The sequence below is a fragment of the Sarcophilus harrisii genome, chromosome 1 (assembly GCF_902635505.1).
Source record: "Sarcophilus harrisii chromosome 1, mSarHar1.11, whole genome shotgun sequence".
Lineage (NCBI taxonomy): Eukaryota > Metazoa > Chordata > Mammalia > Dasyuromorphia > Dasyuridae > Sarcophilus > Sarcophilus harrisii.
Genome location: NC_045426.1, coordinates 424,465,910 through 424,745,194, shown reverse-complemented (window position 1 = coordinate 424,745,194; position 279,285 = coordinate 424,465,910). Strand labels below are relative to the sequence as shown.

The 279,285-nt window shown below is 33.7% G+C and overlaps 1 protein-coding gene and 1 long non-coding RNA gene across 11 annotated transcripts; one reads left to right on the top strand and one right to left on the bottom strand.

Moving 5' to 3' along the window:
- Positions 1-61,290: 61,290 nt before the first annotated feature.
- LOC100933622 (cadherin-6) lies at positions 61,291-222,914 on the bottom strand. Of its 3 annotated transcripts, none has more exons than XM_003759645.2 (12): positions 222,849-222,914; positions 136,598-136,956; positions 97,302-97,596; positions 94,801-94,920; positions 92,737-92,904; positions 91,339-91,526; positions 89,335-89,588; positions 84,093-84,229; positions 81,145-81,266; positions 77,046-77,163; positions 76,695-76,946; positions 61,291-64,141 (listed from the first exon to the last, which is right to left on the bottom strand). In XM_003759645.2, the coding sequence occupies exons 2-12, from the start codon at positions 136,823-136,825 to the stop codon at positions 63,651-63,653; spliced, it is 2,373 nt and encodes a 790-aa protein (XP_003759693.1). In that variant the 5' UTR covers positions 136,826-136,956; positions 222,849-222,914; the 3' UTR covers positions 61,291-63,650. The 3 variants fall into 3 exon arrangements, with proteins under 3 accessions (XP_003759693.1, XP_031802006.1, XP_031802005.1); XM_031946146.1 differs by lacking the exon at positions 222,849-222,914 and adding an exon at positions 222,504-222,767; XM_031946145.1 differs by lacking the exon at positions 222,849-222,914 and adding an exon at positions 143,573-143,720.
- LOC105749293 lies at positions 67,899-188,004 on the top strand. Of its 8 annotated transcripts, XR_004230905.1 has the most exons (7): positions 67,899-68,055; positions 69,095-69,186; positions 72,667-72,850; positions 76,781-76,884; positions 168,425-168,512; positions 174,899-174,952; positions 175,106-175,429. It is a non-coding gene; the product is annotated as an uncharacterized LOC105749293 (long non-coding RNA). The 8 variants fall into 8 exon arrangements; XR_004230904.1 differs by lacking the exons at positions 168,425-168,512; positions 174,899-174,952; positions 175,106-175,429 and adding exons at positions 91,380-91,518; positions 147,291-147,363 and having other exon boundaries at positions 67,901-68,055; XR_004230903.1 differs by lacking the exons at positions 168,425-168,512; positions 174,899-174,952; positions 175,106-175,429 and adding exons at positions 91,380-91,518; positions 94,810-94,889 and having other exon boundaries at positions 67,901-68,055.
- Positions 222,915-279,285: the final 56,371 nt, after the last annotated feature.

Sequence of the window (279,285 nt, the reverse complement as noted above, 5' to 3'; positions counted from 1 at the left end):
CTTCATTCTCACAACAGTCGTGTGAGGTAGGTACTATTACTATTTTTCATAAGGAATTGAGACTGAGAGTTTGTGACTTGCCCAGGATCTCATAGCTTGTAAGGATCTGAAGCACATTTGAACCCTTAAGTCCTCCTGATTCAAGTCTTACTCTCTCTTGCCCTATGGAATCCCTGCAAGGGACCATAAGTACTTATGTGTAAAGAGCTAAGGATACTGAAAACAAAAATAGTTCCTGTTCTTAAAAAATTGACATTTTTGATGGAGAAAGGAACCACATATAACAAATTTCAACTGCAAATTATATGGGAAAATCTCATGTGCTTCAAAGGACAACTTCTAAACAGATGATGCATCATGTCCTACCCTAAGTTTTCACCAGCGTCATCATCCCCAGACCCTTTATGTGAGAAAAGAAGCTAAATGCTACTTAAGTAAGAACATTACTAAGTAGGTACGTTAGGACAGCATCATAATCTACATATCTAGTCATGGCAGCATAAAGTAACTATGACTTCATTCTGAACATTTGCCCTCTTCATGTTACCTACAATCACAATAGCTTTTTTTAGCTGCCACCTATTATTTAGGCACATTGGGAAAACTGTCACAACTTTTTGGAAAATAGGAAAAAAAAAAAAAAACCCTATTTTACCAAAGATTTTACCCTCGTTTTTCTGTATTTGAGTGTTATCACTTAAAGGAGGACCAAGCCAACAGTGTATGAGAGATTTGGTTCAATTCACAGTCACTATAAGAAAGTGATGAAATGTTTCATTGGCATTATTTTCACCTGTAAAAGAACTTTGATTTCTCAACAGATAAGAGCTCAGTAAATTGAAGCAAATTAGATTGGCGCTGAAACAATTTAATTTTGATCTGGATTAATTGAATCTAGATAGTTTGTAGGAGTCAGTTGATTTCTTAAGAATTATATCTAGCAGCTTTTTGTGGTAAATAGTGTTTGCTTAAGATTTCCACTATTCATCAATATGAATTTCCTTTCTCTTAAAACAAAATGTTAATCTTCTCTTGGTCAGGTTAATATGTAGAATAGTTTTTGATTTGACTTTTGTTGTCCTAATACAAACCATTATTCAGGGATTTTACTGGAGAAGATAGTGATATAAAAAACCAAAATGCATTGTTTTAACAAAAGAAAACATTTCATCAGTGCTCTGACCTTTAAAATTAAGATCTGTAACTTAATATCTTAGTATTTTGCTTTTTTTTTAAAAGTCATTGTGAAGTGATCCAATATTAAGTGGATCTTTGTCTTTTTCTCAGAAAATCTTCCTTATATATGTAGACACATGTATTCCTGGTATAACCCAGTGAAGAAACTTATAACTTTCATAATATCATTATGCAAAATTTTATCTTTTATGGAGCATTTTGTATGCATTGGCCCCCATATGAGTTAGGTAATATAAGTGTCATCTCCATTTAACAGAAAACAAATTCAGAGAGAAGAGTGGTCTAAGGTCACACAATTACTAATAGATAGTTGAAAGTAAAATCCAGAGCACCAAGCCCAGTGTACTTTTCCATTAGGGAAAAAAATTTTTTTTCTTGCATCTTCAGCAATGTAAATAAAAAGAGATGTCAAACTTAGAGCCTCTGAGTAGTGGACCCATTTCCATTTGAATTTGACATCATCATGTAGAAAATAGACATGAATACTGTGTTTTTTAAAGGACTGAACTAGAGCAAAGTTGCTGGAATGGCCTTGCTTTTATGGGACATTTTTATTTGGAACAAAGAAAAATACTGAAGACGAAATGTAGTTTTTAAGAAAAAGTAATATGTAATATGTCTTTTTAAAACAAGATTTATCACTTAATCTAGTCCTTCAATACATCTGCCTAGTGACCAAAGTAAGAGGACCTTGTTTCTCAGAATAATGAACAGTTCTAATATATCATTTCTGGGATGAAATTTGAAAACATCTCATTAGCCAGATTATTTTTGAAGTGATCATTAAGAGTCTTATTTTTGTGTTGCTGATGATGATCCTAAAACAGTAGTTAATAAAAGTTTTAAGGTTTGTCTTAAAGTTCCAGACCACTTTCTAAGGAGCCTAACTGAACTTCTTTGTGTTCTTTATAATTCTAATTACTTTACAATTCCACAAAGCAGCATCATGTTTTACACTGTTTTAGAGAACACATTATACATAGAAAAGAGATTTTGTAGCTAATAAACCTGACAAGGAAATGCTTAGGAATTGCCTAACAAGTTTAAATTTTAAATATGGTGTGTGTGCTATAAATAACTTGGCATCAAGACCATTAGTAAAAACTTGAGGGAGATAAAATATTTCTTCAAGAAGGCCCTAGAATATAAAAATTGCATGTTTTACTAAAGAGTACTGATCATATGCTTATTGAAGTAGCTTGCTATGAAGCAGTATATGAAAACATTAAATCAATTATTCAGGCAATATAGTCATCCAACTGCTGTGGTACACATCCTTATCAATAACAAAAATAAATATATAAACAACTTTATATATATATATATTTATATATATATATATATAAATATATATATACATATACATATAATAAATAACTAAAGAATAAATATAAATAAATAACAAAAAAAAAAAAAAAACACTTGTATGAGTGTGGAGGGAAAATGAGCTTCCCTGCTTTTCTCCCACACAACTGAATTAAGCTAATCTGAAGTAGTAGCATGATTTCTCATTTAGTTTTTCTTTAGTTGGAACAAGGTCTTCAAGTAGAAATAAGCAAACTATCAAATATACCCTGGCATTTTTAGGGTGAGTGCAGTTTATGTATTTTTTTCATTTATTCCTACATATGATTTCATTTTCTGCTTCCATGATTAAATAAAAGCAAGGATTCAAATGGTTGGTATTCTCTCTTTGCTTTAAGCAAAACCTTTACATTTCCCTACTTAGTTGATGTATCAATGGATGGATGGATGGAGGAGGGGTTATTATGGTTGATGATGTGCATGATATAGAAAGTACACTTCTCACATGGGTCATCAGAAAACTAGGAAATTCAGAGCATCCAGTGGATTTATATCCATTCAATAGGACAACAATACTATTACTATGTGATGAAAAAGTTCCTTCAAACACATAGGAGTATAATCTCCTACATAGATAACCAAATTACCAATGAAGAATACTTAGAGAATATGCATAACAAGTGCTATAAAACCATAATTTTCTGATAATGTGCTAGTTTTCTCTGCTGTTCTTTCTAGGTCTGTACCTGCAGTGTGGCTTCTTATGCCCAGGAGTATATGTCTGCCACTCATTAGCTTATAGCTTTGTGTTGTAGATGTAACACCAGCAAATTCGATGGATGTTTTAAAGTCCATCATTTTAACAAAATGTTTCAAATCTATATATTACAGTGAACTTTATTAGTGTCATCTTACTGGTCTATAAACTCCTTGAGGTCAATGAGCCATAATTTTTTCCTATTTGAAATATTTGAAAATATTCTCCCTACGTTCTAGCATACTATTCTGCACAGAGAAGACAGTCTTCTTTATTCCTGAATTTGGAATCAGAGAACCTAAATTAAAATCCTAATTCTACTATCTGGTACTTTTGACCTTGGATAAAACATAATCTCCCTAGGATGTTAGTTCCTTCACCTGCAACATGAGGTTGTTAGGCTAGATGACATTTAATATCCCTTCTACCTCTAAAATAATGATTCTAGCTTTACTCAGGGAAGTTTTTCTCTTTCTTGTCCTCTTATCTCTGATACAGCACTGGCCTATGTAGAGGGCTGAAACTCCAAAAAGATGTGCTTGAAGCAGACAACTGAGCACTTATTCAGCCAGTCAAGATAAGTAAAAGTTCTTGGTCTTTAGGGGGAGAAATAAAGGAGATGGACAGAACTGCCATAAGCTTTCTACCTATCTACCTCCCTTTTTCTCATTCTCCTCCAAAGTGACCCTGGCTTGTCTTATTTCATTCCCTAATTCCTCCTACAATTATCTGTATACACCAGAAGATCGAGCCAGAATAGTGAGAAGGACCATTTTTCAAGCATATGCTACTAGAGTATTGGCCAATAGATAATTACCCTTAAGTGCTCGGTTGTCTGATTCCAGTGCACCTATTCGGAGTTTCAGCCCTTTACAGCAAATCACTGCAGTATCTTTGCCAAGAAAATCCCAAATGGGGTCATGAAAAGTCAGACATGATAGAAACAACTGAATAACATTAAACAAGGGGGAAAATGTAAGCCAGAATTAAGAGAGGTTGAAGTATGGACACAGAATAGCTTTTGGAGACATGGAAAAAGATGCAAGGAAAGAAGACTGGGTCAGATAAAGGAATTTTAAAGTTCTTGATCTTGGAGGTAGAGGACTTTTCAGTGATGATAAGATAAAAGGAATGACCATTCCTTTGTGTGGGTGAAGAAAAGTGAAGGTAGAAATCGGGGAGTTATAGTTAATTGACTGAAAGCACGGGTATTTAAGGGATTATCAATAAGCATTAGGAGAAGGGAGTAGGGGCAGTTGTCAGTCAGATGCTGAACTTGAGAAAGGGAAGAGAATAACCTCTAGGGCCAATAGGTACAGTAGTCTGGATAAGATTGTGTGTGTGTGTGTGTGTATATATATATATATATATATATATATATATAATATTTCTCCAGTAAAAGGATCATTTATTACTGGAGAAATACTAGGGGTGCAATGTTCGTGGGTGGGAAGTGATAGTGGGAGGAAGATTTGAGACAGGGGAAGATGGACTATAAGAGGAATAGATATAAAACAAAAAGAACTTTATTACTTATTGAAGTAGTGGAGTAGGATCGAAACAGTAGATTGGGATGGAATGGGAAAGGGAGGAAGGAGCACTGAGCTTTGTGTCAGAGTCCTTTTGCTTGGCCAAGATCTTGATGGCAAAAGGTCTGAGGTCCTAGAATCTGTTCCTGGGAAAGGTCTGTCCATGGAACAGAAGCCCCTATTCTATCCCTATATCATAGAAATGGAGAGCTATACCTTGATTGCTGTGTCTCAAGGGAGAATAGCAAGTACACATCACAGAACTTCAGTAAAAAAAAGATACCTCCATATCTAATCTGCAAGTGGAAAAGGCAACAGGGTATCCATTCATTCTGGTCAAAGATCAAAACAGCTCCTGCTTCCTCAATGTTGATCCTCTAAAGTGGCGGTTGCTCTCCAGCCTTCCCTAATGCTATTCACTTTTCAGGAATCTTGGGAACAGTTGGAGCGCCATATTAAAGGGTTAGAAGACTGTTGTTCTTTGTTCTCAAAGAGGACCAAAATGACATTGTTATGTTTAGAATCAAGTTACACTATGTCCTACTGTGGCTAAACAAACCAATATGAGCTTGGAATGTTCTGGGACAGGTCAGACACAAAGAGTTCCTATAAATATATAGAGTGTATTCTCTAACTTTGTGCATCTCACATTTTTTTTTTTGAACCACTCAATCTGTGCACAGAACCTTTTCTAATGAGGGCATGCCACACTGGGTGGTCCTGTGCTAGTGTCTCCCATGTTGTATAACCAATTCCAAAGTTCCCAAGAAAGACCTTGAGAGTGTCCTTTTATTGCTTTTTCTGACCACCATGAGAGTGTTTGCCTTGGGTGAATTCTCTGTAAAAATCCCTTAGGGAAGCATATATTTGGCATTAGAACAATGTGGCCAGTCCATTGGAGTTGTACTCTCTGTAGTAGAATTTGAATGTGTGGTATAGAAAAACCCTCAGTGTCCCATACCTTATCCTGGAAGGTGGTCACGGAATCTTTCTAAGACAATTCAAATGGACGTAATTCAATTTCCTGATATGTTGCTGGTGCTGTCCAGATTTCACAGGAATACAAAAGGAGGTCAGCACAATAATTCCGTAGACTTCACTTTGGTAGTCATTCTAATACCACTTTCCCAGAGGTTTTTCCTTCAAAACCTCCAAACACCGAGGTAGCTCTGGCAATGCTACTTTCCATTTGACAGCATTCATTCAGGATTTTATAGAATGGGGCCAGGGTAAGGACCATCAAGGCCTTTTATGATAGAGCTATCCAAGGTCCTTATTAAACTTTCTCAGTAGGGTAGAAATAATCATTGAGAAACCATTGCTCAGCTAGGAGTAAGATTTTGAATTAAGTTCAAGAGTTGGACACTCATGAAACTAAAAGGATGCAATATCAGAGGGGCAGACCCACCAGCAGCTATTTCAGTAATCCACACATGAGGTGATGAGGACCTATAGAGTGGTCACAATATCAGAGAATGAAGTGTATTCAAGAGATTTTGCAAAAGTGAAATTAGCAACCTTTGGCAAAAGTTTGGATACAAGGGGGAAGACAGTAAAATATATAAGATCTAAGCAGGAGGAGAAGTTGAGACAGGGGAAAGGTAGAAGGTAGAAAGGCAGGAGAAAAAGTTTAATGGGGAAGATAAATGAATCAGTTTTGGAAATAGTGAATTTCAGATGTATATTGGCCATCCAATTCAAGAAGTCTAAAAGGGAGTTGAAGATGTGAGTTTGAAGGTCAACAGAGAAACTGGGGAGGATAAGTAAATTTGAGAATCATCAGCATTAAGAGTTGGTAACTAACTCCATGGGAGCTGATGGGATCACCAAATGTAGTGGTTGTGGTTGTCCTTTTGTTCTTCAGTCTTGAAGAGGACTTTAGGAAGTTGATGTTATGACTTGACAAGTGAATTAGATTTAAGTGAGGGATAGTTGTGCAAAATTACTAGCCTCATTCTGTCCTCCAGAACCATCTGAATCCAGTGATATAGATCAGGATGACTGAAGATGTCCCAGATACAATGGGAGACCTTGGTCTTTTTAAGCTAAGGTATTTCCTATCTCTTAGTTTATCTGAGATAACTACCAAGTAAAAGTACTATAGAAGGAAAGTTCCAGATAGAACTCTGAGGGACATCTGTGGTTAGAAGGCACCTTCTGGAGAAGGATCCAGTAATGAAAACAGGAGTGATTAGATGGGTTGGAGGAAAACCAGGAAAGAATGGTGTAGAGGGCCAAGTGTACTTGAAACAAGTAATTTTACAACAAGGTGTTAACTCAGTGGAATTGAGATAATGATTCTCTAGTTTACATGTACTTAGTATACTAAGATGTACTTATTTTTTTTGGATGATGTCTGTTTATTTTTTATTTTTTTATTATTATAATAACTTTTTATTGACAGAACCCATGCTAGGGTAATTTTTTTACAACATTATCCCTTGCACTCACTTCTCTTCCAATTTTTCCCCTCTCTCCCTCCACTCCCTCCCCTAGATGGCAAGCAGTCCTATATATGTTGAATATGTCGCAGTATATCCTAGATACAATATATGTGTGCAGAACTGAACAGTTCTCTTGTTGCACAGAGAGAATTGGATTCAGAAGGTAAAAATAACCCGGGAAGAAAAACAAAAATGCAAGCAGTTTACATTCACTTCCCAGTGTTCTTTCTTTGGGTGTAGCTGCTTCTGTCCATCATTGATCAATTGAAACTGAATTAGGTCTCTTTGTCAAAGAAATATACTTCCATCAGAATACATCCTCAAACAGTATCGTTGTTGAAGTATATAATGATCTCCTGATTCTGCTCATTTCACTTAGCATCAGTTCATGTAAGTCTCTCCAAGCCTCTCTGTATTCATCCTACTGGTCATTTAAGATGTACTTATAATAGAGTATATAAGAGCTAAGAGATCTGGGAGGGAAGACAGACTGGGAGATGGAGAAGACAGAGGACTGGAGGATGGAGGACAGACTCAAAGATAAAGACCCCCGTGATGGCTGTCCTATCTCCTTCACAGTCTGTCTCCTTCATCTTCAGATGGGCCTTGGTCTTAGTGAAGAAGTGAAACAGTTTCAAAGGCTTCAGAGAAGTCAAGAAGAATAAAATTTAAGGCCATTGAATTTGACACTCTAAGAAATCATTAGTAACTTTGAAGAGGATAGTTTTGGTGAATGATAAGGTCAGAAGTCAGGGGAGTTAACCAGAGTGACAGGAGAGAAAGTGGATGTGCCTAAGGTAAATGACCTTTTCAAAGGGCAAAAGAGATAGAGGATGACAACAGGAATGGAAGAATAAATGAGGATTTTTTTTTGAAGATAAGGAAGATATGAGCATGTTTGTAGGTAGTATGAAATGAGCCACTGGAGAGGGGTTGAAAATAAGTTAAAGAGAAGGGATGATAGGAGACTAATCTATTGGAGGAGATGGGATGGAATGAAATCACTTGAATGAGCAGAGGAATGAACCTTGGTAAGGAATAAGATGAAGGAGAAAATGACAGAAGGAATATGGATGATAGGAGATGAAAAAGAGGGGAAAAGAGGGAGTTCATAGTAAATGCCTTAAATTTTTTTTAGCTATAAAAGGAAGGGGCTAAGTAAGTAATGGGAGATTTGATGAGGGGTATCTAAATCCAGGGATTATAATAATGTTCTTGGATTTTTGTCTCTCATGAACTTCTGGATTGGGATATCAGCAGTGTTGGAGTACTAGAAAGGTTTGAAGGATTCAAGGCTAGTTTGGGAGCATTATTGAAAAGCTATTCATTGGATTGAGAGGCCAAGGAGCTATGTTAGAAGTGTCATCAAGGTCCTGAAGACGATGATAAAACTGAAAAACAATCCTATGAAGTGAAATAATCCTTGGCTTTAATCAAAGAATCAGATCTCCATATTTCCTTGAAAGGCCTTGATGCCTAGATATTTAACTCCAGAGAGCATTAGTATAGTCATTTGTTCTCAAAGGCTGCCACCTGAAATGACCCCAGTTGTGCTTTGAATACCCCATGGCTGCTACTATTTACCAATACATGCCTTCTTGAATTTCCTTAGCTCTACTGCTTTAAAATTATTCACCTTGAGGAAGAAATTTTTTATGGAGTTTCAAAAGAAAGTACGTTAATAATTTGTATTCTCAGTATTGGCCCATCGTGATTTCAGACCCCCTGAAAAACAACTTATAATAGAAATGCCGAGAGGCCCTTAACTATAGTGATTCTGCTGCATGCTTCTATTATTATAATAATAGGGGTCTCCAATGTAACTGTTGAGAATACTAGCAGCCCCTGACTAGAATTCATCCAGAAAGATCAAGAGAGAGTCCTAATTGCCTTTCTTCTCAGATCAAACAATTGACTTAATTCTCCAGGCCTACACATAGAAATGTGTTTAAGGAGATTCAAATAGGTTGCTGTAGAGGATTAAGGTTTTCTCTGCAGATTATACTTTTATGCCTTGTAGTTCATAGCTTGGAGTGTTAAGTAGTTTTGTCAAAATAAGCAGAGCTGGGAGGATTTTAAAAACTTATAAATCACACACTCAGAGTAACACAAGGGACGATTTTTTTTTCCTCTCACAATGATCAAACCATTCTTAATGGGTGGAGTTTGGGGGAAGGGGAGAAATTAGGCATATTAAAGATTAGTTTGAAATTTCAAGAGGCATCCTAGATAAGGGGGAAAAAAAAAAACTTCTGTAGGCTTATTGTGTTTATATTATCAAAAATTGTTTCAAGAATGATGAGGCTGAAGAAGCAACATAAATAGAGAAAAGGGATTTACATGTGAATGCTCAAATGCCTGAAGAGAAAGAAGGCCAAGGAAATGTGAAATCAGACCCTTGAGGCTTCTCAGCAGTACTGTTTTAATCAGTGTTATTTTATTCTATCCAACCTCAACTCTACTTATTTAGAAAGTAGTTGGTTACAAAATAAGCCCTAATTTTCTACAATTGAATGTTCTAATAAAAAGAAGTGAAATTTTAAAGTCATTCAAACTAAATTCTGTCCTTTTGCTCCATCCACCAATGACCAGGCCACCATAGATAATTTTTACTTCAGGTGATACAGTGGAGTGCTAATCCTGGAGTCAGAAAAAGTCCTGATTTGAAATCTGGCCTCAGATACTTACTAACTGTGTTTCTTTGGCTAGTTACTTCACTCTATTTGCCTCAGTTTTTTAATGTGTAAAATGAGCTGGAGAAGAAAATTCCATAGGGGTATCATGGAATCACGAGGACACCACTGAAAAGCAACTGAACAAAAAACTTCACTTTCTCCATCATTAGAATGAGGATATATTCCCACATAAATGGGTTTAAAGTATTTTATTACCTATAATTAAAGTGCCATATAAAAATCACATAAAATAATCAATTCTTTATTCTTTAGTTATTTTCAGCCATATCCAATTCTTCATGATCCATTTTGGGTTTTCTTGGGAAAGATGCTAGAGTAGTTTGTTATTTCCTTCTCCAGTTTATTTTACAGATGAAGAAACTGAGGCAAACAGGATTAAATGACTTCCCCAGGGTCACACAAGTAGTAAGTGTCTGAAACTGAGCTCCTAAGGATAAGGAGATAATATCCCTCTTGTACTTTGCTCTTTTCCTTTCTTTTTTTTTTAAAGCTTTTTATTTTCAAAACATGCATAGTTTTCAACATTCATCCTTTTAAAAACCTTGTGTTTCAATTTTTTTCACCCTCTCTTCCCTTCACCCCTTTCCCTAGATGTTATGTTAAACATGTGCAATTCTTCTCTACATATTTTTCACAATTATCATGCAGCACAAGAAAAATCAGATCAAAAAGGAAAAAAAAATAAGAAAGAAAACAAAATGCAAGCAAACAATAACAAAAAATGAAAATACTATGTTGTGATCCATACTCAGTTTCCACAGTCCTCTCTCTCTGGGTGCAAATGGCTCTGTCCCTCACAAGACTATTGGAACTTACCTGAATCACTTCATTGTTGAAAAGAGCCACGCCGATCAGAATTGATCATCATATAATCTTGCTTTTGCTGTGTACAATGTTCTCTTGGTTCTAATCACTTCATTTAGCATCAGTTCATACAAGTCTCTCCAGATCTCTCTGAAATCATCCTGCTGATGATTTCTTAATATTCCATAACATTCATACACCTCTCAAACTCATGGGCATCCACTCAATTTCCAGTTCTTGCCACTACAAAAAGGGCTGCTACAAATATTTTTGCACATGTAGGGTTTTTTTTTTCCTTTTTTATAATCTCTTTGAGATAAAGGCCCAGTAGAGACACTGCTGGATCAAAGGATATGCACAGTTTGATAGACCTTTGTACTCTGCCCTTTTTCAGACAATATCTGGAATATTGTGTTAGTTCTGTTCATTGCAGTTTAAAAACAATCTTTACAAATTGAAACATATCCAGAAGAAGACAAGTGGAGTAGTAAAAGTCCATTCCATTTTGTTGAGGCTCAAGGGGGACCCAAAAATGTTGGGGTTCCAGATCAGTGCCACAAGGTATCTCAAAAGAATTTGGAGGCTCAGACCCATCTACAAATCAAGGAGCAAAGTTTATCATAATTGTAACCAATTAAACCTGGCTAAGTTTAAAAAAAAGTTATCAAAGAACCAGGAGCAAGAAGATAAATTTATAGAAGTATATATATAATAAGAAAAAATTAGAAAAACCAGGTGCTTCATGTCACTACTGTGCTAATTATATGGCTTAGAGGTGGAGTTGAAGAGTGGTCTGATATGCACCTCATTATTGTCTCAGAAACTTTGTTATCTGATGGCCAGCGATGTTTGTGGAAATACAGCATTCCCAAGGTCAGGCTGCCTTAGCGTTATTGTTACATCCTCTCTAGGAGCTACACCACATCAATTTGAGGATAGTTTAAGAAACTAGGGATGTTTTAGTATGTGGAAGGAAAGAGTCAGGTGCATACAACAGTTGTCCAAAGCTTTTTTCCCAGGCCACAACTTCAACCCCAGGTTTCCTTTCTATGAGCAGATAACCTTGTCTACTAATTTATGGGGGGGAGAGAGGGAGAATGAGATCATTCATTATGAATACCCTCTAGTTCTTCCTTCCACCCTTAGTTTAAAACATCTCTATGTCCTCACCCATCTTCTATATTCTACTTCTAAACAACCTCCCTTGGTTATTTTATGTGTTTCTTTGAATTATAACCTTATTATAGATGATTCCCATATTTGTATATTGAGATCTAATATTCTCTCCTGAACTTTTATTGACATCCAAAAAAAAAAAAAAACACCTACCATGTTTAAAGCCTTTTGCTAAGTGCTGAGGCTACAAAATTAAAAAAATATATATTATCTGCCCTCAAGGAACTATATTCTACTGGGGGAAATATATACCCAGCTGAGTAAATATAAAATATATGCAATATATTAATATTTTGTGTAATTTCAAGAATAGGGGATTAGAACAAACTCTTAAAGGAAGTGATCTTGATCTGTATCTTAAAGTCTGTAAGGGATGTTAATAATCATTAGTAAGGAAGAGCAACATTCCAGATAAAAGAAACAATTTATATAAGGCCATGAGATGAAATGTCATATATGGAAACTAGTTAGCAAGTGAGTTTGGCCTAATGTAGAATATGAGGAAGAATCATATGCAGGATGTGTGTGGAACTGGACTTTAGGAGAGACATAAAAGACAGATGTAAGGATTTGCAATTATCTACACAGAAATGTTTTTTTGAACTCAAGGGAGCTAATATGACCATTGACAGAGAATAAAGAAAAAAAAGGAAAAAGGTTCAAGACAGAGCTTAGGTCCCATATCTTCAACTACCTGCTGAATACCTTAACTGGTTATCCTCAAACTCTTTTGTCAAAAAGTGAATTAATCATCTTTTTTTATACCTTCTTTATACATTTCAACTTCCCCATTTCTGCTGAAAAAAAAATTGTCCTTCTAGTCATCCAACTTTGAAATCTTGACCATGCTGATTTTTTTTTCTCCCTTATATTTCACATTTAATCAATTGCCGCCTCCCAGTAATTCTACTTCTACAACATTCCACATTTGTCCTATTCTCTCCATAATGCTTACTTAGTTCAATCCCTTATAACTTATTACCTGGAGAATCATAATAACGTTCTCCCCAAATTTCAGAGTTGAAGGAAGTGTCAGGATTCAGGAAATGGAATCTTCTTGACAACATCTCTGTGAAATGGTCATCCAAACTCAATTTGAACATTTTGGAAGGGGTGAGTGGAAGTGAGGTAGCATAACATTGTGGACAGCCATTCTTGATACCAGGAGTACTTGATTTCAAGTTCTGCCTTTGACATACTGGTTGTGTGTTCCTGGATAGTGATCTCAGAAACCTCAACTTAAATTTGCAGTTTTAGGTCATTAGAAAGGTGATGACTACTTAACTACTTAGGATTCTAGGGTTAACTTTGAAAGAGGTTTTTAGGATTGTTGAATACAAAACCCCATTGATGTTCAATCAGTCATTTGGACTTAATTAGCATTTTAGGAGGATTTGCTAGGATGTTATAATAAGAGTTGATATAAAATATTTCACCTTTATTTCCTGCAGCATACTCTCCCACAAGTGCACAGGCAAAGTCAAGAGGGAGAAGTAGGCTTAAGCTTGGAGTGCATTGTAGTGAGACCCAAATAGAGAAAACTTGTGGCCAAAGGGTAAACTTAGAGTTTCTGTTTACTGGAGGTCCTTTGGGGGCATTTGTAGTTGATGTTTGCAAAGGGATACTGTTTCTTTAAGCTATTTCTTTCCTCTGGTGACTATTTATCCAGTATCTGACAATACCTGGGTATATCCATGGAATGTTCTCTATGCTTTGGGGTATAGCTTCTCTTTTCTGAGGTGACTGTTGGTCTCTGATAGGTCTTTCTTATCTCAAGTCTATACCTTATCTCCTAATATCTTCTCTCCAGGGATGTGGTCAGCAGTGGAGGCAAGAGGTTTTTGTGTGTGTGTGTGTGTGTGTGTGTGTGTGTGTGTGTGTGTGAGAGAGAGAGAGAGAGAGAGAGAGAGAGAGAAAGAGAGAATGAATATGAAAGAAAGAAAAAGAAAGAGAGACAAAAAGAGAAAGAAAAATCTCCCTTGCTTCTAAAATATGATTCTTTTTTGGGGTTAGCCTGTCACAATATTCTCTTCTCAAACCAATTAAAGAGAAGATTATATCTCATGAAGTGAATACAGGATATAAATAATCTTGTTTATACGTTTTTTACAATTATAACCATTCCTGTTGATTGAGATAAGGATGTGGACCTCTCTGTGACACAGAAATGGTGTCAACATGCATTGGAAAAGAGAGTTCCCTAGTTCTAATGTTCTCTACATTAATAAAGTCACATGTTCTTTCTCTATTCAGATCCCATCCTTATTCTAGCAAGGAGGGAAACAATTTCCTCTTGATATACAGGCCTTTTTACTTTTGGAGAGTTAATACCCATTTCTACTAATCCTGACTTGTAAGGCCAAATAGAACAAATATAACCCCTCTTTAACATGGATACCTTCTATAGAGTGGAAACAGTGAATATGGTCTTCCTGTTTGAATCTTATCATTTTAAGACTAATAATCAACCAGAGGAGTGTAGGATATAGTCAGAGAAATGTAGTATTTCTGGTGTGAGAGTTGCTGAGCCCTTTTCAAGACTCTCTTCCATCTTTGATATCTAGCTGATTTAACCACTCTTATCTGTGATTCCAAGAAGATGTGGAATGCACAATGGCCACACCTTGGTAACCTGTTTAGACAAAAGGGTTAAACCAGGTTGAGGAATTTTAAATCCTTTGACAAATTTAGGATGAAGGAGGGATGTCTACCCTAAGTATATGAAGATTTCCACTGAGAAATTGAGTGGACAAAAATGTTTTTTTTCCAATAGCCATGGAGATGTCATGGAACACTTAGAGCTTGATTAGTGTGGAACATGCCTTGGTCATCCACTGCATCCTGAATCACTGCCACTGTGTTGACTCTGTTTTACCACTGAACTGTAAAGGTCAATGACTTTGTGCAACTCTGACTCACTTAAATCCAATTTATACAGGAATAAAAATATATCACCCATATCATTTTACCATTTTTACCTACTTCAAAGTTCTGTAGTGACAGGTAGGTGATAAAGCACAGGTGAGGATACATTAGGTGCTATAGTCATAACTCTGCACACAGGTTTCTTCTGAACTAAAATAGTAGTGCGAATAGGCAATCTTCCACATGTCTGAGCAGATTTTTTAAAACTGCAGTGCTCACCTCCTAACATGTAGAAAGGGCTAGAAAAGGTACCATAAAAATTGTCTACTTTACCCAACCCTGGCCCATTTACTGCAGCAAATAGGAATCCCATCCTGTGTTTAAAACATATACAAAAAATGTATAAAAACCTTTGCAAAGATAATTCCACTCACCATTTGTACACGTATTGTTAACAAAGTTTTGGACATCATGAAATCCAATGAACCTAAAAGACAAACAGCTCTTGTTGCAGAACTCAGCAGGCAGCACACTCAAATTATAGCTTTGAGTGAAACAATGTTGGCAAATGAAAGCCAACTTACAAAAGTCAGAGCTGGTTACACATTTTTCTGGATAGCTAAAGTGAAGAGAAGGGACATAGGTTTTGCAATCAGAATTAATCTAGTCAACCATCCTGTATGCCTACCAAAAGCAGTAGATAACAATGACAATGTGCCATTTTCAGGAAAGCACCCCACTACCATGATCAGTGTCTATGCCCCCACAATAATAAATCCTGATGAGACCAAAGGAAAATTTGATGAAGCTCTGGAAACCCTCCACATCAATATGCCAAAAGAAGACAAACTTATAATTCTGGGTAACTTTAATGAAAAAGTGGGACAGACTATCAGACATGACAGAAGGTCCTTGGGATGAATGGAGTTGGAAACAGCACTAGCAATAGTCACTTACTCCTGAACACGTCTGTATCTCATGATTTCATCACCAGTGCTGCATTCTGTTTACCTGAAAGCAATAAAACTTCATGAATGACAGCAAATACTGGCATTTAATAGATTATGTCATTGTAAGGATAAGAGACAGACCCATGTGAAAGTCAGGAAGGCAACAGAGTACTGAACTGATCACAGACTTAATCTCTCAGTTAAATATTTGCATTCAACTAAAGCGGAGACCCCAAGGCAAGAAGACTACCAGAAGAATTCATGTCAGCAGATTAGAGTGCTTCTCCCAGTAGGAACAGTTCATTGCTAATTTGGAAGAAAAGCTAAACTCACACATGGTTGGCAACAGTGGAGCAGAAAAGTACTAGACAGCTTTTAGAGATTTCGAATGGTATAGCACGGCATTTACTCATCTGGGTCAGAACACTCACAACATCAAGATTGCTTTAAGGAAAATGATGGGGAAATTAAGAAATTGCTATGTGAAAAATGGGAACTCTACAATGTTGTATACTTAAAACTTCTTAAGAAAACAGCATTTAACTCCATCAAAAGTAAAGTGCAAACAAAATTTAGAGAAATGCAGGATTCTAGGCTCAGTAAGAAAGCAGAGGAAATTCAATTTTAGACTGATAGTAACAATCCAAAGTGCTTTTATGATACCCTGAAGGCTATTTATGGGCCAAAGACCTATAGTACATTTCAACTACTCAGCACTGATAGAGCCACACTGATCAGTAAAAAGGACATGTTCTTGGAGAGATGGGCTGAACACTTCCATAGTGTTCTCAACAAATCATTATCAATCAATGTTGAAGCCATTGCTGTTTACCTCAGGTTGGAGTTTACAGAGCTGTTGTACTGACTTCATTGTTATATACCTATGCAATCTGGACAGTATACCAGTGCCATGCCAATAAACTGAATTGCTTCCATTTGAATTGGCTTAGAAAAATTCTGAATATCACTTGACAAGATAAAGTACTAGACAATGAGCATCTTTCTGTATCTAAAGTGTCAAGCATTCAAACTCTACAGCAGAAAGGATAACTCCAATAAAGTGGCCACACTGTTCAAATGACAAATATACATTTACCAAAAAAGAATATTTTACAGAGCATTCACACAAGTCAAATGCTCATAGACAGGTCAGAAGAAGTAATATAAGAACACTGTCAATGTCTCTCTGTTGAACTTTGGAACTGATTGCATGATATAGGAAACCCTAGCAAAGGACCACATGGTATGTCCATATCAAAGAAGGTGCTATATCCTATGAGCAATGTGAGATGCACAAATTTAGAGACATTTCCACTGCAAATGTTCACATGGGCTATGTGTGCCTGATCTGTGGTAGATGCTTTCAAGCTTATATTGGTCTGATCAACCACAATTAGGCACAAAATACTTCAACTCCAATATAATAAGGTCACTTTGGTCCTTTGTAAGAACAAAGGACAATAATCCACCAACTAACTAACCAATACCCGCAATTTCTTCTGCTAATTCTGGTGTAACAAGGTTCTCTGCCATCCTTGTCACTTTTATGCTCGCTCCAGTTTGTCAATGACCTATTTAAAATGTAACCTACCAGGATCTCCAAAAAATATTCCAGATTTGATATGATCAGAGAATTCTATCCTAGATATTTACTAACTTTGTGATTTTGGGAAAATTGTTGAATCCTGTAGGGCTCAGTTACTTCATCTATAAAATCAAGGTTCTCAACTCTATGACCTCTAAGATATAGTCCAGCTCTAAATTTATGATCCTAAAATCCTAAGAATATTATTTCCCTTATCCTGGATCCTGAATCTTTCTCCATGTACTTAAGAATAAATTGGCATTTTTATCTATTATGTCACATTGTTGACTCATATTGAGCTTGCATACCTTGGAAATCTATAGATTTCCCCCCCATTTTTCTCCCCTTCTGAACTGAACTAATTTTTCATGAAGCTCAAATAATACTCTAATGCATATATGTGTGTGTGAATGTGTATTCCATGGCTGCCTATTTCCTCTACAATAAAATACTCTCAGATCCAGCATTTGACTCTCTGTAATGTAGTTCCATGCCTTATTTCACATTAATTCCTTTTGTACATTCTATGTTCCAGTAAAATTAGATTACTCTTTTAAAATTTTTAATTTATTTCATTAAATCTCAATTCCTTTAAAAGTAATTTAAAATTTTAATTTTAAAATTCCATATTCTCTCCCTCCTTTTTCTTTCCTCCTTTATCTCTTGAGAAAGCTAGCAATTAGTCATATTGCAAAAAAAATACACAAACAGAAAACCTAAGAAAAATAAACATTTATAATATATATAATATTATATATATATATATATATATATAATATAATATAATATAATACTTTTTATGCACCAGGCACTATTCTAATTGCTTCACAATTATTAGTTTGATCTCACAATAATCCCTGGAAGTAGAAGCAATTATTATCTCATTTTATAGATGATATGATTGAAGCAAACAAAAGTTAATTGATTCACTTAGTATCACATAGCTTATAAGTGTCTAAGGTTCAGATTTGAATTCAGATCTTTCTGATTCCATGCCTGATTTTCTATCATTCCAGTTGCCCCTTAGCATCTAATGGAGTAGGTAGCTTAAATATGACTACATCTAATTTGTAAAGGAGGGAACTGAGGCTAGAAGAATATAAATAACTTGCCAAGATTATTTAAGATATAAGAACCACCATATTAACTGAGATCTTTTGCCTCTAAATCTCATAAGTCTGGTCAGTATATCACACTTACTGAATGTTTGTTGAATTTATAGAAATCAATACCTAGCTATAGATTATATCTACTTGACACTGAAATATTTGTACAAAAATTCAATATGAAATTTTCATTTTTAGTCCAGTTGTTTTAGAGACAGCCATAATTGCTAGACCTAGTACAAAAGTCATGGAACAATTTTTACTGTTGTAAAAATCTGAGTTTAGGAAGTTGTCCTTATCTATGTTTATTTAATGTTTCAAAGTTTACAAAACACTTTCATTACCATAACTCTAATAATTATAGTAGGTAGTGTAAGGACTATTCCGCCCATTTTTACAGTGAAAGATCAGAAAACTGAATGAGTTTAAGTAATCTCCTGCTCACATAGTTAATAAATATTAGCTGAGACTAAGAAATTTAAACTAAAAAGGATTCTTAGATTATTCTGATTCTAAAACTAGTGTTCTTTCCCATACATCATGATGCTGAACTAATCATATTCTTTTGACATTACATTGTCAAACATGACATTAAATTTAAGAGACATTGGTATTCTTTTTCAAGAGGAAAATCTGTGACTTTGTATTATATATTGAGTTGATTTTTTATTTATTGTTGATTTTTATAATTGCATAGTTTTGATTTTATAATAAATAAATATTTATTGTTGATTTCCTTTATAATTGATTTATATATTAAGGTAAGTTTTAGAAATAATTTTTTTTTCTTTTTTGTGGATGACCTAGAAGGATGTTGCAAAGCTTATCTGTACAATGAAGCAAAAGCAGAGGAAGTCTATTTTAGAATCATCCCCTGAATTGGTAGTTAAGCCATAGATATTACTTTCACTGTGCCTTTTATGCAAGGATCTATGCTAACAGTTGTATTTCAAAGGAGTATGACCCTGCAAAATGAATTTGTGTGCAGCCTTAGCCATTGGGAAATTCACAATCAAATTCAGTGTCTATTTTGTGTGATCAGATTATTGAAGGTACACATGAATCTGTCTTTTAAGAGCTTGATATCTATTTTCCTTGCTGGCCATTTTATGTTAGCTTAAAAGTAAATGGTATATAAATAAATAAAACAAAACTATAAGTCAACGCAATAGTGTCAAACTCAAATAGAAATGGACCCCTACAGGGTATATATTGACTTAGAATACCACAAATTATTATTATCCATGTTGTGTTGTATTTTTATTTTTTTATTGAAATTCCCCAATTACATTTTAGTCTGGTTCTGGCCATAAGAGGAAATTTTGCAAATTTCATAACTCCTGATAGAATGAAGCCTTCAAGTCAGGAAGGCCTGACATGATAGCTATGTGATCTTGGTTAAATCATTCTTAAAAAACCTCTCAAAAAGAAGTTAGAGAGGCAAAGACAGTTTCCATACCACGAATCCCCTATATTGATGAATAACAGTTCAATTCTTAAAAATAAATGAAAATAATAAGCCTATTTACTGCTGCTGACTTAAACTGACTTATTTTCTTTGGTGATGGTGTTTTTTTTTTTTTTAGCACTTAATGTGATGTTTTATAAAAAGATGACTTTTTTCTTTGCCTACATTTGAAAGAAAATTCATCTATTTTTAGTTAATAATGAAAGTTGGGTCAGAGAAGGTCATGCTAAATTGGAATTTATTAGTGGTAGTCAGAAAGATAGACTTGGACTTCCTCACTACTTACTACTTAAAAGCAAACTTTGCATTTAATCAATAAAGAATTGAAAGGGTAAACACAGATGCTCTGTAATTTAAAACTGGAATGCAAACTGTCTCCAAGAATTTTGCTGTTTTCAACTATAATGCTGTACATATCCTGTATTCCTGTGTTCTATGAAGAGGCCCATGAACCATACTATCAGCTTCACATATTGACATTCTTGTGATATATTGATGCTTTCTATGGGATTATTATTCATCATGACTGAAGTCAGATAAATAAATGAAAACCATAGCCCTTACTTCCCAAGTAATGACATTCCTACCATATGGAGATGTGCTTGAAAATGTATTGAATCAAAGTGGCTCATTTTCAAAGGGACCTCTGGGTGTAACTTTAGAATTTGTGGGATATCTAATAGGACTTCCTGGGCACTCAGCTGAGTATTTTATGAACCACAAATTCCCTCAATTTCTATACGGTCACTTCTTGCACATTTGGACTGACAACATGCATGCATGTGGTAATATAAATAGCATATAACTTCCAGGAAACTTGCCATTGTAGCCTTGGCCATCCCTAATTGGAACAAGCAACTGCAACGGTTTTTTCACCTTTTTATAGAAAGTGTGAAGTGCAATTATTTGACCATTTGCTTTAGTATAAGAAAGGTCTGTTATGAAAAGTCTATTAAAAATTAGACTTTCAAACAGAACCACAAAATTGAAGAGAGGTTACTGTTGTTGCTACTGCTGCTGCTACTAGTCTAAGGCAGGTCAGGAAGAAAGCAGGCTTTTTTATCTTTATTATGTTTCCAATAATATCTTAATATTTCTGATATCTCCTTAGACAAAAATGTAAATATCATACATAATTTTCTAGGTATGCTTTGGCATTTCTCCTTGAGTCCCTAGTTAAACACTGTGTTAATAGCCCACTGTTTTCTTCTTAGGCTGTTTCATTAAAATATGAAGTAAACTGTTTCAAAACAGCCTATGCCTTCTAAGATTTTTACCCTTATTTATATCAATGTCATGATATACATATCTGTCATTCAATAAGGAGTATGTAAAAATAAGCACTCTTATTACAATGCCTGGCACAGACATGGGTGCTTAATAAATGCTAAATGACTGATTAACTGACTTAAAACAACTTTGCAGATAAGCAGGTGGTTGGTCATCTAGGGTGTATAAAATTTTTTCTTGACTGGAAAATATTTTAAGTAATTTTTAGACAAAAAAGAAGCATTTACTTCAATGTTTGCTATATATAATCTTGTAGAATTTTTCTTTTGTTAACTTCATTCTTAATAGTATTGGCTGATATTCATAAAAGCCAGAAAGTGAACATGAACTGTTTTCCTCATTCAGCGTATCTCCCACTGATATAGCAGGTAACACCCAGTAGGGAACTCCCCATGCTAAAACAAGTCCGGAATGAGTTGTGTCTCACACTGGCAAGTAGTTCCAGACTTCTGGAGGGAAGAATTCCTCTTAGCACTAGCTCTCTGGATTATGAGAAATGGCATTGAAAAGAGGCAGCTCTCCCTCATGGGTTTTCACATGGGTTACACTCATTTTTTTTTTTTTAAACATTCTGGTCTAAGAAGCAGTGACAGAGAGCATTGCTACTCTGGGAAGCTGGCTACTTGTCCATTTGACACTTTAGTGTATCCACTCCTGACTATGCAAGAGATAGGCCCTCTCTTTTAGTGGACCAAGAAAATGGATTTCAAATCTATTCTGCTGTGTATATGATTTGGCTTCTGTTACTGTCTTTTTCCTTCCTTTCTTTTTCTGGCATCCCATGTAATTTACTAGTTCCACTAGATGGCAGACAGAGGACATTTACTTATTTGAGATATATATATATATATATATATAGAGAGAGAGAGAGAGAGAGAGAGAGAGAGAGAGAGAGAGAGTTCCTATTTCATGCAGTGTATTATTAGGTGCTGGACATAGGGTACATTCAGACATAAATAAAACAGTCCCTGTTCTGAAGGTACTTACAATATAGTAGATTGTAATAATGGGGTCAGTGACCAAGTTGGTCAGTTTACATGTCTGCATAAATGACTCCATGCAGGAGATCACATCTACCACTAAAAACCTTCACAAGAATTATAGATGACACAGGGTAGAGCTAGAACAGCCACTCTGGAATATGGGGTGATTTTGGGATAGTAATACCAGTTACAATGGTCTGGTAATCTATAAAATTATAGATAAAAGTCTGGTGGTATAAATCTACATGTAGATCTATTCCACTAGACTCTATATACTATCTATCTATCTTTCTGTATTTATCTATTGGTCTATCTATTTATCTATTTTGTCTATCTGTTTGTCTATTTCTCTATCTATCTATCTATCTGTCTATCTGTTGTCTATGTGTATATCTATACTGTTGTTATTCATCCTTTGTTTTCAGAGGACCAGTGATATCATTGAGTAAAGTCTTGACTTATGGCATGAATTTGAGTTAATTGAGGCAGAATTGCACCGTCATCAGCCTCATTCTCTCTATACCAGAGCCAGCAAAATCCAGGGGAAAGACAAAAGTTAGAATAACTAGCAATCTTCAGGTGGTAGTTTGTGACCTTGGTGTCTTTGTCGCCTGATCAAGCTCCAAGTGCTCCATAGTACCTGCTTCAGCCATCTTAACGGCTGTTAGAACAAATCCACCCATTCTGTCAGAGGAAGCTTTTGGGAGTAGACATTCTTCTAACTCACAATAGGATTGAGGCCTCCTGCCATTTTTCTGGTTTATTTTTTGAGGTGAAATGGAACAATGCCCTAGGTTACCTTTCATTCTACTGTTTTCTCATGATTATCCATAATTCAATTACTTTGAAATAGATGTCTTTTCCATATTTCCACCTAGATGGATTTCAGTATGAAGGTAGAAAGGTTTTTTTGTTTTGTTTTGTTTTTAATGTAGGACTACATTAGTAGTCATTTTATTCCATGGAAAGCAGCATTAAGCTAGAGAGACTCAAAGCCAAGAAGACCAGGGTTTAAGTTTTGCCTCTGAAACATACTGACTTTGTGATCCAGGGCAAGTAAATTAAATCTAGTGATCTCAGCAACTCTCTCTCTCTCTCTCTCTCTTTTTTTTTTTTTTTGTAATGGCTTTTTATTTATAAGATATATGCATGGGTAATTTTTCAGCATTGACCCTTGCAAAACCTTCTGTTCCAACTTTTCCCCTAGTTCCTCCCACCCCCTCCCCTAGATGGCAGATAGACCAGTACATGTTAAATATTTTAAAATATATGTTAAACACAATATATGTATACATATCCATTATTTTGCTCAGCAACTCTTTAAGTCTATATTGCAGCTAGATGGCACAATACCCTGAAATCAGGACGTGAGTTCAAATTTTACCTCAGACACTTTCTACCTGTGTGATCCTAGGCAAGTCATTTAATCGCAATTGCTTCAGCAAAAGGCTATATGTTGGGGAATAGAGGGAATAAAGGGGGAAAAAGATTAAAGTAAAATGTGCTCAGAGAACAAAAGAATCTACAAGGAAGTAAAAAAAAAGGATAACTCTGAACACAATATTTACTATTTATTTTACAGGTTTTCTTGAAATGGAAATTTAGTGCTTTATAGTTTGAATCCTTTTATGTTCTGCTGTGCACATGAATTTTTTTTCTTTTTAAATTTTTATTTAATTTAAAAATAATAATAATTATAAAGCCTATATATTATAATGAATGTGCTGGTCTATAGATGAAGAGAGAATTTCCTTATTCCAGAGTTCTCTGGAAAAAAATACAGTGCTCTAATATTTGCAAACTACTTAAAAATATATCATCTTATCCTCACAACAGTCCTGGGAGATAGGTCCTTTTATTTTATTCATTTTACAGGTAAGAAAACTGAGTCAGGAAGATATTGAGTTGTGAAGGGTCATTTTGAATTCAGGTCTTCCCGACTCCAGGCAAGTTTAAAACTCTGAATAATTGCCTCTATAAATGAAATGCTAAATTCAATCCTTATCCTAAGGGTATAGCAATATGGGCATATTCAAAGACGATGTTATAGTTGCAATTCATGCTTCATGTAAGGATTATCCCAAAAGATCACTAAGGTCCCTTCCAACTTTTGTATTTTATGGTATTGTAGAACTTGAAAGGATAATAAAGATAACACAAAATGAGAAACTAGTCTGAGAGCCAAAAAATATTTTTCTATGAATCTCCCCTGAAAAAAAGCACACAGGAGATTAAAATGATGCAACTCATAATACTTTTTTTTTTTTTTTTTTTTGGCAAATTTAGATTTTCCAATAAGTAACTGAGCATGAAGTGGAACTGAATCTATATAGATTTTTATTCTCAAATTTTATAGTAGACTGCTTTTTAAGAGTTTCCTAGGGAATCCTCTAAAAGATGGCTAACTTTTCTGGAATTCTGCTATTAGTCCTTCTGCTACTGAAGGCAGTCTTTGAAAGAACATTGGTTCAATGCTGTGAAAAACAATAGCACAACAATTGGACAGTCACATAATAAGAATTTAATAAATCAATAGGCTTTTGATAAGGGAGATGCTTCTCTTAAAACAGCATGATTGTATTAAAACTCTATAGTTGGAAAATTGATTTGTCTCTGAAATTTCTTTCTGTCACATATATTCACAGAAAAATCTTTAAAGATACTACTCTAGAAGGCCACTGTTTCTGTCTAGAGACTCAAATTTGGAAATTTCTTTGTTAAAATTTCAAATAGAATGATCTATTGGTGACCTGATTTTGATAATTAATTATTACATTCATAGGATTAAAAAAATAAAACAAAACCAATATGTATTTAATGATTAAACCTCCCCTGTAAGAACAAAGAACTTGTATCAATCTCACTCACCTTCATTCCTGAAACTGAATCTCCCAAATCACTCTGGCCAAGATTCTAATTTGCAACTTAAATATTCAGCATAATTTTCCCCATTTTACATAGCAACCTCCATCACCTCTCCTACATTTGACAGCAAGTCACTTAATTAGCCATATATTTTGGGAATTGGCTTATGCTTTGAAAGACTTTGTAACATTTATAACAAGTCCAGGAAAAAAACTTGACTTCTATTGTCTCAGTGCAACACAAAGGTGTTTAAAAAGAATTGAACACAAAGAAATCAAATCAATCATGATCCTTGTACTTTTTTTTTATTTTCTTGGACAAATCAAAACAGTGTATAGATTAAGAAAGCACCTATAATATGTCTAGCATTGTACTATATATAGTGGATAAAAAGAAAAAAAGAAATAGTCCTGCTCTTAAGCACTGCACAAATACTCACAAAATATTAAAAGAACCAGATAAACCCTCTTGGTATGGAAATTTTATAGCATATCATAAACAAAAATCACAAAGGATATAATAGGTAAAGCACTCAACTTTTTCAGATTCTTGATTTTTAAAGGGATATAGTGCAACATAGAGGTGGGAGGCCAAGGGTTTATTAGATATAAATACATTCTAAATTCTTTTCTTTCTCCTAAGTGACTAAAGATAATTGAAACCTTATGATTGACGGAAATTTAAGAAATCAGCTAACCTATTCCCTGTTAATATGTAGGATTTTATCTAAACCTGATACATTATTACATGGAGAAATATTGATTATAATTGTAATATGCTTTGGTAAAAACCAAAACCAATATAAATATATTCAGTAAAAAGCAGTCAGATTGGATATTATGTACATTACATCTATGTTAAAGGGCTCTGTCTTGGGAGTAACATATTTGTGAGGAATTAAGGGATTGATTCATAAGATATTTAAAGGGGAAGATGACCAAAAGGTGTGTGGGGGAAAAAAAAAAAAACAAAACTCAGACATTACTAATACTGAAAATGTTGATATCACCATCTACTAAATAATGTGCCTAATTTCCCGTCCATTTAAAATATTTGTGAAACTGCTACATGTGAATCAAGGTAATGGGCTACAGAGTTGCTAAATAATTTCTATTCTGTATCCAGTACTAACACAGAGATCTCCTGTATTCTCTTTCTGAATAGATTTCAATCCCTTTATACCATCTCTGGGAGGCTACTGTGCTGCTTCTGCTTCCATCTACTGTCTCCAAGGCTGGCAGCTGGTAGTTGTTCATGAACCATGCTATGATTCTGGCCAGCCTCATGCAGTGCCACAGCTCTTCTTCAGACCTCCTAAGTTGTCCTGAGCTTCAAAAAAAGGTATAATTCTGAACTTTTGTTAGTTATGCTACTTTAGGATTCAATATGACACAAGGTTTTAAAATTGTAGGGGAATGTTGAAAAAGTATGGTTAAAGTGCTCCTTTTACTCTGTCATCTTGGATCTACCTCCTTATAAATACATTTTAACTGTTTTTTTAAAACTCTTAAAAAAATTAAAGTCTTATCTCTTCTAGGAATTCTATTTAAGTTTGTGTCCAATCTGTGTTTTTCTCTGAGACACTGCTGATAGATGTTTTGCATTTGTATCTTAATAGTCCCACATTGTTCACACAATAGTTCACAATAGTTTTTTGCCCAATTTTTCAGCCTGGACTTGGCTTTGGACTTAATGTTAAGATTGCACTATTCCATGCTTCTGGAGAAAAGGTCTGAGCAGGTCTTGTTGCTGTTTTCTGGGGTTATTGATTATTGTGTTATTCTAAGATTTTAGAAAAAGGCTGGAGACCTGCAAGTTTTCTGTACTCCTTAAGTGGTCTGATCCAGGGCAAAGTTTGATTGTTGACCTTTAGTCAGAGCTTTGTGAGTACCTGAATTATGTTTGCATTTATGCAAGAGTAATTTACTTCTGACCTCTGTCTCTATCAGACAGCAAAGGGTAGGGGGGGAACTCTCTTCGTTCATAGTGTCAGAACTATAGGGTCTCCTTGTCCTCTGCATTCTAGGCTAGTGCTGAAAGGGAAATCCTGCTTTGAACTTGGGGTCTGAGATGCAGAACAATTGCTGAGGAAACCAGAGATTCCCAGAGGTAGGATTGAGGAGGAAGAACATTACTAGTTTTTTTTAAGTTAAAGCAAAAACATGAAGTTAGAGATGGATAATTATATATAAGCAACAGCAATAGGGCCAGTATGGATAGACTATTAAATGCATGGAGGGTAGTCTTTTTTAAGAAGACTGGAAAGAAGGAAGGGGCCACCTGGTAAAGATCTTTAAATACCAAACAAGGACTTTATATTTGATAGTGAAGTAGCCATTAGTTTATTGATTTGGTTGGGAAATATGGCATGGTCAAACTTGTACTTTAGGTACGTTATTTTGGCAGCTGTGAGGATAAATAGTGAGAAAAGATTTAGGCAGGGAGAATCTTCTTAGTACAAACATCAAATAAAAAATAAAGTATTCTAATGTATGCTTACTAGGAGTAAGCAAAGTCTAAATCGAAGAAAGATCTGCAGAAGGTGAGGTTCATAAGATGCTCTTCATTTAGACATAGAATATTATAATACATCTTAAATGAGATCCACAGATCTTCAAAAGAGATTGTACAACCAATATATATTAATTAAACTAAGTTCATCAAGAACACGTATAATAACATGCAGTTCAAAGCTTTGAAGGACTCTCAAGTGGGAGAAGGATTGATTTTGCATTGTTTGGTTCCAGTAGAGAATTGTGATCAATAACTAATAATTGCAGAGACAAAGTTAGCACAATGTTAGGAAAACCTTCCTAATGATTAGACCTATAGAATGGACTTCCTACAGTTGGAGATTTTTCAAGTATAATCTGAGTTACCACTTATTGAAAATGTTGGAGAATTCTTTTTGTTTATAAATTTTGTTTAGATAGTCATGGAAGTGTCTACTATTCTAAAATTTTGTTATTAGCCCTAAAGTTCAGTATAGCTTGCAACTGTCCCTGATAAGAATTAGCTTTTAGATAGCTTTAATTTTTAGGACATTCCTTCTTAAATTAAAAGGAAATACACTTCTACTCACTCCTACTACTGCCTTATCTAATACTATATCAACATAATAGCCCTTTATATTAACAGAGGTAGTAATTATCACTCTGAGCCTTCTCTTTTCTTGACTTGTTCCTTCCTCTAATTTACATGTGGCATAGTCTCAAGGGCTCCCACAATTTTGCTATGTATGCTCTTAAATTTATTAGTATCCTTTCCAAAGTGGTTCAAAATGGACATAGTGGTTCAGATGTGTATGACCAGGGCAGAGAATACTGAGATTATCATTTCCTTTTTCCCACACTCTGTGACCCTCTTAACATAGCCTAGGCTAGTACTGACCATATTTTGAACAATTGTTTATCTTAATTTCAAGCAAAACTTTTTATTTTTTTCAAAAAAAAAAACTACCATACTTCTCTAGCATCTCACTACATTCACAACCTCTTGAATATACTCCTACCCTTCCTGTGGATCACAAATTCCTGATTCCAGAAAGGTTGCCTCTGTTTAGAGAGGAAAAAAACTCTTACATTAAAATATTAGCTTTGACTTCTTTACAATAATCTTTTGAATAAAGATTTCAAAATATTTTTTAAATTGCCAGCATTTTTTTTTCTAACAGCTTTGATTTTATGGTTTATTCCCAGTGTTCTCACTAATATCCTGAGAATTCTGCTTGCTCAGCACCACTTTTCTCTCAGATTATCATGTATTCAGAAGAGATGAGCATTGTCTTTCTGTGTGTATATAGTACTTGCCCCCTAGGTATTCAAACTCTTTCCTTCTGATTAAAAAGCCTAGCTACAATATTCAACACTTTAAAAAAAATCCAAAAAAATGTCTTTTCCTGAGTCACCATTGAATATTGTGCCTGGGGATTTCAAGGTCAATATTTGTGATAACTAGATATGGAAACTTTGTAATATGTTGAATTACTACAGGCATGAAAAATCTCTTTTTTTATTTACTTTGTGAGAGTGAAAATGAAAATGTAAAATGGAATGTACAAAAGCTTAGGGAAATATAAGTATCACATCTAATGTGTAATGGAAATAGCTTTACTCCCCAAACAACTTTGCATAAGAGTTCAAACAAAAGAATTCTCTATCAATAGTGATGCACTTCAAATGTTGTTGTTGGTAAATGATTTTGTGCTAATTTTACCAAAACTATAATATATCAATGGAAATGGAAATAAAATGCAATGATTTTGAAATAAATGAATTTAAGCAACAATTCAAACTGGACAAACAAAAATCGATGAAAATACCTAACGAGAGGCTGAAATACAACCAGAGAAGCCACCCCTCTGGTTAGTTCTTCAGTGTACGTAATCTGAAACAGGGGATATAAATTTTTAGCAATAAGAGATTAGGTGGTATTTCATTTGGGAATTTAAGAAGGGCTTTTCAATGATCCCAACTTTCTTGCTATGTTAAAAGTCTGTGCCTTCTCTGCCAATCAGGTGTCTGCAACATGTTCCCTGTGAAGTTTATTTAGCCTGGAAAAAATAAGGTTCCGGGAGAACATGATAGCTGTCTTCAGATATTTAAAGGCTGACAAATGAATGAGGGATTAGACTTGTTTAACTTGGTCCCATAGGGAAGAACAAGGAGCATGGGAGGAAGTTACAGGGAGGCAGATTTATGATCAATATAAAGAAAACTTTCTAACAGAGCTGTCCAAAGTAGAACAGGCTGCCTCAGGGGTGTTGTATTCCCCTTCCCTAGAAATTCAAGCAAAGATTGAATGAACTCTCATCAATAATTGTGGAGATGAGATCTCTACACCAGAGCAGATTGGACTCAGAATCTCTGAGGTTCATTCTAACTCTAAGATTATATATGTGAAATATATATGATATATTGCATATACTCTAAGAAATTTTATAGAAAAAGGAAGAACCTGAATATAAAAGAAAAAAAAATATATATATACTTAAAAATTAATTGAGCAAGTTGTTATTAACTAACTATTGTATTCCAGACATGGTACTAGGCACTGAGAATAGGAATGAAAAAATGAAACAGTAAGGAGCTTATATTCTACAAGTAAATGAACAAATCTAGACTTTATCAAGCATGATTTTCAGTTATGAAGATTAGAGAAGTGAGCAGGAAAGAATGCTAGGACCCAAATCAAGGTTAGAGCAATTCACAGGGAATTGGATTGTGTAGATCATGCTGTTGGAGGATCAGCATTACTGGGTTCAAGAATGGAATTTCTTATAACAACTAAAATAGCTGATGGACCCTGGTGATTCTGATAGGAGGGATTGCGTGGATAATGTTTTAACTGATATTGGTTAGATAAACCTCACAGATAAGTAGCATCATAACCTAGCAAATCAATTTTTAGGGGAAAATATAATCTCAAACTACACCAGGAAATCTGGTGCCAATCAGGTTGTGTAGGGAGAGGAAATTATATCAAGATCAAGGAAACCATCAGGAAAGCACTGTTCCAACATCATCCAAAAAGTCTGTTTTGTGATAAGAAAATAACCTTATTGCTTTTTGCCTTCTTCAGATGAGTCCTATGTACAAACATAGTTGAGTTAGCTTTTCCAAGATAGAAAATGATGTCTAGATGAGGCTGTTGAACATCCTGGAGGATAGAAAGGAAGTGACAAGGAACCAAGAGCTGCACTTTGACATGGACTAGTCATCTAGGGTATTGTGGATGATCCAGGTATGCCAGATTTACCCTGGGCACAATTTTGCTTCCTTTTTCCCATAAGTAAACTAATTGACCATCATTAATTAAGCACCTTCTGTGGTCCGGATGCTCAGGATATAAAGACAAAAATGAAATAGTTCCTGCTTTCAAAGACCTTGCATTGCATTAGGGGAGACATCATGCATATATATAAATATCTCCACATTAAATACAAAATAAATACAAGGTTCTCTCATCTCTTAGAATACTTTGTTCCCTCAAATATTTACTCAAGGACTGCCTTCTACACCAGCTTTCCCTGCCCCCATATACTTGTTCCCTTTCCCAAAATTACCTTCTATTTATTTTGTCTACATTTTCTATATATTTATGTTGTCTCCTCCAAGAGAATGTTAAGTTCTTTGAGATATCTTTATCTTGTATTATTTCTTTATCTTTGTCTTTATCAGAGAAATGAGTTACTTCTCCGTTTATATGTCTATGCATAAATGTTCTACATTTGAGCCTCTCCCTGTGTATTACCAATTTGTGTTATCTCTTCCAACAGAGAGCATGTGTTTTTGTAGAATAATATGCTTCAGGTTTAAATGAAAAATATTTTATTGTTTTTTTAATGATGAAATTTTATTAAATTCTTTGATTGGGATTAATCATGTTCTCTAAATAATGCAGGGGGGTCATGAATTATTGTTTTAAATGGATTAAGAACTGTAGAGTACCTTCAGTACAGGATTATTAAATTGGTAGATGGGGAAATAATGTTGATATAGTTTATATACATTTTATTAAAACTTATCATACTCTTCTTGTGGAAAAGATGAAGAGATGTTGGCCCCAGAAGATAAAAGAGGCACATCATGCAAAGGATCAAGAAGAAGCAGTTTAGTGTCAAGAGTTCTTAGAGTGAGGAGGCAGAGCCAAGATTACAGAGCCAAGATTATAAATAACTTTAAAATAACTCCTAAATCAAATTCTGGAGTGACAGAGCCAACAAAGGGCTAAAGTAAGACATTCGTCTAGCCCAAGGCAACTTAGAAGGTTGAAAGATCTGTGATACAGACAGTGGGGGGCTCCCAGAGGCCACATGGATGTAAAACCTGTACTGGAAGTAGGCATTACTGGTTGGTCTGTTTCTAGGAAAGTCAGACACAGTGAGAGAATCTAGCAGCTAGTCAGAAAGAAATTACTAAGGATCTCAGTACTAGCATTTGATGCAAGACTGGATGCTGTTTGTCAGCTTCTTTGAATATATTCACTTCTGGGTCACCATTCAAGAGCAGAGAGAAGCAGTTTTGATGACAAGGAAGCAGGTGTCCTGAAGAGCATCATCCCTTCAGATCTCAGGGGAGCAGGGACTTTGAGAAGCAGTATTGATTACGGTAACAAAGAATAAGAGACCCTTCATAAATAAGAACCATAGCACAGTAGGAAAGCAGTGACCAATTCTCTTTCCCTGATCACACTCCCCACTTCTTTAACTAACTCTGAAAACCAGTGTACAAAAATGTATCTTGGAACAGTGTCCTCCTTCCTCCTTTCCTTCATGCCAGAAACAGAGTTCAATTTTAACAAAAAATTAAGAGGTCAAGAAATAGGTTAGGAAAAAAATGAGCAAACAATAACAAAAAGAACCTGATTATAAAAAGCAACTGTGGTGATAAGATAAACACACAAACCTAAAAGAAGGGTTTTTGACATAACAAAACAACTATAAGCAAAGCCTCAAAGAATAATGTGAATTGAATATGACTACAAGAATTTCTGGAAGAGCAAAAAGAAAAAAAACTTTTTTTAACTCAAATAAAAGTGGTAGGAAAAAATAAGTAAAGAAATGAGTACAAAGGAAAGAAATGTAAAGGCAATGAACAACTTGGTAAAAGATGCACAAAAGAATACTGAAGAAAATAATATCTCGAAAAACAGAATTGGTCAAATGGAAAAAACAAGTACAACTTCATTGATAAAAATATTTCTTTAAAAAGTATAATTGGCCAAGTGGAAATGGAAATACAATAGCTTACAAAAAAATTCATTAATAATAAAAGTCCATGAGACATCAAGAAACAAACAAACAAACAAAAAAAGTCAAAAGAATTAAAAAGTGAAGAAAAATGTAAAATATCTCATTGGAGAAACTACTGACTTGGAAAATAGTTTGAGGAGAGATAATTTAAGCATTATTGAATTGCTAGAAAACCCATGATCAAAGAGTTTAGATATCATATTTCAAGAAATGGTCAAGGAAAAATGCATGGGTTTCCTATAACCAGAAGATAAACTAGAAATTGAAAGAACCTACTGATTATTGCCTGAAAGAGATCCTAAAATAAAAACTTCTAGGAATATTATAGACAAATTTAAGAGTTCCCAGGTCAAAAAGAAAATAATTCAACCAATTAGAAAAAACTATTCAAATACTGAGTAGCCAGAGTTAGGATCACCTAAGATTTAACCATGATAAAATACTAGGGTATTTTAAGGTATTCCATAAGGAAAAGAGCTGGGATTACAACCAAGAATAATTTAGCCAGCAAAACTGAGTATATTATTTCAAGAGAAAAAAATGACAAAAAATAGAGGATTTTCAAGCATTCCTGCTGGAAAAAAAAAATGAAGCTGATTAGAAAATTTGACTTTCAAATACAAGACTAAAGAAAAACATAATAAGGCAAACATGAAAGAGAAATCATAAGGGACTCAACAAAGTAAAATAAATAAGAGTTAAGGAGATGAATGGAATTTTAGAAAAATTAGATATGATAGACCTCTGAAGAAAATTGAATGTAAGTAGAAAGGAATATACCTTTTTTTTTTCCTCACCTGTTTATGGAGTCTTCACAAAAATTGATCATGTATTAGAGCATGAAAATTTTACAACTGAAATGCAGAAAAGCTGAAATATTAAATGTGTTCTTTCTAGAAAACACAATATAATAAAAATTACATTCAATAAAAGACTACAGAGCATAGGTTAAAATTAATTGGAAACTAAATAATCTAATCTTAAGAATGAATGGGTCAAAGAACAAATTATAGAATCAACCAATAATTTCATAAGAGAGAATGGTGGCAATTAGACAACCTGCCAAAATTTGTGGGAAGCAGCTAAAGCAGTATTTACAGGGAAATATATATCTGCAAATGTACACATCAATAAAAAAGAGAAAGAGAAGATCAGTGAATTGGGCATGTAACTAAATCAAGAAAAAGAAAAGAAATACTAGATAAAGAATAAATTTCAAAATTATCAAACACCAAATGGAAATTCCAAAAATTAAAAGAAAAGAGATTGACAAAATTTAAAGTAAAAAAAGGACAAATAAATAAAACTAGGAGCTGGTTTTATGAAAGCACCAATAAAATTGATAAACTATTGATTAATTTGATTATATAAGAAGAAAATCAAATTACTAGACTCAAAATTGAAAAGAATAAACATATCAACAATGAAGATGAAATTAAAGCAATTGTTAGGAGTTATTTTGCTCAATTATATGCCAGTAAAATTGACAATCTAAATAAAATAGAAGAAAATTATAAAAAAATGAATTGCCTAGATTAACAGAAGATGAAATAGAATACTTAAATAATGCTGTATTAGAAAAAGAATTTGAATAAGATACAAAAGTACTCCCTAAGAAAAAATCTCCAGCACCAAATGGTTTCACAAGTGAATTCTATCAAACATTTAGAGGAAAACTAATCTTAATACTTTATAAATTATTTGAAAATAGGAGTATTCCCAAATTTCAACATAAATATATTTTAGATACCTAAACCATGGAGAGAAAAAAACAGAAAAAAAAATTGTATTTTGAAACAAAAAATTTAAATAAAATATTGGCAAGAAGATAACACTAAATCACAAAGATTTTACACTATGACCTGGTGATTTATACTAGAAAGCAAAACTAGTTTAATGTTAGGAGAAATGTCAGTATGAGTAATCATAACAATAATAAAACCAATAAAAATCATATGATTATCTCAATAGATGAAGAAAATGCTTTTTCCAAATATAACATCCATTCCTATTAATTAAAAAAAAAACACTAGAAAACAAGCAATTAAAGGAGCCTTTTAAGCATAGTAGTGTGTATCTAAAACCAAAAGCAATCATTAATTGCAACAGAAATTATCTTGAAGTCCTCCCATTAAGATCAGAGGTGAAGAAAGCTATCTTATCATCACTATTATGCAATTAGAAAAGCTAGCTATAGCAATAAGACAACAGAAGGAAATTGGAGGATTAGAATAGGCAATAAGGAAAGAAAACTATCACTCTTTGCAAATGATATGATGGCATAATTAGAGAACCCTAAAGAATCCACAACAATATTTATTAGAATAATGAACAACTAGCAAATCTGCTGAAAATGTGGTTTCATCACAAGACTGTAATCTCCAGAAATCAGAGAACAGAATGCCATTTCAATATAGACCTCTCTGGTTAATTTTCTCCTTTCTGAGCCATGTGGAATCAAATACTAATAAAGGGAAGCAAGGACAAAAACTCTCTGCTCATGGGAAGGACTAAATTTAAACTGGATCCTGGTTATGCTGTAGTCAGAAATTTGGTTTACAGTTGTATGGAGCCCAGCCCAGCCCAGCCCAATCTTCAGAACTGGAAAAATTGTGACATCCTTTAGCTAGGGAAGGACTTCTTTTTAACTTAATCTTTTGACAGAAAAGGGAACATTACAACTTATTATTAATAAATGGTACAGTATTAAAATTAATTTCTCTCAAGGAAAACAGAAAACTGAGAAAAATTTATAGCAATTTTCTCTGATAGAGACTTCATTTCTCAAATATATAGGGAACTAACCCAAATTTATATATGTATGTTTATATGTATATGTATACATATATCTCTATATATTTATTGGAAAATCGCCATTTTCCAAGTGATAAATGATCAAAGGTTAATAAACGATTTTTAGAAGAAATCCAAGCTATCAGTCAACACATGAAAAAATGTATCAAAACACTATTGATTAGAAAAATGCAAATTAAAACCACTCTGAGATACTACCTTACACTTATCAGATTGACTAACATGACAGAAAAGGAAAATGACAAATGCTGGGGATATGTAAAAAAATAATTGGAATGTTAATACATTCTTGGTGGAATTGTGAACCAGTTGAGAATATTCTTGAACTATGCCCAAAGAGCTATCAAACTGTTCATATTCTTTGACCTAGTAATATACCACTACTAAGTCTGTATCCCAAAGAAATAAAATAAAAGGGGAAATGATCATACACCCCCTTTGATGTCCATCAATTGGGAAATAGTTGAATAAGTTGTGGTATATGATTGTGATGGAATACTATCAGGCTATAAAAAATGACCAGCAGGATGGCTTCAGAAGAACCCGAGAATACTTACATCAACTCATGTAAGTTTATTGGAGTAGAACCAGGGAGAATATTGTGCTCATTAACAGCAATATTATAATGATGATCAACTGTGAAAGAGTTAGCTTCTCTGCTCAAGACAATGATTCAAGACAATTCCAAAGGATACGAGGAAAAATTCTATCTATATAACCAGCGAAAATTGATGAATTGTGTGCAGATTGAATCATACTTTAAACTTTATTTTTCTTTTGTGTGTATATGTTTTCTTTTGCAACATGATTAATGTGTTTGTGTGACTTCACATATGTAATCAATATCAAATTGCTTGATTCTCAAGAGATTGGGAGAAAGTTGTGAGGGAAGAAAATAATTTGAAAAATCAAATTTTTTTATTATAGCTTTTTATTTACAAGATATATGCATGGGTAATTTTTCAGCACTGACAATTGCAAAATCTTTTGTTCCAATTTTTCCACTCCTTCCCCCTACCCCCTCCCCCAGATGGCAGGTTGACCAATACATGTTAAATATGTTAAAGTATAAGTTATATACAATATATGTATACATGTCCATACAGTTATCAAATTATTTTTAAATGTAAAAATTTTTACATGTAATTAGGAAATATTTAAATATATTATCTAATCTATCTACCCACCTACCTACCTACCTATTATCTAATCTTTTAAGTTTAGTGGAAGTTAAGGGTTCTTTGTATCTACATCTCTTTGCAAGTTTTAATCGATGTTCCTAGGGGAGGTTTTACATGGGACACAAGTGAAAGAGAGATTTTTGAGACATCAATAAGATTAAATTTGATTTATGTAACCCAAGAGCTTGAATTTCTCAGTCATGAGTTACACAGCTAAGTTTGCAAAAGCTCATTTGCAAAGTATTGGCTACCACATGATGAATCTTTTCATCCTCAGTTGAGAGACAATCTTCTATAGCCAGGCCTGTAGTATATATTGGTAGAGAGAGTATCAAGTGAAAATTATTAGCCCTTTAATAATATGAAACATATTCATAGGCATCTAGGGAGTGCAGTAAATAGAACCAAACCCAGAATCAGGAAAGTCTGAGTTTAAATTCATATAGTAATTGTAGGATCATAATCAAATCATTTAACCTGTTTCCTCATCTGTAAAAATGGGTCTGATAATAGCCTCTGCCTCCCAGGGTTATTGTGAGGATAAAATGAGATGATATTTATAAAGTGATTTAGAAACCTTGAAGTGCCATATAAATATTATAATTATATTCATCCACTTGATAAACATCAATTAAATAAATACCTTGTGCAATATATTGTGCAACACTAAGGAATCTTAAGGTCTCTTCTAGCTTTAAATCTATTACCTTTTGACAAAGAACTTATTCTTGAACAACTAATCTAATAAAGGGAATGCATTTACACATATACACACAAAAAATCAAACTACATGGGATTGTAAGTAAGGGATTGTAAATGAGACAAGTACAAGCTAAGTAGAGTCAAAGTCCTGTGAGAAGTTTGAAGGGAGAGGGATAATTTTAATTTGAGCATGGGGTAAGGAAAGATGACACTTGAATCTGTACTTGAAGGGAGACAGGGAATTCAACATATATCACTGAGGGAGCTGTCCATTCCAGATTTGGGGGATGAAATGAATAAAAGCACAGAAACGGGAAAAATCAAGATAAGAACAAGGGATGAAAAGTAGTTCAATCTGATAATAAATTTTGGGAGTCAGGAAACCTGTTTACTAGTAACTAATTTAAACTTATTAACTACGAGACAACTCCTAGACTTCAATTTCCTTATCTTGTAAATATGAGAGCTGGGCTTGCTAGTCTTTTAGGTCTCTTAGGGCTTTTCCATTCTACTATGGGGAGTAAGATCATGACACCATCATTTATGTGATTCTTCCAAAAATTTCCTCTAATTTTTTTAACCTTTAAAAAACTATTAGGAAAAAATTTTAAAGGCTATTCTAGTAACCTGTTTAGAGCTTTAATTGGAAAATGGGTTGAGCCTTCTTCCAATTAAGCTAATTGAAGTGAACCTCTGATTGGGTCCTGGGAGAGGAGGAGTTCCCCAGCTGAGCCTCATAAAAGAACAGCTGACTTTAGAAAGAAGGAGAGAGGAGCAGATGTTTAAAAAGGCTGGTGAAAGAAATCAAAAGGGATTTTAGTCATTTATTGACTAATACATGCAGGGAAAATAGCCAGAAAAGTTCTGAATAAAAAGCCAAAAAGCTTCACCTGAGGATTCCAAGAAATGTGTAGGAGTCTACTACGAGTATTTTAATTGGAGTGGAGAAATCAATTCTGAGGGGAAAAAAAGCTTTACCAATCTTCCCCTGTCTCCTCCATCCCCTATTCTGGACAACTTGCCTTACCTACAACAAACTCCAGAAATCAAAATTCAGAAGCATCAAATTATCTTCTTTTCTCTGTCTCTTCTTTTTTGATCTTCTGATCATCAGAAAATGGACACTAAGACAGAAGCAGAAAATTCTGAAAGTGAAATAACTTGAACTAAATGAAAGAATATTAGTAACATTTTAAGGAAATTTTAAGGATAAAATGTTGAATTTGGTTCTCACTATTGCCTCCATTGTGCTGAATGCTATTCCCCCATGCCTCTGGGTATCCTCATGGACTAATATGGTCTCCAATCTGATTTGCAGCTTCCTCTGTGCTGATGGCTTTGAACTCTCAGAAATTTTATAGCAAATCAGAAAAGAAGGAGGAATTCAGATTCTGACAAGGAGAATAATGTCAGTAAAATCACTAAACCTTCAGAAAGTTTTTTGCTTAGTCATGTCATTAGCAAGAAACATTTGAAATTATCTGCTAATGCCTTATATCCTGGGTTTTAGCTAAGAATGGGTTATGTAGAGAGTGTTCACTGACAAACTGAACAATAATCATACAATATTTATATTGTTATGTGGCTTATATAACTTGCCTTTGGCCTCAGACCCTGTAGAAGAGGGACTGAAGAAAGTAGCAAGTGAGAACTGACCTGCTGGTTGGTTTTAACATGAACTTATCCAGAAAGATGTGTGTGTGTGTGTGTGTGTGTGTGTGTGTGTGTGTGTGTGTGTGAAGGATTAGAACACTTCTTCCTAAGGAAATTATTTTCCTAATCTAATTAAAATAACAGTAATAGATTCCAGTTTCTGAAGTCTATCCTTGACAGATAAGAATGGGCTTGTGACAAGAAAAAAGGGAGTTAAGTTTAAGGAGTCTTTGCAAGTAGCTTCAGAAAATGCTATGTTGGATTGAAAAGAAAACAAATAGCCATCAAGATCTGTTAGCTGAGGACTGGGATAGAAGAGCCATAAGAGACCACTGGAAATTGGTATAAGGTGAAAAGCTTGCTGATTCTCTAGCCAATTTGTTTAAAAAAAAAAGATTGGAGGACTTCCCCTTTTAGAGAAAAGAGATATTTTGTTCAGCAAGGCTGTAACTAAAAAGATAGGGGCTAGTCATACAGAGTTAAAAAAGAAGGTTGATGTTATCTCTTATAAACCCTAAAGACTGAATAAATTCCAGATACTGAAGAAGAAAACACTGGATCTATTTCCTTTATATTTTATAAAAGACAATGAGCCAGAAAGAAGTGTACTATGAGAAAATTCTACTACTGCTTTAGTAAGAGAAACCTGGGGTGCCAGTGTTTCAAGGACAAAACAAGAGATGAGCAAGGAGAGAGGAAAACTGTTCACATGTGGCTACCATAGCAACACAGATGTTGAGGATGGGGGCAGGGAAGATAAATTCATTCATGAGCTTCTCCTGGAGGTTAAATTTATTTTTGTACGATACTTTCATATACATTATTTTCTCAAGTGACCCTCTCAAAAAACTTTCTAGGTGCCTTTTATGGGTATTATTTTCACAAAAGAAAAATTTTAAGGAGAGACAGGAGACAACAAGTGATGATGAATCAAAATACTATTACCATTTGAACCATCATTTTCTCTCAGATTGAAAAGAAGTGAGGGGAGAGAGAACAAACTATAAGACAGTCACTATGTTATATATTATAAATATTTTCTCATTTGATCCTCAGCAGTTTTGTGAGGTATGTGGTAATATTACCCCTATTTTATAGGTGAGGAAACTGAGGCATACAGAGGTTAAATTATTTGCTCAGGTCACACATCTAGTAAGTGGAGACTTAATAGACTCTAACTCAGGTTCAGGTTAGTTATGCACTCACGTTTTTCTGATCTCAGATCTGATGCTTTCTCTATTGCATACTATGTAGATGCCTCCCTGAGGTGGAAACAGGGAGATCTTGAACCTAAGAGTATTGAATATAACAGTCCTCCAATACTAAAAAAAAAAAAAAAAAAAGACTGGACTGACTTTTGTAACATTAAAATTAAAATTAGTACTGGTGACTCCATTTTGCTTTTATGCATCATTTAGTGAAGTTGTTTTTATACCACCGAAGTCCCCAATTTAGGATGTTTCAATACTCTCCCTTCCCATTATCACCTGATAATAAGTATCACAAAAATCTCCTTTTTCCTCTCATCTTAGTGTCTCCAACCTCTTCTCCCAATAAGAAACAAGATCTCTCTCTCTCTCTCTCTCTCTCTCTCTCTCTCTCTCATTTTCTCTCTCTCTCTTTCTCTTATTTTCTCTCTCTCTTATTCTCTCTCTCATTCTCTCTCTCCTATTCTCTTTCTCTCTCTCTCTCTCTCTCTATCTCTCTCTCTCTCTCTCTCTCTCTCTCTCTCTCTCTCTCTCTCTCTCTCTCTCTCTCTCATTCTCTCTCTCTTTTTCTCCATCAATCTATGTACCTATAATCTTGTGTTTCCTATTTTTTATCTCCCTCCAAATTTTTTGCTTAACTATAAGAAAGCAGGTTTTAGAGTATTGGCTACCAAGATCTCTGGATCAAGTTTGTTTTATAGTCAAATGCCTCATCAAATAAATTGTTGACTAGATGCAATTATTTTATTTCTTTCTTTTACCATAACATAACTATAATCACCATTTGGTGATTAAAGGGACTGAAACTAATAGACTGTATATGATGATGGACCTTAGTAAAAGAAACGTCTTAAGTACTCTGATAAGATTTCTACTGATGGACTTCCTTGGCAAAGGATCATCCATTGTCAGACCTCCACATTCTTCTGAACTGAATCTGAGATACAATATTTAATGAGGTATATCTACTTTAAAGTAATAATTTTCTCTTGGGGAAAAAAGTAGCAAAGTTTTCTTTAAGTTGTCCTTATCTGTGACATTCCTTAACCATAGGCTTTCTACTTAGACTGAGGTCATAAGATCTTAACTGCCCTGCTGACAACTCATGATAAAATTCTTAAGTATTAGCTCAGAGCCAAAGTGGGGAAGCTTACAAGTTTACATACAGTAAAAAAAAAATAATAATAATGTTTATCTGAGATTATTTGGTGATCATTTATGAAAATTATGAATTAATATCTGTTGATAAATAGTATGTATTGTAGTTGTATCTTTGAACCAACTTTGTAACAATAAACCTTAAATTCAAAGATTTTAATCTTGCCTTAGATATGAACAGGAAATACATATTGGAAGCTTATTATAATCAGAAAATTTTCTTGGTTTTTGAAACAACTATACTGTTATGTATATACTTTATGCGCGAAACTCCTATAACTATGCTTAAATTAAAAAAGAAGGTTAAAATTTCTACATATGTGCTCATTCTTAACTATTATCACAACATGAGAAAAAATATAAAGCCCTAAGATGCAATTAAGGAAATTTTGGTATTTGAGACAAAATTCCTAGGAATTATAATTTGATATTATTGTAAATTTTGATTTCAGGTATGACTGTCTGAAATGTCATAAGTCCAATAGTCCACAGTTCAAGGGAAATGACATGTGCTGCAAAAAAGGGAATATAGTCTGGGACCTGCTATAGGTGGATGTCTATCCCTGGGAAAAATTAGCAGGATGACACTGGTATAAAAATACTAAATTGTATTGAATCTTATTACTGGCAGATTTTAACAAAATTACTGAGGAGTCTCTGCAAATGAATTGGAACGAGAGAAGCCAATTTACTAGGAAGAATCTCCTTCAAAGCTTCCTTCAGAACAGAACTTATTTCAGAATGTCCAAAGAAAGATGCTTCTAGAGACCAGACAGCTACTTGGGATTCTAGATGAAATGTGCTCATTAAATGGACATTGGGAATGAGTTTCCAGGTTACACCAGAGACTTGACATTATTTAATATTAATTATTATTATTGTATTGCTCAGGCTTTTTGCTTCAAGGTATTTATGTTTGCTGAGTTTACTTGGTTATCATGGTAATGTATAAAGAAAGCTCCCTTCTCAAATTAGTCCATGGTGAGTCCTCTTAAGTAGTTTGATTTATAGCCTGATTTAATTTATTTATAGAATCTATTTAACAAGGTTTGTCTCCTTTGGGAGTATATCATATTATAACTATGCTTATACTCTTTCTGTCTCTTATCCCACCCTCTAGTACCCCTTAAAGTAGCCCTATCGTTTCTTTTAGAAATCCTTAATAGAAAAAAAATATTTAAATAGGTGGTCCTTGGATTTGAAAAATCTAAAATCACATTACATGAAAAAATTAGCATCAGTGACTCCATTTTGTTTTAACAACCATTTTGTGAAGTTACATTTCAACTCCTTTAAAGTCATCTGATTTAGTGGTTTTACAATAGTTACCCTCCTCTTTACATTATCACAGGAACTTAAAGAATATCACAAGAATGCTCCTTTCCCTTTCACCCCATTGTCTCAACCTTTTTCCATTAATGAAAAATGAGATGTCTCAATCTTTATAATTCTATGTTATCTGTTTTTCATTGCTTCCAAATTGTATACTAAATGTAAGAAACCTTTTGGGTCCTTGGATATTGAGAAATTTTGGACCTTTTTTTTTTTTTTTTTGCAACTAAGTGCATTGTCAAATAAATTGCTGCCTGGGTATAACCATAAAATTCCTTATCAACCATAATTGAGGATTAGGGATAACCCTTGTGATAATTTACCAAGTAGTTTACTTTTATTCCTATCCCTGCTTTTGGGATATGGGTAAGTGGTAGGGGGACAGCATTTTTGTTCTAGCTGTAGGGCTAGAGTTAGAGAGCCATGTCTAATGAAGAAGCCAGTCAGTTTGGTGAAATAGAAAGAACATTGAATTTGGAATCAAGAAAAACCTGGGTTTGAACCCTCCTTCTGATACTCATTGGGATAGGTAGGAGGTGATGTGGATAAAAGCACTGGTTTAGAATCAGGAAAACTCATCTTCAATATAGAGGGCTGGAACTCTGAAAAAGTGTATTTGAATCCAGAACAGCAAAGTACTTAAGGCTAAGTACCTGCTTGATGTGAGATAATGGTTCTATAAATATATATTTAGATGATATGGTGATGTGATGGCTTTCCTCATAATTGGCTCCTGCTGAATGTGTTGTGATGAGGTAATCGTAGGGAAGGATTGGAGGGCTGAGGGGAGAGTCAGAGTCTCTTTGCTGCAGTGCTCTCAGCAGGGAAAACTTCAGACTCCAGAGTCCAGGATCCATCTTTGATGAGCTACATGTCAGTTTGCCTGCTTCCTTCACTTCTCCTCCTAAAGACCAAGGACTTTGCTGATCCTGACTCTGACTGATCCTGAGGCTCTCCAAAGAGCTAGCCCAGACATTACACTTCAGAAGTTCAAATATGGCCACAAATATTTACAAGTTGTGTGATTCTAGGCAAGTTACTTAACTCTGTTTGCCTCATCTGTAAAATGAATTGGAAAAGGAAATGTCAAACCACTCTAATACCTTTACCAAGAAGACCTCCAAATGGGATCTTGGAGAGTCAGACACAACTAAAACCACTCAACAACAACAAATCTGACAACTTGCATCTATCTTTCTCTTAGTTTCCTCACTTGTAAAATGGGACTAAATATTTGAAGTATTTATACCAGATAGGGTTGTTGTAAAATGAGATGAAATGAAATAATGTATATGAAGTGCTTTGCAAATCTTAATTCCTTTTACAAACACCATAAAGTCCAATGAGTTTAGCAAAATCCAACACAATTATTGGAGTAATTTATGAAACCTGGAGTTTGATAAGTGCTTCTTTCAATTTCTTGAACCCAAAGTATATTTTCAATCCTGCATGGCCCTATTTGAATATCCACAACTTCAGTTTCTTAACTGCTGTGACTAATGCTAGCCATGTCCCAGGTTCTGAGAGCAATTTGATCCAGAGGCAAGGCAGTTATCAGTACCTATAAGTTTATGGCTCAAGTGATTCAGGTGATGAGGCTTTATAAATTGCTAGGGAAAGAAGGAAGAGGAAAGGGAAAGGAGAAAGGAAAAGAAATAACCAAGTGAATGCAGAAATCCATAAGAATAGTCGAGAAAGAAAAGGTCTTCTTAAATGAGTATTTCAAAGAAATAGAAGAAAAGAATGAAGTGGGAAAGACAAGAGATCTCTTCAATAAAATAAGAGATATCAAAGGAATATTTCATGCAAAAATGGGCATGATTAAAATCTTAGTGACTTAACAGAAGCAGAAGAGATTAAGTAGAAGTGTCAAGGATATACAAAAGAATAATAAAAGAAAGACTTTAACAACAACCATCACTGTAATGGTGAAGTTACTGATTTGGAGCTAGATTTCCTGGAGAATGAAGTCAAATGAACCTTAAAACGCATTGCTAACAATGAAACTAGTGGAGGTGATTGAATTCTAGCTGAGCCATTTGAAATTTTAAGAGATGATGCTGTTAAAGTACTGCATTCAATATGTCAAGAAATTTGGAAAACTCAACAGTGGTCACTGGATTAGAAAAAAAAAAAGAGAGACACATTTATATCCCAATCCTAAAGAAGGACAATGCCAAAAAATGCTGAAATTATTGAATAATTGCATCATTTTGCAAACCAGCAAGGTTATTTAAGATTCTTCAAGCTAGTCCTCAGCAGTATGTGAATCAAGAATTAGCAGAAGAGCAGGCTGATTTTCAGAGAGAGGAACTACAGATCAAATTGCCAACATTTATTGGATTGTGAAGAAAACTAGGGAGTTCTATAAAACATCTACTTCTGCTTTATTGGCTACACAAAGCCTTTATCACTCTTCTTTGAATGAGTCTCACGTATTCTTTCCTTCTAACTTTTGCTTAAGACATTTCATATCTGGAATGAACTTCTTTACCAATTACTTGTCTTTCTTGTAATCCTATCTCAACTTGCAAATCTTTGGTGAAACTTTTCTTGACTTCCATCTTAGGGATTTTTACCTTTTCTGAACCCCTAAAGCACTTTCCTATATCACTTAATTTGACACAGATTAGTCTGGTAGGCTATATGTAAGCAATAGGGCAGTTTGAAATGTCAGCCTAATTTGGACAACTCAAAAGGCAAGCTTTGGGTGGATCTAAACCTGAGCTGAGTGGATCCAAATTAAGCACTGGTTGGGATCTAAACATTCCTTACAGTATCTATGAAGGCAACTTTATCTCTGCAGTAAACTTTTGGGTTAGACAATTCCTAGTCACATATATCTTGCTTCAAACAATATCAATACATGATAAAAAATGAAAATATTTTCCTTACATAAACTGTCTGTATAGCTCTTGTCTATCTGACTAGACCTCGAGCTCCTTGAAGGCAGGGCCTGTTTCTCATAGTTCTTTGTATTACTGAAAGTGTCTGATAGGTAGGTGCTCAAATATCACCTTCTTCAGGTAATCCTTCCTGTTTCCTCCAGCTGATAATGCTTTAACTTCTTAAATTGCATTCTTTCTATTCCATATTTATCTAGTTATGTATATACTGCCCCTCTCACTATAATGTAAAATTCTTAAGGGAAGACTATGTTTTTAGCTTCTTTCATATAGCCAGCACAGTGTCTGGAACATAGTCAATAATTTTTTTAATCAGATTTTTTTTTACAATTTATTTTTATTTTTTCATTCTATTTTTTTGTTTAATATTTTCCCCAGTTACATTCAAAACATTTTTCAATCTTTTTAAGATTTTTGATTTCTAGATTCTCTTCCTTATCCCCACCCACAATTAAGAAACCAGATGTGAAGTTATGTAAAACATTTCTTTAAAAGTCAAGTTATGAAAGAAAACAAAGATTTCCCACCCTAATGAAAATAAAAACCTTAAAAAAAATTAAGTTAAAATAAAGAGAGAATGAAATAGAGAATGCTTTGATCTTTGTTCAGACTCAATCAGTTCTTTCTCTGGGTATAGATAGGATTTTTTCATCATAAGTCCTTCAGAGTAATTGTGGATGCTTGTGCTATTAAGAATAACAAAGTAATTTACATCTGGTCATCCTGGAACATTGCTATTACTTTGGATACAGTATATTTCACTTTATTCATGGAGGATTTTCTAGATTTTGTTTGTTTTTTTCCTGAGAGCCTCCTGCTCATCATTTCCCAGAGAACAATAATATTCCATCAGAGAAACTTGCTTGGAAATTTTTTTTTTACAATTAGCATTGCTAATTGTATTCCCCTTATTCTCTTTCTCCTTTCACCCTATCCCTCCTCAAAAGGGTCTTACTACCTACCACTCCTGTAGAGGATCAGAAACAAGCAGATCTCCTAAAAAGCTATGCAGGGATAAACACACTCTCTGGGCAACTGTGGATTGATATGCAGCAGGCTCAACCCTCCTTCATGACCAAGGCTGAGACTGGGAGGAGCTGACCTGATAGATTCCAAGAAGTGTTGCTGGCACAAGTATGCAATCAATCTGGGAGTCTTCTATGTGGACATGTAGGCATCAGGGAGCCATGTCCAATATAAACATAAGGTGGCCTTGACAAGGAATGCTTGTATCAAGAACCATACATCACAAACTAGACAATTTTATAATTGTGTTGGAATAAACAGATTGGTACTATTAGTTTTTGCTTAATGTTAATGCCTAGCTAGAAGGTAACTATGGAATGTAAACTAATTAATTAACTTAGAGACATCTGGCACTATTGCTACCTTAGCTTAAAGAGTATATAAACCCTGGCTCTCAGATCAATAAACAGACTTCATTGACAAAACTCTCATCTGTCCTGTGTCATACTATCTGTTCTGTGAGATCCTTGAGTTGGTCTCACACTCCCTCCCCTAATATATCCTCTTTTTTTATCAACTACCCCTCCTCTAATATACCCTCTTTTTTTTTATCAACTACCCCTCCTTCCCATATCCCATTCCTCTCCTTTTTCCTGTAGGGTAAGATAAATTTCTATGCCCCTATTGAGTATGGATGTTATTTCCTATTTGAGCCAATCTTGATAAGAGTAAGGTTCATTTACTTCCCCTCTTCTCCCCGGCCTTCCTGTCCAATATAAAACCTTTTTCTTACCTCCTTTTTTAAGGAAAATAATTTGCACCATTCCACTTCTCCCTTTCTGTTCCTCCAAGTACATTCCTCTCTCACTCCTTAATTTCATCATTTAAAAAAATTATTATTCTTTCATAATTAATTCATATCTATGCCCTGTGTGTATATACTCCTAACTGCCATAATAATGGGAAGGTTCTAATGAGCTAAATGTCATCTTCCCTTGTTGGAATGTAAACAGATAAACCTCATTAAGTCCCTTATGATATCACTTTCCTAATTACCTCCTTATGCTTCTTTAGAATTCTGTATTTGAAAATCAAATTTTCCATTCATTTCTTGTTTTTTCATCACAAATGCCTTAAAATCCTCTATTTCATTGAATGACCATCTTTTCCTCTGAAGGATTATACTCAGTTTTGCTAAGTGAGTGACTCTTGGCTATAATCTTAACTCCACTGCACTACATAATATCTTATTTCAAGTCCCTCTCTCCTCCCCTCCCCCCCCAAGTCCTTTGAGGTAGAAGCTGCTAGATCTTGTGTTATTCTGCTTACAATATTTTCTCCTTGATCTGGGAGTACTGAAATTTGACTGTAATATTCCTAGGAATTTTTATTTTGGGATCTCTTTCAAAAGGTGATTGGTAGATTCTTTCAATTTCTATTTCACCCTCTGGTTCTTGAATATCAATAGAGTTTTCCTTGATAATTTCTTGAAAGATGATGTCCAGGATTTTTTTTTTATCATGACTTTCAGTTAGACAAATAATTTTAAAATTATCTCTCCTAGATCTATTTTCCAGGTCAGTTGTTTTTCCAATGAGATATTTCAATTTCCCTATTTTTTCCTATTTTTGTTTTATTGTATCTTGATTTCTCATTAAGTCATTAGCTTCCATTACTCAATTCTATTAAGGAATTATTTTCCTCAGTGAGCTTTTGTACCTCCTTTCCCAACTGGCCAGCTTTGTTTTTTATGGCATTCTTCTAATTAGCCTTTTGTATTTCCTTTTGCACCTATCTCAATTCTGTCCCTACTTTTTCCTCTCTCTCTTAATTGGTTTTCAAAGTCCCTTTTGAGCACTTCCATGACCTGAGCCCAACTTTTGTCTTTCTTGGAGGCTTTGGCTGTAGGAACTTTGACTTTGTTGTCATCTTCTGAGTGTGTGTTTCGATCTTCCTTATCACCATAATAACTTTCAATGATCAGAAACTTTTTTTTTTTGTTTTCTGCTCATTTTCCTAGCCCATTACTCTGCTTTTAACTGTTTGTTAGAGCAGGGCTCTGTTTCCAAGGTGGAGGGTACATTGTCCCAAACATCAGGGGTTTTGTGCAGCCGTTTTCAGAGATCCTTCTAGGAATCTGACCACAAGCACTCTTTTCTGCCCTGGAGCTTTAGGTGTCTCTGTCCCACTGTAGCTGTAAGATCTAGTGTGTTGGCTGGGCTGGGGCTCTGTTGACCAGGGCTGAACTGGGACTGCACACCAGACTTCCACCCCATTGCCACAGACCCTCTTTGCTGACCTTCCAAGTCCATCCTAATGTCCCTGACCTGAGAGGTCCAGAAACCTCCAGCACTGCTGCTGATTCAGAGATACCACCTCACTGATGCTGTGGTATGGCTGGGCCTGAGCTGGGATTGCATGCTAGACTTCCACTGTGGTTCCACAGTCCTTTTCTGCTGACCTTCTTTGAGCTGAGAGGTCTGGAAGTGACTAGTACTGCCGCTGATTCAGAGGTCAGGCCCAAGCGGGGGCTGGGTCCAGGACTCCCACCTTTTATGCTGAGCTTCTAAGTTGCCTTTGGCAGGAAAATGTTCCATTCCATCTTTTTGGGGAGTTCTAAAGTTCTAAGATTTGTTTAGAGTTTTTTGTTTAGATTTAAAGGAATTTGGAGCAGTTTTGGGGAAAACTTGGGCAAGTTCCTGCCTTTACTCTGCCATCTTGGCTCTGCCTCCCTTAAATAAATATTTGTTGACTGAATGATCAATAATAAGTATTTGGTGATTGATTAGATATAGGTTTCCAAATATCAGATGTGCTTACAGAAAGGTACACTTTTATTTAAATTTACTGTCAAATAAAAAACAAAAACAAAAAAACCCCCAAAAAACATGGTGGAAGAGAGGGCAGGAAATAGCATATCACATCACTGATTTAAGGTGGATGCATTATTGTTCTGGCACCACCATTCACTAATGGCACCCATAATCCATCCCTCTTTGTCTCTTCCATTTTGTAGAATGCTTCATTCTTTTCCTTTCACTTCAGGTTTGTTGTCACTCCCAAACAGAGCCAGCAGAGGGTGCTTCAACATCATCTCTGCCATTGAGGCTTGATAATTATTAGCTTTTGATCCTCTATGAAAACTGGGTTTTATTTTATTTTATTTTTTTAAAGTTGAATATATGCATAAATCTTTTTAACTAGACAAAAGTAATGAAAAGGAAAAGAAATGTAGGAAAAACAAGAACAACAAAACAATATCCCTGGCTTACCTGGATTTAGAGATTAAGTAGAAACCACTTAATTGGACATCAAAAAAGACCTTTGAATATGGGTGCTATAACTTACTACTGATGATGTTGGTCAAAGCATTTAACAAAGTTCTAGAGAAGAAAGAAAGGTAAAGGTCATTCCAAAAGTGTCAGTGGAGAATGGGGAGAAGTAAATCAGGTAAGACATAAGGGAGGAAGTAACAATTGAGTTGAACTTTAGAGGATAGAGATTCAACCAGCAAAAAGGAAGAGGGAGACCTTTACTTAATTAAATGAAAAATGTCTAAATAGAATTAAAATTATAGAACTGTTATTAATTGTATAATAGAGTATTAATGTACATGATAGATGCCCTTCTTTTTTATGTGTTCCACCATATATGTTCCAAACTTTATAAAAAGATTCCTTTTACCTCCTATCTGTATTCAAAAAATAAATAAATAGTCTTGACACTCTTTCTAGTTCTAAAATTCTAGGAAACCCTCAAAGCAGGCTTCTTTTTCTGACAATTAATCTTAGGAACAGGGGTCTATTGGAGCCAGTTCAAGCTGTCAGATTATTGTTAAATATTTAGTTTGAGCATTTACATCTCAGAAATTGGCAAACACTAAAAATTAGGACTTTAGATATTGTCAGCTCTATCCATCTCCCTAGAGGTGAAATTTTTGTTAGCTACAGTAGATCCCAAGTTATAATTTGAAGATTATATAGGCATTTAAAACACACACACACACACACACACACACACACACACACACACACACCTTTCCTGGGATTTAGAAAAAGAATGGACCATAGGCTTTGTCTAGTCCAATTCCTTCATTTTACACATAAGAAAACTGAGGCTTGAGATTTCCTCAAGCTGGTAGAGGTAGTAAGTAGCATGATTTTGATTCAAATCCAGGTCTTCTGACTCCAAATCCAGTGTATATTTTACTCAGACATTGAAAGTGGTATGCAAAAAGTCTATCAGGAGAAAGTTGAGTGTAAATGTCTTTTCATGTGCCTGTGCCCTTGTTGGAGTGGAAGAAATGGGAGGGTGATACCGTGCACGACCTTAACAGTGCAGCCTGGAAGAACTGAGAGGGTGCTGAACTTGGCACCTACTTTAGATCCCTGTTTGACTTTGCACTTTTCTGGTCATGTTTCCTTGCCTGCCAAATAGTGATAAAAGATCTGTTACCCATTTGACAGGGCTGTTGAGAGGATTGGATTTGTGGCTTGGTGTATATGAAGCACTTTGAAGATTTTATGGTGCTATCTCAATGCCAGTTATTCTTAATAAAAGGCTAAGAAAGAAGTGCTAGGAAATTCTGAGTTTGAGGAAATGAGAACTGTGTACAAATCAATGGCCACAGAGAGACCAAGACTGCCTGCCCTATTCTACTTTCCTCCTTTACTTATAATTAATGTGAAAACTAGAGATGAGCCATAGGGTGAAGAAGAAAGCCTGATTAATGCTTCCCCAACCTAGTTGTGAGCATCACTGCCCAGCTTGAGTCCTCTTTTAAAATTGGAAGCATCAAGATTTTCCAGTTAATTTTGACTATTATTCTTTTAAATACTTTATAATGATTACTTTAAGGCTTGCTATATTCTTGAGTAGCTTTATTATATCTGGAGAGCCAAAAGCTTTTGAGAGAAAAAAATTCAGTGTAATATGCAGAATATTTTCTTTAAGAATAAATCCATTACATAAAATATCATCATTACATTAAGACCTATCCCTGTAAGGAAAACCTATTTGAAGCTGCAGTCTTGGAAGCCTTTAAGACAGCTTAGATTTCATTGCTCAATAAGTATATTCTTCTTATGGCACATGGGTCAAGTTTGACTAATGTTTGTAAAGGATTTTGCTGGCAGCTAACTCATAGATAAATAAATAGAGGATTGAGGCTCATTCATTGTTAACAGACAAAGAGTTACTAGCTGCCTTTGTTATTCTTGCAAGGTAAAGTCCTAGAGGGCAGAATCTTCCCAGCCTCTAACAATATTCAGCATCTGTGAAGTTGAATCCCTCTTTTCCTTTAAGATGCAGTTCAGGTACTGTCTTCTGAATGAAGTATTTCTTGTTCCCCAGTTGCTAGTGCCTATCTCCAAAGTACGTTGTATTTAATTGCTATGTGTGTGTGTGTGTGTGTGTGTGTGTGTGTGTATGTGTGTGTATGTGTGCACATATGTATTTATTGACCATATTTTTAATCTCTATATATTTTATATGTAACTTATCTTCTCCATTAGAATGGAAATTCATTACAAGTAGGAAATTAAAAAAAATGTTTTTGTATTTCCAGGACATAGCACAGTGCCTGGCCCAGAAGAGGCATTTTTATATTTGTCAGTTGATTAATATAGCCACTTTATTAACATTTGTAGAACTGGATTTTTTTGTTCAGCACTGCAGTTCCCAACTAAAGATCAAATGTTGAAACAAAATGAGTTGAGAAGTCATGTATATATTACAAATTTAATTATTCATCCCTTCATGCATTTTATATGTGTATATATGTGTATGTGTATGCATACATATACAAACATACACACAACACTTTGTAACCTTTGGGAGCAATGCAAATAATTCATAACATTATATGATAAATACACACAAGAGTTATAAAACAACTCTAGAACTAGCCAGTTCTATGGAAGAACTAAGAGTAAAGATCATTCCAGAAGTATAGTGATGGAGCGTAGAGAAAAGGGAATCAGGAAAACATAAAGAGAGGAAGTAACAACAGAGATGAACTTTAAAGGATGGATATTCTACTAGTAAAAAGAAAAGGGAAGGGCATTTCAAGCACTAGAAATAGCTTGAACAGAGTAATGAGGGCAAATTTTATTTTGAGAGTATATAGAGGGGAGGTGGATATGGTATGTATCAAAGTAAAAGATTGAAGAAATACTATATATCAGAAGGCTTTGACTGCCAGACAAAACAATTTGGATTGTTGAGTAGTTGCCCAAGATTCTTCAGCAGAATTATGACATGACTAGATTTATGTGCAAGAAAATCTATCCTAGAAGTTATATGGAGTATTAATTAAGTGCAGGGGTTCTTAACATAAATCCATGATCTTACTTTTAAAAATATTTTGTTTTCCAACTTCATTTTAATTGGTTTCTTTTGTAATCCTATGCATTTTATTTATTTAAAAACATTATTCTGAGAAGAGGTCTGTAGCCTTCATCAGGCTGTAAAGGGACAAGTGTTAAGAATTACTGGACTAAAAGGTTCTGATAAAGGCCTCATTTCCAAAATATATAGAGAATTAACTCTAATTTATAAAAAATCAAGCCATTCTCCAATTGAAAAATGGTCAAAGGATATGAACAGAATTCTCAGATAGAAATTGAAACTATTTCTAGTCATATGAAAAGATGCTCCAAGTCATTATTAATCAGAGAAATGCAAATTAAGACAACTCTAAGGTACTATCTCACAATTCTCAGATTGGCTAAAATGACAGGAAAAAATAATGATGGATGTTGGAGGGGAAAACTGGGGAAAACTGGGACACTGATCCATTGTTGGTGGAACTGTGAACAGATGCGATCATTTTGGAGAAGAATTTGGAACCATGCCCAAAGGGCTATCAAACTGTGCATCTATCCCAAAAAATTATAAAAAAGAGAAAAATACCACACGTATAAACAAATTTGTGGCAGACTGTTTTGTAGTGGAAAGAAACTGGAAACTGAGTGGATGCCCGTCAGTTGGAGAATGGCTGAATAAATTATGGCATATGAATATTATGGAATATTAGTGTTCTGTAAGAAATGACCAACAGGATGATTTCAGAAAGGCCTGGAGAGACTTACATGAACTGATGCTGAGTGAAATGAGCAGGACCAGGAGATCATTATATACTTCAACAACAATACTATATGATGACCAGTTCTGATGGACCTGGCCATCCTCAGCAAGGAGATCAACCAAATCATTTCCAATGGAGCAGTAATGAACTGAACAAGCTACGCCCAGAGAAAGAACTCTGGGTGATGACTAAAAACCATTACATTGAACCCCTGGTCCTGATTTGGATGCCCACCTGCATTTTTGATTTCCTTCACATGCTAATTGTACAATATTTCAGTGTCTGCTTCTTTTTGTACAGCAAAATAACGGTTTGGTCATGTATACTTATTGTGTATCTAATTTATATTTTAATATATTTAACATCTACTGGTCATCCTGCCATCTAGGGGAGGGGGTGGGGGGGGTAAGAGGTGAAAAATTGGAACAAGAGGTTTGGCAATTGTTAATGCTGTAAAGTTATCCATGCATATAACCTGTAAATAAAAGGCTATTAAATAAATAAATTTAAAAAAAAAGAATTACTGGACTAGAGTGGGGAAAGAATGAAGATGAAAGGGCATGTTAAAAAGTTAGTAGAAGAGCTCAGGTAGGTGATGAGGAAGAATTTATATTACAGTGGTGGCAATGAGAAGAGAAAAGTGGATGGATTCAAATGATATTTTAATTAGATCTATTTCTGCTTTTGCTTGATCTGAGATTAGGATTACCATCCTTGCTGTTTTTTTTTTTTTAAACTACAGCTGAAATAATAGATTCTGCTCCAGCCTTTTACCCTTTACTCTGTATGTATCACTCTGCTTCAAATGTGTTTCTCATAAACAACATATTGTAGGATTCTGGCTTTTAGTCCAATCTACTATTTGGTTCTGTTTTATGGGCAATTTAATCCCATTTACATTCACAGTTAAAATTACTAACTCTGTATTTCTCGCCATACTATTTTTCCCATTATACTTTTCTTTTTCCTTTCCCCTTTTCCCTCCTTAACAATGTTTTGCTTTTAACAACCACTTCACTCAATCTGCTCTCTCCCTTTTCAGCCCCTCCCATTTCTTATCCATTTCCCTTTTTACTTCTGTTCTCCCTTTTATTATCCTTCTTCTTTTCTTTCCTCTTTTCCTTCCTACTTTCCTATAGGATGAGACATTTTATAACAAACTAAATAAATCTGATATTTCCTTCAAGAGATAGTTTTAAAGAGAAAATTGATAAAATTAGTCACTAATTGAATAGGAATTGAGAGACAGGAACAGTTAAAAATAATCAATTTGGGAGACAAAGTGAGTATTAATATCACAATTAATAAATGAAATGAACACTGTGTTTTGTGGAAAGGCAAAGGTTCCAGTTTGTACATATTGAATTTGAGGTCCTAGCTTTTTGGCAACCTAGGTTTTTCTGTAGACAAATAGAGATTAAGTGAGTCTGGATTTTAGAAAGAAGACAGAACTGTAGATAAAGATTTGTAAGTTATAACTATAGACATTATCATGGAACTTGTAGGAATGAACACAGAAGAACAATGCAAAAAGTCTAGAAAGAATTAGCAGACAGCTTAATTGTGAACATTTCTGAAAAAAAGCATTTCTATTTGTGTAAAATTTAGGTAAGAGAGTATTGAGGACAGGGAAGGACACTTAGAAAATTATTTTCAAGTGTAGTGCTAGAATGGATCTTAAAGATCCATTTTTTGGATGAGGAAACTGAGTTTCCTCAATTTTAAATAGCTCAAGAAAGTTTAAATAACTTGTTCAAGTCACAGAGATGGTAAGCAGTCTTGATTCAAACTCAGCAAATTTGATTTTTTTTTGCATCTTTGACTTAAAACCAATTCTCTTTACATTATCATTATATTTTGAATAAAATTAGTACAAAGTATGAAATTTCTAAAATAGTCTATCTGTGGATATTAATGAGACGTTAATTTTTAAAGAACCATTCTGTAATTTAGCTACAAGATAGTGGATTTATGGCATATTGTCTTGGATCAGAAATACTTAACTCCCAAATATAATGGTTTTGAAAACTGAAATTATTTGTTCTATAAAGAAATTAGCTTATTACATAGTAGGCACTTAATAAGGCTTACTTACTGACTGATTCATTAATGGGTAGCATGAATTTTTCAGTTTAAATAACTGCATCTTAGAAATATCCTCAAAGGTCAGAGTATTTTTTTCCCACATAATAAGGTTGAGTGTAATCAACAAATTCTTGAATTGGGGGTTGGGGAGGTGGAAGGGGCAAAATTTTTTTCATGGAAATTTTACTCTTTAGACATTCATAGAGGGACTGGACCCATGATTCCACTGAAACAGGGACTTCTGGAATGAGGAAACTCTTTTCCAAAGGATATTAGCATACTAAGATATTAAATAACACTAAATCACATAGCCAATTTAGGTTGAGGAAGGTTTTTTAGTATTCAAGGTCAGGTTTCTATCCATTATACAATGCTATCTCTCTTAGACAATTATCCTGGTAGGAATGTGTGTGCTAGCAGTGAGTTGGAATTAACTAGTTTTAGACTATTAGGGCTGGAATCAAATGTGCAGTATGACAATAATGGTCCTGGAAATTTTCACCAAAAAAAAAGAGTCAGACATAGAATTGTCACCTGATCAACCAAATGCTCTACTTTGTGGCAGCATGTCCATCCATATGGAATTATTTATGTCAAGTTTGAAAAACCATAGCTACTCTTAAAGATAGGAAAAGAAAAATCTGCAGTGACATCTGTGGCAATGTGATGTAAAAAGCATGCATAGTGGTACATCACTTTGTATATGACAAACACATTATAGTGAGTTGGACCAGAACCATAAAGTTGTAGACCTGTAAGTGGTTTTAAAAAAAATCTTGTGCTTTTGCTTTTGTTCTGGTTTTAAACTGAGGTCATGGTCTTCATATGTAACTAATTCAATGGGTATGGATGTGGGGATATGAGTAGTAAAAAAAAATGAAAATTGGGAGGAGGTGGTGGTATAAACATGGCAATTGTCTTTTTTAAAATAAATACACATCAGCAATTAGAATTCATGGAGAAACTTTTTTTTCCCCTCTTAATGCAATAATTCAATAAATAATAGCACTATTTCCCAAGTCTAAGCAGCAAATAAGTGTGCATAATAATGGTGTCTCGAACCACAAAGTATTGAGAAACACTATCAAGCTTTGCCCCTAAATGTCTACATGTTCTAAGTCTCAGTTAAAGCTCTGACAATGTATCTGAAAGCTCAAAGCAGCAGATCCAGAAAGGTCAATTTGACTCATTCTTTAGAAAAATAATTTTAACTTTGTAAACATTAAACTATGGTTTGAGAGAATTGGAGGAAAAAAAACAAGTTAGAAAAAAAAACAATTTATTAAGTAATATCATATAAATAACTTGTTACAAAAATTGATTTGCAAAAAGGCAAATTTACTCTTTGTGAGAAATCACGTTTTAAATTGCATTCTTTTCAAATCTATAAGTCTAACAAAACGAAAAAGCTATTTCGGTGAACAAGACATAGGGGCAGGAGGGAGTACATATTGCCCATCTGACCATAATGAAAGGGTCAGCCACACTGAGATGAAAAGTAATCATTCTAGCACTATTTTCATACAGAAAACCTTCCAAATGTATACTATTAAAATATGAAAATCTTAACTGTAAATGATTCTTAGTGCCAAGTAGTAATTGTTCCATCAGTCTCTCTCTCTGCTGAACAAGGGAATGACACTGAGAGTAACTGCATGATCAGAACACTCCAGCTAGTAAATCTTCAAGGGTGACATCAATTTCAATTTCTACTTGGGAGTATTTTTAATTAAAAAAGATCAATACCCTCAAACATTTATTTTAAGGGCTTAAAATCACAAATCACAGTAGGGCTCTGCAGCCAGATTGGCTTATCTTGGAACCAGTTAAATTGCATGGAACATTTATTATAAGGCCTTTTCTTTTGCAGTTTAATTTCCAAAACATTAAAAATAAGCACAAGAAATCTTGTATTTTTGAAGAGTTCCACTTTCCGCCCCCTCAGAGCAAAGCACTTTTACATTGACCATCTTGCTGTATTCACCTGAATGTCTAATAACTCTATACATTTGTCTTTTTAATCAACACTAAACTAATAGATCATAGAAAACTAAAAGCTGTAGAAAGTGTCTCCAGACATATTTACATAAATAGTGCAGTCTCATAGGAAAGACCAAGATCCCATTAGAGTGGAATGCTCTCTCCACAATGCTGGACCCATGCCTCATTTATCAAATTAACCCCATTTGAGGGGAAATTTGAGTTTGTAGCCCATGAGTTAAAAAAAAAAAAAAAAGAAGTGTAGTTAAGCAACTTGTAAAAGCTCTTTTGAAATTAATCTAATAACCCAATGGCTCTTCTGCTAAGTGCCACAGTCCTGCCTGAAATACAGCTGGTAATAGCATTTGTTTCCATTTGACCTCCTTTTGGTGCTTTCATCTCCTGGCACTGTCAGGCTAGCGCTTTCCCCAAATTAAAACATGAAAATGCATCGTAAATAAGGTATTACAAAATGGTGAGCAGATTAAAGATTGTCTCAGCAATGCTTAAATTAAATTGGCGGTGCAGAGACCATAAACTAGTAGCTTTAAAAATGAGATATTTCTTTATTAACTTTTAAGAAGTGTGAGAGTCCATGTATTGCCTTTCTAAGAGTGTTCCCTCCCATGTTAAATACAATCTTGTTCCCATGTTTTTAGGAGAGAATCATCCCTTTAGAAAATTATCCTATAAATAAGCCAAAGGGAGATTAAAGATGTTGTAGCTTTAACACTCACTGAACTCCTGAGTATGTGGGTCCATCACTCCATGGCTCTGAAAGGACAGCTCCTTCTTATATGCTAAGAAATAGTTCATATACCAGATTCAAATAACATCTGTTAATCTTCTTGGCTTCATTATTTGATAAAGAAACCCAGATTGGAGTGTTAATTTAAACACAATGGGTTGCTGAGATTCTGGACCACCTGCCACTAGGTCACAATTTTAGATAAGATTTCATTTAGACAGAACTACATAAAATGAGATTATATGAAACTGACAACTTTCCCAGGAAACACTTCCCAGCTTGGGGAGAGGAGCAGTCTTTGTTGGAATTTTACGCAGAATTTAGGACCCCCTGATTCTTATAAAATGAAGGCCCAGGGCAGCGGTTCTGCAGGTCTTTTCAGTTTCTGTCTCTGGGGAAAAGAAAAAGCTGGGATACAAATGAAGTCCCATTTTAAATTGCAAATTGCCTCTAGCAACAACCACAGAGCCACCCTATAACTGTTCTCCTAGTTTTAGTCACTCCTGTTGTTTGTGAACCTCAAATACACAGAAGTCAGTATTACTTGACTTAAATCAACCATATTATTTACACACACACACACACACACACACACACGCAAGCCATGGGAAGCATCAAGATATGATTTGTCACTAAGCAAATTACTATGTTTGAAACTTCCTCTGGTTTTGCATTTCATAACATTTTACAAGAATTGCAAAAGAAAAATTTTCTAAAAGTTGTTTTGGCTTAACAAAACCAGAATATTTGAGAGAAATAATCTCTCTCTCTCTTTCTATTTCTCTGTATGTGTGTATGAAGTTCTCTGTATGTGTGTGTGTTTAGAATTGGCTATTTAGTTCTTGCCTAGCACCTGAAAAAATGAAGTCACTTTGGATGTGGGAACCTCTTTGAGATTTTCCCCTTCTATGGCCACTCAGAGAAAGATGACAAACATTCTCATGTTAACATATTGATTCATGATTCTTTCCCCTATAATTCTCAGCGAGGCAGATTTCTTTCCTACCATTAGTTGCTATATTTCACATCTCTTAGGCTTTGTTTATAGATTTTGTATTTTTGTGATTATTTTGTTGTTGATTTGGCAACTGGCTTTAAAGTTACAGAAAAATTCTTTAATTCCTTCCCCTCCTCCCCCCAACCATCTTTACTTTGTATTAATGATGGTGAATGATTTTTTCTTGAATATAAATGTGCTTGAACCCTATTAATGTCCTTGAAATGACCTCTAAGCCCCTTAAAAACTAAGAATAATATATAATGTTCACATTTGACAAATTTTTGTATCTCAGTGAAAAGCAAAAGGGTGTAACCCTGTTAAAACTTTTCTTCTATTCCCTGCTTTTTCCTCTTCCTCCACACCACCATCCGATACCAGATGAGGTGCAATGAAAAACTCAGCTGAAATCCTATTTTTTAATAGCTAGCTGGCACTTTCAACTAGGTTTCTAGCACTTGCTTTTTTAATTGCACACTGAATGGTACTTTAATTGAGATCATAGTGGGAGAGAAGTGGGGGTAGTGGAATAGAGGAATAAAAATTTGCCTCTTGTTAATTGTTCATGGAAAAATAGCATTCATATTTGATGGATGAGTTAATAAGTACCTCAAAGAACATCATACTGATCCTGTCTTACATGATCTAATTCCTTGGGGATTCATTTGATCAGCTTTTGTGGTAACAAACTAAATATTCATTTAGATATTTAAACAAAAAACATGATTAGCCAATTCTGGATAAAATATGGCATTTTAGGGGCTGCAATAAAAGACTTGTCAATCAAACATTGAATTTAATTCTAAAGAACAACATACTCTTCTTAGGAGTATACAAGATCACTGCAAACTGACCATATCTAAACAACAGGTCTTCTTTCTGGAAAAGAGCCAATTAGTGTCAGGTGCTCAAGAGGAAGACCCCTCTGTGTGGCAGTCTTCCATTTGGCTAAATGTTTTTCTTCCAAGCTTTGTTGTATGACCTGAAACAGAAAAAACTATGGCCCTTTTAATTTTATACTAAATACTGCGATTAAGGTGCTATTATATTTCTATAAATGCCTAATTATTTTAAATTAACTTTGCTGTTATATGTTTCAGCAATATCCTGTGGTTATAACATACATAGGTTAATTACAGTGAAATCTAGCTTTTTTATGAATAGCTTAGAATGAAAACCCAATAAATGAGAAATATTCACTTGTGAAATGCCACTTGGTGGGTGTAGAGTGTTTATAAAATGAGTGTCATTCAAGAAATAACGAGAAGGCAGTGAAGTGCATTGGGAAGGATCAAGAGATTAACCTGTGTGGAGGAATGCAGCTTTGTCACTTACTAATTGACTTTGGGCAAATCCCTTACCCTCTCATCCACTTTCTAAATTTATAAAATTCTCCATTGGACAAAATGATTCCCAAGGTCCTTTTCAGCTCCATTAATCTAATTACAAGAAGGGTAAATCCCAGTTCTGCCACTTACTGCTTATATGACCTTAGCTAAATCATTTAATGTCTCTGGACCTCAAATTTCTCATCTATAAAATGAGGGTATTGAATCAGATGACTTCTAAGGTCTCTTCTGGATCTAAATCTATGATTCTATAAGTTTGAGGGTCTTGAAATATGTTTTTCTGTATTTGATTATGTAATAAAAATACTAATTTCCCCTAATTTTTAGTCATTATTAATTTTGACTCTTCTATCTACTAAATGGTATATCTCTTTATTAACTTAAATATCTTTATTTTTGTGAGAGAATAAAAAATGGCAATATCCTAATACTCAATTCACAATTAGAATATCTATAGTAAATTAATGTTAACAGAAAATAAATCCCTAAGACAAACCAGTGTATTAAGCATATCTATAAGTTTTTGTTTATATATAAACAAATTATTTTTTAAAGATTTAAGTTTATAAACAAAGATTGCTAAAGTTACAGTACCTTGGACATTCCTTATCATTGCACATGATAGGGTTCTTTAAATTAGATCATGATGATGTATCATGACATCAATGAAATTTACTAAAAAATTTTTTTAAAAAACTTTTTCATAAATTAGCTCTTCCAAATAAACCACTACATGGATAGTAAAAGTGCAATAATAGGAATGATGCTTTCAACTATTTTTACATTACTTCTTTGTCATGATGTGGAACAATGCTTTTAGTATTAATTTTCAAGGCAGGAATGACAGAATTGCCATGAGAACAAAGACAAAATAAATGTAAAAGAAATGCATTTTTTAAAAAGTTGACTATTATTTTAATTAATACCTTGAACAACCCTGTTTCCCTCACTCAAGATATCCAAGATTTTCATTTGCCTTCTGTAAGCATTTTAATGATAGACTTCCAATTTTATCATTAAATACTACAAAGTCCAATTTTATCCATCTATAGCTATGTCTATATCAAATCTATTTAAGTAAGTATATAGAAATCCAAGTAAATTAACAAAACTCAGTTGCAAATTTTAGGTCTCACCTCACCACCAATAGCATGATTTGAGTTATTCATATGTCACTAAATTCACACTAATCAAGAAAAATTTAGTTTAATTTGGTGAAAAGCCTAAAATGCCAGATTTAAAAAATATACAAATATTTTATTACTTTTACAAACATGCAGTGAAACTGCTGACAAAAACAGGAGAAAAAGAATTGAACTATCTCTGACAATTTTTATGAGCTTTAACAAATAGCATTATTTGTGATTAGCTCATTTATAGTTTAGAATTTAAATAATATAAACAGTTTAGATAATCTCAATTGATAATTTCAATTAGTTTGCTGCTCTTCAATTTAATAAAGTTAAATATTTCCTTTGTTTACACTACTGATTGCTTGTCAGATTTTTGATTTTCCTCCCCCATATGATGCCTCTCACATTGTTATTATGTTACCTCATAGAGGAAGTTCTCTTCAGTTTTCAAGAGTTATGCGAGCAAGGGTCAAATTGGAAAAGCTTCCAGGATGGGGCTGGTAAAGGACTGCCTTTCATTAATTAGCCTGTCTCAGTTTGTAGAGGCTCATCACCAAAAGGTTGGTTACCAGATGATAAATGGCTTCAATAATTCAATAAGAGGAACTACTAAGGTTTGAAGGAACTGTGTGACCTGCATTGGTGGGGAAATATCCATAGAGATGAAAGATCAAATCCTTGAAATATTGAAGCATAATATAATGCAAGGGTAAAACTTCAGCATGCCTATATATGATCATAAGTTCTGAATTAGTAGAGAGAGAATTAAAATTTTAAACTACCACTTTGTGATTTTGACTAAATTGGTGAATGATAATCACTTAATGCTTTTTGACTTGAAGTTTATCATAAAACTATGATAAATTCATATTGAAATTGCATATTCTTAGTTGGGCTGGCCTACAATATTATATCCAAAGAACAGTGTATCCAATGATAGATTGATCTATGGAATGTGTACCCTTGATTTCTAACTAACTTCATGCTTTTGGAAGAGTAGTTAATACTGAAAAAAAAATACTCAAGGAACAGGAGATAATGGCTAGCTGGTATTTCTGAATTACCTGTAAAATTATAGTATACATGACTTTTCATCTCTTTGTCAGTCAATACTAATATTCATGATTATTCTTTCCCCATTACTTTTACTATAATACTGTATTTAGGTTAAATTGCAATTCTTTATCACATCAGTATTGTGTAATGTACAGTTAGAACAGTCATCTGAGTTGAATAAATGAAAGCTAGGCAAAAGAACAGATGAGTGGAAGGAATAATATCCTCAAATATACATTGAGAGAACAAGTAAAAATATTGCTACTTGTCCTCTCTACTACCACTGTGCCTGAAAAACTGGGTTGTTAAACTGGATGCACTAAAAAATAAAATTTTGTCTCTTGGAAACTCATAAAAGTTTACTAGAAAAAGTCTCTAACATTTGATCCACACAGACTGCAGTCATTAACATTTGGAATTGGTAGAATAGAGGACCCTTTCACAGAGCTGTGGATAAATATAAAGAAATAGCCACTTCACATATCTCAATGCTGTATTGGAAAATGAAAAAAAGGCAACATATTAAGAGTCTTTATCACTGTCTGTGCCACCATACATGTCTGCCAGTTTCTTAAACCGCGGCCCCCAGTCACTAAGGTAATCATAGTCTTGATCTCCATCTGTAGTGACAGACTCCAAAGAGCTCAGGGATTCTGCCACAGAACCATTGCCTTCATATGCATAGGTAGCTAAGGAGTCATATGGCGGGGCAGTAGGATCTGTATCATTTTCCTTTAACCTTTGGTTAATGAAATCTCTGACATCAGTGTTATCCCGTACTGTTGGAGTCCGTCGAGGAAGAAAAAGTGCCTCTGGCACAATATCTCTTCGTAATTTATTGTCTTCTATGGCTTCAGGATTTCTTAGTGTGCCAATATCAAAGGCTTGAGTATCTTCCTCTCCACCACCTTCATCATTGTAACTGACAATGTTATCTCTGATGTCCTCTTTGGAAATGATCAAAGGTTCCTTCTTCCTCTGCCGCCTTAGAGCTGCAAAAAGTACCACTGTCACTAGGAACAGAAATAAAACAGAAGGGGAAGGAAAAGTTAATTTGCTACCCAATTAATGTCAGGGAAAAAATATTTTGCTCAAACGGCTAACTTTTAAAAGTTGTCTGGAAAACTGCAAACTAAACTTTCATGTTATGAGAATGTTCCCTACCTCTTTGTGCTCAAATTAGGAACCAAGAAGGAATAAGAATTTGAAAGAAGCAAGAATATAATCTAAGTGGAAGATAGAACACAGTCATCATTTTGTCAGTCATTCCCTTTTTTTTTTTTTTTTTGCCTTTTTTGAAATGGCAAACCAGTCAAGGTAAAAAATAAAATAGCAAAAGGGCTCTAATAAGAGTGCAAATTATGCTGCACACCTAAAATGCTATGAACCTGGTTATGAGGACAAGGCTAGCACCTTTTAGAATGTGAAGAACTCTATATCCAAAATAACTTTGGCAGTAGAATTTCTTACCTCCTCCTATCCCCCTTTGAATAGTATAAAATTAGTCCAAAGACGGCTAGTGAATATGTTTGTATATCGCTATGCTTGACTGCTATACATGGAAACCGGTCCAATAGCAGGTAATATCTAAAGATTCAGGATTTCAAAAGCAATCACAGTTGTAAACATTTTTGGAATGATGACTAAGAGTCATGAACGTTTTAAGCTATCTTGGATTTGAGCTAACAAGCCTAAATGGGGGCGTCTTTTGCTGTTCAAAGTCACTGTTGTTCATTTAATTCTGTGTTTCATGCTTTACAGGAGGCTTCACTTTAAAAAAAAAAATGTGTCAATGAGAATTCAATGTATTTGAACAGTTCAATTCAAATTGATTATTTATAGAAAAGTCCAACCATCTGCAAATGAGTAGTTTCTACATATAATCTGCAACAGATACACTTAGAAACAAACTGAAAATCCTATGTTTGAATCCTATCTATCAGTTACTACCCTTGTGGCTAATCATTTAACCTCTCAAGACTTCAGTTTCTTCATACTTAAAACGTAGGGGTTGGAATGTGTTTTCATCATAATAGGATCCTATGATAGACACAAGGTAGTTAGGTACCACAGTGGATAGAGAGCACTCAACTTGGAGAAAGGAAGACTCTTCTTCCTGAGTGCAAATCTTGCCTCAGACACTTAGTAGCTGTGTGACCCTGGACAAATCACTTAACTCTGTTTATCTCAAGTTTTCTTATTAATAAAATGACTTGTGGAATGAAATGGCAAATCACTCCAGTATTTCTGCCAAACAAAACAAAACAAAATAAAACACCAAATGAGTTCATGAAGATGGGGACACAACTGAAAAACGACTGAAAGACAACCAAATGACATACATAGTTGAAGAAAAACTGCATTATAATGAGCAAATAGTATATACTCAGATCTATAACTAAAAATTTTAGATCTCAGATAAATTCAATTTAGTGTTATGTTTGTATTGGGAGGGTTGGGGGATTGGTTCTAATGTATAACTTCTCCTGAGCATGTTTGGGATAATCTAGAGTCAGAAGTCGTAGAAATTGAAGTTACTTAGGAAGTAGGAGTTCAAAGTAGTTGAGCCAAATATTGGCTATGTTGAGCAAGAGGGAGAATAATCTGGGTCTGTAAATGGCAGTAATAAAGATCTGGTTAGGATAGAGTGAACTTGAAAAACACTCACAATTTTCTTGATTCATTTTCAAATCTCTTTTTTCCTCAGTTCTACAACTTCTTTTTCCTTTTCCTCTCCTCTAATTCAGTTCTACACTTCCTGTGGCTAACATAGACATAGAATTGTTCCCTCCCTATTATTGACTCTTACAATGGCATCACATATTGCTTTCAACTCTAGTTGATTTTGCAGCAGTGGGGTTGGGTTCTAAAGAAAGAATATTGAATCTCTTCTCCACAAGATCTTTAAAGCTAAATGAGACCCATCTGAATCAACAGTCTAAACTGAATCTTGTTTTGAGACAACAAAATAGTTAATAAATTCTATACTCACCTGTATTTTTCCCTATCTCTAAAATATTGGTTAGGCTAGTTTTTCCATTATAGATAGATGACAGTTATCTCCTACACTTGTTTCGCCTGGGGGGAAAATTCAAGATGCACCTTCCTTGACATTGTTTCCTGGTAGCCTAAAGTTAGAGTCTTTCAGACTTTATCGATATCCCTAAAAATTGCCACATTCTGCTGACCAGATTCATTTTCATATGTACATGAGGGGCCAGGCAACATCTATTCAAGTTATTGAGAGGGCATCATCATGGAGTATCATTTCTATGCTATGACTGAGTAAATTCCTTTCGTTAACTGTTAAATGATTTACAAGTGCTTCATTTTGTTCCTGAACTCGAACCTGAATTAACAGGGCAAACCTAGTAACATTCCAAGGATTTCAGGATTTTAAATAAGATATTCCTTCTAAATATTATTGGGTTTATTTGAAACCTTTTAATGAATCCTTAAGAGTAAGACTCTAATATATCCATTCAGTGATGAACTATTTAGCAATTACTCAAGAGTCAGAGGCCTTGGGTTCAAATCCTACTTCAGATACTATCTGTGTAACTTTGGACTGATCACAACCTCTCTGGGTCTCAATTTTCTCATCCACAAAATGATGTTGTTAGACTAGAAGGGCCTCTGAGACTCCTTCCAGCTCTGGGTGTGAAATCCTAAGATCATACTATTTGATTGACAACTGAATTAAGTTTAAAAAAGCCTTTTTTATGTAACTGTATGAGGAAATTAGGAAATTTCTAGAAAGGTTGTGATCAGAACTGGTGGAGAAGTATATTTATCAGTAAATTTATAGATTAGCAATAAACTGAAATAGATATTCCTCCTGACAAATCCATTATCATTTCCTATCATTCCTTGACATATGTGTGTATGCATGTGTGTGTGCATTTGTGTTAGGATGGGGTCACAAGATCATAGACTGAATTTTGAAAGAGACATCAGAGGTCCTTTAGTCTGGGTTCAAATCCTTCCTCTGACATTTACTATATTTGTTATTTTGGGCAAATCAGTTGACTTCTATGTTCAATCCCCTCCTTTTATAGATGAGGAAACTGGCCCAGAGAAATGAAGGGACTTGCCCAAGATCACACAAATAGCATCAGAGGAAAACTTTCAACCTAGGTCCTTTAGAACTAATTTAGAGTCAGCAGCTATCTGAGATAATTTAATTCAATCTTATAATTTTTTTCCCCAGATGAAAAGTACATGATGATGTTATTTATCCGACAGTGGAGAGAAATATCTACCTGTTCATTCATAGTCCTCTGTTCAAACTTGGAATCAATGGTATATGTTGATTGGCTGTGGACAGAAGTGTGATATAGCATCAAAGAAGTATCAGAGTCCCTTGTCTTCCTGACCTGGTACTCTCAAAAGTATCCTAAACAGTCAGTGATTCAAATTCAGGTAAGGAAGGCTTGTTTATTGGAGTGCCTTAGGAAGCTATTTTAATGAATAATTTAATGTTATTTTTAGTTAACTCATCAATAATTTGTAAATAATGATCCTTCTGAAGTACTTAAGGGTGCTTAAAAATTTTATTTTAAAATGTTTCTTAAATATTTCTCCCCATAGGCTTTTTTACACTATTAATGTTATTAATAGTAGTGCTATTATACAACTTAGTGCATTCATATGTACTACCCCTGTATTTCTCACAACAATCTGGTAAGAGTAACTATTATCATCACCATTTTACTTATGAGAAAACTGAAGCTCATTGGGTAAGTAACTAATATAATGTCACAATGGTAGACAATTCCAGGGTTGGGACTCAAACCATGGTCTTTTATGTGCAGTGCTCTTTTCTTTACACTTTGATGTCTATACTATTCATTAAAATCATGGAATTCTAGCTCTGAAATGGACTTAATACATTCTTAGATTTTGCAAAATAAAGACTTAGGCCAAGGTAAGTCTGAATGATCACAAATACAAATTAGAATTGTATTTTTTTAGCCTATCATGAAAATCCAATAATTGAAATGGAATGATTTATTTTGCTTGTGTTATTGGTATGTCTAAGATTGTATGGCAAAGTGGATATAGTCTTTAGTCAGGAAGATATGGATTCAAACATCACCTTTGATGTTTGCTCCACATATCTCTCTAAGACTAAATTAGAAAGAAGTTATTAGTGGAGATAGTTTCTATCCCAGAAATTATCCTACTTTGAACTCACAGAATGGACCAAAAAATCCATAGTTTAAATGAGCCATATTTTTCTTTGCGAAGAGAGCTTTGGATTTATGTAATTGTCTATAAGCAACAGCACAAACTTTCAAAATTAAAATGCAGGTTTCCAAAACTGAATGAGGAAAATATTCTAGGAAAGTGCTCCAGTGCTATAAATTCTATGAACAGTTAAGGATCTTCCACTTTCAGCCATTCCCTAGTGCTATAGCAATAGGTGTTAAAATCAGCTCAGTGGTAGCAGTGTTATTTTTTGGACAAATGAGAAACCTCAAACCCTAAGGCTAGATCTAAAATGTCTTATACTTAACTATCACCATATCAGGACTTTCTCCATCATATATTATTCTTTTTTTAAAAATATCCTATTTTAAATTTAATATTAACAATAACAACATATTAATTTGACATTTTAAATCTTGGTGGGTAGCACAAATACTATTATACTCATTTAGACTTGTGTATGGTAATGGCTAGAGTGTCAGAGTTGAGATTTCAACCCAGCTCCTTGACCCAAAATTCAATTCTCATTTTCACTCCTTTTTCTGGGAAAACATCTTCTATTTTTCATGAGGTAAGTCACATTCTCTGAGGGACACAACTCTATTTCTTCTACCTTAATGCCATTCTTCTTAAGTATGTCTCAAGCCTTGTCTTAGATACTGGAGGCAAAAATCTGAGATAGTTTATAAAAGGTAGATAGCAAAAGGAAGACACCGAAATAGATGGGATAATAAAAAGAGATTTTTCTTATATAGGAGGATGTATAAGAAAAAGGAACCAGAAAGAACAGAGAAAAGGAAGACACCGAGGAAACCAGAAGAGGGGCTTAAAAGGGAAATATAAAAAGGTAATAAGGAGATGATGAGGGGAAATTGTGCCTGAGATTAGTTTGCTTGGGCTAAGGGAATTTTTTTCCCCACAAAGTTGGTTAGAGTCATTGATATAATTAGCATTAAGATCATCTGAAAGACACTAAGGAAATTGGAGGCCTAAATTTTATTCACTTGCTAGATGTATTATTGGGGGCATATTTTTATGGGCTTGGTTGCCTTTGTTATCAATTCCTTATCTGCCTGAAAAAAAAAAAAGACTAAACCAGGTGTTTGCTTATGATTTTTTCAACTGTTAAGAACTATTATACTTTCCTATTAACGAATTATTGATACATTTACAATTGTTTAAAATTCTACGAAGTATTTTATGATTAAGATGCTTTTCTAAGAACCAGGAATGAAAGTAAGAAATGACATAATTTTTCAAAATTAGGGATTAATTTTTTTTAGAGGAGGAAGGAATAAGGCATAGCCTCAAATAGGCATGATTCAGAGTAAAATGTGATAGACAAAGACAAAGAACTCAAAATAAAGTATGTGATGGTGAGAGAGTACAGGATGAGATGAGGGAACAACTAGAAGACCTGTTTGAACAGAGAGGATATGAAGAATACTGTGAAATAAAGCTGGAAATGGAAATAGGAACCCAAATGAAGAAGTCCTTAAGTGACAAGTCAAGAAAAGACACCAGCTCTTATGATCTAGAATTGCCAGCATGACCTTTTTCTTTTTTAATCTGGTTAACCTATTTAATGATCAGAATTTAATAAACAGAGAATCATAATAGAGGTTTGCAGGCTCTTTTAGAAGTCTTAAATTCACTATCACCAGCAAAATTAAAGGATCGGGGATAAGAAATAATTAAATTCAAGAAATGAGTGTTTGATAAACCTGAAAACATAAATTACTTGGGGAATGACAAGGTTTGTTGGAAAAACTGCAGATCAATATCTTACAAAATAAACCATAATAAGCTAAAAATGCACATGTGATATGAATACCAAATGTCATATTATAAATAAATGACAAGAGGAAGAGTTCTGGGTAGCATTCATAGTTATAATTAAGGGGTAAAGTTTTGATGAAAAAAAAAAGGATAGAGTCAATCACAAAAGATAAAATAGATTATTTCAATTACATAAAGTTTGAACAAACATTTGCATGAACAAAATGGAACTAGGATAGGAAGAGAAGTAGTTAGTTGGAAAAATAACTTAGCAAAATTCAGTGTTGCATCACAGATCTTTGATAAGCAACTCATATCTTAGATAAACTCATATCTTAGATATACAGGGAACTAAATTAATTCTGTTGTTGTTCAGTCATAACCAGATTTGTGTACCCTATTTGGGATTTTCTTGGCAATGGTTTGCCATTTTCTTCTCCAATTCATTTTACAGATGTTAAAATTAAGGTAAACAGGATTAAGTGACTTGTCCAGGATCACACAAACTTCTGAGGTTGGATTTGAACTCAGGTCTTCCTGATTCCAAGCTTACTGCTTTATCCACCATGTCACCCAGTTGCCTCTGAAACCATGTATATAAAACCAAAAGATATTCCACCACAAAGAAATAGTTAAAAGATGTAAATAAACAGTTCTCAAAAATAGAAGTACATACTGTTAATAATTATATGAAAGACAGATTGTTTAAAATCACTAATTAGTGAGACATAAATCAAAATATTCCATTTTCAACTGTTTACCCAGAAATCTGGCAAAGGTGGCAAAAATGGAAATGGTCAATTTTGGAGGAGTTATAGGAAAATGGGCATATTGAAGTATTGTTTGTGAAACTATGAATTTTTCCAATTTGCAAAGTAATTTGGAATTTTACTGAAAAAGTCACTAAAAATGTCTATCCAGGGGTCCTCAAATTACAGCCCATGGGCCAGATGCGGCAGCTGAAGACATTTATTCCCTTCATCCAGGGCTATGAAGTTTCTTTATTTAAAGGCCCACAAAACAAAGTTTTTGTTTTTACTATAGTCCAGCCCTCCAACAGTCTGAGGGACAGTGAACTGGCCCCCTATTTAAAAAGTTTGAGGACCCCTGGCTCTATACCCTTTGGCCCACTGCTAGATCACTGTTAAGAAGAAAAATCCAATATATTCACAAATATTTATAGCAGGACTTTTTATAGGTCTATTTACTTAACCTTAGATCACAATGTGCATGGAAGGGAAATTTAAAATAGGAAAGATAGATCATGAATGAGTTTAAGTGTTAAAGGTGGAGTTTATATAGTAGGGAGACATTGAAGTTTACGGAGTAAAAAAAAAAAGTGACATAATTAGATCTGAAGTTTTGGAAACACACTTTTGCAGCTATGTGGAGAATTGATTGCAATGGGGAAAGACAGGGAGACCAATTAGAAGCCCATAGCATTAAACCCCAACCAAGATGATAAGGATATAATACCTGGAACATATTAAGTACTTAGTGAATATTTATTGACTGATTGACTGAGCTAGACTGGTGGTTATATAACTGGAAAAAGGAGGTTGATTATGGGAAATATTCTGGACATAGAAATAAAATTTAGCAGCTAATTGGATTTGAGAGGTGAGGGAGAGAGAAGAATGAAAAATGATAGGGAGCCTATGAACCTAAATAGCTGGAAGGATAGAACTATCCTTAATGGAAATATGCAAATACAGAAGAGGATTGGGGAGGGGGGAGAAAATAATGATTTTTATTTTGGACTTGGTGAGTTTGAGAAGCCTATGGGATATTCAGTTTTAAGTTTGTTAGAAAATAGGCAATAAGTTCAGTAAAGTAATATTATACAAAATGAATATATATATATATGTATGTATATATATACACAAGAAATAATAAAATAATAAAAACCTATATATTGATTATAATAGAAATGGAAATTTCATTCAAAATATTTATAAAATTCATAAATTACCTGAGAATTTATGATTTAATAATATAATTTACCAAGCTTATATAAATATAATTACAAAATTTTCCTTAAAGAAATAAATTAGAGATATATTCAGTGCTCATGGATAGACTGTACCAGCAAAATAAAAAAAATCATAATGCTATTTAAATTACTTAACAGATTTATGGATATACTAATCAAATGCTACAAGCCTGAAGCTTAGTAGACAGACTATAATTAGCTATAGAGAGCTGTTAACCATCTGCATAGAGATGAAAATTAAACCCATAACAGCTGATTAAATCACTAAGAAAAAATATAGAGAAAAAAGAGATGAGGGCCTGAGACTGGACATTGGGTTATACCTGAAGTTAAGATGTTATATATTATAATCTAGCAAGGGAGACAGAGAAGATCAGATATGTAGTAAGACAGTTAAAAGAGAACAGTGTCACAAAAAAGTTAAAGAGGAGAGAGAGTGTTGAACAATGGCATATGCTACAGAGATAGAATAAGGATTGAGGCGGAGAAATCTGTTAGATTTTGCCCCTGGATAAATTATTTTGGAACTTCTCTGACTTTTTCATCATACCTCAGGAGGCTCATCATTGAGAAAACTTTATCATCTAAAAGATCTACACATCAGTAACCTCTGCGACTGAAAGGTGGAATAATGAACTGTAAAACCTGAATTTGAGGAGGGGTTCAGTATATATCTTTTCATTTCCTACCTGGCTGCACTACTTCAGAAATTCTCTGATTTCACCATGCCCCATATCAGGTACCTCCCACATTTCCCTCATTTTCAGTTTCTTTTGTGTGTGTAGTGTATTCTTTTACTCCATTAGATGTAAACTCCTTGAAGACAGACTGCTCTTTTTTTAATGAGGTACTGTATTTTCAACATTTAAAACAGTGCTGGTACATAGTAGATGCTTAATAAATATTTATTAATTAAAAGATCATTTATAACTTCGAAAAGTTTCAGTTAAGTGATATGGTCAGAAGACAGACTGGGAAGGGTTTTGAAATAAACCAGGGTATAGAGTTTTTTCCCTATCAGTGGGAAATGGATATAATTTGCATTTGAAAGTTTAAAGTAAGAGTTTTGGGACATGGTTTTTAGAAGCACATTGAGAGTAATTTTTCTTAATAGTAAAAATAGTATAGACATCTATGATTTCATTTTTGTCATGGTTTTATGACCAGAGATAAGCCACTTCAATTTTTTTGAGTTTTCTCATTTATAAAATGGGTATAATTGTACCAGGCTACCCAACATAATTATTTTAACTACACTATGTACCACAAATGGCTATAGAAAAAGCAGTTATTACTGTCTGCAATGTTTTAAGTATGCTTCTCTTTGAAGGACAAAATAAATTCTTGATTTCTTCAGATATTTAATCCTATGGAATCCCATACTGCTATTTTGAAAGAACAATTCCTGATTACTCTCATGAGAATGAGAGAGAAATATGTATGATATTATTTGTCTTCTTTAGAAAGTTACACAATATAAAGTAATTTATGGTACTTGGAATTTAGATGTTTACTCTCTATGATGTTTGGGTTTAGACAGTGTAACATTTAATGTTTAATGTTGGTGTATTGCATTTCAAAGTTACTGATGACTTCTATTACAATTAAATCAAATGATGACAAATTCTCATTTCTTTTTTTGTAATAGAATTTTGCTATTAGCAAAAACAATAGCTGCTATTATTATTATTATTATTAAGTGTTTTACACACAACAACCCTGTTAATTATTCATATTGGAAGTGCTAAAAGTGTTCCAGATAAGAAGGCTAAGGCTTTGAGAGTTCCTTGGAGATTCCTCATCATAAAATATGATTATTGAACTAGATGTTTAAACTGTTTATAGTTCTAAGTCCTTTGATTTACCCAAGATTAAATAGCTCATAAGACATAAAATTTGGTCTTTAAATTCTAAGATTAGAATTCTTTCCTTTTCTAAATCCTATTTTTTGAATTTTATTTGAGGTAACTGGGCCATTAGTTGGGATTTGGAAATCTCTGCTGTGTAGACTGTTTTACTGTAGAATGATATCTTCCTTTGTGAAATAATAGATGGGCTTCTATATTTTCTTTTTGTAACGTTCACATTTTTTTACATAGAATTCCCTTAAAATTTCCAATGTACACTGCTATAGAAAAAAAAATAATTTGTAGTAAAAATCTTGTTTGTCTTTAAAATTTCCCTGGTATCATGTAATCTTTCTACAGACAATGTCAGATAATGAATATTTGCATTTCCTCTTAGTTTTGGGAAAGTTACTTGATTTCTTCTGGCTATCAAGATTTCTTTCATAGACTTCCATAGAAAAAGCATTTGGATTTAAGATTATGTGAAAAAAAAAACTTTTAAAAAACAACTTCTATCTCTGTAAGGCTCTATTACCTACTCTTTGATTTCACCAACTTTGAAAAGATTTTTTTAAAAAAATCTCTCTATTATGCTATTATTTTTATTGACTTACATCACTAAAATCACTGAATTTTGTGCATCTTTTCCTTTGCATCTTATTTATTTTCATAGCTTTAAATACCTCCTTCATCCTTAGTTGTCAAAAACTCTCACAGTTCTGATGATGAGTTTCAAGGTTTTTATAATAATTGGTAGCACTGATTCAGACTTCCTGAATATTTCATTCTTGTATTACGTTGGCTTCCTTTTAGATAAAAATACAGGTACTCATTTTATCTTTCACATTCTTTGAATCTGTCATATGCTTTCTTTCTTTCTTTTTTCAGGTAGTTGGGTTATTTAACTATAATGCCCTACTTTATCTATTGGGAACATGAATTTTTCCAGTCCAGTATCCATATTTTGAAGGGTGGCAACATTTCTTGCTTCTCAAAAACTACATGGCTGCTAAAAATTTCTGTCAACTTTTATAGGAAGAATTATGACAGGTCCATTGAGAGTAAAAATGGAAGCTGGATCAACATTTGCTCTTGATTATGACAGATATTCAACTCATTTCTCATGATTCCTAGATGTATGTTTTTCTCTGTAGTAGTTATCTTCCAATGTATTATGCCATAGAGTCATTTACTGTATGTTGGCCCATAGGATGGTTCTAAGAAATGGATCTACATTGGTTAGCTAAAAGTAATGGCTTGTGACCAGGGGCATTTCACAGGATGGCATTTGTGAGCAGTGATTGTGGAAGTTCTTTTAACTTTGGAGAAGATCAGGAGTCCCTTAAAATAGACCTACCTGACATGTCAAAAATTCATGATCAAAGATTAGTGCAAACCATGGAGAAACACATAATTTTGAAACCTTCTAGAGATAGTATTGTCAGGGTTCTTATATGGTATCATTAAATATGGAAAGAGCAGGATGAAAGGAAGGAGAAGAAAGGAAAAGGAAAAAAAGTAACAAAAAGGAATATTTTCCTTAATCTTTAAAAATTATTTTATTTATTTTTTTGTTCTATTTATTGTCATACACTAATTTCATCAATGTAAAGAATTCCTGGTATGGAAACTGTCACAAAACTCCATATGCTGATAGAGAGAAACTTTTTATAAAGTTGTTAAATGAAGTAGTGTGGGAGGGAGGCCACTAAAAGTTAAGAGATCACAAAAGGTTTTTTAAGCACAAGCTAATGTTTCAGGAAGAGAAGAACTCTGGGAGGCAGAAAGAAGGAGGGAGTGAATTTTAGGAATGTGGAACAGCCAGTATAAAGACACAAAGATGGGAGATAGTATGTCATGAGTAAAGGAGAAAGAAAAGGCCCATTTAGCTAGATCTTAAAGTGTGGGACAGTAGTGTCCAATGAGAATAGAAAGATAAAGTTGGGGCCAGGTTTAAAAGCAAACAGAGGTGTTTACAAATGTCATACATTCTATGTTCTGTTGTCTAAGCCTTTGAGAACCCAATTACTTCCAAGCCACAATGGAGAGGGCTTTAGTGGAGGACAACTTAAATATTTTATATCTTTCTTTCCAATAACATAAGATTTAATTCAGATAAATATAATGTAATATATGTAAATATAATGTATAATATATTTACATATGCATAAATATAATATATTTTATCCTTTAGCCAAATTAAATATCAACATATTTGCTTATATTTCTATTTAGCTGTCTAATGGCTATGGAATATTCTGTTCTCAAAAAAGCTTTTTAGGTAGATAGATACCTATATTATAGTCACAATTTTACAAATGAGAAAATTCAGGTTCATAAAGGTTAAATGTTTAGCTACAATTATACAGTAAATAGCAGAGCAGTGACTTGAACTCAGACCCCTCTGCTCCCAGTTAATTTCACTTTATATTAAGCCAAAGTATCATGCTAAATGAAAAATGTTATTAGAAGACCTCAAATCATCAATTCATACCTATACTCATCAAAAAATGTTTTTTGGAAAAAATATACTGCTATTCCCTATTTCTTATTTTTAGCTTCCAAAGACAGTCAGATAAAACTAGTTCATCACTGAGGTTCCATTACCCATAACTCCACTCTCTCCCATCTCAGTACATATATTTCAATGGGGCAGGTGGGCAAAAGCTAATGTTTCATAATAACCACTGTTCTCCCTTAACACTAGGACATAAGGCCCACAGAGAAGCAGTTTACCTAGAAGTATAATGATGCACAGGAGGATGGCAATCAGAGCCCCAGTACTTAGTCCAGTTGGATGAATAAGTGCCTCTGCATTACAGGACTGCATGTTGCCGTGATGATCACATGCACAGACACGGATGGTCACGGTCCCTGTGCTGCTTTGAATTGGGTAGTCATTGTCAGAGATCACCACAGGCAGGAGGTAGGTGCTCATTTCATGTCTATTGTATCCATTTTTTCGAGTCAAGATTCCTGCTGTGTTGTCTGAAACCAGAAAGCAGCATGGGTAAGTAAAAAAAATATATTATTAAACTGAGTAAGGATAAGAGGACAATCTTTGGAATGCAATTAGTATTAATTTACCTTTGTTGTCATGAATGGTGAAGTTTGAACTGCCAGCAGCTTCAGGAGCCAAGGAGAAGGAAAATTGGTGTCCACTGTAAGGGTCATCCTTGTCAACAGCACTCAGGGTCTGGATCAACTACAATTGAAATAAAGTTGCCGAATTGCTTTTCTGACTGAGATGGCATGACATCTCCATTTGCACTGAACTGCTAAGATTAATGATGAGATTTAAAAGACTGATGGGGAATCTGTTGTATTCAAAAGACTGGATGATTGGAAAATCCTTGGATGTAAAAAAAAAGTCATAAAACATTATCATTTTGATCTATCAAACGATATTATTTCGCTAGCTGGTAGAACTGAGGCCATTTGCCAAGGCGGGGAAAAGTCTGTTCAGCAGCTTGCCTTAGTAATTAAATCTCAAGTACAAAGAAAGAAACTTGACTAGATCCTTCCCCTCTCTCCATGTAATCCTGACATGGATGGTTTAGAATGATTAGGTCTGATTTTGACAAAATTTAGCATAATTTGTTTTTAAACTGGAAGCAAGAACTTATTTCATGAGGAATTTTATTGAAATCTCACTAATTTGGATTGATGAGGGAAAGGCAGCCTAAAAAAAACCTGTCAAGTCCCTCTCACAGTTTTGAGAGACCAATGAGATAGCTCCCCTGGGGAGGGGATTGACTAGAGTAGCTGCTCAGGATTTATAGGAAAGGAAATCTTGCTGAAATCTAGGAACAGAGAAGGATCAGCCTAGAAAGAGGACACTAACTGTTTAATTAAGGAATAGAAAATATCCCAGGATCACTTGGAATGGCCAGCATCATCTTTCATAGGAAGGATTTTATATTTCACAAACTAATTATATGAAGACCAATAATTCTATCATGGAACATTAAGATTTCCTTGAGGGTTATTGAATCACAGACGAGTTTACATGACTCTATAACTCTTCTAAGCAGAACCCTAAAACTTGAACTCAGGACTCATTCAGATTTCACCTGAAAGAATAAGCCACTGAAACATAGGGTCACTGAGCTTGAGTTTGCATTGCCCTTTCTCTTTGTACCCTGAGAGAGAAACAAGGAATGCTGAGTTGATTCACACATCTCCATCCCCATCTTCTCTTTTAGTTCATCCTTTCTACCAGAAAAAGTTTTCCCAACCATTTTGTACTGTTTGCCCTGAGTATGGACAGTATATGTCCAAAATAGTATGTGATGGTGGGGTTTTTACTCCTAGGATGGGAGAAAAGGGGGTATCTTCCTATTATAGAATGTAGAGTAGGATTGTGGTCAGTCTTAATTTTAGGCATCTAGGAAGGACAAATTTGAATTTTCAAAGGAAAAAACATATAGGGACAAAAAAGCCAAACCATAAATAATAGAGTCTGGACAATGTTGCACAAAATACCCTTCCTTCCTTCCTTCCTTCCTTCCTTCCTTCCTTCCTTCCTTCCTTCCTTCCTCTCTCCCTTCCTCTCTCCCTTCCTTCATTTCTTCTCTCCCTCCCTCCTTCCCTTCCTTCCTTCTTTTCATCCTTCTTTCCCTCCTTTCCTTTCTTCTTTCTCTCCCTCCCTCCCTTTCTTTCTTCCCTCGATCCCTCCCTTCCTTAATCTCTCCCTTCCTCCCTTCCTCCCTCCCTCCCTCCCTTCCTTCCTTTTCTAACTCCTCCTTCCTTCTTTCCATCTTTCCTTCCTCTTTTCTTTTCTTCCTTCCTCCCTCCCTTCCTCTCTTCTTTTTTCCTTCCTCCTTCCCTCCTTTCCTCTCTTCCTTCTCTTTTCCCTCCCTCTCTTCCTTTCTCCCTCTATCTCTTCCTTCCTCCCTCCCTTTTTTCCATTTCTCCCTCCTTCCTTCCTTCCTTCTTTCCTCCCTCCCTCTTTTCTTCCTTCCCTCTTCTTCTTTTTTCCTTCTTCCTTCTCTTTTCCCTCCATCCATCTCTTCCTTCCTTCCTTCCTCCCTTCCTTTTCTCCTTCCTCCCCCTCCTTTCCTCTCTTCCTTCCTCCTTCCCGTCTTCTCTTCTTTTTTCCTTCCTCTTTCCCTCCTTTCCTCTCTTCCTTCTCTTCTCCCTCCCTCTTTTCCTCTCTCCCTCCATCTCTTCCTTCCTTCCTTCCTTCCTTCCTTCCTTCCTAACTTACTCCATTATTTCTTTCCTTCCTTCTTTCTTCTCTTCTATTGGGGTAAGGAGGATAAGGAAACTTATAAGACTTTCCTTTTTTTATTCAAAGGAATGCACTATCACTATACATAGAATGCGAGTGCTAGTAAGAAGGAAGCTTTTGTGAAAATTTTTTGTCAAATAGTTCCATCTTATTAGCAAACACTTTAAGTAGTATCACCATGTATATGAAAATTTTGAAGAATGTTAATTTGTCGATTTAATTATGCAGTATGACACACTGATTTTTTCCCTAAGACTTTTTAGTATAAAGCATTGACAAAGGCATTCAGAAATGATAATATGGAATGTCACAAGAAAGCTAGCCAGGATCTTGGACTATGAATTTTTGTCAAATGGACCATGTGTTCAAAATGTACCCCCAACAAGAATGCTCAGGACAGCACGTTTTTAATGGGGGAAATATTATTAAGGGGCTAGCCAATGGTTTATAGTTTAAGAGCAATGCTGTCAAATAGAAACAAAAGCCTCTAAACCATAAACAGAAATCTCTAAGGTATGCATACTGAAATAAAGCCACATCTTATTGTCATCCATGCTTTATTCAAAAATATCGTGTTAATTATATTTTAATATTGTTAAGCAGCATTGGGGATGCCCCCATGAGCAGCCCCATCTGCTTTAGAGCATATAAATTATGTCTTATCTGGTTCAAATCCACATGGAAGCTTCCTTCCAAGAACATATAAGGGAGGAATCTTTCTCCTCCCATCAGAGAACTTTTCTTCTGACTTTTGTCTTAGCTTACTGCATGGTGATGAAAAGTCTGGAATTAAGTATGCCTACAAAATATTTGATGTTCTTTTGCTTTCTTCCCTTAAAGTGGGCACTATGTAATATAATCCTCTTAGTAGAGGAGGGACATCAGACTCACTTTCATACTTGGTCATCATTTGAAGATGATTGCATGGTGCCTTGTTTTTATTCTTTCCTAATTTTAGATGAATGGATATGGAACAGACCAGGTTATGACCTTGTAAACTTTGAAAGTTTAGAAAAACCATGAGAGGCTAAAACAGGAATTCTTAGTAGAGTCTGCTGCTAACTACAGCAGTTGAGTTCAGTAAGAAGCAAGCCCAGAGGAATGACCTGCTTGAAACACTCCCGCAAAGATCCTGTTCAGTTGAGCAAAGGTAAAATGTGCCATCAGTGGTGAGACTATGCTATACCAATATGTGAACTTGCTGGGAATTCCATGAAGGGAAAAAAGGACTCTCAAAGTTTAGAAGTATTCATTACTGGCCACTTCTAGATTGTGAGGAGGATGTTTTCTTCTCTCCTCAGGAATTGAATGGGTATATGGGGCAGAGTGTGCCCTCTTCTGTAATAGATATTGTTATACTTTAGTTTATATATGTTATATATTTTAGTTCAATCTGGTTTGTTATATCTTCTCAATAAATCAATTACCAATTTATTTTGGGGTGATATCATCTAGTCAAATGATTTAGAGGGAAGAAGATATTTAGTGGGGTGCTATAAATGAAAGTGCCATAAGACCACCTTCAGTCCCTCAAGGTATTCCTAAAATCCTGAGGGTAAGAATAATATTTTGCTGCTCATTAGTGTGAATGGAAGTTTTGGAAGAATCCTTTAGATTCTATACTGGAAAAGCCTGAGTTATAGGATTGTAAAAGGAATTCTATTTATTAATTTGAAAGCATATAGTTATTCAAATGAATTAGAAATTTTTTTCCTAGAAAGGATCCATGGTTTAATGAATAGATACAACTAGTGTGTATCCAGCAGCATCTTTTTATACAGTGAATATGAAGTTGTAAGGAGGTTAAACTTCTTCCCTAGATTTTTATTTACAGGACTAACTTCCTAAGCCGAGATAGCAGAAAATAAAAGTTTAGAACCCAACCCAAGCTGATTTATTACAAATTTTTAATTAACGAGGTTTGATTGTAATTCATTATTTCACTATACTCACCTGTTCTGCCTTTGCTTTTTCACAAACAAAAGTTTCATAGAATTCAGCAAACTCTGGGGCATTGTCATTAACATCCAGCACTTTGATAAATAAAGGTACACGACTACTTTGTTTTGGATTGTCTGTAAAATGTCATAAAAGAAGGAGTTTTCATTTACCAGATTGATCATTCATTTAGTATAGCAACAATAATTAGCAAATTCACTTAAAATATAGATGAGCATCCTGTGAGCCATAAATTAAGTGAAACTAGAAAGCAAAGTAACTAAGTGATAAAAATATAAGTTTATGCTCAGTAAGAAGGGCATGTAAGGTAGAGTAGATTATCCAAAAATGGCTTTTTTTTAGAGTAGGTAAATTCCAAAAGAAGTGAAACAGTAGAAGTTAGAAAAAAGCAAATGAATAGAATATGAATAAAATCTGGGAAGGAGAATAAGAAAGGTATATGAAAGGCTGGTGAATTGTAAAATGCTGATATGGAATAAAGATATAACAAAATAATGACTGAAAAACCTAAAGCGTACAAATTCTTTTGATAATTCTGGAGGATCACTTAATTGTGTTATGATGACATGAAAGACACACTGGATTAGAAGACAGTGTATGGTCAATAGCAAGTGTTTAAGAAATGCTTGTTGGTGAATTGGGATCACTAAATCTCTTAGAGACTCAGTTTCCTCATCTGTAGAATTCAGGTTTGGTAACAAATAAGTAGTAAAATATATTTCAGATATAACATTCTATGGTTCTCTGCCTAAGTTCATAGAGTAGAAATTGAAATTAAATGAATTTCATACTTAATTACTTGAATATCTATGATTTCTATTAAATTCTATTAAATTAATTACTATTAGCTTGGATTCGGTGACTCTGTGACCATCAACTAACACCACATCATTCACATCATCATCATTTCCATCTCCTCCTCCTGCTCCTCTTCCTCCTTAGTGTTTATATAACACTTTAAAGTTAGATTTGAATTAACATCTACCTAACTGTAGATCTAGCACTACATCTTTCACAATCTTTGTAGACTTGATAGATACCATAGAAAGTTGCCGTAACTCAAAAATGCATCCCTTTATAATAGGCTGGTAAAGGATCTTTCCAAATTTACATAAAATGGTTCTCAGGCAATACATCACTGGATCCATATTCTGGTTTAGAGGATGTTCCAGAACGTCTTCTCTTTTGGCACAGTGGAAGAAAAACTCAGGGTCATTTGTAAGCTATTATTTTCATTGAATGGGTATATAAATGAGGCATTTAGGTTGCATGGGGGGGAAGCTTTGACTATTAAAAAAGTTCTTAATAATAGTGATAATGATAATAATAATAATAATAAAGCAATGTTTTAATTTCATAGACCTTCTTTACTGTCTTACATTTAGCTGCATTCAGTAATTGATATTTTGCAAATCAATCTTATTTTATGGTCTCTTTTTATAGCTTCCACTTTGGATCACTTTTTGTGAAATCTGTCATTGTTATTCACTAGCAATAGTTTTCTGGTTGGTTTTTGATGGTTTTCATCTCATACTTCATGTACCACAGGAAAATTGAAATAATTATCTCTTTAATATTGAAGTTATTGCAAAGATAGAAGCCTGGAAGATAAGCTTCCAAGAGGAGAAATACTAATATTATAGGATTTCCTTATTTAAGAATATAGATGTGTTTACATGAATATACACATACACATATATATAACATATATGTATATACATGCACTCATATATATGGTCTCCTTCATTCCTGTTTCATGGGTTACTAAAGACTAAGACACAGTAAAATATATGATTAAGAAAGAAGAAAGCCTGGTTCTTGTGGTAAGAGCAGGAGATGACCAGTTTATACTCTTTGTGTTCTACTGATCTATCCACAGTATCAGAAAAAACTGATAGAGAAAATTAAGCACATTGCAGAGATGGGAGGAAACATTTACTAGAGGAAACAAAGAGTTTCAGAGAATGAGCAGGTGAGGATGATGTTTGAACATCCCATATTGATGGGATCCTAGATCCACTGGAGATTATAATGATAATTTGCTCCTGGAGCAATGTTGAATGATAGCATTTAAGGAATCTATGATTGCAGAAGAGCAGATGAAGGGTAAGTAGGGGACTACCAAAGGACTATGGGTTGGTAGCTGAAAGACAAATAATCTTTTGAATTGTGAAGAATCACATTAAAAGAAGGGTGGTCCTCATATAATGAAGTTTTTGGCTATAACAACTCAAGAATATCAGTAGATAGAGTGCTGGTCATGAAGTTGGAGGGCTTGAATTCAAATTTAGTCTCAAGCACTAGCTGAATGGATAAATTACTTCACCTCTGTGTGTCTTAGTTTTCTCAATTATAAAATGATAACGGCACCTACTTCCCAGGTTTGTTATGAGGATCAAATGAGATATTTGTAAAGCCTTTAATATAGTTCCAGATATATAGTAAGGTCTAAATAAATAAATATAGATGGTTCTTAATAAAGCCTTTTTCCTCTCTACATACAAAAGCATAGAAAGATTTTATTCATCAGAAGTAAAACAAGTAAATACTCTATCTTTTAAAGTTTTGAAGTAGATACAGATATAAATAATTAATAGCTTTGGCTAATAGACATGAATGCAGATATAAATTTACATGCATAAAGTACATAATATGATAGTGTGAGAATCTACTTTGAAGTCCTATCTATAATCTTGGTAGGTATACTAAGTAAATCAAGGGAGAAAAAGATAATTCTATTTTGGTGATTTCAAAAACTCTCCATGTATAAACAGATAAATGCTGTAGGAAGGAAAAAAAAAACATTGCAGACTATCTATTATGGTGCTTCTTTTCCTCAAGAGTTATTGAGTAGGATCATCTCTATACTATGACAACCTTCACAAACTCTTAGTAAGACTTCCTGACATGAGAACTAGCTATAGTATTTTGATCTGACTTACTGATCTCTGTTGCTATGACAGTAATGTTGTGCCACAGCAACGTTTCTCGGTCGAGAAGTTTAGAGGTAAAAATGGAACCATTTCCAGAATCAATGTTGAATATTCTGTCCATATCAGTGTGTCGATCTACAGAATACCTGAAATGGAGAGCAGAATTTAGAAATAATTTTTTCTTAACTGCGGTTCTAATGTATCCTAAAATTACAAGATACCACAATTTACTAAAAGAGTTAGAATTTCATTGTTGTTCCTATTTTTCACATTAAGATGAATGATCCAAGCCACTTTCTAACTCATTTTTCTAAACTCATAACTTTCTAATGATATGTTAAAGTATAGATTTAGATGAACTGTCTAATTCATATTTGGAGGATTTTTAATGATTTGTCATTTTGGATGAAATTTGGAAGGAGGTCTTTTAATAACTACTATCTTGAACTGGGAAGAAAGAAGAGAATTTCTGTTTTAGCGGTTCTAAAACAGAGCTTTGCTCTTCTTGAACTTTTAATCTTAACAATATGAAATATTACCAAGTTGAAAGTCAATGAATTGTCTCGTGTACAATGTATCTTTTAAACATTTGTCTATTATAGTTAATAGTACTTTTCCCATAACCAATTAAAAAAAACTAATAATTAATGTTATTTCTAAATGGAAAAGTCTACAGAATGTTGATTAACAAGCTTATTTCTTATATAATAATAGTTTCCCATCATATTCATATATTACAGTTTATTCAGTCATTCCTCATTAGATGGGTATATCAGTTTTACTTTTTTGCCATCTCAAAAAAGACCTGCCTTGTATATTTTTATACATAAAGGAGAACCTTCTTCTCTATGGATCTCTTTTTGCTATAGACTTAGTAATGACAGCTGGTGAAAGTCTATGCCCTGTTTATAAGCCTTTCAATACAAAATTTCAAGTGAGTTGTAGCTATTCATAGGTCCATCAACATAAATGTGTATCGGTGTACTTATTGCCTTACAATTCCTCCCAAATATGCAATTTCCCATTTTTGTCATCTTCATCACTTTGATGAGCATGATAGAAGGGGATCTTGGAAGGTTTTAACATGTATTTCTCTAATTAGTAGTAATTTGAGGTTTTCTTTATATGGGTATAAATAGACTGGATTTCTTCCCTTGCAAACTATCTTTAGATCATTTATCAACTGAGGAATCTTTTTTTTTTTTTTTTTTTGACAAATTAGAAACAGATCCTTATATATCTTGGAACTGAGACTTTATCTTACAAATGTTTGCTACAAATACTTTTTCAAGTTAATTTACTTCTTAATTCTAGTTTAATTGGATTTATTTATGCAAAATCATTTACACTTGACTTAATTGATATTATTCACTTAATCTTCTGTGATCCTTTTTATTCCTTTTTTGATCCTGAAATTTTCTCCTATCTGTAGATCTGATAGGCAATTTTCTCTCCAAATTTCTTTAATTTGTTAATGATAAGACCTTTTATATCTAAGTGATGGAGCCATTGAGCTTATTTTTTTTCTAAGCTATGAAGTGGTGATATAAATCTAATATCTTTTCTACTACTATTCATCTTTTCTAGTTATTTTTTTGTCTAATAATGAGGATTTGGGAGTTTATTAAATATTTGGGTATTAGATAAACTTGCTTCTTTTGTGTGCTAGGAGATACACTGGATAGTACCTTGGATCCAGATTCAGAGAGACCAGAAGTTCAAATCTGGTGTCAGACACTTATTAGCTATGTGAACCTGGACAATTCATTTTAACCTCACTTTCTACCTCACTTTCATCATTTTTAAAATAGAGAAAATAATAGCATCTTCTTTCCTGGGTTGTGAATCTCAAATGATGTAATATTTATAAAATATACTTAGCACAGTGTCCATCATATATGTTTTTCCTTTCTTCCTAATCTATTCTTCTGATAATTTTTAAACCAATACCAAACTGACTTAATAATTACTATGTTTTAGTATAATTTGAGATCTAGTTCTACTAGATCTCCCTCATTTCCATTTATTTTCATATTTGTCTTTAGATTATTTTTTTCCTTTTTTTTTCCTCTTGAGACTCTTGACTGTTTTCTCTTCTTTATATGAATTTTTTTCTGTAACAACCCCTAGCACCCAGGACACCCCAGAATCAGCTGAAGTCAGGATAAGCAAAAGTCCTTAATCTTTATTCTTGGTCCCCAGATGCAGGATTGAACAGGATAGAAGCAGAATCTCCTCTACCACCTTCTCCCTCCATGTACCACCAAGCGTGTGTCCCTGGCTAGCTTTTCTCCACCCCCTACTCCCTCCTATAATCCTCTATACACCAATCATTGAGCCAGTACAGATAGTGGAAAGGACCATTTTCCAAGCATATGTGCATAGAGTATTATCCAATCAGTAATTAGCCTCAAGCGCACAGCAATCCTGACCTCAGTGCATTGATTCAATAGTTTCAGCTCTCTACATTTTTCTAGTTCTACAAAGTAATTATTTGATAGTTTCATTAGTATGGCATTGAAATAGTAAATTAATTTCAATATTTAATTTTTATTTTATTGCTTCATTTTATCCATGAGTACTTACTAATTTTTCCAATAATTTCCATCTGTCTTAATTTCTGTGAATAGTTGTTTGTTGCTACATTTATGTAGTTCATATATACATGTATATGTGCATATATTAAGATTCATAGCTTTCCAACTATTTTATAAGTTCTGTGGTAATTTTAAAGGGAATCATTCTTCCTATTTTTTCCTGCTGGTTTTTATTAATAAATATATAAAACACTGGCGATTTGTATGAATTTGCTTTATAGCCTGCAAGTTTAATTTTATATACATGTGTGTATTCATGACTTATATGACACACACACACACACACACACACACACACATATATATATATATATATATATATATATATATAACATGTAAGTTTATATAGAACTATATGAAGTGAACAAAAATACTTTGTAGCATATAATATATCCTTGACTCCTCATTCTCTCTCACCCCACAAAAGTATCATTATTTGGCAGGTCTTATTATTTCTACCTCTATAATTTCTTTCACATCTGTGATAGCTCTTTACTCATTTTGTCTATTTCACTGGCTTTAACTCTTGTCCACTTCCAATCCATTCCAAATGTGGCTTCCATAATGATTTCTCTTGTGATCACTCCTTTGCACAATAAACTCAAATAATTCCTAGATTGCCTGTAGGCTCAAATGTACCTTCTTTGCCTGGGTTGTGAAGTCCTTCACAAGTTATCACCCACCTCTCTTTCTAACCTTAATAAAAATTACTCCTTTTTCCTCCCTTTTTTTTTTGGTCCAGTCAAACTGGCCTTCTTAATATTCTTTACATGATATCCTATCTCTTGTCTCTATGGTTTTGCATTGGTTGACCAGCACTTCACACAATGCCTAGCATATAGGATTTCACTTTAATAAATGTTTATTGACTTGCTAGTTGTTCCTTGTGACTGGAATGTATCCTTTTTTCAATTCCTCCTTTTAGGATCTCTTGGTTCCTTAAAAAACACCTTCTACATTATTCTTGCCCAGTGGACAGTATCCTCCATTCTCCACTTCCACTCCCATTCCCTTTTATTTTGAGTATCTTTTGAATGTTCTTCTTTATATATGTCTCCCAGAATATATTAATGTAAACTCCTTATGGGAAAGAAATATTTCAATTTTTTTTTGTATCTTCAGTATTTAGTGCTTGGGAGTTGGGGCAACAACAAAAAAATGCAAAAGCTCCTATAGAGCTCACAGTCTCATAGAGGAGACAACATGAAGACAAGCTAAAAAAAAGGAAATTAGAGACAATTGATATTGATGTATCCCACTGCATCAAGAGAATGTTTCTGAGGGAAAAAATAATTCTCATAATTAGCTTTCAGATTGACTAGATTTGGTCAGCTGCTTACTTCTTTGTATGACAAAGCAGGAAGTAGAGATGACATTTTGAGACAAATAAAAGCATAAGAGATGAAAATCTGCTTTATGTGACAAAAAGTTGGACAACTAGATGATTATTTCTTTTTGTTACTATGATTCTGATTGATAAATAAGAAAGCAATATATTGAGAAACAATCATTGTGCATATGTGTAATATAGCTAGTTAAGCTTGAATTTCATCTTGCCAATGATTTACAAGAAATAATGGGATATATTTGGATTACTTTGCCATGACTACCAGACCCAATAGATATACATTAATTTTCTGCTTATACTTTCTCAGCTTGAGGACACAGATGCTATTGATCCCTTTTTTGCCTGAGCAGAAGTAATCTTAAGGTGTAAGGGTGGGGAATAGGGCTGAGAAAGATGAAGGTTGGAGAGAAGTAAAACTTTTTAATCACGAAAACCTTAAGTTTAGATTCTGAGAGAAAAATGAAAAAATAACAAAAGTCCCATTTTTACTTTCAAGGGAGACAGCAAACATAAAAGTATGTATGTTTTGCATGTAGCAGTGCTTAATAAGTATTTGTTCAAATAATTTTTTAAAATTTTAATGTACCATAAAATATAAGGAATTCTCAAAAATGTTGCCATAACTATTTTGAAGTGTGGTTTCAACTTTTGATCTTGGATTGTAATTATGGACTGTTAGGTTCAAGAATGGTATAACTCACTGTCTTCAAACTATCTTGGAATTTCAAAGAATCAATTTTATTATCCCTTTAAGTTTAGTCTTTCCCTTAAATAAGATATTTTAAAAATATGAATTATTTTTTGGTTACTAAAACAGTGCATAATGTATTACTCCTTTCAGTACATAGTTCCCTTGCATCTTACTTTTATTATTTTAGGTCTCCAAATTACTCAGCACAAATCCAGGAAGTTACTTATATCCTGAATATTTGATTCAACCACTAGGTCATTATGACCACTCTAAAAAAAGCAGATTCAAGTTAAATGCAGTTTCAGGATTCATTTTAGCTCCATTAATCCATGATTTTAGCATTCTCATGTATTGGTCTATCTAGCTTCCAGTGGAGCATAATTTATGACTAGGGAATTTGTAAGGTACAAGAATTTAAGTTCATTTTCTTATATAGCAAATTTTAAATCAGCATTCTTTCTTTCTCCAATACTATATACAGATACTATGCCTTCTGCTGTTGTTGTTTTGTTTTCTGTCTGTGAATAGAAAGTATACTCAAATAAAACATGTAGGCAGATTTTGGGATAAAGACAGATCGATCACAGAAAGACAATATAATAGTATTTTGCTTACTTGACAGGATTCTTGGCAGCATCAGGGTCCTGGGCTGACACTGAGCCTATTGTACTGTTTATCTGAGCATCTTCTCTTATTTGCATGACATAGGCTAGTTTGCCAAACACAGGAGGCTCATCAACATCTTCCACCATGATCCTAACTGTGGCTGTATCTTTAAATGGTCCCAAGTAGAGAAAACGGGACTCCACGCGTGGATTGGAAGCTTCCACTTTGAGGGTATACAATTTTTTCTTTTCAAAGTCCAAAACCTTGGAAGGAAATTGACATTTGTATTGTAGTCACAAAATAATAAGAAACATAATTTGCTTTCTGTATAATTTGCTTTAAAAGTAAAATAAGTAACATGACAACTAGAAAGCTTTAAAGACTAATGGGGTTAAAGGTGCTTTCCTATTGCTCCTGTTCTTTCCCTACTGGAAACATTATATAAAATATTTTCTTATAAATGTGGTGAGCCAATAAATGTGGTGACCCCTTTTCTTTCTGTGTGTGGGTTTAGGGTAGTTCCTAAAGACCATTTCTTAAGTAGGAAAAAAGTGATGCTATACCCTAGGTGGAAAGAGAAACATAAATATATTCAATGTTAGGCACAGCTTTCATGGATAATGAAAGTGCAAAAACAATCTTGGGCATGTGGGCTGCCAGCTGTGAGCTGCCCCCCCACTCACAGGACCACAGAAACCAGTTAGAAGTGGAGGGCATTTTAGTCTAGTCAAATTTCCTTATTTTACAGATGAAGCAACTGAAACCTGGAATGGTTAAATGCCCAAGTGTTGGAGGTAGGATCCCTGGCTGATTCCCAGTTGTATTGCACAGAATAGAAGATATACAATTTTATCCAACAGAAAGCTGAAACATTTTGAATGATATCTTAAAGAGCTCCGCAGGACACCCTCTACCCCCAAATCTCCTCATTAAACAAAGATAATAATGACAAACAGTTGCATAAATTGCTTAGGACAAATATCAGTTTTGTGATTAAAAAAATAAAATTCATAGCCTACATTGATTTCTTTAAAATGGAAAGAGATTGGCAAAAGGAAACAAGTCTCATCATAAACTCAATTATTTCTTTACTGAAAATCATTCAGTCTACTAGATAAAATTCCAGTTTGCATCTGATAAGGTATAAGGTATTAGAGACTAAAGAACATTAATGTTCACTAATGGGTTTACTAATCGTGTTATGATGTAAAATGCTGGTCTGAGGAGAATCAAACCATGTTTTAGTGTGTTTTCATTTAATGAAATATGTAATTCAAAGCTGGAGAGTTCCAAATTCATGTTACTTGAAGCTAGGAGTATTGATATTTCCAAGACAGGTCAGAGTTTAAACTAAAAAGAAGACTTATGTCATCAGCAATAAAAACAACACATATTGAACTAATCATAAAATCAGAAAGCAGTGATTTTCTTGCCTCAGTTTACAACCTGATTTAAAATTTTCACCACACTCTTTGTTCTGCATGTGGTACTTATTTTTTTTTATCAGTCTTTGGGTTAACTCATTTTTTCTTCGTCACACAAAATAGTAGATAAGGGGAAAATGTAAAATAAAATGACAGAATTACAACTTTATGTTCAACTGGTGATATTGTCCTGGAAATAAGCACCTTGATATACATAAGTATCTTGTCACCAACTGGTGACCAAAAGTTTTTTAGAACTAGTCTGTGATCAACCATATCTTATAAGCTATTGAAACTACATACTAACAATGTATTATTGCTTTTATGATACTGGTTAATTTGTTCTTACTACCATGGGCACATCAATCCTGCTTAAGGACATTAAGGGCTCCTAAGATTAAAGGATTCAATATATGTTAAAAGAGGGTTTATTGTAGTGCCAAAATCCGGTAATCACCAATGAAAACTGATAGCAATCATTTATAAAAAAAAGAAAGAACATTATGTAATATATTTGTAACACAAAGAACAATAATAGCATAGTTTTCCTGACTTTAGAAATAGAAAAAGGCAAATGGAAAAAATTCACCTTTTTAACAGTAATAATTCCTTCCTGTGTTTCTTGGTCAGTGATGACATCAAACATGTCTAGACCCTCTCCATCAGTGATGCTATACTCAATTTCTGCATTTTCACCTACATCTGCATCAATTGCTTTGATTCTGCCTATTGGTGTACCGGGAGGAGCTGACTCAGGAGTTTTAAACTGGTAAGTGCCTAAAAGAGAAAGACACACAACATAAAGTGAATATAAGCAAATTGAAAACAGGAAGTACTTTCTACTTTCTACTAGAACAAAAAGCTCTTCATGCAAAATATATGTATACAAATCATTGAAATCTTTTGGAGCCTCCTTTTTTCATCTCTAAATTAGGAGATGATGACAACTGAACAGCCATATATGCAGGATTGTTGTGAGGTTCAAAAGCAAAACTGCATATTAAATACTTTGCAGACTTTAAAGTGCTAGAGAAATGCCATTTATTCTCAAAACAATAATCTGGGCTCCTTTCACCTATAAACCTTTACTTTCATGACTAAAAAAAAAAATTACTGAAATTCACATTGAACCTTTCTTAAAAGATTAAGCATTCTCTTGTCCAGATCAGTAGATTCTGACTTCAGGTTTTAGGATAGCTTAAAATGTCATACTCAAATCAGTCGTAGAATAGAAAAAAATTATAATAAATAATGGACTTAAATTCCAATTACAACTTGTGAGAATTATAGAATAAAAATATTAAACTTGTGATGAATGTTAGAGATGATCTTTCTAAGAAGGAAATTGAGGCATAGGGAAAGAAAATGACTTGTCCAAATTTATGTAGCTAATAAATGACAGAGGGAAACAAGATTACATTTTTTTAAAATTCATGGTCCAACTATTACTATTAAAAAGCTAATAATAATAATATATCCTTCTCTTAAGACATTGTAAGGGCTAAAAAAATTCTATAATTGGCTAAAATCCATAAAATACAAATATAAAATGCCTTAGTAGTCAGCCTACATTTGTGCATATATTCTGGAGTCACAGATTTTTGCTTACAGTAAAATTTGTTGATGAGGAAGGTAAAAACAAAAATACTGCTTTTAAACAACTATTTACACTCAAATGTTAATCACTACCTCATATAAAACACTAATAAAAATAATGTTAACAAAAATGTTATATAGCATGTGGTCATATTAAATATAATTATATAATATTATTAGCACCAAAATATTATATAATATAGAATACTAGAAACAACAGTCATCACCATCTATTTAAATGTAGGCAATATATTTAAAAATTTTAAGTGACAGTACTCATTGGATTCCTCTTATTTGCGACAATGATAATAACTGAAATGAAAAATCAATTCCATAGCATATGGTGTATAAAAGGGCTTTGCAAGAAATTCAATCTGTCAAGTATCCATACTCTGAGGAAAACGCGGAGGATTGTCATTCACGTCAGTCAGGGTGATGTTCACTGTGGTGGTGCCAGATAAGCCTCCCATCTGGCCTCCCATGTCTTTAGCTTGAATAACCACTTGATATTGCTCTCGGTTTTCTCGATCCATGTTGAGCAATGCTGTTTTGATGATGCCTACAAAAATGAGAAATCAGAAATGGGAGACATGTAGACACTATTGACTTACAAAATGCATTAAAAGATTCATCAGTATATAATTATTACCGATGACTAGTAAAAATATTGTGTCACAATTCAGGTCATCAAATTATGATAATTCCATGTGGCATTTTAGGATGTTAGCTGTGTGATATAACATCTAGAAATCATATATGACACTTATCTTAAGCAAGGTCACATATTATATTGATCTTATTAAATCTTTTAATTTTCTTCCTGATTTACACCATTTTCTCATTTAATTGGTTGACAGCTAAATGTGCTTCATACTACCTAGTTTCATACTACATAGCTACCTAGCAACTATGGTATTTTTTTCATATTTGCAAAGTGCTTTACAGGCATTTTCTCATTAGATCCTTATAACCTTGTGAGGCAGGTTCTATTATAATTCCAATTTTACAGATAGGCAAATTAAAGTTCAGAAGAGAGGTTAAATTATTTTTTCAAGGTCACAACTCAGTATGTATTTAAAGAAGGATTTGAACTAAGGTCACCCTGACTTCTACTCCAGAACTCTATTCCTTATATAATTTTGCCTCTTAATGATTAATAAAATGAACATATTTTTTAAGATTTCCCCAATGAAAGCTGGAAAAAATATGATAACATTTCCTTCAAAATTGTGAGGAAAAAAACCCCACTAGACTGTGGGTAAAAGACCCAACTTTGGAGTGTCACCTCTCTCATTTTTGTCATTGTTAATTGACAGTTAAGTCAACACCATCAGCATTCTGAATTTGAGATCTATAAATTGGAAGTAAATAAAACTTGCACTACCTGTTTGAAAGACTTATGTGAATGCAAACCACCATCATGTTCATCATCATTATTATTATTATTAGAATGTTAGGGCATTTAAAGTTTTCCTACAGCTGATTAGAAGCTGGTCTCCCAATAGTGAAGGTATATATTATTATCAGAGAAACATAGAAAACTTAGTTTGGAAAGATTTTCAAAAGTCAGCTTATCCTCTAAGAAGAATGTTGTTTCATACTGTTAACACTCTATCAAAGATTACTAGAGAATATGATCTATTTTTCTTTGGTAATATGTTGCAGTAATAAAACTATTTTTTAAAAAGAAGATAACTACTTTCCCTTACTTCCAATTTTTCCCCCAAAACAAACCCTTCACTTTAGAGTTCAAGTTTATTTTTTTTGATGTTGACTCCAGAAGAATTAAATAGCTGCTTACCATTCTTTGATCCTTCAACTATTTAGACATAAGCTAAATAATCATTTTTCCCCCATTGTAACCTCTGCTGATTCTGTATTGACTTTTCTTCAAGGTCATACCCAGGCTGGAACAGTGGAAGCAGTGCAGGGTTTGTAGTCAGGAAGAATTCAGTTAGAATCCTGCCTTTAATGCTTTGTGAATTTGGACAAGTTATTTAATCTCCCTAAACTCAGTTCTAAGCTTATAAAAACCAAAACAACTCTAAAATAATAAATTCAAAATAATTTTCATTTATGAATCTAGCTATCATAAGACAGATTGTTAATTTTGGTAAAAAATGCTTAAAATATATGTTGAAAAGGTGAATTCATCTATTTCTTTGATTCACAGAGAATATTTGGACTTCAGCTCTATCTGATCATAAACAAATAATTAAAATCACCTGTAATTTTTATTTTACAATGATTGAAAGAGTGTTCATACATACATTTTAACTATATTTATTACACTTTGCTTTTTTGATCAAAATAATTCAGGTGTCACATTTGCAGATGTTTTACTCTGCGGAAAATGAAAGTACTTTGGTGTGTTCATGTAACATGTACTAGATTGATTTAACATGTTATTTAAATTAATGATATTATAAGGGATTTAATGGAAAGAACTTCTAACCTGTTTCAGATTCAACTGAAAAATAGGGTTGTCCTTGGAGAATACTGTAGACTACTTTAGCACTGTTTCCATAGGTGGGATCATCAGCATCAGTTGCAGTGACTTGAACAACAAAAGTACCTGGAATGAAAGAAAAATAAATTTATGTTGATTTAAGAGATTGGATATTACATTTTTAAAAGCTAGATACACATCAAATGAAAACATAATATTACCCTTGAACACAACCACACTATATCATAATTTAGGAAGAAAAGTAAGAATTACTAACAGCTAGAAAAGGTGCAAAGAATGACAATTTAGATAAATAGAGGAATGGTGCAGTTTTCTTAGGAAGATAAATTTAAATTTTTGAACTTCTGAGAAGCTCAAGAAGGATGATATAATAGAAGACGAATTGCATTACAGTTTAGATACTCATCTATTACCATTTCAGCTATTCAGCAAGCAATTATTAAGTTCCTATGATGTATCAGGCACTGCGCTAGGCACTGAGGATATAGAGGGGAAAATGAACTGGTCTTAGATCTCAAAGAGTTTACATTCTATTTAAAAAACAGTAATAAAATTATATATACTATCAATATAAGAAAATTGGTAGGAAGTGCTAAATCACTGTGTAGCTTGAGGATAATCAATTAACTTTCCTAGAACTAAATTTCCTTTTCTATAAAATTAGGCTGGATGACCTCATGTATACCTTCGAACTGTACCATCCAAATGTTTAATAAATACAAGAATTTAAATAATATATGTTTAAAATCTGCAAAATTAAGAAAGAGAGATATGGAAGAATATCAGCTCAGTCATTAAAATCTGCGACACTAAAACTAGGAGTCATTTCTTTACCTATAAAAATAACTAATTTTTGATTAAGTAAAAGGACAAAAACTTTATTCAAAATTTATTTTAAAAATAAAAAAAATTACTAGTCACTAAATAAAGTTTTTCTCCCTTTATTTAACCAAAATTAGCTCTTATAGCTAAACAGATAATTAGATTCATGTATTATTCACAGACCTGAAATAAGTCATCTTTGGGCACACTGCTACTGCCCTTCAGGATATGAAGGGAAGGAATAAGTTCACTGAATATTTTTATGCCTATTTAGGAAGAAATGAACTTAGTGTTTGAGAATAACTTTTGACCAATGTTACAAAATTTTTTTGATGAATCTTTTTTAACTGATGAGAAGTACTTTCTCCACTTAAATATATTCATTTATTCTTTTTAAAATATATTTCATAGGATGTTAATAATAAAAATAAAGAGAATGATGTTCATTAATCTGACACTCAGAGTTATTGTTATTTATTCCAAGCAGGAGGGGATATCTTTCCTTGAATGGCCTTCTCTTAAAAAGTTTTCGTTCATATTGTAATAATTTTGCTCATGGCTGTTTCCTAGAGGAAAAAAATGCAAATAACAAAACCAATCATAGCCAAAATTTTGCTAAGCTACCCGTTATTTTAATAAATTGAATTGTTTCAAGACTGGGTAGATCTACATAAATAGACTATAGGATTTATGATCTCACTTCCAGAAAGACTATAAAAAGCTTTCTTTTTATTATTTCAGCATTCTAAAATGTGGCTGTAAATGTTAATGAAACTACAAAGCAAACATATAAGTTGCTTTGATTCTAATAATACCATAAAGGAAGTCTCTTGATAAGGTTTGCAGTTACAGCAGAGTTTTTTCTTAATTTAACTTTCCTTTTTACCTTCCACTAATGTTTAAGAATGAAATCCCTAAGTATTAGGTTTTATATAGGTAGTGGGAGTTATGATTAAAAAAATCAATTTAACATGTCAAGTGTTGTGACAATTTCTTAACCTCCTTGATCATTGATTCCTTGATCAACATTACCTCTGATTATCACTTATATATCATGCATTTTTAAAAGCTTCCTTTGGTTTTATTTCAAAAACATTTATTTATGCAATGTCCAGTCTATCAATGTCCTTTTTGATTTTGTTTTCCATTAACAATGGTTCTTATTTTCAGAATCATGGAATAAACATTTGGGGATTTACCTATTGTCATTCTGGGATGTTGAAAACTGAATCCAAGAGGCATAATAAAGAAAAAGGGATAGAAATAGCTTACAGAAAGTGGGAAGGCTCTTATGTTCCAAATTCAGAGGAATATCAGGAAGAAGGAGGGGGAGCATAATTTTTAATTCCAATATGATAGGAAGGGACAAAGGACTTCATTATCTAGCTTCTTCACACATCTCAATTCTTCTAATATACTGGAGAAAGCATTCTCTTCTGTGATTTGTGGAAGATAAATCAAGGATAACATTCTTGAATATTGGATCAATATTTAGAACCAAGACTGACTTTAAAAGTACATTAATAAGATTTGGGGGACATGTTTATTTTTAAAAATTCAGCATCTGAATTAATCTAATGAGATGAATTTCTTTATTATATCATTTTTAATAGATAAAATAAAGAAACAGATAAATTTGGGCATAATATTAAGATATCACTTACCAACATCAGACATTTCAGGAACAGTGGCAGTGTAAACATCCTTGGTGAACATGGGCTCATTATCGTTGATATCATGGATCTTTATGATAAATTCAGATTCTGGTTCTACTGGTCTTCCTGTTCTTCTATTTATAGCCTGAGCCCTAAGGATATACACTGGCTTCTCTTCTCTGTCTAATCTCTTGGTGGCCTGAATGTCTCCAGTGTTTTCATTAATAATGAAGAGATCTCCAGCTCCATCTCCTGAAAGGATATATTTAAGTGATCCATCTCCTCTATCTTGGTCTGAATGTAACTACATAGAAAAAAAAAAGAAGGTAAAATTAAAAAAAAAACCAAGATGATGACATATAATTTGTCAGCAATCATTCATTCTCATCTAAAGTATTCCAGGATATTTCATTTTTTGTTATTATTTTGTACTTTCTAGTAAATTCACCTTACAATTAGATGAAAAATGTTTCTAGTCCTAGAAAGATTGAATCTGAAAAGGGTCCTGTAGATGTCAATGACTTAGCTTAGGTGATACTTTGGGGACTTTTTGTTTGCTAAAATAAAAAAAAGAAGGGAATGGAGGTGACTGTTCACTATGTTCCAGGACCTAGGATCCCTTTTCTCATATGCACTTTAAATAAATATCAAACTACATATTTAAATCATTTTAATTCTTTGTGCTAGTTATGATTTTTTGTGCTTATACTTGTCATTGATCTTCTTCAGATACCAGGTCTCTAGACCTGGATATCCTCTCCATTAGCACAGACTTCATGTAAATATCCTCAAAACAGGGACAATTTTATTTTTGCTCAGATATTTGAAGCACTGAGTATGATTCCTGACACATAGCACATGGCACATTTATGAAATGCTTATTGATTGGGAAAAACAAAATAAGACAAAACATTAATATGGCTTTGCCCTAATCCCAATGATATAATTAACCATATCATCTTTGAAGACTCTTTTTTGACTTCAAGAGGCAACTCTAAAATTACAGGTTTTCATATCAGTTATAGATATTTTAAAGTGCTAAAGCATTAAGCAAAGTTTCCAAAGTTGTAGATCACAGGTGCTACCATTTCACAGGCCATCCGATAATCCAAAACTAGTCACCAGTTGGTTTTTATTTAGAACTGAATCTGAAACTAAATGTTCAGGACTAATGTGCAAGTATAGAAAGGCAGCACATAATTATTCTGCTATGTAGTTTTAATGGAAAAGGCTATGCTCAAAAGACACATGGTGAAACATACTATTTACCTCTGGATAGAGAACTGACAGATTCATAATGCACATTGAAACATTCTCTTTCTGTCTCTCTGTCTTTTTCTCTCAATGTAGCCAATATAGAGATCGGCATAGCATATACATATTTATAAAATGTATATGTTTATTTGTAATGGGGTTTTTGTTTTTCTTGGCTTCCCAATGGATGGAAGAGGGCATAGGAGAAAGAGAATATATGGAATGAAAAAAAAAGAATTAAAAAAACCTCTGTGTTTAAAAAAGAAATATCACTACTGGTTTGATTCTTACCTAATCTCACCATAAGATATTTAATGTTCAATTGAATAAGTGAAATTGCTTCTGGGATTAAATTTAAAATAAGGATTTTAGAAGCTAGATTATAACCTCTTTATGGGAGTGGCTTTTATTTTGTTTTATCTTTGCTTATTTAATGTCCAACATCATGCATTTTTAAAATGTCCATTGCATTGAATTTCCTCCTACTCCATTCTCTCATTTTAATCTGTAAGAAAATTGAGGGTTAGAAAGCTTATATGATTTGGCCAAGAGCAATCAACTAATTGCTGTGATGGTGGGAAGATTGGAAGAATTTGGAAAACCTCAGAAAGATTCTTATGCAAAAGAATTAAATTCATTTAGCCCTGCCCAAGAGGGTTAAAAAAAAAAAAAAGGAAGAATTGGGTGAAGGGTGCAGGAAGGCTAATTTAGGCTTTTTGTAAGGAACTGTTAGAATTATTCAAAAGCAGAATGAACTGTTCTGAGAGGGAGTATATTCTTCTTATCTTGGAGGAGGGTGGAAATTGTATGGAAGGCTTTTGGTGAAGTATAAGTTGGGCTATATGACTCTCAGGTCCCTTTTGATTATCAGATATAGTGATTCTGTTATGGTCTTGGGACTTATCCACCACAGAATCATCATGGCCATAACAGAAAATGTCAAAAGCCAAAGAACCATCAAGCATAGGGTTTCATTCAAATTTCTCCAGGTGGTTATAAATTTGTTTATTAGTTTGGGAGAAAATAAAAGTGGTTTTAAAAAAAATCATATATAGTGTTTGGAAGCAATCAGATAGAAACAAAAGGAAAAGAAATCTAAAAAGAGTTGTATAAAAGTGAGAAAAATAAAAAGAATAGTGTAAATAGAGATGTGCTAAAGAAACCTTAAAATATGACTGCAGAAAAAATAATGTGACATTAAGAGAAACAACCCTATATTGGGAACCAAAAATCTTAGATTCTGGTCCCAGCTTGGTGGGACCTTGGCCACATCTCTTAACCTCTACTGGACATCAATTTCTTTTTCTATGATACAAGGCAAATAGGCTGGACATCATTTCTACTTCTATGACTCTCTGATCATATAAGATGTACCCATCAGAGAAAGTTTAATTGTTCCATTAGTTTCTAAAAACTGAAAAGAAAATTAAAATACTATTTAATCAACTCAAAAACAACTAGTTTAATAATGCCTAAATCAAATATATCCTCAGTTGTAAGTCTATGTCACCATTTGTTCCCTTATAAATGAATGGTCTCAATTCATATTGAAGAACATTGAGCACTAGGCTCTGCTGACTTTGAAACATACTTTTTTACATATAGGTCACAAGTACAGTGTATCTTCAGTGGTTAAATCTGATACCAAACCCATCATGTTTTCATTGGGCAAAAATTGATGTTTGCACATATGATTTATTTGTTCATATTCAATTATCTAGATTTGTCCTTGACTGGATATTTATCATGACCATTGACAAATAATTACAGAAAATTTAGTGCTCAAATCTATGTCTGGTCAAAGGATTTATTCAGATAAAAGTATTCTGAAACTTATTTTTAGTTGTCAAGATAGACCATTCTGATGACTTATAGAATAAACACTTATGACAACATAAAAGGGAGGATGAGAGACAAATAATATGCTAGGAATAGATTTGAGATTTTGAATCTGATTTATTAATATTTGAAAACTTGTGGAAATCTCATCTTTTTACCTCAACAGTGTTCAAAAGTGAAGCCATTTAGCCTCATCATTCAAGGACATAGTATCTATATACCCTGAAATATAACAGGCTCTGGTGACTATTTTTATTCTTTTTTTTTCTTCCCCACCTTCATTTCCCTTAAAGTACTGGCACTTTCTGATATTTTCTTAGAGAAAGACAGAAGCAATGACACTGCTAGCGACTTTATAGTGATAACTATGAGACATTAGTAGTTTATTGAATACTCTGATTTTAATTGTTTTTCCCCCTTCTGTGATGTCATTTATCATAGCCACTGTAAAAGACAGAAGTTAAACAATAACAAATAAAAGGTTGTAGACTGCCTTAGGCATGCACTTACTAATTTCAGTATAATGTTGTTGTTCCATTAAGTTTAATCATCTGGTTCATTCTTAATGATTCACCATCAAGTAAAAATTAGCCATCACCCTCAGAACACTGCATCTGTGAGCCAATGGCATCAGGTATCTTTTTACTAAGATACTTGATAACAATTTATTTTTGAAGGAACACTTTCTTTTTCTTTTTCTTTGGGTGGGGGAGATTACTCATTTATTCATAAGATTATTGTTTTTCAACTTTAAGGGATCTTAAATTTCATCTGGAAACTACATATAAAGAGACTGAGGTTCAAACAGATTGTGATTTTTTTCCCCCAATGTCACATAAGTAATAAAGGGAAAAGCAGGGATTTGAAGTCAGAATTTCCAACTTTAGGAACAGTACTCTTTTTGTTCTACCACGTTCTTTTATCCATTCTGCCATTTTGTTTTGTTTTGAGTTACATTTTGGCATATATTGCAATGAGCATGACCAAATGAAATAGGTAGCTAGAGAAAAGCCAATTAGACATTTCACTCCTATTATATTTGGTCCATATCCACACTGTCGACAGTATTTTGAAGCAAATTCAAAGTTATTATTCTATTCCAATGGGTTCTTAATGGTCTTAAGGGCTATGTAATGTGCAATACTATTCTTATTAACTACACGTGATTGACTCTCTGGCTTTGTCAGTAAGCAAAGTGAATCTTTTAAGAATGGGAGTTATTTTGATTGAAAATGCTAGTTCATAAATACTAGCTTAATTTAGTTACTGAGGGTGAGTTGTCTAGAATAGTATAAAGGATGCACTGTAAAGAAACCTAGCTATTGCTATATGTTACTGTATTTTGAAAAGTTGTTATGACTTTACTTTTCAATGTTTGTGGAATTTTGTAATCATAAATATTTAGACTATAAGGTCATTCTGTGAGATGTAGAAATCAAAGAGAAGTTATAGAGAGAAATGACAGTTTGACTGGAGTTGAAGTCAGGAAATGAATACTATACCCATGGCAAAAACCTCTCTAGGCTAAAGAGGCTGCTTTTTAAGAGAGAAAATATCTTTAATCTAGTTAAGTTAATAAGCCTTTAACCAAATCAAACCAGCATAATGTTAATGAGCCTAGCAAATACTGTGAGGGCTTTCAAAAAGAATGATAACTGCACTTAGAATCAAGGAGTGACTGTTGTTTTTGTTTTTGTTTTTCTTATATTACATAGAGATTAAGTCATTGAATGAAGATTTATTTAAGTGAGAATGTTTTTATTAGACAAAAGTTTCTGATACTTTTACTTAACCAATATTGTAGCCTATTTTGTTTATCTTTGCCACTACAAAAGTCACACTAGTTTTAAGAATTATTGAGGTAACAAACTAAGTTAGTTAAAGTGCTTTAAGTTTTGTGTCAACAGAGACTTAGAACATGTTATAGATGAAAATTATGTCTATATTTGCCTGAGAAACAGACTAGCTAAGTTCATTATTCAGAGGTTGATCATTAGGTAACACATTTTGCGAAGGATAATCTAAGACACAGAAATAATACAAAATGATCCTATGTAGTCTCATTCAGTTTATATAATAATGACACAGAGAGATAGAAAAGAGAAGAGAATGTTAGAATCTGTTCTTAGGAGTGATTCTGATAAAACCAGGGAGTCAATCATGCGTAGTTAATAAGAAAGATATTGTACATTAGTTGCCCTTAAAACCATTAAGAACCCATTGAACTAAAATAACTTTGAATTTGGGTCAAAATTCTATTGATAGTGTGGATATGAATCATAAATAATGTAAGTGAAATGTCTAATTGGCTCTGCTCTAGATACCTATTTTATGTAGTCATGCTTACTGCCATGTCTGCCAAAATTTCATTCAACTGTTGGTACTGCCTTCCAGTCTTTCATCTCTAACTGCCTAGTAGGTATCTTGACTTATAAGTCTCATAGATACCTGAAACTCAGTATGTTCAAACCAGAACTCATTACCTAACCTCAAATTTTCTCCTTTTCCTAACTTCCTTATTATTATCTATGGTCCTACCTCCTCTTCACCCAGGTTTGCAGCTTAGGTTTCATACTCAACTCCTTATTTTCTCTTCTCCCCTATGCACAATTGCCAAGTCCTATAGTGTCTACCTTCATATCTATCATAACCACTCTCTTCTCTCTACTGTAACTGCCACCATCCCAGTATAGATCCTCATTAATTCAAGCCTCAATTTTGTCTTCTGGTCACTCTCTCTGCCTCCAGTCTATTCTTCACTCATCAAATTGATTTTCCTAAAGTATAGTGATCTTCCATATCAGTTTAATTATGTCACTCCCCCACTCCACATTTTGTAAACTCCTGTGGCTGGATCCCTATTATCTCTAGAATCAAATATAAAGTTCTCTGTTTAGTTTTTAAAGCACTTCACAAACCCAGCCCCTTTCCACCTTTCTAGTCTCCTTGTATTATACTTTTTATATTTTGAGCTCCAGAATACTTAGCCTCACTGATGTTCCTTGAACAAGAAACTATTTCCCAAATGCGTATATTTCACTGATTATCTTCAGAACTTGGAACTTTCTCCTTCATTTCTGTTTCCTAGAGATTCACCTTAATATTAGTATCTTCCTTCTCAGTTTATCTCCATTTTATCCTGCAACTGTCTTGTTTTTATATAGTTGTTTCTATTTGACAATGGATTCCTTGAGAACGAGGCCTCAAGAAATTAGCACTGTTCCTGGAACTTAATAAGTACTTAGTAAATGCTTGTTGACTTAGTAGTTGATTTCTGCCCAATAACCAAGAATTGAAATATTATTGAAATATTGGAAGAATTGAAATAGATCTATTTTGGAAAAAAAATTATAAAATAAAATAAAATTGCATCCATATAAAAGGACTGCTTGAAGATTCTCAGAGAGATGAATAAAGAGGTTAAGGTAGTTGGTTTCACTGTGCAAAGAGAAAAGAAAAACTAATTTTATGGTTCCCTTAAGAATTCTGCTAGGAGACCTTTGAGTTCCGTTTTAACTCTCAGGGTCTATGAGTTTATGTCTTTCTGTGTATATCAGTTTAAGGTACAAGACCATTTTTAAATTATCCTTAGGAAAGAGGATCAATGATTAGGAGTAGCATTGCTTCATGAAATAGAAAAAAAATCTGTTCAAGGAGAAATGTTATACTAAAATTTGTCATATGACCCAACTGAGCCCATTTATTTAGAGAATATTTGTAAATGAAAATTAATGGTAACAAATAGAGGTGAACTGGAACAGATGTGCTAATGTCTTTATGATAATTTATTCTCATTAGCAATAGTAGTTGGAAACACATTTGGATTAAGTCCACTTTGCATCTGCTGCTTTGCCTGGTTCCAACTCTATCAGTTAAACTCATCATTTCTGATCTCATCACCATGCTGTTAACTCAAGCCTTGATTGTCATGACTTCTTTTAGCCTATTCTCCCTTCCTATGGAGGAGAGAGACCAAACTACCCCCAAATGTCTTCCTTTTAAGAGAGAAGAAGCTGGACACTTCCCATTACATTTTGCACCTGTTGTTCTTGTTTTCAACAGCATGGAAGAAGATGCCCTTTACATGATACTCTGTGGTGACTCCCCACCCCACATATTTCTGGCTCCTTTTCCATGTTATTTATACTTTTTAGGTTGTAAACTCTTTAAGTAGAGGAGCTGCCTTTCTTTTCATTAACTGTAAACCTAGCACCTATCACAATGCCTGTTACATAGTATTTAAGAAATATTTACTGAATTGAATTGGATGTGACTTTACCACTTAAGTGTCCAGTGTAAAGTAATAGCACTTAACAAATTTATAGATGCATCAATTTAGAATTGCATCAGTTTTAAAGATATTCTAAAGATAGAAAGATTCCAGTAAAATAAAAAGAACACAATTCTTTGGGAAAAGAACAAGGTATGGGGAAGAGCCAAAGGGCTGAAGCCATCAACAATGGCTAGTTCATATACTTCTTTTTCTTATTTCTATGGAATTTTTGCAAATAATGTATGTATTATACTGTCAGAATTCTTTGATGTGTCAATTTTTCTGAATTTTTTTGTTTTCCATAATTTTTTAAATTTTTATTGTAGGAGAAGACTTACTGGGTAAAGAAAGTGGGAAAGGGTAGATACACACATATATAGACAAACATATCTACCTACATAGCAGTGTAAAAATAAAGATATCTTTGATGAAAACATAAAAAGCAATACTTTAAAAGGTGACTACTCACAGTAGAGTACCTCTTGTATGTCCAAATAATACAAGATGTTTTGACAGTTATTTGTTTTTAAAAACACATAAACTCATAAGAATACAATATAGACTTGAATGTTCTCCTAGGCAAACCATCTCTAACATGTACACTAAAATGTTACAAAACTCTACGACAAACACAACATTGAGTAATGACATTAAGCACAGTCAAACAAGGAAAATTCTGTTCATTTAATGTTCAAATGAAATGATTCACAAATTAAGGATAGCTTCTTTAAATCTTACTATTTTCAAAAGACAACATATTAATTGTGTACTCTACAAAGTCTTCCTAGTGAAATATATAGTGATATATCATGCCAATACATTGATTTAAAAAAAAAGAAAAGAAAATTTGATATTGGCCAGACTATAATTTTCAGCTAAATGGATCATGAATATGTCTTTGACAAGTGCTGCATATGCATGATTCTCTATGTACAGAATTTTAAAAGGAGATGGGAACAAGGAAATTGAAGAAGAAGAGAATTTAATTAGAGAAACTGCCCAATCTGACTGTCACAAAAGCCTTTCTAGTTAATACCAATTTGGGAAGGTTCTCAGGTCATAGGATGGACTTTTTATAGTAAATTTTGGAAGAACATGAATGAGACTCTCATGGGAAGGCAGGCAGGCAAACATGGGTTGAAATCTGTATCACTGGAAGAAACTATAGAATTTGAACATTTACTATATGACTATGAATCAAGAAAGACCATGATTTTGGAAGAATCATGGGCATAAGTAACCCAAAGGACAATGGAAAGATCCATGGTGCAAGTAAATCAACCAGGTTGTGAATATATTCTTACTTTTCCTCACTTCCTATCTATCTTTATCCATTATGTGAGAATTGATTAAAAAAAGACATTAATAAGAAGTGATATAGCTAGAAAGGAGATAGATCAATCTTATATCAGAAATGAAAGGGAGAAATGGTACAGCTGAAAGAACTGAAGTCATCTCCTGTATATTAAATGGAATTTTTATGAAGGATTTATAGACAGATACAAACCAAAGTTGCATAGGATCAGAATGCATAGGACATTTGTGATCAAAATTTGTAGAAGGGACATTCATATCAGCAAAATCCCAGATTTATCTAAGTAATTTAAAACTCATCCAAGATCAACAATTCAACAAACATTTCATAACTACAACAGCGTCATAATAGGTATAGAAGATACAAAAAAAGCATTAAGGCAATCTTAATCTTCAAGAAACATACTTTTAAAAGGGAGATGACATATATGGCAATAAATATAATACATATTAAATATAATTTAACAAAGTTGAGAAAGGAGAGATCACTTTTGGAGAATATTTCATGGAGGAAGTGGCACCTGAGTTAGATCTTTGGAAAATTGCATGAGAAAAAAATTCAGAGATGAGAAAGAAAGGATGACAATGGGAAGGGTGAATAGTATAGTATGGCCAGAACTAGGAATCAGAAAGGGGAATGATGTGACAAAAGAATGAAAAATAGTTCAGAATCATATAATGCAGTGGCTTAGTCTCAACACATGGCAATTTACTGTGATTTTGTCTTAGGTACTGCTCTGAGAACTTGTTTAGTATAAGCCAACACAAGACTCTTAGTGGGCAATTAAAAGAAGACCAGGGAGACAGTGGTATAAATCAGATAGAAAAGTTTCTCATCCAGGAAGTCTGGTAGACTAAAACAAACTAATCACAAAACAATCATTTTATCATGTTCAAAATCATTTGATTGTTTGGATTTAAGGAGGCAGAAGTAAAGATAATAAAGGTAAAAAAGAGTTCATTCCTGAGGTTTCCAAATCAAAATGAGAATGGCAGGTGCCATCTTTTTATTCACAATGCCAAGCACAGTGGCTTGTGTATAGTAGGTACTATGATACATTGTAAAATATTTTGTTTCTTTAACTGAACCTGGCAGATTTCCCATAGCAATAAACTCTTCTTGTGCATGGAGGCTGTACTAAATAACTCTGCCCTCACTTTGTCTTCCAACTTGATCCAGAGCAGTTACAAATTATAGATATCTCTGAAAATGTAGGGCTTTTAATGCCAGGCTAAGGAATTTTGACTTTATTTAACAGGCAATGAAGAGCTATAGAATGATTTTGAGCAAAGGATTGACATGATTTGTGTATCATTAAGAATACTTTGTCAGCAGGGAAATAATGGAAGCTAGAATACCAGTTAATAAATTACAAATAATAATCCAGGCAGGACATGTCAATGTTTTAACTAGGAAAATGGCAATAACAATGAAAAAAGATTGAAAGGATTTAGGGATAAGATCAACATGACTTGGCTTTTGATAGTTATGATGTGAGAGGGAGTGAAGAGTCAAAGATGATGTTGAAATTTTAAATAAGGGCAGCTAAGAAGATAGTAATGCCATCAATTGAGTGTGAAATATTGGTGGTACATCTAGCTAGAGATATCCCAACAAGTAGTTTGAAATACAGTACTTATTTTTTAGAATTATAAACAAGAAGGATTCACAGTCTTTTTTTATGACATTTCTGTATATATGGCTTTCACATTCCTGTGGTTGCCAGACTATACAATGATGCCACAGAATACCTGACATATACTGTCACCTTAGTGGCAGGAACCTGAAGGGTGAGGTAAAATTCTTAGCTGGAAACTGAAAGGCCTAGTTAAATATTGTCTCAAGCCTCAAAATAGTGATAAATGTGACTGGTAATATCACACTCTGTGAAAAGAAGTGAAGAGAGGTTCATTACAAGTATAGAAAGTTGGGGCTAGAAGTAACCTTCTTGACTCTCTTTAAAGTCTAAGGAAATAATTCAGCAAAGTTGTCATAGGCACTCTTAATTTCCAATGAGCCAGATCCCAACTTGAATTATCAAAATGAAAAAAACTGGTGGAAAGCCACTTTTTCACTTAGCAATAAATTATTTCATTATAAAGTATGTTTATTCCCCAAACAAAATAAAACTTAGCTAAAAAATACTTGCTCTAATTTGTTTGGCTAAACTCTGAAAAAAAATTATAATCCCTAATCTGTAGAAATTTATGATACACGGGTAGAAGGGGCCTTAGAGGTCTAGTTCAAAACCTTCATGTAACATATGGGGAAACTGAGACCCAATGAATTGAAGTTTCTTGATTAGGTAAATGGTAGACTGGAGTACAAATTCAGATTTAACCTCAAAGTCAGCAATTTCTACCCTACATTCTACATTTGAGCGGATTCAAATCTGAGAGTGTAAACACAGATACAATAAATGAAACATGTAAATAAAAAAAACAAAAACTTTTTAAAAAGCAGTATAATTAAGTTGTATTTGGTTTACATTATATTTGTCAGTGTTAAGTGTTTATATTTTTATGTCAATGTCTATGTGTACATGTATATTTATGTAAAGAAAGATAAATGAATAGTTGGAATGAGACTAATGGGAAATAGCTCCCATGGTAGATTTAAATGTAGACATAATTCAGTAAGCTTTTACCACTTATATGATTTATAGAAGAAAGCTTTCTGGAGATGGTGTGATTTTTAAAACTTAAAAAATGGGAGATTGTAGCCTAGCACTCATATGGAAGAGAGGAAGTTATGATGTGATTTGGAAAGTCAGAGTTGAGAGTCAGATGACCATTTAAAAAAAAAAATTAAATGCTAGTGTTTAGGGTCAACAGCATCATTTGTCTTTATCAAGCATCTCTCCAAATATAATTCATGTAAGGCAATGAACGAATCAGTGAACCAATCATTGGGCTTAGAATCAAGAAGACACATTTTCATGAGTTCAAATCCAGCCTCAGGCACTTACTATGTAATCCTAAGCAAATCATTTAATCCTATCTGTCTCACTTTTGTCATTTGTCAGATGAAATGGAGAAGGAAATGGTAAACTAGTCCAGTTTTATTGCCAAGAAAACTCAAAAATGGGGTGATAACAATTCAGGCAAACTGAAACAATTTAACAACAACTATATATAATAAGCACAAATACTCATACATAGCTAAATACAACACACACATATATTCTATGACTTTGATATCTTTGAAAATGTAACAAAATAGAGCTTCAGGATAACCTCCATCCCAAAGTTGTTTCAGTTACTTAATAAAGTAATGGACATTTTGAGAAACAATGTGATTTGGCAGAAGAAGCACTTGCCTTTTTTTTTTTAAAAAAAGAAACAAACTTGTAACTTCAAAGTACTAGATAGAATATCTATATGTTGATGTTCATAAATGTTTAAATATTTTATAGTTTTATTATATGATTTTGATCTTCACTGTTCTATTAGGTACATATTATACCTCATTTTAATCCATATTTCAGTGGTATAAAACCAAGACTAAAAAACTTTAATTGACTACTTCCTTAAGATGATATGACTAATAAGGGATGAACCAAAGACACCAAAGTCATATAGAATCATATAATGTCAAAATCTTCTGAGACCATCTAGATGTATCCTTTTATAGGTGAGAAAGCAGGCAGCAAGTTACTTCTTTCTTTTAATTCCCAAGTCAATAATAATTCCATTATACTATGCTGTCTTTCAATGATAATTCAGAACATCCACATAAGAATAAATGTCCTAGTCATATTCAATATTTGATTAATAAGTAATAGACTTCTTTGTTATGCTCCTGCAAAACCGTGTAGTAGATTGGAAGACTATCCTGAATAGCTTATGTCAAACTCTTTGGTCTTATAATATTCTACATTTGTATATATGAAACACCAATAATATTTTAGTGTCCCAAAAATATCAGTGCAGATTTTTAGCAATGAGTTACCAGAACATCAAATGTCTTTTTGCCAATTATCTTACAACACAATCATTCTTTGCATCAGTCATCCAGAAATTCCTTGCAAGCTGTAATATTACTCAGGATCATGGATCAGAAAGGATTCAGAATTTTATAACTGAGGTCTATAGAGGTCACAAATGTTAAGTGAGTGATGGGACAAGATCTGAACCCAGGTTCATTGATTCCAAATCCAATATTCTTTCATGGCTGAATGAATGCCAGAGACTTTAATGTCCGTTATATCTAGTTAGTTTTCTAGATCTTCTTAAATTTTAATTGTAATTAATCTATTCAACTTAAAAGTCTCAAATTAATCTACTTAATCCATAATAAATATGTGCCAAACTCTGTGTAATACCTAATGTAGAAATGGAATGTATTCATTTATTTCATGATAAGCATAAGGGAAATTTATATTAACTATTACCTAGATATCTCTATGAATAGTAAATATTCCTTAGAATAAAGTCTAACTATGAGTTAAATAAGGTTTATATTTTATATAGTTAAATTCATATTCCACAATATAGATACAAACTTATTCTATAAATAATAATTTTATATGGGGTAATAGGATAATGATGACCAAAGTACAAGTGAATAATTTCCCTTTGTTCTTAACTTTCATTGAACAGTTAATATCTTAGAATTCCCTAATCAAAGCATAAAGTAAGCTAAAATAGTTTTACTTTGTATTAATGGAATAGATTCTTCCCACCAAAACTGTGATGTAGCTTGAAATTTTGTAAACTAAAACATATACATATATGTATATATTTGATTCATTAAAGAATTAAATTTTAAAAATCTAATCAGCAAATTTAAAAACTGCTTTATAGATTTAGTAACCACGTCTAATTTATTTGTCTCTTTAATTGGTAAGTTTTTAATATGTTGTGACTTCCTATACCAGAATAAGGTTGAACTAGATAGTCTGCAGAGACTTCCCAATTACTTGGTGCTGTCCTTTAGTCTTCTTGGGAGAAGGTGTGAGATGTTGCCATACTCTTCAAAAACACCAGAAAGTAAACAAAATTTTTCCAAATAAAATTATTTTTAGGAAAACAGTTATTCAAAATAAAAACCAAACAGAGAAGTTTCAATACAATGGAGAAACATTATGGGTCAAAAGAAACAGACAAAATCTCCAGAAAATGAATACGTTATAAAAACACACCAAGAAGTTGGGGGAAAAAACTCTCCGAATTCTTTACAGCCACAATAAAAAGTATAATGAACAAACAAAAGGAAACAAATGAGGAAATAAAATGAACACATGTATATATCACAATATGAAGCAAAGAAGGAACTGAATAAGACTTAGAAATTTTAGGACAAATGATGATGAAACTCAACATTTGAGAAATGTCTATGTAAAATACAAATGTACCAATAGACTCAATGGCAAACAACAATTCTAACTTGAGGAGAGAATTACAGAAACAACACAGAAAGCAGAAAAAATAAGTCCAGAAAATCATACCACTGGAATCAGAATTGGAATTTATACCAGCAAAAGTAAAAGATCCAAATTTCCAGAAATCTTATATGTGGCATAATGGCTAGAATATTTGGAGTCAGAAAGGACTGATATCAAATTATGCCTCAAAAAACTAGTTGCTATATGATTGTAGACAAATCATCTAACTCTCTTAGCTCCTTTTCTCTTTCTTTTCTCTAAAACAGAGGGAGTTATATTCAGTAACCTCTAAGGTTCCTTCAAACTACAAATTTATTATCCAAAAAGAAACAAAAACAAAAAAGCCACAATTATACCTTTTGCATTGACACATTATAAAATAAATTACTACCCTTCATTAAGTTTCTGTGATCTTTTATTTTTATTTTGAATATTTCCAAATTGTGATGAAAAAGCAACTGGGGTTAAAAATTAGTGGCTGCACCAACCTGAAATGAAATTAAAACAGTGTTTTGGGAGACTTTACCCTACCTCTCTCTGGCCTTTTGTACTATCACAAATGACAGTATCTGCAATGGACAATAATTGTAGAAAGTGAGTTTGATATTGAAAGCAGATATTGTACTTCAAATAGCTGACCAGCAATAATTTTCTTAAGTCCATCTAACCTTTATGAATATTTAATTTCTGTAAGGAATTGTTACATTGCTGAATGACTACTTCAGCAACTTGTGGCATTTTTCATGTCAGTATTCTTCCAGTGAGGTCACAGAATTGTAGAATTAGAGCTAAAAGAGATAGAGTCCATTCAGTCTATCTCTGCCATATTACAAAGGAGTAAATGGAAGTGCAGAAAATATTTAAGTTGAGTTACTTGCCCAAGTTTACACAGCCAGTAAGTATACAAGGTAAGATTTGAATTAAGGTTTTTCTGATTCCAAGCCAGTGTCCTAATAATTCTGCCATATTGTCTCTTAAGAAATATAGCAATAATCATAAACCACCATTATCTCCAAAGAATCATGCTTGTTGGTGGTCTAAAGGATACAAAGATTACTAGTGTCTAAAGCAGAGAATACTTTATTTTCAATAATGGCTTGTGCACCAGAAGTGAAGGAAAGACACTTTATAAGAAAATTTATAAATGATAAAAGAAATGGGCCATTCATACAGAAAGAAGGAGAGGCAGATGGACAATATGAGTGTTTCACTGAGATTCAAGCAATATTATTAAACCTAAAAAACCCTTTCAGTGTATTGAGGATATCCCCTAGAGAGGATGTGTCAAGGAATGTGTCAAAGATTGTAGAGGATCAGAAGATATGGTTCAGTTCTAATCTGTAATGATGTCATCTCAAATCACTGAAACAGCAAAGTCTTGAAGAAACATCATTTATCTAAAGTATTGACAGTATATTAGTATGCATAATAAATAATATGCTAAATTCAATTAGATTATTGTTTATTAAGTTCCTGATATATATAATGTACAGGATCAAGTACGAAATGGACCCAAGAGTAAACAGTACATGGCTCCTGACCTAAAATATTTTAGTGTATTATTTAGTGTATTTTAGTGGTAGAAAGATAGAATCCAAAGACTTGGCATTAATTTCTAACTCCACGATTTATTAGCTATGTAAACTTTGGCAAATTGTTTAACTTCTTTAAACTTCAATTTCCCGATTGAGGAAGATAATGAAGACACAAAATGAAGATAATTTTGTATTCTTCATGTTCTTAGGGATTAAGGTAATATCAATTATGGTTGTCAGAACACTTGTTAGCACAAAACTTTATATAAAATTTTATATGAATGTGATTAATTATTGTGCAGGAGAAAACACAATGATAAAACTTAGAAATGAATCATAAGTGAGATAAAAAGAGGTAGGAGATTTCAGAGGCAAAAAGTATTACTTCTAGTCAGAGCTATCAAATGCTGATCCTACAACAATTCATTTAGAAGCAAGAAGAGGTGAATTTGCTCTGAGTACAGGTGAGTACAGCATCTTATGATTAATGTGTGAATTTTAACATTGATCTCTTGGTTCTCTACTGGGATATAATTTGCTATTTGAGCTCTTTCAAGAGCAATATGACAATGATTTCATACATATATCTCTCTACTTTTGGTTCTTTAACTATTTTGCTTACTTTGGGTAATTTTGCTCGACCTTATTTCTATGCCTTGGGGGAAAAATAGTCCTCTTGCTTATGTCTCTCTTTTTTTTTCTTTTCTTTGCAAGATAATTGGGTCAAGTAATTTGCCCAGGGTCACACAGCTAGTAAGTTTCTAATGTCCAAAACCAAATTTGAACTCAGGTCCTCCTGATAACAGGTCTGACATTCTATCCACTGCACCATCTACCTGCCCTGCTTTCATCTCTTAGTTTTTAGCCCTCTGGATTTTGACTTTGGATTGTGTCCCTATTTTGTTTCTGCAAGAGCAGTCAACCTCAGTTTCTTTTCCTCTAGCTCAAAGACTGACCCTATTGTGAAGGATGACTGGCTGTTTCATGCAAAAGTCCTTATGTCTATACTGAGCCAGTTAGGAGTAGGAGGCAAAATTTTTTTTTAAGAGATTCATAGATTTTTGAAGGTAGTTTGGATTTTTAAGGTGAAAAAAAAGGGGGGTTGTTGAAGGAAGTGTTTTCCAGACAGACCCAAGGAACAACATTTTGAGTAAAAGGTTCAGTTAAAATATCACAGGACAAATTTGAGAAATGGCATGTTGCAGGGGAAATTATAAACATGTGCCTGTTTCATAATGCTCACTGATATATTAAACTTGTTCTTAGTGATGGTTTTGAGCATGAAATCTCCCTTTTTAAAACCATGGAAATGAATGCAGCTGTGTTTATTCTAATGTGTGATATACACATTTGCATATGGCTGTATTTGGAATATAACTCCTAACACAGACACTGAATGGTTTAAGAAATTCTTTTTGAATATACAGCATACCTTCATAATTTTAAAACTATAATCTTGTCTCCATTTTTCTAACTACCCCCGACCATTAAGTAAGTGCATTTTCTGATAAAAAAAATCCTAACTCCACTGCATTATTTCTGACAAGAGAACATTTATACTTTTATAGTTGTTCCCAACCAACATCATTAAAGTTCTCAACTTGCAGAATTAGAACCTATTATCATAATTGAAAATTGTGAGGGGAAAACACAGCCAAAACCAGTTTCACCAAATCTTCTTCACAGCCAAAACAAAATTTTTTAGGTTCGAGAACAAACACTATTCTAATGTTCATTTACAAAACTTGCCAAAATGCCAATTGCTTCCTCATTTTCATGTTGAAAATGTTTTCTAGATTAAAAAAAAGAATTTTACATGCAACTATAGATATATTCATAAAGCCTCTCTACATTTTGTAAATGACGTAGACAAGAATTGGATTTAGTTTTATAGGATTGAAGCCAGATGAAATTTCTGAGTTGGATGATTTACATTAGGGAAATCAAATTCCTTATTTAATATATCTCCATTTTATGCTGTATATAGTGACTCTCTTGAGAATTTTATGTAAATACCTGAAAAAGAAGATTTAGATTTTTGTTGATTGATGGATTGATAACAAAAACATTTAACACTTTTACTACACACAATGTATTGTTGAAGGAGAAAAGGAGACAGTGGAGGAGAAACAAAGAAAAGAAAGTTTTAGTCTCTGTCCTCAAGGCAATTTATATCTACTAAAGGCAGATGACACAAATAAATATATCATGATATAATATAATTAAAGAAGAGGAATATAAAATGGTATTAAAGTAACAAAGAGAAATAACTATCAAATAAGAGTATCAAGAAAGGCTTTCTGGAAGAGAGAACAATGGATCTGAACATTAACAAGTGAGATGTCAACAGATATATAGATAATGGGAATTCCAGGTTTAATAAACAGTATGGGGAAATGTTTATAGACAAGAAGGTGCGAAACATATGTTGGGGACATAGATTGATTCAGTTTTGCTATAGAGTAGAATACATGAGATGTTTCAAAAGGCAGGAAAATTAAATGAAAGTCAGATTGTTGGAGGACTAGAATTCCAGGATAGGTAAATTGATTTTTATTCAGTAGGCAATGGGGAACCATCAAGGATTTCTGAGCAGTGGAATGATATGATCATACTTAGGAAAAAGGAAGACTAATCTTTCTTTTTTATTATTATTATAGCTTTTTATTTACAAGTTATATGCATGGGTAATTTTACAGCATTGACAATTGCCAAACCTTTTGTTCCAATTTTTCCCCTCCTTCCCCCCACTCCCTCCCCCAGAAGGCAGGTTGACCAATACATGTTAAATATCTTCAAGTATAAATTAAATACAATATAAGTATACATGTCCAAACAGTTATTTTGCTTCACAAAAAGAATCAGACTTTGAAATAGTGTACAATTAGCCTGTGAAGGAAATCAAAAATGCAGGTGGACAAAAATAGAGGGATTGGGAATTCTATGTAGTGGCTCATAGGAAGACTAATCTTTCAATTGTATGTAGGATGAGTTGGAAGGTAGAGAGACTAGAAACAAAGTCCCTGATAGTGGGCTGCTAATAATAATACAGAAAAAAGGTAATAAGGTCTTGAATTAGAGTAGCCATGATGAGGAAAAAGCATAAGTGAAAGATGGTTTGGAAATTACTTTGTACATATTTATATTTATTTATTTTACATTTATACTATACACACATATAGTACTTGTCTACTCCTTTGGAGATTATTTCATTATTTGTAATTATATTCCAAGCATCTAAGGCAATGCCCAGAACACAGTAGAAATTTAATAAAATGACTGTTTGATTGGCAAAGGTCTATCTTTCCTACCTTTTCTTGTTTCTCTTCCCTCTCTTCCACCTGCCCTTACCACCATTAAATACCTCTGATCCTTGACATTACTATGTATATTTCTTATTATGTATATGTATACATGTAGTTAAAACAGGTGGTATAGTTAGTGCAGGTGGTGCAGTGGATAGAGCATTGGAGTTGGAGTCAAGGAAGACTCATCTTTCTGAGTTCAAACTTGGTTTCAGAAACTTACTATTTAGATGACACTGGGCAAGTCCTTCCTGTTTGCCTCAAGTTTCCTTGTCTATGAAATGAACTGGAGAAAGAAATAGCAAACCACTCCAGTATCTTTGCCAAGAAGTCCCCAAATGAATTCATGAAGAGCTGGACACAACTGAAATGATTCAATGACAACAAAATACATTTCACTCCCCCAATAGTCTGCAAGTTCCCTGAAGGTAGGAATTATTTCATTTTTGTCTTTTTATTATCAGTACTTAATACACTGGCAGGCTCATAAAGGCCCTTACCAAATACTGATTGGTTAAGCCAATTGCTGTGTAAGAAAGGATGGAATCAAAGATGACTTCAAGGTATAGTTATATTGTACTTGAAAATGCTATTTTTCAGAAATTAGTGTGGAAATGATTAGCTCATTTGTAGGCATGATGAATTTGAGGTTAACTCAGGGATTCCAGTGAGGTCAAAAAGATAAGTTAGACATGTATTGGTCTACCTGCCATCTAGGAGAGAGGGTGGGGGGAAGGAGGGGAAAAGTTGGAACAGAAGGTGATGCAAGGGTCAATGCTGAAAAATTACCCATTTAGATGTCTTGTAAATAAAAGGCTATAATAAAAAATAATAAAGGAAATTAATTTCACAAAAAAAGATGTTAGATTCCCTTATAGATTAGTTACCTTCATAAAAAGAAAAACTTTTTTTTCTGGCTAAAAGCAACAGAAGGAGAACCTACATAAAAGGGTGAGGATGCTCAGTGCAAAGGCATCACGACCTCTTGAAACAAAATAAAACATTCAAAACATATGTCCTATGATTAGTTATTGTTGTTGTTCAGTGTTTTTTTCCGTCATGTCTGACTTTTCTTGACCCCATTTGGGGTTTTCTTGGCAGAGATACTGCAGTGATTTTTCGTTTCTTTGTCCAACTCATTTTATAAATGAGGAAATTGAGAGAAATATGGAAAAGTGATTTAGCCAGGATTATACATCTAGTGAATTGTTGAGGTCAGATTTGAATTCAGGAAGGTGAATTTTCCTGACTCCAAGTCAGGTGCTCTGTTCACTGAACCATTTAACTGCCACATAGCCAATTAGTATTATTCTTTTATCCAAAGAATGATTTACAATTATTTTAATGTAATCATTCAGTAGGTAATTTAAATATAAAATCACAAGGAAGCAAATTTAGTCTAGGAATCTTTTTTATACATATGATTAATCATTCTTTCTACAAAAGCAAATAAAACCTCAACAATAATTAAGTCTGAAAGGACTCTGCTTCTATCTTAATAACCCCCTTAATTATTTCAAATTATCAGAAAAGTCTTATGGATAATGATAACTAACACAATGACTTGGCAGATCTTTGTATTATTTTATATTTAGCCCCTTTAAAATGCTCTTTATTTAGAAAATGAACTGGACTTGGAGTTGCTAAATCTCATATCTGAGCAATACTTTGTGATCCTGAGTAAGTTGCTTAATTTCTTTGAGCTTAGTTTCTTCAATAGTAAAATCAGGATCACAATGCTTAAGCTATCTACCTCCTTGGGTTGTTAGGAGGAAAGTGGATATAATTATAACTTAAAGTGCTATGGAAATGTGAAATGTCATCGTCTTTCATTTGACTGGGGCTGCGGGAAAGTCAATGTGAAAATGAATATTTTCCCTGATATTTTTGTATTGTGTATAAACATTCTCAATTCACACTCAGTAAACAGCTTCTCGATGCACTCAAATAATCACATAAAAGCTCTAGCATTGACTGTGATGCCAATTTACTATCCTCAATTCCATTTTGTGTCCTCTGGTAGATTTAGCAGCCACTGAAACCTACCTTGCATTATGGGGAAGAGAATTTTTGGCAGTGTGCTAAAAGCTAAGGAGTTCTTAATCTAAGCTCAAGAGAAATTTATTAATTCCCTTGACAATTTTCTTTTACACTTGAATACCTTGAACTGACACTTTAATGTCAGAGGAAGTAAAGTAACTACCAAATGATAAAAACTACAGTATAGAAGTAGTTCCCTTTCTTGGATTTCAAGGTGAACTTCATCTGCTCAAAGTTCTTCAAACATTGCATAAACCAGGTTGGGGATCTTTTCTATCGATTACAAAATTCCTTGGTTCTATTTGTATGGACTGAATTAAGTCTTAGGCAAGGTTATTTTGCAAAATTCCATTGACACAAATGATATAAGACCTAATGGGTTTTATCATTCATTTGGGATTTTATCAATTAAACAAATGCCTTTTAGTTTATTATCAGCTCCAAGCTATTTCTCCCCCAAAGTATGGTTTATTGCCCCTAGCTGCTATCCCGGAGGGGCATAGATTCTTACATTCTGTAGTGTATGGTTCCTCCCAGGCAGATTGTGACAGCAGACTGGGCTGTTGTTTACTCCAACATTTTCAAACTCACAAGCTCACACTAAATCAAGCTGAGTGCCAGATACCCAGGCAGAAATTGATTTAGTATAGCATTGAATTCTCAGCCGTTCAGATTTCACTTCTGTGGCTTAATGTGTAGTCTCTTTAGCCATAGCCATTACTAAGCATCATAGACCATCCTTTTCACATACACACTAATGTACATATGTTTAGCCTAATTTGAGGCATATATGTGTGTGTGTATGTGTATGTGTGTATTTGTGTGTAAGTATATGTACATATATGTACACACAAAAAAGCATATTGATATCATCAAAAGCATATTAATTCTGGGACTGAAACTTTTAAAAAGTAATTCAGGCATGGTATATGCCTGAAATGAGGGTACTCTCCAGAGGTCAAAAATATACTATAAATTCTTTTTTATGTATATCTCAATTGGGATTTTAGAATTTAAAAATGTTTTCTAAGTATACTCTGTAGAACATTTTTGCAACTCACCATTATAGTCATAGAAACAGAGGTAATAAATCCTAGGGAAAAAAGTGGTAAGCTCATTTGTTAAAGGTTTCTTTTCCTGGGAACCTGCTTACAGAATCTTGAATGATTATACCTCTCTGTTTTGTTCTCTGGCAAACCACCTGTGAACCTTATGTTGAAGAGAAATTGGTATTTCACAGTTGATTACACTGGTAAAAGATGCAATACCTGGATGGTAATGCTGTGATTAAATTAGAAAATATGTATATTTGAAATCACTAATAATGAAATTTTCTTGGGACCAATGAATATAGGTTGATACTATGCCAAAGACCCAATTGTTATTTTGCTTTAAGTTTAAGATCTTTGGATTGCACAGAATTTTAAAATTTTTCCCACTATGTCATTGGGAAACTTTCTGTAGCCTTCCGTAGATGTAAACTTTAAAATAACAAATAATAGTATTCTTCTTCTTGTGCTCACAAAAGTTCCTCAAGTGTATATGAGTCTGAAGAGATCTGTGGTCCTTTTTGGTTCTATCATCACTTTCCTGGTTTACTTGTTTTTTTTCCCCATCTTTCTATTTTATTGTTTCACTGGATTGAACCTGAACTTGTTGATTTTTTTTTTCTGAATACAATTTCTGCTATTACTTGCAGGATTTCTGTAACAGTTATGAAATGGCATTTGACTAAGATCATGAGAACAGATTTATAGCTGGGAGAAGCCTCATGTCACCTAGTTTTGATTTGTTATTTTACAAATAAGAAAACTAAAGCCTAGGAAAGCAAAATGATTTGCCAAGATCTTATGAGTGGTAGATGGATGAGCTAGGATTATCCATTTTCCATTTTATTACATAGAGCTTTAAATAGTAAATAAATTGTAATCTTTTTGAATGAAACATAGAAAAGGGCTAATACACTGCTTTATCAATCATATTTCTCTTTAAAAGGCAAGAAAAATAATATTTTTTTAATATGAGGCATAGTTTTGCATCTATGGCAGAACTCCAATAGATTGTTAATAACCTTCTTTGGAAAAGACAATCCATGATGTGGGAAAGATTAGAAGGAATAGATCTAACAAACTCAATTTCCTCATCTGTACAATAAATGGGTTGAATGAAATGATTTCTGAAGTCCTTTCCAGCTCTAAATCCATGATCCTAAAGGGGGAAATGTAGATTCTATTCACATACAAACTACAAACTATAGTCATAAAAGGATGCAAGCAAAACTGTAATCTCCAGTAGAGAAATAATTAATTGCTCTATGTTCAGTCTTCTCTCAATTGAAAACAAAACAAAAAAAAAACAAGTAAAAGATAACAAAAACATGCACTATAACACAACAGTCATAGTACGAGGGAAGAAAGTAAACTAGATTCTCTTTTTGGGGGCCAGTTTTGAATAACATCTAATCCTCCTTTTAAAAAATCATGCAAGGGGCAGCTAGGTGGTGGAGTGGATAGAGCATCAGCCCTAAAGTCAGGAGGACTCAAGTTCAAATATGACTTCAGACACATAACAATTCTTACCTGTGTGAACTTGGGCAAGTCACTTACCTCTCACTGCCTTATCATGTGAGCAAAATCCGAATAAGGAAGATGCTATAACTTTTTCATAGCATAACATTTCACTTTAATGACAACTTTGTCTTGGTAATTTTTTTTTATAATCCTATTCTAAATTATATTTAATAGCATAAATCATGAGGAGGTAGCATTAAGATGAAATTATTTTTCAGAAATGAGTATTCCTACAGTGAAAGTTCAAAAATGATTGGTGGTAAATATAGCTAGTAAAAATGAATTAAAAACTTGTGTCCCATTTCACTTTCCTTGATGGCACATCACATTCAGCTGCTGCCATCAGCTACTTTCTAATGCATCATAGGTTTCCCTACTCTTTCTTAGATTTTTTCTTTCTTTCACCCTGAAAAAAAAAACATTTATTTGTTATTTATTTATTTATTAGTATTTCTTGTGAATTCTTAGAAAATGAATTTACTTTTTATCCTTCAACTCTCTGCTTTGGCTTCTTCCAGCTTAGCTTTTCATTTCACCCTGTTAAGACCACTGTCATTGAACTGATATTTAATTCAAATAAATGCAGCATTTATTAAGTATCTACTGTGTGCAAGGTACTTTGTTAGGCACTGGAAATGCAAAGATAGAAAATAACATCTTTTGCCTTTTAGCAGCTTATGATCTGATCAGAGTGAAGAGATATTCATGCAAATAACTAGTATGCTAGAATGTGAAAGAGTCCATATTTTTTTCATAGCTAGAGAGATTTGAGGAAGGAGGAAGAATATGAGCCAGGTGTCACGGAGTTTCTCCTTTAAAAATAGAGAGCAATTTATGAGAGCAATTTATTTTTGTTTCTTATGATAATTTAAAATTTGTATCGCTATATTTTGTTTTTATACCAACTCCAACCTATTTATTGTTTTCTTCATAATCTACACTATTTCTACCCTTCATTACTTTTCCTTGGTAGCATTCCCACTCTGGTCTCTACTCAACTTTAACCTCTTAGAGAACCAGTTCAGTTCTTTCCTCTATTCTCAAATTTCTTCTTTATTTGTTCTTTTGCCTCTCATTTTGTCAAATTCCAATCTTGAATTGTCCCCATCAACCACTTCTTTTATTCGTTCTTATGAAAGCTAGACAGAACTGAAAAGAAATCAAGAAAGGGTTTACAACAAAATTAAGTCAAATCTCAACTAGACTCTCATTTCAGCAAGACAATCTTTTTATTACTTCATAATTGATTTTTGATCATAAGGCTATTTCAGATCTTTACTTTCCAAGCTTTCTCTACTTTCTCAATTAGAGACCGTTCACTGAGAATTCTTCTTTTCCCCTCTTCTTTATCTGATAACTTCTTGACAACATCCTTCACCATTTCTTCCTTTACTCCAATTTCCAATGAAGAAATAATTCTACTCACAAAGTTAACTTCTATATATGTACTTTTCATCTCATAACTTCCTTTCTCTCTTTTCTTTCTCGGTTATACTCCTTGAAAAAATTATCATCTCTTCTTCCTTTCCTTTCACTCAATTCTCTGTCCTCTGAAATAAGATTTCCATTATTCACTTGAATTCATCAGTTCACTTGATATTTCTCCAAAGTAATTGATGATCTCCTTTTAAAATTTTTAAAAATTTATTTAATAAAACAAGAATTTTAAATTATTTAATAATAATGTGTTATTATTATTATATAAAATATAATATTATTATTAAATAAAATATAATAATAATATTATTATTATTAATAAAAAAGATGTTGTAATGAAAATGAAATCTTTTATGTATTACTACTTTTAAAAATATATAACAAAGTTATCATGTAAATTTCTTTCCCCCTTTCTTTTTTCCTCCCCTTTCCTCATCCTAGAGATGGTTACCATTAGTCACAATTATGTATATATGCTTGTGTGTGTGTGTGTTTGTGTTTATATGTGTGAAATCTATATATACTTCTATTTATCACTTCTTTCTCTGGATGCAGACAACATCTTTCTTCATATGTGCTTTATAGTTAATTTAGATATTTCTAATAATAAAAATGACATTCACTCAAAATTGATTTTAAAACAATATTGCTAGTACTATGCATATTCTCTTGATTTTCCACACTTTTGATCTTTATTATTTTGTGATGATCTCTTAACTGTCAAATCTAATGACTTCTTTTCAATATTCATCTTTCTTGATCTCTCTCAAGCATTTCATACTACTGACCATCCTTTCTTGCTAGAAATTTTCTCAATATTGGGTTAGACAATCTATCTAACCACTCCTTACAGTTTCCTTTACTGATTCATCATCAATTCCACTTCCATTAACGTTGGATGTTGTATAAGACTTTATCCCAAGTCTTCTTCCCTGCCACTCCACTATGCTTTCTCATTTAGTGATCTCATTAGTTTTCCATATATTCCCTAAACATTTCTACACAGATGATTCTCAGATCTGAACATCTAGTTTTTGTCTTTGTCCTCTGTCCTAGTTCTATATCACACACACACTACTTATTAGAAATTTCAAATTGGATATCTTTTAAGCATCTGAAACTCATAATGCCCCCAAAGGGTACTCATTATATTTTTTTTACCTAAAACCACTCTTCTTAATTTTCTTTTTACTATAAAAGACACTGTCATCCTTTCAAGCATTATTGAATCAATCAATTCAATTTATAATCTTGATGTCACTTCAACTTTTCACTCTCACTCACCCACTATAAATAAGCAATGGACAAATCTTGCCATTTCTATCTCCATAATATCTTTCACACATGCCTCTTACTATCTACATGGTCGCTACCCTTGTTAAGATTCTCAATACCTCTTCCCTGGATTATCAAAAGAGGCTGCTGTTGTTCTATCTCAAACCTTTCCCTAATCTTAATCTAACCTCCACATGGTTGCCAAAGTGATTTTCCTAAAGCCTACAGGTCTGACCACACCATCACCCTAAATAATAAATTCAGTGAATGCTTATCATCTCTAGTATCCAATTAAACTATGGTTTAGCATTTAAAGCTCTTTATAATCTTCTCTTCTTTTCTTGTTTTAAATCTTACTCCCATCTATACATTCTCTTATTTAGATATATGGAACTAGTTGTGATTTTAAACACATGATCATCAATGCTCTATCTATACCTTTCAGGTGATTGACCCTCAAGCTTCCATGTTTTCCCTCCTTACCTCTACCTCTGGAAATATCCAGTTTCCTTTGAAACTAAGCTCAATGGTCACCTTAAGGCTACATGAAGCCTTTTCTGATCTCTACAATTGTTTTGTATGCTCCTCCTCCAAATTGTCTTTTTAAATTTTATGTCTATTCTGTATATACTTTTCCCCTCAATCAGAATAAATAATGAACTGTTTCAATTTTGTTTTTGTATTTTCAGAGATTAGCACAGGCCTTGGTATCTAGAAGGTATATAATTAATGTTTTGCTGATTGGCTAGCAGATACTACTTTCATATATTCTCTTTCCTCTTCTATTTTATTAGTTCATTCCTTGGTACAAATTATAAAAGATAGGAAATAGTGGTTCTGGAAAACCAATCAACACATCAGTCAGAGTTATAGCACATACTGTGGTTCTCCTATAATTTTCCACCTCTATAAAGAAATGAAGTATTTGCATTTCCTCATCTTTTCTTTAGGATCAACCTTAATCATCTTAATCTTCAGAATTCAGTTCCACTGTTCTTGTTCTTTTCATTTCCATTGTTGAAGTCAATGTATGTCTTTTTTTCCTGGTTCTATTGATTTCATTTTATTTATATTGATAAACTATTTCTCTTGAAAGAACAGAATTTCAATTGGATATATCTTTTCTAGAAATGTGCAAATATATTAAGACAGGAAAAGACAGGAAGTGATCAAGCTTCCAGTCCAGTTTGCCTAAAGAATAGGGTGTGGGATGATATATGATTTGTAATAAAACTTGAAAGAAAAGATTGTTTGAAACTAGATTTTGTAGAGCCCAAATGTCAAATTAATAAGTTAGTATTTTACTGGGTAATATAGAAAGATATTGAAAGCTTTTCAGTGTGGGAGTGACATGATGAGATTCATACATTAGGGAGGTGATTTTTAGTAATATTTTAAAGGATGACTTTAAGAGAAGAGAAACACATACAAGATAACTAGTCAGGAGGTTATTCTAATAATTGAGAAAAGAGGGAATAATGATTTGAGTTAAGCTGTTAGTATAAAGAAGAAAGAGACAAATGAGATAGAAACAAGAAGACATGGTGATGATTAGATCTGAGGCATGAGGAAAAGTGGCATTAAGAGAAATATATATTAAGGAGGTACAAGATAAGGATGTGGAGATGATGAGTTACATTTTGACATGTTGAATTTTGGCGAAATAGAGGTGGAAGTATTCATCAGATAGCTAGAAGTTTAAGATTAGAGATTAGAGAAAAGATCTTCATTAAATCTTTCCAAGAATCTCAGATGAGGATTCCAGAGACCACATAATTCGATTTCAACCTAAACAAAAATTCTTTTTGCAATGTGCCTGAGAAGTTGTGCCTGACATTACTATGGAAACAGAACCCATCCCCTTCTAAGAGAAGGCAGCCCATTCTTCTTCAGATAACTCTACTTGCTATAGAGTATCCTCCCACCCACCCACCCCCCACTCTCCACCCCACTTCCCAGACATCAAATATAAATTTACCTCACTGTGATTTCTACTTGTACTCTTAATTCTGTCCTCTGTAGCCAAGCAGAAACCCTCACTCCCCTATTCCTGGAATAGACTTTCCACTTCCCACTATCTCCCTACATTAACTTGAAAAACATTAACTTTTTGTCAAGCACTTTGGCCCTTATTTATCACTGATGATCCTTGCCTACTCCCAAATTTCTCCCATCAGGGGTTCCTTTCTGTGAGTTAAAATGTGCCTGAAGTAAAGGCTGATTGTTTTTTAGCATCATTGGTCAGTCTAATTGTTTGGTCCAAACTTCTAAGTCCCAAAACAGTTTTAGTGAATTGGGACACCTTCCTTTCCTTCAAAGCTTAACTCATATGAAATCTATTCCATTATATCTTTGTTTGACTTTCCAGGTAAAAGAGATTTTTTTCTCCTCAAACTTTTCATAATAGTTGCTCTACATCTTTTCTCACTCTTTCTTAAATCATTTTTATTTGGGAATATGCCTTCTTTTTCCATTAGATCAAAGCTTCCTAAGTACAGGATCTGTGTTTCACCAGTCTCAATGTCTGGCTTAGTGCCCTGGATCAACAAGCATTTAAATGTTTATGTAATGAATGAAGTCAAGCTGGAGATTCCAAGTGGAATGGTAGAAAGACCTGTTTATCATGATTACATTTTTTTAAAGTAATACCAGGTTAGGTCACTCCTTCCAATTTTTTCTATTATTAAATATATGCCTTTGTAAGAATGCCATCTTCTGGAGAGCAATTTGGAACAATGCCCAAAGGGTTATAAACTTGTGCATACCCTTTGATCCACCAATGTCAATACTGAATCTGTGTCTCTGAGAGATCATAAATGAGGGAAAATGTTTGCAGCAGCCCTTTTTGTAGTGATAAGGAACTAGAAATTGAGTGAATGCTCATCACTTGGGGAATGGCTGAATAAATTATGGTTTATGAATATAATGGAATATTATTGTTCTATAAGAAATGATAAATAGGGTGATTTAAAAAAAACCTGGAAAGATTTCATGAACTAATGTGGGGTGAAGCAAGCAGAACCCACAGTACATTGTATACAGTAACAAGATTATGTGATGATCAACTATGATGGACTTGGCTCTTCTCAACAATGCTATGATTCAAGGCATTTTTCAATAGATTTGAGAGAAAATGCCATTGGCATTCATAGAAAGAACTCTGGAGATCGAAGAATAGTATTTTCACTTTTTGTTTGTTTTTTTCTTTCTCATGTTTTTTTTTTCCTTTTCATTTGATGTTTCTTGCCCATGACAACCACAGAAATGTGTTTAAAGAATCGTACATATTTAGCTTATATCAGATTACTTGCTATCTTGTGAAGAAGGGAAGTAAGGAAGGGAGGGAGAAAAATTTGGAATACAAATAAAAATGAATGTTGGAAAAAACTCTCTTTGTGTGTATTTAGAAAATAAAATACTAATGGAAACTAAAAAGAAAGAAAGAATGCTGTTTTCTCTCTTTCCTTTTTTCTTTATAATTTCCCTGAGGGTTAGAGTCTGTGCAAATTTTTTTTGGTTTCCACTTTAGATTCCAAACTTTTTTTTATTCAGAGGAAAGTTTTCTGGACAAAAACTTCCTGATCAGCTATTAGAATCAAGTTCATATCTTTTCTTATCTTTAGTGTCACCTTCTGACCCCAAAACAACTATCTCAAGAAGACTTATCATCAGCATCTCTTTGATTATTTGTATATTTCTTTTGTAAAGATTGGGAATTAAGTCTGTTTAGTCCTATCTTGGAATTCCTTCTTTTCTCCCTCCTTTCATTTTTCATCAGTATTTTAACAATAGTGATATACTTCCCATTAGTAAAAAACATTTCCCTCATCTTTCTCTCCACATTTACTCTTAAAATGCATTATCTGTGACAACTTCTTATACTCTCTTCCTGACTTTAATTTTTCTTTCCTTCAGTTACCTCTAAAGTCCCATCTAAAGTGCTCTTTTATGCCTTTAGCTCTGTCACACCATTCATGCCTTCCAGTCTTCTGAAAGCCACTCTTCCATTTAAAATGTTTATCCTTATCTTTCACAAGTGAATAGATTTTAATCTTTTAAAACGCATTTCCTCATGAATATATGCAGTATGTGAACAAAGAAGTTGAAGGAAATATAAATATTTCTCCAGTGAAATATTCTGTAATGTTGCTTTTCTCCGTATTCCCATGAATCATGATTTTAACTTCAATTCTTCATTCAGCCTTCAACAATCCTTGTTACATTTCTTTTTTGATACATTGAAAAAAAAAGGCACCAAAAACTCTACTGATTCTTTCTTGTCCTTTATGGGGAATTCTCTTCTTTTCTTCACTCATATTCAACACTGACTTGAAAGAGAAGTTTTTAGGGAATGCAGACACATTTAAAGTGCATACTAATGAAGATTATATTTCATTGTCACCCAAAATACTGTTTGGTGACATCAGATAGTTGCAATAAGACAAAGCAAGCTAGTTTGTTCCTATGTGTCAATAATATAAGAAGCCCTAACGTTGTGTGAGATCTATCATGACTGTAATGAAAAATCAATGAATCATTAATTATTAAGTATGTATTATGTACCAAGTACAAAGAAGAATAAATATCTTTTGTATTTTGCTTCTTGGCCCATTATTTAAACATATGATGCTGATTGTAACATGTTCTTGGCTTCCCATATTTAAAATGATATATTGACACTATTCATAATTTCAATTAGGCTGGAAAAGTTAGTGGTTTCAATTTGTGGGTTGTAGTATAGATTTACTTAGCTATTAACCACTGATTCTCCATGTGTTGGCATTTTATTCATCACTATGTTTAAAAGGAGAAGTGGCTAAAATGGCATTTTCTTTGTGCAAAAGTGATACTTTAAAGCCCAATCATGTTATATTACAAAATTATTCCAAAATGCCAGGGACTGAATTATAATTCAAAGCAAGATTTTATCCCATATTTACTAGGACCTTAGAAAAATTACATTTTGAAGTGAATTAAAGATTAGGATGCTATTGACATGTATCTCATGCCCATTCAAATGAAAAAATCTTACTAGATAAGAAAAAGGGGTTTTTGACTAGAGTAAAAATCTTGTATAAATCTTGACCTTTGTGATAAACAAATCATAATAATTATCAACTTAGTAGTAGTATATTAAGTACATAGGGATTCATTATATGGGTATGAAGTACTAGAATTAATTTTCTGGCAACTGACATCCCAGTTCAACTTATGGGTAGACATGGAGTCAGAGAATAGGTCGACGAGTACAGATGCTTATAGTTAGATAAGAGAATTGCTTGAAACTTCATCCACCTTCCTGTAATTGTGAGTGTTCATTTTGTATTTCCTTCTGAAAAACAGACTTGTAAGCAGAAGAAAAGTCCCCATAGGCAAAATGATATAGAAGATTCAAGCAATTGTACCACACATATCCAAGGCTGATTCCCTATTTTAGTTTGATTATCTTATTTAGCTGCTTAGTTTTCTGTCACTTTCACTGCCTGCAGGGAATATGGTAATAGAAGCAGCTAAAGGCCCTGGTCAGATATGCTCATTCCTTTGCACCTTGCATGAGCTGCCTTGTAGGGAGTTCACTTCAGCTGTTAGGAAGAGCCTGCTGCTGCCCCAGACATTTCTCAGCATCCCTTCTATATCATGAAAATGCTTTGAGCAAAGCACTTCCAGATGCAGCAAGATGAGGAGCTCATCTTTTCTTTTGTTCCTTTAACAGCATTCCTGTATTTAGAATAATCAAATACTCTCCCAGAAGCTATGATATTGATGATTCATGGCAAAGTGGTAGTAACTGCAGAAAGCAGAACTCCCAATTTCCTCCTGACACAGATGGATTCAAAAAGATAGCAAATGGTGTCTCATCATCATGCAGCAAATAAGATGATTCCCCTAGTGAGAAGAGACCAAGGCAGTGGCAGCACTTGGCCAAAAAGGGAAGCAGAAAGATTATGATCAAAATTGATAAAGAATTCTTTGTCACAGACATAATAAAATGGAATAAACTTAGCTCTACAGAGAAATATTAAAGAATATTCTCTAAAAGTATGTTTAGTGAGTAAACATATATACTACTAAATACAACAAATGGATAGAGCACTGGGTCTAAGTCTGGGAGACCTGAATCCACATATAGTGTATAGTGTCAGACACTTTCTAGTTATATGACCCTGTGTAAATCACTTAACTCTGTTTGCCTCAGTAGCCTCATCTGTAAAATGACCTGAAGAAGGAAATGTGTAACTACTCGGAGGCAAGCAGGGAAGGGCATGGGGAGAATTTTCTTATCTTTAAATGGATCTTTGGAGTCCTTAAGTAAGCCCATGTTGCAGTGGGCCCTTGTTGAATTCCTTCCATTGACAGGATTATCTTGACTCCCACAGTAATCATATACAATCAGGAGACAAAGCAACCCCAAGATTATTCTTTGACTATATAAGGCTCTATCCTATCCCTTGTCGTCAATGCCTGGTTCATTAAGAATTGACCTCCTTATGACAGCAAATTCTCTAGGAACTTTGACTGATTATGGTATTTTTTTCCTTGTTATGGCTAGTTGATCAGGAACTCAGCCTGTCCTCCCCTTCTCCCTGCCTTGTTATGGTATCTTCCCCCATGATAATGATATTTGCATTCAAATGATAATATATTTAGATTCAAAAATTTAATAACAGAAAAACAGGATGTAGAAGGGAATGACCAGAAACCAATTTATGCAAAAGAGATCTGGAGTTAATTAATAGTATTACATGGTAGCCAAAACATAATCCTAAACAAACAAAAAATCCCTAACAATCTCAAGACAAAGAAAAATCCTAACCCATCTTCCCCTAAATGGGGAGAGGAGACCAGTCAGCTAAATGGAATAGTAAACAGATGATTGGCTCTGGAAGCTGAAAGACCTAAATTCAAATCCAGCCTCAGACATTTATTAGTTGCATGACCCTGAGCAAGTCACTTAACCCTAATTGCATTAAAAAAAAAGTGTTTCATGGTAATAATATTACATGGTAACTTGTGTAGACTGCATTAATAAAGTCAGTAGGTCCAAAATGATGGAGGATAAAGGATTTTAGATTTGGATTTGAAAAATATCATAGAAATCATCCCTTCATTTTACAGATAATGAAGCTAGAAAACAATGACGCTAAGTGACTTGAGCAGGATCTTGAAGGTAGTAAGTGGAAAATCTGTGATTTCTGCCACTAGTTATCTGGCTCTAGATCTGTCATTCTTTTTGCTGCCCATAGAGTGATTAAACTTTATACTTTGGACTAACAAGACTATAATTGTTTTAATATATTCCAGATGCTAGATTTTAGAAAGGACACTGACAAATTGGAGTACATCTATCAGAGGCCGATAAAGACACAAAGAGAACTCAAGATTACTATATATGCTATAAAAGTTGCCTGAAAGAATATGGTCGTTCTAATTTAGAGAACAAAGGAGTTTAGAGCAGAGTCATGACATCTGTTTTCAAACATTTTTGAAAGGCTGTCGTATGGAAAAGAGAGAATAATATAAGTAAAAACTCCTAACAATTAGAACTATCTCAAGTCCTCAATGTGTAGGTTATTCCCTTTTTCTACTATTGTTGTTCATCTTTCACTTTCAAAGAGGACCAATGACATCCCAGGGTAATATATTAACTTGTGTATGAATTGGATTTAATTTAGACAGATTTTCACAGTCATCACTCTCTCTCTTCCTGAATCACTGAAGTCCAGTGGCAGGACAAAGGTCAAGGTGGCTTCTGGTGGCCCAGAATGCAGTAAATGATGTTGGCGTTTTCAATTTCCAAACAAGCTCTAAGTGCTCCACAATGCCTGCTTCAGTCATTTTCATGGCTATTGGAACAAATTGTTCTCATCTGACCATTCCACTGTGGGAAGTCTTCACATATTTGAGGTAGATATTAACCTACCTCACCATCAAGACCTGCCAGTTACTCTCAGCCTGGTTCAGCCTATCTACTGAGAGAGGTTTTAGTGTGGCCACTGACATTTTCTTGGAGCCACAGATGAGAGTTAGGTGATATGTAGACTCCAAAAATAAATGAGCAACCCTGAAAAGGGCTCAGCAAGCCATTAACAGAGGTTCTAATCCTTCTTCAATACTTAATGTACCCCACTAGAGTTCTTTAATCAGAGATTGAGTGATTATTTTGATGATGGTGGTAGGTGGGAGATGTACTAGAAGGGATTCTGCACTAGAAGACATGAGTTAGATTCATGACCTTAGAAATTCCTTTCCAATCTCATCTTTTGTGAAGCCACAGAAAAAACAGATGCTTCTGAGAGAAGTAATGAAAAATGTCTAAACAATTAAGTGTGTTCAAGAGATTATTCCCCTTTAGTGGAAGCCTTAATAGGAAACCTATCTCTTGAGGGTTTTGTTCAAGAGAATTCTGTCTGTATTAGACTTGATATGCACAGATTTGTGCATTCCAATTAGTACATGTTTTTGAGACATTAAATGCCCAATTTCTTATCTAATAGATGGTAATATGGCATATAGTATAAAGAGTCAGAAATTCTACCATTTGCTAACTGTATGATTTTGCATTAGTCACTAGAGTTCTCATAGACTCAATTTCTTTATCTGTAAGATGAAGATGATAATGACTACACTGCCTTCTTCACCAACTGCTATGAGAATGCCTTGTCCTAATGATGTATGAAAGTCCTATCCAAATGGAAATGATCTTATTTGTTTTCTTATTGAACCTAATCTTATCTTATTATTCTGCTGGATTCCTTATGGGGAAAGGAGAGTGACAATTACATCTCTCAATGAATTGCTGAAGGATATGAAACTGGTAGGAAGGGAGGAGCAGCAGGAAAACATGGATGGGCAATTTCTCTCTGCAATTTCTTTAATTAATAGGACTAATGCATGCCAAAGATACAGGGAGTATGTTTGGGATACTTATTTACTAGCTGATTCTTAGGTCATAGCAGTGTTTATGGCCTCTTTTCCATGATGTAGTCTTTACCACATGACCCATGCCTTTGTTAACCTCCAGATCAAATTGCTATCATTTTCTCTGTTTATTCTTTAAAATTGCTCTGAAAGCACTTCTAGTGATTCCAGTGTTTAAATAAAGAGCAGCTGGAGACTGGATGTTTCTAATAAAACATCTTTGATTTGGACTTTGCTTTCTCTATCAGGAAGGTAAGACATAATTTTAGCATATTTAAAATCACTGGGCACTCCAGTCAATGTGTAATTCCCCTCCCTTGCTAACTCCTTTTTGGAGTTAGTCTGCTTGCTATGTGCCACAATGTCAGGACCTGAAACTCCTTTTAGGGTTAGCCCCATAATCCTCCACTTGCTTTATATAGTAAGTATCTCCCCTTGCTAATTGCTAAAACCCCTTTTCCTTGCTAAAACCCTTGTGGATTTAGTCTGCTGTTAGTAGCATAATAAATCTTTCCTTCTTGATTTGGAAAATAAAATAAAATCACTGGGCAAGATCCATATGTTTACAAAATCATATACTTCTGAATCTATACATAAGAGTGAATAATAAATATGTATAAAATATAATTCATAGTGCCATTTTCTTTTTGACCTACTACAGAAATAGAAAGTACTTTTTATTTGTTCATTAGATTGGGGTAAATGAAGTGACTTGCTATCTACTCACAAATCAGTAACTAAGCAGCCAGAATATGATTTTTATGCTTAGTCAGAACAGAAATTGTACAAAACTATGGAAATCCAGGCTTGTTGTTTCAGTCCTTAGTGATTTATATAACACACTGTATTCAGTACTATAATACATGCATGCATACATATCCATATATACAGATATATCTATATGCATATCTATACATACACACATATACATCTATACACAAACTAATGCAGAAACATCAACACACATATACATACAATCACAAACATATACATATATAAACAGAAATGTTAATAAATATAATTCATAATTAGGAAGTAATCTAAATAGCAATTTGTTAAAGGTTCCACTTAAGACTGACTCTTCCACAACAATGCTATACTCATACCTCCTCCCCGTACATATGTACATATACACATAATACATATGTGTATATATAATATATATATATATGACTACTTATACATACATCTGTATTTACATAGGTAGGGATGTATATGTGTATACATGACTATAGTATTGTTGTAGAAGGAAGGATGGATGGAATCTGAACTGATTTGTTAATGTTTCTGCCTTGACCACTTTACATCTCTAATTCTTTTCTTTCCCATTCTTTTTTTTTTTTTTAATTTGAGCTTCTGCCAAATATCATAATCAGACAATCATAGAGGGGTGAAAAGTCAAGATTGTATTAGGATTTGTCAATTATCCTCTTAGTATCAGACTTCACAACTTGTTTAACAATATGACCAATTTCACTTATAATTCTTTTTAAAGTTTTCTCTGTGGTTAGCCTTAGACTGATCAATAAAATATGCTTTTAAAGATATAATTCCTCATTCATTCAGAATAAGAAACACATGGGGGGAGGGCAATAGCTACTGAACACTAGCTACACACTCAATAAAAGATTGAGAGAATTGTGATCCATGACAAATGGTATCTGGAAGCTGCCTTTACAAACGAGTGAGACTACAGCAAGGAGTATATTGGGAGGCACTAAGTTATTCTCTTCCTTCCAAAGCCCCTATTTCCAAAGTATCAAATTTGTATATACTTCATGTTATCTTAGAAATAAATCATTCCCCTGATAAAACGTAAACCCCTCAAGGGCAAGAACTGATTGGTTTTTGTCTTCTCATCCTTAGGAATTAGCAGAGTGCCAGGCACACAACAGATGTTTTAAAAATATTGTTCATTGATGAATTGATTTGTTGATTGTCTTATCACAATAGCTTACACTTATAAAGCACATGAAAGCTTGCTTGCATAATACTCTTCTTGCAATGATTCTGTAAGGAAGGTAGTTCAAATACTATGACCCTCATTTAAGAGATGAGAAAACTAGTTAAGTGACTTGTTCATGGTCACACAGTTAATGTGTCAGACCCAGGGATTCAATGCCAGTTGTAAGTATCAGAGCACATTTTTTATTATACCACACTGCTATTATCAATCATATTAAAAGAAATTACAAAGTGACTTTTTTTTTAGATTGATCCCTGCAAATCCCATTCTTTGGTTGGAATGTAGAGACCATTTATACTTGATCTACCATGACTTTATTCAGTGCATATATGTTGCTTCATTGCATATAACATTTAAGATGTTTTCATCAGAGAATATAATTTCTGGAATTTTGCTACAAAGTATTAAGCTATTGACTAATCTCAATTTTCTTGTGTGCCTCTTATACAACTTCATCCACAATTGATTCTGACATCCTATAATATCTTGTCCCTTCCTTATTAAAATTATGACAGAATTGTTGTTACAATGCACAAACAGAATTTGAGAAGCAAAGCTTTAAAGCACATTATTGAAGGAGGATTTAGGGATGCTGAATAAAAAGCACCATCTGTTGTTAGTACTTAACATTAATAAAGCACTTTTACATTTTACAAAATGCTATATAATCATTTTATATCAAATATCCTCATAAGAAGTCTATAAACTTAGAACTACTCAAATTTCAGAGAGGAAAGGTACTGATGAATAAAGAAATTAAAATTTTTCTTCGGGGCATCATTACTTCTGAGATTCATAGTAAATGTGTGTGTGTGTGTGTGTGTGTGTGTGTGTGTGTGTGTGTGTGTGTGTGTAGGGGGAAGCTAGCTCCTCTGGGCCCTAGGCCTTAGCTCACCCTTCTATTGAATATTTCCTCTCAAACATTCTCCATTAATAATTCAGTACATTGGAACAATGATCAGAAGTCTCAGAGCCATTGAGGACTTTTTCTTCATTGAAAATAGAGGATATTTAGATATAGGAAATAACAATGTATGGTACCTTTTTCTTTCTTCTGGGATATTTTATCATTTCCTAAGGTGTGAGTTCTGACACTCTACTTCAAATATGTGTGAAAGTTTCCTGGTGAACACTGGAAGCTCTTAGAATCAGTAGCATTCATGTTATTTACAAGCTTTCTTAGAAGAGATGTTTGAAAAGATGGTGATAATCAAAACTTGTCTGTAAAGATCATATCTTTTAAAGTCTCCTATTTTGCTATATCCGTGTCCATTTTCTCATCTCTATAGCTGAAAGGATGACTTTTTTTTCTCCTGACAGTATCATTATCCTTAAAGAATCAAACCTTTCTATCTCTTACATCTTCCCTTGCTACAGAAATTCTGCGCCAAGAATGTAGCTGACAATTTAATTTCTGTGAGGCTCAGGCTGAGGACATAACCAAGCCTCATTTCCCTGACTCAGCTTTGGCAGCTCTTAGGGGTTACTGTAAAGAAATAAACAAAATCTCCAATACACTTCTGGGTCAATAAAGTGATCAGATGAGACTTGCAAACAGCCTCTTTACATAGATATTTCTGTGAACTTGACCTACAATTTATAAAAATAATTTTAATCTTACTACTTCTGAAAGCTTTTGAGGGCAAAATCTCCCACCACCTAACCCATTACCACATAGGGTGGTAATGTAGTGAGGGACTAAAGCATTCTTCTTCTAAATGAATAAGAGGAGAGCATGGAGTGGTAGAGCTACCAGGAAATAGTTAATTTGGAACTGACAGGCAACGTGCTAAGCTTAGACTGTTGGCTTTCACAGTGAGAAAATGAAACTTTCCATCCCTCAGAGAGCAAAAGCTTAATCACTATCACACTATTTTTAATGCATCTTGCTTTATAGCATAACTGGACTGCATTTTTCATGTGAAGGTAAAAATTAAAGGATTTATGATAATCCTATGTGGATGGTTGTGGGTGTTTCATTTTGACGAGAACATTTTCCTCTATTCTTTGTTAACAGTTCTCAGCTTCTTGCTATAGTCTTCTTACCCGAAACTACTCAAGTGAAAAAAGTCTTACCAGATAAGCAACAATTCTTAGTGTACAGAGGCTCATATCCTCCCCAGCTATTTATGAGAAGTGATTTCTTCAGGCTTTTAAAATCAGAATGTAAAAGTGTGCAAAGGAATCCTACCTTGCCAACATACTGATAATCGGATCCTGTGTATTCCTCCAAGAGGAAGAACTGATTCCACATCCAGCTCCTTTTTGCTCGATTAAGCTCATTCTTATTACTTCCAGATAGCTCCAGTGTCTTTTTCTTCTCTGGAAAGCCACTAGTCCTCTTAGAAAAAGGGCTTGAGAAACTTTGGTAGGGCTGACCAACCCAAAAAAGCAGCAAGAAGTAATGGTAAGTTCTCATTATGATTGCACAAAGCAGGGCTCAGTTGTAGTGCCTTTTGCTGTCCTTAAAGTGCTCAGTTTTACTGCACCGTATCCAACCTCATTCCTTCCTTCTTTCTTAGTGTTCGTTGCTTAGGTCTCGGAGGATATCTGAAAGAATAATAACATATCAAGCATTTTTAGAGATACTTAAAATTCAGTGTTATAGCAAATAAACTGGAAAAGTAGAACAGAAAATGAAATAGGATTCCCTCTCTCCCTCCCTCCCCCCACTATCTCCCACTCCACCAAAAAAAGTCTGCTATCAATTTGGAAAGGCAGAAAATGACCTTTAAACACATTAAATGGAATGTGTGTTGGGTAGGAGGCAAGTGCTTTATTTCCTATTTTCTATTTCTTAGAAGCCCCTGTTTAAGTACCAGCTTTGATATAGGACAAAGTGTCACAATGGATTTATTTTACTAACTCTTTCACATCTTCACATGTGGGTTGAGATCTGGTTAGAGGAAATTAGTGTGGCTGTTCCTCATTCTCTTTGCATTTCTCTTTTCCTGCACAAATCCAAGGAAATGAATATCATGGGCAATTGCAATATAGTTCAATTGATTAAAACCTGGCCTCCATTATGCCTTATGTCTAGTGAATCAACTGTTTAAACTAGATTCTTTAAGAAATTAAAATGTCAATTTTTAATTTGCCAACAAAGCTTTCATGGAAATTTCACATTTTCCACATTATCACAGTGATGGTAGTGAACTTCAAGAGCCTTACAAAGTATGATACTATGAATTTGGGGGCTGTAAGGGACCATCTGGTCCCCCACCCCCACCTCACTGTTTTTTGGTCTTACAGAAGAGGAAGCAAATGTTCAGAAAGACAGGCAACTGTGAATGGGTTTCTTTGCACAGCAATGGATATTTGAAAGTTTTTTTTTTTTTTTTAGGAAAGGCTGGGTGACCATTTAGTTGAGAAGTACTTTGAGCAGGTATTACTTGTATTAGATGGAGAGCTACGGAACTCTCATTCAATTTAAAGACCCAGAGAAACAGCAGAAGTTAACGGCAAGAGCTAGATCTAGAACTTAGGTCTCCTGATTTCCCAGTCCATGGTTTGCTCCATATATCCTATACTTCATGATTTCATGTGAGAGAATAAATTTTTATTAAAGATCCAAGTTTTCATAAACAGGATTTCCTTTAGGCTTTGAATGGTATTTCTGCAGATCCTGGGCCCATGCTACCCTGCACATCTGCTACAAATTGGTTTACCAATCTGAGCAATTAAAACAATGAACACACATATTCTCTTGCTACTCCTAGTCCACATTTCTCAGTAACAATCCAAGGCATAAAACCATACCATTAACTTCTTTATCTGATTACTTGATAATGGAATGAGTCTGTTTAAACAACAACAAAAACGGATTCCAAGTACTTCCCAAAGCAGAACACAATAACAATTAACCAGTTATGTCATTTCCAACAAGGCAATGAACACATTTTATATTCACAGATCAGCATTTTGTTTTGATTTCTTTCCTCCTGCACTAGGGAGATTTGCACACTTGGCTCTTGTTACCGTTAACAGGAGGTGCAACTGTAACTACTTTTTGCATCAGTGAAATTGATAGCCACCTATCATCTGCCTTGGTAGAGACTTTCTGTTGAGATAGAAATTGGGCTCTTTATGGTATTCAGCATTTTTTCAACCTTTATTACATTATCGTACTTCTTCCTGACAACAGGCAGGGGAAGTTGGAAATTCCACAGGTGAATAAATGAGTACTGTGACAATTAACACTGTTGGCTGAGGGCCAGCGAACAGGATTCTTGCCTTTAGGTTGGCTTTTGGTACAGGTGCAGCATGATCGATGATCCATTAAGTAATGAGCAGCTTCTCTCTTTTTCTTCATGGCATATGGATGAGGTGTGCACCGAGGAAAGCCTACTGATAAATCTACCCTCCCTCCCTACCTTTTCCCTTTCTATTATACTGGTTCAGATATATGTGAGGGTTCAGATACATGAAATCACACTTTCCCTTTTTCCTATACTCTTAATTATCTGCATAGAAAAATCCTGTGGTGAAGAATTAGACATGTGTGCTGCATCCAATGTATCCCCTATGGTGCTGGCAGGAAAAGAATGACACAGGGAATGGCCCTGTCAGCTGTTTTAAAAGGCAAAATCATAAAGGGCAGTTTAAAGGAAAATCTATACCCATGAGTTTTTTGTGTAAATTATGCAATCTGGTGCCACTCAGATGTTCAATATTAGCTCTTCTATAATATCACAGATATGAAATATAAAATGTTCATGGGCAGACTTTTTTTCTTTCAGGAAAAAATGTGTCCTAATTGCAATCTGAAGTATGTTGACCAATGACTCAAATGTTGAAAGCTGAGGTTGAGGGGCTATTGCAATGAAACATTCAATATTATATAATTTCTATGAATAAATTCTATAGTAGAGAGTGTTAAAACGATGAATAGGAGAATTTAAATCACCCAGTGTTTCTTTGTATTGCATTTCTAGACTAGAACTTTATACTGATATATTCAGTAATAGAATACAGATCAGGTTAGACAAATTCTAAGAATTCCCATCTTCTATCTTTGTTTAAACTTTTATATAAGCAACAGAAATTAAGGTAGAAGTTGTTACATGTGGAGCTCCATTCCTGAGAATAGGAATGTGCACAAAACCCTAATGAATTCTCTAATTGTTTTTTTCAGTGCTGTGGAAATTTCATTATGTGATTCATTAACAGTATCAAACAAATTGGGGGGGGATCAGAAAATGCCTTCAAATGTTACAACAATGGAATTAATGAAAAGTCTTTAGAGTTTGCAAAATTATTTTAAAAATATTTTGATAATTCATTTCAATTGTTTTCCTTGGTAAATCTATGAATTTTGTTTTATTTTTATGCATTTAAAGTCATTTTAAGAAAGGATCCATAGGCTTCACAATACTGCCAAAGGGGACTGTGAAAAAAACAAAAGTTAAGAATGTCTAATTTAATTAAAGGAACATAAATAGAAATACTGCATAAGTACGATACCGCTTGAAATTTGCACATTTAATACAAATCTTTATTTGTTCTGGTTAATTTTGAAATGATTTTATTTCATTCAGGTTAAAAAAAAATAGGAATTCCATTATCAGTTGAAGAATTTTCTTCTTGTGAAAAGAACATGGTATCCTATAATTGCTATTTTGAGAAGCAAATGTGTCAAATATTTATATGTAACATGTTGATATTATTTAGTTTTATAAAGTATAAGAATTTGCCTCACTTCCTATAAACTGCACAGAAATTTTAGATTATACTTATTCCTAACCAAGAGAAAAACCAACTTAAATGGTGATCAGACCAGGAATAGGATTCTAAGAAATCTTAGTTGCCAGATGATGATTTGAAATATCATCTTCAGAAGGAGAAAAGGATACACACTATGCTTAGACTTCAAAATGTGTGTCAAATCTCTTGATTCTGGGGAAGCCAGAGTAATAGCTAGGTAACTTGTCAAGGCACATTCAAACACGTGCCAGTTCATTAAAAAAAAAAAAAGAGCAAGAAATCAGAACTCAAGGTAAAGAAGCAAAGGTGAGATAGAAAGAGGATTTTAAAACGAAAGATTTGGTATCTTACATAAGTAGACATTAAATGTTTACGCTAAAGAGAATTTTTTTATGAAAAAAAAAAAAAAAAACAACACCCAACATCAAATCCTCTTCCCTTGTCCTTATGCATTCTCTAGCAATACAGAACACTTCGCTGAATCCCAACCCCAGCCCTGCCCAACAATATTATTAAATACCACTCACTGTCATGCATGAAAGTAAAAAGCATTGAATAATTTTAATATATGCTCTTATTTTAATTTCCTTTTCTTGGTTTTATTTTCATAATTATCTATGTTTGTAGGACAGGTGTGTATATTTCTTTCACTCTCTGAAACTACTCATATATGCAATTGGTTAATTCAGTCAAGAGAAATATATGCCAGGATATGAGTATCTCAGTCATAAGAAAAATATATGGTCTCAATCTAATTTTTAAAATGATGAACTTTTGGGCAGAACAATATATCACTAATTCAAATTCCACTAATTCTGAATTTGTAAAATTTCAGAAAAAAAGGCTGAAATCTTTCTTTTGAAAACCCAAAGGACTTTGATGATCAAACCCTTTAGAGGTAAAATTTAATAGTGTAAATAAGATTATATAGGAAGATGTCTAAAATAAGAAGAGAACAAACTATTTTGAAAAGTCCCTCACGTACTTTTGAAGGAACATTTAGCATATAAACACTTGATATGCTAATTTAAAAACCAATCTCAGTTATTCATGAAAATGGAACACTGAACCATAGGATTATAACTTTAAGGAGGGAAAGGAATCCTCTAAGAATCACAACAAAATAACAATTTTAAAACTGTTAGGTGGTTGATGCTCTTTTCCACCTGGTTCAACCTAATTTCTTGGCTTTATCATATATTACTCTTTCTGTTACTTTAATCAAATTGACCTTCCCTCTCTATTCCTCACACAGGAGTCTTCATTTCCTATTTCCATATTTTTTGGCAGGTTGTCCCCCATTCTTGGAATGCAACCCTCCACTCTCACCCCCAATTCCATCTTAGAATTTTTAGTTTCTTTCAAAGCTTAATTCAAGGATCATCTACATGGGATCCTTCCTAATCCCCCACAGCCAGTACTTCTTCTTGCACAGATTATCTCAAATTTATACGTATATCTATTGTATGTACATGGGATCATTTCCAGTCATCTTGATGACTCCCTCCCTTTCTTCCTCCCTTCTTCTCTCCCTCCTTCCCTTTCTCCTTTCTTCCCTCCCTTCCTTCCTTCCTCTCTTCTTTTCTTCCCTCCCTTCCTTCCTTCCTCTCTTCTTTTCTTCCTTCCTCCCTCCCTCCCTTCCTTCCTTCCTTCCTTTCTTCCTTCCTTCCTTCCTTCCATTCCTTATTTCTCTCACTCCCCCTCTTTCTTGGTCTCCTTTCTCTTTGTCCACATGGGGAATCATACACTTATAATACCCAAAGAAATATAAATTTTGGTTGCTGAAAACTTGCAAGACATTTTAGGTTTCATGGGCTACATTTTTCCCCTTTTTCCTAGCTATTTATTCTACCATTAAAAAAACAAACAAACAACTGGAGCAATTAATACCTTTGTCCCATTTGGTTTCATTTATAATTTCTTTAAATACAACATTGGAAAATTAGGCGTCAATAAATCCCATCGGTATTGAAATGGAGTCACTTGACCATTTCTTAAACCCAAATCACTCTTTCTTACTGTTTGGCCAATTATTATTGGTCCCAGCTGAAGCCTCAGTAGCTTATTTTTTGTGTTTTGATAAGTCAGTTATCTATGTTCTGGACAGAAACCCTGAGGGTCTTCCCCTCCTTGTTTGATTTTTTTTTTTTTTTTTTTTGACTAGGCAAACTAGTCCATCTTTTGCGTCATTTATTACCCATCTGTAAATCATTGAATGAGCATTACTTCAAACAAACTGAAATATGGGAAAGACCTTAGCTTATAAAGTCCAAAGTCTCTCACTGCATCTGGGGTCATCTGTAGTATACCTGATCTATGTCTTGTCACTGGACTCAGATGATTCTGGAGGAAAGAGTTAGGCTGATGACTCTGCACAGTCCTGCTACATTTAAATCCAATTCACTTACAAATCAAGTCCTCTTTGAGAAAGAAGGACCACCAACAACCACAATCAGTACATACATATTTATATATGTACAAGTTGTCTCCCCAGATAGAATGTAAATTCCTTCAAAAAAGTAATTTAAAATATTTCTGGTGCTAAAGAATACACTAATGATTTTTACCATTCTGCCTTGAGAATTAGTAAAGTAATAAAACTACATTCTCTTTACCAAAGCTTTAGAATTAGACTTTTCACTAATTTGTTCCCCTAATTAATTTTGGCCAGAACCAGGTGATATTGAAGCATTTTTCTTGACTTGGAGATTCAAATGAACTTGATCACTTTAGTGGGCTATAGCAGTGTTGAGGTTTGTTTGAACCCAGAGGATAGAATTAAAGTTAATGAGTGAAAGTTGTAAGGAGTCAGGTTTCATTTCATATAGAAAAAAATAAAACAAAACAGTTAACTATATTCCAAATTAAAGCACTGCCTTATTAGTGAATTCTGTGTACTTAGAAACTGATAAGGGACAGTTAAAAAGGTAGTGGGCTAACCAAGAGGATGTACTGTCTCAAGAAAGAAGGTATGAGAGAATGTCTAGAGTGCAGAGATGCTGCATTCCACAAAGTCAAGGAGGATGAGAATTAAAAAAAAAAAAAGGTGGCATTAGTAAATTAAATAATTTGTGCTTTTTTTTTTTTTTTTTTTTTTTTTTAAAAAAAGCTTTTTCCACTGGAGTGATTAGAATAGGGATTAAATGAAGGAGGCTGCAGAAAAAGGACATATCAACTATAGCCATTTTTTTAAAAATGGTGGCAAAACCAAGTTGAAAGATAGATGATAATGACAGCTTCCTCTCTACCCCTTTCCCCAACTTCAGATTGAAGAAAACATTTTTCTAATCATTCCCTATGCAGCTGCAATTTGGGATTTCATGAGCTCCATTGAAAACTCATACCTCTTCAGTATTTCCTGCCCCTGGAATACTTCCCTCTTTCTCATTTCCCAAATTAAAGGGTAGACATTGGAAATTTTTCAGATCCTTTACTTTTTAAGGAGGGCACACAGGACATTTACCTAATAACTTTCTACCCAGGCTGGGGGTCTTCAACATCCTTCTCCCTCTTCCCACTGACTACTCTCTCTTTAACCTTCCCAACCAAGCTTTTTGGCTTCTTTTTACATGTTGGCTTCCCCTTTTAGATTGTGAGTTCTGGAGGCATGATTCTGTAACAGGAAAAAAAGAAAAAAGAAATATGAAGTTAACAGCTTAAGAACTCCATACACATCTCAACTCCAAGTCTCTAAGAATTTTCAATGAAGTTCTGGTCAGATTTTGATCTACATCTACAGCAGACTCATTAATATAATGGAACAAAAGACTTATCAAATTCATCCTTCTATTTCAATGGTTCCCAGCTTAAAACTCACCTTAGAAATTTTCTAGATTTACTTTACATAGTAAAGATGTACTTTACTATACAACTTTACAGGTTGTTTTCCTGAATATTCCCCTACTATCAGAACCTCATATTTATATAGTGATAGCTAACTAATAAATCACTTTTACATGTCTTAGTGCATTAAATCCTCACAATAACCCTATAAAACCCATTTTACATCTCAGCAATCAGGTTCAGAGTGTGGAAATGAGTTGTCTATGGTCACATAGCTGGTAAATTGTAGGACCACAAATTAAATTTGAAGCAGTGATATATTATATTGGAAAATTCATTTTCTCTGAAGTTGGGTTCATATTCCAGCTCTTCCACTTGGTGACTTGGTCTTTTAATGTCTCTTGAATTCAATTTCTTCATCTGTAAAATGAGAGGTGATCTCCAATGTTATTTTCAAGTCTAAATCTTAGAAACCCAGTTCTAATTCCAATTTTAAAAATATTTTATTTCCTTATTAATATTATTTATTAGAGAAAATTTCTCTAAGAATCCCAGTTGTTCCCAATTTGTACAATATTGTCAATGGTTACATTATTCTGATTTTTCAAATAAAGTATAAGGTGCTTAAAGGTAGAATCAATACCTTCTTTTGTTTAAAATTCTGACCATAACTCCTAGTACAGTGCTCTCTACATAGCATGTTTTTAGTTAATGTTAACTAAGCAATATTTAAACTATCTAAGGCACAGAGGAACAATTCAGTCTGTGAGCTATGGTGAGGAAGTTAAGCACAGGATTTGAATTCAACAGACCTAGTTTGTCTTGTCTTATTTACAGACTAGCTGTGTGACCATGAGCAAAACATTAAGGTCTCTGGGCTTCAAATGCCTTATCTATCATTTAGGAATAAAAATAAGTTCATTACCTGACTCAGTGGATTGTTGTGAAAATATTATATTAATATGGGTTGTTACTATTATCATAATATTAAAGTTAAATCCCTTAATTCTTGACCTATTTTCTCATTTTGTATCTTCAATGGAGACAGAAACAATTGTTAATTATGAGTATCTAAGTCATATTTTTACTTTATCATTTTAATGATCTATGACTTTTGGATATGCACCTTCAGTTCACCTACTCAAAGCCTGACATCCTTCTAGTCCCATGAAGTTAATTTTGGTGAAGGTAAAGGGTGTTAGATCAAGAAATTGGTCATGATTTTTTATTGTCACAGCAACTTGAAACAATGCTAGGATCATAGATTTAGAACTAGAAAGGAGGTTAGAGATGATTTTAAACTCACTTAAAAAGATAAGGAAGCCTGAAGAGGAGAAATAATTTGCTTAAAGTCATACAGGTGATAAGTGGCAGATATATGTTTCAAACCTACATCTCTGGACTCCCAAATCAGGACTTTTCCCAATGCACCACACTCTCTCTTACCATATCATGTTGTGACCTGCATTAATGGAGGTAGTAGCCATACTGATAAAAATCACAGGATTTCTTAAGCAGGAAAAGGGCTCAGAGTTAAAAAGAAAAAGATCAAAGAACTGTGAAATAAAAGGAGAAGATCAGAGATGTGAAATGCCCCTATAATATATTAAATAGAACGAAGAAGAATGTAGATCTACAGGCATTTTGATGGAAGTTGAAACAGTAGTTAAGGCAAAATCTTCAGGAAAAATGTAAGCTATTCCATCTGAAAAGTTTTATACCTAATCAGGTTTTGCTCAAGATCAATTTTCTGATCTCACAAAGACTTTCTGTGTTTTGAATAAATCATCACATGCTTTGAATAAAAATGGAAATATATCATTGCCAATCATTACCTGCTTTGACCTTCTTCATCAGATGTTATGATATCAGGAGCCAACTTTCATGTTTTGGTGCATATTTCAAATGAAACCTTTACCTCTAAAGGGCTCATTTCATTTCTCAGTAAATGTCAAAGTCATTGTTGAGTGAAATTGGTGCAGCTTTATGTCCATAATCAGTTTTATTGAAATGTGTCACACAACACTGGCATCTCTCACCATAGAGCATTTTCTTTTTGCCAATGGGTTGGGATGGCAACACAACCACTTACTTGAGCCAGATTTCTTTGTAAATGCTTCTATTTGTAGATAATATGCCAATCTGTTTGAAAACTGATGTGCTTCCAAATGACTTATTTCCACAATATTATACTTGCTTTGAAATTATGTTTGACACACTGTATTAATGAAAACAAAAACAAAATATATCACTGCTCCTATCCTGATGTCTTGCACTCAGCAGGCACTCAGTAAATATTTTCATATTTCAAATATTTGTTGAAGGAAGTATTGGAAAAAAGTACTGAAGTGGTATATTAAAATTAGACAAAAACAACTTTGGTTAGACCACCTGGAGTATTTTGTCTACATCTAGCTGCTGTATTTCAGGAAGGTGATTGACAAATTGCAATTTATGTAGAGAAGGTCAACCATGATGAAAAGAGACTTGGAACCATACTAAATAAACACTGATTGAAAGGATTAGACCTGGATTAAAAGAAAACTAATTTAGGAATCATATGAGAATGCTCTCCAAGAAGCTAAAATCTATTATGTGGGAAAGGGATTAGATTTATTCCTAATAACTCCAGGTATCCTTTAGGGCTCTATCATGGTCCTCTTCTCTTCTCCTGCTATGTTATTTCACTTGGTGATCTCATTAGATCTCATGGATTCAGTTATCAGTCTCTATACTGATGACTCTTAGATCTACTTATGCAGCCTTAACCATATTAAACTGGATGTCATGTAGACATCTTAAATTCAACATGTTCAAAACTGAATTCATAATCTTTCCTCCCCAAACCCTCCCCTTTTTCTTACTTCCCTATTATTATTATAATCTTTCCAGTCACTCTACCTGGTCCTTTTCTAATTTTACAGTGTTTTGCTTTATAGCCTTTCCCTAATAAGTCATTTGTGATCCAAACTAGATCACAATGACACCTCCTTATTTTTCCTCACACATCAGATGAACGCAACTCTATTTCTTAATTTTGGGCATTTTCATTGGCTATCTTCTATATCTAGAATGTTCTCTTTCCTTATTTGCTATCTCCTGGCTTCCTTTAAGTATCAGTTATAATCTAACCTGCTATCAGAAACCTTTCTAAATCTTCCTTAACCTTACTTCTTGCCTTTTATCTGAGATTATCTCCATTTAATTCTGCATATCCTTGTTTGTACATTGTTGTTTATATTTTGTACCTCTTACCACTGCCCATATTGGACTAAACTCCTGGAAAGCAGGAACAATTTTTTGCCTGATTTTGTATGCCCAGCACTTAACATAATGTCTGGTACACAGAAGATACTTAATAAATGTTTGCTAACTTAGCTTGTTCTCCTTGACTCTAGATGGCAAGATGGCCTTTGAAACTTCCAAGTGAAAATGGTGAGACTACTTTATCAAGATTATTTTAGATAAAATTCATTCTTTGGGTAAGAACTAGATCAAATAACTTCCAAGGTCTCTTCCAGCTCTGAAAGTTTATGGTTCTAACCAATGTCACCTCCTTCACCCAGCTTATCCTTTTAGGTTTCATGTTTTAGATTGAGGTCCATTTAGTAGAAAAGGAAGTGAAGTAGGAAATAAAGGAGAAGATGTTTTCCGTCAAATATGCTTTACCTTAGCTATTTATTGTAGGGGGTTTTGACATTTTCAGCAGCAGAAACTATTTTTAGATTGTAGAAGTGCATAATTTATTGAGTCAGCTTTTCCCTGTGCCTGTACTATACATTACCTTCTACTTATAAGTTGGGTCCCTTTTTGGAAGCTACAATAACTCAGGTTAATCAGTGCCCTTGAAGCATGTTAGGAATAAAAGAAAATTATGAGTATAAAATATTATTTGACATTTCATTTTCATAAACATTTATTAAGTGCTTATTGTTCTTAAGATGCTCTTCTAGAAATTGAAGTGGAGATAGAATTCATAGTTTACATATGAAATGGCACCACCTATCCTCATGAAGTTTATATTCTAAAAAGGGATTATACCTTTTATAATGACAAATTATAAAGATAGGTAAAAGCCAAGTGCTATGTAAGATCTGGGCGGGGAGGGATTAGAATAGAGAGGCAAAAGGCTATTATCAGGAATCTGAGGAGGCTTCCCTGATGAGATGATCTTAGAATAAGCATTTGAAAGATATGTAACAATTCAACATAGTGGAGAAGAGAGGAAGATATTCCAGGTGAAATGGGAAACAAGGTTAGTAGTGGCATGGAAGTGGGAAAGGTTAGGGAGAGTAATTTGGCTGGGAGTGGGTGATAGAGTATGTAAAGGGTAGCTGGAAAGGAAAAAGGAACAAGTATTTATCAGGCATGTACTATATGTCAAGTGCTTTGTTAAACACTTTTTCACTTGATTCTCAATAAACTCTTAAGGTAGGTGCTATTATCATCTCCTTTTCACAGTTGAGGAAAACAAGACAGATAGCATTAAATGACTTGCCCAGTATCACACAACTAGTGAATGTCTGAGGCTGGATTTGAATTCAGGCCTTCTTGACTCCAGATCTAATATACTCTTATCCACTGTATGACCTAACTGTCTCAATAAAAGTACTACAGAATCAAATTGTCAAGGTCCTTGAATGCAGGGATAAGAAATCTGAAATCTACTTAGGAGATAATAGGAGTCATTGAAGAACTAGGAGCAAAAAGAATTGTATGATTTGATCTACAAATGAGGAAATTTAGAAATAGCTTTTCTCTTTAATATGTTTTATTTTCATGGTTTTTTTGTCTCCTCATTCAATAATTTGCACTTTTTTCAAGTTATGTAAAAGAAGTAAGGCTAGTCCTGTGTAAAATAAGAGTTATCTATATTATTTGCCTTTCTATGCCAATCTTCCTTTTTATGCACTCATTTCTATGGAGCTATGTATAACTTAACTTCTCAATTAAATAAATCTAAAATGAAACCTCAATTTGTTTGCTTCTCTAAAATGAAAAAGTTGTGCTAATAACTTTCTAAGTCCTTTCCAGATGTAAACCTGTGATCAGTCCCAGTTTCTTGATCTACCTTTTTCTTCCTCTAAGAAGTCAATTTTTTCTTACTGATTTCTGAATGACCCAAATTCACCACTTTGTCATCTTTTCTTTACTCTCCCCCAAACTCTAGGCTCTAAAATTACCTCTCCCTCATTTTTTCCTCAAAATGCCCATGTGTTAGGATGACAATGTGATTATAATAAAGAGATTCAGGTAAAAATTACTCATCACTTAATCCTCCTAGGATGTTTGCAGGTTTTTTTAGGATTTTTTTTTTTTTTGATACAAAAAGAAACAAAATAAGCAAAAAGAAAAAAAAACAAATTGCTACAATTTTAGGGATTGTGATAAAATGAAACAAAGACTTTCAATCCATGGGGAGAAGAAACCATTTTTGGTCCAGGAATATCTTTTCAGAATCTTTTGTATGTTATCACAAAAATGAGATTGAAGTGGAAGTAATCAGGTACAAAGTTTTTGCTGGGATAATACATACAATACAGGATGATACAAGTTAAAAGTACTCAACAGATCAAGGAACATGACTTCTCAGCTGGCTTTGCTACTAATTTTCAAAAATCTTTGGGCAAATGACTTACTTAGACTTTGTCTTCTCACCTTAGAAATTGGGATTGATGGTCATCTGGAAGAACAAAAGGCTATCAAGGGAATCAATGGGGAAAAAGAGGAAGGAAGATAGCTTAGTACCAGATGTCATACTATATACAAAATGATAATAAGCAAAACAATCTGATATCAAATAAATAGAATGGTTGATCAGTGGAATAGATTAATTACATAATATACAAAAATGAATGCCCACATTAACTTAATGTTGGACAAGCTCAAAAATCCCAGCTATTGAGATAAGAAATCAATATTTGACAAAAACTGCTGCTGAAACTAGAAAGCTGCATGTCAGAAACCAGGTATATATCAACATCTTACATTACATACAAACTCAGAACTCAGAATGGATACATGATTTAGACATAAAAGTGGATATCAAGCAAATTCAGGAAACATGGAAAATCATTTATCAATTTTGTGAATAAGGAAAGAATTTATGGTCAAATGAGAAAAAAAAGGATTTTAGGAAATAAAATGGATAAGTCTGACTACATGAAATTAAAAAGATTTCACATACACAATAGTAAAAGGAAAAAAAATAAGGAAAGTAGTAAACTAAGGGGGGTAGGGGATTATAGCAAGTTTCTTTGATAGAGGTTTCCTTTATCAAATATCTCAGGAACTGGGTCAAATTTATAAAAATAAAAGTCATTTTCTAATTGATAGTCAAAGGATATGAAGAAGCTTCTTCAGAAGAAGAAATCAAAATCATCAATAGTCACATAAAGAAATTCCATAAATCACTAATAATTAGAGAAATGAAAGTTAAAATGACTCAGGTATCACCTCACACTGTTTAAAATGACAAAAAGGGAAAGTGACAATGCTGAAGAGGATGTGAAAAAATAAGTTGACTAATGCACTGTGGATGGAGCTGTAAACCGGTCTGATTATTATGAAGAGCAATTTGGAATTACACTGAAAGGAAATTTTAAAAATAAATTGTATTTACCAGTAGGAAGCAAGGAAACAAGTATTTACTATGTACTTTGACAAATCTTATTTCATTTGATCCTTATAGCAACATTGGAAAGTAGGTACTATTAATTATGCCCATTTTATAGGTGAGGAAAATGAAGCAAGTTAAAGAAGTTGAGTGACTTGCCAAGGGTCATTCACCTTGTCAGTGCCTCAGGCAGGATTTGAATTCAGAACTTCCTTAGTCTAGGTGCAGTGCACTATCCATTGCATCATCCAATCTATGGAGGCACAAAAAACAGAAAAGATTTGCTCATTTGGTAAGCCATACCTCTAGAGAAAGGTGCTATATCATGACAAGGAGAGAGTAAGATAGAAGAGAGCCTAGATCTTGGAAGTATGAGGATGACAACCTGTGCCTCATCATGAGGAGTAATTATGCCCTCTTTTAGGTGTTGACAATGGTCAAAGTTTGAATCATCCTGCCCTTAAACTGCTCCAGTTTAAGAGATCAGTTGCACAACTGCTTGTCAGGTATGCTGCAGCAGGATTTCTTTGATATATTTGTTAGCATGTTGTATGCCCCATTAAATTGTAAATCCTTTGAAGGCAGGGACTGTCTTTTGCTTCTTCTTTATATCCTGAGGCACTGTGCCTCTTCCATAGCATGTGCTTAATAAAGATTTATCAATTGATTGTCTAGGTTGGATAAAACACTCATTGCATTCCCTTTCAACTATAATAATTCTGTGATTCAAATGATAAGAGGGCAGTCCTCTCCCTTTCAAAAGTGTCACAGATTCTTAAGGTGTCTATCTAAAGGACAGATTTCAGGGAGTCCTGAATTGGGGCAGTGGGGTAGGGAATTGCATCTTCATTTCAATGCAATTTCTTTCCTTTGCAAGTCTATGTTTTATTTTATTCATTTAAAAAAATTCTTAGAAATAGATTCCACTACTGCCAAAGGGGCCCATGACACAAAAATGTTAAGAAAATTTGTACTGTACAGTCTCCTTATTAGAGATTCATTTCAGTTAACAAGGTCTTTTAAAATGCACCTTTGGGTAAAATCTATTATTTAGAACAGTCATACTTTAATTAGACAAACTTTATTCCAATACTTTAAAAAACAAATTGTAATTGCAGTGATGATTGTGAGTACTCTTTCCAAAGAAGCAGATTCCAAATCCTTCTATAACTCAGATACCTGGCAGCAAATCCTACAATGAACCTCTCAGTTTCCTGAGGCTGGACCTCCCAAAACAGATGCCTTGTCTCTTCTGGTGCCACAGTCTAAGTATATCCAACCTGAGAAGACCTTGCAAAGATTTCATTGTGCTGACTGGCACTATCTGGGAGGACTCTGTCAAGTTTGACTCATGATCAGGCAGAATTATGGAAAGAATCAAACACCTTTAGAATGAGACAAAGACCCAGAAAAACCTTTTCTTCAACATTATTTTTCACTTGAAGCCCATCTAGAAGAAAGTTGGGTAAAGTGGATTTTATTCCTGTCACAATTTTTATTTATATTTTTGCAGAGGTGGGGACTGAACTAGGTTTTCATTCTGCTCCTAGTGTAATCCCTGGGGTCCACATTAATTCTTTTATAGAAGAAGAAATCTACTTAGCAAGTGATATTATATAACACTTAATTTTTGAAGAGCTTTCACAATGATTTTAAATTAATTTTCCCTTTGAAGAACTCTGGATGATTAGGCCCATTTTATAGGGAAAATTTAGTCTTGATGGAAAATAACTTAAAACAGTTAATACAATTTGTTGTATTTCCTTTAAGTGGATAAATTGCTGAAGACATAAGTAAAGATATATATGTATTTATTGATCTAGGTCTATCCTTGCCAAGTGACCAAAACCTTAAATTTGGATTGGATAGAAAGATTCTCTATCTTGCAGTGGGATGCTGAACATTTTATTGGTTTTGATTAGCTTCATTTAAAAACTTTAATTAGAACCTCTGTTTACTTGAGCCAAATTGTGCATAAAGTATTATGCAAAACATTTTAAAAGAGAATTTTAATTATATCACTAAAGCAATGCCCTTGTTCAATGTTTACCAACATTTGCCAGAACAAGTTAATTAATACATATTTAAGTAAGTGAAGAATGAAGATGGAAACTAAAATATATCTATATATCACTTATTCTTCCTCAAATCTCACTGCAGTTCTCAAAAAAGGTCAATCTTTAATTAAATAATGAATATCACAGGGCAAGAGGACAATTAAGAACAATAGGAACCAAGAAAACAATGAAAGCTAATGGGGAACTAAATTATTTTAAAATTTACGAAAAATGATTATTCAAAATAATTACTCTGTGAGCTGAACTACTTCAGTCATCAATTCAAGCACTTTTCATTCTGTTCATTTTTTCTTTTTTTTCCCCTAGAGTCACATATAATAGCTTAAATCTGAAATTGATGTGTATAACACTAGTCTGAAATGGGTACATTTTTCAGATCACAAAGTAAAAGAGTTTTCAAATATAAGAGTACTTTAAGTTCAAGAAAAAGTCTTGAATAGCATGATATGTAACTATAAGGATAGACCTTATAGAATTGAATTCTAGATCCTTGTCCTAATTCTCTTACCATTTACCAAACTCAAATAGCTTCTCAATTTTCTAACTCTTTTGAACATAACTCCATTACTAATGATAATCAGTATAGACTGATACTACTGTTTACTGATGGCTAACTTGATATATATGTATATATATATATATATATATATATATATATAAACACACATATCTATGTATATATGTTATATATAGGCACATAATAGGAACACATACATGAATATATGATATATATAAATATAACAAATATGCATGTATATTTATAGTTACTATATAGACTACTGTGAATAACAATTGATGTGATAGTTTTCAAAACTAATTATTTCCATTTTCCAGATAAGGAAACTGGGCTCAAAGAGGATAAATGACTTCTCCAAAGTCACACAGCAAGGAAATAATAGAAGCAGATTATTAAGTCAAGTCTTCACTCCTATTTCTACTCTTCTACCCATGTTGCCTCCATGCAAAGTAGAGGATCATGATTACTTGATAATATACTAAGCTATCAAGATAGAGTCAATTTCACTAGGATTAGCTTTGTGAGAATTAAAAAGAAAAATTATGCAAAGTATTTTTGAAATCTTTATGAGAAAGATCAAATAAAAACATCATAGGCATCATCATCACTACCACTTAGGGAATTATTCATTTGAAAGGTATCTCTAGGGAATCATTCTTTAGTCTTTCTTTATCCTTAATCATGTTTGCTATTAGAGATCACCTGATTGAAAGCTTCCAAACTTCAATAAAATGTTCTCATATTCCAAATACAGGCAGTTTTTCTAAGTTTAGCTTAAAGCAAAACCTTTTATAACATATACCTACTCTGGTAAGCAGGAGAAGTATCTGACTACTATCTTTGCAAGAACTGATGGACTGGCAATCAGTCATGTATGGCAAAGGAATTGCCATTATTGATTGGCATATTGATTATATATAGAATTTTGAATATTGGATTTTGGAAAGACACATGCATGATTTGGAGAGATACAAAATCTGTCTTGGTGGCACATAGCTCTTATTATTTGTCAATTTACTGATTGACGAATCCTGTACCTTCTCTAGTTGTTCATCCACATCTGAACTCTGGGGATCCAAAAGTTCAAGGAAGTATTTATTTTGTGCATCCCCGATTTCACATTTTTTGATACCTGGCCAAATAGATGCTCCTCCTCTTTCCATAAAGGCTCATTGATTTTTGTATTCAGCGTTTCATATCAAAGAGTAAAATATCAATATATATTAATTAACAAATGAATTGATTATTCAACTCAACAAGTATTTATTGAGTACTTGCTACATGTGAATCACATTCTGTGCTATGGAGTAATACATTTTAAAATCTGAAATCTTTCTGTTTAGTTTTAAGATAGATGAAGAACATCTGAAAGAGACATAAAAGGAAGCTTGTTGAAATGGGGAAAAAATCTCATTTGATTTTTTTGTTGTTAAAACAGAAAGAAAAAAAATTAGTCAGGGGACATTTCAATAGTGCCTTTTCTTTGTCTCTTCAGATTCACTTGGTAAAAAGAACTCAGTACTTTCAGATACATTTTCCATAATAATAGGGAAATTGAAGTGTTCCAATATAACAATCGGCACAGCTGCCAATTATAAAATGAATCTCCCTGAATGTGCAAACGAACTCTGAACATCCTTTAGACCTACAAGCAATTGTCATTTCTAGCTATTGCTGGGGGATATCTGCAGAGTCTGGGACTATTAATGGAGTGTAATCTAATTGTCCTTTCTCCACAACAGAGTGGAAAGTTGGATAAAATGATCGGTTTTTTTCTTCCTGTTGAAGTAAGTATACACCTGCTTTTGAAATGTTATAAAAGCCTCCTTTGAAGGCAAGGAGAAAACTTAGGTGAAATTTTGGAGCCTCAGCTTATTAATTCCAGCATTATATTATAATTCTAGGAGGCTACAGCGCTGCTGTCAATGGCATAAAACTTCTTACAGATAACCTTAAATAAAAAACAGGAATCCATAGTTATAAATATCCCCATTTCACATTTTCCTTTAGCAACAGCAAAAAGTCTCAATTAATTGAATTGCAGCCAACAAGGAGAAATGCCAGTAGTGCAATACTCCATGATCTGGGTCATGGGTAACCATTAATTAGGATGCTAAGGATCAGCATTAAGGTACTCAAATTCAAGATTTCCATTCCAAGGCTTCCCTGCCCCCTTCCCAGGATGGGTATTGAATGAAGGGGACCAAAAAATACCATCTCAGCTAGCATGAGAAATAAGGGTGCCTTTCCTCTTGTTCTATTTGTTTTTAAATCCTTAAATTTTTCTAAAGATATAAAAGCCCAGCCACTCCTACCCCATAGCATTGTTAATAATTTCTGTAAAACATTTTAGGTGAGACAGAGTTGTAGGGTGCAGTAATTTCCATATAATCATCTTTAAATGAAAGTTCTATTCCTAAGCTGTCAAAATTCAGACCACAGGAGGGTTAAAATGTTTAGAGACTAGTGGGTTGGGGCTGACCTGCTCTTCTTGACAAAGATAGGGTAACAGACTGAAATCTGAAGTGGTAAATAAAAGAATTTAGAGCCCAAAAGGACTTGAACAATTGTAACTACTTAAGCTCTTCTGTGGCCTTCTTGAATATAAACACTCAAGGCATTATGTGGAAAAGAATAGCCAAGCTGATATACTTTCCTAGGAAAGGCAAGATATATATATATCAAGAGTGCTCTGAGAAAAAAACAAACAAAACAAAACAAAACAAAAAAAACCTTTAGAGATCATCTAGTTCAACCCCCTCATTTTAAAAAAATAGATTTTAATTGACATCTTTTATTTTTAAATCATGTAGAATTTCACCTGTATTTTTCCTGCTCATCTCTCCCAGAGAACCATTGCTTGTAATAAAATTATTTTACAAAAGAAAATGGGGAAGAAAAAATTCTACAAAATAGTAAATATATTGAAAGAACCTGATATTTATGCAATATTCCACACTACTTATCTTCTTTTTGCAAAGGAAATGGGAGATTGTCTTCGTATATCTTTTTTAGGGTCAACTTTTAACTCTCTCATTTTATGGGTAAGGAAACAGAGAGGGAGGCTGCCTAAAGTCACACAGATTATAAGAAGTACAGCCAGGATTTGAAATCATTTCTTCAGATTCCAAAGGTGACTTTTTTCAATAGATCAGAGACCTCTGATGATTTCAGTAGCAAAACTGTGTAGGAATAGTTCCTTCTTTCCTAAGAATCTCCTAAAATCCAGTTTAAGACTTAATTACAGATGAAAATTTTTAAATGAGTTTGGCCAAGCAAATTTATTATTCCCAACTGAAGAAAGTAGGATCCATTTTCCCAGAGAAAGAGAACAATGGAGAAATATTGAACCCTAGTACAATATGGGGAAAAGAGTGAGGTAGCTGATCAGAACTGGAACCTAGGGATTTAATTCCTAGGGTCCTTTGTCTCCCTCCACTCTTTCTAGAAAATGGGGAGGGGGGAAATCACTGGAACAGCAACACTGAACTTGTAGAATACTATAGAAAATTTTAGAAAACTTTAATTTTTTTTGGCTTTCTTTCCCTTTTTATTCTAGAAAAAGTTAGTCCCAGTGATTAACTTGATGACTCTTTATTGTAGAGGGATCTGCTTAAACATCTCAACAAAAGTGTTTTATATTCCTCCCTGATAGTGAAAAACAAAGACTCAAATTGAACTGATCTTAAATTTATGGAGAACCACCAATTTAGGGTGTAGCTTGGTTATAATTATTTTATTGTGAAATGACATGATCAAGGCAAATTAATATGGTGCAGGTTTGTTTCATTTTCTGAATGCCAACTTATTTTCTTACTACAAAACCAAGAATGTCAGTCTCTTTTATTTTCAGAAAACTCTAACTTTCTTGGTTCTTTAAACTTTTGAGGAAAAGACAACCCACAAGTTTCCATATTTTATATTTCCTTTTGGCTGAATGAAACGGGAAGGAACAGCAAGGAGAAGAACAATTGGAACAGAAATTTAAAAACAACAATAAAAAAAGATTAATATATATCAATTCAAAGTTCCCTGAGTCTCAGGATAGGACAACCTAATGAGACATTTGTAAACTGTGACATATTCATGCTTAAAAATTTATGTATTGGGGAGCCCAGAGGAAATATGTCCCTTAAAATCTATTGCTAAAAGCCTGACAGGAATGAACTCTTTCCTGAAGACGAAACACAGCTTCTCATACTATCTGGATTTATTGTTCATGTAAGTTTCTTCTAGTGAGGGATTTCTGGAGAGGAAATGTAGGTATTTTTTCATGTTGCTTTATGGTAGGTGAGTTCAAACAGGAAGAATTCCAAGAGAAAATCAGTACAACTTGTTAGCATCCAATTTATCACTCACCTATGCAAGATTTACTACTTGTGTTAACCTGAAAGAGTCAGAAGAATAATTATAGGACTAAAACAAGTACCAAAGTAAAGAGATGAAAAGAACTATTAAAGAGAAGACTGTCATGAAAAGAAATGGTACAATCAAGAGAATTTTCACAGTGTTCAGGAAATACTTTATTATAGCTTTCTTTTTTTTAAATTAAAGTTGTCTAGTAACTAAGTTTGAAAGTGAAATATGCACATTTATCAGTGAATATACTGGATCTACATAATAGGACAAAGAGGGAAACATGGAGAATGATAAAGATGTTGGCTTTTTTTTTTTCTCTTTCCTATGTCATTACTGATTTCAGCCTAAAAAAAATTTCTGTACGCATTATTTTAAAATCATTTTGAATTTGGTTTGTCATCTGAGGAGATAAACAATAAATTAATAGCAAGAAAGTATTCCCCTCCCCCATCCACATTTCCCCAGAGAAACTTCACTGGTCCAAGTGAAAAGTAGGATTTTTTTTTTTTTTTGAGAAGAGGTGTGAGGAGGAGAATCATATATATTATTTAATGAAAATCCCTTAAGCAATTTCTCTTATGTTGCCTATGAACCTTTGTATTTATGAGATTGATTTTTAATTTTTTTAAACTAAACTACATTAAACCTTAATGGAAAAATCTTTAGAATAAGATTGTAACAAATAAATAGCCTCCAACACATAGATCTTTGCTATTGCTGCCTGTTCTGTGTTGTAGTCATTTGGGGCTAAAAATTCATTTTTATGGGAATTGCTTGTTTTATCAGTAAAATCACTGAAAACCACATTCTGGAAAACTTTGGAAAACTTCATGAGAAATGTTTATAGGATCAAAGGATGACATATTTGGAGTTGGAAACGACCTCAGAGGCCATCATGTCTAACCCCTTCATTTTACAGATGAGGAAACTGAGACCCTGGGAAATTAAATGACCTACCCAGATTGCAGAAAAAATGACAGAGACAAATCTTTCTAAGCTTAGAATTTTGATATGATAGGGTTTTACCTATTTATTATTTTGCTGCAAAATAGTTATCCCCCCACCCTCGGAACATCTTTCTGATACATTTAGAGTACTTTATGAATTCCAAGTCAACTCAATACAGATTTATGAAGCTCCTTCTACGTACTTGGTACTGTACTAAGTACTGGAGGTGCAAAGAAAAGTGAAAAGCAGTATCCTTGCTCTCACAGTCTAATATTTAATTACAATAATATAATTATAGTTGTTTGAATTATTTTGGTTGTGTCTGGCTCTTCTTGACCTCATCTGAAGTTTTTTTGACAAAGATACTGGAATAGTTTGCCATTTCCTTCTCCAACTCATTTTACAGATGAGGAAACTGAGGCAACAGGGTTAAGTGACTTGCCCAATGTCCCACAGCTAGTAAATATCTGAGGTCAGATTTGAACTCAGAAAGATAAGTGTTTCTGATTCCAGGTAAATCACCTAAGATCTTCTGAATTCAGTTTTTTATCATGGGCCTAAAGCCCAAGGTAAGATACAAACAAGAATAATTGGAGATAATCTAACAGGGAAGGCACTTAGATTAAGGAGAATAGATTAAGTCTACTTGCAACTATCTGAGACTTGAAGAAAATGGAAGGTCATGAACCAGATGAGAAGTGAGAGAGTTCAAGGCACAGAGGATATTCAGCAAAAATGCTTGGAGACAGAAGATGTGGTATCTTGTGGGAGGAAGATCAAGGAGACCAGAATCAGTGAATTCTGGAGTATGGAAAGGGAGTAAGGCATGAAAATACTAGAAAGCTAGGAAGGGGCCAAGTTATGAAGCAAATAGAGATTTTTATATTTGATCCTGAAAGTAATAGGAAATTATTGGGATTTATTGAATGAAGAAGAGGGATGACATTATCAGGTATTTTGAGTAGACATCGTACTTTTAGACCATGTAATTAGTTCCATCTCTAATACTACTGAAGAAGAAATAGAATAAGAAAAGCCAACATAGGGTTATGACAGACTATTGAGCTGGAATTAACCTTAGAGAGATCTAGTCATGAATTCATAGGATCATAGCTTTAGAGAGCTTATGAGGGTATTAGCCTCAGGTCTTTTCTAGATCTCTAATGTCTCTAATATCATCCCTCTTCTTTATTCAAGAAACCCCAATAATTGCTGAGGCAATTGGAATTAAGTGATTGTTCAGGGTCACACAGCTAGGAAATATTAAGTGTCTGAGGCCGGATTTAAACTCAGATCCTCTTGACTTTAGGGCCTGTGCTCTATCCACTGAGCCATCTAGCTGCCCCATTTCTCCTCATTTTATAAATGAAGAAACCAAGATATGTTCATATTCAGTGTCACCAAGGTAGCAAGTAATGTTAATAAGATTCCTGTTGAACCCAGCTAATATTTTAGGGTAAATAATTAAAACTATTTTAAATATAGGCAGGTATGCTGCTGAATGAATAGGGTACTGGGCCTGAAATCGAAAAGACTCATCTTCCTAAGATCAAATCTGGCCTCAGACATCGTCGGCAACTCACTTAACTCTGTTTACCTCAATTTACTCACCTGTAAAACGAGCAAGAAAAGGAAATGGCTAACACTTCAATAGCTTTGCCAAGAAAATCTCAAATAGGATCAGAAAGTGTTGGACTTGAAGGAAACCAATGTAAAATAAAAACAACATAGAATCATAATTTAGACTCATGTCCTTTGGCTGCAAATACAGTGCTCTCCTGTGCACCATACTACAATTCCTTCTCTGATAGCTGACTACTACTCTGGTATTTTCAATTGCCACCTATCCAGTGCAGGTCTCCCTAACTTCAGAACCAACTGAGATTCTGATAATTTTCTTTTCCTTTTGCAACTAAGTTCTATTTTTTTTTTAAACTAGGTGGTTAGATGTTGCAATGGGTAGGGTTTCTCCTGTACTTGGAGTCAGTAAAATGTGAGTTCTATGCCTCCTTTAGATGCTCACTTAGCTATAGGACTGGGAAATTTAGTTAAATTCTTTCATCCTCAGTTTCTTTATCTATAAAATGAGGATATAATCGTAATTACCTCACAGTACCATGATCAGAACCAAATGAAATTAATACTTTGCAAATTGTAAATCTCTTTGCTAACCTTAGAGTACTATTCTAATGATTAGAATGCTAAATTCAATTGTCAGGAAAGACTCCTGAGACTGACAAAAGCCAAGGATTCACAGACCAGAAAGCAGCCTTTGTTTACAGCTAATCTTGGGATAGTTTGACTCATACCAATTAATTTATTTGGTAAAAACAAACAAACAACCCCCATCCCCCACTGCTCAACAAACAAACAAACAAATATTGCCTCATTTGTTCTGGACAAAACAGTTCACAAATGCCAGTTTCTTAAACTACATTGAGGAGATACTGAATTCAGCAAGATATATCTTTAACTTGCAGAAATAAACATTGATATTTTTCAATTATTTCCTCCTTCCCTCCCTCCTTCTCTCCTTCCTCCCCTCCCTCCCTCCTTCCCTTCCTTTCTTCCTTCCTCTCTTCCCTTTCCTCCTTCTCTCCATCTCTCCTTCCTTCTTCCTTCCTTCCTTTTTTTTTCTTCTTTCCTTCCTTCCTTCCTTCCTTCCTTCTTTCCTTCCTTCCTTCCTTCCTTCCTTCCTTCCTTCCTTCCTTCCTTCCTTCCTTCCTTCCTTCCTTCCCTCCCTCCCTATCTCCCCACCCCTTTCTGGAGACTCAAAAGTGTTAACTAAACTGGTGTCTGATCCAGGATTAGAACTCAACTTTTGCTGATGCCATGCAATCCTGGTTTAGCGGCTACTCTTTGTTGCAAGGAAAGGTTCTATTTGGGCTGTACTGAAAAATGACCATACTGTAAAATCAAAAGGCATCAGTAAACCTTTTGAAGCCAGAAAAGATAAGTTGAATGAATAAATGGATGAATGAACAGAAGCAATATTTTATAGTGCTCAGTCCAGCATGATCAAGGACAGAACGATTTAAAAGTGCAAATCTAAAGTTTACTTCAGACACTTCTAGTGAGTTTGGCATCAAGCCTAAATAACAGGATTTTTAAGTCCTCCATTGTGTTATTTAACATAGTTGTAAACTTTTAATTCTTTTTTGCAATTTCTAATTGATTTTCTGTTCCTGAATTTGTATTATAACATCAAGATGTTAGTGCAGAAGAATATGCCCAGAGGCAGCTAGGTAGTGCAGTGGATAGAACACCAGCCCTGAAGTCAGGAGGACCAGAGTTCAAATCTAGCTTTAGACACTTAACACTTCCTAGCTGTGTGACCTGGGGCAAGTCACTTAACCCCAAAGGCCTCAGTGGAAAAAAAAAAAAAAAGAATATGTCCAGAGAAATTTACTCCTTCTAATGAGTGGAGGTTGTTTGGGAAGATTTTTACATGTTTTAATTTATAAAAATTATGTGGTGATGGTGGTAGTTGTGTTGTTGTTGGCTTGATTCTGTACCTGAAGCTCCTCACCTCTCTAATTGTAGTAGAGTGTTGTATTTTAGTATGTTTTCTGGGACTGATATTGGTTTATTTCAATTACTTACTGCCTTTACTTAAAATTTCTTTACATTGGATTTTACTTGGTTGCCTTTTAGTGTTGCTTCTTGTAGTTCTATTTGTTTCTGAATCAGCTCAAACAAAACTTTCAATATTTGTTTGAATTACTCATGTGCATTTCTTAGGATGTAACAGTGTTTCTGCTATATTAACATTTTATTCGACCATTTCCCTATTGATTGGAGCTTACTTTACTTCTTGGATCTTTTTTCTTTCTTGGATTTAATTTAAAATAGGGATAATGTCTAAAATGTATTTGTTTTACTTTTTATATTGTAATGCCTCTTTAAATCCAGAAAGCAATGCTAATCAATTTTCATAATCTGAAAAAACAACTAATTTTTCTGTTACTTGTCAAATTCAAGAAATATCTATGATTTCATACATAATCTGAATCACCAGCTCATATTCCTTTTGCCAGTTGATGAGGTGCCTGAGAAAATATTTAAAATCTTTCATACTTAAGAAGGACAGTCGATTAGTAATAGTGTATATGCTACAGAAGGATATTACAAGAGTCATTCAGTGACCGGACATTTTTTTGTGTGCATCATATGAGTAATCCAGGTGTGTATCACAATGTACTAGCTCCATCCAGAAGGCTTGATGCTTCTCATGACATAATTATTAATCTTAAGGGAAAGTATCTCTTCATGGAACAAATTCCCTCTCTGACCTCAGTATACCATGATACATTCCCTCTCCCTACACTTCACAGGCTGAAAAATCATTCTTCTGCCTAATTCATTTGTGCCCAGTTACAGAAGAAAAAAAAATGCTACTAAGTAATGGATAAATGGGGTTAAGGAAATGATGAGAGAGGTATTCTTTTCAATTGTCTGTAAGGTCCTTTGAAGAATTATCTATGTTAAAATGATATGCTTTTTCAGGGCATATCATGAAACTTTCCCCCTTCCCTTGATAAAGTGAAGGCCAATGAAACTGGTATTCATACTTCATTCCAGTGCCAGAGAGATATGGATTCTCGGCTATTCTCTGCCTCTTCTAATTTATAACCTTTGAGGAAGAGCATTTTTAAATGAATACTCTTCTTTTTCTATGACAGACACTTCACTTATCATCATACAATCCACTATCACTCTTTAACCCATCTCAAAGATTAATATATGTGTGACTTTCTAGCCACACACTTTGTTGTGAAAGAAGCAGCTTCTACATTCACCTTGCTACAGAGTAGGTTTTAATTAGCCACGCATTTATAGGCTGTTCAGTCAACCTTATCTTTCGGGATGTTTTTTTAGATCATTTCACATTTCATACAAAAGTCTCTTAATGATCTAAGTTTATCATTTTAATTCCTAAACACAAATAAGAAGAAAAAAAAAGAATGGACTTTCCACCACAAAATGAAGTAACAGAGATATTCTTTTTTGCAGATGTGAAGTAACAATGAACAATTACATAGCATTTTAGAGTTTGCAAAGCACTTAACATATTATTATCTCATTTAATGTTCACAGAATTTCTGTGAAGTAGATTCTACCATTACTGCTATTCTCATATTACAGATTAGGAAATCTGAGGGTCTGAAAGGTTCAGTATTTTAGCTACAGTCACACAGACAATTTCAGAAGTCAAGTTTTTCATGTCCACTATGTCACTTTATCTTTATATTGTGTATATAGTCATTGCTCTCCTTTTAATATATTAAAAAATCCTTCTGAGAGAATTCAGAGAACTGGAAGTGATGCAGCTTGACTTTTAGTTCTAATTCTTACTACTAACTAATTTTGTGGCCTAGACAAAGTATTTAATCTATCTGGGATTCAGTTTTATTGTTTGTAGAATGAGGGTTTTAGACAAGACCATATTTCTTTAATTCCCTTTTAGCTCTAAAATTCTGTGATTAAAATTCTGATTATATTGATTTCTTACTTAAAAACTTCAAATGGTTTCTCATTGCTTATCAAATAAAATATAAACTCTTTCATTTAACATTCAAGACTCTTCATGATTTGTCTCCACTTTACCTTTCTATTCCTAACTTCCAAAACCCGTTAATAATTTAATCAAACTGGACAGCTGCCAAAGTAATTTTCCTAAAGTGCAGGTCTAAACATGTCACCTTCTCCTCCCCCCTCCTCCTAATTCTCCATTTGCTTCCTCACACCTCTAGGAACAAATACAAGTCTTCTATTTGGCATTTAAAGCCTTTCACATCCTGCCCCCAACCTCTTTACATAGCACTCCAACCTTATTGCACATTATTTTCCTGCATACAAAGTCTATGATACACTTGGGCCTCTTTATATTCCTCATTTATAGCATTATATCTTTGTACCTCTGTGCCTTTGCTTTGGTTATATACTATGGCTGAGATACACCTCCACTTTGCCTATACTTCTTGGAAATCTTAATATTTTTCTAGATTTAGCTCAAGCACCACCTTTCTTATGATTCCTTTCTTGACTCCACCCCTTACCCAGTAACACCTTCTATCTATTTTGTATAGACCTATATATGTACAAATTCTCTCTTCTGAAAGAATGTAAACTCCTAGAAGGAAGAGATTGTTTCACTTTAATCTTTTCTTTTTTATCTCCAGCACCTTTCACAGAGTCCAACACTTAGTAAACACATAATACATTGCTTATTTTTTAGTAGATTGATTAAATGAATTTTCTCATCCTTATCAACCTCTGATGCTTTACTCTTTTGATTCTGTCTGCCTGATATAATCTCATTGTCTGATACTTACCCATTCTTCAAGGGTCAGGTCAAATGTCACTTCCTTCATAAAATCTTTAAAGTAGCCTGGTGAAATATCAAAAGCATTGGAATTGGAGCCCAGAGTCGTAGATTTGGCTCATAGCTCCATTATTATCCCTATAACATCTTTGATCCTCAGTTGTATCACCTGTACAATGTAAATAATAACTTCAGACTTGGAAGGCTACTTGGGAAGTCTTGCTTTTACTTCAGTGCATTGAGTGAGCCCACTGAGCATATTCACCTTTCCTTGTATCTCCAATCTGTCTTGCTACTGGTGAAGAAGTTTCTGAAAACATTTGTACAGGACATCAAGGAAGCATGAATCAATCAATGTCGAATACCCTTTGCATATAGTCCATTTAGATAACATGCTTTATGTCTGGTGCACTTTCAATATATTAGTGCATAAGAAAAGAAATGAAATGAATAACTGAATAAGGTAAAAAAGCAGACCTATCTTCTATAAAAACCCTTTTATGATCTCCCTTTTGCCAGAACCTCCCGTTTTAAATTATCTCCAATTTATCATGTATATAGTTTGCTTGTACATAGTTGTTTTTCTATTACCTTTCTCATTAGATTATAAACTTCTTGAGAGCAGGGACTCTTTATTTGGGGAGGGGGATATCTCCATGATTTAGCACAGTGCCCTAGTCATAACTAAGTGCTAAATAAATGCTTGTGGAATAGCTGAGTAGCTAAAATTAAACTTTTAGAAAAATCAAAACAGAGAATATTGAGATCTGGTTTCTAGTCTTGGTTTATCCTGCTAATTGGTACATGACATCAGGTAATTTAGAATCAAATGATCACAGAATTTTAGAGGTGAAAGGAACTTCACTGACTTTTTAATTCAATCTATTCCTATTAAAAAAAAATGCAAACAACAACCACCACAAAAACCCACTACGGTATGACCTTTAAGTCAGGGATACTTAACCTGTGGTCTGTTAACTTTATGTGTGTGTGTATGTGTGTGTGTGTGTGTGTGTGTGTGTGTGTGTGTGTGTGAAGAGGCTTCATTTTCCTCTTTACAGTCGGAGGTCTCACAGGAATCATACTTGCTAATTCATCCTTAGACATCATCCTTCACGACACATACTATGTCGTAGACCACTTCCATTATGTACTATCTATAGTATGTGTGTGTGTGTGTGTGTGAGCTTTATTTCAGTATAATTGATTTCCTTTGTAGATATTTTACTTTATTCACTTAAAAACATTTTGAGAAAGGGTTCATTTTCAGGCTTCAAAGGGGTCCATAAAAGGAAAATGGTAATGAATCCCTGTTGTAAGTCATCATCTTTTTATGAAAAATGATATTTTGTCACCTGGGGAAATAAATTCTACTTTTGGGTAACTCCAATGGTTAGGAAGCTTTTCCTTCTATCCCTAAATCAACTCTTTGCAAATTCCAATTAATTATTGAACCTGTGGTCTTCTATGGTCAAACAGATCGAGTTATCTACATGGCAACTCAGAAAATCCAAGAAAGCTCTCCCCCACATTAAACAGGATCAGATCCTCTTACTGCTCCTCATTTGACATGGGATTCAAAGGTCTTGAACTCTTGAGTTTCCTCATCTGCAAATGTGGATCAAAATGCTTTTACTATCAAAGTCATCAAGTTGTGAGGCTCGCCTGAGTTAATAATGTGTGCAAAAGACTTTGTAGTGTTTAAGGTAATTAATATATTGTTACAATCATTTATGTGTAAATGTTTATCTTTTTAACATTAATAGTTTCAACTGTATGATCAAACTTGCATGAAATAATGAAGAGTGAAATGAGTAGAACCAAGAGAATACTGTACATAGTAACAGCAATATTTTTCTAAGAACAACTTTGAACAACTAAGTCATTTTGAGTATTATAAATACTCAAACAACTACAAATGGCCTATGAAGGAAACTGCTAGCCACATTCAGAGAAAGAACTGATAAATAAAAATATGCATAATATGGTTTTATGTATATGTATATATACATACAAACATATTCACATCTAATGGTAGCCTTTCCTGGGGGTAAGGTGAGGAAGGAAGGAGAAAAAAAAAAGGATACAGCAAAGAATAAAAGAAAACTTAGAAGAAAGCATAGAAAGGCAGTGTAGCTTTGGAAATTAGATGTGATATTTATTATGTAGTTTTTAAAAAAGTAAACTGAGAAACTGAAATTTATGGTTTTTATTGGATCCTCTTTTCATGTTGTACTGTGTATTTGTAATTGTTTTTGGTCTTATAGTATTTAAGTTCAAAGTGAATTAAAAATAGTTTCAATTATATAAAATATTTTGCTTTTTAATAAAGTAAGCACATTACTTAAAATAATAACAACAACAATAATCAATCTTTCTAAAGACAACACTACTATGGTGTTTATGAAGAAAAAAAATCTAAAGATGAAGTTATTATGCTATTACTGTCCTAAACATACTTTATTCTTTCCATTTGGAGTGGGAGCAATATTCTAATGATTACTCACAAGAAGTTTTTCCTTAAAAGGTTTGAGCTTTCCCCCAAACTTCATATGCTCAAGAGAGGCGCAAAAAAAAAAAGTCCCTTCCAGGTCATCTGAAGTTAAAAGTAGCCACTAGAGCTTCATCCTGGCCCTAAGGGTTGGCTACCAAATTTTTGTTTTTTAAATTTATATAGCTTTTTACTTACAAGATATATGCATGGGTAATTTTTTCAGCATTGACAATTGCCAAATCTTTTGTTCCAATTTTTCCCTTCCTTCCCCCCATCCCCTCCCCCAGGTGGCAGGTAGACTAATACATCTTAAATATGTTAAAGTATATGTTAAATACAATATACGTATACATGTCCATAGAGTTATTTTACTGCACAAGAAGAATCAGACTTTGAAATAATGTACAATTAACCTGTGAAGGAAATCAAAAATGCAAGAGGACAAAACCAGAGGGATTGGAAATGCTATGTTGTGGTTCACACTCATTTCCCAGAGTTTTTTTCCTGGGTATAGCTGGTTCTATTCATTATTGAACAAATGAAACTGATCAGAATTGATCATCATATAGTATTGTTATTGAAGTATATAACGATCTCCTAGTCCTGCTCATTTCACTCAGCATCAGTTCATGTAAGTCTCTCCAAGCCTTTCTGAAATCCTCCTGCTGGTCATTTCTTACAGAACAATAATATTCCATAACATTCATATACCATAATGTATTTAGCCGTTCTCCAATTGATGGGTATCAACTTAGTTTCCAGTTTTTGGCCACTACAAAGAGTGCTTGGCTACCAAATCTTGATGGACAACTAGTTTTACTCAGCTGAATCAATTCCCTGGGTCTTTTAATACCAAACCTAACTGCCCCCTATTATGGCTAACTAAATCTATTTTTGTTATCTATTGATTGGCCTGTGTGTTTCATTTTTTTTCCCAATATGGAATTTAAATTACCAGAAATAACTGGAGTTAGTCAGTTCTAGGTCATAATACTACCTTAAAATGATGTCTCCTTCAAAGGGATATATGGCTATACTTTTTTTTTTTTTTAATAACCTGTGCATTGTAGTTATTTCTATGTTTTATCTTTCAGATTAGATTGTAAACTTCCTTGAAGCAAGGTCAGATCATATTCATTTTTCTATTCCTCATGCCATCTTTGCTCATTAAGTCCCACAATTCTTTCTTTTCTAGTTTTCACATTTGGCAATTTTGATAGAATCATGTGATCACAGATTTAGAAGTGGAAGGAACATCAGAGACCAATTTTCTCATTTTCCAGGTGAGGAAAAGGTAGTAATGATTAGAATGGGCTCTAAGTCCAGGATTTCTGACTCCCAATTCAGTATTTTGATGCAATGATATCATTGAAATGTCAGGTAGAAGACAATGTATGATTTCTAAACTCACTTAATCATCTTGGATTATACAAGAGGATCTAACTGAAAACATATTATATATTGTGTACAAAAGTAATTGATGAACCTACTACATTTTTCTTCTAGCCCTATAGTATATGGTTGTATTTCATATCTCCTAAATATTCATAAGAAAATTCATTAGATATAATAAATCAGAATAGATTTTATCTGGATCTGAGTTATTAATAATTTTGGGGGATTGCAAGATTACTATTCTGTTTTCCGTCACTTGAATAAAAAACTTCATATCCTTATACTGGACATTTTCATTAACTGACAGGAGCTACTTAGTAATCTTGAAACCATTCTTGACTCCTTTTTTCCCTTAATTTTCCTGCCCTCTTATCTAATCAGGGTTAAATCTTATTGATTCTACCTCTATAATATCTCTCATAAATGTTCAACTCTTTCCACTCACATAGTCACTCTCCTGATCAGGTTCTTGATAGCTTTCATCTAGATTATTAAAATAGCCTGTGGCTTTCTGCCTCAGTTTTACCAACTGTAAAACGGGCATGATAATAGCACTAACTTATTAGGGCAAATAAAATTAATAATATACATAAAGAGCTTAGTATAGTACCTGATACATAACTAATAAATACTTAAATTTTTTCCTTCCTATTTTCTGTAGAAAGAAGAAACAAAATGCTCAACCTAGAATTTAAAGACTTCAGCTGTCTAGCTTCCACCTATTTTTCCTAACTTAGTTGATATTACTCCTTTCACACAATTGACAGTCCAGTAAAACAGGTCTATTCCCTACCCAAGCTTAACTTACCAACTCACATTTCTATACAAAGCACCAGTCCTAGATTGTGCTCCCTCATTAAAATCCCTGGCTTTCATGAAGGCTCAAGTTAACTGCCACCTTTTATGTGAAGGCATTCATAAGTTTTCAATTGTTACTTTCTCTCTCCGTTGTATGTAATTCATAAATATTCATATTTGTATATGTGCCTCCCATAAGAAAAATGTAGGGGTCCTCAGTCTCTCCAAAAGTGATTGCTTAATTTTTGTCTTTGGATTTCTAGTTCCGGGCACAATCCCTTGCTCATAGTTGTTGTGAAATGTGTGATTAACTGAGAAAATATAGACAGAATTCATTGTGACTTGAGATTCCTGGCATTTCTGGAAGAGATGTGTTTTAGCAAAACTCATTTATAAGGTAAACCCTTCAACTTAAAATAACTTTTCAGAGAAATAGCATAGTAGTAGACCATGAGCTACTCTTGGGGTCTTAAAAATGTGCTTTTTAATATAGTTCTGACGTATGATGTCTTTGTTAGCTTGGATAAGTCACCCAGTCTCTTAATGTCTCAGACAACTGTTTCAGACTGAGTTACAAAAAAAGTACCATTCTTCACTGTGAGAGGGAGTTTCCTGCCTATTAAGTTTCTTATAGGGCAAGTCCGTGTATGGTTGGAGCACCAAACTTGGCATTAGGAAGACCTAAATTCAAATCCACTCTCAGACACTTACTAGTTATGTGATCTTGAACTAATTCTCAGTTTTTTCATATGCAAAATAAACTGGAGAAAGAAATGACAGACCACTTCCATATCTCTGCTAAGCAAGCCCCAAATGGGATTACAAAGAATTGGACACAACAAACAATTGAACAAGAAGTTCCTATAAGGAAATCACAACTCTAATCCCATATATTAAAATAGTAGTACATTTCCAAAAGAAAAATTTCCTAATGCAAGTAGTCCTTATAGATAAGTCAATACTTTGGAGCCACACGTCAGTTTTTTAGAAGCTGAAATATATTTTCCTTTAGGAATGATGTATTATAAAAGTGGTTAAATTCCTATTTTATCCCTCAACATGTGGGCTGAAATCCTAGTCGATGTTAAAAAAGACACTATAATGATATTATCAGTAATAAAATAAAATGATATTGACTAAAAAAACTACTTTAAAAATTGATCTTGATGTCATTAAATTAAATAAAACAGGGATAGATTTAATTAGAGGAAGATTTTGGGATAGATCCCAAATTATGGATATTGTTCAGGGGATTCCAGGGAAGGACTTTAGAAGTTTCTAGGACCAGGTTTTTATCATATCTAATTTCCCTTGAATATTGAACTTTTCAAAGTTAAAATTTAATTTAAAAAAACTGAAGGGTTTTTTTGATTGAGATTATTAGCCATTGGCCCTCAAAATTTTGAACCATGTTTAAGGTCATTTGTTTTGCTCATAAACATAATGAAAAGATAGCTGGTCTACTCACCATCGACCACTGACATCATTGGTTCAAGGCAGTTTTATTGCTTATTTTTATAGCAAAAATTTGCTTTGTTTCAAAGTTTGTTGCTTAGGGAATGAATGCAGGTCAGTGGTCAGTTAAAATATTTTATCAAGAATTTAATTAAAAATGGATAATTATGTGATATATTAAGTATTGCACTGTATCATTAGAGTTGTAATCCTCTTTATATCTGTTTATTCCTCCTTTTACAATTTGCTGCATGATGCAGATTTCCTGATCATTAGGACTTTTTAGGAATCTCATTCATGTCTCATGATTCCCTAAATCTATACATATAACTACTGAAAATTTTGTTCTCTTCTTTTTGTTAGGTATTTATATTGTCTAATATAGGTAAGCTATGGTATTACTCTTTGACACCATTTCCAGCAAATCATATTCCTGTATAAATTCTTTACAGTAATGGCTTCATCTCAGATTAAATGAATTATTTCCCTAGTCTTGTAAATCCTTCACATTCAAAATTCTGTTTATCAAAGCTTTAAACTGAGGGATTACTACCTAAGGAAACAGATGATTCCATTTCTCACCAAAATACTTTTTTATACATAATTTTAGAAAGAGTTCAATGTATTGCTTTTTAGAAAAAGCATAAAAAGGAAAAAATTTCCAGTGGAAGAAAGAAAGACAAAATAATAGGAAAATTGTTGAGAGACATATTTTAAAGCACTAAAAGTGAAGGGCAGAGAAGGATCCCAATCCAAATTGTCTTGATCTCTTGTGTCTAAATAAAAGGTCATGTTTTCAAGTGTCTGGATTAAGCCTTTCTGAAGCTGGCATTTAAAAATGTGTAACCAGATAAAGAAGAATACATGTAAGACTTCAGTTTTCTATAAGTCACTGGTCTACAACTGTAAATCTTTTCAGTAAATATATATATGTATATATATATATGTAGATAGATAGATATATTTGTATTTTTATAAATTATATACATAATACATGTTCTAATATACCGATGAAAATGTACATTATAAAACTTATACTTACGAAAATTTTAAAACAACGAAATAAAAATGAAATAACTAACAGGGTGCTACCAGAGTTTATTGAGTTGAAGAGAAATCCTGTTCAGAATTGCACTTTAGGAGAATCAGTTTGGAAGTTGTGTGAAGGGTAGATTGGAAAAGAAAGAGAAACCTGAGGCAAGGTGTCCAATTAAGAGGCTTTTCTTATAGACCAGGCAATAAGTAATGAGAACCTGAATAAACTAGGGTAATGGCTGTGTGAATAGAGAGAAGGCGACATATGTGAAGGATGTTGTGGAATTAGAAATAACAAGACTTGGCAAATGGATGGATATGTAGGGTTGTTAATAAGGATTGAAAATAACACTAAGAATGGAGATAACTGTCCACCGTGATTTGGAAGTTTAGAAGAAAAGTACGTTTTATAAGAAAGATAATATAATAAAATCTCTGATACAAACTACAAACTACCCTGCTTTCTTATTTTTAATAACTTACTCTATATTGCCCAAAATGAAAAGAAAGGAAGTGAGCCTTTTATACTCCCTCACTGCTCTTTAGCACAAAGCTACTCCTCAGAGAGGTGCCCTGTAGCCATGAAATGCCTTGAGGATTAAGATGTGGGTTTTCTGAATGTTAGGAAGGCTGCTCTGTCATCACCTTGGAGACTACAGTTGTAGGGAACAGACTGAAGAAAAATAACAATTGTTTCCATACACTTACTCAACCATTGACTCAGAAAAATGTCATGAATTGAAGCCCCCTGGGGGCATGGTGAAAACTGCTATAAGTGTAGTCAAATAAGGACTAATGATTTCATCCACTCTGGAGTTTTTAATGATCACCTCTATGTAGCTAATTCTGAAGTCAATGCTTCAAACCTCAGTATCTGGTTTAAGCTGTAGTACATCATCTATAGTTGCTTATAGGTTACAACCATTGACTTTCTGTCTTAAATGCCCTAAAGTGAATGTTTTATCATCACACCAGCTGCTATCTTTGGTATCTATTCCCTTCCATCCGCTTATATCCACTACCTTAGTTCAAGTTCACTCCTATTTGGTCTCTCGGCATCCAGTCTCATGCCTACCCAATTCATCCTCCACAAAGTTGCCAAGATAATATTACTAAGACCCAGATTAAAATGTCACAGATTTCTAGTTGTAAGGAACATTAAGGTAATTAGGCTAAATCCTCATTTTGCAGATGAGAAAACTGAAGAATAGAAAGATTAAGAGATCTTATTCAATGCCGCAAAGAAATAAGTGGCAGCTCTTGTGATTCCAAATTCAGGGTTCTTTCCATAGTCTGACCATGTCACCTCATGCTCAAAATCTTTCAGTGATTCTTTACTCCCCTAGGATAAATTATAAACTCTAAAACTTGAAATTTGAGATTTTTCACACTCAGTTTCCCACCTACCTTTCTGATTTTGTTTCATGACTTTTTTTTTTTTTTTTTTGTTCTAGGTAAACTGAATTCATTATCAGTTCCCAGCACTCCTCATCTCTAATTTCAAGAATCCTTGTTTTTCTTAAAGGATCAATTAAGAGGGCACCTTCTTTTCAAGTTTTCTTTTTTCTAGTTAATCATTATTTCTCTCCTTTTCAGTTTTCCTTGTACATATTTACACCCATTCAGTAGAACATAAACTTCTATTTATATGTATATATATATATATATATATATATATATATATATATATATATATATTTTTTTTTTTTTTTCCTGAGGCAACTGGGGTTAAGTGACTTAAGCACACAGCTTCAGTATATTAAGTGTGTTAGATCACATTTGAACTCAGGTCCTCCTGACGTCAGGGCTTGTGCTCTATCTATCCACTCCACAACTAGCTACCCCGGAACATAAACTTCTTCAAGGCAGGTGTTGTTTCATTTCTGTCTATACATCACAAGTGCTCAGGTTAATGCCTTACACATATAGGTGCTAATTAACTTTGTAGAATTGAATCATATCTTTCCTGAGCTCAAAATACAAGAATTTCAGAGTTAGAAGAGATCTCAGAAGCTATGTAGGCTAAAACCTACTTCATATTAATCCTTTCAACAATAACACCTTCCAAGGAAGCCCATTACACTTTTAGATAGCTTTGATTGGTTAGGAAATTTTAACTTAAATCAAGAAAAGATCTGCCTGCCATTCTGCATTGCTTCTACTTCTGTCCTTTAGGATCATGCTGAAAGAAGTCAAATTGATCTTCCATATTTTAGCCCTTCAAATATTTGAGTACACTTATCATGTCCTCCCCTTTGAGTCTTCTCTTATTCTACTGATAAATCCCCAATTCCTTTGGAGATTTCAAGTTGCCTAACAGAGTGCTGATTCTATATCTAGTATTTAAGGTCCTAAAAAATATAGTTCCAATCTATTCTTTCAGGCTTATTTTATCCCCTTCCAAAACAGATACTTTATGGTTTCGCCAAGCTGGCCCAAATTTCATCCCATTCCAAAACAGATACTTTATGGTTTCGCCAAGCTGGACCGATTGTCAGACTCTGTATGCCTTTTTTCCTATCTCCTTCCATCTATTTCTGGATACCATTTTCCTCACATTCAGAACAGACTCCTCCTGCACCTTCACATATCTCCACCATACTATATTTCTTTAACAATTTTAATTTTGTTGTCTCTAGTCTGAGGTAGATCATGTATCTTGCAGAGATAGAACTGGAGAGCTGCTATCTAACCCTCCCTTCCATTGAAATGTGTGGCTCTGTATAAGCACAACCATTTTACTTAGTTGATCTACTGCTTCAGGATGACCATAAGACTCAGGAGCTCAAGTGTAGAATTCTTCCAGTGACAGAGTCCCCTTCCAGTGAAATCTTTAAAAGTCTCCAACATATAGGACTTTGCTTGTTCTTCTCATGTGATAGGTCACAAACATTCCTTTAATTCTAAGGTTATATGTAAAGCTGAGTCAGTACATCAAAGGCTGAATTTACTTGCCTTGTTCATTTTTTATATATGTTATTTCCAGAAAATCTCATTTGTCAAGCCAAAAATGTCATCAGAAATTGAACAACCAGCAACTGTATGTATGTTTATGATCAGTTTTATGTAGGTTTCTCTACATAATTATATAAACCTTACTCTTTATGGATATATATTTACATGACTCCAAAATAGGCCTTAGACTCTACAATAGGCATTAGAAACAACTTCTAAATAAAATCTGATTGTTTAGGAAAAAAGACACATCCAAACTGAGCTATTCTCTTTGTCTTCTGAAACATCGTAAGAAATTAAAAGCAGCAGGACAGAACTGAAGAAGTTGGTGAGTATTTAATATAGTTTGAGGCAGGAGACTGCATGTAGTGATGAGCATTATCAGAGTCTACAAGCTTGCCAAGAAAGGCCAGGGTTGATTATTCTAAAGAACTAATCAGGAAGGATAGAGAAATGTATTTTTACCATATCTGTCACTTTCATATGGGGTTCACATCATCTCTTTATTAAATAGATTATTATAATACTTTGAAGGGAATAGAATAAAATGAATACAGTGTCACAATATAGGTGAAAAAAATGGGTGTTTTTCTTAGTTAAAGAACCTATGATTGACATAGCTGCGTGTAAACTATGAAGTACAATAGAGATAAATGTCAAGTATTATCATTATTTGATGATGGACAATTCAAGTTTTTCTATTCTTTTTCTGCAATTAACAAAAATCTCCAACTAACTAGAAACATAGAAAATTTGTTTATATCTATTTTAAATCATTAACAGTTGCTTATTCTTTATTTAAAAATACTTGTTTTAATGAATCGTTATGTAGTCTCTAAATGTTTAAAAATTCCCAATAAAAAATCACTATGAGCTTTTAGGTGGTTATATGTTTCCTAAAGTCCAGAAAGTAACTATAATAAAGTTGTTTAAAGTAATTGTCAGCGATTTAGAAAAATGTGTAGGATGACTCAGTAAAGTATAAGAAATAATGCATTTTTTTATTTAAAGTGTTCAATTGAAAGATTACACAGTCCTCCTTTTATATGAAGATGCATATAAAATATTGTAAAATTTTCAGTAGGTGACAATATGCTCTGTTCTTTATTTAAACAGAGGTTTCTTAATTTCCTGATTTGCTAAAGTATGAGGCTGAAATGAAACATTTTGTATGGATCACATACTTAGCTCTTTCCATGTTTAAAGAATGAAAAACTAATTCATATTTTGAAAGTGAAAGATCATCTTTTCTTGTTTGTTTCCTGGAAACAAGAAATCATTCATTTGGGATATATTTTATTACCGAGAAATTTCAGGTTGGGTGCTTGTTTCTCTAAAATGAAGGGTTTTACCCATCAATCATTCAGAAGATTTGACATTATATAGTTTAGTCCAGTTGTGGCTTAGAAAGGAAAAAAAAAAGTTTGAGCAATAACTTTCCCATGTCATTACAGTAAGTTGAACACAAAATAATAATTAAAAAAATACAATGCAATTCAGACTAAAGAAACCTCTGCATGTGCTTCTAAAATTTAAGTATTCTGATAGCAACATAGACTGAAAGACAAGCCAATTTAGAAATGAAACAACAGAATAATATATGGATATAGTTGCCATTAAAAACCTTCTCTGATGCCTTATTGTGGCACAGAGGTATCTCTGGCTTTTTGAAAAAGACACCAATGGAAGCTGTGAAAAACTAACATCTTGGATTTTGAATATAAATTTAGATATAAATTATATCTCTACCTCCATGGACTAGTTTGTCTAAATTCAGAAGGACTCATTGCCTGAAGGTCAGTCACCATTTGATTATGATTAATATTTTTGGCAACAGCAACCCCTGAAGAACATTTGCTAAAGTATGAAGAGTTGCCATCTGCACTCGTGCATTGGTGTCTACACCACTGAAATGGATTTTTAAAGAAGTGAAGCATGTGGAAAGAAAGCATTAAAAGTCTTAATATGATTTTTTTTAGGGAACTTTATTACATAAAATTTGTGTAAAATGACATAAAATTACATTCAAATTTGTGGAATAATTGGCTTTGAAATGTCACATACCTCCTGTACTCCAATGATGAGTTTAAAAAATATCCATAAAAAGAAGCCACATGATACCTAGTTTATAATAGAAAATAAAAATTATTTCACTCCCCCATGGTTATATTATTGATCCTTAGTCAGATACCTTGGCTTTCTATATATGAAATGGGCATGAGATATCTTTTAATAGGTGATATCATTGACCACAGTGTGATAAGCTCACCTATCTATTTCAAAGGGTTATTATGAAAGGCCACATACTGTAAACATATGGCTGACAGGAATTTATGAAAAAAAGCAATGTATTAAATAATACTCATATAGAAAAATGAATTAAAAGGCTCAACATTTTAGAAGATAAATACTTTTGAAACAACACGTAACCTAATAAATAATAAAAGGGGTTTAAATAGAAATAAATTGGGTAGGAGCTAATCTATTATTTGGGATACATGTTAGAGGAGCTTTTGTAGCAAGGGAATGTGGTGGTAATGAAAGTTTCATGGAGAGAGCTCATTGAGATATCAAGAAAGTATTTTTTAAGAGGAGAAATGATTGCATTTCATTCCCTCCACTTCTAGCTATAGAGGCTTCACAGATGATCAGCATTAGATAAAATAAATCTTAATTTCTAGTAACAATTCCTTGCAATCAGGGATTATTATCTCATTATCATTTTATATTGTTATGCTCAACTTTTGTTTGTACCTCTTAGGCATTTAAAGTCATTTCTTTTTTTAGTTCCAGTATCTATGGTACAATGCCTAGTGCACAGTATGTGCTTATGAAATACATGTTTAGTGGTTGGTTTTATTTTCTATAATAGTAACTTTTATGTGAGATGTCTTCATTATTAGAATTTTAATTTTTTGAATGAAGATAGAAACCAAATTTTATATAAGCTTTGCAATTTCTTATCATCTTTTATAGTACCTTATTGAACTGCTGAATTTTTGGATATTATTTTTATCTACCTCCGTCTCTGTCTGTCTAATTCTCTCTCTCTTTCTGTGTGGGTGTGTCTCTGTTTCTCTCTCTAATTCTCTCTCTTTCTGTGCTCTGTGAGTGTGTGTCTGTGTATGTGTATCTGTCTGTCTCTGTCTCTTTCTTTCTCTCCAGGTTCTTCATGGTGTATTCTTTTTCTAACCTAGGCTCATCCCTCCTTAGATAGTCAGATGGTCATCCATTCCCAGGTGCTCACCATATTGAAGTTAGATTTAGTGTGGACACCTAATAAGCTTTAGTTCACTGTAGCTCAGTACTCCTGAGTTCAAGAGACCCATTAACCTCAGCTTCCTTGGTAACTAGAATTATAAAATGTGTTGGTATACCTGGTTGATTCTTTTTTTTTTTTTTAATGCAGATCTGTATATGTCCCATATGTAGGAATTACTATAGAGCCATAAATTTAATTTAACAAGTAACACAATTTTATTATTCCATCTGTATGTTTATGTAGGATATTTAGCTTGATTTTTCAAAATAGCTTATGAAGTATTACTCTGTTCTTTGTACAGAATACACATCAACCTGTGTACATATATATTATATTTTATAACTTTTACTTAACAAAAAATACCTTCATGCAATTACTATTGTAGCAAATATTTCTCTAATGTATGTATGTTTATTCATTTGCTGAACTTTTTAGGCAGGAATGAAATTATACCACAAGAACAAGATTTTGTTGAATTATTTAGTTCTAATACTTCCAATGATATATGATTATATCAATATGGATATTCCTTCCAATGAAAAAAATTGTAACCTATCCATATATCCCTATCCTATGAAGCTCTTATTCATACCTTCCCAGAGGGGTCAACGTGGAAAAATGATCTATTATATTGTTTTAGGATAATTACATTGTTTAAATCCAACTTTATGTGATTAAAGATTGTCCACACCAGAATATCACCTGATTTAACTCTCTAGGAATGCTGGAGATAACTATGAGATATTTTAGGTTCCCAGATCTTAAGCATTCTTATTTTCAGTTATTAAACCCAGGAATTGTGATAGGTACTGTTAAGCTTTCATTTTGGATTCCCTTGTGTGGAGATAATCAATTAAAGTAAGGCCCCAGATTGAATTGGGACTGGGAGAAGCTTCCTACAAAGGGTGAGATTTTTAGTTAGGATTTAAAGGAAACCAGGGAAGCATTTCGGATGTGGGAAAACAGTTCAGTGTCTTTGGATCACAGAAAACATGTTAAAGGTGGAAGTGATTAAGATAGAAAAGATTGGAAAAGTATATTTTTGTATGGGAAAGGTGGAGATTATGAAGGCCTTTGAACACCAGAGGATTTTATATTTGAGCCTGGAAGTGATAGGAAAACACTTGAATTGATTGAAAAGGCGGCTGACATAGTCTAAGTGTGTGCTTCACAAAGATCACTTTGACAGATGAGTGGAAGATGGACTGGAATCAGGAGAGATTTTTGGCAGGAAGAACAATCAGCAGGTTATTGCAATAGTCCAATTAGGAGGGCCCAAACCAGGATGAGACAATGTCAGAGAAAAGCACTGAGCCTATGAGAGAGATGTTACAAAGGAAAAACTGATAGGCTTTGGCAACAGATCAGATGTGAAGAATGAGGCAGAACGAAATGATTGGAAGCATTCTGACACTTACCCTTAATAGTAACAGGGAAATTCACAAGAGGGAGAGTTTGGGGTGGGGGGAGATAGTAAATTCAAGTTTGAATATGTTGAGTTTAAGATGTCTCTTGGAAACACAGTTTGATACACCTAGTAAGTAGATGGAGATGCTATATAAGTGCTCCATGAGGGCTTGTTTACAAAGATTATAGTCAGTACCATTCAGTTAAGTGTTCCACAATATAGAGAATAAAATAATGTTATTAAGATTTGAGGTGACTTTGTAAGATATTATTTTGGAAGAGTTAAAAGTTTAAATCTTTACTGACTTTTATACCATATAGAAACTTAAAAAAATATATGATATTTGTCTTGAATGAAATCTGATAATTTTCTGTTTATCTTAATGGTAACACTGTTCAATATTCAGACATTTTTGTCACTGAACTTCTAAATTAATATGTATACTATTTCTGTTTTTTCTCGTTATCATCTCTTTCCATTTTCTTCCTTTCTTGTCAAATAAATTTTTTCATAATATTAATTGTGGCATAGGTAATCACTTTCTAATTTCTCTCCATTATATTTCAGCAAATATCTTTGTATTCAATTGAGAAGAATAATGTTGTCAAACCATGATTCCATCTTTGAAAGGCTAAAATATAAGCAATTAAAAAACTCATAGTTCTTAACTTGGGGGGGGGGTGCTATTTGCTTGTGTTTTTTTCCAGAAAAATTTTTTGTTCATTTGTAAATTATCACTTTTATTTAGAATATTTCTTTTTTATGTATATTTTTATTTTTTTATGTCTATATATACTTTTTAAAATAGCTTTTTATTTACAAGTTATGGATAATTTTACAGCATTGACAATTGCCAAACCTTTTGTTCCAATTTTTCCCCTCCTTCCTCCCATCCCCTCCCCTAGATAGCAGGATGTCATATTTCTTGCTGGAAACTGGAATTTTTTTTCCCTGCCGATATCAGGAGGGTGGGTCAGATAAATGTTTCTCTTCTGAGTTGAAGGAACTGCAGAGTTAGGTATGTCCCAGAATTTAGGATTTTACAAAGCATTATCATACTTCCACTAGAGGGAGCCCCAACCTCTGTATAGAACAAATTTCAGGGGTGTGTGTGTGTGTGTGGAGGGTGAGTGTGGGGGAAAAACTGTACTTGGCACTTCAAGAAGGAAAGGAAATAGGGTGGATAGTGGTAGTTACATAAATTATATGTAGGATGTAATAAAGTGATGGCTAAACAATATAAAGCAAAGGGTGCCTTACCATTCTAAAAACATTTGGGATAGTAAAACATGTAATCCTTCTACAGTTTTCCAGTTACGTATTTAATTGAGAACAAAAATGCTTTCTGAGAACTTCAAACAGCCCAGCTGGAAGCATAGGAATTAGCATGAAGTGAAATATTTATGGGAGCTTAATACTGTTTAAGACTCATTTTTCTTCTGCCTTAAGACATGAAGCCCAATTAACCATTTCTAATTAAATAGCTGAAAACAAAGTAATGTGAGTTAAGAAATTCCAGATAAATGTTAACATCTATGCTGCGAAATTTCAAAAAACAGATTCTTTATGCAAAAGTAAAGAATGTGAAGATGGTCAAAGAGTCACCATCACTATCGAGATAATGAAGCTATTGAGAGTGATTTATGGAGAAATATCACTTCAGCATTAGTTTCCAGGCATCTCCCTCTCAACAGAATATTCTTTTTTGTAGTAGGCTCTAAGAAATATTCTTGGGAAGTAATTTATAACTCTGAATTATGTGTCAGGAAATATGAATTTAAAAACCTCCTTAGCCATTTATTACTATTTGTATGGTCACACTAAAGAAAATTTTCCAGATTCTTCCAGTTGTGGGTTCTTCTTGATCACCACCAAGAATTACTTCATATTTATTTTGTGTATATGTGTTCTATTTTTTTCTCTGTGTATATTTTGTTTCCTTCCTTGGTTGAAATGTAAGTCCTTTGAAGGCTGAGGGCCTTGCTTCTTGTCTTGGTGTGCTCAATACTTAACATAGTTTCTGACATAGAATAGACATTAATAAATGAACTTACTGAATAAAGAAATGCTTAATAAAATTTAAAAAACAAATTGAATTAACTTTATCTTTTATAGGCTCAGTTTTTTAATCTGCAAAATGAAGATAATATCTGCCCTACCTGCTTTACAAGTTGGAAATTATATGCAAAGGTTACAAAGTAAATGTACATTGACATTATTATGATCACATATGAGAACATGTTTACAATACTTAAAATGCCGTGAAATACCAATAAATTTAACTTACAGGAATTTCAACCCTAAAGAACAATATTCACAAAGACTAGGTAAGAATGAAAGATTTCCTATAACTCTTTAAGGACCCAGACCTCAGGAATCTTGGGCATTTTTGCCATTACTTGATTTTAAAACCATTATGCATAAACACTAACATTTTAGAAACCATTACTATGAATTTTTAAAACTACCAAGAAAGATTATAAATTTGGCCTCTATAGCCACTATTCTGAATCATAAGATTCAAAATTATGTTAGAAATTTGTAAATAAGTAGTAGTTGCCATAAAAAGAGGTAAAATGTTATGTCTCTATCCAAAAATAACACCCCAATTTAAAATAATATCTAATTAGAATAAATAATTAGAATAAAATAAAAGAGTATCCCTTCCTACATATTCTAACACATTATAATCAGCACTTTGAAGTATTTGTCTAGTTTCACAACTTTATATGTTTTTTTCCTAAGGTTCACATTAATTTATAGATATAGGTAGTATAGTGGCCAGAGTAGGAGGTTTGGCATCAGGAAGACCATGGTCTAAAATTCCAACTGCAGCATTAGACAATTGGATGCCCATGTGTGAATCACATTACAAGAAAGTCCTTAAGACTTCTCTGTAAGTCACAGAAGAGCTATAATTAGAATACCTTTGCTATTATGTTGTAGTGCTTGAACATTCCCCTAAATCTTTTTATTAATTCTTTAAAACACAATATATATAACTGGAAGCTTTGTTTCGTTTCTTAATTATTTGTGTGTGCAGTTTGAATCCCTTATCATAATCACTTTGTCTTTTAACTAATCTTGGTTTCTGTTCTATTTAAGAACAGTGAGGATTATCATGTAGATGGCTTTTTGATCATAGCTTTTAAAAAAATTCATTTCCATTTTTCTTGATTTATTTGTTTCTTCTTACTGTGCCTCTGAGTTTTCTGCTTCTTTTTTTTTCTTCATAAAGCATGAATAGCATCATGGATATAAACACTTTCCATTGTATGTGGTTGTTCAGTAGTGTCTGATCTGTAACCACATTTGGGATTTGCATGGCAAAGATTCTGGGGTGGTTTGCCATTTCCTCCAGCTCATTTTAAAGATAAGGAAAATGAGTCAGAGTTAAGTGACCAGAGTCACACAGCTAGAATGTCTTAATCAGAATTTGAACTTAAGAAGATGGGTCTTCCTTATTCTATGCTGTGTAGTCTATCCATTGCATCACCTGGCTGTCCCTTTTGTTGAATATTTGAGAGCAAAATAAAGAAAGCAGATTTTTCAATAGTCAAAATTTTCAGTACCAAGTAGTTTGGTTGAATGGGAAGAGATTAGGACCCAGAAATAGCTGTATTCCATAGTGCAATTTCCTTATTGACCCTAGATCTCATTTTACTTATCTATAAAATGAAAGGATAGACTAGACAGTCTCTGAGGTCTATATTTAGCATGACACATATTGATTTAAGACACATTATACTTTAAGAATAATACATATAAACTATTTGCATATAGTTTATATAAGCAGGTATATAAACTATATATAAACTAATTTTTTGTCCCAGATTGTCTTTTGCATTTAATGCTTTTTAATCCTCTATGGAAATAATTATAAGGGAAGCAACAAAAGACAAGTTTTCTTCTCTATGTGGTTTCTGCCCACTTCACATTTCATGTCCTTTTACTGTAAAAAAAGAAATAAACAAACCCAACAGATCTGAAGTTAATATAGGTATTTGTAAATACACACACATGCAATCAGGTTTATGCAACTCAAGTCATAAACCAATTAAGTTGGGCTTGATCCCATGTCAATTCATGATAATAAAGTATAAACAAGTCTCACTTTAAACTTGGGGCTCCTATTATACTGTTCCAGACAGTTATAGAACCAATCAAGAGTTGCAAAGGTAAAAAGATCACAAAAATCACATAATCCATTCCCTTATTTACAGATGAAGAGAATAAATAACAAATTCACAAAAGGAGTAGCAAAGTGAAGGCTTGAACCTAGGTCCAAAGCAGAGCTCTTTCTGCAATACTACACAGCCATTCTTTAGACCGCAGACCCAGTTTGAGACTTTGTTCTATAGTCTAGTCATGAAATATCTCAGAGAGATGTTAAATACTTTATACAAAGAAGTCTCAGATAAAGGAATTTCTTTACTAGCAGGAGCTCCATTCACAAAAGCAGAAAAAGCAAGTTAATTGCTCCACTTAGCAGCTTTTCGAACACAAAGGAAAAGAGGACTGAAAAAAAATCCTAATAAAAAATAACAACTTTTAGCTCAACTTCTGCAATTTCCAGTGCATTATTCAATGAGTTTCCCTATTTCTTGAGTCTGTTGGACAAGAGGATCAAGGGAAATTGACTCCTACATATCTAGGCTCCAATCTGAAACAAAGTTCTCTTTTTCACAGATTGCCTTGGGGTGTGTGAGTGTGTACATACTTGTATGTACGCATATATATACCCATACATGTGTGCATGTGTATGTGTGTGATGTAGATAGTGGTATATAATATTCTGTCTCTTTCTCTCTGGCCCTGTTTATATCTTTAAGTCCAAAATCAGATAATTTGGAATTGCCATTTCTAGTTAGATTTTAAATTGTAGATTTGGGCATTTCTTTGAAAACATGGAACCTTTACCTATCCCCCTTCCAGTTTGTTACTTTACTCCTTCCTTCTTGTCCCTGACCTACCTATCTTCCAGTAAGGCTTTTCTATTGTGTTTTCTCCCTATGGAGCTGCTTCAGATATATATATATCAGGTCTTCACACACTGAAGGTGTGGTTTTTAGTTAGGTTTTTAGCTACCTTAGGATCCCCACTCAGTCATTTTATAGTCCCAGAACTTTGTTTAAACAAAACAAAACAAAACTTATTTTAAATTTCTAACATCTAAATTTTGGCTGCCTTTATCTTCCATTTATCACACTATTTCTATGGAACTGTTAGCCTCTTGAGACTAGGTTACTCAGAGCCTGGTGTCAGGAAAATCTGAGTTCAAATTCAGCCTCAAGATACTTCCTATTTGTGATCTGGGCAAGTCATTTAACATTATTTGCCTAGTTTACTCATCTATAAAATGAGCTGGAGAAGGAAGTGGGAAACTAGTATCTTTGCCAAGGAAAACCTGAGTTACAAAGAATTTGATATGACAGAAAAGACTGAACAACATAATTTTTCCTGTAGTCATATTTTCTTATAATTAATTAAAAATGTTAGATGGAGATCATCTGTAATGGTGATTAAAAAAATGCTTTTTTTCTCCCTGTGTGAAAATGTAGGTGTTCTCCGGCTAGGAACTTTTTTTTTTTTTTTTTTTTTTTTTTTCTGCAATAGACATTTTTAACTGAGCTCTGTAGTAGAGATGTAGTCACAGAGGAGCATAGTAGATATCATTATCCAATTAAGCCTCCAGTATAGTGTTGAGAGGACATGGAAGATAGAATTTAATTGTGAAACAGATGACACTACTCAATTCTAATTGTCATATCCTGATCCAAGTCAAGGGCATTTGAATCACCAGCTGAGGGAAATGGACAGCAGAATGCATTACATCATCAGTCTCACAAACCAGCAGAACAGTAATTATGTTGCCTCTTATAATTCTTAAGAAATAAACCAATTAGAAACTACTTTCTTTTTTCTGGATAATCACTAATATTAGGGGATTTAGTGACCAGGCTTAAAGGTAAATGAACTGCCTTTTCCTACATCCATTGCTGAAAAAAAATTAGAATACAATTCCTAAATCAGGATTTTTACTTTTCTTTTATTATTAACTATTCTTGGTTTGGTCAGGAGCATCTGAGTAATTTAGACCTGAAAAAGCTTCCCAATTGGAACAAATCATATAATTGTAAAAATCAAACTGCCTTAGAAATTTATTGCAAATACTCCGCAACTCAGTAGGAGAAAAATTTTCTAGAATTTCTTATTCTGTTTTCTATTCAGTTTAAGGTCCCACAAAGATAAAGTTTGACAAACTACACTATTTAGGACACTGACATATGTTACCCCATTTTTTGTATTGAAGTACTAAAGTTAATCTTTATGTGGAAAAAGAGGTAAACTATTCTGAAATTCTTAAATAATTACACAAAGTCACTGATTCTGCAATAGTGAAGCTTATTCATTTATTCAATTTGAAATGTAGTAACACATTTTAAATCAATTCAATAAATATTTTAAAACTGCCTACTACATACAGAGCATCATATTAAATGCAGGGAGATATGATGATAAAAGAGTTTAGTGGAGAGAGTTGTAATGAAAGCACTGAAGCTGGAAAACACAGGATGCATTTTCAGAGCAATGTTTCACTGTAATGTAATTTATAAACTAAGGAGTTCTGTAAAATAAGAATGGAAAGATAAGGTGTTGCTGGATATGGAAGGGCCAAGCTAGAAATGGATTAATTCAATAATTCTACCCCTACTTTTGTTGTCATTCAGTCATGTCTGACACTGTAATCCCAAATGGGGTTTTCTTGGCATATACTGGAGTAGTTGATCATTTCTTTCTCTAGCTCATTTTGCAGATGAGGAAACTGAGGTAAACAGGGTTAAATAATTTCCCCAGGGTCACATAGCTAGAAAAGTATATGAGGCAGGATTTGAACTCAGAAAGATGAAATTTTTTGACTTTGGGGCCAATATGCTATCCACTTTGCATTCTAGCTGCCCCTTCGTTTTACAGTTGAGACAAAATAAAACAAAGAAAACACCTATCTCACTTATTGTATTTTTAAAAGCTTAATGATAACAGTAGGCTTGGTTATTTTATGTTTTTCATGTGAACTGGAGTCTTGGCATCTCTTCATTCTATTCTAAAATTGCAGTTTAATAAAGGGGACAGCTAGATATGCATTTTGTATTCTATACACATAAGTGAGAAATTATATATAACATATATGTATAAGTTATCATTATTAGATTAAAGAGAGAGATAGCAAGGAGGTACCAAGCTTCATAGTTTTATGAAGAGAGCAAAATATTCTGAAATTTTTAAATAATTTTGCAAAATTACTGATTCTGCAATAATGAAACTCATTCATTCATTCATTCATTGGCATGAATTTATCCATCTGATTAATTTCTAAGTATCTGTCCCTAATATAACGGGGGAATAAGATAGCAAAAGACAGCATAATGTGATGACTAGCATAGAAATTTTCAAATGCTAGGTATTTAATAAATGTTTAAGTGAATAGAAAATGGATCTGTCTCTGCTAATAATTGACTTTATGATCCTGTATAAATTACATTCCATCCCTTTGCTTTTGTTTTCTCACAGTGAAATGCTAAATCACTTCAAAGTCTTCTGAATATCCCCCCAACCATTCTGCCTCCTCCCCCCCAAAAAAAACCTCCACCAAACCTATATTATGAAATGTCCACTAAGACTTCAAAGCAGATTTGGTGCTAAGGGCAAATATCCCTTCTTTCCTCCATAGCTTCCCAAACACAAAGGGTTGTTCTTTACTAGAGGCAACTTAGTAGAGTGGAAAGAGTTGTAGAGGACTTGGAGAAAAAACTAAAGTTTGGTTTTTGCCTCTGATATTCACTAGATCTGTGACCATAGGTTAGTTCACTAAACCTCTAAGGGTTAACCTGTCTCATAGCTTAGGTCTATCTCCTATTTTATTAGACAAAATATATAGAATATTTCGAAAATTTAAAGCACTCTATAAAGTCAAATATTATAACTACTGCACCTGCTATAATTGCTGCTCTTCCCCCTCCTTTTCCTTCTCCAGTTGCTGTTGCTGCTGCTGCTGCTGCTGCTGCTACTACTACTACCAAACATGGAAGCTTCTGGATGAGAATGGAGCCTAGGATTACTCTCTGATTTTATCAGAAATCTCCTGGAATATAAATATAAATAAACTCAACTCTTAGTTTTGAGTTTAAATTATGAGCTTCTAGAGATGAAATGGGATTTTCTGACTTTTCTGTGCAGGAATAAGCAATAAAACTCACCATGGTAAACATGAAGGTGGAAATGAGGCATTCTCTAGTTCTGTAATATGTGAAATATGCTATATTTGTGAATACTAAACAGAAGAGATGTGGGCAGGAAGGACAAAAGAAACTTCTCTGTAATCCAACAATAGCTCATTGCATGTCAATCCTATGTATTTCAGAAAAGCTTCCCCACCTAAACACAGGTTCACTTTTATATATTGAAAGGAAATCAGGAAAAAATAAACCCAAGCCATGGAAACTAGGGACTAGATAGTTCCTTAAATTGGTGAACTAAGCATAGGAAAACGAAGATGAATTCGATTGCTTTGGAAAGTTCTTCATTAATGAGACATCTGGATAGAAAAAATGCTAGAATTTGGAGTTAGAAAGAGCTAAATTTGAATACTGCCTCATATACTCACTTGCTAAGGAACTAGGCAATCCACTTAACTTCTCTCAAACTCAGTTTCTTCATATGGAAATTTAGGATAAAACTAGCACCAACCTCCCACCTCCTTGTGAGTATAAAATGATATGACACATAAAACATTCTGAAAATCTTAAAATCCTATATAAATGCTTGGTATTATTATTAACTTCTGGAAGGATTAGAAATTCTAGACTAGGTACCCTCCATTTTGAAATGTTATATTTTATGGTTCTTGGGGGGGAAAATATACAAATTCCTAATAGTATCCCACATAGATGACTTTCACATTTTGAGGCTTTTGGCAAGGTCACTTGATCTCTCTCTCTCTCTTTTTTTTTTTTTTTAACTCATTTCACTTATTAGTAATCACTGTAAAGATAAATATGCATTTCACCCAGTGAAGTCCATAGGGAACCCAATGCAACCTATGATACTAGTACTAAAATGCAACATTAATCGAAATTGATGAAAGACAAATCATGCTATGGCACACTAATTAGTTTTTTTTAAATAAATCATTGAGAGCAAAGCATTTTACAAATAATTACAAAGCAGAATAAAATAAGAATCTCATTAAACTATTTAAACAAAGTATTGGATTTATAAAACAACTAAGTTCCACATTAGAGAGCACAAGGATGTTTCCCAGAAGGAAGGATAATGTTACAAAGCTACTGTTATTCTGAAATCCTAATTTTATTAGCAGCAAAGTAATTAATTTTTGTGACAACAAATTCTTCAAGGAGAAATACTGAACTTCAACTCAGAGGAATGCAGCCTAAAGAGGGCAGATGAAATATATATTTTGTATTACACAAATCTCAGGAGCAAATTTCCCCACTGCAAGCCTCTGTTCTTGAAATGCAGTTCATTTTCAAAAGGCTTCCAAACCAATCCACACCACTCAAAAGAGAAAGATAGTTAAGATCAACATGCTGATGAGTCAAGTAGGAAAGACAAAAAAGAGAGTTTTTTTTTTTTTAATAAACTACTAAAAGACTCACTAGATACGAAGCAAGAAAGCATGCATGATTAACTAAAGGGTTTTTCTTTTCATTTTTTTTTTTTTGGTGCGCTTGTTTTTATCTGAGAATGTCAAAAAAAATTACATTATCAATGAAAATGTTCTTCAAAATAATAGGCTCCACTCAACTCCTAATCCAATGTTTCAAGAGGAAGTGAGCCCAGGGATACGAAGAATGCAGGTTTTCAAAGATTCCGCAAACCTAGAAGATTCTGACAGTGGTACCAGAGATGGAGTATGATCTGGTCTCAGATATTTGCTAGCTGTGTGGTCCTGAGCAAGTCATTTAACCTAATTATTTACTCAGTTTCCTCATTTATAAAATTAGCTGGAGAAGAAAATGGCAAACCACGCCAATATCTTTGCCAAGGAAAACCCAAATGGGTTCACAAAGAGTAAGATATGACTGAAAAATGACTGAATAAAAACAACAACAACACATGGATTACATACACATAGATTACATACTTATTAGTAGAGGATCAATCTAGTTAAGCTTAAAGAGATTCCACATCATTTTATGCTTTTAAAATCCAGGTCACCTCTAGCTAGGATGAGGTATCCAACAAAGATATTGTGGAAGGTCTTATGAAGATTTTAAAGGTGAAGATATATATATATATATATATATATATATATGTATATATATATACATATATATATATATATATCATTTTATGCTTTATTTAAAAAATCTTTTGGATTTTAAAAGGATATTCAAAAAAAGTAAAAACATATTTAATCAAACTGTAGGGGCTGAGTACTGCCATACAAAGATCAATATAGCCAAATCTAGAGATGCTTGCCCTCAGATTGTTGGCCATCAATCTCAATGGTGTCCAAATGCACAAGATATCTATATTGGGGAAACAGAAGCAAAATATTATCATTTCTAATTATTTTAATCTAAATTTTAAAAAATCTTTACTAATTTATATAATGATTAATAATGGTGCCCTAATTAGGTCTGTATGTAAGACAGAAAGGTTATAAGTTGTATATGAGATATTCTGAGGCAAAAGTGAGAGTTCTATAATACAGACAAATAGACACTCACACCCTCACTTGTTTATTGTGACATATAGAAATTTACATATTACACATTAACTTTAAACTAAATTAAACTTTACAAAATGGATAAGTGACTTGAAAAGATTTCTGTAAAGGAACCAAAGATTAAAGACGATATGAATAATGCAAAAAACACAAGAGAACAACAAGAAAATGATAATTTTCTTAATAACAAGAAAACCTAAAAATTCCCTTGGGCCTGGTATGAGTATTTCATCTAGTACAATCCAAGATAAAAATAACAATGATCTAATCAGATCTAACAAGAAGTCAACCAAAAGAAAACTGAAATTAAAAGATTATTTGAAATATGGATTTGCATCCACTATCAATAATGTTGAGTCTCACCCTAAATGTATATTGTATCTTTATATATTAGCTAGTAATAATATGAAACAATCACAATTAGCAAGATATATACAAAGTTTTTGTTCCTGAAAAATGGTGAAAAGACATAACCTATAAAGCTCTCATATCAGTATAGTTGAAGAATGTGAAAATAGAATTTTCTAGACTTTAAAAATATTCCAACATGTTTTTAAAGGGCTTTGAATCTATTTGTCAAAAATATAAAAATGAAATATTTCCCAATTAGTTTCAAGAACAACTGAATGATATTAGGGAAAATAGAAATTTACTAAGTTTAAACAAACAAACAAACAAACACATCCCTTTATATTATCATTAAAGGATTTAGCAAGGGCAGACAATGATTAATTTTTTTCCATATGGACCAACATATATTTTTTGAGCTATGAAAACTACTTTAAGTATGAGAATACATTTTAAATTATATTCAGACCTTTAGCTGCCATTTCACAAAGTGTTAAACCAAGATTTTAAATATAATGAAGATATTTGACTATATCATTCTTGTTAAAAATCAAATATTATGAATAAAATTGATTATTTCCACTTTCTGTATCATTAATAAAATAATTTGAAAACATTCTTATTTCTCCACTATCTTATTCTTTTAAATATATTTTTTAATGTTTTACAATGTAATGCATATGGGTATATGTTCACAAATTTTTGTTGACAGAGGTTTGTGAACAAAAGAAGTTTGTAATCTACTGCTCTAAGGAATAGAGAAGTAGCAGAGTATAGGGAATAAAACACTGACACTAGATTTAAAAGACCTTGACTTTGAAACTTGTACCTGTATCACCTTAGACTACCAACTCAGTCTTCCTTCCTCATCTATAAACTAAAGAGAGTGGATTAGAGATCCTCTATCGTTTCTTCCCCCCTAGATTTATGATCATATGATTTGTATCAAAGGAGGGCAAATTTATAGCACAAAAGTCTTAGATCTTTGGTATTTTTGAAGTCAGAATTATTGTAGCTACTATATGCACAGGCACTGCACTAAGCTTTCACAAATATTATCTCATTTGATCTTTGCCACAATACTTTGACATGTAACAGAGGTATATTAATGGTAGTCATTTGAGGGGACCATAAAACTGATCTAAAAACATCCTACCTGTACATTTTATAAGGCATAGCATTTGACCAGCTAAATACAAATAATAATACATATTTGAGTAAATACTCAGCAGAACCCCTGTAGCAATACTTTTCTTTCAAAACATGTTCCTGTTCAATAATGTTTATTATTGTGTTAGATTATAATAAGCAGATAGAAAGAAAGCAGTGCTTCCAAAGATGTGACAATAATCAATAATGAGATGAATTTCCTAAAAAAAATGAATATGAATGATGGACTGAGAGAATCTTTCCCCAGATGGGAACAATCTCTTCTATTAATTTAATAAAGAAGGGGGAAACTGATCAGCAGCTGGCTTCCTTGCAGCCTGATGTATATGCAGACAAGTCCCCTTAGTGGTCTAAACAGGGGATGTTTGTCATAGCAAAACACACAGAACTTCCTCTTTTAATTATGAAAGGATGGGAGGAAAGACTAATGCTCTCTTTTCATGATGGTTATTATAAAAACCACTCTGATTTAATCAGAGCTTTATTAGATTAAACTAAGTAAAGAGAAACACTGAGCAAAGAGAATTCCAGCATCCTTTCCAGTTTTTTGATTCAGCTCTTGGCCCTTGCACGAATGTGTAAGGCATTGCATCTTTGGACAAAGTGAGTCTGCTCACTGCTTCCAAGCTTTCTAAGTAGAAATACTAGTTGGCAGAAGGCATGGTTAGAAATGTCTTCTAGATTGAATAGAGACAGAGATTTTGGGTTAAGAATTTAGGACTCATTATATACTTTTGGGGAAAAAAGATTGTTTTTCATGGAAATAAATGGTCATGAATTTAATGTCCCTTTGTACCACCTCCATTTTTTCATGAATGCTCATAAATTATAGTTCACTTGAAATTAACTTCACACCTTTTGTTCTAATTAATAATAACATCAAAAAACCTGTAAGATATAAAAAAAGAACACCAGTTCTAAGGTCTAAGAATCTGGATTCAGCATTTGGAGATGAAGAATGTAGGCTTGGTGAGAAAGGCTGAAAACCTACCCAATCACTGCCATCACCAGTGTTCCCATTTGGAAAGGCTTATTTCTTATGAAAACCTAACAAGTCCCAAATTTTCTGGACTTGGTTTCCTATTTGGAAAATTATAAAACAGTACTAGATATCATCTTAAATTCCTTCCATATCTAAATCTATAGTTCTATAATTCTACAAACTAATTAGTTTTTTTTTTTTGTTGTTGTTGTTATTGTTTTTGTTTTTTGTTTTGATGTTGTTCTGGTGTCTGCATGTGTGCTTGTGTGTGTGTATGTGTGTGTGTGTGTGCGTGTGCGTGTGTGTGCATATGCGATGGGCTGCACAAATGGTAATCCTGCTTTGCTGGAACCCGAGTTAATTTTTGGTGAGCCACATTACCTGTGGCTTGGTGCTGAAGGATTTTTTTTGCATTATGAGATAGAGAAGCTCTAATAGTCCATACAGACAGAAAGAACCACACACTTAGTACATCCTCAAAAGGGAAACTATGTCTGATTTTTGTCTGAGCCTTTGGTTGCTTCTTCTACTTATATCACTTTCTCAAGACTGCATGGTGATATTAAATAGACTTCCAGATTTGGAAAAATCTCATGATTTTGAAGGGTTGGGCCTCCAGGGTCCCTAGTCAGAACTGACTGGTAATTGGAGATGGCTTCTCCAAGAACACCCTTTCTAGAGAAGATAACACTAAAAGGATAATGAGTACAAGCCCTCGGCTGGATGAACAAAAGACATAGATCTTTAGGAAGCTTTTCACAAAAATGTTGAAGTGAGGTTAGGATAAAATGCCTATTCAATAGTCCCTCTAAGTGCTTCATATTTAATATAAACCTCTCTTGAGAGTATAATTGGATTTAGGGGTTATGTATCATTTTTTAGTCCTAAGGTATGAGTCTTTTTGTGTTAAGTGTTGCTTTTATAAAGAATAAAATAAAAACTGTCCCATCCCTGATCTACTTTGTATTTTTCTTATACCTTTTAGGGACATCTAGATTTGAGCCATAACCAAGCTTTAAATGATTATTTTCTAATGTTAAGAAAATATTGCGGAGATTGTGAAGAGCTGGGGAATGTAATTAGAACCTGAGCCCTTTAGAAAAGAAGTTCCTCCAGGAATGAACCTATGCCCTTACCTGCATGAGCTAGTAGCCTCTTAGTGGAAAGTGGCTAGAACAATTTTTTTTCTCCCACAAAATTATTATTTTGTCTCTCTGACTCCAAATCCTTATATTGTATCTATTTGCTATCCTGATTAGAATATTATAACCTTATAATAAGGAAGCTTAAATAGTAATATAGTTAAAATGATATTGTAAAGATATTTCAAATTAGTCACAATGCTTCTAAATTCAAAATGAATGATTACATTAATTAAATTATTTAGTAATTCAGTTATCAAAATCTATCAAAACAAATAGATTTTAAAATGTCTAATGATAATGGGATAATCAAAACACTCTCTGACATTTATTAACCAAATTTCCAAAAAAAATATGTCAACAATCTAATTTTTACCACACATTCAATACATTCAAGTGACCTTATCAATTTGGGTCTTCCTTCAAATGTTGCAGATTGCAACCAATTCTAAACACACATATATACACACACAAACATACACAAACTCATAAACAAAACAACTAAAAGAAAAAGGCAGTAAGGGTATTTCTTCACTCAGAAGTGTGACTGCTGGAACACTTTGTTATGTCAAGTGAATTTTTAAAAATGCAACTCTTTGTAAAAACAGATAAAGCTACCAAATCAATAACTCAAAACTAATTTAAAAAAACATTAACCTGTGTAAAGAAAGTTTAAGAAAATAGAATTTTTTATAGTATAAGAAATTTTAGAGATATTTATTCTAATTTCTTTATTTTACAGATAAGGAAATTGAGGCCCAATTTCTCATAGTTTATCTATAAACATTCCCTGATATGGATTTATCAGTTAATTTGCATGGCTAATTAGTGATAGATTCTGCAAGAGGACAATAAATTGAATCCAGATTTGAATAAGAAATAATGAATTTTCCAAATCCATATTCTAGTTCCTTTCCCAAATATATGACAAATAAAATTGCGACTTTTTATCTGCTTGGTTTGGTGTTGTATAGACCATGTGAACTATTGCCATTGATTTTTTGCAAACCTACAGTCTGTAATAGAATCAGAAAATACTTAGATTAAAAAAAAGTTTTAAAGGATGTATTTTTTTTTAATTTAATAGCCTTTTATTTACAGGTTATATGCATGGGTAACTTTACAGCATTAACAATTGCCAAACCTCTTGTTCCAATTTTTCACCTCTTACCCCCCACCCCCTCCCCCAGATGGCAGGATGACCAGTAGATGTTAAATATATTAAAATATAAATTAGATACACAATAAGTATACATGACCAAACCGTTATTTTGCTGTACAAAAAGAATTAGACTCTGAAATATTGTACAATTAGCTTGTGAAGGAAGTCAAAAATGCAGGTGGGCATAAATATAGGGATTGGGAATTTAATGTAATGGTTTCTAGTCATCACCCAGAGTTCTTTCTCTGGGTGTAGCTGGTTCAGTTCATTACTGCTCCATTGGAGATGATTTAGTTGATCTTGTTGCTGAGGATGGCCAGGTCCATCAGAACTGGTCATCATATAATATTGTTGTTGAAGTATATAATGATCTCCTGGTCCTGCTCATTTCACTCAGCATCAGTTCGTGTAAGTCTCTCCAGGCCTTTCTGAAATCATCCTGTTGGTCATTTCTTACAGAACAATAATATTCCATAATATTCATATACCACAATTTATTCAGACATTCTCCAACTGATGGACATCCATTCAGTTTCCAGTTTCTAGCCACTACAAAAAGGGCTGCCACAAACATTCGTGCACATACAGGCCCCTTTCCCTTCTTTATAATCTCTTTGGGATATAATCCCAGTAGTAACACTGCTGGATCAAAGGGTATGCACAGTTTGATAACTTTTTGAGCATAGTTCCAAACTACTCTCCAAAATGGTTGGATTCGTTCACAACTTCCACCAACAATGCATCAATGTCCCAGTTTTCCCGCATCCCCTCCAACAATCATCATTATTTTTTCCTGTCATCTTAGCCAATCTGACAGGTGTGTAGTGGTATCTTAGAGTTGTCTTAATTTGCATTTCTCTGATTAATAATGACTTGGAGCATCTTTTCATATGACTAGAAATAGTTTCAATTTCTTCATCTGAGAATTGTCTGTTCATATCCTTTGACCATTTTTCAATTGGAGAATGGTTTGATTTTTTTATAAATTAGAGTTAATTCTCTATATATTTTGGAAATGAGGCCTTTATCAGAACCTTTGACTGTAAAAATATTTTCCCAGTTTATTTGCTTCCCTTCTAATCTTTTCTGCATTAGTTTTGTTTGTACAAAAACTTTTCAGTTTGGTATAATCGAAATTTTCTATTTTGTGATCAGTAATGATCTCTAGTTCTTCTTTGGTCATAAAGAAGGATATATTTTTTAAAGAGGTAGTAGGAGAAGAAAGGAAAAAAAAACATGTATTTTATGCAACATACTGAATAAGTGCTTCACAAATATTATTTTATTTGATCCACACAAAAACCCAGGTAGATAAGTGCTATTATTATTATTCTCATTCACAGTTGAAGAAACTGAGACAAAGTTAAGTGCCTTGCCCAGAGTCCACAATTAGTAACTATCTGAGGATGGACTTGAACTCAGATCTTTCTGACTTCAGGTCTAGGTCTTTATCCATGGTATTATTTAGTAGGCTCTAGAAAAAAAAACAATACTTCAGCTGTTATTTGTGATCTTCAGTAGAACAAATCATAATCTATCCATATTTTCTCAACTTCTGTGACTTTCTTCCATAATCTTTCAGAGAAATTCTACTGGTCTGCTAAACGCCTTTGGACTATTTCAGCGCTTAGGTTGTCATTTCTAGCACTTTTTTCCTGCTTATCCACCTCTTGTACACATCTAACCCTTTTCAACAGGCTGCAGTCTTCTTCAACCCACACCTTTTCTCCATTGACATTTGGATCATTTTCTATTTTGATTATTTGGAGAATGCATTCTCAATGATTTACAATCATATAGCACTTCTGAAATAATAGTTTTCTTTCAGGAAGTGAGTTAGAATTACAGAGAGTCTATATAATTTCCTGAAATCAATATAGTCCATTTTCTATTTCTTATTTATTTCGGGATTCAATTCATTGTGCACTTGCAGAATCTGAGCAGGATATATATTTTGATTAATCAGCTCTATTGGCTCTCTTTTCAATTATGTACCAGAGTTCAAAACGACAGGGATTCTTCATCCACTTGAGTTTTTCTTGAGTGGATTGCTAGGCTGAATGCTTTTGAGAAGTTGCTAATTTCATTTAGGAGACAATATTCTGTAACCACAATCAATTGCGAGATTTTAACATTCTCATAAGAAATTCTCTTGGGCTATTTTTGGGGGGAGTGTGGTAAATACATTTGGTGACTGTCTTCATTTCATTCTTTATTTGATACTGATAATCAGAGGAACAACAATTATCTCTGCTGTTGCATTTATCAAGAAAACTTGTTTCATCTTTCTAAATATATGAGAGACACTTTGGGGAGGGAGTTTAATGATGCACTTTGCTTTACTGAACAAAATGATTTCTTAAAATATATGCAATCAATAAGGAATAAGCACAGAAAGATCATGACTCTTTTGCACCTTTCAATCAACTGAATGGATGTGATCTACTAGAGAATTTATTAACTGATATATTATGAGATCTGGAATCCAATTTAATTTAAAACCTTTTTCTGTTCTCTTCTTTTACTTCATAAAAAGTTGCCTCAATATCCCTGAAACAGAAATGCAGGTGTGTGTGTATATATATACATACATAAAAACATACACACACATATATTGTTTAAATATACAGTATATAAAAGCATATTCCACACAGCTCTTCTATTATAGAGATATAATCTGCAGGAAGCACTCAGTTTTTAAGTGAGGTAAATTTTAATGTGGTAAACCCATAAGTCTGACTAACAACAAAAATCAGAAATCTTATTTTCAGTCTGCCCACTGAATTAACAAGTAGAAAGATATAATCTATATCTAGAATTACATCATTTCAGAGTGGGAAGGAACTTCAGCAGTGATCCAGTACAAATTATATTGGAAAAATAATTTCTACTAACATATTCTATTGATGGTTACCCACCTTCTGCCTAAAGATCTCCAAATAACCAAAACAAAGTACCCCTTGAGGAAAGCCCACCTCATTTTGAATATTTCTAAGCCTATAGACTTTGTGTAGCTTTAACCTAAATTTGTTTCTGGGTTATCTTGTACCCATAGAAGAAAGAAAGTATCACCTTCATACATCCACATCTTCAGCTCCAGGTCTAACCCTTTCATTCTTCCAGTGACTAGATTTTCTTTTCTACCCACCACTCTATTTGTCCATACACCCCTTCCCAACCATCTCCTTCATCCAAATTATATTTCAAAGAAAAATGATTTGAAGTATTTAAAATTCTGTTTAATAATATATTATTCAAATGAAAAATTTATAATGTGCTTTTGTATTTTTGTTGACTTTCCTTTATGATGCAATGTAATTATTTTTAGAAATTCTCAAGCTGAATGTACCTGGCAAGTTTTCCTATTTTTAGCCCATAGTCTAAATATGCCTTAAAGCTATTGATCTGAAAAGAACAATATCTCTTCTGCATTCCAAATTATGCTCCTCTCCATACCTGATTTTGTTTTAACACATATTCCCTACAGTATATCTCTGAAGATTTTAAATGATTTTTAATTGATGAAATTGATTGGCTATTTTATATGTAGTTCATGTGAAGATTTTTTCTTCCTTAGCAGTTGTATGAACTATAGGATCAAAGGATCATAGCAATAAGGCTGAAGAGATAGTTAAGAAGACATCTGGCCAACTCCTTTATTTTATTTTTATTTTTTCTTATAGGTATGGAAGGTCAAATGACTTGTTCAGGGTCATAGAGGTAGCAAGCAGAAGAGTGAGATTGAACTCAAATCCTCTGATTCTGGCACAAATACTCTTTCTCCTGTACTCTACTGATTAAAGGGACCATGGTTCAGTTATTCTGGTCTTATGGAAATGACATGCAAATACAGAGAATTAAATGTTTTTATTTGGTTCTAATAGGTTCAAGTATTTAATTTAGAAATCCTGTTGATGCATGGGTGAATAATGCTATTATTGTCTCACAAATGTGGCATCTAATGTTACTCGGTTTATTATTTATTAGTTTATTTTGTAGTTAATCTTTTAACAATTATGCTTGCATTTATCTTAAGAAAACTCTGAAAATAAGATAAACCACAATAGTCATCTGATTACTGTTTACTGCAAGTATTTTTTGACTCTTTAGCCTTCTTTTTGTCCTGAAACTCAGGGATATTTGATTTGGACTTCAAAAATCTGAATTTGAATTCTGGCTTGTCAGGACTTAGCATAAGTGCCTGTCACATAGTAGGTACCTAATTAATGTTTATTGGTTAATTGCTTAGTAGGCAGTCTTTTAAACTCCTCTGTACTGATATTTCCTCATCTGCAAGCTAGGGATATTAATATTTCTAGTATCTACCTCACAGGTTTCTTGTTGTTCCTCTTTTTAAAATAATAATACCTTTTTATTTTCAAAATATATACCCAAATAGTTTTCAACATTCACCCTTGTAAAACCTTGTGTTCCAAAATTTTCTCCCTCTCTTTCCATATCCCCCTTATCCCTGGACAGTAAGTAATCCAATATAGGTTAAACATGTGCAATTTTTGTTCATATTTCCACATTTATCATGTTGCACAAGTAAAATCAGATCAAAAAGGAGAAAGAAAAAAAAGCAAGCAAACAAGTTGTGTTTCTCTTAAAAATTAATTTTTTTTAAATGCAATTTTTTAACCTCCTTGTATCTCCTCTATAATTTCCCTCCTACCTTGAAGAAGAAAACTGCATGATTAGGCAAAATGAATCAACATATTGCTTAGGGCCCATTACTTATTATCCCTTTGTTATGGGGCAGGGATTTCCCCATCAAATCCTAAATGGAGCTCCTCACAGTATTCCCACCATTGATGAAAGTTCAGATGTCTTTAAATGTTGTTTTCCTTTGCACTATCTTAATCAATTTGTAAATTGTTTTCTTTTTTTATCATAGGATGTCCTTGAGGACTGAAGGAGATAATATGCTGATCAAGCCATGAGCAAATAATAATTATAATATCTAGAAAGTCAACAAAAATACAAAAATTAATTATTTTAAACTTTGTAAAGCACTTTACAAATATCTTCGCATTTTCTCATCACAACCATTCTGGAAGGTAGGTGCTATTATTTGCTTCATTTTATAGATGAAGAAACTGAGTTGTTCAGTAACTTGCTTAGGGTCACGCAGCTAGTATCTGAGATTGGATTTGAACTCAGATCTTCCTGACTGTACTTTCAGAACTCAAACCATTGTGCCTTCTAGTTATTATCATTATTGTGTTAGAGCTATATCATAGACAATGTCCACCACAACCCCACCTACCTCCAAGTAGTAAAAAACAATAATTCCTTGAGATTGTATGTTGGCATTTTAAAATAGTTTGACCAGAAATCAAAACATAATAGGAAAGAGCTTATAGTTCTGTTCTCAGTTCAACAATCAGTCTCTGTGGTATAATGTCTCCTCAGGTGAACTATATATACATTTATAAGAAAAGGAGAGAAATATGAAAGGTAATCATTTGTCATTAAAAATATCATGAATCTTGGATATCTTCTTGTGTTGTATTTCATATATACTGGGCTAAATAAACTCCACAAATTTCCCAAATTGGAACAAAAAACACAGAAAAGGGGAATGCATACTAAAAGTATTGTTTTTTTAATCCCAAAACTTAAGGCTCAATTCTAAAAACTGTCATCACTATTAAAATACTATGCATCAGTAAACATTAATGGGCAGAAATACTGAGAAAGGGACTGACAGTTTCAATTTAGTTCTCTCTACGAGATGGTTTCACATATTCCTGCTCCCCATTTCTTTTTAGAACCTAACCTAAGCATATGGGGTCTCACTAATTTGAACTTATAGGATAGAATGGGCACTTTTTTTCTTGTTTTGCTTCATAGAAGACCTTTATTACATATGTGACCCAGATCCATCTCACTAATATCCACTAGCCCTTCTAAAACTAAAGATCTTAAATGATTATAAAGTACTTAGATTGGTTCTGTTGAGGCCAATCTTAATTAGAACTATTGTGGGGCAAAAAGATGATGGTTGTTGGTCTCCAGGGCTTGGGGGTAGGCAGAGAAAAGGAATTGTTTGAAAAGGCTCTGATGAACTTTACTACATAAAGCCATATCGTCTAAATGCTTTTTATGTTTAGTTTGTGTTGTGTATTTAGTTTGGTTCTAAAATCTCCAAAGCTGCTGAAGAAAATGCCTCCATCTTTCTCCCTGTTCATCTTTCCTCTCTTATTCCCCTTCCCCTTTGAAGAATGTTTCTTAGAAGTCCTAGTAAGCAATCTGTTCCCTATAAAGATTTCTGGTGAACTGTGACATGCTAAAACATTACTCTTATGGCCAATACCAGAATCTTACTGAATCTATAGGAGTGAAGGGTGGAAAGACATGAAAAACCAACTCACACTAGAGTGAGGAAAACACTGCAATATATGATGCCCCAGACCCGCTAAATACACAAATTTCTTCATGCTATGCCCTGTGGCTTGTGCTGGAACAGTCCTGGTGGGGGTTAGAAACTATTCAGCAAACATTTCCTTATAAAATCAAGTGGAAATTAATCATGCTAAGGGCAGATCACTGGTATTAGCAAAGACACAAGTGAAAAAAAGAAAATGGTGGATGAGACAGTGTGGGAGTTTTATAAAGATGTTGGTGTTAGCAGCTCTTTAGTAGAGAGCTTTTAAGTGATGATGTAGTTTTTAACAAACATTATTTAAGAGCCTTTTAGAGAGCAAGCTCCCCTTTCCCAGAGGCATCTGCCAATTGACGGTATTATAGGGAAAGAAGAAATAGCTTCCTAAAAGGCTTTTAAAAAAGAAATATAATCAACATTTTGTGTAAACCTGTTTAAACAGCAGTTTACTGCTCTGCCTGGGCCTCCCTTTTTTCCACCAAACAATCTGCTATTTTCTTTCCTCATCTGCCCATCTTCCACAATCCAGCACTCCACAGATTGTCCAAACAGCAACAGGATTTGAAGGTGAGAGACCACCTAAGATTTTCCTTTTCAGCTGATATAACCTCCAGCTGCAGAGTCTAGCACCTAAAGATCCTCCCAATCTGACTCCTACATATCTTTATGTAGGATATTTCACTCTCCTCCTTTTCAGAATCTTTATGGTTTACTCTGACCATAATACTTCCTTTATTCTCTCTTGTCCTACTCTCTCTGTCCTCTGTACATTTTCTAATAAGTCTTCTTGCCCAAATTCTCTTTCTTCAAACCCAAATATTAGGAATACTGCCTCCAGGATATCTTCCCTGATCCAACTCACCTACAAATGATCCCTCTTTCCCTTGTCAATAAATCAATCAGCATCTTTAAACATCTACTATATTCCAGGTACAATAGTAGGTTCTCAGGATTCAAATGCACTTTCTTTGACCTTCCTTCTGCATTTTATTATATTCTAATTTGCATGATAATTATTTTTTGTGAATGTTTCTTCCTTCTTTTCATCCTGTAAAGTTTTTTGAGTGGTAGAAACTATATTCTTTTTAATCTTTGGAACCTGCCTTTTCAATAGCAGTTTGTACAGTGTCTTACACACAAAAGGCAGGTGAAGAATGTTTGGTGAATTGCGCTGAATAGCAATGAAAACTACAGCAACAAAAACAAAATGAAAAACCTCTGTTTAAAGTCTTATTTGTCTGAACAGTAAGGAAGTTTCTCTACTTTTCTCATTACCAAATACTCCATATATACTTGGGAATTGATTCTGTTTGGACAATGATGAAAATGACTATTAATTATATTATTGAATATATCACTTACTTTGGATATAGGCCTATTGAAAATCCTTCATAGTCCTTCACTAGTCTTTAAAAACACTGCAACGTGTCTTTATATGATGGAATTATGAAAAAGTAGAAAATTAAATAGGAGGGAAAAATGTCAGGAAGACATTTAAGGAATCATGGAAACAAACAAACAAAAACCTTAGATGCTCTTCAGACAGCATCAGCTCCCAATATCCTCATGATTTCTATAACCTGTTGAAGGTGTTTCTTTTTGTATGTTTTAATTTCTCAAAAATTTTATTCTATGCTTTCTTGCTACTTGCATTTTGTGCTGTTCACAATCTCATCGTAGATCACTTACCTCCTCTGAGCTTTGGTTTCTTTCTGTATAAAGTAGAGGTAACAACAAAAACAAGAACAACAAAAAAAATCCCAAAATATGTACTCCTTATTTAAAAGCAGAAGTATGGAGTATTGGACAGAGAACTGGTCTTGAAGCCAAAAAGATCTGAAGGTTAATACATACATACAGTGGGAAATTAATCTAACATTTCAGTACTATGGGAAAGTCATTTAACCTCTGAATAGTCTAGGTCTTCCTCCTTTTCTATTTCTTCTTATCTCTCTCTGCCTCTGCCCCCCCCCTCTCCTTTCCTCTCCTTTCCTTTCCTTTCCTTGTCTCTTTCTTTCTTTCTTTCTTCCTCCCTCCTTCCCTCCCTTCCTCCCTCCCTCTTTCCCTCCTTTCCTTTCTTCCTTCCTTTCTTTTTCTTTCCTCTTCTTCTTCCTCCTCTCTCTCCTCTTGCCCCCCTCTTTCTTTCTTTTCCTCTGCCTCTTACCATCTTGGTGCCAGTCTTATATGAACATCTAATTGGCTTTAGTTCATTGAATCCCTGAATTCTTGAGTTCAAGAGATCTCGCTTCAGCCTCTTTAGTAGCAGAGATGCCAGGCACATTCCACCATCCCTGTCTTTTCCAGTCCATGAAGGAAAATCAATATGCATTTAAATTACAGAGAAGATGCTAATTACATGGGTAGGGGTTTCTTTAGTCAGAGCTCTCTCTCTTCCTCCCCTCTCCCTTCTCCTCTCCCCCCTCTCCCCTCTTCCCTCTTCCCTCTCCTCTCTCCTCCCCTTCCCTTCCCTCCCCTCCCTCCTCTTCTCTCTCTTTCTCTCTCTCTCTCTCTCATCCATGACGTATCTTCTAGGATTATGCAGAAAACACCTTAAATTTTTTTAAAGCAATTAAACATGCATGAACTATTCTTTTGGATATAACCAATACATACAGTGATGAACACAATTAAATCTATAATTTTTTAAAACTCATTTTACCTTTATAGGATTGATCAGAGTTGAATGAGTTGACTACAAACTTTCTTTGATGAATGCTATGGGGGATTGGAAGAGAATCTGAATTTAAGTCATATTTCATAAAGAGAAAGTATCCCCACCCTGTAAAGTACAAATAAGTTACTGTATTATGTGGCGAGGCAATATGGTATAATGCTTAAAAAGTCAACCATGAAATCATGAAGATCTGAGTTCAAGTCCTACACTTATCTGACACATATTGACTGCATGACCCTTGGTAAGTTAATTAACCTTTCTCAGTATTTAGGCAATTTTCTATGAGTACACTATACATTCCACAATAGCCATGGAATCTATATTGATAAGGATACATAATTGCAGTCAGGTACAAGATAAAAAGAAAAAAAATAATAAAAAGAAAGACCCAAAGCAGAATGAGAGACTTTTTTATTATTCTGCTCCCAATTCCCAAGTGATATCACCACTACATTTTAGAGATTGCGGTATTTAGTCCCAATCTATGGAATTATAGTGGAAAAATCAAGGAATTTCCAAGACCCAAGGTAGTTTATTTTTATTTTCTGACTGAGATTATTAAAAGAAATGAAAAGGAAATGTACTTTAGAATCTGACTCAATATTTTGAAGCAGGTAGATGACAAGAAACTCAGGGCCAGAGTGCCCTCTTTCCTCTTTCAAAACTGAAGATGAGAATCCCATCTTTTAAATATGAAAGTTCTTTAATTACAGATTTTGCCCCTTGAGTGTTAGGCATAAAGGACATCTCTGTCATGTTAACATTTCTATGAAAGGGTGAAATCATGGAGAAAGGACTTCCTTTAAGGGAGGAGAATATATTAAAAAATAGAGTTAGTCTATTCTGCCATTTCTCTACAATGTGACAGGTTTAAGCAAACAATTAGGAGAAAAAAATACCATTTTCCCCCCTATTTATTTGATCAGATAATGGAGAAAATGAGGAAAAGGTGGGTTTTTTTTTTAATAGACTTTCACTCATTCAACATTTGTCATGATCGCTGTGCTAGATATTTGAGAATTTCCAATCATTTATCTCACTGTAATCCTGTGAATGTATAGACTTGGCATTAAGATGTACACCTGTGAGGATTTGTTTCCATTTTCTTAAAACATAAAAGGGAATATCTTCCAAAAGAAGCACTGGAAATTTTTAGCAGTAAAATGAAAAGAAAATTGTTGTATTGGGATTTTTTTAAAAAACAAAGAATTTTTAGAGACTATTTACAAGTCTTAATCAATGGTTATAATTAAGATCAAGGCAATTTTTTTATTATAGCTTTTTATTTACAAGATATATGCATGGGTAATTTTTCAGCATTGACAATTGCAAAACCTTTTGTTCCAACTTTTCCCCTCCTTCTCCCCATCAAGGCAATTAAAAAAAAGAAAACACTTTGGAAAAAAGCTAGAGAAACTAAGGTTAGAGCCAAGCTGTAGAGAGCAATGGAGATACTGATAGACCTTTTAACTCTGTTAAGGTTATTCTTTCAGTGAAATCATGGTGCCAAAAATGAAATTCTCTTTCCTTCTAGCCATTTGACCTTTATATCTCTAGTTAAAATGCTTTTTTTTCTTTCTTTTTTTCTAATAGTTTTCAAAAAAAAATGTCAAGCCAATTAAAAGCCAAATGAAGTTTATTTCTACTTAGAGTACAATAAAAGATCACAGATCTATAGATGGAAGGGACATGAAAAATCACTTAGTATATCCTCCTCATTTTATAAATGAGGAAACTGAATAAAATAAGTTAATGACTAGTCCAAATTCACAATGTTCTACATAACAGAGCTAGAATTTGAACTCAAGTTCTGATTCTAAATCTAGCTCACTTTGTCCAATATAAATATTTACTATTTTTAGAATTTGGAACCTCTCCCAAGTTCTATTTGGCATTTGTATACTTTTCCTACTCAACTTAATTATTTCTTCCAGGTCTAGTTATCCTCCAACTCCAGTAATGGCTTTTGGCAACTTTCTTTTACTGTTTCTTGCATGTTTCTATTAAATAGTAAACAGTACCATACTTCACCAGAATGTAAGTATTGTAGTCTAACTACTCAGTTTATATAAAAGGAAATAGTTTCTTATTTAATTAAGCAAAAAAATCTATATTACATAATCTTGGTTTAATGAGTATCTTGTTTTATGTAAAAAATGTAGAGAACCTCATTAGAACCTCTTATGTATATATTAGAATATAATGCAGTGTAATGCAACAGTGCAATGGAGCACAGCATACAGTTGCTAAATTTTTGCTACATGTAAAGTATTACATTTGGATAGATATGAAGGTTGGTTAACACTTGGTCTCTGCCTCAAAAGAAAGTATGTTTGGATAGATACAAAGTTTGGTTAACACTTGGTCTCTGCCTCCAAAAGAAATTAAAGTCAGGTGAGGGCTGGAGTGAGAAACATTAATAAAGAGAACAATCACGTACAATATTAAATGATATATTCATTAAGGAGTTAAAAAATAACTGGTGAAAGAAAAGATTAATGACAAGACAGTTCAGGTAGGGATTTATGTAAGGAATGGCATTTAAGTTAACCAGTCAATAAACATTTATTAAGTGTCTACTCAGTGTCAGGTATTATGTTAAGTATTAGAGATAGAAAAAAGGCAAAAGATAGTCCCTGCTCCCCAAGAGATCACAGTCTAATGGGAGAGACAACATACAAACTATGTACAAACAAGATTTTTCTAGATAACATTGATTTTATCCTGAAAGCTTTCACAGAAGATGCATTATACAATAGGATGGCTTGCAGTCATTATAACAAATCACAAGAATAGCCCAGGTCACACCTAAACTACACCAATCATGGCTAAAGTTTGCATTGTCAATGTGTAATGGGAAACCATAAACAATTTCTATTCAGGGGCTTCATTGGCTAAAGTAATAATAATTAATCCAGAAACTAAGAACTTAATAAGGAAAGTGAAAGTCTTTTTGGAACAATATTTCTTCCATCCATAGGTACATGAATCAGTACTGACTAATGTGTGGCAAATTCTCAATGATCTACAAAGCTTTTGCTACAAAAATCCTTATATCTTCACACTCATAAATTTGCAACAGTCCCCTATTCTCCCTGAAACTTTCTCCTCTTTCTTATGACTTTAAAATTTAGCTCCCAGTCCTCATTCCTTGGCATTAAATCGTAAAGGACAGCCACAGGAAAGAATTTTAGATACTTTACCGGCATGTACTATGGGTTGAGTTGAGGAACATTTTTTTTTTGAGCGCCTAACAGAGCTCCTAATAATTACAAAATCCTTTTTAATTCTTGTGATGATTGTGACAAAAGATCTAGGTTATCTTTTTTTTTTTTTTTTTTTTTTTTTAGCAATTTCATATTCTTCATTTTGAGTTTATTACCTAAGTCTCTGAACTTGGTTTTTTAGATGTTGATAACTGTATTTCAAAATAATTGGCTTCCTTTGTAATCCCATGTATCTTCTTTTGTGAACTTAAAGATGGTATTATCAAAGGGGTCTATGACAAAAAAGGCTAAGAAACATATGCTCATAAATTAATTGAACTAAGAGGGATTTTGAAAATAATTTATTAAGTTCCCAAATCGTGACGTATATAATATGTATGTAAAATATGTATGTGTGTGTATGTGTGTGTAATTCTCAACAATGTAACATCTAGTATTTATTTTGAAGACATCCATTTAATGATAACTCATTTCATTCTGACTTCATATTCTCTCATTTCTTTTACACAAACTAAAGCAATTCATTTTATTTTGTGCAGCATTAATAGTTGACAGTTTTTCCTTATAATGAACTAAAATTTGCCTCCTTATAACTTTTATCTATTTATTGCATTTCTGTTTTCTAGGACCAAGTAGAACAATTTTTCTTCCACATTAATAATCCTTGAAATGTTTGTAAACATCAATAATTTTCTTTCAAAATCTTCTCTTTTACAGTTTGACTGAACTCTAGCTTCTCAGTATCCCTTCTAAAATGCAGGGACACAAACTGGACACAAAACTTCAGTGGTAGTCTGACCAATACAAAACTACCATCTTCCTCATTTTGGAACCTATTTGTTGTTGTTGAGTCATTTTTCAGTCCTGTGCAACTCTTTGTAACCCCGTTTTCTTGGCAAAGATCCTGGAGTGATTTACTATATACTTCTCCAGTTCATTTTACAGAGGAGCAAACTTAGTCACACAGGGTTTAGCGATTTGCCCAGATCACACAGCTAGTGAAAGTTGGATTTGAACTCCAGATGTCTTCCTGATCTAACCCCAGCATTCTATGCATTTGGACACTTATCTGCCTATATACCTCTATTTAATGCAATATAAAGTCATAATAACTCTTGACTACCAATTCCCATTGATGGCTTATACGGAGTTTGCAATTCATTAGTTTTTTTTTTTTGTTTCACAAACATTTTTTCTAGACAGCTCTCCTCCATTCTATATTTGTGCAATCATTTTTTTAAACCCAAAGGTTTTTACTTTTTGTCCCTACTAAATTTCTCTGCATGTCACTATTACAGCTTGAGTCCTTATCTCCCCCTCCCCCCCAAAAAAAATCAGAATGTCTTTCCACTGGATAGTCTTATTGGTTAGAAATAATTCTTTTACTTGCCTCAGTCTGGCTATAACATGTGAAAGAGTAATTTTATTAAAAGAAAAGAAACACCACAACACTTGAATGTAGGGAATCTAACAAAAAGAAGAGATTTCCTCCTCCCCTCCTCCCCAGCTCTATCTTTGTATCTCCAGCACTTCTCACAATGCCTAATACATAAATAGAAATTTAATAACTGAATATTGAGTGATTCCATACAAAACTGTCTATCCAATTTGAACCAGGTGACCACTCTCTGCTCCTTATTTTAGGATATTGTAGATGCTCCAAAAAACGCAAATGCACTATCTTACACTGAGTACAAACATCTAATATAATTGCTTCAAAATATCTTCTCCCATTCATTGATTATCCCTTCTCCTTAAGCTTAGTCAATTCTTGTAAACTTTTGGTCATCCTGTCTACTTCTATATTTTCTCTGTTGCCTTCAGGTTAATTTCTTTTTCTGGTGACATCTTAGTCTTATTTTGTCATTTCCAAGGTCTAGTCTCTTAAAGGAAGGCTTACAAATTCTTCCTGAGTCAAATGATATAAATTACTTGTTTCTTGGGAGACAATATGCTATAAGCAGAAAGACTGCTGATCTGGGTTAGAAGTCTTAGTTATATAGTTTTAGCTATACTACTAACTAGTTGAGTGACCTCAGGGAAATCACTTGGTGTCTCTTTCATTTTCCCCATCTGTAACATGAAAGGCTGGACTGATATTTAGGAAGCATCTTTTAACTCAAAAATTCTAATTTTAGAAATTTGTTTATTTATTATATTTAGGTATATAGAGTCACTAAAACATCCTCTCTAACCTGACTGCTAGTCAGGTTCACAACTAATAATTGTTCATATTTACACATTGCTTTATGAATTACAATATGCTTCCTCTGCATAGTAGGTGATCTCATAATTATTCTCAATTTATACCTGTAAAATCTGATGCTTGGTGACTTAACCAAAGTCATATAGTTTAGAAGTGGTAAACTGATTGAAACCTAGATCTTCTCATTTCTACTAAACAAAACTTCTTTTAGCTTATAAGATACCAGATCAGGGCCATCTCATTACTCATGAAGAAATGCTCTCCTTCCTGAACTTTACTACCTCTTAATTAACTCTCATTAGACATTTAGTGGTCCTAACCAAGTTATTCATTCCAGCCATCACTGTCTCACCCTGCTCTTCTAAAAGACCCATTAAAATTCATCACAAGCAGATTCTAAAGGTTCTGGAGTTTCATCCTCAGTTCTCTTAGATATGAGCCCTACAGAAGTTGAGGCACATCATTCCTCCTATAAATAACTGTGGTTACAGTGTCAGTAGAGCTTTGAACTCCAACAACTAAAGGTGCTATCACATCAGTGGGATTAAAAGACTTGGATTTATTAAGGATTATTCAACCAGCTTAATGATAACTGCTTTAAATCAAAATGCTTTTAAAGTCATAATTAACATTTAATGTCTAAATAACATCAGGAAACATTTGAGATCCTAAAATGCAGTCAGCCTTCCTGTACAGAAGCAATGCTTGTAGCAACAAAATTTGCTGGTTAGAATCTATGTAAAATTGCTGTGGAGAGAGTCAAAGTAGAATAATGGCGAGTTGGTCAAGTATAATCAATGCTAGAAGAGTACCCTGAGATGTGGACTACCTCATTTATAGTCTTCAGTGGGGTAATGATTCTTTTTAAAGCCCTTAAAGTTAAAAAAAAAAGGCAGGGTGAGAAATAGAAATGAGCTGTGCAAAGCAATTTTATAATGTGAAGTCAAAGGAAGCAAAATATGAGACTGGTAGAAAAAAGTAGGTTTTATCAACCGGAGTATATATTATTATTATTGGTATATAAATGTGATAACATTGGTCTATCATGTGTAGGAAATGCACTTTTGTTTGTCCCCTGCCCAGAAGTGGTTTTCCCTGAGCCAGCCACTTTTTAACTGATCCCCTTTGGGAACAAGACTAAGCAAATGTGAGACAGCAAAAACTTGGGGTGAATCTGCGGCCATGCATGGGACTAATTTTTTTTTCTCTGCCCAAAGCTAAATGACCCATATGGGGAAACACCTGCTGCTCTGGCCTTAAATGTACCATGCTTTAAAAAAATAAGGAAATCTGTTATATCTTTTGACATGAAATACAAAGATATAAACAGATATGCTCAAAGGATGAAAATGCAGGATATGGTTTCTTGATGAATGAAATTCATATTTTATATAGCTCTATGGTTTCAGAGTTCTTTCACATATATTACCTCCTTTGGGCTTCCACACAATCCCATTAAGTAAGAACTACTAGTATTATTATTCATTTTATAAAAATGAATCTGAGAGTTTAATGACTTGTCCATATTCCAGCTTCTAAATGACAAATGCAAGGTTCAAAATAAGAATTCCGAACTCTAAGTCCAGAGCTGCCCTAGACTACTTTTGAAACTGAAGCTCATATAAACAAAATACGTATACATTAACCTAAACCTCTTTCTCTGTATTGTATCTGTATATGTTTATGTGTAAATACGTTTATATGCACACACACATATATATATATATATATATATATGCATACACACATATGTCTATTTATCCAGCTACGTATATAGAGGATTTCCCAAACTCTTAGTGTAGTTTTAAACTTTGAAACTTCAGTAAGATTTTTGACAGCTTAAATATACACCTGCATATGCACATTTACACATGCATGTATAAATATGTAAATGTACAAACATGTGTGGGTTTATATGTGAGTATGTGTATGTATAAGAAGGTTCCTAAACTAGAGTGTATAGAGAAATTTCAAAGGGGTCAATGGATGTGGATGGGAAAAGAAATTAAATTTATATTTAAGTAAAATTATTTTTATTTGTAACATTACACATTTTGTTTTATGCATTTATATTATTCTGAGAGGCTTTCCATGGGCTTTGGCAGACTGCCACAGGGGATATGGCACAAAGAAAGGTAAGGAACTCTTTATATACATAATACATATCTACACATATGCTCACCCTATCTGATTTTTTCTCCTCACTTTAATTTCATTATAAATTGTTTTAATAAAAAAAGTCAGCTACAAAAATTAAAGATTAGAAATGAATTTAAAGGCATAAACAATTACATTTTATTTGAAGTAGCCAAGATTTGAAGTAGCAAAAATAACAACCATAATATAAAAGAAAGATTGTACCAGCAAGAATAACATTAAGTTTACTTTTGAATCCTGAAAAACTAAATGTATTTTAAAAACATAAACTTAAAGGTCTATCCCATTTCCAGATGCAAATTTAGAATTAAAAAATCAAAATGACAGAGTGCTGCTAATCCTGCTTAGGAAGATATAAATTGTTAATCAAGCTTCAGGCAACATTGTTTAAGACTGAGTTTAATAAAAAACCTGCCTAAAGGAAGAAGAGACTTGGTATCCGGAATCTGAAGGCTGGGTACCCCCATTGGCATCTTTATACCCTCAGGCTCTCAGGGCACCATTGATATGGTATCCTTTGAAATAGGACCCCTTTTAAAAGATTCTGAATTATTAAGTATGATGTTATTAGAATTAAAATATAATAAGCTAGATTTTTCACTGGAAAGGAATAAATTTGAAAGAAAATAAAGTTGGCAAAATGTTTATCTAAGTTACTATCCTGTGGTCCAAAACTGGTGTAGCATCTTTTGAAAATCAGCTTGTTAAGTAACAGTGTTCAGCTCAGATGCTTTCAGGTAATCATTCTGGTGACAGAGGAGCTATGTTATAATAAAGTTACCTCTTTATTTTATTAGAATTTATCTAGGCCATAAAATTATTTACATTTATTCCTGAAAGACTCTTACTGTCTAGAAATTCCTATAATTAACCTTCCAAAAATCTTTCCTGAAAAATCATTCTTAGGGAGCAGTTATTTATCAGGTAAGCAGAATGGGGAAGTAATTGTTTGACAAACTGAGCATTTCTTTAAGGTTTTGTTTATCCACAACTTCTCATTAGTACCCAGATTGTTCACTTAACATACAGCACTAATCTTATTCAATGCTTTGAAATCTTCTTGCATGATGTCATGGATATTATTGCATATTTCTTAATTATCATCAAGGGCCATTGGTTGAGCTGTAGTGTTCTATGTCTGGTTTCTTTCATCAACCATGACAATCAGATTATCACACAGAATGCAAACAATTTTAAAAGCCATTTTAATATGATTATAAATTGGAGCACACACATACGTTAAATGAATACTATCAGCTTCCTAGGAACACAATGAAAAGCTTCTTATTTACTGCTACCTAATTAACCTACCTTTTGGCTGCTTTTTGAGGGACTGATTTGTCTTTTGGCTTATTTGGGTTCCCCTAAATCTCTATTTTATATCAAAATTCTAATCCAAGATGCTGGGGTACACTTGATGTGAAAGTTAATTTTTTTTTTCTAAATTAGCAATCTTACCCTTTTTTTTTTTGGAAAAGTCTAGTCGCCTCCTTTTCCCTGATAATCAATATAGATCCTGCCACAGAATCTATTAATGAAATTTGTAGACAACCTACAACTTCTATGAGACATAGCACAATGCCTAGAACACAGAAAATGCTCAATAGATATTTACTGAATCGATTGGAACTGGGCTTATTGAAATATTTTGGGAAAATAAAAAATAAATTCCTAAATAGTTAATTTGAGAAATTTATGCACCCCCACAAGTAAATGGGAGAAACAAACAATCAGAGTTCACAATGGGAATCCTCAACATGCCACCTTTCTTTGTTCCATTTCAAAGGTGGACTCCAGTCTCTTGGACAAGGTTTGTTTGCCTACAATAACCACATTACCTTTTCTGAATGCAGAAGTTGTTTCAAATTTTGTGTGCTCCTAAAACCTTTTCATATTTTCAGGTTTGTGACTGATTTCTCCTAGAGGGCACTACAGATTAACTAATTCCTTCAAGCTCTTTTTGTCAAGGACTACCTCCCTTAGTGATCTCTTCCTGGGGAAAAGGCAAATTAGGGAGTCAACAGGAGAGGAAACCAGCTGTAGCATTGATTTTCATCAGATTTCCCACCTTTTTGAATCCAGTTTCTTCGCCCTGACAAAAAATCCTAACCCTTTACTCTTAAGTGAGTAGTTATGAGATAAGAACAATAACTGGGAAATGCTGCTGCTCAGGTTTGTTCAATTAGGATTCAACATGGAAATGTATAGGTTATATTTCAGAACACTGAATTGGTGAAGAGCAGATTCTGACTGCTTTGTGGTGACTAGTGAAATTAGAACCTGTTGCTAAGGGAAGCTCAGAATCAAACACAGCAGAAGCATGGATGGCAGTACACTAATGAATCAAACCAAACAAAACAAGCCCTTATAAAAGGCAACTCAAAATGGATGATCATTTTATTCTTGTGACTGACACATAAAAAGCAGGACTGTGGGTCTCTTAAAAATAAAGTGAAGAGGCATTTTCAGGAATCTAAAAAAACATCTTTGACATGTCTTGGTCAATAGTATACAAATCAGACTTCAAATTAAGGATGCCACTTCTCTGGTTCATAGGGTAAAAATTAGTTGAGATAATCAGATACAACTTTTTTATCTGCTGAACATTCATCAACCAACCAGGTACTCAAATTAACGACATACAAACTTTGAGAAAATTACACATAGTACAACTTCATCATTCTTGCTAAGGTAATCAAAAGATTCTTTTCAAAAGGTTTAATAAAGAGAACAGTAGGTGAGCAGCTTTTGACTAATCTAGGTTTTGGTCTGCTAACTTAAAAGGCATAGTCACTCTTCTTCACTCTACTGGGGTCAAAGAGAACTAAACACCAAGATCAATTGCTTTTCTTTGTAAAATTATTCCACAAATAGACAAGGCCGTAATAAAACCACAATGATTGTGATAACTAGGTAATTCCCTCTCCCCCCAGTTGCTATTTGTCAGAAGTCCTAATGATCTAGTAATAAAAGTACTACAAATAAGGTGAGCCTATTTTCTTACCCAAATACCAAGCATCTGATTTGACATAGGATTAGGATACTGCAAGATTTTATTTAAAGTAATAATAATCATAGCTAATATGTAAAGCTTGAAGGTTTGCAAAATACTTTACAATACTTTACAAATATTATTTTAATCCAAGGATAACCTTGGGAGAAAGGTGTTATTATCATACCCATTTTACAACTAGGGAAACTTAAGTAAACAGAGGCTAAATGACTTGCCCAAAGGCATATGACTAGTAGTGTCTGAGGCTGTATTTGAAAGTAGATCTTCCTGATCCTGATTTTAGTGTTCTATCTACTGCTCCACCATCCACAACACAACAAAACAAAATTAGAAAAACAAACAAACAAAAAAAAAACCCTCTTTATATAGAGTTTGAGGATCTAGTTTCCAGTTCCAGCTCTATTATTTACAATTTGTATGATCTAGGAAATTTATTTTGCCTCTCTAATACTCAGTTTACTCATCTGTAAAATGATGAATTGAAGTAATGAATCTCCAAGGTTTCTTTTTGCTTTAAATAGATGATCCTATGAAGATCCTGAAAAATTAGAGACAAATAGGAAGTCTCCATAGATTACCGGAAGTTTTCATTTCTTTTATTATTTGATGGGTAGCTGAAATATACCAGTTTAATATACTGTAGCTGAAAACTCATAGATTAAATTTTAGCTACCTCATTTTAGCTACCAATTTCAGTAGTTTCTATTTTTGTAACAGACACAAATAAACACATACAGGACACACCTTCCTCCCTACCCTTAACATAAACATAATTACTACCAGATTCATAGTTAGCTTGACTTTTAATTTCACTTGTTCCCATAATTTAATAGCACCAATAAATAATGAAATATTTTCAGCAGAAAAAAAGAGAAAAATAAAAGACTACCCATGATACTTTGGACAAGATAAACACTATTGATTTTTAAAATGTAAAACAAAGATAAGGAAACGATTTATGTCTACATTTTCCTTCCAAATATGTAATTTTGTTTATAATTCAAAAATTGCATAATTAGAACCTAAAGAGTATAGAGATTTCTACATGGTCATTTTAATGGTAAGATTTGTGAAAGACAGAAAAGCATATTGGAAAGTACCTTTAGTTACCAAATCAGCATCAGGTGATAGCTTTTTGACTTTTCTTTATTCTTCATTCAGTGTAACCAATGAGTTAACATTTATTTTTGCATATTTTTAAAGCTTTGGAGATCTACTTTTCTCATGCTATATGCTAGGTACTATGTTAGGTATTGAGGAAACAAGAGAAAAATGAACAGGCTCTGCTCTCAAGGAACTTCTGTCTTTTGAAGGATACCCCCCCCACACACACACACATACATGCATACATACAGGACATACATACATACATACATACAGGACATACAGCATACACATACATACACACATACACTAAATATAGGGAAAGCACAGTTCTAGTATTTTACTTTGTTTTCAACTCTGTGGCATACTTGTATGTTTTGGTATAATACTTTATTGAATTTTTTTTTTTTAAACTGAGAGAAGAATCCTTCATTCAGAAATTCTCATTTGAAGCAAGTGTGCTTATGGGCAAGACACACCAGTATAATAGTTTATAATAAAAAGAATCATAGTTTGTGCACATATTGTATTTGATGCCAAAGAAATACTAAATAAATGACAATGATGTTGATATGAAAGGAAAAAATGTCTTTTCATTTATCAGATAGGCTAGAAATCATATGAAACTTTACTTAATAGTGGCAATCAGGTAAAAATTACACTGAGAGAAACTAGTGAGAAGGTATTCCTTTAAAGGATCCAGTGAGCCTGAGATGCCCTAAGGTGAATAAAAGTCATATCTGTCAAGAGGAAAACTAAAATTACTTAATTTTTAAAAGTTCCTTCACTCTTCCCCATAAACTCTTGTCTCATTGCAGTGGGTATCAGATGATGGATTTCTGGGTCACCAAAATCTTTATGGTCAAACAAAGAACTCAAAATTTCCACAATGCTATTTCTGTTAACAAAGTCTTGCAAATATTTTTTAAATAAAAAAAAAAAAAACTTGTAAGAAGTTTATCTGCGCTCAAAATCTGCCTCTTCCTTGACAAAATCATATTATTTGAATCTCTTCTATTGCTTTTTATCCTCCCAGGTTACCCATAAGTCCTTCTATGGCTGACATTAAGCAAGCATCTATCCTTACCACTTTTTATTGAGTTCCCCAATTGTGCAAGTTGTTCCCATAAGCCTCAAGTCAAAAGAACTTGAAGTTCACCATATTTATATTCCTTTGTGATTCTCATTAGATTCATCCTCAGTTTTTCTAACCTCTGGCCTCTTTGACCACCACACATAATTAAGGCTGCTCTAACACAAAACACAATTATTTAGTATTAGTTGAAGATCTTGTTATTACTGTCTTTTATCACATTATACTATTTGTAGGTTTCCTTAGTTTGTGTGAGTATATTTGTTTTCATCACTATTGTCTAAGAAGATAAGCCCTAGGTCTCTTTCCATTACATTGGTGTGGGAAGGAAGATAATGTCAAACAATGATAACTATATTATTTTAGACCTTTATTGATAACAGTAGCAACTGTTAATTATTATAAGAAAGTCTTTTTAAAGAGCTAAGTAGGAGAATTCTCTCTGAGGTTCTACATTTTGAGTTGGCACTAACTGTAATATTTGTTTTCAGATAAGAATTCAAATCACTTTCTTGGAAGTCAATCTCCTTAGCTGATCCCTGAATGTAGAAATTTCATTCAATTTCTAGTTCTGTGAAACACTCAGTGAGGTCCCCTTCAGGCAATGACTACCATCTTACAATTTGCATTTCATGACAGGCAAGGGCTACATGATAATCATGCATATGAAGCTGCATTTCTTATGATAGAAAATAGTAATTCCACATATGGAAAAATGTCAAATCTGAACTTTTGTTTCTATTTTCAATTTGCCTCTGTACTTTTCTTATCCTCCCTTTTTCCATTTCCTTCACTTGTTACTAATCCATGGTCAACTCAATTAAACTAAATTTCTTTTGTGCTTTTCAATTTCTGTTGACCTGTGGGCCAATTGACTCTATTATAGAAGTATCATTTAGGTTAAAATAATTCAAAATCTTCCATCAAGGCAAGTTCTGTATTATTTCATTCATGAGTTGTATTCCTCAACAAAAAGTCTATATATCATTACGAAAAGATTGAGGCAGATGCTGCTTTATCAATACCAAGAATCAAATTTAATAGTAACATTCTAGCTGTAATTAAAATACTCTGCCTACAAATCTAAACAAAGTAGAATGATTAACTTAGAAAATAAATATAAAATCACTGAAAAGAGTTAGTAGATAAAACAAATTGAAACGATATCTAAGTATAGAGGGATAAAAGTATCCAATATCTTTTGAACACAGGTTATAGTGGAAATAATTGCATTTATAGAAAGGGGCATGGTCACTTCATTAAATTCTCTTTATGAGTACTTCAGATATGCTCTTGGGGTAGTTCAAGTCAAGTTAGGCTTTTTGCCTAAAGTATTTAGTTTATTGAATCATTTCTCTGCTATTTTTTGGCTTCAGGAACTCATCCTTAATGTATCTTTTGTAGTAGCTAAGGGTACATTTTACCTTATTGGAAGATCACTCATTCTTTCCCACCTTCCTATCTGGTTGCTTAGAGGGTCATAAAAACTCTCCACCTCAAGAAATAATGATGGTGTCTGACACAGAAGGTCTTAGAGGTCCTCATATAATTCACTGTAACAAAGAAATGGGATGGATAAAAAGACAGAAACAGAGTGCTATGGATATTTTAGAATAGTGTAATCTTTTGGATTTTCAGAAAAAATGAAAGCCCAACAACATATCATACATCCAATTTTAGGAAAGCACCTCAATTCCTTTCTTCTCCAACCAACAAATAAACAAATATAAAAGGTATCCCTTCCAATATTTTCCCAAAATCATTAGAATGATGTCACAAAAGTAGAATTGACAGATAATTTCTTGTTTTTTAAAAACATTCTTTTTTCACAATTTAGCACAATGTTCCAATTCTTTATATTTATTATGTATTATTCACAATTTAAGCCAGAAGAGGTTGGATTATCTACTTTTTCACATTTTTATGAAGCAAATAAGGTAAACTCAGTAGACATTGGATAAACTGCAACACTATTAAGAAATGCAATTCCGATTGAGTCATTTCTTTCCATTTTTATGAGGCAGACCCCAATTCTTATAGACCCCAAAGAATGGGCTGCCATGACTAAGCAAGGAATATGAAGAAACTAGCTTCTGCCGGATGTTATCTCATTTAGAACACATTTCAAACTTTAGAACAGATTTTTAAATTGGAAGTTGAGCCTTGTATAGTGTCAGCAGAAGAGACTGATTCACCACAGAGAACTTATCTAACTCCAAATGCCAGCAAATGCCTTTTAAAGGAGTAGGGTGCCCAAAAAGCATCATAATAAAACAAAATTATGTACTAAAACAGACAATCCCCATTGGTGACATGCACATCTAAAAATCTGTTGGCCTCTTTTTAACAAATATTTATATATGAATGGGTATTTCTTTAAATCAGAAGCCACTAAATCAGCAGAAGTGAAGAAGTTCTAAATATTTTGGAAAGGGTTATTATGTTCCCACAACTTTTCTCACAGCCATAGTTTTTATGCCATTTTTTCTTGAATCATAATAGTAATGTCATTGTACCATGGAAAATGGATTTTTTAAAAGTGTAAATCAACTTAATTATTAACAAGGATATAACAGTTGCTTAAGGAAGTACATTTTTGGCAAGGTTTGGAAAAAAAGGAAATCTCATTTTAGAGTTTTCCATGAATGAAAGCATATTGCTACTATTTTAATTTAAATATATGTGAAATTCTCATTGTGTTTAAATGTTTAACTAGAGACATGGGAAAAAAAAAAAAAAACAAACTATGAGGTACTACAATTGGAGACATCTACATAAGTAAAAAAGATGGTGAGCCACTATCTATACAAAGAAATCAAGCTATGCTAGAAATGCATTTTTCCCTTTCTTTTTAATAAAGAAACTGCTAATATGTTTTCAAAACTTTAGATAGCAAAATTCATCCTGCAACTGTAAAGCTGAGAGAAATGCACAGGATGACCCACTAGAGGTCCCTTCCAACCAAAAAAGTTTCTAAAATTAGAAGAAAACCACTGCATCTGTAGAATAAAGAGGAAACAAACATATGTAGAGGAACTAGGACTCAGGAGGGGTGTCCACACATTTCATATCCTAAGGAAGAAAAGATGCCCTTCATGAAAACACTTGGTCATTTTCCAGCCAAGTTAACCATACTATTGCTCAATTTAAAAATCAGAACTTTCTGCAAAGTCCAATATACTAGTTGAAACATTTCTAGCAAAGAGTATATACTATCTGGCACTATGTTTAGGTCTATCACTATGCTTTCAATCTGAGCTATTTCAAATATATCTGAAACAACATTTTCAAAAGACATTTTCTCCTTAAAAGGAATATTGCCTCTAACAGTAAGTTTCTACTTTCAAAGCTGATGGAAGTGGTGGGTGGAAGAGGGAAGGTGTACATTTTTGATAGCAAGCAACCTGGAAAATGATGGTTTTTGTTTTTCTATTTTATCTTTTCAGTGTTAGTATTGAAAAGTGTAATTGGAAAGAATTAATGCAAAAATGTAATATCCTAAGGGATTGCTAAATCCCTACAGTGATTCTCACATGCCAATTCCTTATAACGGTTGCAAAAGATAATTGCAGAGAATTATAGTAGAACTGAATCATTGCCATTTTCCTTGAAAAATATGTTGTGTTTCTTAGGATTTTCTGGATTAAAAAGGGTTCTCCTTTTACCTCAAAAATATCAAAAAATAAATTAAAATAAGTAGAAATATACTATATACCTTGTTTCCTTTCTTCACCCTATATACTCTTCCAACTAGTCAAAATCTACAAGTGTAAAGAAAATCCTAAATGATTCCCCCCCAGTATACTGCTGGATTCTTTTATGACTTCTGAGCAAAAGGAGCTCTCCACTGAAAATCTGCCATGTAGCACAAACTTCACCCTCTATTTATGACACAATGAAGACATCTGATTGATCATGTTCATTATATCCTCCCTCCCACAACTTGTTGACTTAATTTTCTTTAAAACAATAAAGTCAGAAAACACCGGGATAAAAAAAAAAAAAAAAACACTCCTACACCTTGGATCAAGGCATTTAGGAAGAATAAACTATATATACACATATATGTATGAATGTATGTAGAAACACTTAGATTTCCATGCTAATCTTTTTAGGTACACACAACTACAAAAGGAAAAGGTAAAACAGATCAGATACTACTTTATTGTGGTTTGAAGATTATTTTTTTGATATTATAGCAAAGAAAATGCTATGTTAAAGTTACATTTTTCTTGTTTCCTTTTCCCAGTGCACAAAATGCCTCTTGCTACCTTTTTAGTACTGGAAAGATTTTATATATATATATATATATATATATATATATATATGTAAAATGTGTGTATCAACATGACATAGCCAAATATGTACAAAAATATTTCTCATATATATATATATATATATGTATTTCACCCTCCTCCCCACCATTTCTTTTACCCCCAAATGAAAACTGAAGCCATAGAGAGCTACTTAAGTAGTCTGGTCATAGAATTTACTTTAAGAGTTGTAATAAAATTCTCTAGCATGAATATCACAATGAAATTCTTGGACAGCGGTTCATTCTTGAAATATCATCAGCAGATGTATGGGTATTCTGGGTATAATTCAGGTCATTAAACTTCTTGATCCTTGAATGTCATCTAGAGTTTCTTAGTTGAACATACACTTGCACTTACAAAGAACTGCATTTAACTCCCCATAAAATATGGATTTTATTGCAGCAGTGACAACACTTCTTCCCCTCCCCCCCCCCCCCCACCCCCCACTGACCTCCATAGAATCACTGATCACCGGTCACAAAACTCCTTACACAATATCTAAATCCAAAATTAGATCCATGTCTGTAATTGTAGTTATGTATAAACTAAAACAAAACAAAACAAGCCCACTTACCAGCTTAGTATAATTTATTCTGGACATTAATTCATTTAGGACTAGGTACAAGTATTCCAATTTTCTTCTGTCTAACCCTATAAAAACTACACACACTTGCTCCCGTCCCTGTCCCAAGAACACATTGCTATCGAGAAGACTTGGTGTCTGGTCTGTCATTTTCCGTAACAACTCCAGGGCCGCACATCCACCAAACCACTGACTTTTCCCTCCACTCTGGGTTCCACATGCAGAGTACTGCACTTTATAATAGGGGGACTTTTCTATCAAACGGAGCCCCTGTGTACCAGGTCCACCAGAATACACTGTCCAAAAAGTAGATGCGACCAGCTTCCTTCTCTCCTTGTCTCTAGCTAACTACTCACTGGAACTAAAGTTTTCCTGTTCCACAAACATTCGTATATGCAAAATGACCTGGACTCAAAATACACCTGGCTAAGCCTTGCCCCCTCCCTGGGCAACATAGAGAAGTGTCCACGCCCGTTGACTCTGCTCCCAAGGGCGCCGGCTGCCCGCACAAAAGAGCTGCCAACTTCGCAAAACGACCCAGTGTAAGCCGCAGCTATCAAAGAAAGAGCAGAAGCGAGTGAGCTCCTGCAGAAGGCAGAGAGCGCTACATTTGCCCTACATCACTCAGAGCCTGGAGGAAATCCTTACCCGCAGACACAGAGCCCTCAGCTTCGTGGAGAAGCACACTGGTCACTCTGCGGTCGCAATGCCTTTTCCACCTGGGAGTGAGCTCCCAGCTCCCGGGGCTGCCGGGTGTCTCCACCTCTGGCGAAGCTACCAGCACGAAACTAAGGGTTTGACTCTTAGAGCATCTCTTTTAACTCTGGCAGGCATATAGCGGAAGCTGACGGGACCTCTAGCGGATTGTTTTCCATTCAATGATAAAATACAAGGACAGAAAACACAGCTAAAAAAGCAAACCAAATACCCCAACAAAATAAGAGATTACTTTAACCCTTTTTCCTAGTTACAAACATGGAAAAATTCTGCTACCGGTTTCTGCGGCTGCGGCTGCTGCTGCTCCAGCCGCTGCTCCAGCTGCTACTGCCCCCACTGCCTTCGCTGTCGTTGCCGCCGCCGCCGCCGCGGTTGCCACTGCCGCTGCTATCGCCGCTACCACCGCTGCCTCCTCTACTCCCGGAGCTGCTGCTCTGTTAGCTTACACAGTTCCCACTGCTTCCTGCTTAAACTGCAGCACTCAGTATGGGAAGGTGTTGGGGCTTAGGGAAAGCAGGCTCTTCTGGGCACACACTGATTTGCAAGTGAATGGAGTGGGAGGGTGCAGAGAGAGGAGGACTTTGTTAAAGAACCCCGGTCTCACCCCCCCTCCCACCCTCACCCACCCCCTACTCATGATAGAATGACTCCCAGTGTTTGAAGTCCAGAGCAATCAGCTCACAGTAATCCTCCGTCAGCGGTAGTATGTGCAAGGATTTTTTTTTTTTTAAGGTTACAAACATACTCGGAACTTGTGTGAGTCCATATGTTTCTCGCCTTCTACTATTGAACTGTCGCCTTTATACTATTATCAGAAGTGATTGAGCATTCCCTCCTCCCCGCTATTCCCCTCACTAAACAATTACAATTTCTCAGTAAAATAGAACCATGTTTTCAGCTACCAGGTCAGGTTCATAATGTTAAAGAATACTAAGTGCCAGCACATATAATGCATTTCCCTTGGGACAATTCCTCCATTTATCATTTTTTTAAGATGTAAATAAAAGGTGACCTTCACATACACACACATACACACACACACACACACACACACACACACACACAAGCTATACATCCATACATTCTGTCCTCTTGCCTCCTTCCTCCCGAATAAAAGAGTATTTTTGAATTTAGGTTTTTTTTCTTTGTTAATGCTTCTGTTTGGTAGCATCAGGAGGCAGTAAGTACCAGGGAGACCTGTTTTCTAGGGTTTAGAAAAAGAGTCTAGAAGCTCAAACTCTTGAAGTCTATCTTCTGGCTCTGACAACTATCCGTTGCCCAACGGTGGTGGAAGTAATCTAATCCTCTCTATTGATAAATGTTCTTCTTTGTAAAATGCTTTAATGCAAACGTGTGGGAGGGGGAATAACGACAGCACAAAGATATTTCTATATTCTAAGCTTCTGAAAGTTTTTGTAATCCATAGATGAAAGTTGTCATACAAGTGATCCTTTAAAGTAAGCACTTAATATTCACACAATTTCTCAGCTATCTAAAATTAAGAATTAGAAGAATAAAGGTGTAATCATTTGATAAATGGTTTCTAATATCATGAGCTATTTTAAATGATAATATTTTAAAAACTTAAATTCAAAGTTGCTCTACTCAAGAGTACCAGATGGGTGATTTAGGATTTTACCCCCAAGATGGGGTCAGTCTGACAGGGAACTTGCCAGAAAAAGAATTAAAAATCAAGTTCTGCCCCTTCAAAGGGCACATGAAAATGTCGGTAACCCTCTAAGGAAGATTTTATCCCTAAGGGTTCCTTACTATTAAGACTTCCAAAGGCATCGCTAGATCGGATTTCCCTGTATAGTTAAATGGGACTGGCTCTAAAGTCTCTTAGGAGAATATTTTACTTCTCCAGGAAGATGGTCATTTGCAGTGCCAGTAAGAGTGAATTAAACTGAAGCTGAGGGATTTACAGCAGGTCAGCAATATTCCATCAAAATATATATGGAATTGACCTTAGTGTAGATGGCTAAGATGTTTGGTATCACAATACCTTCAGTTTTTGTTCTAGAATAGAATGTTTAAATTTGTTACCACCTTAACAAACAGGAACATTTTTTTTTGTACACCTATCTAAAATCTTCTCATGGGATAAAAAAAAAATCTGTTTATCTGTTTCCCACTCAATAGTTAATTTCTTAAGTAATCTAGATGTGTAATATATCTGTCAGACTATAACCAAGTGTGAATACATATGAAAAAATAAAAAAGAAATTCAGATTTCAAATACTTCTAACAGGAGAGAGTCATGTAGGTAGTAAGAGTTATGTGATTTATAGTATGATTTATTTTTAAAACCCAGGTCATGGGTTCAATGACCATTTGATATGGTTAGCCTTATAGGCAGAAAATCATTCTACTGTGTTCCCCCAGACTACACTTCAAATTCCAGTCAGCCTTTTCACAAAAATACACTGTTCTCATAAGAAATTATAAAGAAAATGTTTTAAGTTAGTACAATCAAATACAGCTATGAATCCCCTATATTCCACTTTCTACCTCCAAAAAAACCTATTGAAAATGAGAAAATTTCACTATTCTGGCATATCTAGAACAGTGATACTCATATTCTATTTTTTTTCTTGATACGATGAAAGATTGTTACAAGCTCCTGACTAACAGATTCCTAGAATCTCAAAATTGGAAAGGTCGCCAGAGGTCATCTAGTCCAACCCATATCTGAACAAAAATCTACTGTATAGCACAAGGGGCAAGTGACTCTTCAGAGTGCTGCTTGAAGACTTCCATTGACAGGGACATCTATGTCCATTCATAGCAGTCCATTTCATTTTTGCATAGTTAAATTTGTCAGGAACTTTTTCATTGCCTTTGACTAAAATCTGCTTATCTGCTTGTCTGCATTTTATCTTTTTTGGACCAAGAAAGACAAGTTCTATATAATAGACATATTTAGGGGCAGCTAGATGGTGTAGTGGATAGCTTTGAAGTCAGGAGAACCTGAATTCAAATCTGACTTTAAAATCCTTAATACTTCCTAGCTGCGTGACCCTATGGAGGTCTCAACCCCAATTGCCTCATCCAAAATAAAAGGTATCAGATCTCTTCTAAATTTTTTCTCTTCCAATTCTTTAAACCATTTTTAATGGAGGATGTATTACAGTTTCATGGTTACTTTTCTTGGAAAGTATTTGGGGTTGTCCATGTCCTTCTTAAAATGTAGCATCCAGAACTTAATATGATTATTTAGACAATTCTATATTTGAGACTTAAAATATTCTCAATGTAGTCTAACAAGGACAAAGGACAGCAGAATGATTTTTCCTCTTGTTTTATATAATATATCCCTTAGTGCAGTTTAAGATTAGCTTGGCTTTTTGGCATTCCATATAGTACAATTAATTCCTATCAATGTTGTGGACCACTAAAACTCCCTGAAGTTTTTTAACTACATCTTTCCTATTTTATATTTGGGCAACTAAATTTATATGTATTCTGATTAAATTTTAACTTCTTAGTTCTATACATTGTTCCATCCTATTGAGGTCTTTTTGGATCCTGAATCTATAATTCAATGTATTAGTGCTTCCTTTCAGTTTTGTGTCACTGGAAAACTTGATGAGCATATTACTTATGTTTTCATCCAAGTAATTTCCTTTTTTAATTACAGCTTTTTATTTACAAGATATCTGCATGGGTAATTTTTCAGCATTGATAATTGCAAACCTTTTTGTTCCAATTTTTCCCCTCCTCCCCTAGGTGGCAGGTAGACCAATACATGTTAAATGTGTTAAAGCATATGTTAAATACTACACACACACACACACACACACACACACACACACACACACATATCGATAGCTATTTTGCTGCACAAGAAGAATTGGACTTTGAAATAATGTACAAATAAACTGTGAAGGAAATAAAAAATGCAAGCGGATAAAAACAGAGGGATTGGAAATGCTATGTAATGGTTCACACTCACTTCCCAGAGTTCTTTCACGGGGTGTGGCTGGTTCTATTCATTATTGAATAAATGGAACTGATTTGTTTCATCTTGTCGTTGAAGAGAGCCACGTCTATCAGAATTGATCATCATATAGTATTGTTGTTGCCATGTATAATTATCTCCTGGTTCTGCACATTTCACTCAGCATCAGTTCATGTAAGTCTCTCCAGACCTTTCTGAAATCATCCTGCTGGTCATTTCTTACCAAACAATAATATTCCATAACATTCATATGCCACAATTTATTCAGCCAATCTCCAATTGATGGGAATCCACTCAGTTTCCAATTTTTGGCCACTACAAAGAGAGCTGCCACAAACATTTTTGCACATACAGATCCCTTTCCCTTCTTTAAGATCTCTTTGGAATATAAGCCCAGTAGTAACACTGTTGAATCAAAGGGTATGCACAGTTTGATAACTTTTTGAGCAGAGTTCCAGAGCTCTCCAGAATGGCTGGATGTATTCACAATTCCACCAACAATGTATCAGTGTCCCAGTTTTCCCACATCCCCTCCAACATTCAGCATTATCTTTTCTTGTCATCCTAGGCAATCTGACAGGTGTGTAGTGGTATCTCAGAGTTGTCTTAATTTGCATTTCTCTGATTAATAATGACTCATCTAAGTAATTTCCAAAGAAATGATTACTATAGTTCCAAAAGTAGATTTTCTGATGTACTCTACTAGACTCCAATGAAGCTCCATCCAAATTTATATGAATTCATTAATGACTTTTCTTTAGGTTCAGTCATTCTAAATCTACCAAAATATACTATCATCTAGCTTATTTCTTTCCACATGATCCACAATATTGACTTAAGATACTCTAGGAACTAGTTCATTTGGATAATCTGATAATTTAAATACAATGAGAATAGATAAACCCTCTCATTATTTATTTCACTTACATTGAGATTTCTGATTAAGCATTTCCCCCCTATCTTTTCTAATCCAAGTGACATTTTCCTTGGTTGTTGTTGAGTTGTTTCAGTCTCATTCAACTCCTTATGACCACATTTGGAGTTTTCCTGGCAAAAATATTGGAGTGATTATACAGTTCATTTTACAGATAAGGAAACTGAAGCTAACCAGGTTAGATGACTTGCTTAGGGTCACATAGCTAAGTAAGTATCTGAAACCAAATTTGAACTCAGGACCTCCTGACTCCAAGGTGGGGGGGAGGGAGGCTCTCTATCTACTGTGTGATCTAGCTATTCTTGATAGAAAGAATCAGTTAAGTGGAATGACTCAACACTCCTTCATCATCCATTAACATTGTCATATTTTCCCCTATGGCTGTAAGGGATGTTGAGGGCAGACTAGCATCTCTGGTTTGAGGGTTTGTCAAACCCTCATTAGGGCTGCTCATCTACTTTTGGTCTCCTGACATTAAATTCTCCTCTGTAGTTCTAAGAAGCCATAGCAAGTATAGTGGTCACACCCTGGCAAAACCACTGCAGCAGATTGGCTAAATTGTTTGAAACCAAATTCATTGATGAATTAGAGGGATTTACCACAAGCATGGGAAGACTGACAGAATAGCCTAATGAGAACAGTTTATTCCAATTGTCACAAAGATAGCTGAAGCACTTGCTGTGTAGTCCTTAGAGTTTGCTTGAACTTCAAAGATGTGGGGGTCATCCACTGCATCCCAATGATTCTGACTTTCGTCTTATCACTAGAATTAAATGTCTCTGGAAGAAAGAATGAGGCTTACAATTTTGCATAACTCAACCTCACAAATCTAATTCATTCATAAGCCAAGACATCACTTTGTGATGTCATCAATTCTTTTTGAAACAAAGGATGCACAAAAACAAAAATTCTCCTCTAGCAATAGCTAGTTCTTTACTTTGTCTCCTGCTTCCTCAATGTAACTTTAAAAAATCCTGTTAGCTATTCTTAGAGTTCACTACCAGTCTCTCATTATATTCTGAAATGTAGAGTTCCTGACAATTTTCTTACAAGACTGTGCATTTTTTTTTTGTATTCATCCTTCCTTAGCTGATCTTCTTTGTTTTTTATCTGTCCTTTTAAAAAAGCTAAATTGTAAGTCCCTCTGAATTCATAGGTGTCTTTTGAAATAGCTTCATTTCCTCATTGTCATAGAGATTATTTGTACTATTAAAATTTTATTTTTGAGAGCTTTCCATTAATCTTGTGTTTCCTTCCCCTATAAAATCTTAGAACTCAGGACAGGATGATCCTTGTTCTTTTAATAAATGATTTGAAATCTGCTTTTCTTAAATTTCAGGTTCATATCAGCCTTTATTTGGCTTTCCTTTCTTCTATCCCAGGTTATAAGAGGCAGCAGTAACTGTCTTCCAAGTTTCCAATCATTTCTACTTTGGAAGTTAATTCTTCACTCCTACTAAGAATCATGTCCATAATAATAGCTCCTCTGGTCACTTCCTCCATCTTTTGAGGAATGAAATTACTGTAGAGATCAATTAAGTATATATATTTTTTGCTTTTGGCAGACATAGAAGTCTAGTAAATAACCAGATAACCAAAGTTTCTCATTATTTTTATGTCATGGTACAGCTGTGATTTGTTTTCTGAAGCTCCTTTTCTATATACTTCCACAGAATTTTATTTCTCTTTGTTTCTTCATTGATAAATATTCTAATGCTCTCTGGCATTATTTTCCTCTCCAGCTTGTTAATGTTCTTATTGAGAATATATTCTTAATGTACACTGTTAACTGTACCACCTCTTGTATCTATTCTATTCCTTTTGAATGAGGTATGACTTCATACATTTAAAACTGGAAGATGAGGAAATTGAAATATAGAGAGATTAAGTCACTTGCCCAGGGTAACACAAATAGCGAGTGTCTGAAACACAATTAGAAATCAGATTTTCTTGATTACAAGTATAGTGTTTTGAAGTTCACTATATTATGCAGCTTCATTTCATAGCCAAGTTTTAAACTATGAATCTACTTCTAGAAACATGAATGTGAAAAAATGTGATGGGTTCCCAAATATATCATAACATAACTGTTATTTCTGAAACTTTAGGGAAACAAGATAAGAGAGAGGCAATATTAATGGAATACTCTTTGGGCAGGAGCTACAAATATTTCTACTGAGATAAATGGCAGGAACAGCTAGACAGTGAAATGGAGAGAGTGCTGGACCTAGAGTATGACTAGAACAACTAAACAAAAAAAAGATAAATGCACACCAAGCAAGATAGGTATTTTCCAGTATTTTTTGAATAATCAATTATTGCTTTTATAGTAGAATGGCAATCTCATCTAAGGATCAATTTAGGTAAGTCTTCCTGATCTTTATATTTAATTAATCATGATAAGTAGACTATAAGGGCCAAGATATTTCCAATTGATATATATATATATACACACACACACACACATATATATCAACAAAATTTTGGTTTACCTGGATTACACACATTTTTGTTACCATTCAGTTTTAAAAACTGAAAAGTTAATTCTATATGTAGCCACTAGGAGGACAAAAGGAAAATCATTTTAATTGAAACTATTGTAAAAAAAAAAAATATTAGTTTTCAGGGATATGGGGTGTTAGAAGGAAGAATGGTTAAGATCTTAGACTTTGAAAAAACTACAGTTCAGGATATTTAAATTTTAAAAATTATTTATTGCTAAATTATAAAGGATTACTTGTCTTTTTGTGATTCTACTTGTAATTTTCTGCAATCATGTAACATTTAGTCTTAATCCATTATTTAAATGTCATTGAAATCCATTTAAAGTTAAAGGAGAGGATGCCTCATTGAAACCTTTAATAGACATTAATTTCAAACATAACCAAATTTTAGATAAATTTTGATACTCTTTGACCCCATTTAGTTAAAATTAGCTAACTTTTTTGAAAGACAAATGCAAAACCAGTGAATGAAAACAAAATCTACTGATCACATTGAAGGGAGTTCATTTCATCTGTTTAGAAATTTAGAAATAGGTTTATGTTGAATAGTAAAATATGATTACCAAAGTTCTTCTTATTTATAGTTTATTGCATTTTCATGTAATTTTTCATGCATTGTCTTACTTGAATCTTATAATCATCTTGTGAGATAGGGTAGATTGTATTCTTATATTGTTGAAGATAAAGTAAGAAAATCAGAGAAGTTAAATGATTATAAATAAGGTCACACAATCTGTTAATTAGATTTGAATCCTTTAGCAAGCAATTCACTGAAATCTTCATTCAGCTATTTAATTTCTGTAGATGTCAGTATTCACATCTATAAAAACAAAAAAGTTAGTAATAGATCATTTTGAAAGTTTCTTGTTATGCTAAAATTTCATGATTTTAAAAAAACTTTTGGACAAAGAAATTGAAAGCAATGACGTTTCATTTATGAATTTGGAATTTAATAGATCATATATTTTATGTTAGATTTCCATGATTTATTTTCCTTTGACTTATTTCAACAAAAGAGTAATTAAATGCTTGGCATTGGCAAATGAAACATTCAAATCAATCTAATTCATCAAACATTAGGCACCTACTTTGTTCTTGATAGCTATATTTAGATAGTAATAAAAGGTTCACAAAATGCCTTATACATATTATCATATTTGATCCTCACAACAATTCTGTGAGTTAGGTATTATTGTTGTTGTTGTTTTATCACCTCCATTTTTATGATGAGGAAATAGAGATAGAAAAACTTTGATTGTCTAAAATCACAGCTATTATGTACCTAGAAAAGGGAATTATGTTATTGTATGAATATAATTTATCACTTTGAAAGAAGGAAAGGAGAAATAAAAAGCATTTTAAAGTGTTTATGGAATACTAGGAAATGTGCTAACTGCAAGGAAAAAGAAAAAGGGAAAAATAGACCGATTCCTAGAAAAACAATATAAAGCAAAAATTTACATTTTAATAAAGGGAAAGAAGAGTCACAAGAAAATGCTAGTTAGAGAGGTGTGATTTGGACTAGGTGTTGGAGAACTATAGAGTAACTGATTCATGTATTTCTTTTCAGAAATGTTTGACTTGTTTATTCTCCTAAAATTAGAGGCAAAAAATAGATTTGTGTGTAAATATTAAGTGATAAAGCATACATGGGTCCTGAAATGGGATAAAGGGGGCCATAGAGTAAGCAGCATTGGATAAACAATCAAATAATGGACTAAATTGTAAGATGGTGATCCTGAGCCCAAATTCCAACTTTGTTACTCTATACTTTCTTATGACCTTGGATAAATCATTTTATTTTTATTTGTTTCTTCACCTCTAAAAAGAAGGCATTAGATGATTTCTGAGGTCCTTTCAGCTCAAAATTTATGATATTATCATTCTAGTTTCATTTGAAAATCTTGAGTTCCTCACATTGAAAATCATTTTTATATCAGCCCTTCAAGTATTAAGTTTTTGGTTCTATTTTATCTATCTTTGTGTCCATTTGCCCATCTATCATCATACTCTAAAAAAAAGAAAAAAAGTGAATGAAGTAAAAGTGTCAGGGAGGATTGAATTATCCGGACAATTATTTTCATTCTGTACTTCATTTTGTATATATGTACCTAGCCAACTTTAATCCCTAAATCAAGGTTTGAGTTAGGGTTATTATGGTAATGATGACTGATTTCATGGGGGTACGCTATGACATTAATTCCTTTTCCTCCATCACCTCATTTTTCTGATCCATTTACCTCTTGACCCTTGAGGCTTTAAGGTATATACAAGATAAATTATTTCTTACCTTAAAGGTCAATAGGATTCTATAGAGAGCTAGTTAAAGCATTTCCTGATAATATTTTTTGGTGTGTACATTTTTCTGCATTATTTCATATGGTTCATGATTGAAATAATGCAAAAAAATGAAATTTTTTTATTAAAGCTTTTTATTTACAAAACATATGCATGGGTAATTTTTCAACATTGGCCCTTGCAAAGCCTTCTGTTCCAAATTATTTCCTCCTTTCCCCCAAACCCTCCCCTACATGGCAGGTAGTCCAATACATGTTAAATATGTTAAAATATGTGTTAAATCCAATATATGTATTCTTATTTATACGGTTATAATTTTTGCTGCACAAGAAAAATTGAATCAACAAGGATAAAAGCTGGGAAAGAAAACAAATTGCAAACAAACAACAACAGAAAGAGTGAGAAGGCTTTGTTGTGGTCCACACAGCTCCCATAGTTCTTTCTTTGGGTGTAGATGGCTCTTTTTATCACTGAACAATTAGAATTGGTTTTAATCATCTCATTGTGGAAGAAAGCCACATTTCATCAGAATTGATCATCATATAGTCTTGTTGTTGCCATGTATAATTATCTCCTGGTTCTGTTCATTTCATTTAGCATCAGTTCATGTAAGTCTCTCCAGGCCTTTCTAAAATCCTCCTGTTGGTCGTTTCTTACAGAACAATATTATTCCATGATATTCATATACCATAATTTATTCAGCCATTCTCCAATTGATGGGCATCCATTCAGTTTCCAGTTTCTTGCCACTATGAAAAGGGCTGCCACAAACATTTTTGCACATGTGGATCCCTTTCCCCCCTTTAAGATCTCTTTGGGATATAAGCCCAGTAGAAACATGATAATGCAGAATTTCTTAAAGGTTAACCTAACATGAAAGTATTGGACCTCTCATATAGTAACTTAATGAGAATTAGGTTATACTATTGTAGTGTGTGTGTGTGTGTGTGTGTGTGTGTGTGTGTGTGTATGTTAGAGACAGAGAGAGAGAGAGAGAGAGAGAGAGAGAGAGAGAGAGAGAGAGAGAGAGAGAGAGAGAGAGAGAGAATGGAAAAAAAAGAGTAGGTAAAAAAAGGTTGAAATTTAAATTCTGATTTTTATAGTGGAAATTTTTCTAGTGGGAAGCATGTGAATATTATTTAATTCACACTTCTTTTGAATCCCTCTGCATGTTGCTGCCTCTGCAGCAGTTTTCCCTGAAAAGTTATACGAACTTCAGTGAGATTTTGCGATAAGCTGAACTACTCACAGCATGCTAAGTTTTGACTTTGTAGTGTAAACCACTGTTGTTGAGTAGAACACAGGTTGCTAGTAACACTGTTGGACCTGGCATCTGACCCAGATTCCTTCTGTTTATGCCTTGCTGTCTGGTGCTACCATTTGATTTCTCCCACCATCTATGGCTCATACTACAGTTCATTGTGGGATAATATTTTGGGTTTGAGTGTCCAAAAACTGGATTTACTGAGTGAGGTCTCTGCACAGAGCAGATAGTCCTGCATGTGATTTGCCTACTCTGATCTGAGGCTGATTCAAAGATGCTGATGGATTTTGGAGAATAGTCTCTTGGGACGTGGCAGCTTGCCACAATGCCATCAGTTTAGACTAATGATTGAACAGAATTCTCATGAAGCAGATGGCTACTAACCACAATATTAATATTATTTTGTTTTGTAAATTGAGAAAAAAATTAGTAGTTAGAAGGGGAAAGCTTATTGGACTTTTGTGAAGAATAGTTTGCAACTGAAATATCATGTCATCAAGATCTCTTTTACATGATTTGATTACAAATAAAAACTATATCAATTTTAATGAATTACTTTTAAAAAGCTTTCACTACCAAATATTTTCTTTTCTCCCTATAGGTAGCCTGTGGAATTGATTGCTCTTCTTTGTTATTTTAAAGGGATCTATAGCTAGAATAAAATAATCACTGAATGAGTTGCTTAAAGATGAAATTGTTTATAATTTACAAAACTTGATGTTCTTTGGCTAGGTGTTTATAGTCAAAGTGAAGTGTTTAAAGCTAGATAATCTAGGTAGGAAATTCATTTCTGCCTGGATTGACCCAATAATTCAGCCAAAATCAAGGTTATTTCTATTTGAGTTCTCCACGTAATTGCCTCTATTCTTTGCTTTTCCTTGCCAGTGATATTCTGGCCTATGAGAGTTGAGAGTAATGGTGGTATACAATCAGGAATCAGGCTAGCACTGATGGCATTGCAACCATGTCATCTGTTGGAGGCCGCTAAGGGGCTGCCAGTCAGACATAATTTTGCCATGTGTACCAGCAGTCTGTACTCTCTAGATATTATTTTTATGATCATTCTTGTAGACACACACACATAAATTATTTAGGAACTGCAAATATTGGGGTACAGGAAAATTCAGCTGGTCTCAATCACTAGAACGAAGTTTTTAATATCATAGCTTAACTGTTTTAAATGGAAAAACCTGGCAATACTGATCAGCCATTTTACATTCAATTCTCCAATGTGCTTGAAGCTGAAAGTAGGCACAGTGTGTAGCCCTCTGTTCAGGCCAGGTGTTTGGAAATGATTTTCACTTGATGGGAAAAAATACATACTAATTGTTGTGACTTCCCCAATTTACCCACATGCAAAGATAAAATAAAAGAAAAGAAAAATTTAAAAATCAATTTACAAATTAACATGCTTTCTTAATTTTACACGAGTCAAAGAAAAAAGCAAACAACAACAACGGAGGAAGGTAGTGGAGAGTGAATGAAAAAGAAAACTGTTAGTATTTTTTTTGGTAAGAAATAAAACAAAAATTGAAAAAAACGCACACAATTATACATTATTTGTGTACAGGTGGGTTTTCTTGTAATCTTTATCATTCAGAACCCCTGGTTCCAACTTAAAAGAAAGTGTGCAGCATTATTGACATACATTTCACAAACAAGATTGGTGATTGAGTTTTCCAGCGTACAAGTGATCAGAAGTCACAAAACAGGAGAGGCTATACTTCAAGAATAGAGAGAATGTTAGAGGCACATGGGAGACAACTAGCAGCTTAACTTCTGAAAAACCAAAGAAAAACCCCAAACTCCAAACAAGCAGATAGGCCTAAAGCTCTATTACTACTTTGCATATCTGGCATATTTAGCAGGAGAAAAAAAAAACTGTAGTACTCTAAGGAATCTCTAATACCACCCCCTCTTTTTACAGATCAGGGGACTGAATTTCATGTTGGGTAAGTAACATAGTCAGTTGAATGGCAGACCAGGGCTGGAATGTAGGGCTTGCCTCTGATTCAGGAATCAGAGTTTCATGATCATTTCCATTGCACCCTTTCCTCTGCATTAGGTAATATTCAAAGTAATGACCTAAGGATTCAAGAAAGTTTTAATTATTGTCTGGTGCAATCTGTATAAGAATGCAGGGAAAGGAAAAAATACATTTTAGAAAGATTTCCATCAACAATGGCTAAAATAAGTGGAGTTTAGGCACTTTGTCAGTTGCATGATGTTATAGCCTATGGAAAATAACATATTACACATCAGTGCCAGGTAAATAAGTTATCAATGTTGGATATTGCATTTAGATTGGCATAAGAAATAGGTGGTCCTTTAAAGTGCTAAAATTTGAGAACTAAGGACAAGGATCTCAACAACCAGTCTAAACTTCTATTATAAATACTAGTTCTGCGGCTAGCTAGGTTCTGTATTCATCTTGTATTTATGCGTATGTGGCCATTAGACTATAACCTTTTAGAGGTCAAAAGTGGTTTTCTCTCTCTCTGTATAAAACTAAACACTACTTGCCACTATTAAATACTTAATCATTATTTATTTATTTATTAAAATTATACTCTATATTTTGAAGATTTTTTTTAGTTTTTAATGATCTGCTCTCAAATACATAGAAAACCTTACTCTAACTATCATCTAAGGCCTTAGTAGGAGACAGATTCATTAGCTTGCTGTCTGAGAGTAAAGCTTTGTGGGAATGCAACCATAAGGCAAGTTACCTGTGAAAGAGACTGGGAACTAAAGGGCTGGAGAAAGTGAAAGACCAATAAAAGCACAATTTGGCCTGCTTAACTACTTTATCTACTTAGGTATACCTAATCTGATTCTCAGAGAGTAGAGAACTGATGTAAGTTATTTGAATAGTTCAGGTGTGTGTATGCACACATGTCTCTGTGAGAAGTGGTGATAGTTCAGTGTTCCTTGTAATACCTTGCTAATAAAGTAAACTTTTATTAAGGCATTAATTTTCCATTTTCTTAGTCAAATCAGTCCAAATATATATGAGGATTGATGGAGTCTCCCCTTCCCTTTTCCTTGTGTGAAATCATAGCCTCTGACTCTCTGTATCCCATGCTTTAATCTTCAAGGGTAACTGCAGCTGGCAGATTAGCTGGCTGCCATTTTTCACTACATGGCAAACTCATTGAGTTAATGACGCTGGTTTGTTAATTTGATGTTTGGGGCTTTGCAACTCCACGATCCTTATTTAGTTTTGTGCAAGGAAAACTCAAGGACGATTAGCAGCGAGACCGATTTTCCTGACTAACTTTGGCAACTAACAAATTTAGGCCACTTCAGCTGCTATGCCATATACTCAAATTAGCAGCTATAACTTTTTTTGTAAGGGGCCATAATAAGTGAAAAAAGGACAAGAGATGGGGAGAAACCAGGGTCATAGAGAGTTTTGAAAGTAAGCCAAATATTGACTATGTGGCCCAGCTTGGTTGTAGAGTCCAGCAGTGAGATATGTCAGCACCATGTCCCTAGTGGTAGCATACATTTATAGCAAAAATGTTTAGTTCAGAGTAAAATAGAAGAGAGAATATGAAGCACTAATTCTTTACAGGAGATATAGAATCATAAAATCAAGCATGTTCACATGGTCATATTCACTTCTCTTTGACTCAGAATTTTAAAAGCCTTACTTCCATGTCTAGTTTACTACCCACTAATCAAATGCAATTAGACAATACTTAACTCTTCATCTACACTTCTTTTATATTATTATTAGTTTTATGGAGATCATAAGAATAGCTCACATTTATTTAGCACTATGAGTTCTGCAAAGCACTTTTATACATATTATCTCATTTCATTTTGTGGGGGGGAGTGTTGGGATAAGTATTTATTAAGTGCCTATTATGTGCCAGACACTGTACTAAGTTCTTTACAAATATATCTTATTTGATCCTCACTACAAAACTATGAAGTAGGTATAATTATTATCCCCATTTTACAGTTGAGGAAATCAAGGCAGATAGAAGTTAATTGATAAGCCCAGGCTACATAGCTAGTGAGTGTCTGAGGACAGATTTGAACTTGGGTCTTCCTCAGTCTAGGCCCACACTCTATCCATTCATCCCCTAGTACCTTCTGACTTCTTAAACATCTCTTGAAAAATGTGCTATTGTTATCTCCTTGTTTTTTTTTTTTTTACCAGTTAGGAAACTGAGGTTATGAGGAGTTATTTTACCTAAAGTCACATAGTTCATAAGTCCTCACTTCATCTCTGAACATGAGTTTGCTCCTCTAAACTTTACTAACAAGTTATGATTGTGTTAAGAAAATTTCTTTCCAATTCCTGTCTTTGCCTTTTCACTTTAGCCTATGTTGCTTCTCTCTCAGTTAGTTATGCTACTTATCCCAAAAAACATCCCAATTTATCTCAGGAGAAATATAGAAATAGCCAAGATACTGCTCTGTTTTTCATATTCCCTTAGCCCTCTGTAACCAAGACAAAATTTGCCTCCCAAGTAGGATTGTCCATGGCAAGCATTAGTGTACCTCACCATCTGCCTTTCATGTTAGGCTTAAGTATGATTCCTCTCAGGGCAGCAAACCTCATACAGTTAGCAAGGGAGGTAGTTACCCTGAATTTATAGGCCGTCTGTGGCTGTTGACATCAGCTTTAGTTGGCTAATAAAGTTTTTACTCTCAAGAATTCTGCTTTCCTAGGACAGTGTTACTTGCTGTTTATGAGTAAATTGAGGAGGTAGCTTTGCAAAATTTAAGTGGCTTTTGGGGGTGATAGTCATTACAACAGTGACCTATGTTCACCATCATGAAATCCATACATGCCTGTCTGTCACTTGTAGTTCACAGGAATTGTTGCTACAACTCTGCCTGTGGTCATAAATTTCACCGACTTTGTGCCTTCATCTTCTCTTTCTTCTCTGGTCCTACTGCTGCTATTCCATCAGATGAGACTTCAACTCCCTCACTAGCTTTACACATCCTCACCTTGGGGATAACAACTACCACATGACTGCATATCATCATCACCTAAAGAGATATAACATGATTTTGGTGCCTCGTGGAAGATGTTCAAACAGATTGAGAATAATACACTAGATGTCTCTTAGTAAAATGAAAAAAAAAAAGCTAGCATCTTTTCAATGCAGTACATGGCAGCAACTGCAACCTGGTTAGCTTTGCAAATGAGTACAAAATGTTTTCCATCCTAAAAATATGCTTTATAACCTACTGTCTCCCTAGGAACTATGATACTGTGAAATTGGCATTCTCCACAATGTAGCTAGCCAGCATTAATCTTTACTCACCTTGAGTGAGTGAGTGATTGTTTGAGTAATTGTATAGTTTCACTGAGCTACATCACATTTGTAGCTATGGATTGCTATCACTTTTCCAGTTGAACAATTAAAGAAATGTTGAAAATTTAAAGTCATTGTACTTTATTGTTTTCATATCAAATACATTTTTACAAGAATAATTTTTCTACCTATTTCATATCCAGGCTTTCTTTTGCATGCATTCATTCAAAAATATTTAATAAATGTCTGGAATATATTAGGAATTATGATGGAGATTAGATGAATTAAAAATGACACCTCTCATGAAGAAACTTACAATCTATTAGGAGAGATATAACAAATTCACAGAAACCACAAAATATAATACATGGTATAAATGTCATAATAGGATATAGGAGAAGGAAAAAAAAATCTCTTTTGACTAAAGATGAGACTTCACTGAGGGAGTGGTATTGCAGATAGATCTTGTAAGATGGATAAGTCTTTGACAGGTAGTTGTATGAAGAAATAAGTTTTCAAATATTCCAGGTTGTAGTATTAGTATGAACTAAAAAGCAGAGAATAGAATAGAGAATGTAATTCAGTTTGGATGGAGCACAGAATACTGGGTTATAAGTTAAAAAAAAAAAGGTAGGCTGTGATCACATTATGGAGGGTTTTTATTCCATGCTAAGTAGTTTGGTTTTATTTATTTATTTGTGAGAGGGAGCTACTAAAAAGTTTTAAGGTGATCAGCATAAAAGTTGTGGTCTAGGTCAATTAATCTGTCAGGTTTGAATAGGATAAATTTAAGAAGAGAGGCTCAAGTCAAGCAAAACAGGAGTTTGGGACAATTGTCTTGATTAAAAAAAAAAAAAAACTGGCCTGAATCAGAGGCAGAGGTACTAATAATGCATATAAGGAGATGGATTTGAACAAAAATGTAAAACAATTGACATAATTGATTGACTTCAACCTTCAACCTCCACTTACTTTTATATACTATCTTCATTAAAATGTAAGATCCTTGAAAAAGAGGACTGTGTTTTTACCTGTATTTGTATACTCAATGCTTAGCACAGGGTCTAGTATGATACACACTTAAAGGGATGAAAGATAAAGAGGTCTCAAAGGTGATAGTACCTCTCCAGTTAGTATTGTTAAATCCCATCACATCTTCTGGTCTCAGGACTCAGAAAGTATTTCTCTTAACTCTAAGGCTAGGATATTCAAATTGATCTCAATGTCAGAGAGGTAGGAAGCACTAAATGCCTAGGTCAAAGCTATCTAGGAAGCCTGCTTCAACTGCAAAGCCTCAGATTCTTATTATGTTGAAAAGAATTATCTTGTTCATGCTAAGATTTTTCTTCTCTAAGGTAAATATCCCTCTCTGTTCTTTCAAGAAATGTTATAAGTTGAGTCCACTCACCATTTTGGATAACTTGTTATGGACACTCTCTTATCATTGCCCCTTCCAAAACATGTCACTCAGTATGGAACACACTATATGGTCTAAAGACAGAGCAGAGTATGGAGGAAATATTAACTCTCTCATTATGGCTTCAGGGTTTTTCTTAATGAAACCTACAAATCTGATAAGCATGTTAGCCTTTTCTACCTTGCAGACCACAAAAATATCCAATCTTTATCACAGGAACTATTATCTAGCCATATTTATCCCTTAATGTATTTTAGATCTTTAGTAGAGGAGTTCCTTTTAAATTCTATAGTCAGGTTATACATTTTTTTTTGCTGAATACAATAAACATAAAGCAAATCAAAGGTAATGGAATCCCTCTGTCCTTCTCACTTCCATTTCCCAAATTGAAAGACTACTTGGCTGAGGCCAAAAGGCCAGAAAATTTCTAAAATGTACTTCAGATGGTCAGAGCATGTGGTATGGAGTGCTCTCTGTATAATTATTGCCCTCTCACATACTATTTCATACAGTAAAGACAGGGAACAGATAATCATCAATCAATCAACTTGTATTTATTAAACACTGACTTGTGAGCAAAACGCTGCCAATAAAAGCCAAGCAATTCTTGCTCTCAAGGAGTTCACAAAATGGAAAAAACAACTATGCACAAAGATATATTGAAAATAGTAAATTATCATCTAATTTAATGAAGAATCCAAAAGGGGAGCTTCATAGTATTTACATACTCACTTTGGTATTTGTATTCTTGATGGCTTGAATATTCATTCCCCCATATCTAGGGTTTTTGGTCCACTTTAGCTAGATCTATAAAACATTGATTATGTTCTTAATATCTGTAAGATATTGTACTAAGCTATAAAAACAAAAGAAAAAAAGATGACCCATCCTCTAAAATAACTTACATTTTAATAGGGGAAGAAAAAACATAAAGGAGAGATGGAAAGGGGTAAAAGAGGTAGAAAATGGGATGATAGTCATATGTTGAGGTTATCCATTGACAGAAAGGAAGATTACAGAATTTGGAACTTGAGGAGGGCAGAAAACCTTAAAAAAATCCCACCTCCAAGAATATAGTTTACAGATTTGGAATCTAGAAAAATATAGGTTCAAATTTTGATTTTGCTACTCATTATCGGTGTAACCTCTATTTGTATAGACTACAAGTCTCAGGTTTCAGTTTCCTCATCTACTTAAGGTGGGAGAAAGAGGAGGATTAGAATTGATTTTAAAGATCCTTTCTTACTTTGAATTATATCTGAAATGCTTACTTTATTTTGTTTTTCTCTGCTGTATTTCAAGTGGTTCCTTAGAGAAGATACTTGGTGCTCTAAGACTGTAATACTTCTTTATCATTGCATGACAAACCACTGAACAGAATGCATGTTTTCAAAAATTCCACTTTTATTTGCTCCCTAAATTTAAGCTGTAGCTTTTGCACTTAGGATACCTAGTCTCCTTGCCTCTGATACAGAGCAATAAAAATCAATTAACAAACATTTATTGAGTGCCTGCCATGTATCTAGCTCTGCAATAGGTGCCCAATGGACTGTTGCAGAAATAGAACAGAGTTTCTACACCTTAAAGAGATTGCTGGGTAACTGGGGAGATAGAACATGAAAAAATTAGAAAACAATTAGTCAGCAGCCTATGTTATGGCACAAGCAGACTTTTTATTGAAAATATTTTCCAAACTGGGTGGGGTAGGTAGCAACTATAATCCCAGCTTCCATATTCTCAGAGTCATTGAGGCTGGCAAGCAAATCTCTTGAGCCTAGAGTTGTGACCTGAAGGGGGTTATGGATGCGGGTGTATGCACTTATTTTTTTCTTTGAAAATTCGACATTTAATAAATATATGTTGTACAAAATGAGGGGGATACAAAGATAGAGTATGATATCAGAAGATAGGAGGACCTTCACCCAAATCTAGTCTCAACTTCAGTTTGCCTCAGTTTCCTAAATTACAAAATGGGGATCATATAATCTACCTCACAGGGTTATCGCAAAAATCACATAAAATTTTTGTAAAGTGTTTAACAGCTCCTGAAACATAGAAGGTACTATATATTTATTTACTTCCCTCTTATTTTATTTGGTAGGTACTACAGATAAAAAATCAAAAGCAAACATTCCTGCCCAAAGGAAGCTTACATACTACTAAAGGGAAGCTATGGTCACAGATGAGACAATATAAAATGTAAACAATGTAAAAATGAAGTGATTTCTTGGAAAGGTGAACTTGAGCAGAAAGAAGCTAGGGATTACAAAGCACAGAGGTGATGGGAAATAACTTGTTCCAACAGTGTGAGATATGGGATATCATGTGTAAGGTGTGGTCAGAGGACTAATTATATTGATCATTATCTCCCATAGTGTATGCACTTATTTTGACAATGATCTGTTGATCATTGCCCCCTGAGAGAAGAGGGGCCATTAAGTTGCTTCAGGTAACTCAGATCAGAAATGGAGCAGTTGTAAAATCAAACAGTAGTAGGATCAGTCTTATAAATAGCCTCTGCACTTTCAGCACATCCTGATCAGCGCTATATTTAAGAGAAGCACTGTGTTTAAAATAAAATAAATTAAATATTCCCTAAATCCAGCTTGCTTTGGGGAACGCAGCAGCTGTCCTTATCCTGTATAGTACTGAACTTGCTCTGCCTTGGAAGTCCAGCTCTTTCTCCCTGCTCTTGAGGGTTTGACACAGATTTCAAGCTCTGCTTTTTGGCCATTCCCAAGTGCTTTACTGATGCTGGCATTTTCAATCAATCACTCATGCAGATATGCAAATACAGGTCTGACTAGAAGAAAAAAAATAAAATAAATGTCAGAAAATTCTATTCTCTTAGAATGCCTAATTGGAAACTGAAATGCCCAGATCATCCTGGGTTGAAAAGGTTTTTTTTTTTTTTTTTTAAGCTTGAATTTCTATGCACCTTCATTTTGGCTGTGCCTTTTCTAAAACTTCATTCTTTATCTTAACTTAATTTTCATTATGTATTCCTTCATGTTTTGTCTAGGAGTATTTTAATTCTACCATGCCTTCATACATTCATATACACATACATACATTCATATATATATACATATACATTACACACACACACATATATTCTATTAACAACCTTAAATATCTACTTGTTTCTGTGAATATCTGTGGTCTTCATTCATAGCCTCTATTTTTTTGCCCCCACAAATAACCCCAAACCTTTCTTTCCATCTCTCCAGTGAAACTATTAAAATAGCTCTCTTAGAGATAATCAACAACCTCTAAACTGCCAAATTAAACGAACTTTTCTTTGTTCTTATCCTTCTTGTCCTTATCCTTTCTTTAGGATTCAATCCTGCTTTTGATATTTGCTGCCTATGTAAACTTAAGCAACTCATTTAACTTTCCCCAGATCTCCACGAGGTCTCTTGGTGCCATAGGAAGTAGAACACTGAATCAAAAGTTAGGAAGACCTGAGTTCAAATTCAACTTCAGACATTACTAGCTGCAGATCATGGGTAAGCCATCTGATCTCTGCCTACCTTAGTTTCCTCAATTTTAATATGGAAATAATGATACCTTCTACCTCCTGTGATTGTGAGGCTTGAGAAAATAATTTGGCAAATAACTTAGCTAACTTAGCTAGTATGGTGCCTGGCAAACAGCAGGTACTTAACAAATGTTATATTTCCTTTATCCTTTCAGTAGATCTCAGTTTTCTCATTTGGAAAATGAGGGGATTGGACTACATGGTTCTTTGTAGTTTTATGATCCCATCCTTTCTCTCCATGATACTCTTCCTATCCTTTTGGCTTTTATGAGAGTACAATTTTTTGATCCTCTTTCCATCCTATGATAAAGACATGATTATAAGATTTAGAGTTGGAAGGAACTTTAGAATTCATCTAGTCTGATACATCAATTTTACAGATGAATAAAATGAGACTTGGTGAGGGGAGAGAATTGCTTGCTTTCAGAGTCCGAAGCGCTGAATTCAAGGACCTATTTTTTTTTTATTTATTACCAAGACATTAGAAATTCAAATTCAAAATGAGAGGATTAGACTACATGGTCTCTAAGGGTTTTGTCAATTCAAAAGTTATAATTCTTTGACTCTTTAAAAAGTTAATTGTCTTAGGTCACAAATAATAAATAACAGAATAATACCAGAGCTTAGATTCAAATTCAGGTCCTTGGACTTCAGATATAGTATTCTTCCTCACTTTGTACATACACACACACACACCACACACACACACACACACACACACACACACACACACACACACTTATTTATTAAGAGTATTGTTGGAAGGAGCCATGGGGCAAACTAGTTCTGTCTCTACATGCAAAAAAAAAAATAATGTCCACTATAATTTGCCCAAGAAATGGTTATCTATCTTTTGCTTAAAGATCTTCAACCAGGAGGAGCTCTTCAATAAGAGGAGCTTAATAAATGTTTACTGATGGACTCTAAAATTCCCACAACTTCTTGCAAGAGTTTTATGTGATGATTTTGAATTCAAATGTTTGTCTCCAGTCCTCATTCTTTGTGGGCCTTTGGAGTACAGCTATCTGCTGCAAAGTCATAGCACTTTTATCTCCACAATATTTCTTACATCTTCCTCCCCAGGTTCCTTTTTTATTGTTAACATCCTAGTTCATGCCTTCTGAACTCTACCTTTGTAATTCATATGACAAAAAACAAAACAAAACAAAACAAAAACTTCTCAGATTAGTCTTCCTGATGCTTGAGAAGATCAAATCATTCCCATACCCAAACATCTTTAATGACTGGCTAAATAATTAGACATTTTTCATCAAATAAAACAAAAACCACTTATCCTTCCATTTCCCTATCCTATCTGTTGGCACTCTGTCTATTCTTCAAGACCCAATTCAAATGCTTCCCACTCTGAGAAGCCTTCCTAGACCTAACTCCCACAACCAGAAGATATCTCTCATCTGATCTCATCCTCTTCTGCATGTTATAGTTTTGTGCATATACAGGAGAGAAAGAAATCAGAAGGATCCACAAAAACTAACTGCATTTTGTGGTTGTTATGATTATTATTAAGCAATTAAGTGGTATAGAAGGTAAAAATCTTCTGGACTTAGCGTAAGAGTCATGTATTTGAATCCTGTCTCGGGCATTAGCAATGTAATCCTAGGCAAATCAGTTAACAGTCCAGGGGTCCTCAAACTACGGCCTGTGGGCCAGATGCGGCAACTGAGGACAATTATCCCCTTTACCCAGGGCTATGAAGTTTCTTTATTTAAAGGCCCACAAAACAAAGTTTTTGTTTTTACTATAGTCCGGCCCTCCAACAGTCTGAGGGGCAATGAACTGGCCCCCTATTTAAAAAGTTTGAGGACCCCTGATAACCTCTCATAACCTTATTTTTTTTCCCATGTAAAATGGGCATCATAACAGCACGCACTTCACTATATTTTGAGAATTGAATGAACTGACGTATATAAAACACTAGATATGTTGAAGGATTATAAGAAATGTGCCAAAAAAACTTATTGTGGTGTTAAGACTTATAACCTTAGTTGATGGCAAAGCTGAGAATATAGTAGGTATATGTATAAATATATGTAGGCATGCATACGTAATTGTTTATACTTGTGTGTCCACTAATGTAAGTAGTATTTTCTTAAAATTTATATATACTGTTTAAAAATAATTATATATAATTTGTAGTTTGTGGGTTTATGTGTGATGATTTAATTTTCATTGTTTTAGAATGTTAAATTTGTAATAAAACAAAACAAAATCTCTATCCTACCAGGTTGTAAGCTCCTTGAAAGCAAGAGGTTTCAAAAGAGCCATTATTTTACTCTTCTGATGCAGATACTCATGTATGTATCCATGCTTTGTTAGATAGTCTTTATAAATTGGTGTGCCACCCACTGATCCTTGAAATTCTTCTTTTGTAAAGCCTTCCAGGATTCAATTCTTAATTTGTTAGACTGATTTTCAGAGCTCTATATTTGGGGTCTTTCTCTTTTTTATTTGTTCTTTGCTGGCCTCAAACTCAGCTTCCAATGTTAAGCTAGAGGAGGGATAAGGGAGTGTAGGAATTGTATCTAATAATAATGATAATGATGTATTTTTACATAATGCTCAAACATTTGTAAAATGCTTTCATTATCAGATTATTTGATCAATTTGATCATATTTATCATAATTCCCCATCTTCCAACACAGTTCGTTGTAGATTGGATTCCATATCATGGATCTGCCCATTATACCTATCTTACATTATATACCTGGTGTCCTAAACAAATGTTAGTAAAAATATTCTCTTGATGAGGAAAATAAGATTCAGAGAAACTGATCCCATACTCAGTTTGTAAGCAGCAGAAGCAAAAACTGAAGCCAATCAGGTCTTTTGGATACCAAGTCTAGGATGTTTCACACAACATATTATTTTTTCTTCACTCATAGGTTTGGTATTTCATTTACAGAATAAACTTGATGACATTTATGAATGCCTTACTACTCTTTTACTGAAGAGTGTTTCCTAAAACAAAAAGCACATTAAGAAAAGTCCCTTTCTTTCCCCATGTGATGAATGACTGAATTTCAAATAAGAGCTAGTTTTTGGTTAATGGACATCACTTCTTGCTTCAACCACTGATACAGAACTATTTTAAAATCTTGAAAAATACAAGTTCATACTTATAACTATATATTTCTGTATTTTCCCTTTTTAAATTGCCTTTTCATAAAGTATCTTTCAGGGATTTCTGGGAACACTTCCTTTTCTGTTAGACAATGGCACAGAGGAGTTGCCTTCTAAAACATTCTTCTCTTCTCAGCTCTATGCTATCTTATTAAGGAGCAAATATTTATTGTCCCTGAGACAACTTTTTTATTTGTAAACTAGAAGCCTCCATCTACTTCAGAGGCTTCTTTTGGAGGTGAATTTAGAAAACAATAAATATAATTTTACATATAAAATGGTTGAATTGTTGCAATATAAAATCTATTGTAGGGAAAATGATACCCAGTTCCCTCACAGAATCTATTGATATGGTATGAACCAAAACTGAATCTCATTAAGAGTAGTCATGGGAAGAAGGGAAGAAGAAGGAACATTTCTTACCCTCTTTGGCATGATGGGCCTGATAGATCTCGAAATCCTATAGTTCAAAAAGGACTTCTAAAAGAAAGCCTGTCAGAGAGACTGCTCTGCTTCTGCTTCTTATAGCACATTAACATCTGTTACTGAGCTTTTTCTACCAGACTATCATCTTGTATGATGGACTGACCACTGTAGAAAATAAATATTTTTTAAAAAGTCATTTTTGCTACACTTAGCACATCACACTATGAATTTTAAATCTCTTTTTTTTTTAAAAGTGAAAGGAATTAGATTCAAACAAATAAGTAAAAAAGTCAGTCTGAGAAAATATAGATAAGGTAATATTCTTATTACTCCAGCCCCATCTTCTTCTGGCAAAACCAGGATTCAAAATCATGCAGAACCCTGATTATGAAAGCAAGCAAGCAAGAGACCAAAAAGGAAAGAAAGAAACATGAATGCAGAAAAGAAAGAAGGAAAGAAAGACAAAAAAAGAAGGAAGTGGGAGAAAGGAAGGAAGAATGGAGAAAAGGAAAGAAGGAGGGAAGGACAATACACTTCCTTTTTTGATCTAGAAAGTTATCTTTTTTATTTTTTATTTAATAGCCTTTTATTTACAGGATATATGCATGGGTAACTTTACAGCATTAACAATTGCCAAACCTCTTGTTCCAATTTTTCACCTCTTATCCCCCACCTCCTCCCCCAGATGGCAGGATGACCAGTAGATGTTAAGTACATTAAAATATAAATTAGATACACAATAATATACATGACCAAAACGTTATTTTGCTGTACAAAAAGAATCAGACTCTGAAATATTGTACAGTTAGCTTGTGAAGGAAATCAAAAATGCATGTGGGCATAAATATAGGGATTGGGAATTCAATGTAATGGTTTTTAGTCATCTCCCAGAGTTCTTTCTCTGGGCGTAGCTGGTTCAGTTCATTACTGCTCCATTGGAAATGATTTGGTTGATCTCGTTGCTGAGGATGGCCAGGTCCATCAGAACTGGTCATCATATAGTATTGTTGTTGAAGTATATAATGATCTCCTGGTCCTGCTCATTTCACTCAGCATCAGTTCTTGTAAGTCTCTCCAGGCCTTAGAAAGTTATCTTAATTTGGTTAGAGCAGCAAAGATATCCATTGCCCAATTAGATGCATCACTGGTAGGTATTTCTTAGGGATGGCTTGGAAAATAAATTCAATTTATGTCCCATATCTGTTCCAGAAAGCAGAGTATTTACCTAACAACACAACACTGTACAGTACTATTATGACTTTTAGAGTTTTCCATCTCTATTCATCCATGATCATTTGCTGTTGGTTAAAGTCAATAGGTGACATGGGCTCTGAATCAGGAAGACCTGAATTTAGATCTTGCTTCAGACATTTATTAGCTAGGTGATCCTGGTCAAGTCATTTAATACTGTGCCTCGGTTCTTCGATTATAGAAGAGGGTAATAATAACACCTAGCCTCCCAACTCTGCCTTCTGCTGTTGTGAGGCTCAAATACAGTGCTTGAAATATAAGTCTTAATAATTTTTTTCTTCTCCCCTCTCTCTACTCAAGATAGAAAATGAAACTGTATGTGGAATTTTTTTTAATCAATGGTCAAATGTTAGAATTGAAGATCCTTCATCTAGTCTATAATTCCATCAAGTTGTGGATGGGAAACTGAGGTTCAGAAGGCGAAGTGTTGTTTAGAAACTAGGATTTGAACCTGAGGCTTTTGTCTTTCCCTTCAGTCCTCTTGGCACTATTCTGTCTCTGAATAGAGAATAAATCTATTCATAGTTTTCATGAGATTTAGAATTAGAAGAGATTTTAGAGATTAGCTATTGCAACCTTCCTGATTTTACAAATGAAACAAGTGGTGTCCAGCAAAGAAGAATAACTTTCTCAAAGTCACAAAGGTAGTATCTGAGGGATATAAGATTTGAAAGCAGATTCTTTGAATTGCAATCCAACATTCTTTCAATTCTTTTCTAGGAAGTCATTTCTATTGGTGTATCTTGGCATAAAAGCAAGAAAATAAACAATTATAAAAATTTGTATTGATCTGATTGTTTTAGTTATTTAGTTAAGTGGAATGTAACATCTTTCAAAAGATAAATCTTTTTTGTTTTGTCTTTGTATTTTCTGTCGCTGGTGTGTGATGGCCTAATACATATTTATTGAATTGAATTGCAACTTTCCTTTTCTTGTCAGTTACTCAGTCAACAAGCATTTGTTACTATGTGTCAGGCACTATGATAGTTACTGATTTTAAGGAGTACACAATCTAATGGGGGAGACAACTTGCAAACAACTGTATATAAACTAGATATTTACAGGAAAAATGGAAGATTTTTCATCAGAGAGAGGGTACTAGAATCAAGGAGAATGAAGAATGACTTTCTGTAGATTTGATTTTAGCCAGGACTCAATGAGAAGGCAGAGAATCCAGGAGGCACAGATGAGGTATAAAACATTCCAGGTATGGAAGATAAATAATAAAAATGCTCAAAGTTGGGAGAATTATTTCTGGAATAAAAACAAGAGAGCTAGTGTCACTGCATTGCAGAATCTGTCTGTGTGTAGTAGTGTTGGGGTGGTTATGTGTATGATATAATCTATTTTTAAAATTAATTAATATTTATTTATTTTTTAAGTTACACAGGTACATTCATTTTTTACATATTTCCATGTGAGTCACGTTGGAAGAGAAAAATCAAAACAAAAGGGAAAAACTATGAGAACAAAACAAACAGAAGGGGAAAAAAGGGGAAAAAAGTATACTTTGATCAATTCAGTCTCCATAGTTCTGTCTCTGGATGCAGATGGTGTTTTCCATCTAAATTTTGTGGACTTGCTTTAGATCACCTTGTCATTGGAAAGAGCCAAGTCCATCACCATTGATTATTAACACAATTTTGTTGTTGCTATGTGTAATGTTTTACTGGCTCTGCTTGCTTTATTAAGCATCAGTTCATGTACATCTTTCCAGTTTTTTCTAAAATCAGCCTGTTTATCATTTTTTATAGAATAATAATATCCCATTGCTTTTATATATCATAACTTATGCAGCCACTCCCCAATTGATGGGAATCTTATTTTTCCCCTGATTCTTTGCCACAACAAAAAGAACTGCTGCAAACATGTTTGCACGTGTGGATCTTTTCCCCTTTTTTATAATTTCTTTGGAATTCAGACTCAGTAGAGACAAACTCTCTAGTGAATCAAACAATATGTACAATTTGATAGCCCTTTGGGAATAGTTCCAAATTGCTCTCCAGAATGATTGGATCACTTTACAACTCCATGAACAATATGTTAGTGTTCCAGTTTTCTCACATCCCCTCCAACATTTATCATTATCTGTTCCTGTCATTTTAGTCAATCTGATAGGTGTGTGGTTGTACCTTAAGAGTTGTTTTCATTTCCATTTCTCTAATCAATAGTGATTTAGAACATTTTTTTCAGATGACGTTGATGGCTTTGATTAAATTCTCTGAAAACTTCCTATTCATAACCCTTGACCATTTATCAATTGGGCAATGACTTGTATTTTTATAAATTTAAGTCAGTTCTCTGTATATTTTAGAAATAAAACCTTATTAGAAATAATGCTGTAGAAATAGTTTCCCAGCTTTCTGCTTCCCTTCTAATTTTGATTGCATTGGTTTTGTTCATGCAAAATCTTTTAAATTTAATGTAATCAAAATTATCCATTTCACATTTCATAATGTTCTCAATTTCTTATTAGGTTCTAAATCCCTCCCTTCTCCAAAGATCTGATAGGTAAACTATCCCTTGCTTTTCTAATTTGCTTATAGTATCATGTATAGTGGAATCTACATGCAGACTAAAAAGGAGAGAGAGGTTTGAATGCCAAACTGATGATTTTATATTTAATAATGGAGTTGATAAGAAGCCACAAGAATTTATTGAATAGGGAGTTGATTTAAGTGGTCAAATATGCTTTTTAGGAAAATTAATGGTACAGACAGCTCAGTGGATAATGGATTTGAAAGGGGAGGGACTATGGCAAGGAGAATTACCAATAGGCTATTGTAATAATCCTGGGGATTTGCATTAATGTGGTAATCGTATCAAAAGAGAGAAGGAAACATGCATGAGAGATGTTATGAAGGTAAAAGTGGCAATCCATCACAATAGATTGGGGGTTTAAGAAGAGTGGAGAGTCTAGGATATCATGTAGGTTGTGAGCCTGTGCAGCTGGGAAGATGATAGAATCCTTTACAGCTAAGTAATTTAGGAAGAGAAAAGAATTTGTGGGGAAAGATAATGGGTCCAGTTTTTGACATATTGAGTTTAATATATTTTGGAAATATTCATTTGAGATATCCAATACACAGTGATGTAAGACTGGTGGTCAGCAGAAAGGCTGAGATTAGACAAATAGATTTGAGAATCATGTCATCATAGAGATGATAACTGAATCCATGGAAGCTGATGAAATTATTAAATGAAATATTGTAGAGGAAGAAGAAAACAGGTCCTAGAGCAGAGCTCTAAGGAACTCTTAAAAGAATCCTTATACTTTGTATGTATGACTTGGATGAAAATTTAGCAAAGGAAACTAAGAAGGAGTTATCAGAAAGATAGAAGGGGTATCAAGAATGCCATGATCATCTTCTTTTATCTCTGATTCTCCTTTTCTAGTTTTCCCTTTCATGTTTCCCTCCTCCCTCATTAAAAAAAAAACAGTATAAGATTCTGAATAAAACTGGACTAGAAAAGTGACAAATCTTATAGGCTTTCTTAAGCAGCTGCTTTCTAAATGAAATGCAATCAGAAAGATGAAATGGATTAAGGATATGCAAAATCTGAGATCCCTTCCATTTGAATTTAATTATTTTGTTTGCTCAAGATAAATATGTATTTTGAATAAAACTTCTAAATCATTCTGGAGGGTATCACATTTATCTTCCATATAATGTCTGTATGGGTGACTGAATAGCAATGGCAATGATAGATGGCCACTCACAATTAGGTCAAGAGTTCAAATGCAGTTCAGTTTGGCATTGACTAAAAGTCCTTTTGATCGGATGATTGTTCAGTGACCTGGATGAAATGAATTGGTCTGTTTGCTAGTGAATAGCTGTCCATGTCACCAGACCACCACTGTAACCGGTACTAATTGCCTCCCTGGTTGATAGCTGCAGAAAAAGGGCTAAAGGGGATGTAAGGAAGTGTGAGGAAATACACTGTCTCCTCACACCATCGTTCATTTACTGAACTCATTGTGCTAGGTCATCCTACACAGCCAAGAAGCATGGAGAAATGCATTCATTGTAGTAATCTGAGTTACAATGTGCCTGTCTTCAGTGACATGTCTTCAATCCTCTTGATTGTCCCTCTGACCAAATTTTTTTATATGCTAAATTTAGTTGATCACCTTTACCTCTGGGGGAAAAAGAAGTAAGTAGCAGAATAATTAGATGAAAAGATCCCTTTGAAAAATGACAAGGATTTGCTTCATCTAACAACAAGTTTGAAAGACTAATGGAATTACACCCTTCAGGATCTTTACCATTAAATTCAGCTCAGCAAAATACCTGCTATGTGCTGCTTATTATGTTAGGTATAGATCAAAATATACAATTGCATTTGTGCTACTGATCACAAATTTCCATACTGAGTACTTTTTTGTTGATTTTCTAAATCACATAGGTTTTTCAAAGGTTTATTGTACTTACAAGATCTTTTAGATTATTATTGACTTGTAGTATACTATGCTTTATTGTTATGCTAGTGTCTACTCTATTTAGTACCATAAGACTATATCAGAAGACTCAATAGGATTCAATCTGTAATCTTTTCTTACATAAATCTGTAGATTAATCTCTGAAACATGATATAATATTGGCAATGGTCTCCAAACAATCCTTGATATCCTTGTGTTTGGTCAATAAACTCCACATGAAAGCGTATGCCTCAGGTATATGGTATCCTTTAGTATAGTAATCTTTTAGTATGTCCTGACCTAAGATGTTTACCTTGTTATTACTTTGGGTGATACTAAAGGGGGAGGGGAACTGTTCACTTTAAGATCATCACTCTGAGATTGTGTCCCCTTTGATTAGGATCTCCGAGGCTTCAAGGAGTTGAGACAGAGTCCAAACCTTTCAGGATGAGAGAATCAACTCCCAAAAAAGTTCTAAATTCTCATACAATTGAGGAATCTTGATCTATCTGTCCCAATCCCCACTAAGATATGGAATATAACAGCTCCCTTCAACCAAGGCCTTTGCAGATGGACCTAGGTAGCTCACTCAGCTGCCAGGACCCTTCTGCCCCCTGAGAAAGTACTCTGCCAAAACTCCATTTTCAATAGATCTGCCATTATAGAAGTCAGTCTCTTGGTAAACTGATTTCTATACAACAATACATTTTCATTTTGTAACTAATAATTTGGGAATGAGTGAATTCTTTTACTCTTAAACCTGCTGCTGATTTAAAGGGGATTCTTTTTTTTTATTCATGACCAAACTGCTATTTTGCTGTACAAATAGAATCAGATTCTGAAATATTGTACAATTAGCTTGTGAAGGAAATCAAAAAATGCAGGTGGGCAAAAATATAGGGATTGGGAATTCAATGTAATGGTTTTTAGTCATCTCCCAGAGTTCTTTCGCTGGGCATAGCTGGTTCAGTTCATTACTGCTCCATTGGAAATTGTTTGGTTTTAAAGGGGATTCTTAACAACTTTCTTATTGTCACTAACCTCTTGACCATCAGGAATTGAGACCACTCAAACCACATCAATACTATTTAGTGGAAATTGCTTTTAATTTTTGATATTTCCAGAGATAGCAGTACCTAGAATACTGTGAGCTTTTGAATTTGACCAGAAAACCAACCAAGAATTTGAAACTGGGTAGTAATTTTTACTTAATAGGCTGGAGGACAGAATCAATCTTAAGTTTTAAAAGAATCATGTGGGCATTTATCTTTTCCTTCTCATACCCCAGATTAGAAGAGCCCTCTTTTCCTTCCTTACTTTTGCCTTGTCAGAGACTTGCATTTTCTCTGAGTCTTAAGGTTCCTTACTACAAAGCAATCAGTACATGAAGAGCCATGGAGACTTTTCCAATTACCAGAAGACACAACTTTTAACCAATTCAAAGTGTTAGAATATTTAGGCATACTTCAGAGCTATTGTGGATTCTGTTTCAAACCACAGCAATAAAGTAAAAACGACAACAAAATGAGTCACAAATTTTTATTTTGCTTTTCCATATAAAATTATGTTTATGTTATACTGTAACCTATTATATTTACAATAGTTTTATGTGAGAAATATATATTACTTAATTAATTTTTTTTCTAAAAAATACTAACCATTATCTTAATCTTTAATGAGTAGTAATTTTTTTTTTTTGCTGGTGGAAGGTCTTTCCTTGATATTGATGGCTGCTGATTGGTCAGGATGGTGGTTGCTAAAAATTAGGGTGGCTGTGGTGATTTCCTAAAACAAGATGACAATAAAGTTTGCTGCATCCATTTTCTCTTCCTTTCATTTGAAAACTCAGAGGTCATTAATTGGCCTAATTTCAATATTGATGTGGCTCAGAAAATAGAGAGGCCCAAGAAGAGGGAGAGAGACAGGAACAGCAGGTTGGTAGAGCAGTGAGAATGGACACAACATTTATTAAATTTGACATAATTTGTGGTAACCTCTTTCCTCAAATTGCAGCAGTTAACATCAATGATTACATCACAGATATGACATATACTAATAATGAAAAAGTTTGAAATATTGTGAGAATTTCCAAAATATGACACAGAGACATAATGGGAGCACACGTTATTGGGGGAAAAATGACATTGATAGATTTGCTTGATACAGGGTTGCCACACATCTTCAGTTTATTAAAAAAATGACAACAACAACTTAATATCTACAAAGTGTAATAAGGTGAAGTACAATAAAATGAGTAATGCCTGTTGTATTAAAAACCTCCTGATTTTTTTGAAGCAAAAGTTAGTTTATAGGCTATAAGAGTCAGGCATAACTCTAATCCCTTTTCAAAAATGTGTGTGTATAAAACATGGACTGTATTCTCAGAGTGCATGTATTTCAGTAGAAAAAAAGTTTTTTACTTCACACTGAGATATAATAGTGGTGGGTATTTGTGCTTTCATTGTAGTAGCAAAAATTTTTAAAGTGTTTCATAATGATTGACTTACCATTGTAAAATGGTAGCCTAAAAGCTGGATTAGTGCAAATAATGAACCTTGTGAAATGGTCATATTATTTGAATTTGTTCTTTTTATTTCCATTCTTAAAACCATATTTTATAAATCAAAATTTTAAATAAAGTGAATTCAAATGCATTCAACCATTTCACAGTATTTATTATTCACACTAAGTCGAATCTAGCTATGTATATTTATCTATACTATTTAATGATTGGCAGTGTGGTTTAGTGAATAGAGTGCTGGCTTTAGAGTCAGGAAGACTTGGATTCAAGTTTGTCTCTGACATCACCAATGTGATCATAGGTAAATTGATTAATCTCTGTGTCAAGCAACTTACTGTAAATTAGAAATGAATTGTTTATCTACACGAGGAAAGGGAATTTTCACATTGGGAGTTTCCTATGCCTATGAAATTACAGAAGTGGACTCCAGATAATATCTAATAGCTAAAACCTTTTTCTATTATCTCTTTACTTTTACCTTCTAACCACTGTACATAAAAAAAATTGAAAATTTTGGTGAGAAGGTCGAGGTTTTTGATATCATATTGATTACTAGATTACATGTTGCATGAGATTATTCTGGTGGTAGTATGAATAATGGACTGAATGCAGAAGACAACTGGATGATGGGATCGCTTATTAGGAGGGCATCACATTAGTTCAGATAGATGGTAAAGGGCTTGTAGCTGGGTATCACCTTTATAGTAAGGGAGCTGGCAGGAATGGAATACTGCCTGGATATGATGTGAGAGTTCAGGGATAATAAAAGATTATGAACATAATCAAGAGCATTTGAAAGCAGATAAACAATGTTGACAGAGATAGAAAGCATGAAATCAGAAAGAGTAAAATAAGATTTTGAGAAAAGAATTTTGGTTTTAGTTTTGAACATGTTGAATTGGAGAGGTTGGTGAATGTCTATGTGATATAAGACTAAAAGGATCAAATTCTGTTATAATAGAAGATGGCAGTTATATAGGGGAAACACCAGATATAGAAAATATGTGATTATATGTAACTCAATATAATAGGATTAATAAAACACTGATTCAATGACAACCATTAAGACAGAAATTACTTTGTTTCTCATAATTCCTTTTTATCATGGGATTCATCTATAATGGAATTATATATGTAGTACATATGTAGTACAGAGCAAAAGATGCCTGGAAAAGGGAAAAATGGGCTTGATATTGATAGTTTTATTGATGTTTCTGAAAAGGTCCAAAGATGAGAAGAAAAAGGCAAAACATGGTCAAAGGAAAAAAAGTCCTTTGGAGAAACAGCAGTCATTTGAGGGAATATTTTAGACCAGAATTTTAATTTTATACATGGGCAAAAAATATCCACACTGAAATAATTAACACTTTGGAGATGAGTCCAAGGGATATATTTGTGGTAATTCAGATGCCAAGCATGAAGGCTCTCGATATCAGCTTTAGAAGTGGGGCAACTTTTTTTAGACCAAAATTAAGAAAGAAGGACAAAACTTTTGGAATGGTCTTTGAGGTGATACTGCAGAGTGGGCTCCAGTAATATATTTTTGGTTGGCGAATGAAAGGGGAATGATGTATTTTCGGCTGATGAATGAAATGGCAGTGGGATGATATTATATGGAAAACAATGAAATACCATAAAGATTATGGAATTATTTGGATTTGGGGTAACAATACAAGTTCAAAGAAATGCATGACAAACTATTATTAACAGTCTAAATTATCTGTTATACAGCTTTTTGCTGAGATGTTATGAATTTGTCTCAAGAAAGAAAGCATTTAAGCAAAACACAGAAAATGTTAAAGTATTTTAGGGGATGCCAGTAAGATAGACAATATAGGGCCTGCATTTTGGGTATGTTATATGGCAAAGGTGGCCATGCTCATGTTATAGCTAAAGACTGAGCAGATGCTTATGTCTGCAAACATGAAGGAATAATCATCACTCTTGCAAATTAAGCTTCTGTTTATAGTTCTATTGTGAAAGACAGAAGGTCATTTACCAGCTTATGTAAGAATTTGTTCAGCACTTATCTCAGTTCTCAGGGCTGAGCACAGTGCCTGACATAGAGTAGGCCAAGCCAGGTTGTTCTGACATTGATTTCCCTTTTGTTTCAGTCTTCCTCCTTGTGTTTTATTAATCACGTCCTGAAAACAGCATTATCTTAACATATCTAACATACCTCAAAATAAATTTTAAAATATCTCTTTTAAAAACAGTTTGTAGAGTGAATACTTCTGACCCTGTTATCTATGTGTCTTTTAGATATTCCTATTTTCTGCATGGCTCATATCACACATATTTCCTTTAAAATAGAGAACATGACCCTTTAAAGGTAGCAATATTTAATTTGAAAAGCATAAAAAAGCCCCAAATGATGAAAATAAATAGGTACCTTTCCTGCCCATAGTTTTAGGGAGTTGAGAAAAAGCAAACATATATTTACAAACATGAAATCTTCATTCCTTGCAAATTTTCTTAGACTAAAAACAGTTTATTAAAAACAAAACAAAACAAAGCAAAACTCCCCAAACCAAGACAGAACCAATCTCTTCCTCATGGAGAAAAGCAAGAAAATATTGTCTGGGTCCTTTTATTTTTATTTTTTTATTTTGGATAGATTTTTTAAAATATGTCTAGAGAAGATTTCATGAGAAATAGTACTCTATCAATGCAGTTCTGAGCCAGATATGAAAATTTTAATATTAGAGAATTTTCTTAGGTACCAAAAAGTTCACATAGCCAGTACATATCGGTGATGGGTCTTGAATGGAGCTTCTTTTGATTTCTTTCTGAGGTCAGAAGGCTCTTTATTCACTTTTTGTTTTTCAGTCTTACAATATGATAAAATTACTTATTTTAAATATTCTCATAACTCTATGAAGAAAGGAAGTACTGGGTATGAGGAATTTCCACTTGGTTTATGGGGCAAAGAGATGATGATAGGGGTGGTCATAAATCAACCAGGTTTTCAAATAGAAGTATATAGAATCTTTAGATTTTCCCCCTAATGGTAGTGCTTATACTGCATGCAATAAGGTAAAATTTTCTAAACTCTACAAATATATGCAGAGAAGAAAAAAAATTCCTATTTTAATTTTGATATAGAAAGACCATACAGAAAGGTGAAGCTTTTGCTTGCTCATTTGAAATTACAATAGGAGGAAGTAATGCCTAGTATCTATCAATGGACTAATGTCAATCAGTGATTAATAAATTAGTAGATTATGTCTATGTTCATACTATTCTTCTTGAGTTAGTGGTTGTTTTGTTGATTTGTTTCCTTAGCTGGCAGAGATTCAATATATAAAATGAAGTTTTTGAGCTTGTAAATGTAGTAAATTACAGTTTTTTTCTTTCCAGGGTTAGTTGGTGTTTGATTTTATTTTTTCTGGTAGTTTTTCTTATTCTAGTATGTTGTTAAATATTTAATTCAATAGTTTCAGAACAGATATAGCCTACTAAATTTTAAATTTCAGATGAGCATTGGCTACTGCATTCATATTATCTCCACACACATATACAAATAAACAATTTCTCCTTTTTCTCTTTTCCATCTGTGTATATGTATAAATGCACTTACATATATATGTATACATTGTATGAATAATAAAGAGAATATGTGATATTTGTAAATAGATTGGATTTTAAAGAATAAAGACACAAAAAAGACAAGAAATGTTTTTGAGATTAACAAGAGTAAATTGAGAAGGATAGTTTGTTCAAAATTGGAAGATCATAATTATATAAATAAAAAGTTTCAGGAAATAAGAGACATAATACTTCTCATGTGAAATGGAAACAAAACATAAAATGGAGACAAAACATTTCTCATAGAAATAGAAAATAAAAGAATACTAGACTATTAGAAGCACAAACCCTTCTGAAGGGGTTAACAAAAATAATAATCTGATAATCAGGATTCTGGTGGGAAATTATATTTGGAAGTCAACAATTTGTAGCTTGAAGAGATCTTAGATGCCATCTAGACCCCCTCTTTTCTCATTTTCAGATGAGCAAACTGAGATCTAGAAAAGTAAAATAACTTGTTCAAGATCAAATGTTTAGAAAGTGTCAGAACTAATATGACTCAAATCTTCTGATTCCCAAACCACTGATCCTTCCACTCTGCCATAAGGTCTTCATAGTGGCAAAAAAGAAGACTGTCAGAGTTACTTATGATTAATGTTACCAATTTTTGATTCTCCAAAAACAAGGGATTGTGGGGCACCAACTATCATAAATACTTTTGAAATAAATTCAATATGTTCAGAGTAGACATTAAAAGAATGAATTAAGTAATGGAACCAAATATAAGAAAATAAAACAACTCAGAAAAGTCCCATGAAAGAAAAGCAGAAAGCAAAGGAAATGAAAGAAGGGTTAAGAATAGAATGTCCATGCTAAACGTTTTATTTCCTGACCTATAATTTTATTGATATAGGGAATTCATCTATGGACAGTGAAGCAGATGGGCAGATTCTCTATAATTTATAAATTTATAAATTGCTTGGGGGTACTGAAAGGGTCAGTGACATATGCTGGTTTCTATATCAAAGGCAGAACTTGAAACCATATCTTCTTGACTCCAAGGCCATCTCTCTATTATACCAAGACATCTGTTGCATGTGCAAAAATGGACACATTATGAGTTAAAGGGAAATGTTAAATGGATTAGTCATGTAAAAAGGAACCAATCAATTGAGGATAAATATAAGAACTTTTTAAAGAATGCTATATTGTGCATTACCTTAAGAAATAGAAATAAAAAAAAAGCTATGAGAGAAATATAAACTCTCAAGTGTTTCATCTCAGCTGAGCCATGTTAGGGAAGTTTTGACACTTAATTGCTTTTTTAAGCAATTAATTAGTCTTGATTATATAATTTTAAAATTTCTTCCATCTCAATGATGCTGATCAAATTAAATACACATATCACCCAAAGCACAAAGCTAAACAAAAAAATTCAAAGCTAAATTTGAAAGTCACTGATAGAAGTAAAGGGAGCAGTCTTAAAGCAATGAACTAAATTAATACTTGCATAAAAGAATGCTTTTGTCAAGCTTTGTCCCAGTATCTTGCACGGTGTTACCAGATTTTAGAAGAATGCTGACATTTCTATGCCTGTATTTGCCAAGTAGCTTGGTGCAAGTTAAGCCCTTTTAAAATTTTGGTGTAAGAAAAAAGCATCTTCCAAAAAGAAATATTTCAAAGAGGATAAATAAATGTTTGTACAATCAAATGAAATTGATAAGAAAGCTCTGTTAATAATATTAATGATAATGATTATTCTCCTGACATTAAACTGTCCCAGTTATATTTTCATGCTTTTCCCTAATATGGAGTGATAGATAATCAGAGCTCTAGATAACCGGTTTTACCTTCATATTTTTTTTCTTTTGTCTTCTTTCATCTTCTCTTATGGGAAGCTCCCTAATGACAGATAGCTAAGTGAGGATGACAGGAAATGGGATCAGCAATATATTTTGGTCATTCATCTTTGGCTATAATTCCAAGGCCTTTGGATTCCATGGACATAGGGAATTTATTCAGAAGTTTCCCTCTTGATGATCACTCTTTTTCTCTTTTTGTGTCTCCTTTGTGAACTTTGCTCCAGACAAATTAGCCCTGGGCACAGAATACTTATGAGATTCCAAGAAAGATACTTAACACAGGAAAAGGGAGTTTTCATTCTTTTCCACTTACTCCATTTAGGTCCCTATTTTTAGCAAAACATCAGTCATTTTTATGTTTAATCTCTCATAAGAATGTTATTAATCTACTATTTTCAGAATATGTTGTAATTTCTTCTGATTTTCTTCCAAATACACATATTTTAGCCTCCAGGTGATAGTTAACTTTTTTTTTGAGAGAGAGACACCCACATCCACACCCCTATTAAAAATATGTCTATAGACACCAATATTTTAGCAAGAGGAAAAAGTTTGATGAGGACTAGTTTATTGAACCAGGTGTCTACACACTTTAGGAAATTTATTTTGCATAGTTATTAATCTAGGGAATGCAAAGACAACCAGTATAAGAGCTTTAATTTAATATTACTTAAAAATTATTTGGGAAATTGGGGGCAAAGCAAGGACAATAAATTAATTTAATTCTGCCATCAATGTACAATATTTTCTCTTTTTGAAGAACAGATATGGATAAAAGACCTTTTCATCAAACCCATAGATTTTTGTGAGACTATCCTAAGCAAGCTCTTTGCATCCTTCTGCTTGAATCATCTCCTTCCTCTAGTTTATCCTGAGCAATATTATAAAAATAATCTTTCTAAAGTGCAGCTTTAATCAAGTCATTTCACTGCTCAAAATTATTTAGTGGATCCCATATGAAAACAAGAATAATGGTCTACTTTTCTTTTCATTCCTCATAGTGCCTAACATGTGAATGTCTACATGGTTAGGAACTTAATATATATTTATTTAATTGACTTTTGATTTTTGTTCAACTTTATATTGCTTTGAGAGAAAAGCTTGTCAAAAAATAAACACAAAGAAAAAAGATTCACTAAGACTCAAGTGAAAAGTAAAATAAATTTTCTCATCACTTCAAAGATTGGTATTAGAATATGACAAATATTTTTAAGTATGAATCTAGGAAAGAAGTAGTTCCATGCTTGAATCCAAGATCTATCACTGACTTGCTATGTGATCATAAGTAAGTCCTTTCATCTTTCCAGACCTCCATTTCCTCATACAATCACAAATATTAGGCCACTTGAAACTCTAACAATCATAAAGCAATGGAATTCTACTGTCTCTATGAAGAAAAGATCAGATGTTATTTCATTCAGTTGGCCTGAATGTTACTTTTCTAGCTGAGCTCTTGAAATATCCTCTTCCTTAATCTATCTTTATCTAGGCAAAGTAAGAGAAAACTAAATATAGTCATTTATATATTTAGATTTGAGCCCCCTGATAGTTTGGAGAAGAAGGGTTTCTCAAAATTGTTCTTAACTTAAACTTTTGTTCAAATTTGTTTTGGGACATCTAGCATGATTTTATGTTTCAAATTCATGATAAATTATTGAACCACCCATTTCATTTGTCTGCATAGTCATAAATTGGGAAATAGGAAAGTGTCTCAGGTATTTCTTTAATTGGTTAGCATTCTTAATTATGAATATTTCAGCATAAATAATTTCAAAGTGTTTTTGAAGGTTTACTGACAAAACAAAGATCAGAGAAGTACATGTTTCAGATCATTGTAGAAATTAATAATCAGTACCAGGAAGATAATCTATTAACTTCTACCTGTCTTATCTCATGTGAGACAACAATCAGTCAAATGGACTTCATAAATAAATCTAGAAATGAGGAAGTGTCATGAGTAAAAACAGTTAGAGAGAGAGAGAGAGAGAGAGAGAGAGAGAGAGAGAGAGAAAGCAAGTGAGAGAAATGGAATAGGGGGACAAGTTAAGAAAGGGGAAAATTTTGTTATGCTAAGGTTTAGGAAAGAATGGATAAATCATAGCAACTACATATTTATTGGGAGGTTTGTGAGGAAAGATTACAAAAGGTCTTGTGATAACTTATGCAAACCTACAGACAACATAAATAATATTGCCTTTAAGAAAGTAAAAATGACAGGTTCTCTCTCTGTCTGGAGTGTGCCAATCTTTCATAGTCTTTCTTGTGAAAATGACAGATTCTCTTGGGGCTTGTGATATTTCTTTTTTTTTTTTTTTGCCACTGCTGTGTCTTAGGATCCCTTTTGGGGACTGGTGAGCTTCAGACTGAATGTTCACCAAAAGTCCAATTCTCTGGGGAAGAGGATTGTTTCGTTTTTACATTTCAGAAATATTTAAGTGTTATTCTTCATGATACAAACACCCTGCCTTGGTGTCAGCTTCTGAGCTCCTCCACTCTATCTTCTGTCAAGCAATTTTCCAGAAAGTCATACATCTGCAAATTTAGATTCTAGGAAACCTATACAACATATTGAAATTAAGTAATAATTGAAGTGGCAACTTGCTGCTTCAGCAAAAGGGGGTTTATTGGGGTATATTTTTAGCACTTGGGATACTACTGATATAATAATATGAAATCACTCACAAAAATAAGCAGTGTTGTAGAGGATGTAAAAAGAGAGACAAGAACAAAGGATTGTTCTCCAATCAAATGCAAATGCAAATGACCCCAAAGATTCTGAAAACAGTCTTTCTCTTTACAATGAACATTTTCATGCAGTGAAATCCATTTTTGAGACTCAATAGCAAATGCTGTGATCTTGCTTATTTTCTGTAGCTGCGTCTGGTTCTTTCAAATTGATTAGGATACCTCTGATGTGGGAGAGTGAATCACAGAAGTACTCCAGGTATTTCTGTAATTGGCTATCATGCTTAATTACAAATGTTTCAGCACAACCAATTTATTTTGAATTTGATTCCTTTACCTTTCTGTTGCTGTTCCTTCAGTGTGATGTTTTACATGAGAGAAAAAGTGAAAAAGGAAGGGAGGAGGAGAGAGGAAGAAGAGCGAGAGAGAGACAGAGACACAGAGATGGACAATAAGATAGACAAACTGAGAGACACAGAGAGAAACAGAATCAGAGACACAGAGACAGAAACAAAATTGAAAGAGGGAAAAAGATGAGAAAGACAAAAAGAGACAAAATCAGAGGGAGATCTATAAATAAGATAAATTTCATTCTATGTATATGTTCTTAGCTAAAGTATAAAATTTTTACATTGATTTATTCATACATACTCTTAATAGTCATTTTAAAATGAGAGAAGTGGATAACAGTGTATATATTTTGCAGTGGGTGGTATCTCTATTAGCTAATCATTGGCCCTGATAGTCCAGTTCTGTCATTGGTATTATAATTGCCTAATCTTTATGTATTCAAACCCACTCTCTCCTATACTCTTCAGAAATAGAATAAAAGAAAATGTGGTACCATATAACGCTCTCTATTCACAGTCAGGAAGTGAGGAAGATATTTGTGCAGGTAGAGTGGGGAGTGGGACTTCCATTATCTCCTCTTCAGGAGCAGTTCATCCACAGAGTAGGGCAAAGTGACAGAATCAGAAAGTAGCTATTAGCAAGACACTGACTTCATATTCCTCCATCCCAACATTTGTTTATTTTTACAATGTACCTGCAAACCAAATAACAAAAAGAGATAAGGAAAAATGATTTAAACGTCAGATAATTAGATGAGGTATGAAAGACATGTTTTTCCTGCTATACCTATTTGAAGACCCCACTACCACAGGGAAGTTGCTGTATTTTTGACATTCTTTTTATTTGTTCTTTGACATGTCTGGTACTGATTTTAACTCTTGAAGCATAATTAAAAGGATCCTTTTTGACTCAGAATTTCTAAGTTTTTACCCCAATAAGATAACAACAACAACAACAACAACAACAACAACAACAACAAAACCAAACTATCAATGAGGAAAAGGCTCTCTCTCTCTCTCTCTCTCTCTCTCTCTGTGTGTGTGTGTACTCATGTACCTGCATGCAAAATACTTACATTGAGTATTTAGTGATCAGATTTACTTAGATAGATAATAAGAATCAGAAATTTGGAGTTGGAAAAGGTCGTTTATTCCAATCCATTCATATTACAGATGATGAAAGGGGAGGTTAGGTTATTTATCTAAATTACACAGCCAGCTAGTAGGAAAGCTGAGATTAGACTCCCAACTTTCGATTATTCCCAATAGATTTTTCCTGCCCAATATTGTTAATTAGTTCTCTGAAAATGCTTTTAGGAGGAACAATGTTATAGGGGATTGTTAGTCCCATAGGAATAACATTATAAATGTGATTATATTCCAATGAGGCTTTGTAATATTGCAGAATTTGGCTGCAAAGTATCAACATTTTCTGAAATTATATCTGGGAAGTATTATTGTTGCTATTGCTTATATCATCTTTTACCCATATAGACACAACCAAATGAAGGGAAAAAATCTTAAAATACTTTTTTTTTCCTATAGACCAAATTATGAACATTCATTTTATGAAATGGGAGATTTTCTTTCCCTATTAGGTTGTATTATATTATTTTTGATGTGAATACAAACAGTGGTTACTGATAACACTGATAACTGGAAATTAGAGTAGCCTCTTTCATTTTTCCAAACCTGATGAAAACGACTATGGTTTCTTTAAATATAAAGTAAATTCATAAAATGCTTTCTTTCAGCAAAGCTATCAGTTTAGCCATCCAAAGTATTAACTCTTAGCACTTCACATAAACCTTTGCAAATCATAATCAAGAGTGGGAATTAATCTAGGGAGAAATAACCATAAGAAACATGCACATAAATGTGAAAGAAATATATCCCAAATGGAGATTTTACAGTCACTGAGGAAAAAGCTTTTCTATCATATTAGTATCGCCAAAAGAATTCAGAACTCAAAAGTTTGAAATGACAGTAAAGCAGATTGAAAGCAGTTCTCTCTGAAAGATCTTATTCTCCTTTCCTTATGTATTCAGTATTCTCCCATTAAGCAAGCTTATATGCAGAGGGAAGAGAACATCTAATTATGCAGAGCTTCAGTTAGGGATTGTGTATTAAAGTACTTTCCAGAATTCTTGGAGATCACTATAGAGCCTGCTCTCGATTTTTCAAGTTAATGAGGGAAGCCTCAAAATAGATTATCCCAAGCCAGAGTTAATGGGCAAATGGGCTAATTAGCATCCATTCAGATATCTATTTAACCAGCTAATTGAACTTAATACATTTGTATTAGTTGTTGGGGGGGACCCCAAACACTGAACATGCCACAAATCATTAATATTTTAACTGAAAGACTGGAAGGGCTTGTTTGTTTGTTTGTTTGTTTTTTAAGTCCTCTAAGGATAGATAGATCCTTAGAGGACTGACCTGTGATTTTATAGGTATAGGGAACTCCCAGATGAGACAATTCCCTCTTATAATACAATATATCACCTTATAGTCTTTGAGCAAGGGTTCTTAACTTGGTATTTGTAAACTTTAAAAAAATGATAAAATTGTATTAATTTTTTTTTTATTCTTCAACAGGCTTTACTCCTGAAAATTTTTTTTCTCTACCACGTTCTAGTGACTTTCTCCACCCTTTCCAGTTCCTTCCAGAAACCTCAATTTAAGGAAAATGTCCAGACTAGCTATAATCACCTCTTTATTTTTCTGTAGCTTTTGTTCTTGACTTTTTAGACTTTTTCTTTGCTTCATTATGCACTTCCATGTTAACATTTTCTCCCCCAATTTCCTTTTAGCTTCTTTGTATGTATTATCTTTCCCTGATAGAATGTAAGCTCTATGTGGGTTATGGGGCATAGAACTGAATCATCTTTTCCTATACTAAAATGGATTAAAATCTTGTAACTGACCCAATCATGGTCATTTGAGCTATCAATTCTTTAGATATTTGGGTCTTTGGGGGCATAAGTTCATAAGTAAATAAGTGAATACCCCTCTCAAAACTTGTATTTCTTAAACCAGTATGGAATTAAACTTCTATAGAGAAAAGGGTCTTTTTTTTAATCTCCCCTCACATCTGGGAAATGCATGTTCTTAAAAGGTGGTGGGCTGGTCTAAGTAGTGCCAGTGAGGAATGCTTCAAGTGCAATTTGGTACCAGTAGAATTTTAAAAGACTTGTGGTGAGGGTCCAAATGCATCATTTAGATCCTCTGTAATATAGAGCAGGATCCAGTGGAAAGAGAAAAGAACATAATGAGACTGAGTGTTAGATCCCATATCTGTCACTACCTGCATGCCTCTGCAAGTCACAACCTACCTGGTTTAGTTTCCTCTTTAGTAAGCTGAAGAGATTGGATTAGATGGCTTCTAAGAGCTCCTCTATCTCTAAATTTCTATCTTATGATTTGTGAAAAAAATTAGGCAAGATTCATATCAGATGAGAAGGCATGAAAGGGGTGTGATCTGTGTTCATACAGAGTAAAATCAAGAATATGAAGACCATTGAAGTGCTAAAAATGTTAATTTACAGATTTTGAAAAAAGGCAATGAAGGAAAAAGAATATATATATATATATATATATATATATATATATGTACACATACACACACACACACATATATATATATAGACAGACAGACAGAGACAGAGAGACAGAGACAGATACACACACACACACACAAAGAAAGAGACAGAGACAGAGACAGAGAGAGAGACAGAGAGAGAGAGAGAGAGAGAGAGAGAGAGAGAGAGAGAGAGAGAGAGAGAGAGAGAGAGAGAGAAAAAGAGAGAGAGAGAGAGAGGATACAGGAATGGAATATTATAGAGAAAGTCCTAATAACTATTGGAAGATTTAAATAAAATTTCTACAACTGATCTACAAGAATAAGTATAAACTTTAAGACAGTATAATTTCCCTAGACTCTTAAGTGGGCCTGGATTATCTTTTGTTAAGTGGTGTCTAAATTTGGGAGGTTGAGAAATGTGGCTTAAAAATAAATTACCTGGATATTTTCACAGAATAATGTAACTTTAAATTCAGAAGAATCCTAAACTGAAGCCCAGAAGGATTAGTTGATTTTCAAAAGAAAATATCTGGTTAGTGGCAAAACTGCCTCCTTACACTATAGCAAGTGTATTCCCCTTACACCAATGTGATCATTATACACCTTTCACATAGAGTTAATTGATAATTTGTTAGGTTTATTAAATAAAAAAAACAGGAATCATAATAAATGTGCTCTGTGTTCTTTAAAAATAAAGAACAGGTGACAGAATAATGTTGAGAATAATCAAGGAAGTAATCTAAAGAGCATGCATTGAAATGACAAAAACTTGGGTTTGATCTTGGGATCTTCCAGTTTTAAATCTCATGATCAAGGCCAATACTCAACAATGAATTTCATATAATGATTAGAATTTTTTTGACCAAGCTTCATATCTTTTCCTAAAGGAGACTGAAATTAGCTAGAGCATCAGACTAAAGGTGAAAGGGGACATGGTCAAAAAAGGAAAAGGAAATAATATTTGGTGAGAAAAATTTCTGACAAAGTATGAATGCTCATGATTAAAATAGTGATCCATTTATCCTGCTATGAGAAGCTTAAGAGCATTGGAGATCTGTGAGATACTCAGAGACAGGGACAAGGGAATGAGAGGAAGGGAACAGAAGAATAAATGAGATGCCTTCAAAGCTGACAAATGCTCATGGATTTGCTATGAAACTCAAAAGAGAGAACTCCCAGCTGGAGAATAAAAAAGTACAATAAAGCAGTGCTTGCTTGAGCCACAACAGTTAGAGAACTAATCTTGTAATAACCTACAGTTTGTGCCATTTACAATATGCTTTTAAATGCATGTGCGCACTCGCTCACACACACACACACACATGCACATCCTGTCACTGGACTAAAATCTTGAACAAATATATTTCATTGCATTTTTCTGTCACTTTATATACCTCCAATTTCCTGTCACTTTTCTTAAATAAAATGAAATCTATTTTCAGGTTTGCAGGTGCTAAGAGGTTTTGTCAAAATTTTCTTTAACAAATGGATTTGATTTAAAAATGCAGAAAATGGATTCAATTCTTAAATTGAAATGCTGGACTAGGTACCAAGTACATTTTGATTTAGGACAGGCCTGTGCTCATGCCATTAATCCCACTTGGACAGTGTCTTAGATACAGAAAAAAACCTATTTGAAAAACAGAGATATTCAGATTTACCAATGGGTGAAGGTCATCAGAAAGTCTTTTCCTTGATTTTCTTTAGTCAAAATTATTTTGAAGCTTTTTGTTCTTTTTGTGCAAATGGGCAACTCTACTTTTTCAGCAACCTGATTGGGGAGAGGGGCAGTATGGGATTTCAGAGACTAGTCAACTGATGCATTAGAAAAAAAAGGAGATAAAATACATACATATATATATATATATATATATACATATATATTCATATATTTCAATCACACACCAGCTTCAAGTTTTGAGATATAGTTGCTTGGGAAAAAAGGGTTATCATTCCCTTACAATATTCAGGATCACTATCTGTTCTAACACCCTTCTAAGAGCTGTATAAATAGCATCGTGGTTAAGTTAAATAATCATTCATTGTTAAAATTAGAGTTAGAAATAAAATGTAGAATTAGTTAATCAAAAATTTCTCTCATTTACCCTCTTATCTCTATAAAAGCAATTTCAATGAATGATTACTGTAAATATTCACATTTTAAAGAATATTTTTCTTTACTTATACATATTGGGTGTGTACAAAATGTAGAAACAACATACTAGAGGTTTAAAACTTCCTAAATTAAAACAAAAGGCAATTTAAATATTAAAAATGAAATAAGCTCAGTTTTTAATAAAATAATTCATAGATCAAAAATACTCAGGAGTACAGAAGTGTTTCTTGTTCACTCCATTACATCTGTAGCATCCCTGAAGGCACAATGTTCCAGTGACTTTTCCTTTGAGTTAGTTCTTAACCAAATGCTTGTTTCATTTACTTATTTATTACAGAGATAGGGGAACAATGAAATTCTCTAGATCTCATTCATCCTATTAAAAAAAGTCTTTTTGTTTCCCTAAAAAATTGCTATTGGGGGTAATCACGTGAAAGTAGTTAGTGAACTTTTCCTCATGAGAACAGCTTTTGCAATGTAGGTGAAAAGAAGAAAATTCTTTTTTTTATAATACATATTTACATCTTAGCACCTGCCTGTAATGGAGAATTACTCTTTATTTCCAAACATGATTTGACTATGCAGCTTCTAAGGATTGAAGGGTCTTCTGAAGATAGCTGAACAAAAGGAAAATCAATATGCCTATGCTTATTCTACTCAGGCTATTCTTAAATCTTTACATACATAGGGTCAGATTCTTCTATCGACCATCTCCTTAGTCTGGTTTTCTTTGTATCTTTCAAAATACCATCTTTTCTATCCATGTCAGTTTGAGAAGTCTTATCCTGATCAAACTTCCAAAAATGCATTATTGCTCATTCCCTGGTACATATTATTTTAATCTCAGACCCAACATAAGATTTCTCTCTCTTTCTCTCTGCCTCTGTCTCTCTGTCTCTCTCTGTCTCTGTCCCTGTCTCTCTCCCTCCCTCTCTCTCCCTCTCCCTCTCCATCACTTTCTCCCTCTCTCTCTCTCTCTCTCTCTCTCTCTCTCTTCTCTCTCTCTCTCTCTCTCTCTCTCTCTCTCTCTCTCTCTCTCTCTCTCTCTCTCTCTCTTTCAGAGATCAATTCAGAGATTGTCTAATGATGGACACAATCATAGCAACAAAGAGTCTACTTATTTCTGCAGCGATTCCTTTTGCTGCTCTTCTTCCTGAACACTAAAATAAAGTTACCCTATAGGTTAGACTGGCCCAAGCTACTTATAAATAGTTTTAACAACTCTAGGCACATAAAACTTTTTGTAGTGATTATAAACTTAACATATTCATTATTATGAACATAGATTTATAAAACCATTAAACCCATTTGAAATGATTTACATTTTAAATAATAGCATTAAATAATTACATTTAAATAATATTTCATCCTACAAAACACCTGACTTTAAAAAAAAAAGCTTTTTTTTTTTTTACAAATACTTGCAAAGATAGTTTTCATCATTTACCCTTGCAAAACCTTGTGTTCCAATTTTTCTCCCTCCCTTCCCCCATCCCCTCTCCTAAGATAGCAACCAATCTAATATACGCTAAAAATGTACAATTCTTCTATACATATTTTCACATTTATCATGCTGCACAAGAAAAATAAGATCAAAAAGGAAAAAAATGAGAGAGAAAACAAAATGAAGGCAAACAACAAAAGATGTGAAAATACCATATTATGATCAACATTCAGTCCCCACAGTCCTTTCTCTGTATACAGATGGCTCTCTCCATCACAAGTCAAATGGAATTAGCTGAAATCATCTCATGGCTGAAAAAAACTATATCTATCAGGGTTTATCATCACATAATCTTGTTGTTGCTATGTACAATGTTCTCTTGGTTCTACTCACTTTATTCAGCATCAGTTCAAGTAAGTCTCTCCAGGCCTTTCTGAAAATATCCTGCTGATAAAAATACCTGATTCTTGATGCTATTGAAAGACCATTTAATTTCAAGTGTTGAATTTGAAGTCCTGGGATCTGAGTTCAAAGCCTTGCTCTGCCACTTCCTATCTGTTTGAGATTTGGGAAAGTCACTTTACCTGTGTAACTTTGGTTTCTTCATCTGTAAAATGAGGTGATAGATTTGATGTCCTAAAAGTCCTCTTCTGACTATAGAACTTCTTAAAATCATGTAGCTCTTCATTAGGATACTTTGTCCACTCATTCTGGGTCACTTTTTTCTAATGGTTATAATTTTTTTTAACTTGGCCTAAAAATATTGGATGAATAAGGTTTAGTTTGATGTACTACAAGTTCAATATATCAGCAGTGTAATATGGTACTCAGAAAAGCTTAATGTGATCTTGAGCTACATTGTGAGATAAGGTGATAGTCTCTCTACTGTTTTTCTGTATTGCTCAGACTGTACTGGAGTTTCTGTGTGTAGTTCTGGGTTCTGCAGTTGAAGAACAATGCAACTGAAGAGTGTCTAGAGAAGGACATTTAGAAAGGTGAATGGACTTGAGTTCATATTGAAGATTAGATTAGTCACTGCAGCCGCTAAAGAAAGATCTTTGCAAGATTCTGTGATTCTGCAGTTTTTTCTCGTATTTCTCATTTTCTCCTATGAATTATTTCATAAAAGTTTTGAAAAATTTTATTTTTAAAATGGTATCTGTAAGTTCTAGTTGTATTATACTACTCTATATTATCACTGCCACAATAGTGTGTTAACAAATGTTTAAAAATTGGTCACAAAACTAAAACTATGGATGCACAAGGCACTTTTGACTTTACATTATTAACATTTTGCTATCATTTTCTCAAATCTAGAAAATAAAAAACTAGATTGTCTAGATTTGTAACCTTTGCTAATTTCCAAAATGTAAATACGCTAATACTGATAATTTGGCAATTAACTCTCATGATCTGGCTCCAACACATCCCTGACTGTATATACTCCAATTGACTAACCCCTTTTCCTATTTTTACATATTTAGGTTGCTTCCAAATTTCCTTAAATTACAACTAATGTTATTATTTAAAATAATCTTGGAGTAGATAACTTTTGTTTTTATTTTTAATAATACTATTAGATTATATTTCCTGAAACTATTATTTGGTCAAGGCACAAAGAATTTTAAATGTTGAGAATTATAATACAATATTACTAGTGGTCTTGCAGATATGATAATATCTACTGCTTCACTTTCAATAGTCCTCAAGGTCTCTTAGAGCTCCATCTGGAAACTATTTTACCTGCCAACTCATTCCTTTATGACATTTTCTATTCAGGGAGTATTTGAACTCACTGGAATTCTAATTCTTTTTTCCATCGATGCCTGCCTTTTCTATCATATATTACTCCCCCATCCCAATTATCAATTTAGCTAGAATTTAGGTTGCTACCTCTTTCTTATATTCTGGCCATCACTTCCAGATTGAATGCTAATAATGCCAAGGCAAAATTATGAAGGAAATAGTTTGCCAATAGTACCTGTTATGGATATTTCCCTTAATCAATGTAGCCCCCCAATCCATTCTCTATCTAATACTTTCATGTTGTCTATAATTTCTAATTTATGTAGAACTCCCCAGTTCCCTACTTGGCTCTGTTTTTCCCATGCTACCATTATGCTACTGACCTTTTCTTCTTTTTTTTTTTCTTCTCCCTTCTATCAATCCACACAGGTTCCCTTCCTAGTGATAATGGCAACTAACTTTCTAAAATTAGTGTAAAACCAAAAGAGTGTTTCTAATTGTGAAAAGAAATAGAAACAGACATCAAACTATACCATATGTGCCTGTCTATTTAATGACCTGGTCTGCCAGTTTTGGGGGCCAGTCTGTCCCACTTCCGATGGATCTGTATCTTCTAGATCCAGTATCAGTATGTGTGCTGACATATTTAGATTCAAGATAACAGTGAGAATCTTGGTGTGTTGTAGGGCTTTTTATGTGCTTTCAAGAAGCAACTGAAAAAGCTCTGTTATTTGATCCTGCTGATGTTTTCTCTCAGACAGCTGCCACCAGCACTGCTTGGCCACGTCCCTTTTATTTCCTATTCCCTTTTAACTGTCTAACTTACTTTGATATGATTCTGTCTCTCTCTGTAATGGCAATGAGGGAGGATGTTTTTTCCCAAAGCCAAGGCATGATATGCCTTTTAATTCATGTTAGGCAATATTACCTTGCAAATGCAGGAATGAATTAGGACTCTTTTGCCTGGACTAAGAATGTTTTCAACATGTTAGGGTTCTAAGAGTCTGTATCAGGACATCTCATAGACTTGGCATTCACTTACTCTGTGACAGCCCGAATGGTTAGAGGTTTTATTCCAGGCTCTGCCATTCATTCACCATGTGACTTTGGATGAATCATACGGTGAATCTGTACAAAGCTTCCCTTTTTATAAAATGGTAAAATTAACATTTTTCCATGCTGACCTGTCAGAGACACTGTGAGGCTTGAGATCAAGTCACAAAGTATTTAGAAATCCGTGACTGAAAGATATCACTTACCTATATTCTTAGGTTAGGGTCTTACAAAGCTAATAATAAAAATGATAAATGCAAAGACTACTTGATCTTGGGAAAAATATATTTTCAGGGAAAATTACTTTGTACAATCACAGTTTTTACATTTTTGTATTTGAATGTCCTTTACAAATAGAATTATTTAATATTTCATCCTAGAGGAGAAATTGTATGATTGTGCTAGTAATTTAATCAGTGGAATGGATCTAAACCTCAGTGAATTCTCTTTAATGGGAGAGTTAATGTCATTCGATACCATGACCTGATTATTAACTATTCCACAAAATTGAGAATAAAATAGGCACAATATCTTGTATTGCAACTTTCTTACTAATCTTTTGATACCTACTTAACAATATACTCTTTTAGTCTTGAATTTTTCTCAGCCTTTTGCTGAGATCCAAGCACTTCACAGGTAGGATACATTTCAATCTCACTTTAAGAAACAAACCTAGTTTTAATATAGAGTGATGAAATTTACATATATAATACACATAATGAATTATTATAACCTATATTCCTTTTTATTTTGAGAATTTTGTATTGCTGGAAATTTCCAACTCTTTGTGTTAAGTGGCAGCAGTTTGCCATGGTTCCCTCTGGGGAGAGATGGAGCATATGGTCAGTTCCCAAGTTTCTGAAAATGAAAATAGTCAGTATCCACTAGTGAAATGATATTAAAATTATGGAAATTGCCTATTCCTCTCTAAAGACTAAAGCTGTGATTTCTATCCCTGGTTTTTGTGACCCTCTAGAGTATTTTGTATTATCCCATTAGGTACCACTAAATTCTCAAAATAAAACTATTTTTAATTCATTCTAATTTTAAAAATAAGTATGTGCCAAATAGAACTTAGAAGGGAAAGTAGGGTTTCAACATCAAAAAAAGATAATACACTAACTCCACAATAGTTGGGAATCATTGGACTAATTGATAAATTAATCAATCATCAAGTATTGTGCTCTAATATCATGGCAGTTATTATTGTGACATTTATTTTTCTGAAATAAAAACCTAAGATGATTTTTCCCAATAGATGTGATGAAATTATTTCTTAGACCTTTAGATATCAGAAGTTGTTCATTGAATTGTAAGCAGAACCAGAATATACCCACTTCTCAACTGGAGGAGAAAAAAAGGCATTGTTGTCACAGGGCTATAGCTAAGAGTTTTCCATTGAACAGGCCTGAAGCTATCAGGATTTTGTGAATCCAGAGGATTGATTATTAGGTGTGAAAGATATACTGGAGTACAGAAGAAGAAAGTTTATCTAAGGACTAGAAATAATATTTGTTGATATATGATGATCAATATCCAAAGGGAAAAATAAGCAATTGATGTCTAAAGTCAGGATCATTAAATTAAGGCATCATATTTTGCACTTGATCTGAATGATCAAATGAAATAAATGAAGGCAAAAAGGATTTATTTAATGTTTACTATGTGTGAAGCATTGTGGTAAGCACTGAGCATAAAAAGAAAAAGAAAAAGTTGTGATAATACTCATTTTTAAGGGACTCAGGTTCTAATTGGGGAAGATTACACATGACAGAAAGACAATTCAGCCTTAAGATGATGAATTGGCCTGGAAATCCATGGGGTACAATGGAGGGGCTAGTAGAAAAGCCCAGTAGTCTTGCTTGTAAATAATATAACATTTCTAGGAATGTTTAGGCTATGAAAGCATGGTAGATGGTAATTCCAGTGATGGTGGCTTTTTGTGCTTCCTGTTGTAGTTATTACTGCATAATTATTACATCCTTCTTAAGACTCTAAGATTAGCCCTGAGTAACTGAGGGTTTTTAAAGACTATCTAGTTCACAATCCCTCATCAGTGGTGCTTTTCATCATGATTATCAGTCCAAACAAATTAGCTTATGGAAAAGTTTAATGACCATGGTGTAGTCAGCTAGGGGGTACAGTGGATAGAGCATTAGGTCTGAACTCAGGAAGACCTGAATTCAAATCTTATTTCAGACACTTATTGTGTGACCCATGGCAAGTCATTTAAATCTGTTTGAGTCAGTTTCTTCAACTGTAAAATGAATTGGAGAAGGAAATGACAAGCCACTACACTATCTTTACCAAGAAAACTCAAATGGGGCAAAAAAGAATCAGACACAACTGAAATTATTTAAAGCAACAATAACAACCAAAAAATCGACCATTAAAAAAATTAAAATTTATGCTCTATCATTTATTTATTAATCCTTTTTGCAATTAACTACTTTTGTCCTGTGACTGTTTTAAAATATGGTTCTCTGTCTCTGAACTTGGTTCAGAATTCAGTTTGTCTGTAATAGGTTGTTTAAAAAATGAGCTTTCCTGAAAATCATTGCTCTATTCTTGCTCCAAGGTATTTAGATGACCTTGGGGGATGTATGTGAACATAAGTACATCAGGTCTAATATCTTTATATCACCAAGGTATTTTTCAAGGATATCTGGTTTGCTGTCCCAAAAGCCTGAACATCTTGCACCGGAATTAAACAAAGGTCACTTTTTAGTCTCAGGAGAGAAAGAGGATCATTGTTCCCCTCTATTACTAAACTTCCAACATACCATATTGTTCCCTGCACCTCAATTCTGTAACAATCATGATGCCCTCAATCCAATGATGTCATTTACCCTGTTTTGTTCTTTGTTCTGTATTTCACAAAACCTGTAAAAGAAGAACTGTCCTTTTGCTTGGAATCTTTGGCATAAATTGATACAAGTATTGATCCCATTTGTTGATAGGCAGCATACCCCCGTTAATAGATAATATCTATTGCTTGGAGAAACATGCCTCAATTTCATTGTTTGTTAAATTTCACACATAACACTATGGTGATAGAATTGATACAGTTGATACAAAAATTTCCTTTCAAAAATCTGACACATTCTCACTCAAATGTATGCAGATCCTTGGGGAAGTAGGTTAAAGTGCAGACAGTAAATGTTACAAAGAAAAAAAATTAGCTCCTTGAAGTATTTTTACTCTGGTCCTCAACATGTTGCCCTTAGGTAAGATTTCAGGTTCCATGGGTTAAATATTTATTTCTATATTGATGATTCTGAGCACTTTTTATTCAAGTTTGATATCTAGTCTTGAATCAAGTGTCTATTGGCCATCTCAAATCAGATGTCCTTTTCAAATTCTCAATGTCCAAAAGAAGATATATATTTTTTTCTATAAATTCTTCCCTCTTCCCAATTTTCCCTTTTTTTCTTGAATCTTTCTCCCTAGTTGCTCAGGTTTACAGCTTTAGTGTTATCCTGAACACCTAAACTATTCCACAAATGAAATCTATTACCAAATTTTTCTGCTACTATATTCACAATATTTCTGTCTCTGTCTCTGTTTGTCTATCTTTCTGTCTCTGTCTCTCTGTCTCTGTGTCTCTCTGACTCAGTGTCTCTATGTCTCTTCCTCCCTTTCTCCCTCCCTCCTATTCTCCATTTACATAACAACAACATTGAGGTTGAACTTCATTATCTATGGATTATTGAGGTAGTCTGCCTCAAACCTTTGCTCTCTCTAGTATCATCACCCAGCTGTCAAAGTGATGTTTCTAAAGGTATAACCATGTTCCCTTTGTGCTACTCTTAAATAAGTTCCTATAACTCCTTATTACCTACATGACTAAGTACAAAATGCTCTATTTGGCTTTGAAAGCCCTTAAAAACTTGATTCTTTCCCACTTTCCTAGACTTCTTTCTTTCCTCTTCTTCATATTCTCTCCAATACAATTTGTTATTGCTATTCTTGCTGTTCTAACACCTATGATGCTTGATCACAACATCCTGCCTCCAACAGGCATGGAGAATGCTCTCCTTAGTCACCTTCATTTTCTGGTATCTTTGGTTTCTTTCAAGAAGCAGCAACAGTTTCATCTTCTTCATGAAATTTTTTCTTTCTTTATCCCTTTTACCTTTACCATTTGCATTGGATATATTTTGTATGTACATGGTTCTTTTCCATGTTGCCTTTCTATCTATCTATCTATCTATCCATCCATTTGTTTATTTATTTTTAGTTAATATTTTCCTTGGGGCAACTAGGTGTCTCAACCTGAAGTAAGGAAGACTCATCTTTTGAGTTCAAATTCAGCTGCAGACACTTACATGCTGTGTAACCCTTGGCAAGTAATTTAACATTATTTGCCGCAGTTTCTTCATCTGTAAAATGAGCTGGAGAAGGAAATAGCAAAGTATCCAATATCTATGCCAAAGATATCTTAATTGGGTCACCAAGAGTTGGACATGACCAAAAAAACTGAAAAACAGTATTTCCCTCATTGAAAATACCTTAGTTTTTGCAACTACAATATTGTTTTCAAAACACCTATTGAGCAACTATTTTGTGTCAAACATTGCATTAAGCATTTTAATATTATCTCATGTGATCCTTACAACCAGCACTGTCATAATCCCCATTTTGCAGATTCAGAAAGTGAGAGAGATGTAAATGGCTTGACCAAGATCACATAACTAGGAAGTATCTGAGGCCATATTTGAACTCAAGTCTTTCTGATTCTGAGTTTAAGGCAGGCAGTAAACATAAACTTTATTTAAAAAAAGCTATTAGAGTTACATGAACTCAAAAGAATGATGAAGTAGTTGTGCCAATGGAAAAAGTATAATCTGCCACACTGCATCAAAGATCCATGTGATTACAAGAAACCTTGTTATTTGAACTCACTTGTATTCTCTTTTTAGACAGGTTCTGAACTTCTAGGTCTAAGCATTTGAGATCAGAAATAAATTCATGAACGTTTATTCTACTATTTACTGTTCTGTGTGGTGTTGAGAAAATTACTTAACCCTCTGAGTCCCAGTTTCCCCATTTGTAAAATGAAGGTATTAGTTTAGATCATTTCTAATAAACTGCATACTTCTTGAGGTCAGGGACTTGGAAAAATGTCTTTATATTCTTAGTACCTTGAACAATACTTTGCTTATTAAATTGGATTCACTGGATTTCTAAGGTCTTTTTCAACTTTAAAAGTCTATGAATCATGAAAAGAACATGAGACTAATGCGGCAACAATGTACTGCTTTGAGATGTTATGGAAAGCCAGGTAAGGTCATCATTTTTCCCTTAAGGATTGAACCTGTAATTTCATTGATATCAGGAATTCCCAGATGAAATAACTTCAATGCAAGTTAATTTAATTTTATA

Excerpts from the sequence above, each read along its gene's own strand:
- LOC100933622 (XM_003759645.2), bottom strand. The coding sequence starts at position 136,825 with ATGAGAACTTACCATTACTTCTTGCTGCTTTTTTGGGTTGGTCAGCCC. Across the intron at positions 91,527-92,736 it reads TCCTCCGCGTTTTCCTCAGA|GCACTTACCAGTTTAAAACT; the intron begins GTATGGATACTT and ends TTTCTCTTTTAG. Across the intron at positions 64,142-76,694 it reads GTGCATCATTATACTTCTAG|TGACAGTGGTACTTTTTGCA; the intron begins GTAAACTGCTTC and ends TTCTGTTCCTAG.